Source organism: Uloborus diversus, chromosome 4, assembly GCF_026930045.1.
Source record: "Uloborus diversus isolate 005 chromosome 4, Udiv.v.3.1, whole genome shotgun sequence".
NCBI lineage: Eukaryota > Metazoa > Arthropoda > Arachnida > Araneae > Uloboridae > Uloborus > Uloborus diversus.
Window position 1 is genome coordinate 135,233,533 of NC_072734.1, and position 288,358 is coordinate 135,521,890.

The 288,358-nt window shown below is 33.7% G+C and overlaps 5 protein-coding genes across 5 annotated transcripts in view; 4 read left to right on the forward strand and 1 right to left on the reverse strand.

The window, feature by feature from the left end:
* Positions 1-26,721, forward strand: part of LOC129220846 (histone lysine demethylase PHF8-like) — a 37,722-nt gene extending 11,001 nt beyond the window's left edge. Inside the window, exons 5-18 of the mRNA XM_054855277.1 lie at positions 59-254; positions 4,270-4,520; positions 4,610-4,716; positions 6,514-6,605; positions 7,809-7,892; positions 9,297-9,404; positions 10,309-10,574; positions 10,990-11,180; positions 16,053-16,227; positions 16,374-16,714; positions 18,977-19,066; positions 19,150-19,262; positions 21,023-21,173; positions 24,575-26,721. Of these exons, the coding sequence (XP_054711252.1) occupies positions 59-254; positions 4,270-4,520; positions 4,610-4,716; positions 6,514-6,605; positions 7,809-7,892; positions 9,297-9,404; positions 10,309-10,574; positions 10,990-11,180; positions 16,053-16,227; positions 16,374-16,714; positions 18,977-19,066; positions 19,150-19,262; positions 21,023-21,173; positions 24,575-24,657 (2,248 nt within the window). The 3' untranslated portion in view covers positions 24,658-26,721. The remainder of the gene's footprint in view (positions 1-58; positions 255-4,269; positions 4,521-4,609; positions 4,717-6,513; positions 6,606-7,808; positions 7,893-9,296; positions 9,405-10,308; positions 10,575-10,989; positions 11,181-16,052; positions 16,228-16,373; positions 16,715-18,976; positions 19,067-19,149; positions 19,263-21,022; positions 21,174-24,574) is intronic.
* A 12,969-nt stretch (positions 26,722-39,690) lies between these two features.
* Positions 39,691-72,622, forward strand: LOC129220157 (pre-mRNA-splicing factor ISY1 homolog). The gene is made up of 9 exons (XM_054854511.1): positions 39,691-39,771; positions 54,879-54,901; positions 55,799-55,965; positions 57,208-57,320; positions 62,250-62,311; positions 65,097-65,152; positions 69,632-69,855; positions 69,942-70,034; positions 72,430-72,622. Exons 1-9 carry the CDS (start codon positions 39,769-39,771, stop codon positions 72,535-72,537), a joined length of 849 nt encoding a protein of 282 aa, XP_054710486.1. The 5' UTR covers positions 39,691-39,768; the 3' UTR covers positions 72,538-72,622.
* A 16,952-nt stretch (positions 72,623-89,574) lies between these two features.
* Positions 89,575-179,275, forward strand: LOC129220180 (bestrophin-3-like). The gene is made up of 10 exons (XM_054854536.1): positions 89,575-89,753; positions 129,118-129,252; positions 145,753-145,919; positions 158,514-158,671; positions 159,263-159,340; positions 168,019-168,180; positions 168,270-168,350; positions 170,705-170,856; positions 172,992-173,249; positions 176,949-179,275. Exons 1-10 carry the CDS (start codon positions 89,575-89,577, stop codon positions 178,531-178,533), a joined length of 2,955 nt encoding a protein of 984 aa, XP_054710511.1. The 3' UTR covers positions 178,534-179,275.
* Positions 179,276-188,885: 9,610 nt separating this feature from the next.
* LOC129220847 (F-box/WD repeat-containing protein 9-like) lies at positions 188,886-207,076 on the reverse strand. Its single transcript, XM_054855278.1, has 9 exons — positions 207,057-207,076; positions 206,749-206,990; positions 205,669-205,811; positions 201,812-201,961; positions 199,894-200,012; positions 197,108-197,348; positions 195,602-195,712; positions 193,522-193,677; positions 188,886-189,105 (listed from the first exon to the last, which is right to left on the reverse strand). Exons 1-9 carry the CDS (start codon positions 207,074-207,076, stop codon positions 189,022-189,024), a joined length of 1,266 nt encoding a protein of 421 aa, XP_054711253.1. The 3' UTR covers positions 188,886-189,021.
* A 1,323-nt stretch (positions 207,077-208,399) lies between these two features.
* LOC129220027 (MOB-like protein phocein) lies at positions 208,400-231,403 on the forward strand. Its single transcript, XM_054854357.1, has 7 exons — positions 208,400-208,603; positions 211,876-211,938; positions 215,547-215,647; positions 222,601-222,643; positions 224,122-224,288; positions 228,025-228,136; positions 231,065-231,403. Exons 1-7 carry the CDS (start codon positions 208,544-208,546, stop codon positions 231,185-231,187), a joined length of 669 nt encoding a protein of 222 aa, XP_054710332.1. The 5' UTR covers positions 208,400-208,543; the 3' UTR covers positions 231,188-231,403.
* Positions 231,404-288,358: the final 56,955 nt, after the last annotated feature.

Sequence of the window (288,358 nt, forward strand, 5' to 3'; positions counted from 1 at the left end):
TTATTTTGTTCAAATTCGATTTTTTAATCTTACCATAATCTGCTGTTTCTTTTTTCAGTTTGGCTGAATTAGTGAAACCACCTACTATAGTTCAAAAGTTGAGCTGGGTTGAAAACTATTGGCCAAAGAATTCTGAAACTCATGGCCGTTTTTGTCCCCAAGTCATGAAATATTGCCTTATGAGTGCTCAAGATAGCTACACTGACTTTCATATTGATTTTGGTGGTACATCTGTCTGGTATCATGTGCTGCGTGTAAGTATCGATCATTCTTATAAAAATATGTAAGATTTTATTTCTGTATTGTACAGGTTGGCCATAATTAAGCAAGCAACCCTACTTTTAAGTTGTCTAGTGACTAAACTATTGCTCAGAAATTTTGTGTAAATGTAATGAAGGGATAAGAATTAGAGCAAACAGAAAAAAGTATTTCAAATTTTGCCGACGGAGGGCATTTTAATAAAATGCATTTCTACAACTAGTTCAATATTTAGATTTCACCTTTTTCTTCAGCTTCGTATTCATTGTCTTCCAACAATTAGCAACACTGCTAATTGTACAATAGGGTGGAACAAAAATGACCTTAAATTTTTTTTTCTTTTTTTTTGATTTGCCGTAGGGGAGAAAAGTTGTCATTTAAGTTTTAAAAGAAGCAGAAGAAATTTAATTGCTTTACTACAACATCTTTAGGTGCCGCAACGAGCTTAAAGTTTGATAATAACCGAAATTTCCATTTAACAATGAAATTCCTTTTTATGCTTTCCTACTGTATATAACGGCACGAAATATGACTGTAAATACATTTTTAAGCATTACATTAGGAAAAAAATACTAATTACAAAATACAGTTTTAAAAAAAATCATAATCTTTACTAATAATAAAGCTGAGAGTCTGTCTGGAGATCTAGATCATTGTCTGGATCTCTATGACGCGCATAGCGCCTAGACCGTTCGGCCGATTTTCATGAAATTTGGCACAAAGTTAGTTTGTAGCATGAAGAGTGTGCACCTCAAAGCGATTTTTCGAAAATTCGATTTTGTTCTTTTTCTATTCCAATTTTAATCACATTTACCCGAGCAAAATTATAAGATGGGCGAGTAAATTACCAAGTTGTCATAACGTGGAACCGTAACACGGGCAAGCCAATTGGCGAGAAATTCTTCTTACATTATTTGTAAATATACAAGCAAACCAAATGACTTTTTAATTTTTCTACAACGTGCAAAGCCGTGCGGGTATCACTAGTATACTTTAAAAGACTTTAACTATTCCATTTTTACCATTTAAAGTATTCTTAATGATTTTAAATGAATGGTTAAACCTGTGTGATGTTTGTGTCTACTTCTTTGACACATTAAAGTGTTTTTTTTTTTTTTTTTGTACCTAATAACTCTTGAGTCGATTTTTCATCTCCTGCGACTGAACCTACTTTTTAAGAACCGCTTAGGGGTTACAAGTTTCACTTTGAGCGATTAACTAGACAAATGTTTTACCAAGGGGGATTCGGTTATTTCATTTTCACCCCATGAGATCAAAGCGATGTAATCTTTGGCAGCAAAAATTATTTGTTGAACTTTAAACTTCTTAACCCAGCCTCTACTTTGTGTTCTTGCATTCAACACACGTCGTAATCCAAGTTCTCTTACATTTTTACGCTCTTTGCATAACATAGCCAAATGGAGATTTAATGTTGCATCAAAATATCCATTTCTTTTTATAACCCGGTCTATTATGTTCTTAAAATCATGAAAGAGATATCGTGAATGTAAGATACTTTCAAATAAATGTTTAGAAACGTAAGTACGAGAAGGTTTTAACTTGATGTTAAACCACGCAGGAGCATATGCATTGCCCACTTGATCCGTAAAAGAAATGGATCCTTTCTTGAAAATGTATGAATGAATTATTATTACTATTAATATATTTCAGTATTATTATTTGTTTCAAACAATTTTAGCAAAATGCCACGCCCATATAAAGGAAACTATACTTTACTACACTTTGACAATGTACTGAGTCAGAGTTTTGAGATTTTCAGTCGGATTTTTAGCTGCCACGTACAATCGAAATATACAGTTTGCAAATGTAAGTAATCTGGAGTGGGGATGTTTTCCCAGGTTCCTTGAAGATAAATCTAGTGAGCAAGTCCCACTTGATATAGTGACACACATATCCAATACATATTTGTGATCGATACTTATGTCCTGTATGTTCTCAAAAAGAAGGTTATTTTCAATACGTAAGGGAGAAACCACAGGAAGATTAGAACAGGTTTCCAGCTGTTGACCTATTTTGTCTTTAAATTCCTTTGCTTCTTTTGTTTTACAATCTAAGAATCCTTTAGGCTTCTATTCCTGTTGTCTCAAAGAAGCTCTTGATCAAATGTAATCTATTCTGGAAACTAAAAAGTCATATATATTTTACTTACAGAAAGATCTTTTCCAGCCGCACAATTTAGGCCGTGTCTAATAAAACAGTAGCATTTCATTATATATTCGTAAGTAGGTAGTAAAACTTCGTTGAAATCGCTAAAGATTCCAAAAATGGGACATTCTTACGTTTGTCTCGTCTGCACTTGTTTAGACTGAGCCATTGCAACTCACAACAATGAAGTATCTTACCAAGTAACGAAATTTTACGTTACTCACTAACTTAACTCGAGAAATAAATTGACACTTGATCTGAGCTTGGCCCCACTCACACAAATTACTGCTGACCAGCCCCGCCCCATTTAAACATCCGCTGCTGCAATGACACAAGCTCCTAGATGCCAGTGCCTTCGGCAAAAAGTGCGTCTTTGCGAAACTTACTTTGCTCTGCGGCACCTCAAGACATAATCCGAACAACAAAAAACAGTTATTGTGTGACCTGTTGAGCATAAAAATTGCTTTTCGACAGCATTTGAAGCATAAAGATAAACTTGAAATTTTTTTTAAAAAAATTTAAAATGTAGCAAAAATTGCAATTTTTCAAAACTTTATGCTCTTTGTGGCACCTTGACTTGCTTCAATATTTTCCATATTTTTTTTACATCTTGTTTGCATGAAAAGGCAACTTTTCCGCACTACGACAAATTGAAAATCAAAAACTTTTTTTCGTTGCACCCTATTGTACAACTGTAAAATACAAGCTGGTTTTATGCAACTCGATATTGAAATAAGAATCTTTAGTAGAAGGTTAATTTTAGAATTTATAATAACTAGCAAATTCTAATCAGCAATGTTATTTTTTATTATGTACAATTGATATTTTTGTAACTTTTTTTGTTGTCTAGAAGAAATTGACAAAAGCATGGGAATTTGAGAAACTTGATTTTAGTTGCAAAATTGATTTCAATAAATTGTGTTGAATAAGTTGTGAAGTGTATTTAAGTGGTTTATTTTTTTAATCTGGAGAAATTATAAGATTAGATAAATTTTTTCACAAAATAAATAAATCTTTTATTTTGTGAAAGAAGAAATAATAATAATAATAGAGAAATAAAAGTGCAGCTTCTGAATCATTCCCAGCAAAATATTTAGAGCCAAAGATTTCATATTAAAACTGATTGTCAAAAATTCTCTATGCTGTGACGAACTTTTTTTCCCAAAATAATGTGTGGGATACTACCCAAATAAAAAAAAAATACCTAAAAATAGTTCTTTTTTACAAAAATTAAGGAAATTCACAAAAAAAAAAAAAAAATACTTTTTTTTTTGCAAAATACAGACCTAAAAATAAAAACCTGGATTGACCCCTGTGAAGGTATTTTTATTTTCAACAAAAAATAAGTGACTTTAATTTCAACTTCAATAAAGTTCTGTTGTAAATAAAATCTCAAGCATTTGAAAAAACACTCAAAAAATTAGACTGTTTTCCAATTTTAGTCTCAGCCCTAGAACTAAAACCTCAACTGCTGACATTATGATTTAATTTTGTGTTGTTAAAATGTTAAAGAATTTATTTACAGTAAGCGACAGACAGTACAAAAAGTACAGCACACACTTTTATTATAACTGATTGCGTTTAAGTTAGAGCTGTTCTTTTTACTTCCTTTTAAATAGTAAAGGAATTATTGTATTCGCGAAAAAGTTTTCATTCACCTGGAACCAATTGGTTTCTAAGCCCTCTTCTCTTTTCTAAATTCGGTCACTCAGGATGTGAAATTACCTGAGGGAGGGGGGGGGGGGCTGAAAGCTAAAAAGATATAAAATGGCTGCGCAGCGTCCTGCCAAATTAGCTTTGAGTCAAAACTACTTTGGATCTAATTTAATGAAATTTGCTTTGCAGGGAGAAAAAATGTTTTTTCTAATTCAGCCTACACCTGCTAATCTGGCTCTTTATGAACATTGGATGGCATCTTCAAATCAAAGTGAAACATTTTTTGGCGATCAAGTTGATGTTTGTTATCAACTGCTGTTGACGCATGGCCAAACTCTCTTTATTCCTACTGGCTGGATTCATGCTGTTCTTACACCTGTAGATTCTCTTGTGTTTGGTGGGAATTTTCTGCAAAGCTTAAACATACCCCTGCAGCTTCAGTAAGTCAATTCCTTGAGTCTTTACATTTGCATTTAGTGATTCATTGTTAATGTGGTGTGTAATGGGCATTTTCTATCAATGTTTGCAGCATTCATGAAATGGAAAAAAGAATTAATACTCCAGAAAAGTATAAATTTCCAACATTTGAAACTGTTCATTGGTTTGCAGCACCTCACATTCTAGAACAACTCAAAGGTAATGATCTCATTTATTTATTATTTTTTATTAGTATTGTTATTATTATTTTTTTTCCCAGGTATTTTAGCTTTAAGCAACTAATTTCTATGATCCATAGTTTTTTCCATGCTTGTTTTTAATTTTTTATTACTTATAATGTTGCATCTTTTTGGTAAATCATTTGTTCAATATTTAGTCAAGGATGTATTAGAAAATTTTACATAAGAAAGAAAAACAATAAATAATGATTTTTTAAAGTCATACACTAAAAAAAAAAAAAGCTGTTTTTATTTTCAAGATTTTCTAAGAGCAATTGCATTTAGTTACATATACAGTGAAAAAAGTAATGTTGACTACCCTTGTAAGTTGACCACCTGTCTAAGTTGACCACTATTTTCAGGCACAGAATTGGATCTTATCATATAATTCAACCTCTAGGCTGACCACCTGCTAAAGTTGACCACTAAAGTAGTGTACCGCAAGTGGTCAACATACACAGGTTTCTCTGTATTTGCAAGTCAGTAAACACCCGATTAACGATGAATGGGTTGTTCACGTTTATCGGCAAGCATCTCGGGACAACCATATTTAATTAGGAAAAGACTGCTGCTGTTGTGTTTAAAAGAGCCAGATGGGAACTTTTTCTTTGTTGTGTTTACGCTCTTTAGTGTATAAAATACAGAAAAAACAGTTACCAGAAATGGGTAGGTTTGCCTTGTATTGTTAATATCAAGGGGGTGTGTAATCTATATTCCCGGAACACCATTAGTGGATTCTTAAACTAGCATCTTTCAATGTGACCATAATTAACTTTTTGTCCATTCTTATTCAAATTTGTTGATTAGAATTGATGATTAAACATAAGCCAAGTTTTGCAAATGATAAATAAAAATGCAGCAGTAAAAAGAGTTCTACTTATTTTATTTATGTATTTCAAAAAATGTATTTATGCTTTTCAAAAGCGATTTGTTAGTTATACATTTTTTAATTTTAACACTGCTCAAATAGGTTGGTCAAATAACTAAATTTGATTATATTGTAAGAAAAATAAGTTTTTTTCTGTCAAATACTTTTTTGTGTATTTCCTGAAAATAATTGTGTTCAGCTAGCATGACCATTGCAAGTTTCTAATAGGACCATAGCAAAGCAAGTGGGACCTTAACTAGTGTATTCCAATTTATTTCAAAATATGTATATAAATCCTAATTGAAAAGGAATGAAAAAATCACAGATATAAACGTGCAATTTCTAAGTTCTAAACGTGCTCTTTCTAAGAATTAGATTTTTCCATGAACTGGAACTGTAGCATTTGTATCCAAAAGAAGAAAACCTGTATGCACGCCCAGTCAACCGTACACATTTTCACTTTTTGTATGAGCCTTTAGTTTTGTAGAAAAAGCATTTTTTTCCCCCTCCGATTTTAAATCTTTCTGATCGACAGGTTACTCAGGATTTTTACTATCTGGTACCCGTGCCTCCAAAATCATTCAAATAATAAGGAGCCTACTGTATAATAAAACCAGCCACTCAGAAAGACTTCTTATTAAGGCTTCAGTTTTTCTTTAAACTGTGCTGTAAATTATAATAATAATAGTAACAAAAGCAAAATATTTTAGATTATGGTGACTATCTACATTTGCCATGCTTCAGCATTAAAAAAATAATATTAATAAGTATCTGCTTGTTTTATATTCATGTGTGCAACATTAATTTTAAGATCTGTCCTAAACATTACTACAATATGAAATTATAATCGTTGTTTAAACTGGCAGTTTGTGTATCACTGAGATTTTAACTACCTGCTTTTTTTAATAGATAATAACGTCAGCAAAAGAGAACTAAGTTATTTAGTAACAGGTGCAAAGGCATTAGTGTCAGTCTTAAAAATCTGGAGTTCTGACAGCCAAGTGAGTATGTTAAATGTGTGATATATAATTGCAAGTAAATATTAGTAACCTGCATGTCAGACTGTAAAAATAGCTTAAAAGTTTGGTTAAATCTGAGAAAAACTCACACAAATGAAAAATGAATTATTTTTGTTTTATAGAAAGCATTTGGCTTATTTGTACTATGTCTAAAACTAATTTTTTACCTTTATAGTGATACCTTTAGTATATTACTCTTTGATTTGCTACATATCTGGTAGACACTTTGTTCGAGTGTTCATTTTATTTTATTAACTCCATACGCAGCAAGGAAGGGGGATTAGAAGTATAACATGTCTGTGGAACCGTAGCTCTTAAACAGATGCACCAATTTTGATAATTATTTTTTTGTTTGAAATGCGTCTCGATCGAGAGTGTTCTTAGCTAGGTTTCATATTTGACTTTAATTACTGGAGTAATTAATTGAAAACCACAAAGAGTAGCACTTTTTACAACTCTGGTAGTAAAAACTAATGTGCACACCTAAAATATTTGTACCAAAAGATGGAGCTAATTTCCCTGCATTAGGTAGAATTTATTTGCAATTTCCAAGTAAAATAGAACCGGAATTATGTAACCTTTTAAACTAAATTTTAAATATAATTTTTAACCTTCATTCCTGTGATTGGTAACAATTGCATTGTTAAAGAAGATAGAGCTCAGTGATTTGAAATGTTTATATGTTGCCATTTTGTATTTGTTAATGAATAAAATACTTGTAGTTTTTAGTACTTAAAATCAAGGCTTTTAATGGATTTTTAATTTTTTCTCATGATTCTGCTTTTGTGACTAGCAAAACTTAGTATAACTGTAATAATCTTTCGTTTTCATTGTTTTCCCATGTTATCTTTAAAAAAAATTAATATATTTGAACTTTATATTTTTTCTGGCCTGGAAAGTTAATTATAATATGTGATGAGATAGTCAGTGGTCAGGTTTTTTAATTTAATTTCAACGTTCTTTCTATCATTTGAGTGCAATTTTGTGAGATGTTAACGTTTTTAGGTCTTATATTAAGAATGTTCAATTTACAAACAAGTTTTGATAAAGTATTGCCCTCTAAATTTGAAGAAGTTAAGTACTTTCAATCTGTTTTAAGCTCTGAATGTTAATTATTAAATTAAAGCTGTAAATGTTAGAAAGTATTGTCTTTTCAAATAATTTGTATTCTTTTTCCATTTGTAGAATCATAAGCATGATGATGTACCTCCGGGGATAAATGTTACAAAGCTTATAAAAGATCTTCAGAGGGAAGTAAGAATTGCTGAGGTATGTTTTATTACAGTTTTTGTATGGAAAGAAAAATGATGTCTTTTTTTTTTTTTAATTTTATTTATACCTATTGAATTTTGAATATGCTGCCATATGCAAGTAAACTGCAGTATCTGCAGAAATGAGTTTTCAGGACATTTGAAGAAATGTGTGTTGGATTCAATATTAACCATAGGGAAATCTTGGAATTAGACCTTCTTTCTCGCCTTTTTTTTTTCAGCGAAAGCCAAATAAGCAAGTGTGCACAATAAAGCTAGCATACAATAGATGACAAAAATGCAAAAAAAAATGAAACATTTGCAGTTACTGCCCTTTACCTGCACACTGCATTACATCATAACTGCTTTTGAGCCATTCAATGTAATGTTGTATATCTGTACAATAAGATATAAAGTGGAGAAAATAATTGAATTCTGTGGTGAAGATGGTACCAATATGTGGGGAAGTCTGTTTCTTGATATACCATGGTTGAGTTTGTCATAGTTTTTAACCATGAGCTTTAAAAAATATCAGTTGTATGGAGTATGGGATTCTTAAGGATTTCAGACAATAACTAAAACAGTTTTATCCAAGCCTTGATGCAATCTGTACAATCAATGTAAAAAAATTTAAATGTTTGAAAATGGCTTTTGGAAAATAAGGTCTGCTATCATATGCATTAAATATCATGCTTATTCAAGTAATGAGCCAAAAAAATCAGTTATATGGAGTACAGGAATCCTAAGGATTTCAGGCAATACCTAAAATGGTTTGATCCTAGCCTTGACGCAATCTGTACAATCAATGTAAAGAAATACCAATGTTTGAAAATGACTTATGGAAAACAAGATGTGCTGTGTAGTCATATATAATGTGACTGTTAGTTGAAACAGAACAATTTTACTTATGGAACAAAACCCAGTGGCACAACAGTCCATGAGGGCCAACGCCCACTTTGCGCATCTCAGTTTTCCTGGACTAGGGCTCCGGGGGGCAAGGCAGATGTTCCGGTTTGGTGGGCAGCCGAATGGGGAACTCCCAGGGTTTAGTTCCCAAGCACATTTGGCACTCATTTTATCAACCTGCTGAAGGGGTGGATGGCAAAGTCGGCCATGCCCAACCCGGGATTTGCTTAAGGAACTCACTAAAAATGTTGATCTGGATACTTTTGGCATTTTTTAATTTTTTGTTTTAAAACTATCTACCGGTGATTTTCTAAGAAGAAAAAATACATAAAAACATCATGCAGTGTCATAATTGTCAGCGCAGTTTACTCTTAAGTTTCAAATTTCACCTGTTACAATTTTAGCATAACACTAACTAAAAAGTATCATTATGCTATTTGAAATATTACAAAACATGTAGAAATATTTTTGTAGAGAAAATATATGACCAGTAATATGCAATCTTTTTCTCTTTCAGAAATATGCAAGCACAAAAAATCCTGCTATTGCATCAAGAAAACCCCCTTTACGGCAGAAGAGACAAAAAGAAATTATACCTAAACCTGCAAAAAAATTCATAAAACAAGTATTACTGCTTTTATATTTTTGTTTTTATTTTCTTTATACACTAAAATCTCAATTTAATGTTTCAATCTGCATGTTTAATATTTTTTTGTGTATAAGGTAGGGGTCATTCCATATTAAATCAAAAAACGGGCCATGCCGCACCAATTTTTAATTTGATGAAATTTGGTAGCATGTACCAATATTCTACACCCCTAAACTGTTATATATATATATATTTTTTTTTTTTTTTTTGGAAAAATTTTATTCATGAGATATAGCTATTTTTTTGCTATGCAGATGAGTTAAATTTGGCATTTTTTGATCCTTTTTTCTAAATGCTCTAGTAAGTTTATTTCAATTAGTAGAAAGATCAAACACTGCTTATTGTGAAGCTGAACTTTTATTTGCTCGTAAAGAGAAACAAATTAAGTTAAGCCTGATTATAAACTTTCCATGGCCAATTCATGGTTCAAAAAGTGCTGTTTTCGTCATTTCAAGCCCAAAAAAGTCGGTGTTGAACTTATAGTAGGAAGTTAGTTCTTTTCCTGTTGCAGTTAGTTATGCACACTAGAAGCACAGAAAAAAGAAGGCTGATTCTAGTAGTTCTTCATAATGAAAAAATTGATTAAAATGGTGAAAAAATAAAAAATGTGCTTTTTAAATCCCAAAAAACAACCTGTGGGTTAGGTGATACAAATTTGAAAATGCTAGGGTAAAATGCTGTTACAAATAGGTAAAATGCTGTTACAGGGCTGAAGAAAAAACAAGTGCGAGTTACACAGCCCTGATTTGAATCATTCATATTTTTAATTTTGATATAACTCTAATAGATTATTGACAATGGAGCAATGTTTATGGATTTAAGTTTTTCACGATGATTAGTAATAGTTTTTCTTGTGCTTCAATTTTTATTGTTTTTCTAGGTTCCAACCGAGTCTGAAAAGAACCTGGATTTGGTCTCCAAGTTTTCTCTGAAGCCAAAAATGCTGCAAGGGTCAGATCCCTTTTATGAAGGTTTTGATTTTCAGTCTCAAAACTCTGAAATGCAGCTACGCTTGCAAGAGTCAAAGATGATTTTTGATCAAATGAATTTGGATTTGAAGTCACCTGTTTTCCTTGACCATTCATTAAAAAGTGGTGCAATATTAAGCAGGTCAAATGCAGTACCTTTTGGCATCGCAAATATATGGTAATTATTTTAGTTATTTTTTTAAGCAATATACATAATGTTATAGTAGAAAATTATCAATCTAATTCTGCATTAATAATTCCTAATTGTAAAGTAAGTAAATTTGTCTCTGCCTTCTAGCTGTGTGTATCTTTGTGCAATCTTTAAGTATAGAAACATCATGAGTTACGTAAGTGCAACAATAGAAATATTTTAAGGTACAGGATAACAAGCAAAAAAATATCTTTTTAACAAACAAAGTGTATTCAGAATCTGGAAATTAAAAGTGCCACACACATAGTTTTCCTAATTTCTTGACCACTTTCATCCTGGTGCTGATTTCTACCTTGTGTAAAGTGGAAACTGTGATGGGTATTATTATTGTTCAGTTTTCGTATTTTATATATTTTTCATGTGGATTTTTTTTTTTTAATAGTAAAGAAGAGAACAGCCCAGTGAAAAAAGAATCAGTGTATGATTTTGTGGACTCAGATGATGACAACTTAGTTGTTGATGAAAATCCTTCCAACTGCAAGAAACAAAGGCCTCCAGAATACAAGAAGCATGCTGTAGCCCATGACATACCTATGGATCTGCCTCCTAATGCACTAAAATTACGTTTTTCTTGTAAGTCTATGCACATTTTCTCTTCTGATTTATGTAAGCTAAAATTAATCTAGTTGTAAAAATCCAAATCAGTGCACCTGAAAATTTTGTATGTTAAGTCATTTTTGCACTAAATAAATTTTGACTTAATGTTATTGAAAATTTTTTAGCACATACTTGTAACTACCGTGAAGCACGATTTATGCATTCTTGAAGGGACTGCATGAAAAAAAGCGTATCAATGAAAAAACATGCAATAGGTATACGTTAATGTGTATTAGACTCTTTAGGGACTAATTTTAAAAACGTATAATTGATAAAAACATATAAAAGATAAACATATAAATGGTGCTTCACTGTATAAAAAATTTCCAGAAAAAAAAACTGAAAAGTGATACAAGTTTAACAGAAATGTTCTTTACATAAAAAAATCAGTTAACACATAATTATAAGTGTTTTTTGATATGAAATATTAGAAAAATGCACTATGTTTTATGTAAAGTAATTTTGTGCATTAAAATGCATTTAATTGTTATTATCAGGGATACCTACCCCTGAAAAAAAGCAAGGGTGTACTCCTCACCCCTAAATGTTGTGAAGACTCCCCCCGCCCCGCAAAGCAAGAACCCCTCTTAAAAAAGGAAAAAATACCCCTCAAAACAATTCTCACTAAAAAATTTAATAGCATAGTATGCGCCATGCACCCCCCCCCCCCCAGGTGGGCACCCCTGATATTGTAGTATGAGTACTGGTAGTTTTGCGACATTCAACAAACCGTACAGAGTTCGGTTCAAATACAACATTAAGGAAACAATACATGCAATGGGTGGGCTGGTTTTTGAAAGCCAGTTTTCTCCAACTGTAGTGTCATTGGAAAAGATATCAGTGTTCTTAGTGCAGGTGCTCAAACCCAAATACCATGAAATTAAATGAATAAAAAGAGGGCTCAACCGAACAAGCACTGCGACGAGAGGTCGATTGTACTAGTCCCCAAACAGAAGTCTTAAAACAGACCAGTAGCTGAAGCAAAATTCAGCAAACACCTAATAGGAATATCATAAAGAATATCAAAAAACACTTCACAATCACACAGAGTGTGAGTAATAGTTTCCTCCTTAAAGAGGTAACCTCTGCAAATTGGATCATTACTGACACCCATTATAGCAAGGTGCCACTTTAAGGTATAAAAAGACTAGTAAGAAGACCAAAAGCCTTCCTAAGTCTATTTTTGCTACGAAGCCTATTGCATTTTTGGCATGTGATCCTCAAAGAGAATCGGGTTTGTCCTCCTTGAAGTATGAAGTGAAAAGGGGGGTGCTTGAAACTAGCGTGAGCACTGAGACCTCAAGTCTATTGTACTATCCCAGCTTAGACTACTAAAGGAACCCAGTAACAGAAATAAATTTCAGCAGTTGCCTAATCGAAATTCTAGGCAGTTCCCAGGGATCTACATAGTGGTATCCAAAGTACTCATTCATCCATAAGAAGGTTCTTTGCAGTAGCCCTTACTGCATTGTAGGGCAGGCAGAGGACAGGCTCGGGTCCCATATATGGTGCATTGGATCCCTGCTTAGCTAACTGATCTGCCAATTCGTTACCCACAATGTCACGGTGAACAGGAACTCAGTAAAGGGAAACCCTATTACTGCCAGCTAGTCTTACTAGTGCATTATGGCACTCCCAAACAGTTTTGGTAGAGGAGCAGTCTCGATTGAGAATTTTCAACGCAGCTTGGCTATCAGAGAATATTCTGATAACCTTCCCGCTTATGCCTCGTTCTAGGCAGTTATTTACACAAGCCAATATGGCTGAAGTTTCTGCCTGGTAGACAGTAGCAAGCTTCCCTAATGAGAAGCACAGATTTGTGTTATTGCTGCTGCAGTATGCACCAGAACCAGTTCCAGATGCAGTCTTGGAACCATCTGTAAACCAGATTTCGTGCGCTTTGCCAATGATATACTGTACATCCTTCCATTGCTTTCTGGACGGAAACACAATGTTAGAATTGGCATTAAAGCTGAATTGTTTTAACAGCCAGTCAGAAGGCATCATAAAGTAAGGATGCTTACTATTCTTTGCATACAATTTATCGTACAGAGACAGGTAATGAAGGGACTTCCAGAGACCCATGAGCTTGAGGCGGTACGCGCACAGAATTGCCTCTATTTCCTCTTGCTTATGTAGCGGAAGATGTCTAAGAAGGAGCTCAAGGCTATCGGAAGGAATAGTTCTCATGGCACTAGTAATTGCAATAGTAACCATCCTTTGTACTTTAGTGAGGCAACCCTCAGCCATTATGGTACAGGTTTTACCCCATCAGGCAATTGCCCCATACGTAACCTTAGGTACAATTACTCTAGTATAAACCCAGTGAGCGATTTTTGGAGAAAAACCCCAATTATTACCAATGGCACGCCTGCAAGACCAAAAGATTCTCCTGGCCTTATCGGTAATTAGCTTAAGGTGAAGATTCCATGTCAAAGTTTTGTCAAAGATCTCATCCAGGTACTTGACTTCACCAGAGTAGGCAAGAGGAGAACCAAAGAACTCAATTATCTACAAGTCTTTGAGACGTTTTCGAGTGAAGGGAACCAAATCGGTCTTATTCGAATTGACCGTAAGACCTGCCTCCAAACACAACTTTTCAATTTCCTTAAGGGCAGACCTCATGAGATTTGTAACAGTATCATGGAACTTGCCCCTTATAACAAGGGTTATGTCGTCTGCATAGCCAATGCAATGCAGACCTTTACGACGAATTCTTTCCAGAAGTTCATCAACCACCAGGCACCAAAGCAGAGGGAAGAGAACACCCCCTTATGGGCAGCCACGGCAGTTACCCACCATCATAGTTTTGCCCAGCATGCAAGCTTTTGCCATACAGGTTGTTAGCAGACTATTAACCCAGGTACATATCATGGGATCAATTCCATTGTGTGCGAGAGAGTTCTTAATAGTCTCAGTGGGGACTTTATCAAAAGCTCCCTCTATGTCAAGGAAAGCAGCGAGATCTACTTCTTGTCCATTTACTGCACTATCCAGAGCTGTTGTCAGCTCATAGAGTGCAGTCTCAGTGGACCTTCCAGGCAGATAAGCATGCTGGCACTTAGAAAGAGGATTGGTTTTCAAAACACTATCCCTGATGTGCCTATCAATCAGTTTCTCCTGAGTTTTTAAGAGAAAAGAGGTAAGACTGATGGGTTTAAAGGCTTTCGCCTCATTGTAGTTTTGCTTACCTGGCTTGGGTATGAAGATTGCTTTGCAAGTTCTCTAAGCATAAGGCACATAGCCAAAAACAAGACAGGACCTGTAGATCCTACAAAGATGTGGTGTGATAATATCCACACCTTTCTGCAGGAGGGCAGGTATAATACCATCTGGTCCAGCAGATTTAAATGGCTTGAATGAATTAATGGCCCACTCACACACACACACACACACAATCTTACCAGGGTCACAATTTCACACGCTAGTTTCCACCTTTCCTTACTACCACGTAAGGAGTGTAGCGGAATATCAGGATGACTATCGTCATCTTTAATTATAGAGCCAGGAAAGTGAACCCTAAACATTTCTGTTAAAGTGTTTTCAGTAAAGGAACCATCTTCTTTTACAATAGAACCCAGTTGACAAAATTTGTCTCTAGTGAGTTTTCGTGAGTTAAGCAACACGAGAAACGCTGTCCAAATGGCTACAGAACTGTCTCTAGTTATCCTATTTACTAGTTCTTGTTGCTTTATTGTAATTATTGCGAGCTTCATGGTACGAAGACCAATCACCCATTTTCTTGTCCTTATTAAAAAGTCTTCTGCAATTCCTTCTTAATCAAAGGCATGTGATCCTCAGAGAAAATCAGGTTTCTCCTCCTTAGGATGACAAGCTGAATATGTTCAATGTCATCACGACATCAGCCATCATAAACATACACACAGCTTTAGCATAAGACTGTAGTTGACCTGTCCTTACACCTTAAGATGCAGCAGTTTGTGTGGGGGAAAGAGTTGAAACCTCCAATCGATGACGTTTGGTTTCTCCTACCTTCTCGAGAATGGCTGGCCCAGTGGCTTTCGCCCCTTCTCCTGCGCCTGCTGCATATTTGTGCAAAACTGAGTACTCCCTGCTCCCCTACTGCAGAGTCGGTGGGTTTTAGATCTGCACATCTGCATCCTCGCCTCTCTCAGTCGGTGGATTGCAGACTCGCATCCTCACCTCCTCCAGCAGCAAGGTTGCTTGATTTTTCTTTAAGTCAGCCTCCAACTCCATGGAGCTGGGAACTGTGAGATGGTAAAAGGTCAACACCCGCACAACAACCCTGTACGAGTGCAAGACTAAATACAAGGAAATCTGTAGAATTTCTGCAGAAAATTTGTCGGAGTTTTCCTCTCACATTTGAACAGATGTTCTGTAGCTCAGACATCTGGTCTGCGACATACATCAGTAGTATTCTCACGTAGTATTCTGCTTTGCGGCAACAAGGTTTCACCTGGTTCCTCGAGGGGGGCCGTTTCAGACATCATACAACCCAGATGCCATCCATCCATCAGCACGGTGCCTCACACCTTAGATTGGGGATCCATTTTAGTCGCCTCTTACGACACACATGGACTACCTTGGGACTATTCTGCTCTGGTCACCACACGGAGCAACTCAAATACCATAGTGATGACATCTTGCTTGTTCTCAATTTCCAACAGCTATTCGACTTTTTCTTTTTTGATCAAAAATTTTGGAAAAGCTGCATGGTGTTGCCCACCCCCTTACAATAATGCTATGCCTCCCTAGGTTGGAAACCGCTGTATTAATATGTAATTTTCAAGTCATGGTAATTGACAGCATAGTAGAAATTTGTTGTGATATAAATTGGTAACTTTCTCATTTTTTTTCCATTTACAGTTAATGGGAAACCTGTTGACAGCAACCTGCATCAAAATAGCATGTTTATACCTCCTCCACAAGAAGATAGCAATGCAGAAGTACCAAAAAATGCTACAATTGATGATCTTTTGGTTGCTACGGGTTTAGCCGTTGATAATGAAAGTAGTGTCAGCTTAGATGAAGATGATCTTAAGTGAGTTTTTTTGTTTTTCCTATTAAAGAAACATTGAGCAGCTTTTGTAGTTAATATGTTTCTAAAAATGTTTTTTACCCCACATTTTGCTGAAATATTTGTTTTTGCGTTCAAAAATAATAATTTTAATTGCATGTACTTTTTAGTGCTGGACCAACCCAATTGGAACCTTCAACTAGGGATGCTATTCAGGGCATGTTATCAATGAGTAAAGGAGCTATTCGCTTTTCTAGTCAAGGAGATCCATCTGAAGTTCCTGCTACCCAAGTCCTACCTTCTATAAAAACTGAAAACTGTACTTCAGATAGTACTTTGCCCCACATGGACAGCTCTCTCGCTAATTTATCTATTTTAGCTAGAAAATCTAGCCCTCCTGTTAGAAATTCTAAAGTTACTCTGGGAATCTCAAGGTACAGCAACAACAACAATGAGGATGTTGATGATTTTGAAGAACAATTGAAACAGTGTCATCAGGATGGTGATTACAGTAAGTACCATTTATTGGTTAAAATCTGTAACTAAAAATCCACTTTTAGAGCTGGATATATATATATATATATATATATATATATATATATATATATATATATATATATATACGTAGCCATCATCCAACTATTCACTCAATCTCCTTCCACAAGTTTGTCTGTGTAAAAGAAATCTATCTCTCCAACTTTAAAAATTGTTGTTCTGTAGCAAAAATTATTGAAGTATGTTCTAGAACAGGGGTTTTCAACCTTTCCAGCTCTATCCCTCCTTTTAACACACTAATGTGAGATCACAACATCCCCACCAGATGTTGTTAATACCAGTATTAAGACCAGAAAACAAAGCTGGTCAGGATTAGAGACCCTAAATACGGAGAGATTGGACAACTTCGGAACGGCGGCCATCTTAAGTCCAAAGATACTCACTCCCCGTAGACCATAATGCATCTTCTGCCCCAAATATCACTGTACATTGTATCGTAAAAATTAGAAGCTAGTTATGATATTATGAAATGAAATGTGCAGATCACAAATATATGTTTGTTATCTACCTTTATGAACAAATTTTGAGAAAAAAAAATTTCTTTGTAAGCGCTATGACGATACAGAACGTTTGGCACCAGATTGCTAGATTTGGCGCTCACTCCGTTTGATGAAAATACAAAGAAAAAAAAATCAGTCTATTCTTCAAAGATTTCATGTCTTATATTCTGTGAGAAATCTAGAAATTCACACAGCGCAGCATTTCGAGCTAACAGGACTTGGACTAAACATGGCGGACAGCGGCGCGCCGTTGTCCAATCTCTCGGTATATGGGATCTCTAGTCAGGATCAGGGCCACTAAGAGCCAAGGCGGGCCCCTTGTCAATTTGGTCGCTGGGCCCCTCCTCCCATAAAACATGTCAAATTTATGCTACTCCTATTCCGAGCCGTGACCCCAGTTTTGGAGTAGGCTGACATGGCCTCTTGTCAGTCCTGGTTAGGACAGCTAAAGCTAGCTATTAAATATCTGGATAATTTCCACACACAGATTTTAATATTACTGTATGAACTTTATTTTTGGACATATTAGAATATAGGAAATCCTTGAAGCAAAGAAATAAATAAAAATTTAAAATTTATTTGGTATTTAAAATTTACATGTAACCACAAAATTGAATCATCTTTTACTTGTTCTATGTTTAATTTACTTTTTATACACTCACGTGTTCCTTGAAATTCTTCTAACTCATCCTAGGGATGCATGCCCCCCTGGTTAAGAACCACTGTTCTGGAAAAATATCCCTAATATCATTAAACTTTGTTAACCTTGGGTGTCAATTAAGTTTTAGTTGATGTTTAGAATCAGAATGGCCCTAAGGTACTTAGTGAAGATTTCAAATAAATGTATTTCAAAAGATTGGCAAGAAGTTGTAAAAATCTTTTTTCCTATTTAATATATAATCATATTACAGTAGAGTCTCGAAAATCCGAGGTAATTGGGGCTCACATCACCTCGGATTGCTGAAAACTTGGATTATCCGAATACTTCTTCCAAGGTAAAAATTAAAACTATTTGGACGACATAAGGAGAATCACCTTTCCTTGCATAAAAAAAAAAGTATTGTCTTCACAAAAATGTATCACGCAAATTTGACCATTAACCCTTTTAATTCCATACAAACGAACTTTGACTTGAGTTTTTCACGATGTTCGTCCCTATTTGTGTGCAAATTTGTAGGAAATCAAAACATGCATTTTGGCTGTGCTCGAATCAGTTTTGATGAGCTTTGTCGTGATGTCTGTGTTCATAAGCGGTTGTGTGTATGTATGTATCTTGGGTAACACAAAAATGTTTAGTGGGAGGTTTAAATTTCGAATATGCAACTCATGTGACAGCAACTTGTGAACCTATTTTTTTTCTTTTTAATTATTGCAATTGTATTTATTCCAAAAGGTGTATATTATCTCCAAAGTATCTCGTAATCTATGCTTGAAGAGTAAAGGAATATTTCGCGCCATTCAGGGGGTGTTGTTAAAACCAATATCTCGTTGTATTTTATTATTTACTTTACGTAGGTAAAAAGTTTTACAGTAGCAAAAGATTTCGATTTTCAGATTTTATTGAAAATTATTTTTTTAGCTACTAAAAATTTAATTTAAAGTTTTAATAAGACACCTCGGATTAAGCGGAACCTCGAACTTTCGAGACTCGGATTTTCGAGACTCTACTGTATTTCATTTCATGCATCATAAGTATCCTTCATAAAAACATTTTTTAGTTTATCTGGGTTTGGATGCTTCTGATGATGAATGTCATGTGTTTAAACCCCGAGGAAGAAGCAGACGGGATGAACCATGGAATCCCAAAGGTTTGTTTGTAATTTTTTTCATAAGTGAAAATTTTCTGCGGTAATTATGCTTATTTTAAATTGATATTTTCCTCTCTTTTTAGCCAAACTTGTTCCAAACTGTCCAAAACCAGAACGTCCAGTGCGTGAAGGCACAAGAAAAGAAGCCATTGAATGTGGATTAGCAGCTGCTGCAGCAAAACTTGCAACCATGCCTGTATGTAGTTTGAATTATGTTTCTCCCTTTCTGCCCCCCCCCCCCCTTGTTGAAAAAAAATCTGCTGAATTAATATTATTGTTGTCCATTACGATATATATCAGAATTATTCCTGAATATTTAGCTATTAATGTACTTCGATTTTTGTATGGGGATGTATTGGAATTTTTTTTCTTCAATACACTGTTATTAACAATGCTGGTGGCAATATTGCTTCTTTTAATTCATTCTTGCCAAGTTATACAATACAAGGATAATTATGTGTTGATTTTTTAGAAAAGGAATATGCAAACTCATATTGTTTTGAAATCATTCGTGTTTTGATGTATAATTCAAAATTATCTGGTTGATATTTTGAAAGATTATTTTCACTTCAATGGGCTTGTACTCATTTAGATAAAATTATTAAATTAACATAGATAAGTTTGTTGAAATTTTCTTCTGCCTTCTTAATATTACTTCTTTTATTTTCTACCCTTCTGTTTGTGGTTAACAATCAAACTTGTTTTATGTGAAGCTTTCAAAAATAATTTGAAATTATGAAGATTTATTTTCGCTTGCAAGTTTTAAACACTTTTGAAATATTTTGCACCCCAAGACCCACTTTCCGCCACTTTTTATATTGTATTTTTCTTACTATTCATTCTGGGTGTTTTTTTTTTTCCCCCATTCTTCATGTAATGTCTTTGATTCCTCATTAAGGATAGCAGTTTAAAAAAAAAACCCTATAAAGGGTTCTTTTCCTCTTTTGTTATTCATGTCCTTCAACCTTAAAAGAGTCTGTTTTCAGCAATAGCAACAAGCATCATAAACAATGTTTCCGCCACTTAACGCATAATCAAAATTAGCGGCTTAATTTTTAGCCACTTAATTCATTTGAACTTGCCTGATACCAACAAACACTATATTTTTATACAATTTTATTAAAAACTTTTTACTCCCCACCATCCCTCGACATCCTAGTCACCTTCCACCCTACACTATGGAAATTGCAAAATATAACCTACACTATACCTATATATGGGAAACAGTACGTTTATTGACGCCCATACAGTTATTGACCATCCTAACTTTGATTGCTAAAGAACTTAGCTACCCTCTGGTCAAAGGCTAGATTTTAAAATGTCAGAGCAACATGTTTAATAAGTGTTAAAAACTTTCAACACAATAATAGTGCAAGATAGCAATTAATATTGCAGACATGTGTTTTGAGAATTACAATTAGCTTATTTTTTCAATGCAAAAAGTAGTAGTAATTAATTCCATTTCTATTTGTTAGTTTGGTTCTATCATTTTTGCATTGCTTAGGAACTTCAGTCATGTGCACTAATAAAACGAGTCTTCGTAGCTGCTAAATTGTCCAACTAGCTCCTAGCAAAATTTTGCTTTATTGTTTGATCATCATTGTTTTGAAGTAACCTGAAACGTTTTTATTCAAACCTGTATGTCTTTTGATCACAACAATAACATAGAAATGTCTGTGAAGCTGCAATATAAAATTAATATTTCTTATGTGTCAGAACTTTGTCTTTTTTTTTGAAATTGTCTTGAACGTACAAGTTATCCCACATGTTAAATTTTTTAGTTTAATGTTGTCAATCATAAGTGTTCTATCTTTATTTTGTAATTTGCTAATGATTCTTATGTTTTGACTTTGGAATTTTGGTCTGTTTCTGCATTGCTTGCACTTAATGTTTTGTGTTTCCTATGTTGCAATTAATATTACTTTTTAAAAAAGAGATTGTGTTTCTTTGACTTAGCCTCAGAAAAGGCCATATTTGAAGAAAAAACCTATCACCAAAAATAAAATATTGATTGCAGAACAACAAGCTGGTCCATCAAACATCCCATGGAATAATGGCACTAATACGAATAGTAAACAAAATCTTCCTCGTGAACCTCCTAAACCAGGTATAATTAACTTGTTTTGTGTCTTTTATTTTTCCTCTCTCATTCTTTTTCTCTTATTTTTATCATGTACCTTATCATTTCGTAACTGCTAAAGGATGTCGCAAATTAATGCAGGATTTGAATTTGCCGCCATTTTTGCTGTAAATTGTTGTTAACTTTAAAAAAAAGAAAAAACAACAACAATTTGACAGCTGAGAATTTAGGGTTAGTAAAATTGAAGCGCTATGTGATAGAACAACTGATTGATTCACTACTGAACAATGTTTCAAAAATAATGAAAGTTGAGGTTGGTCAAGCAGTAACTGTTAAAGAGGAAAGTTGAGGTTGGTCAAGCAGTAACTGTTATAGGGTTTCCAATCCCGTGCCAAATTCAGTTCCACGAAATTTCAGGATTGTAAGGATCCAATCCTGCGGGATTCACTTGATTAAGTTATACTGTAAAGTTCTGCTTTTCAGGAAGGACTGCTTTTGTTACTTAAATAAGTTTTCGCAAACTCTGCACACTAATGTTTCGCACTACAAAGTCAATTAGCAATTATTGTTTAGTAGGCAAAAACCTTAGAAAAGTACAATGCGTCTTAAAAAAGCTTGTATGGAATGGGAAAGGGTTTTTGCTTTAAAAATGATGCGCTTGATGAAAACACGTGCTGTGACTCCACAGCAGTTGGTTTTACTGAGATTAAATAAGTGTTGACATTTAGCAAAGGATCGTTATTAACTTCATCACCTTCTGAAATATCTTCTTCTTTTCTTATGCTTGGCTTTTGCACAAGAATTGCAAATTTCGGATGTAAACGATATATGAATGTTCTTGGTTTCTAAACATTTTTGGATAACTTCGCTAATTTTATCTGTCACTTTCAAGAGAAATTTAAAAACTTGAGCAACTTCTGCACTGTCATGCGAATCATTCTGTGGTTCATCCAAGTTTCTGTTGCCTCTTTTAGAGACGTGTTGAACATTTAATGCCAGGCATTTTATTGTTTTCCTCTTTGGAGAAAAATGTTGTGCACTTATTGTAAATTTAAGGTTTCGAGTGCATCCTTTAGAATTACATAAGTGCTGCAACATTGCATTCTGGCTACTAAAGCAGGTTTTGCAATCTGTAATATATTTTCCCTAATTTCTTATAGCATAATTTTCTGGATTTTAAATTTTAGTGGTGGACTTGGAAAATGTTTATAAATTGTATGCCTTTTTTCTATTGCTGAACTTATGAAAACTCAGACCTTGAATGAGAATACCAATTCATGTACTAGGTTTTAATGTGTTCTTAAATGATAAATCCACCGTTCATCATATGAGACACAAAATCTTCCTTGTTATTCTTGCAGATGTATGATGATGGTGGTTCAAATTTCAGATGTTGCTTGTGAAAATAGTCATTTTATGAGCAGCAAAAGTTGGAAAATACTTACATGGCAAATAATTGTGGGATTGGAAATACCGCGGGGTTTTGATCTCAATCCCATTAATAATCATGCTGGATCCTGCAGGATTCAGAATCAGGATTTCGTGATTGGAAACCCTAAACTGTTACTGGTGCTCAATATTGCTACATGGTAATGCACAAGTGGTTGTAGGCTCATTGACATTGGCCTTTGACTTCAAAGGACTCCATAAGCAAAAATCTAATAGCTTTAAATCACACAATCTAGGGGGCCAATTCTGATCGCCAAAATGAGAGCATGCAACCAGGAAATGTCTCGTTCAGTAATTGAATTGTTTTACTGACTGTATGGCATGTAGTGCCATTGTTGAAACCACAAATTGACCACATCAATAGCATCCAATTTCGGCAGTATATAGTATTACTCACATATAACTCGGTGCATTTAGTGAAAAACAAACTGCAAAGTTGAAGAGTCATTGGACACACAGCAAAATTTCCGAAATATTTCCTGAATGAAGCCAATCAAAATTCCAACTTTTCTCCTACTTTATTCCAATTTAAAACTAAAGAAATAAGTACTGAAACATTCTAATGCTATATTTTATTGAAGAGCAGTAATGAAAATCTTTTAGTGCATGCAAGTGATCATGCAAAAAATGCTGAATACCAGATTCTCAAATTCTGATGATACAGTGGAGCCTAGAAATCGTTAAACGTAGGGCTGTAATAAGGCTGCAACAACTTAAAAAGCGATTTTCTATCGATGGTAATTCAACGCCAAAGGCGATTTTTAGTGATTCAGATATCCAGGATAGCGATGGCGCCGAACATTTTCACTAACTTTAAACCCCCTGTCAAAATTGTTGGTTTTTTAGGATTGCTAACAATTCTGAAATAGTTGCGGCAAATGCAAATCTTTTTTTTTTTTGGGACACCCTTTTAGTTAATATAGTTGAGTTGCGTGTTATGAAATTGGTGAATTATATGTTTGTATGATATAAGTTTCATTGTATCAGAAATGTTTTGGATGAACTTCATGCTTATTTTACAGTATGAAGTTACTAAAGACTTTGAGTTAAAACATACATAATAGTTAAAATTCTAAGAAGTGTAAAATGAAACGTAGCATATCGTAACATTTGTGTATTATACTTAGCAATACAATTATGTCAGGTGCACATACGCTTTAAAACTCAAGTTTCTTAAAAAAAAAAAAAAAAGATTTTTATGTATTTTGATTACCTAATTCCATTTCATTTATGCCAATACATAAAAGTTAAGTTGTCATTTGATTCTGTTGAATCTGCTGATATGAAATTTGCCTATGATTTTAAGTGTAAACAATACATCATATATTTGTTTTCAAAAAAGAAAAAGAAAAAAAAACAATATTGATGATTTTTCTTTTTTAAATTTTTCAGAGCAAAGATAAACTCTTTCTTCTTAATTCATCTTACAATTTAATATTGAGTAGAAATTTAAGCTAGCTATTGTATCCTAAATGTAATATGTTCAGATCAAACAAATAAGCTGCTTTTAGTCAGATAGCAGGAGGCTCTTGTCCTAACCCTGACAAACTGCTACCCTAATTAGAAAACCTCATAACTATTTTTTTCTCAATGGAGTTACATGGTTTTCTAATTAGATTAACAATATGCTCATAAAAAACACAAATCCTTCAACAACATATTATTACAGTTGATGTAGAATGTCTTCTGTCAAAATGCAACAGAAATTTTGACCTTCAGATTGAAGATTGCCTTTTGAATGTACAGTTCCGATGTACTAGAGCTCCTCCTATTCCAACGTTGTACTTCAAAATTTAATCATTTGCTTGTTCAGTCGAGAAATCTTAGCATGTGAAATTTCACTCAAATTGGGATAACTCTTCAAAGTGAGGTGTGTCAATTTTTCTGTTATAGAGTAGGAGTATTCATGTATCAAATCCTACTATATCTTCTTTTTATGTGATCAACCTTTTTTTGATGTTTGTATTTTATATTTCTAGTTATAAAAAAGCCAAAGAAAGGATTTGCCACAGCTAAGCAAAGGCTTGGAAAAATTTTGAAAATTCACAAGATGTTGTATTAAAATGTATATAATTTGCATACATCAAAAATCAGCAATGCCCAATTTTTTTTTTTTTGCATGAATAACTTTCCTAGTAATATCCTATTGTAAATAGCATTTCTTTTCCTCTAATGCTATGGACTTTGGTTCATAAATATCTTCAGTCTAAAATCTTGGTTTGTTTTGTGTGCTGGTATTTTCCCAATATGGCACAGTGGTTAAATTGTAAATATGTGAAGAAAATTCCACCATGTTTACTAGTCAAAAACTGTTGTCTTTAATCAGTGTAGGATCATCAAATCCTTTATTGCATATCATTTTTTCATTTAGCTCTGTAACTACTATGCAATTTTTGGCGTATTTTGTGAATTATCGGAAACGTAAACTGTTTTTGTCAGCAATGCATTAAAAGTATAGATACAGAATTTTCCAATTATACTTTTCATCTATTTGTTTTAAAATTTCTCTTTGTTTTTATTTTATGTGCTTTTAAAGTTCAAATATTTCAAACAATTATGCTATTAGTTTATTGTTTTAAAAGATTGACTGAAGTTTTATATGCACACGTTTATGTGTATGCAACATATGTAAGAAGCATAAAACTACATTTCCTTGCAATCACTTTTAAGACAGTTAAGTAGCAGAGTTCAGTAGTAAGCAGAGTTCAAACATACTGACATTTTAGATATAACTCAAAAACTTAGTTAAATGGTACTTGAAATTCATATAATTGCAAGTAACCAGTTTACTTACTTTTTTCACTTTATAGAAGAATACCTCAAAATCCCCAAGATAACCCCTGCAGAGTGTCCCCTCCCCCCGGCACCCAATTTGTTCTGTCCCAATTTCAGAGCTTTTAGTTTCTCTCCCAGGGACATATCTTTCTTTAGTACCAAAAGAAATGAATTAAACAATAATTTTAAAAAAAAATTGCAAAATATTGGTGCTAGAAATTTTTTTAATTGACTTTCTCTAGACGCCTTTTGATGCGCTGGCGCCAAGTTTCTTCTTTTTTGGTTCATAACATTAGGGGGAAAGTGATTTTGTCTTAAAAAGTTACATTAGCAAGGAAAATTTGATGACAGTCATGAAATAAAACCTCGTGGTATCGAATATTACAACTAACAAAATTCAGCTTATCCAAAATAAATGTCATACATTCTCCAATCAGTTAGACAGGAAAAAATATTCACTTCTGAACGTCAAAGTTCAACTTACCAAAGTTTCACTGTAATAGTGATATAATTATTTCCTCTTTGTGATTATTCCAATAAACCTGTACTTATTTGTTGCTAAACAGTCTCAGGATTTTTCTTAAATGATCTCTTTTCTTAATTTTTCTTCTTTCTCCTCTTATTGGCTTATAGTTTTGTGGATAAACTTGTTCAGATTTTTTTCCATCTCTCCAAAATACTAAGTTTTTCTCTTTGTCATGAACTGTTTTAAAATTTGATTGAAACTTTTTTGATTTTTCTCTCTGGTTGCATTATATTTCTGCCCAGTTTGAAGAATTCCTCTGTTTTCAATATTATCCAAGCACTAAAAGTCCATTTATCAGCTCTGGAATTATTCTCCTTCTATTTGTTGTCTGCAGATACAATTTCTGAATGTTTTTATAAACTGATTTTGTTAAGCTCTTTCTGAACTATTTTTGATGAAATTTGGTGAGGGTTTCCCCATGAAGTTTTTAAAATCTTATTACACATGTAAAAATGAAATTTTGTATGCCTTCAAATACTTTTTTTTCCATGTGTGCATTGTTAAGTGCTGGAAGTGCCTATCTTTCAGAACATGGCTCAATTTTCTTAAAATCATCTTAGCAATACCCGAAGCACCTCCCCTTGATTTATAAACATGTTGGAATTTTCCTTATCAAAAGACTTTATTTATATGTACATTAGAATGTATTTTTGAAACAACAAATATGTGATCTGTTTTGTTTCTTGTAGTCTATTGTAAAAAAAGAAAATTTTATTTATAAGTTTGTTGTTAAAATTTTGTTTTATGTAATTATCTTTCACAATTTAGTGTTGAAGTAGTTTTCATTTTTTAACCATATTTACTCACATATAAGTGGAAAATTCCAGAATTTTATCAGAAATGAGGTGTTTAAATTTATCTAAAATTATTTAATTGAAATTTTAATAAATGCTTCTGAAAAATAAAAACTTCTAATTTTCAAAAAAAAAATTCTAATAAAATTTTTTGCAATAAAAAACTTTCTTATTTACTTATATTTTGACATATTATTTGCTATGCATTTGTAAATTAACCAGTTTTGTCATTTAAATATGTGTAAGATTTATCAATTTTGTTATCTCTCTAAAATATGTCCTGGTTTTACATTTTATTATATACTAGCAGTACCCGTACAGTGATGCCCGTGCTAAAAATTTAATGGAATAAAAAAATTGACGCCCCCTCCCCCTCTAATGTGAAATGATAATTTTTCTTTGTATAAAATGCATACACACCTTTTCAAAAAAAAAAAAAACTATTATGTTTTTTTGGAATTAAACTTTTTGTCAAATCATTAAATTAGATTTACAGTTGCTTTAAAACTCTATTTAGCAAGTGAAGCAGTTTTTACTGCAATTTAAAATTTTTCGCCAAATAAAGAAAAACAAAAAATCATAATATCTTTTATATGTAACAATAATTCCGCAACTCTTTTGTTTTTCTTTGGCAATAATAAATGTTTTGCCGAACATTTATTATTGGTATAAAATCATATTAACAGTAGCTTTCAAATCTATATATATTAAGAGCTGCGTTGCCCAGCTTAGCCCAATCTACCTTGAGAATAAAAATTGTGTCAAGTGACATATATTCAACAATCAGGTTAAATAAAAGAAAAAAAAACCATGCAAAATTACCCTTCCAAACAATGACGACAGATATTAAAATATTTTTAGGAAATTAAAATGCGAAAGATGGATTTTAGAAGCTTAACCATGGAAACATGAAATAAAATAAGCTTGAGAAATTAAATGCAAAATAAGGAAATAAACAATGGATTCAAAAAGCGTAACCGTGGAAACGCGAAAATAAAATGTTTGACAACTTGAATCAAAATGACATATTTCGAAATCGATTTAAAAATGCTTGTAACTTTTTTTCCTTTGAAGTTGGAAGCTAATTTTTTCAACCGAAGGTCGCGAGAGATCTGGAGTAAAAAATGTCGCTTTTTTCCAATGGTATCAAAAAGAAAACTGTGGGACAATTTCTTCACTTTTTATTGATAGATTTAATGAAGAAAGTCGTGCCTAAATTTCAACTAAGCCTAAAGAAGTTTGAGCTAAAAATGCAAATTACTCCTGCTGTAATTAAGTTAGAGCATTGAAACAAATTGTTCAGAATGCGGAAAATTCTACCCTTTTCAACGATACATAGTATTAATATGTGCAAGTAATTTGTCACCTCTTTAATAGCCAATAATAGGCAATTTACGTGAAATTTGGGCCTAAATTGGAATAAAAAAAGAACTATTTCTCGGATTTTTTTCCAATTATAGCTTATGTTACTCAGTAAGAAAGCACCTTTCATATAGTGAAGGAATTTTTCAATTAGGTACAGTGGTTCCGGAGATTACCTCGAACATATAAACACACAAAAATCCGCCATCTCTCTTTGTAATATTAGTATAGATATTTTTTTTAATTCTGAGTTTTTTTTAATTTTTGTTTTAAATTCTGATGTACTATTTTTTTGTTTTTAAAATTTTCATATTTTGGTAAAACCTTATTTTTTTTTTATAAAATTGTGATCTTGTTCCTAATGATTATTCCTCTTTATGGTCTTAACAATGACACCTAGTCAAAAATGCTTCTTTAGTACAGTATTTTTTTCAAATATACTTATATTTCGAATATAATCTTACTAAAATTTATGTATCAGATGCCAATTATTTTACACAATGCGAAGTATTATCCTTTTTTTCCCTCCTTCCTCTCTTCCACTTATATGTGTGTTACATGGTGTTTTAAACAGGGGTGAACTCTCGTAGTGTTGCCGCCCTAGGCGATGTTGACAAGTGCTGCCCCATGGTCTTAAAATGTACTTTTTTTTTTAATCATCTAGCATACTCTCGCGCATTGCTGCAATTTGAGCTAAAAAAAAAAATCTTAAGGAACGAATTTGAGTGTTTCGTTTTTTTTCTCTCTTTTTTTTTTTTTTTTGCCTCTTTACATTTTGCCGGTCCTAAAATCTGCCACTCTAGGACAGGTCGTCTACCCAAGGCGCCGTTCCTGATTTCAAACAAACTGTTTTAATGCAGATGATCTACTTTAAATGAAACTATTTTCATTCATTGCAGTTTTTGATAGTTTCCTCATTCATTTAAGTGTGAACTATTTTGTTTTCTTTTCGTTTATTGCAAAAAAATATCGTTTGAATTATTTTTGAATAATGTAATGGTCATGATAATATACTGAATAAATTAGGCAACTAATGCATTTGGTGAAACCTTATGTGAAAAAAATTTCGATTTGTAGCAATGATTAGTTTCAGAACTTAAAAATGTTAATACATGGTGTTTCATATTGAATGGAACGAAAAAATGGCATTTTTTAGTTCTGCAATTGATTTTTGTATCCTAAGCAAATTGGTTCTTAAACTACAATTGTAATATATAGCGACATCCAAAAATCCCCCTGGTTTTGAAATTACTGCCAATGGCTATTTTAATGAAAATGTTGCCATCCATACAACAGAAAACATGCATGCAATCCCACAAGTCCTTGAAAGTGCTTATTTCAATGACCTGTTACCAAGGGCCCCTTAAAGCGCTTAATTTTGAAAAAAAAAATTCTTTAATTATTATGTCTAGGTACTTTTTTTCTTTCTTCTTCTTTTTTTTTTTTTAACCAAGTCCTTAAGGGGAGTCAGTACCCCCTATACCGTCAATGTTAATTTGCACAGATTCATGTACCTTTTTCTGAAAATCTATTAAAGATACAAGTATGAATTTTTTTCTGTACCTCAAGCAGACTCTGTTCTATATACTGAAGTAAAATTTTACAGAAATAAAGCTTAGTTTTTTTGTAAAAATTTCTAATGTGTAAGTCACTGTATTTGTTTCAAAAAATACAATTTTGCCACACAAAATCAGCTCTATAAAAAAATAATTTTCGAATATGAGAAAAAGTTTACTTCAGTATATGCAGTTAGATGTATGGAATAGGTGGTAAAAATTTCAAAGCCTAACACAATTTAGTTTCTGAGAAAAAGGAACATTTAGTTTAAAAAATACCATTTCGAGATATTGCAATTTAAAGGGGAAAATCATACCTCCTCAAAATAGGTTTTACATTTTTTAAAGCTTATTTTAACTTACTTCTAATATGAGCATGTTCAAGATGTTTGTATCATTAAAAAGGTATTGAAATGGAGTTTCAAAATATATAAAAATAAAAAAATCAAATTTTTGAAAGTATTTAGGGTACTGACTCCCCTTAATAAATGAAAAATTGTATTTTCTCTTTTTTTTTTCATAAATCATTCCTCTCTTTAATTTCAAGCCCATATTTCTTTTTCTGTAATTATATAAGTTTATACAAGTTTTTAAGGAAAACTACTCATTTTTACATTGTTTTTTTTCTTCACAATGCATATTTAATAAATATTTTGATAAAGCGTTCCCAGCTTATTTATTTATTTCTTTATTTTTTTTTTAACTGATCAAATATTTGTAATTGCTCAGAAAAACTACTCGTCTTAATACATGATTTAGTTTGATAGAACAAGTATTTCCTTAATTGCACAATTATCATCCACTTTAATGCATTAGCAGGATTGCCAACTATTACACATTTTACAAAGTTTCTCTGCAATAACACAAACTTAATTTGCTTTACATTTGTCGCCAAAATTCATATTTAAGCAAGCGAGTATGGTGCACACTAAAGTACCTCTTAGGTATCTATCCTGTCATTGGAGGGCCAAACATAAAATATCTTTTGAAACTTAAATAATTTCATTCTCTGTGAGCTTAATTTATTAAAATTAAGTAATTATAGCATTCATGGTTGTGCTTTCTTTTTATCCAATTTAAAATGAAACCCTGTACAGTGAAACCTGTGTATAACGATACTGTCTATAACAATAAACTTGTCTATAACAATATTTTCCTTGGTCCCAGAAAAATGTCAGCATGAATAATCGAACTGTCTGTAATGATAACCTGTCTATAACAATATTTTTTTAGGTCCCAACAATATCATTGTAGACAGGTTTTACTGTATATAGTTTTTAATTACTATAAAAATTGCTAATACATGTTTCAAATAGTATATAAATGGCGCCTAATTTTTATTTATTCATTTTTTTTCCATCAACAAATAGATTTTTGTGATTTTAAATGTGAATGCAAAGATTAACAGGTTATAGTTTACCTTTAAAAAATGTTTGTTCATCGTTAAAAATACATTTGAATGGAAAGAAAACCTAGCTTGTCATGCTCATTTTGCTTTTTTTAATGAAAGGACATCTAAAAATTATGATGTAGTGTTACTTTTAAAATACAAGTTATTGCTGTCTAATTTTATACGTTTGATTCCAAGGTCGAGGAAGCAATTATGCAAATTAAAGAAGTGCTATCTTGCTGTCAATCTTGAACACTGATGATAAAAAATTAAAAAAAATAATACCTACTATGTATACATTTATGTGTGTTGTTGACACTATTATTTTATGAACAGTCCCAAAAAGCCTCCTATTGGAAAAAAGTTTAATTCTATTTTAGTAACTAAAACAGAAGAAAAAAAATGTTTTTCATATTTGACTGGGAAGAGTAAAAAGGTTAAAATAATTCATTCTGGAACTCTTATTGGAACTCAATAATCCCTTTCTCTCTTATTGTAATTACATCATTACCATTCCTCTTATTTGCTCAAAGTGATAGACTACTTTCAAATATATATATATCAATCAATCTTATGATCTGAATTTTTGTTTTTCTTAGTATTAGTAATTTATTCACTTATTTATTGCACAAATCAAAAATAAAATGTATAGTAGTATTGATAAAATAGAGTAATGTAAATCTTTAAAAATAGTTTGCTTAATTAAACTAAAATTAATGGCTGCATTGATATATAATGCATGAATGAAAAGTAAAACATTGTATTTTTATTGCCTAATCTAGTTTTGTTATTCAGTGAATATTCTATTTATTTACACAAAATCTTTGATTCCAATGGAGTTTACCTTGAAATTGCATATAGTATATAGTACCTTGTTCTTTGGCTTTCAAGCATTTCACATGATCCTAATGACTGAATTCGAGTGTCAACTGTATATCAAGCATTCAGAGCTAACGTGAATCAAGTCTACTTTGACTTATCTATTTTAGCTATAAACGCCTCACTTACGAACGTAACATTTCATTGCCAAAATCTATGTTCAGGTCTGAATGTCTCATATGTAGGTAACTTTCACAGATCTAGTGTATAGAAACTGCAAAATTTTTAGTAATCAAAATGAGACTTTTCCTTTACTTAGATTACAAAACATTTAAAGGGTTATCCAATAGTTGGAATAGGTGTAAACCTTAAATGCCAAAGTAATGCACAAAATTTCTATTAAAAACATGTTGTAAAATTTCAGCTTTTTTTTAAAAATGCTTTCTGTTTGATTATATGAAAGATATAAAATTAAGATAGAAAAACAAACAAGTAAAGGAGAAAGTTATCCGCAATTCAAAAACTCCTACCTCTACAAATTGCAATTTTTGTTTCAAATTTGTGCATTACAATGTTTGATTTGATCAATTTCAGTAGTTATGAAAGATAACTTTTTATTATTTACCAAGCTATTTGAGTGTTTAAATCATCAAATTAAATTTTGTTTTGTAGTGGTATTTGGATTCTCTAAACTATTGTTATACTTTTTGTGTTGCAACATTCAGTAGTTTAAAAAATGTTCCTCTTGTTTTTGGAATCTCACTCATGAACAATAGTCTTAACTAAAATTCAATTTACATATGAGGCAGTGAGAAGCAAAGGGATGAAAGTAGATATTTTCAAGTTTTGAGTAAAATACATTTAATGATTAGCTCCTAGGTAGGCTTTCATTGAATTTTTTTTCTAAATCATGCTGTATAGCAGCAATTGTTATGGATACTAGTAACATCTCTTGCCCCAAGACAGAGGAGAGGTTCACCTACCATGTGTACTGGTTATCTCCAATTTTTTAATTTTGCCACTTGTATCCCTTTGCTTCTCACTGCCTCATATGCTAAGAGCAATACGCCCTTTAATTTATTGTTAAAAACTCAAGTCGATTTTTTGTCTGTGTATATTGTGAAATATTGCATATATTTTGAGGGGTTGAAAAAATCTTCCCAAGTGAAAAATGCTGTTTTAGTTTATTTAAAAGGAAGACCCTATGCAACAACTTTTTATTTTAATTATTTTCCTTGATTTTCGCTTTCTTTCTCTCTCTCTTTTCAATCATTGGAAGATTTTTTTAAATTATATTTTAGTCCAACCTTAGCTCATTTTACCTTATGGTATTTTGAATAATCTGTGATATGGACTTGAAATTTTGATTTCATCAAGTAATACACAATTAATGTAGTGTGTTTGCTAAGATGTTATTTTACCTACTTGTAAATAGGTTAATTTCACTGTATATATCATGTAATAGTGTAAATAAGTTCTGAAATTCGGCAGCAAAGTGATTTCTTCTGTACAAATTGAAATGGTTCTTGCATTCTTTTGTTATAGGCTCAAAAATTTTAAAACAACTTTTTAGCTGTGTACTCATTGTGGAGGTGTTGTAAATAAACAGAAAAATATGCATCATCAATGCATTTTGTAATTACACTTCAACCACATTGTATTCAATATGCAAAATATTTTCTCATTCTATATTTTGATATATTACAAAATGCATTTTCTCATTGTATAGTTCCATGAAATGATTCTTTAAATGACATGAAATTCATTAAAATAAATTTGTACGGATAATTGAAAACGTTTCTTGAACATTCTTGCCTCTGAAGTTTCTCACCTTATTTAAAAGAAGAAAAAAAATAGCAAAGTTATTAATCTGCAAATATTAAATTTTGTTTTCTAGCTGCATGCCGTAGTTATCCTGTTATTCCTAAATTAAACAAAATATTGTCATTATTTTTAGCTTTTAAAAATTATTTATTTCATTTTATTTATTTTTCAATTAGATCAAACTCAGCTCCAAAAGTAACTTCTTCAGGCGAAAAGGCAATTTTCTGTTAATTTGTGCAACCACCACCTCACTTCCCAAAATAAAGAAGCCTTTCCCCCTCACTTTTCTTTTGGTTCAGAATGATCAATTGAAAAATTTGTTACAAGGTGAATTGATTTGTTTCACGAAAATAAAACTAAAAAATCCGAAAAAATAGACTTTTCTCATGTTATTTTGTAAGAATGGAACTTTGAATCGGAAGAGTCTACTCCAGTCCGATTTTCGATGCCATATTTTGCATTTTTAGTGGTCATTTAATCTAATGTTGAAAGCCGAAATTGTAGAGCAATTTCACAAAAAGAAAAAAAAGCTCTACAGGCGCAGCCCATTGTACACCCCTTCCCCACGCTTCTTTCGACTAATCCACCTTTTTTTTTTTTTTTTTGATGTACCAGCGGATTATGTGAGGGGCGCTTACAAACTTCTGACCAAATTGGTCTTGCTTCTGACTTGACTTTTGTCCTCAAAAAGTTGTTACCAAAGATAGTTGAAAATTGCACGAGAGCTGCCCCTCTCACCCCTCATTTTGGAGCATTTGACCAAAGACGCCTAAAATGGTGTTTTGGGGATTTTAATTTGGGGGGGAGAGCCACCATCGCTTTCTCCAACGTCTCAACATATACATATAAGCTTAAAATTGTGTTTTTGAAACGTAACTATCCAAAAATTCTGAAACAGCTCCTGATTTCTAACCATTCTTCTAAAACATTACTGAACTTGGTTGACACACTACGGTGTGTCTAAATCAAAGATGTCCAGAAATGTGTTTCTAAGACTATTATAAATTCCCAAAAAGTTTCAAAAGATAGCATCTGAACTTTTTTCATTTCTTATCACGGGTAGCTTAGTTTTAATGATATGCCATATTTGCAATACAGCTACTCATGATTTTTCCGTAAGCGAAAAATTTTAAAAACTGGAAAGTAATTTAAATTTCAAAAAGTAAACAAAAATTTCAAAAAGCGAAAATCTGTCATCTTGTTACGCCTTGGCTTGCCCTTCCCTACGTGAATCCTAGCTACACCTAGAGCAGGGGCGGATTAGGTTCCCCACAAGAGGGCGCCAACCTCGATTCCCAAAGAGCGGGGGAAGAAAACGAAGACAGGAGGAAAAAAGACGAGGACGACACAGACTCACAAGTTCGATAGTGCAAAAAAAAAAATGGGGGGGGGGGCTACGATGACGACACAAAGGCGCACAAGTTCGATAGCGCAAAAAGTAAAAGAAAGCGCACAGGTTTTAGGGCGCATAAAAAAACCCCATAGAGGCGCACAGGTTTAAGGGTGTAAAAAAGAAAAAAAACGAAGGCGTCCATCGCAAGGTCAAAAAATGGGGGGAGGGGGGTACGCATTTGCCGGCCCCTTAATTGTTTCAAACGCATGTTCCTATATGCAGAGAAAGAGAGAGAAGACCCCCGATTACCCCCCCCCCCAAATGTAAGTTCCCAAAACGCAATCGTACGTTATATTTGATTGTGTTCAGGAGAGGGGGTCCGGGGGCTCTCCCCTGGGAAATTTCCAAGATTGTTTATTGAAAAACTGACTAAGGCGATCTATAAAGCACTGAGGGGGTTTGGAGATCTCCCCTGAAAAATTTTCTGAAGCCTTTTAACAATGAAATTTTTGAGGATCTGCGATAATATTAGGAGGAGGACAGGTTCGGGAGACCTCAGGGAGTTTTTCTAAATTAAAGTCTAAAAGACGAATTTTATTCGACCTTGAATGATGATGAATGATTAATTGAGAGGGCGTTTCTCGAGGATTACGTTGGGAGCACTATCACGGTTTTTCGAAATTACAGTCTTAAATTATTGATGTGTAGGCCATCTTTAATGACGTTAGGGCAAGGGATGGGGTTTGAGAACGTTTTCAAAACCCAAGTTGTAATTGATGTGGTAATTTTCTGTGATACCTAGGTCTTATTTGTTCCACTTCATTTTATTTTAAATGTTCCTCTTGCATCTCTTGATTAAGCTTTGATTTACTTACGATTTTTACGTTCAAACATTTAGAACTTCTGGTGTGAGTATTCATCACAATACTTTGTATCTCTCTTAGCATTGACCTCCCCCCCCCCCTCTCTGTCTGTTTCAAACAGGGGCGGATCTAGAGGGGGGCCATGGCCTCTCCTAAAACCCTCACTCTCTCTTAATGTCAATAAACATAAGCTAAAGGTGCATTTTTAGGTTCAGCAGCAGAATAGTACACCCCCTCTCCTAAATTCTCAGCATATAACTGCTGAATATTTCGGTTTCTGAGCTTCATTTTCAAAAAAGTTTTTTAGGGTTAGCACCCGAACCCTGATCTGTTCACTTTCATCATCAAAAATAGCCCAAAATGCGTTTAAAGAACCCTAATTTTCAAAAACAGCTCGGAAATTTCAATTTCGAAACATTTTCGAGGGAGATTCCTAAATCCACACCTCTCATCTAACGTCTCTACAGATTGTCTAAAATTGAGTTTTTCAAACTTTATTTTCATGTTACTTCTCAGGAGTTAATTCAAAAATTTCGGATGGCCCCTCCCAAAATGATCGGCTAGATCCGCCACTGGTTTCAAATATATATCGGTGACCCATGAATTTTTTTCCACTTAGCAATGATTTTCAGAACAATATTTTTCTTCAAAACAATTACATATGAGAATGTTTCGGCGCTCCCTATCTGAAGCCATCGAATCTATTTATCTACTTTTTTTAAAACTGAAGAATCATGAAGCATGGTTTTGCCCACTCTGCGGTCTAGTGAATAGTGCATTGAATTCTTTTTTTTTTTTTTTTTTCCGTTAAAAAAAATGTTTGAAGGGTACATTTCCGCGGCCCTTATTATTAGATAATCTTAATAAAAGAGAATCATAGGTGTTCCTAAATTGTATTTTTAGATTACATCTTCCATTCAAATGTTACCGAAAAAATATTTTTGTCAAATAAAGTAAAACAAAATAGAATCAATTAAAAAAAAGTTCGAGAGTAGGGAGAAAAAACAAGGCACATACGCTTGAGGGCGAAAAAAAAAAAAAAGATATTATTATATATATGTGTGTATGTATATATATAAAAAGCAAAAAACGCTTAATGATCTTAAAATATATTTCAGGGCGCGACTGGGGTGCCGACTCTAAAACTCTCAGAACTACTTACATGGCCCTAATAAGGCCTATTCTAGAATACGGCTATCCAGTCTACAGCTGTGCCTCAAACACCAACTTGCAAAAGCTTGAAAGGATACAGCTTAGTGCGGCTCGTATTATTACAGGACTTCGTAATAGTTGCCCAAATGAGATAGTACTATATGAGGCCGATCTGCAACCTCTCAGCCTTAGGAGAAAAACTAATTTGGTGAAATATTTCTCAAAGCTCACCAGTTATGGGACCCAGAATCGAACGTCTGAGTTCTTGTTGGGGTGGACCAACAATAAAAGATTAAAGAAAAATAGCCCTTTAAGCTTGGCTGACTCAGACAACTTGATCCCAAAAAATGTACTTCAGCATAGTTTGAAACAGAGCATTAATCCCTCAATTGGTTTAAACAGAGTCTACTTCCACACGGATCTTCCTTTCCAGGTGAACAAGAAATCAGATGCACCGGCTTATTTGAAACAATTGGCTTTGGAAGTGATAAACAATATCCCTGAGGACTCTATTATAATGTATACGGATGGTAGTAAGGATGAACATAACTGCTCTGGTAGTGGTATTTATATTTTATTCCAAGAATGTGCAACAAAATTAAGCAGAAGAAATCCAGACTGTTGCTCAGTGTTTAGAAGCGAGCTTATTGCTATCGATGAGGGACTCGGTTCAATTTTGTCTTCTCCCGGCTCTTCAGCCGTTTGGATTCTATCAGATAGCCGAAGTTCCATCCAATACCTCTCTAATTGGCATAAAGTGGGTGATGGTACTGGTGTTTCTATTATTAACAAACTGGAGCATATTTCTTCTTTTCGAGAGGTGCATTTTCAGTGGATTCCATGCTAAAAAAGGGACTGGTGAGCCATTATATACACCTGATTCTTTGACTTACTTGGAGCTATTTTCTAAGGCTAAAAGAGATGCAAAGTCCTCCTGGACTGTCCCTCCTACCCATAATTGGTACCAGGCGAAGTGCCCGGGAGGTGCATTATCTCTCAAGTGTGGTAGGCGAGATCAGACGACCATCACTAGGCTCATTAGTGGACATCTAAAATCATTGACTTATTGCAATGGAAAAAAGACTTTTCCAACCTGTGTGAAGTGTGCCGACCATCAGGCCACCCCCGAACATATACTGAATTGTCTGGGACTTTCAAGGTTGGATGTTTTGGCGGATCCAATGTTGGTGTTTGATTTTTTGAGAGTGACGAATTTCATAGACCTGGTTTAGCGCTGCTAAACACCGGAGATTTGCAACAACAACATGTATATATATATCTAATTTGAATTCTGACACTGAGAATTCGAATTATGTTTTTCACAATCACGAGTTGCGATAGGACCCTATTCATTGGAACTACTGTTTCTAGAAACTGCTCATGTCCTCCCAAGCCTGCCCCTCCTCCTGGGCGGTTACGTGTGTGTATGTGTGTAAGGATTTGTTTGTGTGTAGATGTGTGTGTATGCTGGACATGGACGCCACCACCTAGGAGGAGGGGATTCCGGTGGACAGTGCTATTAGTTGAGGCTAGGACCAGAGTAGCAGCTCCGTCTTCCGGTAGACGGCGGTGCTGCAGAGGCCCCTGGTCCATTCTGGAAAAGGAACCGGACATCAAGGACGGTGAAATAAAAGCAATCGTGATTGCTCAAAAAAATCCGAAGAAGCTTAGGTTTATGGGAAAGAGGGGAGGAATGAAGTCGCACAGGTTCGAAAGCGCAAAAAAAAAAAATTGAATTTTGACCTTTTGAATTCCAATTACGTTTTTCGCAATCACGAGTGTGTGTGCGTCTGTGTGTGTGTATGTAGGCATGTGTGTTTATGTGTGTGTGTGTGGGGGGGTATATGTATGTGTATGCATAGTGTTTATGTCGGTGTGCAGGTATGAGTGTGTGGGTAGTTGTGTGTATAAGTGTTTGTGTGTGTGTGGGGTGAATGTGCATGTGTGTGCAGGCATATATGTGTTTGTGTCTGTAGTCAGGCATGAGTGTGTGGGTGTGTAAGTGTGTGTGTAGGTGTCTGTATGCGTGTGTATGTATTTGAGTGTGTGTATGTATTTGTGTATGTGTGTGTGTACATGCTTGTATGCGTGTAAGTGATTGACGCAACCTGGAAACGGTTTTCGCTAGAGAAGCAGCATCGTGAGGCGGCCGGTCGACGTTGATGCTGCAGAGTGTGCTGGCGGGAAAATAAAATGATAGGACCTCAAAACAGTCAAATGAAAACAATAAGCAATCGTGATTGCTCAAAAAAAAAAAAAAAAAAAAAAAAACACGGGCACATAGGTTAAAGGGCGCAAGCGCAAAAAAGAAAATGAAAGAAAGAAAAACGGAGAAGCACAAGGCTCCCCCATCGCCGGTGCCCTAAAGTGAGATAAAACAATTTTATATTGCTAACTAAATCAACCGAAAACGTATTGCCGAAAATAAATTCGGCAATTCATTTTCGGTAAATAAACTGAAATGTGTTTTCTAATCTTTTCAATGCTTTCTGTTTTCTCAGTACCCATCATTGTCTAAATTGAATTACTAATAAAAGATCGTGGTCATGCAAAGATCGAAATGAATAATAAATACTTGTTTCTTTAACGCTGCAAAGCAATTCACACTGAAGGTTAGACCCATTTCCGGACTGGTTACAACCAAGATTACGATCTAGTTTAGCCTAGCTCTAATGCTCCGTTGAACTGAAATGAAATACTTGCCGTCTCCATAGAAAACTGTAAACAAACGTTTTGGACTTGTGTCTTCTAGACTGCATTTAAATCCTTAAAGTGCGGAATGGTATGTTTCAATTTTCTTTGACTTTTTTCTATTTTTTCTAAAATTGTGATGTTTGTGGATAGGTTTTTTTTTGCATGATTGGTGTACAAATCAACTGCTTACGTGAAATCCTCGCCAAATTCGAGATCCATTTATCAAAATGAAAGATGTTCCTAACGGGTTAAATTTTCTCACGGAAAGCAAGACAACGGGGCATTGTTTTAAGCTATTCAAAACTCAGGCTAACCTGGAAATTAGGAAAAATTACTTCTTTAGTAGTGTCGTGGGCACTTGGAACAGGTTACCGGAAGAGGTGGTAATGAGTAAGGGAGTGGATAGCTTTAAGTGAGCCATTGATCTTCATTGGAACTTATAAACTGACTAGGACCAGCCTAGTTTGGCCCATAGCCTGTTGCTGGTCGTCAAATTTGTATTTGTAAATTTGGTACGGAGGTACTTTGATGCCCAGGATTTTACTTAGGAGGTTTTAAAAAAGTTCCAAGGCGTCGAAATTGAAATCAGTATTCATAAAATTGCTGTTTTCTAAAGCACAAGTTTTTCGAAAATTATTAGCTTCAAGTTTTTGCAGATTATGAAGTTAAAATCTACCATTTCATCCTTGTTGAAAATTACTTTACTTGGGTAATTCTTGGCATGTTTAAGGAGCTCCCCATCTTTCTAGTGTTTGAAGTCTTTGAGATCTAGATCTTAGCTCTTATCAGGTTCTGTTTTATAGATGGTGTTGTATTTTTGACTTAAACGATCAATCCATCCATTGGATGCACATATGAAGCAGTGAGAAGCAAAGAGATGTAAGTGCTCATTTTCAAGTTTTGAGTAAAACTTGTTTAAAGATAACATCCTAGGAAGGCTTTCATTGAAATTTTTTTTCTAAATCATGCTGTATAGCAGCAACTACCAGGGCTACTAGCTTGGGCGGATTTATGGGGGGGGGGCAGAGGGGGACAATGCCCCCCCCAAGTTTTGGGAGGACTTTATGTAGTAACAACACATCTTCCAAAAATTAAAAAATATATATATTATTTTTTCTTTTTTGAATAGTTTAGAAGGACATGGGTGCATTTGTGGGGAGAAGGGCATAGGGGGCAATGCCCCCCAGTTTTGGAAGGACTTTATATAGTAACAACACATTTTTCAAAATTTTAAAACAAAAAAATCATGACTTTTTCTTTTTTGAATAGTTCAATGAAAATGAAGAGAAAAGCGAATGTCCTTTTCTGATGAGAAAAAAGAAAAGGAAAAAAAAAAAAAAAACGAACATTAAATACAAATAGTACAGCTGTCACTGGGGTGCTGAAAATGTGTCTAAATTCACTATTTTGGACTGAAAAACGTTTGGGCAAGTATATGAATGAAACTATAGGCTAAATGAGCTATACATTAAGCTGCAACACTTTATAATAATTGACGATTATTTTAACAAATTAGAACCTTAAGCAAAGGGGAAAAAACTCCCTCCCCCCCATTCGCGCTAACAAAACGATCTACTCGTTATGATTTGTGTCCACATTTAAAGTATATTTGTGCATAATATTTATGTTCTTAGTAAATTAATTGGCCTTTTGAGAAATTCTAAAAAACATAGTTTTTTTCCCCCTTCTCTCTCTTTCTCTTTTAAAGAGAGAAAATAAATACCATCGCAAACTGAATAAATTTCAGTTATCTGAGTGTTCTGATTAAATAAATATTTTTACTTAGAGGGAGAGTACAATTTTACTTACTTTATAAATACTGTTTAAAAAGTAAGGTAAGTCATAATCATCTAAGTCTGAGTGAGTCAGTCCTTGTCATTATTGAAATCTAAATAGTTGAGTCATCAAAAGTTTTGGAAAAATTTGCTGAAATTTTATAAAAGTCTATAAAAACCTAAAAAAGATTGGTAAAATCGTAAAAATCCTTTAGCCATAAAAACTGACGAATTTTCTTAAAAATTACAAAAAATCTGCAGGTAAGAGTGAATTACAAACAGGGCTTGAACAAGCTATTGCTTAGGGCCCCTGCTTTGAAGTGAGTCCCTAACTCCCAAAAAAAAATTCATGATTCGTTACTTAAAAAATCGAAATTGCTTGAAAAACCTTGAATATTTGGAAACGTGTGGCTACAAACCTAAAATTTTAAAATTTCTAACAAATGGTAGAGGGGGAGGAGTGGCAAAATTTGTCAAATTCAGCTCCTTGCCACATCCTGTATTAAAACTGTAAAAATCATGGTTCTCACGTTTCTAACATATTGTTTGAAATACATTTTTGTGACTCACATGTTTCATATCTTGCTATTTATTCAACCCCCAATGCAGTACTTTGCAAATTCTTTTGTATTGATTGCTTTTATCTTACTTCTTCTGCATATTGTCTATCTGTTTAGCACGAAAAAAATACACACTACTTCTATTTCTTTTCATTTTCTGCCCCACTTGCAACTGTAGAAAAGTTGTTATTATGAGAAATCTATGGTTTCTTTTTTCTTTTAAATTTAAAATAGCTATTTAAGATACAAATGAAAACTGGAAGGTACAAATGAAGTGCGTTAAATAATTTTATTTATTCTGGAGTCCTTGAAAATATTTAGATAAGTCTTTGAAAATCGCAAGTAAAGTGGGTTCCAATTACTTCTACACCATATTGTTAATCTGATTAGCCAGAACAAAAAATGATACACTACCTCTATTCCGTTTGGTTTTCTGCACTACTTATAATTAAAAAAAGGTTGTTGTAATGAGAAATCTATAGTTTATTTTTTCTTTGAAACTTAAAATGGCTGTTTCTCACAAAGTTTGTACAACTGTATCTATGTCTAACCAATTAACCTTTATAAGGCTTCAAAATGCAGAATTTTATATCCATTTTACAAAGTTTCCTCCGAGGGAGAAACCCCCGCCCCCCTAAAATTGGTGATATTCTATTTCCCACTTAAAAGGGAGCCCTGCGTCACTCTCTTGATACCAGCTCCCTCTCATAAGGTCAATTCAAAAAGGACAGCATAAAAACACACATTAATGAAAATGACACACAAAAAAGTAAAGCATGGACTTATGCATCACAGGAAACAGACAAAAACATAGGAGTAGGGGGCAATAAAAATGTTGCTCAAATTGCTCAAAAAAAAAAAAAAAAAAAAATCCTGCCCCCCCTGGAACTCAGTCCTAAATCCGCCTATGGCTACTAGTACCATCTCTTGTCCCAAGACATATGAAAGATTCACCTACCATGTATACTGGTTAGAAGGCCGCATCCAGAGTTTTTTTCGGGAAGGGCCCAGATTCGCACATTCTCCTAACACACACGCACATTTTTTGTTGCAGTGAAACAGACCATTTCCCCACATATATATGTTTTATTACTGAGACAGCCCTCATGTTTTTTTCTCGTTTTTTTTTTTTAATGCTCCCGCTGTTTTTATGTTGAATTTAATTTCTTATTATTTTTACTTTCTTCTATATGTAATATATAGAAGAAGGTATTGGATGCGTGCAAATTTTCGAATTTTGACGGATTTAAACATTTAGAGGTGTGCTGAGTCCATTTCGACCATTTTTGGAAAATGTCTGTCTGTGTGTGTGTGTCACGTATGTGTGTGACCAGTTTTTTGTGGCCGCTCTACAGCAAAAACTACCACATGAAATTGAACGAAATTCGGTATACGTATGTGCCCCTATGTGAACTTGTGCCCATTGGTTTTTGGCACGAATTCCTCCAAGGGGGGTGGAGCAATGGGACGTTGAGCTATAGAACGTTTTTTGTCGTCAATTGTGACTACTGTATCTCAAGAAATAATGAACGTAATCCAACAAAAATTTATCGACAAGTAACCCTTAGAGGGTATTAGAAATGATTCTATTTTGGCGTCAGCAGCTGAAAAGAGGGTGGCGCAATCGAACATTCTTTTTTTCCCATTATGAGTGCGATATCTCAAGAAGTAATGCTACGTTCTGGATGAAATTTGGAATAAATATAAATCCATATGTAAACAGGGGTTGGTTCAATTTTGGCGCTAATCGCTCCATGGGGGGCTGATTTTTTAAATTTGTGTGAATAAAAATAGCTTTATAATTGCAGCAATAAGAAAGATAAATCGTAATAGACTGTCGTCTGCGTTTATCTCATGATTTTAATTGCATGGAAATGATCGGAAATATTATCTCAATGATTTAAAATTTTAAACTTTTGCCATCTCATGTTTGTTAACAAATAAATGTTTGTAATTATTTTAAGCAAGGCTTTTAAAATAATTTTCAATTTTCATTCTTTGCTTTGCTTTTGAAATAAATCAGGAATTGGGATTGTCGTCAAGTTTTGGCATGCGTAATTTTGTTTTTGTTGGGAATATTGCTTCCTCGTTAAGCATGTGGAGGTTTCAGAATTATAAGAAAGATACAGAAGAAAGTTTCGTGATGGCTACAACATACTAGTTTATATTGTTACAAATCCTGTAAATAGTAATTATTGTAGTAACGTAACCTGTAAATAGTTTCCCGTAATGAATATACAACCCCTTTTTCATATGGCTAAAATATACGACCCCTATTCCCTATTTTCTTTCTTTTCATTGATAACGGTCTACGCATTTCGCGAAGAGGTAAGAATGTTGTGGAAAATTCTTTTCGGTGTATTTAAGCCGTTAGCGATGGATAAACAGTTAGTTTCGATTCAGATTTCGAACTGAGTGTGTGTATTAGCTCTGTTTATAGCGAGGCATTTCGCTGTGTTGTTTTCGTATTTGGAAGTAAATACGTGTGTAAACGTTGAGTTTACGGTGTTGCGTGATAATTGCTTAATTGCTGATGAATAATTTTGCAGTTGTTGACGATCTTTCCTGTACATAGTGTAAATAAATTTCCTGTGCTTTTATCAAGAACTGTGTCTTCATTTCAAGAAAGTGGAAGTCGCACCGAATCCGTTACAATTTGGCGCCCAACGTGGGGCTTCTTCTGGACTTTCTTGGAGTAAGTCTGACTTTGGACATTTTTTTTTCATAAAAACTTTTTGAATTTGGACTTTAATTTTATGGTGATTACTCGCGCAATGGATGAACAATTAAAACAACTTCTTGATGCAATCAACTCTGTTAAAAATGAATTAGCGGCTAATCAAGACCAATTAAAAAGTGATTTGACTGCAAGTTTTACTGCAAATCAAGAACAATTAAAAAATGATATGGCGACTAATCAAGAACAATTAAAAAATGATATGGCGGCTAATCAAGAACAATTAAAAAATGATATGGCAGCTAATCAAGAACAATTAAAAAATGATATGGCGGCTAATCAAAACCAATTGAAAAGTGATTTAACGGTGCTGAAAAATGACCTAGTTTCTAACCAAGAGGAAATTAAAAACGATCTTACTTCGGTAAAGACTGTGATGGAAAATAAATTTAAAGAGATAGAGCATCGAGTTGATGCTATTGAAGGAAAGTTTGAGGCAGTTGAAGGCCGATTCATCGCAGTGGAAAATAAAATCGAAGAGAAATTTGAAGAAAAATTAAGTTCCGTTGAAGGCCGATGCAATGCTGTAGAAAATAAACTGGAAGAAGAAGATAGAAAATTTCATCAACTTAAAGAAGACATCTTTAAAGACCTGGAAAGGAGATTGGCGACCGCGGAAAGCAGCTCTGTACAGTTTGGCGCTCCCACATCGGTTGCTCGACCGTCCATTAAACTTGCCACATTTGATGCGAAAACTTCGTGGCAGGTTTACAAAACTCAGTTCATGATAGTGGCGGAAGCGAACGGATGGGACTCTGCTACCAAGGCCTGTCATCTTGCAGCATCCCTGAGAGGTGACGCAGCGGACATTCTCCAGACCCTTCCGGACAGCCAGCGCCTGGATTTCGCCGCCCTCACATCTGCGTTGGAGCTTCGCTTCGGTGAGAAGGGCCAGAAAGATTTCAGCCGACTCCAGTTGAAGTCCCGTTTCCAGAAAACCGGGGAAACCCTGCAAGAGCTAGCGGCGGACGTCGAGAGATTGTCTCATCTTGCTTTTTGTGACTGTCCTGCGGATGTTCGAGACAACCTGGCACTCAACTACTACATCGACGGGGTTCGAGATCCGGAAATCCAGAAAGCTCTACGGATGGCGGATGTCAAAGACCTGAGTTCTGCTGTTGTGTATGCGATGAAGTTGGAGGCCGCCCAGCAAGCAACCCGCAAGGATCGCCATTCAATCCGCGGCGTGAAAACTGATGAGCCTGATCCGGTTTCGTCACGTTTTGCTGAACTGGAAAAGCAAATAAAAGAAATTGCAGGAATCCTCAAAAGGACTTCGGCTCCCAAGGACCATAATGGACAATCACTTAAGTGCTGGAAATGTGGTGGCGAGGGTCACTTACGAAGAAACTGTGAAGCTCGTCAAGGAACCAGAGGGAAGAGCACTTCTCCCTCGCAGGTCCAGGAAAACTAAGCCATGGCAATCTCGCGGGGCGGAGGTCGCCAAATTGGAATGAGCCCCATCTTAAAGTTTTCCAGATTTCATCGACGAGTGGCGGCAGTAATGGACTGTTTGTTTACGCATATGTAAACGGGTTTCCCTGCGAACTGATTATTGACACTGGAGCCAATGTTACGATCATTAGAACAGATGTGGCTCGTCAATTTGGACTCAACATTCTGTGGACGCCGCCCTGCGTAACCCTCCAAACTGTGACAGGTGACAAGATCGAGATTGAAGGTAAAGTGAACTTAGAAATTGTGTTTGGAAATGCCATTTACCATCATACCGCATTCGTTGCTGCTATCATAGACCCCTTCATTCTCGGATTGGACTTTTTAAAGAAGTATGACTTCAACCTCGACTTCAAGACTAACGAGCTGCACTCGACGAGAGAAGACATAGCAGTCTTTCCCGCAGAAAGTGATGTAAAATCCGCTCATCAAATAATTGCCCAAACAGATTTATCAATTCCCTCAAGGTCAGAATCATTAATACCCGGCTCCATTGAAGAAAGCAATAGTTTTAGATTTGGACTCATTGAATACCCCAACTTAAGCAATAACCCAAAAGGAGTGCTGGTAGCATCTACGCTTGTGGACCTTTCTAAGGATGTAATTCCTGTGAGAGTCGCCAACGTGAGTGAAAGGCCAAGGAATATCCGGAAAGGCGAAGTGTTAGCAACTTGTACTCCCGTAAACTGCATCATTAGAAGAATCAATTCCCCCGAGACTGTGTCTTCTGAGTCCTTGACATCGAAGTTAATTGGGAGTGCACCCTTATCGAAGGATCAAAGAACTGCTGCGGAACAATTGGTGGACGACTTCAAGCATCTGTTTTCATCTACATCGGAGGATGTTGGCCGTACGAATTTAACGCAGCATAGGATTTACACTGGAGAACACCCCCCTATTAAACAGCATCCAAGACGACTACCGTTTGCTAAGAAGGAAGAGGTTGAAACCCTTCTGAAAGAGATGAAGGAGAATGATGTAATCGAACCTTCATCCAGTCCTTGGGCCTCTCCCATCGTCTTGGTCCGAAAGAAAGATGGCTCCACCAGATTTTGTGTCGATTACCGACGACTGAATGAAATCACCAAGAAAGACAGTTACCCTCTTCCACGGATAGACGACACCTTGGACACTCTTTCCGGACACAAGTGGTTTTCGACCCTGGACTTGAAGAGCGGCTACTGGCAGGTTGAGATACACCCTGATGACCGAGAGAAGACAGCGTTTACAACTGGACAAGGCTTATGGCAGTTCAAAGTGATGCCCTTCGGCCTCTGCAATGCACCAGCTACGTTCGAGCGTCTTATGGAGACAGTGTTAAGAGGACTCTCTTACGAATCCTGTCTGGTCTACTTAGACGATATCATCATCGTGGGACGCGGCTTCGAAGAACATCTGGCAAATCTTAGGAAGGTGCTGCAAAAGCTTAAGGAAGCCAATCTGAAGTTAAGTCCGTCCAAATGTAATTTGTTCCGCCGGGAAGTGAACTACCTTGGTCACATCATCTCTTCTGAGGGTGTACAAACCGATCCGGAAAAGGTATCCGCGGTCAAGAGTTGGAGTCGTCCCGAAAACATCCATCAGCTGCGAAGTTTCCTGGGGCTCTGCACGTACTACAGGAAGTTTGTAAAGGGTTTTTCCAACATCGCACGACCTTTGCATAAGCTGACGGAGAGCAAGCAAAAGTTTGAATGGTCCAAAGAATGCGAAGATGCATTTCTACGACTGAAGGAGGCTTTAACATCAACGCCTATCCTCGCCTATCCTCAGCCTGAAAAATCCTTTATCCTGGACACTGATGCGAGCAACGAGGGCATCGGAGCTGTTTTATCCCAAGAAATTGACGGAAATGAACATGTCATCGCTTACTGGAGCAAATGCTTATCAAAGTCGGAGCGAAATTACTGCGTCACCAGAAAGGAGTTACTGGCCATAGTGAAAGCTGTAGAACACTTCCATCATTACCTCTACGGCCGAAAATTTCTGCTTCGGACAGATCATGCCTCATTAACTTGGATTTTGAACTTCAAAAATCCGGAAGGTCAGATAGCCAGATGGATACAGCGGCTCCAGGAGTATGACATGGAGATCAAGCATCGAAAAGGGTTATCTCACGGTAATGCTGACGCTTTATCAAGAAGACCCTGTCCTGAGAACTGCCACTATTGTTCCCGAATCGAGAAACAGTATGGAACGACTAGCCCTACCGCCTATCAGGTGACAGTGACTCCAATATCATCAGAACCTGATCCATGGAGTGACGACCAAGTTCGAAAAGATCAACTTGAAGACCCCGACATAAAACCAATTTTGGAGTTCATGGAAAGTGACAGTCGGCGACCTAGCTGGCAGGACGTTTCCATCTTCAGTCCTGCAACAAAAAGATACTGGGCTTTATGGAACTCGCTCCATTTACGGAACGGCGTGCTACACCGAAAATGGGAATCTGACGACGGCAAAACATCTAGGTGGCAGTTATTACTCCCCCGATCAAGGATTTCAGATGTTCTGAAAGAAATACATAGTAGTGCGACTGGAGGACATTTTGGTGTCTTGAAAACCCTCAATAAAGTTCGGGAGCGCTTCTTCTGGAGCAAGGCGAAGGATGACGTGGAGAAGTGGTGCCATTCTTGTGACGCCTGTGCTGCTCGTAAAGGACCGAAGAAGAGAAGCAGAGGGAAGCTACATCTGTACAACGTTGGAGCTCCTTTCGAACGGATTGGAATCGACATCCTGGGTCCTCTACCAAGAACTGCTGATGGGAACAAATACATTCTTGTTTCCATCGACTACTTCACCAAATGGCCGGAAGCATATCCCATTCCTGATCAAGAGGCTACCACCGTAGCAGAGACTCTAGTCCAACATTGGATCTCGAGATATGGAACACCTTTGCAGATTCATTCCGATCAAGGGAGGAATTTCATCTCTGCTGTGTTTAAGGGCCTATGTCAAATTTTCGGAATTGAGAAAACTAGGACAACACCACTACACCCACAATCGGACGGCATGGTGGAGAGATTTAACCGCACAATCCTGAATAATCTCTCACTTATGGTATCCAGAAATCAACAGGATTGGGACAAGAAGCTACCTTTGTTCCTGCTGGCCTACCGCAGTGCTGTCCACGAGACTACCGGATATGCCCCATCTCAGATGCTCTTCGGACGAGAGCTTCGGCTACCTTGTGATCTCGTCTTCGGTCGTCCTCCGGATGCGCCTTCATCGCCTGAGGAGTACATCCAGGATCTCCAGGCCCGGTTGGAAGACGTTCATAACTTCGCACGAGAGCGAATCAACATCGCGGCGGAGAAGATGAAGACCCGATACGACACAAGGTCTACTGGACATGAATTCAACGAAGGCGACAAGGTTTGGTTATGGAATCCCATCCGACGGAAAGGTCTTTCACCCAAATTGCAGTCGCATTGGGATGGACCCTACAAAGTCGTTAACCGACTAAATGACGTCGTAGTGAGGATCCAAAAATCACCTAATGCAAAACCTAGGGTTGTACATTATGATCGGTTAGTCCCATACTATGGCCATAGTTCATGAGTATTACGTAAACAACCATGGTTGATAACATAAAAGTTGTAGATAATTTTTGCTTTTAATGTTTAGTAATATTTCTTGTTATTATTGTGTTTTCTGTATCTGTTAGTTATTAATTAATGTGTATATTTGTGAACATGTGATAGAAGTTTGGCACCCTTTCTGGGGATTGTACTGCCCGGGACGTGCAGTCCTTGGGAAGGGGGCAATGTTACAAATCCTGTAAATAGTAATTATTGTAGTAACGTAACCTGTAAATAGTTTCCCGTAATGAATATACAACCCCTTTTTCATATGGCTAAAATATACGACCCCTATTCCCTATTTTCTTTCTTTTCATTGATAACGGTCTACGCATTTCGCGAAGAGGTAAGAATGTTGTGGAAAATTCTTTTCGGTGTATTTAAGCCGTTAGCGATGGATAAACAGTTAGTTTCGATTCAGATTTCGAACTGAGTGTGTGTATTAGCTCTGTTTATAGCGAGGCATTTCGCTGTGTTGTTTTCGTATTTGGAAGTAAATACGTGTGTAAACGTTGAGTTTACGGTGTTGCGTGATAATTGCTTAATTGCTGATGAATAATTTTGCAGTTGTTGACAATCTTTCCTGTACATAGTGTAAATAAATTTCCTGTGCTTTTATCAAGAACTGTGTCTTCATTTCAAGAAAGTGGAAGTCGCACCGAATCCGTTACAATATTACTCTTTTTGTAGTGGTTAAGATTACAAGAAGGTGGCCCTTTTAAGTGGGATGTAAAGGATCTGTAATTTCAGGGGGTCCGGGGTTTCTCCCCCGAGAAATGTTTTGAAAAATAGATATAAAAATCTGTATTTTGAGGCCTGTTATGGGAGTAATTGAAACTACAAAAATATAAAGAAAAATAGGCCAACAAAACCTTTTAAAAGTTATGCATTCTTTTGAAAATCAAGATCCAATCAAAATGAAAATTGCTTGTTCGACAAGTTGTCGACATTAATCGCCAGAGAGGAAAAACGAGGGAGGAGAAAAGAGAAGCACATGGTCACTTACTCATATCGACTTTTAGTGTAGTTTATTTTTGATCATTTTCCCAACATCACCTCCTCCCCTTCCTATTCCAATTGCATCAAATGCCCTATAGTAAAATTGTACAAAATCGTTTGGTAGGAATGGTGTAGAGATTCAAAAAAAAAAAAAAAAAAAAATGTAGCGAAAGAGTAAGATTCTGGCCATTCGGATAATTCATACTTCAATTCATTGATAAGAGACAGAATTGAAGTACTTTTCAAGGTATTTGAAAAACTTGAATAATTTTCAAAGATTCAAGAACAGTTGAGTAGTGCAGAAAATGAAATAGAGTAAAGTATTTTTTCTCATGCTGAAGATATTAACAGTATGCAGTGGAAGGAAGATAAAAACAAGCAATAACAAAAAAACTTACAAAATTATGAATTCGGCATTAAATAAATGGCAAGACATCAAACATATCAGTCAAAAAAATTTATCTTGAAAAATATGCTACAAAATCGCGAGAATCATGATTTTTGCATTTTTAACGCAGGATGTATCAAGGAGCCGAATTTGGCACATATTGGTAACCAGATACTAGCCTAATCCCAAACTGCCCCCCCCCCCCCATCCCCAGTCCTTGAGGAGTCCCGGCTCGAAATCGATGCAGTGTAAGTTTTAGAGGAGTTTTTTTTTGAGGGGGGGGGATAGTCTACCAACCTGCAGGGGGTTGGTAGACTATCTCCCTTGGCCCTGAATTGAATTAGAAAAGAAAGCAAGAAATCCTAATAAGTCTCAATTTTAAGTATGCTTTGCAGCTAATGAGAACTAGAATTGCTTTTTCTGTATTTATTTAAATAGTTCACATTTTTAAAAGTTACAAAATTTCGAATAAAAGACTTATTTTCCTTTTCTGGCATTGGAAAGTTAAAGAAAAAAAACTTTCTTCTATATTTTACATTACAAAACATTTCGCTTTTCAAGAGAGGGGGCATCGCCCCCCCCCCCTCTTGATACTGCCTTGACTGATTATCTCCAAATTTTTAATATTGCCACTTACATCCCTTTGATTCTCACTACCTCATATATTCTTAACACAATTACATAGTAGTTGAACTGATTCATTTTTCAGAAGGCAGGAACTGATAGGAAAATTTCTGTTTCTGATGTACTGAAACCAAGTAACATGAACTTTTTTAGGTCCCTTGCCCCGGATGAGAAATTCACCCTATTTCTGTGTTTTTCTCATTTAAACTATATATAAAACATTGAAGGATGATGGGAAAAAGGGCAGCTGTTTCAAGTTTTTGCCTGAAAATTGTAGATCTAGCACTGATGGCACTTAGTATAAGTTTCCAGATATCAAAATGTACAACTTAGGGGCCATTTTTAATCAATCAAATCTATGCATCAAAATATTTTTTTTTTTAAAATTAAACACATTCCCAACATGCACTGATGTGTGCTACATGCTGCTAATAGTATAATTATAAAATATACAAAAGAAAATGATTTTTTTACAGACGAAATTGAATGCAATTGGAAATTACTTTTACAAATTTATCCTTCAATCAAATCACGGGTCTTAATCACAATGAGTCATAAAAGAAAAGCTTCAACATGATCCAAAACTTCAGGCATCAAATTTAGCACCTCGATGTTGGAAATCTTGACATCAAATCAAAATGTGACGAATGACTCCTTATTTCTAACACTTGTTCAACAAGTAAAAAAAATTACTTTTAAACATATTGTGAAGACAATAAATAAATAAATACCCTTGTGTTGATTAGAATACATATACAAATACAAATACAAATGTGACGACCAGCAACAGGCTCTGGGCCCAGCTAGGCTGGTCCTAGTCAATTAAATTAGTCCCCAATGAAGATCAATGGCCCTCTTAAAGCTATCCACTCCCTTGCTCATTACCGCCTCTTCCGGTAAACTATTCCAAGTGCCCACGACCCTGCTAAAGTAGTAGTTTTTCCTGATTTCCAAGTTAGCCTGAGATTTAAATAGCTTAAAACAATGACCCCTTGTCCTGTTTTCCCCGCAAAAATTTAATCCATTTACATCTTTCATTTTGATAAATTTAAATAACTGAATCATGTCCCCTCTGACTCTCCTTTGCTCCAGGCTATACATGTTAAGCCTATTAAGTCTGGTATCATAATCTAAATCTGAGAGTCCCCTTACTAATTTAGTTACCCTTCTTTGAACCCTTTCCAATACAAAAATATCTTTCTTCAGATAAGGCGACCAAAACTGAACAGCATACTCCAAATGAGGTCTTACTAAACTCCTATATAAAGGCAGAAGAACTTTCTTAGATTTGTTTGAAATAGATCTATTGATGAACCCAAGCATTTTGTTGGCTTTGTTACTAGCAATACTGCACTGTTGACTAAACTTGAAGTCCTGATTTATAAAGACACCCAGATCCATAACATTTTCTGCCTGATTTATGACTGAACCCTGTAAACGATATCTCATACGCTTATTTCCATGACCTAAGTGTAGCACTTGACATTTCCCTACATTAACTGCCATACCCCATTTATCTGCCCACTTAGTAATATGATCTAAATCCTCTTGCAGCTGTTTTACTTGTTCTTCATTTTCGACAATCCCCATAACTTTTACATCGTCAGCAAAACAATTCATGCTTCCAGAAATATTTTCATTGATGTCATTCATAAATATAATAAACAAAAGAGGCCCTAAAACTGATCCCTGAGGAACCCCACTTAAAACATCACTCCAATTAGAATGATTTCCTCTCACAACTACTCTTTGCTTCCTACCAGTAAGCCAATTTCTAACCCAAAGTAAAGTTTTTCCTCCTATTCCAATGTCAGCTAACTTGCTGAGAAGAGCAACATGCGGTACCTTGTCAAAAGCTTTTTGAAAATCAATATAAACAACATCCACACATTTTTTGTTATCTAAAGCTGAGGTAACCTTGTCGTAGAAATGCAATAAATTAGTAGTACAGGATTTACCTTTCCTGAAACCATACTGCAAACTAGTCAACACACTATTAGTCTCTAAGAACATCATGATCTTAATTTTGATCAAAGTTTCAAAAATCTTACAAATCACCGAAGTCAAACTTACAGGTCTATAATTCCCAGCAATACCTTTAGACCCCTTCTTGAAGAGTGGCGTCATGTTAGCCAGCTTCCAGTCCTCTGGCACCGTCCCCGAGTTATAAGAAGCATTGAAAATATTCAAAATAACATCCACTAATTCCTCTGCACATTCAACTAAAATTTTTGGATAGATATTATCTGGTCCCGGAGCTTTAGTTGCTTTAATCTTTTTCAAATGAAATAAAACCTCCTCCCTGGAAAATACAAAATCCTCAAGCTGTATAATAGCTTGTGTAGAGAGTCATAGTTACTCCCACCGTTTACCCGCGCTTGGATGAATTTCTTCACTTTGACATTCAGAGCACTGGGCAGAAATCACATTGCGTCAGCACCGGAGGCTGTAGTTTCGCTAGATAGTAGATAGGGACAGTTACGGATCGAACTTGCCGACTTCCCTTACCTACATTGTTCTATCGACTAGAGGCTGTTCACCTTGGAGACCTGCTGCGGATATGGGTACGGGCCGGCACGAAAATCACTCTCTAACAGTATAAATCAAAGTCAACAATAAGTATAAAGTCAACAATGTGAACATGTGCACAAAGTTGCAAAAAAAAAAAAAAAAAATCGCAATTAATATTTTCTTCTTGCAATCAAAATTGAGATAGTTATAAAATAATTTTGTTATTGATAAGCCTTGTTCACTTCATGCTCTCTAGTCATCATGAGACTTCTCATGATAAATTTATCAAAAATCATTTTCTATGAAAATGACAAAGTTCTTAGGGGTAACCGAAAAGAAAGCAAAAGTATTTTTTTTTTTGGAAATAATTCAATTGTAATCAATAAACTTACATAACTATCTGTATATTTATTACAGCAAAACTCTATAAAAATTTATCCTTTGACATTAAGTGTAAGTGTTGTTAGTTTTTTTTTTTTAATTATGAGTATCATGTGTTTTGTTGTTACACATTTAATTCACTAAAAAATAAGCTTAATTTGAATTTCTTTCTTTTTCTCTTTTACAGGCTCGTAACGCAGAAAAAGCTATGTAAGTATTAAACTATTTTAAATTTTTTTAAAAGTTGTTTTACGTTGCTGTTTTTCTTAAATATGGCGATGGTTCCAAATATCAGACAAGACAACATGCAAATGAGCAGTTAATCACTAGACATTCTATATTTTATAGGACTAATTTACTCTTATGCAATATTTTCATCTGCCCTCTCTCTCAAGATTAAAACAAAAACACCTATTGTAAGAGCAACGCTTTTTGCTAACCAGATTCAAATATGTGAGCAGCTACTTCAATTTCTATCAATTTGTATAGCACAGTTTGCAACTTTATGAGACATCTTATGCTCAGGATATGATTGAAAAATATTTGTGCTTTTTATATAGAAATTTAACAAAAATCAGTATTTTTAAAAGACTTTTAAAAAAAAGTATCTCTTAATGTAACAAATTATTTGGAATAAAATGTGGTGATGAAAGTGGACTTGATACAAAATTCAGTCTTAGAATTGGACTCATAAGAAAACTCCAAAATATATACTTATCAAGTAATTTCAATTGCTGAAATTAGATTGTTCATTTACTGCAGTATGGCCCAACCTTCTTTTACCCAAGGGCCACACCTTACATTGAATTCTTATGGCTAGAGCACACATACAATCTTGAAATATTTGAAAATTTTCCAAATAACACGAGAAAACATAGAAGAGGAAAAAAATAATTACCAACCAAAAACTGTTTTTATTATTGGATTACGCTTTTTTTATTTCTAGAAGCCAATTTCTGAACATTTCTCCAAATTTGTGATATTGTGACAAATTGTTGTTTTTGATTTGTAGCATTGAGCAGAACAATGGGCCGCACAAGTCAGCTTTGCAGGCATGTGGGCTATAAGTTGGGCAACATTGACTTAATGTGTAATGTTTCTTCTTAGGACAACTCTTGCTCGTTTTCGAGCAGCACAGTTAGCAGAACAAGGTAAAGGCCAGCAAGAACGCCGACCATTTTTGGCATGTGATTGTGATGATCTTAAATCAGCAGAAAAATGGCGCAAACAAATTATTGGAGAAATATCAAAGAAAGTTGCTCAAATTCAAAATGGTAAAATTATTTAATGAAAGTTGAATTACTTATTTATCTGCTTTATAATATTTCTTTATTTATTTATTCAACCTACTGATTCAGAAAAAAGTTTGTATGTAAAAAAAAAAAACTTTTGAATTTCCCTTTCAATCATATTTATTTAAAATTCTGCAACAAAGCTCAGTTAATATTTATTCGGATCCCTCTAAAATTTGTTTTCTTCTGTCAGGAGACTGACACTTTTTCTTTTGTTTAGTGCACTCAATTATTTTCTAGTGCATCTTTTATTCTTTCTCTTTTTCTTATTATTTTTGTTATTATTTTTTAAAGTTTTAATCAAAATTTGTATGCAAATAATTTTTTGTTATTTTTTTCAGAAATTTGTTTAACACTTGAGCTCTTTGATTTTTATCAGTTATTGATTGTTACATTTCAACATTTATTAACACTTTAGTGCAGTATTCTCCCACTGTAGTTTTTACATTGGCGCCTGTAGACCAATCCAGTCAATTAAAAAAAAAAAAAAAAAAAAAAAAACAATCCAACATTTAGTGTAATAGCTAATTAACAAAATCTGAATTCATTAAATTGTTTTTGTTTGATGTTTTTATTTTAGGTGTTTGACAAAAATTTGGAAATTGTTTAATTTAGTTTTTTGAAATGCAATTCAATATTTTTGTGATAATTATTCCCCTCCCCCTTTTAGTGCTTATGGTTTATTAGTTATTTAATGAAAGCTGAATTATTTACTTACTACTGCTTTATAATATTTCTTTATTTATTTATTCAACCTACTTATTCAGAAAGAGCATTTTGTATGTAAATTCTAAATATCCCTTTAAATCATATGTGTTTAAAATTCTGCAATAAAGCTGAGTAATTATTTATTGGGATCCCTCTAAAATTAATTTTCTTCTGTCAAGAGACTGGCACTTTTTCTTCTGTTTAGTGCACATCAATTTTCTGCATTCAAAATTTTGGATTCACAGCTTTGGTTGAAATCCAAATTATTCACTTCTTTATTTACATAACAAGTTAATGCTTGTTGTGTAAATAAAGAAGCAAATAAACTACCTTACATTCTAGAGATATTTTCAGCAAAAACATCTGATTCTCTTGAGCAAGGAAAATTTATGTTTTTATTTTAATGCTATTCAGAATTCTTGATTTGATGCTTTATTAGTTTTATCTAGGCTTCTATTATTGTTGAGACAGTTTTATAAGAAATGATAAAAATGATGAAAAATTTCTGTATTTCAGCTGGTCTTGGAGAGTTCCGAATACGAGAGATTAATGATGAAATTAACAAGTTGCTGCGTGAAAAAGGACATTGGGAAACAAGAATAGTTGAATTAGGTGGTCCAAATTATGCGGTAAACAAAACATTTGAAATATCTTTGTATTAATTTATTTTGGTCTGTCAATAAAATACAAAGGAACATGTGTGAAATATTAAATCCTGTTTGTTTTAATCAGGGTTAAAGCGGGGTTCAAAAGTTAATTAGCATAAAAGCTAAAATTGAGGGAAAATTTTTACCAAAATGCTAAAATGTTATTCATTCTCATATATTAACATATGCCTCAGTGTGTTTCGTCTCCAGTTGAAAATAAAATTCATATTTTATCTGTGACAAATTTGAAGAAATAAGTACAGCAGCTATTTTTTTAAATGCAAAATAAAAAAAGAAAACAACATGATTGATCTTTAGAAGGTTGCAGTCCCTCCTCCTAATAAAGCAGTTATTGGGGCAATGCCAGATAAGACAAAGTCTTGATGAACTTAATATCTTAATGAACTTAATGAACTTAATAGTTGTTTAATCATCTTAGCTAAGATTTAAAATGATTAAGTTGATTATGGCCATGCATACTTCCTCTCTCTAGGATCATACATTTTTTTCTTTTTTTTTTTAAATGAATTTTTTATTTCAGCAAAAAAGCGAAAATGCATTGCTTTGTTTTCACAATTGAGATATTGTTTTCGCATTCTGCAAAAAATGCGACCGTAGCAGAAACCCTGGTTTTAACCCATGAGGAAATGTATTTTCCAACTCATGCTGAAATAAGAACTACATTTTAAATGGCAATGTACATTTCATAATTGAAGAGCTCAGTGAATGAACATTTTAGTGACATTTCTTGGAAAAGAAAAGACTTTTGTGTGAATTATATATTATTTTTGTAGTCTTATATATTATTTGGTAGCCTGTTTTTTTATTTCTACGTGGGATCTTCCTCAGTTCTTGATAGATTTCTTTGATTTATCCCTAATTTTAAAACTTATTGTTTATTCTACTGACGAGAAATAGACCCAAAGTCTAAAAATTATTTTTTCTGTCAAAAAAACCTGTTTTAAAGCACCCGACTGAGGCTTTCAGTTCAATTTATAAGTTTAACTTGCTCCTTGATCGGCAGAGCAGAATAGCTCGATTGGCAGAGCGTGCGACTGGTAACCAGAAGAACGAGTGTTCGGGCCCTGTCCCGGATGATCTGCACTGAAAAATTAGACAAATATCATGCATTACATGGACACTTATGAACAATAAATAACACGAGTGAGGGAATAAAATAAATGAGATAGGAATGCTCCTTGCTATGACGAAAAGTTGATGCAACCTGGAGCTCAATTGATTCTTAATTATAAGGTTTTTGTTTTGTTTTCAAAGCTTAGGCTCCGGTCAGAAAAATAAAGCATGTTGTAAGCGAAAATATAAATATCAGGTTTAAAATTTCAGACTACAATGGAGTAATTTTTGTTCAGATAAAAATCGTATACTAAAATATAAATCTTCCAATTGTTTTTGTTGAATTGACAGTTTTTGACTCTTTGGACAAAAAAACAAATTACTATCCCAAATTGAAATTACGCTTTTCATTTAGTTAACCTATGAATATTTAGTAGAATACAAAGTAAAACATTAAAATTACTAACAACTTGATGGGTAAAATATCATTTTTTTCTTCTTTCGGCAAAAAACAAATAGCCAGTCACATTTTTATTACATTCGAATAGCTGCGCTTAAAAAACGAACATAGTTCAACTGATTTTGTATTTTAACCGATCGTTTAAATGATGCACATGTGCTGCCATCTAAGCCATAACGGTTCAAGCAGCCTGCGATATCAAATTGTATAAATTTTCAAAAACAAAAACACTTCTCTTCAATATCTTATTTTATATACTATTTCTATGGATTATTTTTCTGTCGGTATGCGAGTTCCTTATATTTTATTTCTGTAGCCTGTTTTTTGTTCCTAAGCGAGATCTTCCTCAATTCTTCATCGATTTCTTTGATTTACCCCTCATTTTAAAGCTTATCGAGCCGGCTAATGACAAATATCAGACCTACGGTCGAAAAATCAATTTTCCGGAAATGCCCCTTGCTCTTGCATAACCTTGATGCAGCTTGTAGTTCTTATGCAGATTTTTTTAAAATTCAAAATTCCAACCCAATTTCTAATTTTTTGCACCGCTTTCGGCGAAAAAAAATTCACAGTTAAACCTGTTTTTTTTTTTTAAATAAAGCTCAAAAGCACTGGGCTTCGTTGTTCGGTTTCATTGATAAGTTTTTTTTGGTAGAGTGTTGGCTATAAATTACCTGAACTTTGGGTCTGCCATTATAGCTAATTTAGATTAATACTACGCATTACAGATTAATATTACGCATTACGTGTATAGTGCAGCTCTGGTTAGTTGAGCTGTGACCTTGACTATGTTTACCTGATTTAGGGGAGTTTAGTGAAAAATAGACGTGTTATTGGGCTCGGATTTTAGTTGGAATATTTTTGAAAAACTATTAAGAAAGTTTCCCAACTCAATTTAGCGCCAATTACTCCTCCCTATTTACCAAAACAGGGGTAAACATTGTCAGAGTCGGAGCTTAACTTTTCAGAGACTCACAATACTCATTACAGCAGATAACATACGTAAGGCAATAACATAAACGCGACGGGAATGCTCCTTGGCATTTAAACTCTTTTATGCAGGCTACAGTTATTATTCAGCTAAATTGACTATTAATCAAAGGGTGTTCTTTCTTTTCTTTAAAGCTTTAACTTCGTTCCGATTACTAAGCATAATGTAAGCATAAAAAAAAATATTAGATTAAAAAAATCAGACCTCATGGGAATCCTTTTTGCGCAGAAAAACTCTTCATTGTATGCTGAAATGTAGATTTTGCTGTTAGCAGTGTTTGACCTTTTGTTTAAATAAAAAACTACTATACCAAATTGAAATTACGAGTCTCACCCAGTTAACCTTTAACTATTTATTCGAATACGATGTAAAACATTAAATTTATTATCAACTTAAAAAATAAGAAATACACTTAAAAAGCGGAATCAGTTTAACTGGTTTTGGTTTTGAATTTTAAGTTTTTGATTAAAAGAAAAACATGTGCTGTCATTCAAGCCGTAACGGTTAAAGCAGCCAGCTATGGGAAATTGTATCAACTTTCAAAAATAAAAGTATTTATTTTCAATCTAATATATTATTTTTCTAGAATGTTTGTTTCAATCGCTACGCGAGATCTTCTTCATTCCTTAATCAAATTCCATGTTTTATAAAGGCTAATGACAAAACATAGACGCATGGTCTTTGTTTTTTTAGCAAAAAGCTTTTTGGCTGTTTTTTATTACATGTTGCTTCAATGAATAGCACTTGAAAACAAATGCGAAGTTTCTCGGTTGGTTGGAGTGTCATGCTGGCAATCAGAATGGCGCCCAATCCATGCCAATACATATCTCTTTTATGCATCTTTTTTTTCCGTCACAGTCTCGCATAGGCAGGATTGTATTTGCCACAACCGTTTTTTCACATGCACAGCTACTGCTTTTTAACGAGTCACTTAGTCACTTTTAATGATATTTATGTTTGCGTTGAAAATACGTATAACCAAAAATGTTTACATCATCACAACTTTGAATTTAAGGAGGTTTAGTCGCTGATGTCTTCAAATTACATGCCTTCTCTTGCACGCTTACTTTTTTTCGTGGTTCTTCATAATGTTCTTTCTTTGAAAATTTTAAAGAGCAAAATGCCTTATGAAACAATTCGAAGCACAGTGCGAAGTTCTGCACGGGTCGACTAGTTAGTTATTATTTTCCTTTCAACACAAAATTTCCCCCTGTTTTGTTAACTTTCCATTTGAAATACGAACATAGATGATTGCTTAAATTAAGCTGTTTTCAGTAGAAATTATTTTCCAATTCATTATTGAAAGCATTGTAATTAAAGAAGTTGAGTTTAGAAACACCATTAAGAGATTGAAACATCAGAAAAAAAGTGAAATCTCATTGCAATAGCTTCCGTGTATCAATACTAAAACATTGTGCATAGCAAAAGAAGAATCTAAAAACTTTAAAAGCTGATTTTCTCGAATTTGCGCATTTCCACTCACTAATTTCTTCAATTCTTGGCAACCTTTTTTGAAAGTCATATTATTTACAAAGAGCAAAATATCAATTGAAAATTATCACTTTTTTTTGTCACTATTAAGCTGTTGAAACATTATCTTTTGCCTTATTTTCTGTTTTAACAAAAACTAAAAAGAAAAAATATAGGTATCTATGAACAATAGTATTCAAATATTCAAATTCTGTCTGCTGAAACATGACTACAATGAACAGTTTGTATTGATAGAGCAGATTGTTAAACTTACTCATCAAAACGGTTAGCTGTTTAGCGTTAAATTTCTTTAAGTTTTAATTTTACACAAAACGCCTGACAAATTTTAAATAGGGACATAGACTAAAGCTGAGTGATATCAGAATTTTAATACCATGCCATATTGCTTTTTTTTTTCCTCCAAATATCAATATAATTTAAGCTCACTAATTTAAGTTTTTTTTGGATGTGTGTGGGGGGGGGGGGGAGGATGGGTTGCAAAGGACATAAATTCAATACATATTACATAACTAAAGTCTGTAATGGAGAACAGCCATCAGCCAACTCGGTGAATAAGTATTCCAGCAATTTAGTCTAATAATAGTAACTTAAGAGGGCCATGTGCGGAAGAGGAGGCATGAAATGGACTAATGCCCTAATTTATACCATCAAAATTTTGTTAGTGATTTTGTAAAAATAAACAGGTTTAATTTATTTATTTTTCAACAACTTTTACCGATTTTATTTTCTAAAGAAAAATGGGACAATTTAATGTTTCCTTCTTTTTTTTTCTTTATTCATCATCTTCCTTTTTTTTTACTACTTTAAAAATCAAATGCTTTTAGCATGCATAATATTATTCAATTTAAAAAATAGATTATATGTGTTTGTTACACCGTATTTTTATTCTTCTTAGAAACTGGGTCCTAAAGTGTTGGATCATGAAGGTAAAGAAGTTCCTGGAAATAAAGGTTACAAGTATGTATATGCTTTACTTTTCCTTGCAAAGAATGGTTCCCTTATAGCTAGTATTCTGCCTCTTTCAGTTTTTTTTTTTTTTTAGTGGGGTTAAATAAAAAATAGTGCAGCAACCAGTAAAAGAATATTTTTTTAAATCATTTTTTTCTTTTCGCTTTTTTCTTGTCTAAATTAATGGTCATTAGTCAACTGAAATATTTATTTGCATCCAAATCATTTCAATATTTTTAAAGTTTGCAAAAGAAAGTATAATTTATTTCTTCGCACCTTTGCGACATCGTGACCCTTCAGTAGACCACACTGGACTTTCTTTATACACAAGCTAATCCACCGTCGTGTCACCTACTATGGAAAATGAAGAATTGTATTGCTGAAAAGCGTCTTGCTGTGTACTGGAGGTACAATCATTCAAAATGTTAAAAAATACTTTGAAAGATGTTGTATATTGAGTGATCATGTTAAAAAAAAAGATTTGGAAATATCAATTTTTAATATGGTAAAAATAGTCTTTCAAAATTTCCTCTTTCTTCTTCAAAACTCCTTCATTTTATTTCTAAAATTGAGTACAAGTCCTGACTTTATGTCATAACAACGGCTACATGGGTAGTTTTGTTCTTTAAAAAAGTTTAAAAAGCAGGAGGAAAGAGGATTAAAAAAAAAAATACATCTTTCACTTGAAGCTGCACATAGTTGAACTGACTGAATGGAGCTCTAAAGATAGCTGTTTTTTCTATCCAGATCAGAGGAGCCAAACGATCACAGCATCTCCACTATGGGTTTAGAATGGTAATTTGGAGGATTTTGTAACGACAAACATATTTAACAGGTCATGATTAGCAAACATGGGCAATCTTCAACAGGCTAGCATCAAGCCTGGAACCCTTCAAACACAAGTTCAATGCTTTACCAATCAGATCACCAAAGCCCAAGTGACCCCTTCGTTGCTTTAGTTGTAAAATATTCTGACATGTTTTTTTAGAAAATGTGTTTGAATCCTTGGTATCAAGATAAATTCAGCACCTCGGAGCCAGAATAACGCAAGTCTACAAATTTGCGATTTTCCGTTTAGTAGTGCATTGTATGTAGAATCATATTCTGCATCGAGCCATATAAACATGATTCTAAAAATGAAAAAAAAGAAACCTTCGTAATTATTTACCAGTGTTAAAAGAGTGTAAGTCCCATCCTTTGTATGCACCAAGTAAACGTTTTCCCACTCACCTGAAAAGTAGTGATTATGTGACTTACGTTAGTCTGACTCTGTAGTACAGAATTTCGGATTGTTATTCATGGTGTTCTGCTCTGTCTCAATCTCAGAATGCCTCGCTGTATGCGACTGTATAGTTCATTCATTTTCTATAATTTATTGAACCTCGTTAGTTATTTGGTGATTTTAACGTGTAAGGAAACAGCTTTTTCTATGCTATATATGTTGCAGGGATGTGCCAGCTGCGAAAATTGCCGATCCTCTGCCAAACTGCTCCAAAAGACCGCCAAATGGACTTTTCTGCGCCAAAACTGCAATTTTGCATTTAATGTTGTTTCTTTGGCATATTTTGCAGTTTTGGCAGAATATCATCAAGTTTAAGCATTTGGAGCTTGTTTTTACGATTTTTGCCCAATTCAAAATCCGATTGCATCCGCTTTTGAAAAACTCGAACGTTTTGATTTTTTATGTGATTCTGTTCCTTTGACTGGAAAAATTTTGCCCTGATAATTATTTTCAACCTTTGTTATCTTTTGTTTTCAGTATATAAGGACTTGTGAATTCATCTTCTTGCCACGTCCACTCGAAAATGTCAATCCAGTTGCATCCAAATTGATTTTAGCAAAAGCCATCTGTAAAAATTAATATTGTTCACCAGTTTTTAATCTTCGTTTTTTAAAAGATTTTAGGACAGAAAATTGATCTCTAGTTTTGGTTGGAGACACTTAAGAAAGCAAAAATCTGGGAATTCTAATGCTCTGGTACTGAATATGCAGACATTTCAATTTTCTCAGAATCAAGCATTTTTTTCCATATTCTTTCTTAGTCTGTCTTAAAATTTTAATTTATTTATTCATTTTTTCTTTTTTTCACATTTTTCATATTTTTTTTCATGTGTATTTAAAAATTTGTTAATCAAGTATTTCAGTATATAAACATATATGCCAAAAAATAAATAAATAAATGGTCAAATATAAGTGAATAACTTAAGCATACCAAAAAAAAAGAAAAGAAAAAGAAAAAATAATCTATCTAATAGCTCTTTAAAACTCACTTGTAAGTTGTCGAGGTAAAGTTTTTAAATTCAACCATTCTTTTGTACTTTTTTTAAAAGCCTTTTTGAATATGTTACGTAAAAGAAAACAAACTTTAAAAATAGGTATTAAAGCACTCTAACTTAAATATTCACTAAAGCTAAAGCAGTGATGTATTAAGCAAAGTAAATGTATGAACTAAATTTAAATCAAAAGAAGTGTAAGAAAAAAGTAGAGCAGGACAGGACTTGTATTTTGTGAAAAATATTAGACAAAAAAAAAAAAAAAAATGTAATCAAGAGAGCTACAATTTGTAGTTATCATTATGGTGTTTTTGCATTTTTTTGCATCCTTAAGCTCCTTTTTTATTATTTTATCATGTCACACGTGTTTCTGTGTATGAAATATACATAGTTGCTCTAAATTGATGCAAAGTTTAAAATTTTGCTGCTGCAAGCTGCTCCAAATTTGCATATGTGTTTGAAAATGATTATTGTGTATTGATTTTATAATTTTTTGCATATTTTACCCTATATTTTTATAGATATTTTGGATCATCAAAAGATTTACCTGGTGTTAGAGAGCTGTTTGAACAAGAGCGTGAGTATATTTAATGCATTGTTAGGTTTTATTAAAATAAACTTTTGTTTCATTGAATGCTTCTTGTAAATTTAATATCCTTTTGTTTTGAACACAAGTTAGAATCCCCCTTCCTCTATGTCTGCAATTTTGCAATCGAACTTTTGATTAGAAATCTTTTTTTTTCTACCTTTCATTTTTATGCTCTATATTACCTTTTCTTGAGAAATAATGTTTGATATAAGTGATGTACAATTATGTGAAACGTAGATAAAAAAAAATTAAAAAATGTTTTCTAAATCTAAAGACTATTTCTATAATATTGGTTAGCACTTAAAGTTATGAAATAATAATGAGTGTGTATGATTTCTTAATTACAACACCAGGGGTTGATTCAGATGCAAATTGAGTGTGGGTTGCAGTCCCTTCACAAAATTTCATTTTTAAAAACAGTTCTTTTATCACCTTTAAAATTTGTCTGAAAGCAAAACATCAATAAAAAAAACTCCAACTTCCAAGCCATTCGCAATGAAGTCCCCCCTCCCTTTTTTTCTTCCATTTTTTAAGCAAAAAAAAAACAAAGCAAAAAAACACGAAAATGCCTTGTTTGATTTTCATAATTTAGGTTGTGTTTTCGTATTTCATGAAAAATGCGACCATAGCGGAAACTAGTTAGTCGCATGATTGAAGTGGCAGAAACTAAATTATCTGCATACATGATTGATTTCTCTGCATTCTTGACTACAGCTATAAGATCTGTAGACGACATAATCTGAGACTTAAACATTTCATGACAACTCAAATCTTTAATATCACATTAATCTGATCATAATTAATTTGTAATTTATTTTATGTTTGTGAATTCTGTACCTCAGAACCAGAAGGACGTATGAAGTATGTAGTGATAAATTACTTTTAAATTAAAAAAAAAAAATGTCTTCAAAAAATACCCATGAAGTAAAAAGCAAAAAATAACTAATTACACTTACGTTCTATTTCCTACCTAAACCTAGAAATGAAATTCATTTTACAATTCCAGTACAAAAATCAACTAAACTAAACGCCGAATTATAAAATAAACGCGGATTTAAATTACTATACGATAAATTATTTTAAACGCCTAACTGATTACATACAATCTCTTAATTTTTAATACCCTTTTGAAGTCGGGGCCTCCTATAAACAACTACATAACGTAACTGACAAACCACCGAATCCTGAATTAAACAATAATTAAACTGCACAAGAAAATAGTCTTTAAAACTAAACCTACTCAGTTAGGTAGTAGTTTATAGGAGACCCCAACTTCAAAAGGTTATTAAAAATTAAGAGATTGTATGTAATTAGTTAGGTATTTAAAATAATTCATCGTATACTAATTTAAATCAGTGTTTAGTTTATAATTTGGTGTTTAGTTTAGTTGATATTTGTACTGGAATTGTAAAATAAATTTCATTCCTAGCTTTTGGTAGGAAATAGAATGTAAGTGTAATTAGTTATTTTTAGCTTTTTAGTTTCTGGGTATTTTTGAAGGCTTTTTTTTTATTGAAAAGTAATTTATTTTATGCTTTTTAGTGGTGTAAATAACAGGGCGAGCATCTTGGAGACTTCCGTCGACTGTGAAGAAAGGCTTTTTCGAATGCGTAACTATGTACAAAAAAATTTGTCTTCATCATTAGTTCAACTTTATCAAAGTTTGCTTTTCGAAAGCAAATATACGAGTCACTAAAAAAAAAAAAGAAATCGCTTTAAGTTTAAATTTGTAAAATTGTAAATTTTAGAATTGTAATATTGTAAATTGTAATTTATGTATTTATGTTTCGCAATACATGTCATGTAAGTCGTGATAAAAGTCGCATGTTTCTTCACATGGCCCCACTATAGATGAAGATTAAAAATTCCGCTAGAATGAATTTTATGTTTGCTTCAGAGAATCCTTGATTCAAAATTTTCATTATCATTACTCTTAATAATATATTTTGTTAGTACTTTCTTTAACTATAGGTAAAGAAAGTATATACCTTTGTTTTATGGCCTTTGTTTATCAATGGGTTTTATATTTAATCGTTTGTGAGGGAAACTGCATGAAATTTATTGTTTTACCCTTAACTTTTCCCTAAAGAACAAATAGGGTAAATCAAAGATTTGGAACCTAAGTTAGACCACCCCTAAACAAAATCACCGCTAAACAAAAAAAAAAGCATAAAAATTGGTTCACAAAGTGAGAGGATATACAAAGTTAATAATAAAGTACAAATTGATTTAAATGTGAGTGATGTTTGAAGAGTTCCTTCAATTTCATCAAACCTGAACTTGATTACCATTAGACCGCCGAGGAAGTATACTGTTTCAAACAAAAAAAGAATTTTCCTTATGGGTACCAGCAGGGGCGTGCACAGAACTTTTGAAGCCCATCACAAATGACTTTTCCGGTGCAGTGATTACTTACACTGCACTGATCTTTTGTGTACAGAACTACCCTGTTGTAATTTTTATGGACGAAAATAAACTTAGTTCCGTCTTTAAATGCCATCATCTTTTCCTTTAATAATGTACTAGTAATGTAATAGTTTGATAATCCTTAAAGTATTCTTGACATTGGTGCCAAAACTCAGATGGATTTGAGCTGAGAAACAAATGTTGCTAGGTACGGTACTTTCTGATGATTTGGTTAAGAAACCTAAAGCACCGATCCGGTCACATGATTCAACTACGACGACAGAACACACGTTTTGCTTGAACTTTCCAGTACTTTACTTTGAAATATATTTCGGGACCTAAAATTGTTGCTTTCAAGAAATGAAGGCTTCACTCTCTCTCTACGTTTTATATGTTCTAAATTGACATATCACAGTAGAAAATTTCATTACAAAAAGCAGAACTGGCTTTCTTATTGTCCTTTGGCAACGGGTTAAATATTTATTTCAGTTCTCGCTCAACAATAGGTTAAAATAAATATTAATCATTTGGGAGATATAACCATCCAATGTTTGAATTAATTAATTAATTAACAAAAAGGTTTCTGATTTGATCCATAGCGCTTCAAAACCATGCTTGCCACAACTGAATTACAATTTGATCATAATTGGTCCAGCCGTTTAAAAGCCTTATGGTGACAAACGTCCGCACAAAAGATTTTTATATATTAAGATAAAATATTAAGGTAACTGGTTCAACTATTAAAGTAGCAAAATATATTTAATTTACTGCTTTGCTACGCAGTAATAAGTACATTAATAACACCTATAATAAAAAATTAACAGGCGGCGCAGCATTGCAAAAATTAATCATCCATGTGCCGCGAGAATTAAATATCTTTCAAGAGAAAGCCAAAACCTGAGGTGTGAAAACACACCTATCACAGCAAAACCATGTGACGGTGACGTATGAAATTTAAAGTTTCTTGGATTTCTCCGGGACCCCTTATCAGATCCAGACCAAATTACAATGGGACCATCTGGGAAGTGTACCCTTCCAAATAAAAAAAAAAAAATTCAAATCGGTCCAGTAGTGTTGGAATAATTCGAAAACATACATAAAAAGCCACAGTACAAAATCATAACCTCTTTTTTTGAAGTCGGTTAAAAAAGGGGGCGCTTGAAACGAGCACGAGCACTGAGAATGCTGGTCTATTGTACTATCCTCGCTTTGACCACTAGTAGAGCCCAATAACAAACGAATTTCAGCAGTTGCTTAACCAAAAGTTTAGATACTTTCCAGGGATCCACATAATGGTATTCTAAGTGTTTTAATCTCTGCGCAGAGTAGTAGTCACATTCACACAGTACATGAATTGAACTTTCATCTGCCACATGGCATCCTCTACACGATGGATCATCAGTAACACCCATCAGATTAAGATGTCTATTAAGAGAGCAATGTCCAGTTAGTAACCCAACAGACTTTTTGATATCTTTCCTACTCAAGTTAAGCAGCTCCCTGGATCTAAACCAGGGAGGCTACTGGTTGAGAACTTTGGCCTGTTTTGAGAGTTAGGATTGAAGCCACTTACCATACAATTCATCCATAAGTAAATTCTTTGCAGTAATCCTTTCTGCATTGTAGGTCAGACAGAGGGCAAGCTCGAGTTCCACAAACAGTATACTGGAACCCTTCTTAGCTAATTGATTAGCTGATTCATTGCCTATAATGTCACGGTGACCAGCATATAGGGAAACCTTATTGCTGCACAGAAGGACGTAAGTCACATAATGGTAAGGGGCAAAAAGGTTTTGCCACTCTCCTGTAAAATACAGGAGAGAAAAAAAAAACTTTTTTCTGATGCATGCAAAGGATGGGACGCACGCTCTTTCAATTGTGGTAAAAAATTGAAAATGAATTTTCAAAAACAATTACGTTCACATGGCTCGATGTGAAATTGGCTTCTACGTACAATTCACTTATAAATGGAAAATCTCAATTTTTGAACTTACGTCAGTCTGACTCTGAGGTACAGAACTGTCTCTATAATTCTTTCAAATCTTTTCAATTGCTGTTTAGCTCCCGCTCCTCAGAGGAGAACACGAGCAGAAATGATGAAACACATTGATGCCGACTATTATGGTTACAGAGACGATGACGATGGCATCCTGATACCTCTGGAGAAAGCTCGAAGTGAAGAGTTGGAGAAAGAGGCAAAAGAGAAATGGCTACAAAACAAGGGAAGTGACATCAATGCAGAGGTTGAGGACAGTGATATATACACAGTTCCTGATGAGGAAATGGTAATTTTAAACCAGCTTTTTGAGCTGATTTTTAAGTTGTTGGTTCCTGTTGGTTGAAGGGAAGATAATATAAATTCAATTTCCAGAGTGACGAAGAAAATGCTATGGAGGAAGACATAGCTGATGGCACTGGTCAACCAAGATTTATTGCTCACGTGCCCGTTCCTACTCAACAAGAGGTAATTTGTTTTATTTGAAATCCAGGGTTACCCACTTGGGGGGGGGGGGGCATGGTGTAGACTGCGCCCTTAGAATTTTTAAGGGGTGTTATAAGGGGTATTTTTTCCTTTTTTAGAGGGAGCTGTTGCCAGGGGGGTGCTATATTTAGGGGGCAGGGATGTGCCCTTGTTCTTGGGGGGGGGGCACCCCTGGGAAATCAAGCTTGCTATTTTAGTAGAAATATTTATAGGAAATTTTTTGCATATCGAAATATATCCCTCATAGAGTTTGCTGTGAGCAAAAAACGTGCCTTTTCAAAAAGCTTGCAGGCAAACTTGACTTTGTATAAAGATCTTTTGAATTCAGAAATTTGATCCTTCGTAAACACACCAATATACTCTGACAACCAATAAGTATTTGGACACCTGTGATTGAAAAGAAAAACTAACTTTATTCAAAATTAATAAATGGTAGAGCCTCCACGAGAGGCAATTACAGTGTAAACCCTCCAGGGCATACTTTCCACAAGTCTTTGCATGACAGCTAGTGGTATTTTCTTCCACTCAGCCTGGAGAAGACATAGAAGTTCCTTCACTGATTTTGCACGTGCATGGGGGGAGTGCACCCATGAATTCGGCGATGCAACTTGTCCCAGAGGTTCTGGATAGGGTTCAGATCTGCGCTCTTGGGCAGGCCAGTCCATTCGATGAACTCCATTGGCACCATACCCAGCTTTGGTTAACGTCAAAACCTGACAACTGGCATTGTCATCCTGAAAGTCACAGGGATCCAACCCGTAAAACTGCCACAACATAGGAAGCACATGGTCATCCAAAATAGTGCAGTAGGCATCAGAGTTGAGCTTACCATGAATGGGGACTAAGGGTCCCATCCCATACCAGGAGAAACATCCCCAGACCATAATTCCACCTCTGCCAAACTTGACTGTTGGCACAATTCATTCTGGCAGGAGACGTTCTCCAGGTAGACGCCAGACCCAGACCCTGCCATCCGAATGGTAAAGGGTGAACCTTGATTTGTCACTCCAAAGAAACTTTCCACTGATCTACGGTCAAATTTCGATGTGCTTTGCACCACATTAAGCGAGCAGCGCGGTTAGACTTTGTGATCAAAGGCTTCTGAGCAGCAGCACGACCATGAAAACCAAGCAGATGTGCTTCCTTATAAAGGGTATTATATGAAACAATACTCCCGGATGCCTGTTGAAACTCCTCGCAGATGAGGGCCCTCAGTTGGGTGCGGTTCTTCCGAATTTCTCTGGATAGCACTCCTCCGTCTCTATCTCCCAGTTTCGTTGGTCTGCCGACTTGGGGCACATTCTGACAATGACCGCTCACCTTCCACTTCTTAATCACATAGGTCACTGTCAATTTTGGGTACTTCAGATTGCTAGTAATGCTCTTTAGGATCGGCCACATTTGTGATACCCAATAATTGTACCTTTCTCGAAATCAGAAAGCTCCGAACTGTGAGGTATCTTGCATGCAACTAAAGCCGATGCTGTTTCCTACATGATATATACTGGCGGAGGCCATCACGTACCTTAGGACTGCAGATATCGACATTTGCAATAGGTGTCCTAATACTTATTGGTACTTAGTGTAGTTACGATTGATCCTATAATTTGTCCATCAAACCTAAACTCAAGCATGTCATAAGGGGGTCAAATACCAACTGCTTTGAGGAATTACTGTTTTCACACATAAGTGGGTTTGGTTTTTGTTATGTTTTAATAAAATTTGCATTGAGATTTAATTTTAGTTGAGGTTATCTGGGGCATTCTCATTTGCAGTGTTTTTGCATCTTGAGTTTTTAAACGTCCTTCAACTGAAAGAGAAATCGGACGAAGTTAGTCTAATGTACATCCAGAATACTTACACAAATTAATGTCATCTCAATATCTACTGTCATAATTAAAAATAGATCTATTATTGGACAATAGTTCAAAAGTATGCAAAATGTCTTTGTACTGATGAACCAGCTAATTTATTGCCATTTATGAATTTTTGTGTTGAAATTGATAGTTGAATTTAATTCACTGTAAAATGTTTTTTGATTTATTTAAATATTATTTCAAAAATAACAGATCTTTACATTTATGAGATGCTCTGTAACTGTTAGACATTAGCATGGATTTTTAATAAAATTTTTTATACACTACATTTTGTTTTTGGTTTGTATCCTCCCCCCCCCCCCCCCCTCTGCAAATCTGGTAAAAAAAAGTTTGAAAATAAGAATTTTCAGAACGATTTGTAAGATTAAGTGTAATTTGTATTTCAATAAATAAAACAATTGCATGCATCAAATTTCTCGCTTAGTTAAATATTACTTTGATTTGTGTTATCGTTGATTATGGATTTTGTTGATTTTATTATTGTTCTTTTTGTTCTTTAGGTTGAAGAAGCATTACTTAGGAAAAAGAAAGCTGAGTTGCTGCAGTTATATGCTGCAACAGACCTTCTTCAAGAAGCTGAGGAAACAAAATCGCTGATTGGGAAATGATCCATACTGCCTATCATGTATATACTCAAACTCATCCATTGAACTTTTTGTGGAACAGAAATAAGAACTCAAACTGTACATATACATTTACTCATATAAATAAACATATTTTTTTTATTTTAATGTTTTTTTAAAACTTTGTTATTTTTATTGTTACTGATATTACTTTTGTGGTTGAAATTCCTAAGTTTGTGTGTCCATATCTCTAAATGCTTTTCGATTCAATCCAATGGAATTCAATCCCAATTTCTTGTAGTCATAACACACATTTTCTCAAATATAGATAAACAAAATGGAAATAAATTAGAGATTTCGCTTTTAAACTTTTTTTTAACACGCTTTTATTAGCTTCACATGTATGTATGTATGTATCTTGTAACGAAATCTTGCAGCTCAAATTTCGCCCACTTCCTGCGACCAGATTCTTTTGAAATTTGGCACGCGACCTCAGACCCGATGACAATGCAATATTCTATAATCAAATTAATTAATTAACTCTTTTAATTGTTAGTTTTCTCCAATTTTAATCAATATTTTGGCATAATCCAACAATGTGAAAAAGGAAATTTTTTTTTAAATACATTAAAAAATGCTCACAAAAATTATTTAAAAATATCTACAAAAACCTTTAATTTTTCTGCATCAGACAAAATTTGTTCCAATGTTCTAAGGTAATTAAAACATGAAATATAATTGTTTTTAACTAATTTCATGCCAAAATTTAGGTGAGCCTTTAATTGGAAATTCATTGCTGATCAGACCACTGTTGAACAAAACTTTTATTCAAATGCATCTCAAATTTTCAAAGTAATATAAATATGATGTCCGCAAACATACATCGATGACTCACAGTAGCTTCCCATGGGGGTGCCCTTGTCTTAACTTTAAGATATTACCTCGTATTCGTTTTATAAATAGTTTCGTCGCCTGATAATTCTCCAGCATAAGACTAAAAAACAGAAAAATAAAATAATACTTTAAAAAACTAAAAAAACACGCTTTCGTAGCAAAATGAACTAAAAAGTGAAAAATAATCTTTGGATGATAGTAGTTGACCAATCACTTAATTTTAATGTAATACAAAAAAGTTTTATCATTTGTCTTGAATTTCTTCCATTTGTTGTCCAAGCAAAAATGTAAATAGATAGCACCCCATGCTTTTTTTCTTGTATTGCCATTCTTGTATTCTTCATTCTCATTCATCCTTGTTTCAAAAATGAAGAGCCATTTCTTAAATCCAGAATAGATTGCTTTTTTTTTTGCTGAGCATGACTAGATTTGTTGTTATTGTCATTATTATCATTATTATTATTGCTGTGTTATTATTGTCTCAATTTCATATCTCATACATCTACAAAATCCTCCAAATTCTTTTAATTTGAAAGTACCATATTCATACTGAAAATATTTTATGAGTTTCTAAAAAAATATGCATTTAAAAAGTATTACTCCTAATGAGCACATATTGGTTCATGCACCTATTCTTTTGAGTTAGTAAAAAGACATCCATTATTTACTAGACATACAAAGAATATGGGGTCCACAATTTTTTTTTTTTTTGTTTGTTTGTTTGTTACATACGTCAGTTGCTGTATTTGCTCCGTGAAAAGCAGAAATAAGGTAAACTCACCAGTAAAGGCCGCTTTAAGGTTTATATTTGAAAAATTATTTTCGAATAAAAAAAGAACCGACTTCAAAATACAAAGAGGAACTAAAAAGTAAAAAAATAATTGCACAATAATACGTGTCACGTAGCTCGTGAAAAAAGTAGCATTTCTCTTTACTTGGCCACGTTATAGATCAACATCACACTAGAAACAGAGCATCTTCTGTGATGTTGTATATATAATCAAAATACTACTAAAGCAATGATACTAAATGAATTTCCTGTTTGCTTCAGAAGTCTTTATGCAAAATTTGCGATATGACTACTACTGTCTAATACAGGGTAATATTTAGAGGTATTCCTCCTAAGCAAGAACCCCCCTAAAAAGGAAAATCACCCCTCTAACCCCCCCCCCCACACACACATAACAATACAAATAAAATCACAAAGAAAAGAAAAACGAGCGTGTATTAGAGAAGCAGATGCAATCGGATTTCAAAATGTGTGAAAAATTGCAATTGACGAGTAACAGCATAAAAAAGGCCAAGATGTGTATGTTTAATCTAATGTGTAGAATTCGATAAATATGCATGTTCTTGAGCTCAAAATCCATGACCAATAGTCAATTTCCTTGATTTTTGAGCATTTTTTGCAGAAAATTATGGCTTTCCATGAACATTTTCGATCATAGGCAAAATCCATGACTTTCCAAGTACGCGGACACCCTGCTTTTAGTAGTATTGAAAACTTATGCTGCCAATATCCGATATCCATTGATGAGCCTTCGTATGTTTCAAGAAACAAATTGTTCTAGAATTACATTGAATGGTGTGCTTACCTTATTATTAACTAGAAAAAATACCCGGCGTTGCCTGGGTCAGAAATAAATGTAAGAAACAATCGCTACTTCCTTTCGTTTTCTGTTTTAACTGAAAGAACTCAAAACATATCATTTTGACGTGATTAAAAATCGAGCTTCTTCCTTATCCATTAAAGTAAAATAGCAATAAGTATAAAGAACGAACGAATATTCATTTAGAAACGAAAGCACGAATTTAAGCATATAAAAATTTGAAGAATTTCCAAAATATGAACTAACAAAAACAAAGATCACTGAAAAAACCGTGCGCTTTATTAAATTAAATAGTACACACTCAAAAGAAAAAAAATGCTGTCTACTATGTTTCTTTAAGGATGCAAAAAGTAGAGTTTCCAAATGTTTAAACGACTTTAAACTCATGTCTGCTCCGGAGAAGCCTTGATTCAAAAATTTCATTATGATTACTTTTATTATTGCTGTTGTCAGGCAACGAATTTTTGTAACAATGGGTTTTATATTCGCAACTTCAAAGATCGAATACGCTACCTTGCGGTAATTACCAATACTAAAGAAAAAGGTAAAACATTCCATTCCACGGGTTTTCTTTGAGGTAAATTTCCGGCTTCAAGCAGTTTGTGGTATAATGTAATTTCAGAAGAATAAAAAAGAAAGCCTCGCACAAATACGATGAAAAAGTACTGTCATTCACTAAACGTCAAAGCAAGTTATAAGTTATGGCATTTTGTTTCACCTTTTTTCATCCGCCATTAAACAGTGGCTGCTGCGCCCCCTATAATTTATTGGAGTTACGAATTTAATTACTTAATGGGGAAATGATATGAAATTTACTGTTTTCCACCATAACTTTTTACAACTAAGTTTTTAAGGAATAAATTATAGCCTAAGTTGCTCCCTCATAATGAATCTATGAAATGGTGAAAAAAATGGTTAAAATCCGTCCAGTAGTTTTGAAGTTTACCCCGGACATCCGGACAGAGATTAGCCCTTTATGTATAAAGATGAGGATGCAATTCCTAAGAAAGCAATGTCATGCTTGCTCCAGGGAGACCTTGATTCGAAATTTACATAATGATTACTTTTAATATTGCTGTTGTTAGGCAACGAATTTCCGAAACAATGGGTTTAATTTTTAATCATTTGACGTGGAAATTACATGACATTTACTGTTTTCGATCACGACGTTCTTAGACTAAGTTTTTTAGCGATAAATTATAGCCTAAGTTGTTCCCCGATAATGTAGCTATCTATGGTGAAAAAATGGTTAAAATCCCTCCAGTAGTTTTGAAGTTTACCCCGGACATCCGGACAGAGATTAGCCCTTTATGTATAAAGATTATGAATGATTTTGAAGTGATAGTAATTATTCAGCTCATACTTACCAACGTTTGTATGTATAATATTTATAATAAGTACATATATTTTCTTTTACTTTATTTTTTACATTAGTGTACAAAAATTACAAATGCAAATTTTCTACTAAAAACTTTTTCTTTTATCCTAAGTACTTATGTACTTTGAAGAAAGAAAAGGACTAAAAAAATTGTGATTAATACTGTGAAATCCCGTTATAACGAGCTTCAAGGAACAGAAAAATTTGTTCGTTGTAACGGGAATTTCGTTGTAATGGAATTCCTGTAGTGCAATGGAAATGAAGTCGAGACTGAAAAGTTCTTTCGTTGAAACGAATATTTCGTTGTATTGGTATTCGTTGTAATGGGATTTCACTGTACATTATTACTTAATGTAACTATTATATTGAATCAATTTTATTCATCAGTTATTTGAATTTAAAGTAAGTAGGGGAGACCGGGGCAAGATGACTATGTTAACAATTTTTGTTGTTTATTAATTTATTTTTAAGGATAGTAAAATAAATTTCACATGATTGATCTGTTAGAGTAGTCCTTTGTGGTATTAAATATATTACCATTTAATTTTTCAAATAAAAATAACGAAGGATATTTTTATTTTTTCATGACCTTAACAAATCGTCATCTTGCCCCAGTACTGGGGCAAGATGACTTTGACCTTCGGGCAAGATGACAACGTTAAAAAAGGTTGAACACATTTTTTGTTTTGAATATGTTTCCTAGTTTTAAAAATAATAACTGTGTTTTTACGTCTTACAAAGTATCAAATTAAGCCTAATGCATTGGAGCGTAATGTTGTTGTGCAGCTAACAATAGACACAAATAAAAATGTCATTTTCATAATTTGAACATGCCACCACTCTTGAATTTTACAGCACTAGATCCACTCTTCTGTTGGAGGGTCACAATATTCCTCTTTACAAGCGGGGCATCTTATAACACCATTCTTTGAAGTTGATGCAACTGAATTGCTTGGCATGAATTGAATAGATTTGGACCTAAAGGAACTTAATTTGAATTTTTTCACTCCCTTTTTAGCTTTACGAGTTTATTTTCCCTGTTTTTTAAAATAATCCTTTTTTTTTCCTTCCGCTTTGCTACTTGTTCTGACATTTCTTTTATGGGTGTGCTTGTAAGAATGTTTGAGCTCAGTTTTCTGCTTTTCCTTTTTCTTTTCTCACATTGTGTTGCTTTATGCAATGCATTGAAATCAGAAACACTAACAAGCTTCTTTGGTGCATCGGAATCAGCATTTGCAATAACTTCTGCTTCGTTTGGAGGGTTTATATTTTGGTTTTTTACTCCTAAGGTCTGAGAATTAGCACTATTATTCTCAGCTTAATCGCCAACAACATTATAGTCCCCTAAAAACAAGAGAATTATGAGTCTCAATCACTCATTCTTTAAGCCCTTTATCGGCCTCAATCACTCATTCTTTAAACCCTTTATCAGCATTGCCATCTGTAGTTGCTTTGAAGTAAGAGGTGCTCAAAAGCTCAACAATATTTTTGTCTGTGATAATTTGTCCGAGATTAATGCCCATAAAGTTGTCACATGCTTAGCTATAGTAGGTTTTTAATGAGCAGAAAAATGACGCATCAGGAGCTAGAGACGATGCGATGTGAAGGGTGGCGACCCGACCGTGAAAATGTTTTTTCATTGCAATATAAGTTAGCCTGGTAAGTTATGCAAGATTTATGATTGTCAATAATGAACAGAGCAGGAGATTCTTTGCTTGCTTTAATTCAGTCAACTAGTCATTTGGTCAACTAGTTTATAAATAGCCTCCGGTCTTCGGCTTTCGAACGACTCCTCCTTTGATTCAATGCGTCCTTTAACCCCAGATGAGATAGAAGCGCAAGGTTGCGTGAACAAACACACAGACAAATAAGCGTTTACACGATTAAATAAAATGGACAACATAGTTAGTTTAATAAATTCCGAAACACGGGGCAAGATGACGAGCTCGTCATCTTGCCCCGGACTGCCTGTTTGAACGGATTCTTCTCCATTGCCATAAGAGAAGGCGATCAATTAACATTTATTTATGGTAATAGGTAGTATTTAGACTAAGTTAATCATAAATACTACAGAGACACGATATAACTTATTTGTATCTGTAGCAGTGCTTATTTACAAAAGCATAAAAGTTAGACAGTGGCAACGGTAAACAATCAGAGCTTCAGAAGTGACACAAATATGGCGATTTCAGAGTCTCTATACTACTGCTGAACGCACAGCGGATAGGAGAGCCAATAATACGCAGCAGATGCTGTTAACTAGGGGAAAACGGAAGTAATAAGGAATTCGTCATCTTGCCCGGCTCGTCATCTTGCCCCGGTCTCCCCTAATGTAAATTCTAAGGAAAGGATGTCAGATGGCCACTACTGACTCATGCATGTGGCCACTACTGAAAATCTCGGATTTTGGAGTAACCATCACTAATGGATCAAATTTGAAGTTCGGGAAAATATGGATAAAAAATTTAAATTCTGGTATTTTTAGAAAATGGGGCGATTAAAACATACTTGGGCTATAATACGCTCAAAATTGGAATTAATATTGTAGATCCATAGTTTAAAAAAGACAAAATATGCTTAACTGTGGCCACTACTAGTGCGTTACCTTATATCTCTCTACTTAAATAAACTACTCCCCCCCCCCAAAAAAAAATAGAATGTGGAAATGAAATCAATTTTGAATGATATGATTTAAATATATTCTTCAGTTGAAATATATTTATCTTGGGGACAAAATCAGCTAAATATTCAATTATTCTATTAAAACTAACCAGCTACAGCAAGTAAAATGTATACAATAAATAAATGTGCACAAAATATTTTTGAAAACGTTTTATACTGAACTTTTACTTTAAATGAACTGTCAAGCTGACCAACAATAACTTCTTTCAAGGTTTCTAATGCGCTATATTAGGTCTACACCTGCGATGTTTCGCCAAGTAGTCAGTGAATTAATTTCGTGTATTTAGATTCGCTGTTTGTCGCCAAAAGATCAAGAATGAAAGTTTTAAAACAGTAACCCCTTTTTACCCTTGAAAATGGCACTGCGGATTTGTCCTGTGTAAGGCAAAGGGGGGATCAGAGCAGCGGCGGAAAAGTCCTATGCGGGGAAAAGGGCGATAAAACTTGCGGCGGAGAAGTCCTGTTCCGAAAAGGAAGGTGCACAACTAGATCCCACTAGGAGTCTACGTACCAAATTTCAGCTTTCTAGGACATTCCGTTCTTGAGTTATGCGACATACATACGCACATACATACGTACATACAGACGTCACGAGAAAACTCGTTGTAATTAACTCGGGGATCGTCAAAATGGATATTTCGGGTGTCTGTACGTTCCTAGGCACATATCCACGTGTGGTCGGGTTGAAAAAAAAAACTCAACATTCATTTGGGTTTGAGCAAAATGGAAATTAAGGCCGATTTTTGGGTGAAATTCTTTTCGCAAATACAATACTTCCTTTTTTGTAAAAGGAAGTAAAAAGAACTATTAATCGGATTTGTTCGAAGTATAGCCTATGTCACTCAGTAAGAAAGCACCTTTCATATAATGAAGGAATTTTTCCAACAGGTGCAGGAGTTCCAGAGATTACCTCGAACATATAAATACATAAAAATCCGCCCTCTCTCTTTATAATATTAGTATAGATAAGGATACTTGAAACATTGTAAAAATATGTTTTAAAGATACATTATTTATTTATTATTATTATTATTATTATTATTTTTTTTTTTGCTTTCTTGGCAGACCATTAAAGACATAAATTCTGGCTAGCGATAGTGGATGGTAATGACTTTCTAGCACTAATATTAAGCCACCACATAAAAAAGTATTATTTAGCACTGTTAAATGTCTGTTATTTCGTTCTTTAGAAGGTAACAAATAAATGGTAATGAAAAACGAGCTGATGTGTGCATCACATGACTTCCTTTTACTCCACTTTAATGTCATTTCCCCATTACTGGCAATTTTAATGTGATTCAATACTTTACTCTCTAAATATCACCAACAGTGGCCAAATTGAAACAGATTTAAAAAAAAAAAATATATATATATATATCGCCAAATTAGTCACTAAGTTGGTGACAAAACTTGGCGACCAAAAGACTGGCGATATATCGCCAAGTGTCCGCCAAATTATAACACCACTTGAGTTTACATGGAAATTAACAATGATTTCCCTCCTTAAAGGGGCAAAAGACCCCTTTAGAAACACCCGAATGCAACCAAAAGGGGAGGTGCACAACTAGACCTCACTAAGATTCTACGTACCAAATTTCAACTTTCTAGGACTTACCGTTCTTGAGTTATGCGACATACATACGCACATACGCATATCCGCACATACATACGTACAGGGGCGGATCTAGAGGGGGGCCATGGCCCCTCCCAAAGCCTTGTGATTGTTGGAATTTTTTTTAAGAAAAAAAAAGAAAAAATATTATGAGAAGATAACAAAATTTAACACATGTATTTTACTGAAAAAGAAGTATAGGCCTTAATTGGGAGATAAATTATATTCCTATCCTCAAAACAAAACTTTTATTTCCAAAATTTTTCTCCATTTTTAAAATCATTTCTTGCTTCCAACTACAGACACTTGGACGATCTCTAAATGCTGCGGTTCTCAGAATATACCTATTGTTCACAAGACCAAAGAAAGCCTAAATTTTCGTTTTTATGGCTTTAATTTCGAAACTAGGAGGAGAACCCCTTTTCCCATGTCCTTTCACAAATGCCTTGGTATGTAGCAAAAAATTGCATTTTAAGTTTTCTATTTGGAAAAAATATCAACGGAAACTTGCTTATCCAGCCCTTATCACTTAACTTGCTTAAAAGCAACTTAAATGATTTTTTTTTTCGACTTCAATTACAAACGAGTTTTGATAGTACCCCCTCCCTTCCTAGTTTATATCGTGATGATAGCTTTAAAAGGTGGTTTTTTGGAGGAGCTGAAGAATCTTCCATCCTTTTCTAAAATATGTATAAATATAGCTAAAAGTCGAATTTTAGGAGCCTCAAAGGCAAAATATTTCCAGGAAGGAAGGATTCTAAGCACCTTCACACTTCCTTTAATGTAAGCCAATATTACCTAAAGGTGCATTTTTAGGCTGGACAGCTGAAAAGCTAGAAGAGCACCCCTCCTCTTCTAACTTCTCAATGTATAATGACAGAATATTTTGGTTTCTAAGCTTTATTTTCAAAAAGTATTTTGGGGCCAGCGCCCGAAACCTGACCTTTCTCCGTACATCATCAAAAATAGACAAAATGCGTTTTTAGTTTCCTAATTTTCAAAAATTGCTCGGACATTTAAATTTTGAAACATTTTCGAGGGAGATTCCTAAATCTACCCCCTCACCTAATGTCTCGATACCCTGAAAATTGAGTCTTTAAAACTTCATTTTAATAAAATTTCTGGGGAGTTATCAGGGCCCAATTTCCCAATAGGCAGAGTAGGCAGCTGCTTAGGGCGGAAAATTTGCTATTAGAATACACATTTTTTGAATTAAATTGTTATTCTTGAAAGTAAAATATTAGCATCCTTTCATTTTCCACACAGACCATTTTTTCTTGTAATTTAATAATGATTATTTTCACACACCTTATGAAAGTCAAATGTTTTTCAATCATGGTATTTGCCGAATCGTCAGCAAAATTTGCCGAATAAAAAATTTTTTGAGAGATTACTGTGATAATTTCATCGGGGCGCCTCAGAATGTGAAACGCCATCATAAGTTTGACAGCTTGAATCTGGGGAACACTTTTTTACGTTTTTTTGAGTTAAGGATATTTTGCTTCTTTTAGGGGGGGAGGTGGCGGCAGATTTCAAATTTGCCTAGAGGCGGCAAGGATCTAAATTCGGCCCTGTGGAGTTTGTTCAAAATTTTCGGATGGCCCCTCCCAAAACAATCGGCTGGATCCGCCACTGCATACGTACATACAGACGGCACGAGAAAATTCGTTGTAATTAACTCGGGAATCATCATTATGGATATTTCGCGTGTCTGTACGTTCTTAGGCACTTATCCACGTGTGGTCGAGTCGAAAAAAAAAAAAAAAATACTCCTCAACATTCATTCGGGGTGAGTAAAATGGAAATTAAGGTCGATTTTTGAGTGAAAATTTTTTAGCGAATGCAATACTTCCTTTTTTGTAATACTTCCTTTTTTTGTAAAAGGAAGTGAAAAGAAAAAGAAATGACAAACGTTTTTCTGAGGTTACTATGAGCCTGAGACAAGGAGCTGCAACTTTTTGAGAACTGCCCATATATCACTTCTACATTTTGCTTTTCTTTTTCTTTGCTATTTACACTGAATATTTTAATAATTTTTAATATTGTTCTGCTAGATTATTCGAAAATTTATTTGGTCACAGATATAGGTTAAATTGTTGCTTATTAATGGACTTAAAAATATTGTTGGAAATAAGTGATGGTAGAAATTAACGCATTAAGATTTTATTACCGAGTAGATAGTTTTGTAAAGAAAATCAGTTCACGACTTTTTTTTTCAAACTTCACCGGTCTGCGGGCCGAAAATGCTTGAAAAACGCTGGCTTAGACAACTCAGCCGCGAAACGTCAAGCCAGCATGTTTCTCCTTCAACAAGAAAGACGTACACGTAAACCACATGTACGGTTCCGGACGGCGCTTTCGGAAACTGAAATACAACAAGAAGTTCTGTCCAGAACTAAACGAGCCTACTTTCCCATATACCCATACTACTTTCTACTACCTGATCAATATTCTCAAAAATAGCTAAAATCGCAAATTGTTTCAAACATATTTTTTTAATATCATAAGCTGATTTCTAGGAATAAAATATTCCTCACTCATCTTTAAAAAAAAAAAAAAGCACCTTTCAAACAAAGCAGCTAATACACTTTTTTCCATTAAAAAAATTCTTTAACAGTTTTCAAAACGAAAAAATAATAATTAAAATTAATAAGCTTATTGAAATAAATACATCATATTAAAAAATCGTTTCTTTTTCCCCTGTTGCCAAAAATAATTTTTTAAATGAATTAATGCCATTACCAAAATAAATAAAAACAATAACATGTCAACTTAAAGAAATAATTTTCATTGTCAAAAAAAAAAAAAAAAAAATCGTCTGCGTATATCTTTATGTAGAAACATGAATGACTTCGAGTTTATTCGCCGAAAACTGCCTAAATTAAAACTTTAGCGTGAAAATAAAAACAAGTCATATCAACAATAATTAGTTCACAGTTAAAACCATAGCTGAGGAGTCAATCTCATTTTGGGATAAAGGAGTCGGAGTCGAATATCCAAAAATCGGAGTCAGTCATCTGTCTTCCGTGTATAAATTTTTGCCAAAGCTACGAAGTCAGAGTCGAAGTCGGGGAGTCGGAGTCCGATTAATTATCGGGCACAGGAGTCGAATCGGAGTCAGGTGCCCCTAAATTCTCGGAGTCGGAGTCTGGAGTTTGGCGTCAAGAGCTGTTTCCAACAAAATTTGTTTGAAGTAAATCCGCCTTCAAGTACGGAATCTACATTGACTTTCAGTTTCCCCGTAGGCGCTAATGTTAAGGGATTTGAACTGTTCAAAATTGAAGGGAAAATTGTTCAAATCAAAAAGATATTTTATATACAAGTTTTTCATCAAAAGCTTTTTCCTACAAAGTTTGTTTGAAGCAAATTCGCCTCACAGTTCGGAATTGCCTTAAATTTCCCCGTAGGCGCTAATGTTAAATTTTTTTGAACTGTTCAAAATTGAACAAAAAATAGTTCAAATCGAAAAGTGAAATATGGGAATGAGGTGTACTCGCCGAGATCTTTCGAACAAAAAAAAGTTTGTTCGAATCGGACTATTCATTCAAAAGTTATTAGGGGGGGGGGGGACAGACAGACAGACCGACAGACATTTTTCCCCATCTCAATACCCTACTTTCCAATTTTTAATTTTTCAATATTTATTTAATTATTTTACTTATTTTTGATTTTTTTTTGTTTTTCGCGATATTTTTAAGATGCATTAAGCCCTCTTTCATGCTTTTTTCTTCTTTTTCTGACTTTTACTGGGAAAGTAGGCTAAAAAGTACACTTGGAATCATTTTATCCTCAGTAGGGTATGTCATATTTTTTCCCCTTCAAACTTTGGTTTGCACATGGGATATAACGTATTTGCACGCTAGAAATTCAGTTCAAGTATTATTTATGAAAAATAATAAGGTTTAGCTACCGGGAAAAGACCTTAAAAGTTTGAAAGAAAGGTAAAAAATGGCCAATTTTCAAAAATTTTATGAAAATACAAATGTTTAAAATTATTATTGAAAAACCATTTAAAAGCTTCCTTTTAACACTCTTTTCACATGTCTATGATTAAATACATTTCTTTACAGTTTTTAGTGCGCGAATAAACCGCACATTTTCCTGAAATAGACCAATAATCGATTTTTCAATCATTTTTTGTACATTGCAATATTTCTCCTTTTATGGTCCAGAAATATTTTTTTCGCAATAATCGTGCACTATGCCTCTCTTTGTTGGAAATGCAAATATATTTTATTACACAATAGAATGTACTTGCACTTCCAACCAGTGGCGGATCCAGCCGATTGTTTTGGGAGGGGCCATCCGAAATTTTTGAACAAATTTTTCCGACCGAATTTAGCTCCATGCCACTCCTAGGCAAATTTGAAATCTGCCGTCCCTCCCCCCCCTAAAAGAAGCAAAATATCCTTAACTTAAAAAAAATCTAAAAAAGTGTTCCCCAGATTCAAACTGTCAAACTTATGAAGAAATGATGGCGTTTCACATCCTGAGGCGCCCCGATGAAATCATCACAGTTTTCTCCCAAAAAAAAATTTTTATTCTGCAAATACAATGATTGAAAAACATTTGATTTCATAAGATGTGTGAAAGTAATCATTATTAAATTACAAGAAAAAATTGTCTCTGTGGAAAATGAAAGAGTGCTAATATTTTACTTTCAAGAAAAATAAGTCAATTCAAAAAAATGTGTTTTATAATAGCAAATTTGCCTTCCCTGGAAAGTTTGCCGCCCTAGGTAGCTGTCTACTCTGCCTATTGGGAATTTGGGCCCTGATAACTACCAGAAATTTTATTAAAATGAAGTATTAAAAACTCAATTTTCGGGGTAGAGACATTAAGTGAGGGGGTGTATTTAGGAATCTCCCTCAAAAAAGTTAAGGTTTAAATGTCCAAGTAATTTTTGAAAATGCGGAAACTAAAAACGCATTTTGTCCATTTTTAATGATGTACGGAAAAAGGTCGGGTTTCGGGCGCTGGCCCCAAAATACTTTTTGAAAATAAAGCTTAGAAACCAAAATATTCTGTCATTATACATTGAGAAGTTAGAAGAGGAGGGGCGCTCTTCTAGCTCTTCAGCTGTCCAGCCTAAAAATGCACCTTTAGGTAATGTTTGCATACATTAAATTAAGTGTGAAGGTGCTTAGAATCCTTCCTTCCTGGAAATATTTTGCCTTCGAGGCTGTAAACATTCTATTTTTAACTACATTTATACATATTTTAGAAAGGGATGTAAGATTCGTGAGCTCCTCCAAAAAACCTCCTTTCTCATCATGATATAAACTAGGGAGGGAGGGGGTCCTATCAAAACTCGTTTGTAATTGAAGTCCCAAAAAAATTCATTTAAGTTGCCTTAAAGCAAGTTAGGTGATAAGGACTGGATAAGCTAGTTTCCGTAGACATTTTTCCAAATAAAAGACTTAAAATGCAATTTTTTGCTACATATCAAATCATTTGTGAAAGGGCGTGGGAAAAGGGGGGTCTCCTCACTGTAAAAAAAACTGTAAATTTTGAAGAAGTTATCCGTATTTTTTACAGAAAAAAACAGTTCGTAATAAAATGCCGGATTTCTCTGTTTTTTTGAATCTGTAACCGGTTATACTTTGTTTTTCTTCGAATCTTCGAAATTTCGAGCGCGTGTTTGGATTTTGGTTCTCGTGCTCGAGTTTTTGATCTTATATTTATTTAAAGCGAGTAAGTCTTAAATCGTTTGCAACTTCCATTTCATTGCATCCTAATCAATATTTTATTATTATGTTTTTTTGTCATCTGTTACAGAGGCATATTCGGAAATTTACCTTTGTATACATGTATTTCGTAGTAGTATAGTAAATATTGAAATGGATTTATGAAAGTATAGTATCATTTTTTAATCTTCATAATATAATAAATCAGCTTGAATAAATAATAAAAATACGGAAGATTTCTGTAAAATAAACGGAAGAAAACTGGCGTCCTGGCTGACAGTATTTTTCTGTAAATTTTACGGATTTCTTTTACAGTGCTCCTAGTTTCGAAATTAAAGCCATAAAAAATAAAATTTATGCTCTCTTTGGTCTTAAGAACAATAGGTATACTCTGAGAAACGCAGCATTTAGAGATCGTCCAAGTGTCTGTAGTTGGAATCAAGAAATGATGTAAAGGATGGAGAAAATTTTTGGAAACAAAAGTTTTATTTGAGGACAGGGATATAATTTATCTCGAAATTAAGACCTATACTTCTTTTTCAATAAAATACATGTGTTAAATTTTGTTATCTTCTCATAATATTCTTTTCTTTTTTTTCCCCTTAAAAAATTCCTACAACCACAAGGCTTTGGGAGGGGCCATGGCCCCCATGGCCCCCCTCTAGATCCGCCCCTGCTTCCAACAAAGATATGTACAGTGCACATTTATTGAGTGAAAAAATATTTCTGGACCACATAAAAGGAAAAATATTGCTATGTACAAAAAATGAGTAAAAAATCGATTATTGGTCTATTTCAGGAAAATGCACGGTTTATTCGCGTACTAAAAACTGTAAAGAAATGCAGTTAATCATAGACATGTGAAAAGAGTGTTAAAAGGAAGCTTTTGAATGGTTTTTGAGTAATAATTTTAAACATTTGTATTTTCATAAAATTTTTGAAAATTGGCCATTTTTTTCCTTTTTTTCAAATTTTTAAGGTATTTTCCCGGTAGCTAAACCTTATTATTTTTCATAAATAATACGAGAACTGAATTTCTAGGGTGCAAATACGTTATATTCCAAATGTGCAAGCCAAAGTTTAAAAATTCTTTCATGACATACCCTAATCCCCGTGTGTGGGGCTTTAAGGGACGTGACCTCTGAAACTTTTTTTTTTTTTTTTTTTGTAAAACTGAGTGACATTAAGGCTTTTAATGTAATGGATTCTATGAAATTCAAAAAGTGTGGAATATGGCCTCAAAATTGGGGCGGATGACCTCCGTAGACTTTCTCCTTCCAATTCAAAGTTCCATTTTTATGAAATAAGACGAGAAAATACTATTTATTTGGAATTGTTAGTTTTAGTTTACGTGAAATAAATCAATCTATTCTATAAAAAATAATCTTTAACCCCCCCCCCCCCCCCCACCGTACGAGGCGCCTATGCTTATAGAAACGTCCTTGCTATTGCAAATAGAAATTATTATCTTTATGTGCATTGTATTTTAAAAAAGCTACATATTGGATCCGGGTTATCCAGAGATCCGAATCAAGGAGGGCCGGATAAGTGGAGTCCTGCTGCCCTCTTAAAAAGTGCACAGAAGGAAGATGGCATTCTCGAGAAAGGAAGCGCAAAACACTTTTTTCCCCCCTTCAACTTTCTTCTGTTCGAAATCACACAAAAGAAGTGGAGCAGAAGTTGTATCACCAAGCCCCATCAAGCATTTTGTCGTCACGCCGAGAAAAGTTTAGTGCTTTGCTATTTCGACGTTCGCAGTGCCAAATCTGAATTTAGACCCGGCGGAGATACATGCCACAGTTTGTGTCCAAGGACACAAAGACCAACTCCCTTTCTGTTTTCATCTGTACGTGTATCAGTGGGACTCGTCTCCTTTCCTCAAAACGCTCCACGGGGGAAAAGCGTGGATTCTTCAACATTCGGGATAATGCGTCGGAAATCATGATGAGTGCTTGGTTTTTGTGTTATTTTTTTGAAATCTCTTCAAGTCTTTCCAACTCGCCCTTTTTTTTGATGGTGATAAAAGTGTGATACGGGTTTTTCTGCTCCGGTGGCCCTCAAAGTGATTCTGTCGTTCATCAAGGAGACTCTCAACCAGATGGAATTAATGAGCTCTCATCTGAAGTTGAAAATGACTGCTTTTTTATAGCTCAAGAGAAGAAACTTCAACAGTTAAATAATTGCTTTTTGTTTTAAAATTAAACTAGTTGATGATGCATCTGATATGTCTCAGAAAAAGTAATAATTACTTTAGATCTTTTAGACTGCATTTTTTTCTTCATTGAAGTTGCTTACTTTGTTAAACGTATTCTAAAGGAATTTCGTTCTATCAGTAATCACAGAGTATTTGCTACGTGAAGAACTAGATTAGGATGAATTTATTTATGGCTATATCCCATTCTGAGTTATGAAACCGTAAATCTATTATTCGATATTATTAATATGTAATAGCGGACATAAAAAAATTCTTATTGTTCCTATTGGGAATAATGTGTTTATTTGAGATGACTTTCGCATTGTGATTTTATTATCAATACTTTACGTTGTAAAACATATGAAGCTAAGGAACTACACATTTATGATAAAAAATGAAGCGAGAAATAAAAAGTGCAAAACTTTATCAAAAACGACGTTTAAAACTAATTATTATCCATAAAGTTTGTTATAACTCATTTTTGCAATCAAGAGATTTAAACATCCAGTAAGTATATCTTCACTATAAGAGGAAATTTGTTACATTTTTGGAGTGATAATTTTTGTTTCATCGTGTTTGAAACCCTACGAAGTTACTATAAACAATATATTTATTTTCATGATAGAATGCAAGTGAGAGAACAGAGCGACTTAAGTGCCATCGGAGTCTTTGAATAAACAGCATTCATGCAGTCATTTATCGCAGACTACATGAATCTTTTATAAGCAGTCGTGCAGTGTTTAATCGATCAAGGATTTTCTCGCCATTGTCGAACCAGATTTTTCTGCTTAATTAACTTCTCGATTAAGATTGTTGAAAAAGTCATTATGTGCTGGTTACCGGAAGTGTGACAAACCTTCAGTCAATTCTCATTGTTGGTGGTAAACCCGGAACCCAGAGGACTTTCCCGCTTTCTTCCAGAGGTAGAGAAAGCAGGAGTTACGACGGAATCGAGGACCGAACAGCCCCAGAGTGCCGGGGGAAGCGAAGCAGCAGCAGAAGTCGAGTCATCCTCATCCAGCGAGATGACAGTCAGTTACCAGTACGACGTGGCTTCTTCCGCCTCTGGTGGCTTCATCCGATTGCTGTTCCGATGGAGGGGCAGCGTATGGAAGGTGGTGTACCGGGAGATGCTCCTCTTCACGGTCTGCTACATCCTGCTCACCATCCTCTACCAATTCGTTCTCACAGATTCGCAACAAAGGTGAGCAGAATCCTTTGAAAAAACTTATACTCTGCCCTGATCAGGCCCGGATCGATAATTTTAGGCCCTCCCTGCAAAAAAATCTGTAGGGCCCCTCCCCAGAAGCAAATAGTGTATATTTGCAATGTTAATAAGTCTGTGCTAGTTTTCTTTTTTCCCCCAATTTCTTGGGCAGTCGTGCCGCTTAGGGACGTAGCCCCCCTCCCCTCGCATTGCGGAGTCTACGGGTACGCAGATCCGGGCATGGCCCTGGTGCCACACTGTAAGAAAATTCCGAAACGTCACAGAATAGTTTCGGGCAACGTTCCTGGACTTCACAGTTTCCTGAATTGCTACAAGTTGCATGAATGCGGATTTTCACTGTTGCGAAAAATATTTTTAGCTATCACTTTAAAGATTTAGCTGAGCTTATTTATTTAGTGTATCGCCTTCAGTTCGATTACGGCCCGGTCAGATTGACTAAACTCCCAATGGGAACGAATTGTAAGTCTCTGGGATCCGCAACTTTGCAAGAATTGCAGGCAAGTAAGATGCTTGGTACTTACTTGCAATTTTGTCTTAGCTTTGGCCATGGTTGTAATAATACTTTAGGAGTTTTCCCGGTAAATCAGGAAGGTGCCAAGCTATTTCTTTTTTTTTTACCACTTTAACTTTTCTCTGAAGATTCCTGATTTGTTCAGGTCCAGAGACATGAGTTTTAGATTTCAGAACTTTCCAAAATTTTTCATGTTAATTTTAGGAAGATTACTGAATTTTAGTAAAAACCTTTCCTTTTTTTTTTTTTTTTTTGTAAAATGTGCTACTGGCAGAAATTAGACGGATTAGCTGCTTATTATTTTCCAGGAACGTTTCTGAAGCGTTTTACAGTGCAGTTTGGTTACATAAGATAAGCTTTTCAATTGTGCCAAAAACGAAAATCAATAATAATAATTTGATCAATCTATTTGCGTAGGGATGACATCTTAAAGCATTTACTATTCGTTCTCTATTCCCGAAGTTTTAAACTTCGACTTTGAATTTCTATAATTTTGAATTTTTATACAAATTATGTTGGACATTATTTAGTATCAGATTTCTAAAAACCATTTTTGAGCTTGAAAAATAAGGATTCGTACTGGTTGTGGGCATGACCATACGGTCAAGTCCGCAACATCTACAAATAATTACTTTTTAATCCGGTAAAACTCGAGCGGAATCCTGAGTCACCCCAGTCGCTTGAAACTTTTGATTTCGATTGTACAACTCTACTGCTATTAACATTTCTAAGTATTTTCTTTCAAGAGCATTGGCCAGAATTTGGTGTTTTTCATTTGTTGAGAAACAGAATTCCTTTTTTGGAACGCCAAAACTGCAACGTAAGGCCAAATCTAAAAACTCAAAATCTCTTATATTAAAAGTGAAGAGTTCACTTGGAATACTCAGTCTATGATAAATGAATTGAGATTTAATATGTATGTGTATTCAGTGTATTTTCATTGGTTTTTCTTTATTTCAGTCCTTTAAAAAATATATACATAATATTAATTTTTTCTAAGAAACTTGTTGTAGAAATCAATTTAAAGTTTCTTATCTTGTTATTTGTAAGCAAAAATATCTATTTACGATTCGATTCTGAAGTTTTGTTAAAATTTACATGTATAAATAGCAAGTAGTGACTTAAAACTGCAAATTTCAGAATATGACATCACTTGCCTTTGGACACTTATGTACAGCTTTATTTTTATAATTGCTCTCCCTGTATTCGGGATCGTCTTTTGCTCTGGCGACAATGCGAGGTCCTCGTGTGTTTCAACACTTGATTTTAAAAACAACTTTTTTATTGACTAGCGGCTGCTACAAATTCCTAATCAAATCTAACAAAGCTGAAATCACATCTTCATACACGTCCGGCTGCATGATACAACTAATTTGGATACACCGCGCGAAATAACAATGCAAAAGATGAATTAACTTTAGGGGATCTAAGGACATTTAACATTCAAAATTTTCGAATTTCTGGAAAAAAAAATACATGTTATGCATAATTTAATTCTGAACAATTTGATACCATACTTATTACCATACGCAAAATACTTTTCAAGTTATCGTACAAATACGTAACCTTTCCCTATAGAGATTTATGTAAACAGCAGCTGTTTAAGCCTCTTTTTCTCAGGTGCCGGTTTTGCTGGTTTCCTGTTTTGCGTGCGTGATATCTCAGAAAGTTTCTTATATATTTCCGTAAAATTTTAAATGCATCTTTGTCTGGTTTATTTTCATGATTTGAACCTAATTTATTTATTTTTTCAAATTTATTTATTTATTTTTTTGAAATTTTTAAGTTAATATCAAAATTTTCCAAAATTTTGGGCGAAAATATTTTTTATTTTAAATAATATCTTTCATTTTTAGTTAAAATTTAGGTGCAGATCATAAAAATAAACCAGAAAAACATTCATGAAAAGTTTTTCGGAAATATATAAGACATTTTTTGAGACATCACGCACGCAAAACAAGAAACCGGCACCTGAGAAAAGAGGATTCAGCAGCTGCTGTTAACATAAATCTCTTTGGGGAAAGTTTACGCATTTTTACGATATGAGAAAAAAATTTTTGCGTATGGTAATAAATTAGGTATCAAATTGTTCAGAATTAAATTATGCATGACATATATTTTTTCCAGAAAGTCGAAAATTTTGAAGGTTAAAGGTCCTTAGCCCCCTTAAATGTTTCCACTAGCAATTGTACCAAGAACACCAAGAGCTAAGGTTCAAACAAGGTACTATCAAAAGTTTTGATGGATCCTGTTGAGTTCGATCTCATCATTGTAGGACTTTAATTGCCGGAGATATTAATTAGCAACCGAATTAGAATTCTTTCGCGCCTTTGTGAGAGAAATATACTCACACATTTAAAATAGCGATAATAATCGAAAGAACGAAATTCTCTGTGTGTGGTTGATTTTTTTTTTGGAGCTTTTAGGTTATATAGAACTGGAATTTATAACTTTTTTTTTTTTGAAAGGAAATTAAAATAAAGTTCCAAAAAGACGTTCAGACAAAATTTAATGATCTAAGATTTTTATGTTTCCATTTCCTACTTGTTAACAAATAAATGCTTGTGATTTTTTTTTTAGTACATATGCAAAGCTTTAAAAAGACTTTCAATTTTCCCTCTTGATTCTGTTTTTGTGACTAAATATAGTAAAACCCATATATATGAACACCCCTTAAATGTGGACTTTCGGACATTATTCTAAGAGTCGATTGTATTGATATATCCTTTATTGCGGGTAATTTTTTCAGGAATAAAAAATGAGCTTCGAGAATAAAATAATTAAACATTGGAAAGTTTCTTTTTTGATGCAAATTCGATGAGCAATTACGGAAATTAATAAATCTAAACATTCGTTAACGATTTTATTTTTACTTTATGTGCAACATCATTTTTTTCAACTTGACAACCAAACGGATTTTCGATGAAAATGGAAAGTTTTCGCCATCACGTTTTATTATTGCACTAGTGGTACCCGCACGTCTTTGCCCGTAGTTGAAAATTAAAAGGTCATTTGGTTCGCTTGTATATTTACAAATAATGGATGACGAATTTATCGCCAATTTGCTCTGTTCATTTGCTTGCCCATGTTACGGTTTCACTTTATGATAATTTGCTCGGTAAAATTTTCCTAAAATTAAAATAGAAAAAGAACAAAATCGAATTTTCGAAAAATCGCTTCGAGGGGCGCACCTCCATGCTACAAACTAATTCCGTGCCAAATTTCATGAAAACCGGCCGAACGGTTTAGGAACTATGCGCGTCACAGAGATCCTGACAGTCAGACAGAGATCCTGTCAGAGAGAGATCCCGACAGAGAGAGATCCAGACAGGGAGACTTTCAGCTTTATTATTAGTAAAGATAAAAATTTGTTCTTCATTACTATATTCAAATGTAGCGTATAAAAATACCTTTTATTTACCAGAACTAAGTTTATGAAGAATAAAAATGTTAAGCAATTACAGTAAAATTCCTCCGAACGGACTCCCCTCTAATGTGGATAAGTTTTAATTCCCCGATAGTAAGGCTTTAAGCCTAATGTATTAGAAACCTCTCTCGTACGGACACCCTCAAATACGGACACGGACACTAGTTTAGGAGTCAACTGCATATATATATTTAGTGCGGACATATTATCACAGGAGTAAAAAATTAAATTTAGAGAATAAAGTAATTGAAGAGGATCTTCGCCACTTCTTCTTTTTCACATTTTCCATAAATCAACTTTTGGAGAGGGAGAGAATTGAAGAGACCATGTTCACAACACACACAAACTAATTTATTTTACTCACTGACACAATATACATGATGGGCAGCCAATTTGCCCTTTTTCCCGAATAGCGGACAAAAGATATGCCATAAAGTTATCCCGCTATTCGGTCAGGAGGTTTTCTCTAGTCATGCCTTCACGACTGTCTATGGCCATATGAACTCGGGCGCTCTCATGCATCTGCGCAGTAGGTAATCGCGGAAAGCCCCATTACGCAATTATGGAAATCCCAGTTATTAATCTTGGGATCCCTGTCAAGTGTTACGCAATGTAACCACGTGGAGCATATAATTTCTTACAGTAATTAAGCATTGGAAAGTTTACCCATAATGCAAATTCGACGAGCAGTTACGGAAATTAATCAACATTAGTTTGCAATTTTATTCCCTCTTCATGTGCAACCTTATTTTTTGGACTTGACAACAAAGTTGATTTTTCATAGCAATAGAATATAAGATCGTTAAAAATTAATAAAGTAGAAAGGAAAATGAATCTTCTCTGCAAGCTTCCTAATAAAATAAAATAAATACATACAATTTGAAAAACCTTATCTAGCGTATATCCATATTTTATGGACAAAAACGGTTGGCAGAGGGGTTTTACTGTAATTAGCAAAACAGAGAATATATAAAGTGAAAGAATACAAATTCTTTTTCAAAATTCCATAGAATGAAAACTGAAAAGAAGCACGCACAAGAAAAATGTCTCCCACTAGCAAAAGATGCTATTTATATCAGAATGTTCGAAACTTAACTTCTATTTTATTCACGTGCTGATTTTACACTTCCTTAAGTATTAGTTAAATTTTCACAATATCTGTCGCGCTTTCACGAAATTTCGGAGGTTCCTGACTAATGTTTTGACGTCTGAACTCCGCGTAAGCCAAAAGCAATACAAAATGAGTAAGATTCTCAATGTGTCTCTCCAGCGAGACACCTTGGCAACGGTTAATTTTGAGAAACGTGGGTTTTTCTTGAAAGAGACTTTCGTAACTTATTTTCGCTTCGTTACGGGAAAACTTAATCTTTTGCGAGATATTTATCTTTCAGTTTCCATGACGCAAAGAGACATTAAATGATTTCCTGAGAGTATAAATATTTATGTGGTGTGTCACGTGGTTTTATAGTTGAATGAACTTTTGAACCTTGCAGCATCGACAGGTCGCAAAAGGCTTATGAAGTGGCAGTTTTTTTTTTTTTTTTTGCCTACTTTCCAGTAAATGTTAAAAAATAAAGACATAAAGACATGAATGGCAGTTTAATGCATCATAAAAATATAGCTAAAAATTAAAAAAAAAAGTTGGTTGGTTTGTTTTGAGAAACGTAGGTTTTTCTTGAAAGAGACTTTCGTAACTTATTTTCGCGGTGCAAGAGAGCTATACTGCGCCAAGCGATTTTATATCACATACTATTTATTTTTCATTCAAGAATTAAGTCAGGAAAAAGGAAAAGTACGCACATTTTGAAGTAAAAGGCATAAAACTTCAAGTACTAGTATTAAAAAAGACCGCCGTTAAAAACATTTAAACAAATTGTAAATTAAAAAAAAGTAAATTAAATATTTAAGCAAGAAAAGAAAAATTAAAATTTGGAAAGTAGGGTTTTGAGATGGGGTGAATGTGTGTCTATCGGTCCGCCTAATAACTTTTGAGTGAACGAGACGAGACTTATCTTAACGAGAATAAATTTCACTTTTTGATTTCAACAATTTTTCCTTCAATTTCGAACAAGTATGTTTTAAGCTCCAAATTCGGTAAAGAATTCGCGTTTGTTTTTAAATTAATTTCTTTGTTAATTACGGTCCTATAAAGATAAGACGTGAATCAATGAGTACTAGAAAATTCTGAATTTTTTGATACATGATTTCACCCATAACTTACTGCCGTTCTTGGGGAAGTAGAAGAGGTTTTCTTGTGGTAGTAGAGTTGTAGTAAATAGAAGTTTCTTGAGGAAGTGTCGTTCATGAACGAATGGTTTTATTTGATCGACTCCTTAAAATGCAATAGGATCTCCTAAAAAATGAACTACCGTTCTTTTGAACAATAGCATTTATTTTATAGTTCTCTTTTTTTTTCTCTCCCTCATTTTTTTTAAAATTTAGTTCTTTATCTTTTGATAGTACTTTCTTTTTTTACACGTTCAAAATTATTTTTTTGTTTTAACTTCACCAGTGATTATACTACTGGGAGGTGCGATATTTCGATTTAAAATTTATTCACCATTTCTCGTAAGCTCATATGTTGTTCTTTATTTGAATTACTATTTTTTTAAAATTAAAAATGTTTCAGAGGACGGTATTCGGAATTTTTTTTTAAGATCAATTATGCTAATTTTTTGTCGTCACGTCAATTTTATCATTAAAAAAAAAATATTTAAATTTGCACCAAGCTGGAAATTAACTGACTTTTAGAGTAGAAAACATATCTTACACTCGGTCACCGAGAAATGTCTTACAAAATTAACAATAATTGCTTTATACATTTAAACCTGAATTAAAAAAAATTTAATCAAATTTTTTATCGGCACATTTTCTTACTGTTTGTTAGCTTTAGTTACTTTTCCTTAAAATAATATCAATGATAGAATGAAGCATTCTCTATGTACGTGAGTAACTCTCGCAGAGACATCACCCACACCTTTTTTATGTGAACGAGTCCAAGGAACGGATTAAAAAATGGACGAGCCTCTAATGAACGGATCATTCAGGGTTCGTACGCTCCTTCAAAACTCCTCCAATACACCTTCAATCAGGAAATTTTTTTGAAGGGCCCTTCAAACTCCTTCATTTTGGTTTTAACTCCTTCAAAACTCCTTCTTTTTTAGTTCAAGATTACAAAATTTTCTTCTATGACACTAACTTCAAATACAAATACAAATACAAATGTGACGACCAGCAACAGGCTCTGGGCCCAGCTAGGCTGGTCCTAGTCAATTAATTAGTCCCCAATGAAGATCAATGGCCCTCTTAAAGCTGTCCACTCCCTTGCTCATTACCGCCTCTTCCGGTAAGCTATTCCAAGTGCCCACGACCCTGCTAAAGTAGTAGTTTTTCCTGATTTCCAAGTTAGCCTGAGATTTAAATAGCTTAAAACAATGACCCCTTGTCCTGCTTTCCCCGCAAAAATTTAATCCATTTACATCTTTCATTTTGATAAATTTAAATAACTGAATCATGTCCCCTCTGACTCTCCTTTGCTCCAGGCTATACATGTTAAGCCTATTAAGTCTGGTATCATAATCTAAATCTGAGAGTCCCCTTACTAATTTAGTTACCCTTCTTTGAACCCTTTCCAATACAAAAATATCTTTCTTCAGATAAGGCGACCAAAACTGAACAGCATACTCCAAATGAGGTCTTACTAAACTCCTATATAAAGGCAGAAGAACTTTCTTAGATTTGTTTGAAATAGATCTATTGATGAACCCAAGCATTTTGTTGGCTTTGTTACTAGCAATACTGCACTGTTGACTAAACTTGAAGTCCTGATTTATAAAGACACCCAGATCCATAACATTTTCTGCCTGATTTATGACTGAACCCTGTAAACGATATCTCATACGCTTATTTCCATGACCTAAGTGTAACACTTGACATTTCCCTACATTAACTGCCATACCCCATTTATCTGCCCACTTAGTAATATGATCTAAATCCTTTTGCAGCTGTTTTACTTGTTCTTCATTTTCGACAATCCCCATAACTTTTACATCGTCAGCAAAACAATTCATGCTTCCAGAAATATTTTCATTGATGACTTGCTGAGAAGAGCAACATGCGGTACCTTGTCAAAAGCTTTTTGAAAATCAATATAAACAACATCCACACATTTTTTGTTATCTAAAGCTGAGGTAACCTTGTCGTAGAAATGCAATAAATTAGTAGTACAGGATTTACCTTTCCTGAAACCATACTGCAAACTAGTCAACAGACTATTAGTCTCTAAGAACATCATGATCTTAATTTTGATCAAAGTTTCAAAAATCTTACAAATCACCGAAGTCAAACTTACAGGTCTATAATTCCCAGCAATACCTTTAGACCCCTTCTTGAAGAGTGGCGTTATGTTAGCCAGCTTCCAGTCCTCTGGCACCGTCCCCGAGTTATAAGAGGCATTGAAAATATTCAAAATAACATCCACTAATTCCTCTGCACATTCAACTAAAATTTTTGGATAAATAAAGATACGATCGACAACTTAACATCGTCACAAGGGCAAAGGTATAAAGACGATTTTGATATAGTAATTTCGTATATTTATATTTTTCAAAAGATGTGAATAACAAATTGATCATATAAGTTGAAGGTGAAAACGTTTTTAAACTAGAAAGTCGCCCGTCATGGTATGATGGGTGAAAATTGTTTCTACATTTGAATGAAGCAATTGCCTGTTTGGTGATCTTTTAATAGTTGAAATTTTAATCCTAACTCCAGTGGATTACCTTAAAACTCCAGTAGATAGCATATATTCGCATCTCCAGAGCTCGAATACACTACCTTGCTGTGATTTACAATGCTACCGAGAAAGGTAAAACATTCCATTCCACGTGTTTTCTTTGGGGTAAATTACAGGCTTCAGATAGTTTATAGTGTAATGTAATTTCAGAACAATAGAAGAGAAAGCTTCCTACAAACACTATGATAAACTACTGTCATTCACTAATCTTCAAAGCAAGTTATAAGTTACAGCATTTGTTTACCTTTTTCATCCGCCATTTGACAGTGGCTGCAGAGCCCCCTATAATTTATTGGAGTTGCGAATTGTTTTGGTTCCTTCGTTTTCCTAAAATGACAGTCGTACCAGTAAAACTGTTAAGTCGCCGGATCAAGTTCAGTTTTGTCACAATAAAGCTTTTCCATGCATGTCAAATATTACCAAATCATATTATCGAATTATCATACCGTGGCACGAGTTTCATAGTTGAAACACGCGGGTTACTTCCTCATCGGCTATTATTTATATGTGAGGATGACTAAGACATTTCAAAAGTGTAGTAAAACATGCTTAAATGAGCTTGGCTACTTTTTCAAGTTTTATGATTGTTGCTTTTCCCTCCACCAAACTCTCAGCAGCAAAAGTCAGTTTGTCTAATAATTATTTAAAATTACATAAGTATTCTTAAGATATACTCTATTTAGTGATTGTGTTAAAAAAAAGCAATTGTTTAGTAAATCGCAGTTATGATATTGTAGAAAGGGTCATCCACAAGTGATGTCATGCCTTAACAGGGCCACAGAGAGCCCCTTGTCATGTCAGTTATGTCACTGGGCCTCTTCCATCCCCTCCCAAAAAAAGAAAAAAGAAAATAAAAGGGAGAAAAGAAGGAAAAAAAGGGGGGGGGGGAGAAGAAAAAAAATCAAAACCGCACAGTTATTATAATAATATGACATGTGACACGAGGAATAGTAAGGTGAAGTGTGACACTTTGAGATAAAGGGAAAGGGAGTCGAAAATGTTGAAAAAAAAAGTTCAACATCATTTAAGGATAGCCCAGTAGTACTCCTTCAAAATCTCATTTTACTCCTTTAGAACTCCTCCAAAACACCTTCATTTTTTTTTCTGAAATTGAGTACGAACCCTGTCATTACAAAGAGCGACATTACCCATCTGTAATACAAGCATATAAACATTTGTTAATTTACGTTTGTTTGTTTCATGTGAGTCGCTTTTGCTAATAACGAAAACAATAGATTAATTGATGTTTACCGGGTGAATTAAGATCAATAAACCAAATATTGATGACAAAAGAAAAAAAAAACCTCGAAAAAATTATTTTTTATTTTGGAAACCTCGTTTTGAATATGTATAACATAAACATTTTAAAAGCCATTGCCAAAAATTAGGTTCTACCTAGGTTTTAATGTATCCAGGGCGTACAAAGCCGGTAAGTAGCTATGTACGTTACACTTTACAAAATTCAAAGAGACGTTGTAAAATAAAAAAAGTTAGTTAGCTTGTATTCGAGATGGTACGGAACCTAACATTTTGTAACAGTAAAAGGCGTACAAGTTTGAAGGCTGTAGAAAAAATAAATAAATGAATAAAAGAAAAATGCAGTAGCAGAAGTGACGGAAAAAAGTGAAAGCGCACAGGTTTGAGAACACACACACACTCACGCACACACATGCACAAAAAAAAAAAAAAAAAAGTTTGTGGGCGCAAAAGAAAAAAAAAGAACACAGATTCGAGGGCGCAAATAAATAAATAAATAAAATAAAATAAAGTAAAATAAATAAACAAATAAAAGGCCTTCTGGTTCAAGGATGAAGAAAAATAACTGAAGACGCGCAGGTTCGAGGGTTAAAAAAAAAGAAAAAGAAAAAAAAGCCGCACAGGATGGAGGGCGCAGAAAAAAAGGCAAGGCCTCACAGGTTCAAGGACTCTCCGGCCCGCGGGCCGATGGACTGGAGATTCACTCCACCCTTTGATACAGTGAAAATTTTACTGCGAAAGACCTGGCAAATGTCGCCGTTCACATAGCAACGACATCGGCTCGTGTTTATCTGGTGAATGTTGACAGTCTCCCATTTTGGTCTGCACAGTAACATTTTAATAAATAGTTCCTGTTTTCGGAATAGCACTTTACTTCATGCAACCGAGCCAAATGTTTCGAGTTCTGAATTTTTAACAAACAATCGTTTACCGTTAGAACAATGCACTAGTGCTTAGAAATCTTCTCCGTTATGTGAATTTTGAGCTAAAAATAATAAGCACCTTAGGCACAGAAGTTAGAACTGGCAAATCTGCAAGTACTTATATTCACAAAAACATTTTTTACGAGTTTTAAAAAGAATCAAATCGCCTGTGAAGAAGGAAGTACACCCTCTTTATTCTTTTGTAGCAACGTGCCAGAATTGTTAGATATTTATGTCAATGTCCTCTAATAATAGGTTTCATTTATTTTTCACCCCTTTCTTTTCTTCTTAGATGTGTATTTTAGTGAAAATCGTAAGTGTACGGACACTTTTGGGAGCCGCTGTATATATATATATATATATATATATATATATATATATATATATATATATATATATATATATATATATATATATATATATATATATATATATATTATATTACTACTATTATATGCGAAAGTTTGTCTGTATGTATGTATGGATGTATGGATGTTTGTTACTCTTTCACGCAAAAACTACTGAATGGATTTTGATGAAACTTTACAATAATATAGCTTATGCATCAGAATAACACATAGGGTAGTTTTCGTCCCATTATGGGGGGCAAAACTCCCTTAGGGGGGCAATAAAACACAATTTTCGTATAAATTCTCAAATATGGGGATGAAAAAATACTTGCACATATTAACATTATATGTCCATCGAAAACTCTGATTTTTCTGCTGAAGATGGCACCTGTTCGAAATTTCTAAGTAGAATGAAAAACGAGTTATGAGCTTTTTAGTTCCATGTTCGAAGGCTTTCCTTTACTCAATACAATATTTAGTGTATCATCTCAACTCCCTGTCGATAGCGACTATTGTATTGTTGACTATCTTTGCTTTTCGTGACTGTTCAAGGCTTTTCTCAAGTCAAATCTTGAAGTAAGATTTTTGCACAAGATTGGCAAGTAATACATGGATTTGGCTGATTTTTTTTTCCATTTTAATGCAACTTTGAGGCAATTAATGGTTTTTTTAAATTTATTTGTATTGACTGGGTATTTAATTGATCAGCTGGAATCTAGTCAAACTTTTTTTGTGGAATCATTTCAATAGCTAAGGCATTTGGCATTTTTTTCAACTGTCGCTGTTTTTGAAGCTAAAGACTACGCAGTACTGTGTTTCTCGGTTTTTACCATGTAACCAAATATCGCCATTTCTTTAATATTTCTTTTTTTAAATTTGTTAACACGTAAAATAATTCGCCAACTAATTCACAAATTCATAAACAGCGTAAAAACTTCCATTACTTTGTCTTTGCACACAATTTCAAACAATTGCCAAATTTTTACTGTTTATTGGAAACATTTCGGGTAGCATCATTGTTGACCCTATTTTATGACGATTTCTACGGTAAGAAGTTATACATTGTACGATAATTTAGATTGCCGGTGTAGCGCTGGATTTTATGCATTTGATGGAGATCGGGAGTAGGGGGAAAATGGGGGTTCTGGGCCAGGAGGCGCAATGCGCAATATTGCGCCTCCCACTCCCCCTCTGACCTTGGGGTTGCGCCTCGAACTTGAAGAAGGTGACGAGGGTTTTTCCCGTGATTTCGCTCTTCCTCGTTTTCGCTCTTCCTCGCTTTTGCTCGGCTACGTTTTCGCTCTTCCTCGCTTCCGCTCGCGTTTTTACCGTGAAAGGTAATGAAGGTTTTTCGCGCGTTTTTAGATATTTTCCCGCGTTTTTGGACGTAGAATATTTTTCCGTAACCTTATACGATGGTTTTCGAGTGGCAACCTGTTTAGGGTATGACAAAACGTCACAATTGTTGTCATAAGAATGTGTGATACTTTTTGTCATGCCATCCTCATGAAGTTGTACAGAGCTATTTCCAGTGTTTTTTTTTTTTTTTTACAAACATACTGGACTTTGTCGTTTTTTTTTACCGTGAAAGATTTTCCCTACGTTTCTGAACTTTGTTACAAAATAAATTTATGTTTTAAGTTGACGGTCCCACCAACCAGCCCGGTGTATTAAATACACCCCATCAACTTCTTTTCATCTGCCAATGCAATTTGCATACAAATGCAGATCAATTTTGAAGATTTTTCACAAGTTAGATCAATCAGCTTTAATATTCAATATGATTTGTACATTTTCATGAGTTAGATTTTAACGACATTATTAATCGTTTACATTGTCATTTTATTATTTTCATGCATTTATTATACTTGTAAAAATTAATCCCAACTCTGTTATATTTATCATTCTTTCGGTGATTCTTTTTTTTTCGGACTTTGAATAATTTCGACGAATGGTTGTCAAGACAACCAAAGTTTCGCGAATTTAATTATTTTTATTTTACAGAGTGTCGGGAATCGAACACCCAAACTTTGAGTTAGCAAAAACGTATGCTAACCACTATGCTATATTTTCCATTACACTTTCAGTCTTAATGTGAATCTGTACCATGACAACGAATATTACAATTAAATTAATTTTAAAACCATCAGTTAATTCACTCTTTAGTACTAATCATGGCATATCATTAACTGTATTTCAGCTCATAATTGAAACTATCATCATTATTATTATTTTTCATAATAACAAAGTTTTCACTTAAGTAAAGATTTATTTAAATACAACCCATTCGAGATTTTAGATTTGGTTCAATGCTTTGTGGACTTGAAATATATTTTAAACTTTGATTTTCTTTTTCATGCATTTCAAACTTTATCATTTTTATTTTTTCTAACTTGTTAAATTTTCTTAACTAATTTCTTTTTTCTTTGTCAAATTGACAAATATTTTTTCTAACTTGTAAAAATTTCGAAGAAATAATTTTCTTAACTAATTTTTTTTTTGACTTTCATACAACAAAATATTTTTTCTTACTTGTTAAATTTTCGAAGAAATAATTAACTTAAATATTCTTTCACACATTTTGAACTTTAACGTTTTTTCTTGTCATTTAGCACTTTGATTTTTTTTTTTTCACTATTTTAGCGTTTTTCAATTATTTTCAGTCTTTAACTATTTTCTTAACTTTTTAGTCTTTAACTAATTTCAAGCATTTCAGACTTAGATTATTTTTTCGTGATTTCGATTTTTTTTTAGTATATTTTAGAGTTTGATCATTTTCTCGCTTGTTTTTACTTTATCGTTTTTTTCCGATATTTTTAAACTTAGAAATTTTTCACAAGTAGTGACAGGAATCGAACCTTCAAATTTTTCAAAACGTTATCATGTCTTCAATTTTTGCAATCATGTCAAACTTGCAATCAATTTACTCGTAGTAGTAATTAACACTTATCATTAACAAATTTTCTCAGATTTTAAAAAATCAACTTAATTAATTTTTTCCAGTAAGCAAATTGCGCACTCAAGTTACATTCCAACACTGCATATACGTTTCAAGAGTTTCATTGAATTTATCACATTCCATTTAATTAACTCTAATAATTACTTTTTCATTAATACTTAACTTAATCATTTTATCATACATTTATTCCAGTTACAAAATTATGCTTAAAAGTTATTTATTTTTCTTAGCACAAGAGATTTTAACATGTTCCTACTAAAATGCTTTTCACTCTAGTTTGAGTTTACTAAAATAGCAACTCATTTACGATTTAGATTCATTTAATCGTCTTTGATTCTTTTTCATTGTTAATATTTTAAATTATCACATACGTTATTATTTTTATACATTTATCCATTTAATTTTTCAAAATCTACAATCAATTTACTTTTCGTATTAATTAACACTTATCACTATCAAATATTTTCATGAATTTTAAAAATTATCTTCTTAAATAATTTTTTACTGTAACCAAATTTCCCACTCAAGTTATATTTTATCACTACATATGCTTTTCATGAGTTTCACTTAATTTATCGCATTTCATTTAATTAACTCTAATAATTATTTTTTATCATCGATATTTAAGTTAATCATATTTTCCTTTCTTTATTTTTTTTTTTTTCATGCAAACACTCTTGATGGAATAAAACAAAATTTTCAACTTTCATGAATTAAATCCCCTCTGAATATTTTATTTTACTTTACCATACTTTACTATTTTACTTACTGCGTTTTACTATTTATCATTCATTACAGCTTTTCCAAAATATTACTTTACAACCAACCAATTTCATTAACAGAATTTTCATTACAATTTATAAATTTCACTTTTATTTAATTATTTTTACCTACGGTAAAATAAAACACATAACACAAAAATGTTAAACATCAATGAAGTACCCAAGAAATGTTAAAATTATAAGTCGAGTATCAAAACTTCATGTCAGCAAATTTTAAAAATAGACTTACCGAAAAATAACTTCTACTGAAATTCATTTCAAAACTTGGAATCAATTTACTCTTAGCATTAATAAACACTTATCATTAAGAAATTTTCATGGATTTTAAAAATCAACTTATTTAATTTTTTTTCCAGTAAGCAAATTTCGCACTCAAGTTACATTTTATCACTACATATGCTTTTCAAGAGTTTTATTGAATTTATCACATTTTATTTAATTATTTTTTGATTAGTATTAAACTTAGTCATTTTATCGCTTAGTATTTAACTTAATCATTTTCTTGCTTGTTTTTACTTTATCGTTTTTTTTCCCCGTTATTTTTAAACTTAGAAATTTTTCACAATTAGTAACAGGAATCGAACACACAAATTTTTCGAAACATTATCAAGTCTACAATTTTCATCCAACTAAGTTAATTTAAAAACTTGCAATCAATTTACTCTTAGTAGTAATTAACACTTATCATTAACAAATTTTCACGATTTTAAAAAAATCAACTTATTTAATTTTTTTCCAGTAAGCAAATTTCGCACTCAAGTTACATTTCATCACTTTATATGCTTTTCAAGAGTTTCATTTAATTTATCACATTTTATTTAATCAACTCTATTAATTATTTTTTGATTAGTATTTAACTTAGTCATTTTATCGCATAGTGGTTTACTTTATTATTATTTTTTTTTCATACAAGCACTCTTGTTAGAATAAAACAAAATTTTCAACCTTCATGAATTAGAATCACTTTGACTATTTCATTTTCCCAATAATATTTTACTTTAACAACTAATTTCTTTAACAAAATCGATATCATTTATTTTAGTCTTTATCCTTTTCGAACGATACATTCAAATGGACAGCTATACGTTAGATTAAGAAACTTAATCTAAAATTTGACAAATTAAGTTAAAGCTAAATACTGACTAAAATTAAGTACAAAAGACTAACCTTTTTGGGGTGAAATCTCTCAAGTACCAGCTATCGCGAAGTTATTTAAAAACAGTGAATGAAATTGTAATAAGTGGATTGTTAATTATAACTCAATCTCACAAATTACAACTACACGCATGTTTTATTTGAAATCGCTGCATACGGCTGTTTGCCCATCGTCGATTTGCAGAAGGCAGGCCGTAAAATCGCAAATCAACTCGGCTGTTGAAAAAAACTACCGTAATCCTACAGCACTTCCGATGGTCCACACACAACGGTGCGAATTGAGGAAATGACTTTATCAATATTTCTATCTACCCTTTACCGATAACAGATAACAAACCCCACGTGCGTGTATGATTCACCCCTTAGCAAGTACGTCTTGTAAGTGATGTCACTGTTTCTGACCAATTAAAATTAGTTCACGTTTCTCAAATATCAAGCACATAGATCGACAATAGTCTGATGTCAGGTTTTCCAAACAAAATTTTAGATTTTAATTCGTAGTTTCGAATTAATTTCTTTTTCATTTCAAACTTATAAAAAAAATTTCCAGCTTGTAAGAATATTTCTTTCAAAAACAGATTTTTGATTCAAAACAGTATTTTTTCAAACTTGTAATATTTTTCTACTTAGAAAATGAAATCAAAAATTTTTGTTTTCTTTAATCATATAAAATGTTTTTAAGAAATAATTTCTCAAACTTGTAATATTTTTCCACTAATTAAAAAAAATCAATTTTTTTTTCAATCATATAAAAATAAATTTTTAATCTTACAACAATAAATTTTTCCGCAAAAATATTTTTTTCAAATCAAAATAATAATAATAATATTTTTGTAACATATTATTTTTTTCTTTTCAATCTTTTTTTTTTTTTCGCAAAACTATTTTCTTTTTTTTTTTCAAAAATTTTCAAACTTACAAAATAAAATTTTTTCAACTGAATCTTTAAACGAAATGCTTTAATTAAATTTAAAACTCAATATCACTTTACTCTTAGTATTAATAACCAATAGCACTTAACCATTTACTCTTTGCACTCTAAGTATTAATTAACACACATGCATTAGAAATAATAATAATAATGTTTAAGATACTTACAAATCATCCACTCAAGCTTTCAAATATCCATCTAGCATGTTATTGTTCATTCGTGTGAGGGAACTTGTAATAAAACTTTACACATCAACCGAAATTATAAGCGAAAATATCACATTTTTAGCACTTAATATAATCCTACAATTAACAAATTGGTTTTAACTTTGAATTTAAGAAAAATAAAAACTATTACACACTTAGTAACATATCTATCGATGTATATTATTTCATGACAAATCACAAATAGGTGAGGATCTTTTATCGATCACGTGACTAACTAAGTTAAGAAAGAGCGTTCTTATCTCATATGAGAATTTATAAGTCTTTAATATTTCTCTTTAATGTAAGTGTATTGATACGTACGAGTTTGTGTATGTGAATATAACTGTGTATTGTTTTCAAACCATTGACATGTTTAAGCTTTACGGTTCTTATTTTGACTTTCCACTTAGCATTAGTCGAAGTCCTTCGCATGCATTAAACTATAGAAATATTACAAAAATTATATTTTCATTCAGTCTTAATTACAAAACCATACAATAAGATGAAGACAACACCGGTAGTATAAAGATTACTTACAATAAAGTGCATATAAAAAATATATGTAAGAGTGATTTCAAAGTATAATCCATCAACCATATTCAACAACTCAATCAAAACACAAGTCTCTTTTAAAATGATAAACACAATTTATTCACACACACAGTAAAAGACAATTAAAAAAACTTTCATCTTTAAGTAAAACTCTTCAAAACTTTCAAGCGTATTTTTAACATCGATTGCATCAAATAAATCAGACACATGACATTTTAAACATGGACTATCAACATTCAAAGTAACGAAGTCACGAGTCAAGTTTTCCCAATTAACATTAAAAAGAGCCTGTTCGAAAAAAGTGTCGAACTTTCGACCCCTTGTTAATGATTCACATTCATGCACTCTCTCTCATGTAAAAAATGAATCCATTTTTACAATCCACACATTCTTTTTTAGAAAGGTAGTTTATGTTGCATATGAACTCATCAAATAGTCACTTACGTAGAGAATCAGCCAGTTTACGAACTTCTTGTGATGTATATGTGCTGATTTTATCACATCGACAATCACAGGGATATTTTTTCTCAATTTCCGAAAGGATGTACTCTTTTAGAGTATAAGTCATAAGTTTGTCTTTGACACTACGTGAGATACAAGGGGACGCGTAGCACAATTTGTCAATCTGGCTTTCCCAAAGTAGAACTCTATCAGGCATCAACTGGAACACTTCTCGTTTCAGTTTGAACAATCTTTGCACACTAACACAGATGTTACCATTCGCACTCGACTCTCCTTTTTTATAACAAAAGCGAAATCACGGTCTTCGATTAATTTTTGATTTATATTTTTACGTAGGCTTGAAATAAGTGATCTCCACACATCTGGTTCTAAGGAAATACCATCCTTAGTTGGTCGAAAAATACCATCTTTCCCACACGTATATCTTCTAATATGCACGCATGTACGTTTCCGAAAAGTATTCACCTAAAGTGAAAATACAATCACCCAAGTGTATCATATCATCAGGCTGTGGAGAAGCCTCAGTGTTCATTTTCATGTTCGTTGCATCCCATCTGTTCATCTTCAGGCTTCAAAGTTTCAGAATGATTTTCACCAGCCTTAGTCATTCTTAACTCTCATAGGATTAAGAGTCACAATACTAAAACAACTTCCTGTGAACTTAAAAAATAAATCAAACTAGGTTTTAACACTAGCGGGTGAAAAAAAATCCTAAGTACATAGAATAAAATTTCACGACGTCTTTCAAAGCTCAGTATCACTCTGAAAATGATTCTCCAAACATCCACTATAAACCAATGAATATTCACTTTAACCAATGAGAAGTGTACATAAATCTCTTGCTACTGACGTCATAGAATATCACACGAACTTTTGAGCAGAATTGAGTTGTTTTACACAGTATTCAGATTTTTAGAAAATGCCAACACTTTGACTTCCAAATTCATCCTGACCTACTACGAGTAATTTTAAGATGGTAGCAGGTTTTCACATCACACCGAATGTCGATGACGGTTTCGCATCTCATGCAAATTGACATGATCAATCACACGTGATTTTAGTCAGTATTTAGCTTTAACTTAATTTGTCAAATTTTAGATTAAGTTTCTTAATCTAACGTATAGCTGTCCATTTGAATGTATCGTTCGAAAAGGATAAAGACTAAAATAAATGATATCGATTTTGTTAAAGAAATTAGTTGTTAAAGTAAAATATTATTGGGAAAATGAAATAGTCAAAGTGATTCTAATTCATGAAGGTTGAAAATTTTGTTTTATTCTAACAAGAGTGCTTGTATGAAAAAAAAATAATAATAAAGTAAACCACTATGCGATAAAATGACTAAGTTAAATACTAATCAAAAAATAATTAATAGAGTTGATTAAATAAAATGTGATAAATTAAATGAAACTCTTGAAAAGCATATAAAGTGATGAAATGTAACTTGAGTGCGAAATTTGCTTACTGGAAAAAAATTAAATAAGTTGATTTTTTTAAAATCGTGAAAATTTGTTAATGATAAGTGTTAATTACTACTAAGAGTAAATTGATTGCAAGTTTTTAAATTAACTTAGTTGGATGAAAATTGTAGACTTGATAATGTTTCGAAAAATTTGTGTGTTCGATTCCTGTTACTAATTGTGAAAAATTTCTAAGTTTAAAAATAACGGGGAAAAAAAACGATAAAGTAAAAACAAGCAAGAAAATGATTAAGTTAAATACTAAGCGATAAAATGACTAAGTTTAATACTAATCAAAAAATAATTAAATAAAATGTGATAAATTCAATAAAACTCTTGAAAAGCATATGTAGTGATAAAATGTAACTTGAGTGCGAAATTTGCTTACTGGAAAAAAATTAAATAAGTTGATTTTTAAAATCCATGAAAATTTCTTAATGATAAGTGTTTATTAATGCTAAGAGTAAATTGATTCCAAGTTTTGAAATGAATTTCAGTAGAAGTTATTTTTCGGTAAGTCTATTTTTAAAATTTGCTGACATGAAGTTTTGATACTCGACTTATAATTTTAACATTTCTTGGGTACTTCATTGATGTTTAACATTTTTGTGTTATGTGTTTTATTTTACTATAGGTAAAAATAATTAAATAAAAGTGAAATTTATAAATTGTAATGAAAATTCTGTTAATGAAATTGGTTGGTTGTAAAGTAATATTTTGGAAAAGCTGTAATGAATGATAAATAGTAAAACGCAGTAAGTAAAATAGTAAAGTATGGTAAAGTAAAATAAAATATTCAGAGGGGATTTAATTCATGAAAGTTGAAAATTTTGTTTTATTCCATCAAGAGTGTTTGCGTGAAAAAAAAAAAAAAAATAAAGAAAGGAAAATATGATTAACTTAAATATCGATGATAAAAAATAATTATTAGAGTTAATTAAATGAAATGCGATAAATTAAGTGAAACTCATGAAAAGCATATGTAGTGATAAAATATAACTTGAGTGGGAAATTTGGTTACAGTAAAAAATTATTTAAGAAGATAATTTTTAAAATTCATGAAAATATTTGATAGTGATAAGTGTTAATTAATACGAAAAGTAAATTGATTGTAGATTTTGAAAAATTAAATGGATAAATGTATAAAAATAATAACGTATGTGATAATTTAAAATATTAACAATGAAAAAGAATCAAAGACGATTAAATGAATCTAAATCGTAAATGAGTTGCTATTTTAGTAAACTCAAACTAGAGTGAAAAGCATTTTAGTAGGAACATGTTAAAATCTCTTGTGCTAAGAAAAATAAATAACTTTTAAGCATAATTTTGTAACTGGAATAAATGTATGATAAAATGATTAAGTTAAGTATTAATGAAAAAGTAATTATTAGAGTTAATTAAATGGAATGTGATAAATTCAATGAAACTCTTGAAACGTATATGCAGTGTTGGAATGTAACTTGAGTGCGCAATTTGCTTACTGGAAAAAATTAATTAAGTTGATTTTTAAAATCTGAGAAAATTTGTTAATGATAAGTGTTAATTACTACTACGAGTAAATTGATTGCAAGTTTGACATGATTGCAAAAATTGAAGACATGATAACGTTTTGAAAAATTTGAAGGTTCGATTCCTGTCACTACTTGTGAAAAATTTCTAAGTTTAAAAATATCGGAAAAAAACGATAAAGTAAAAACAAGCGAGAAAATGATCAAACTCGAAAATATACTAAAAAAAAATCGAAATCACGAAAAAATAATCTAAGTCTGAAATGCTTGAAATTAGTTAAAGACTAAAAAGTTAAGAAAATAGTTAAAGACTGAAAATAATTGAAAAACGCTAAAATAGTGAAAAAAAAAAATCAAAGTGCTAAATGACAGGAAAAAACGTTAAAGTTCAAAATGTGTGAAAGAATATTTAAGTTAATTATTTCTTCGAAAATTTAACAAGTAAGAAAATTATTTCTTCGAAATTTTTACAAGTTAGAAAAAATATTTGTCAATTTGACAAAGAAAAAAGAAATTAGTTAAGAAAATTTAACAAGTTAGAAAAAATAAAAATGATAAAGTTTGAAATGCATGAAAAAGAAAATCAAAGTTTAAAATATATTTCAAGTCCACAAAGCATTGAACCAAATCTAAAATCTCGAATGGGTTGTATTTAAATAAATCTTTACTTAAGTGAAAACTTTGTTATTATGAAAAATAATAATAATGATGATAGTTTCAATTATGAGCTGAAATACAGTTAATGATATGCCATGATTAGTACTAAAGAGTGAATTAACTGATGGTTTTAAAATTAATTTAATTGTAATATTCGTTGTCATGGTACAGATTCACATTAAGACTGAAAGTGTAATGGAAAATATAGCATAGTGGTTAGCATACGTTTTTGCTAACTCAAAGTTTGGGTGTTCGATTCCCGACACTCTGTAAAATAAAAATAATTAAATTCGCGAAACTTTGGTTGTCTTGACAACCATTCGTCGAAATTATTCAAAGTCCGAAAAAAAAAGAATCACCGAAAGAATGATAAATATAACAGAGTTGGGATTAATTTTTACAAGTATAATAAATGCATGAAAATAATAAAATGATAATGTAAACGATTAATAATGTCGTTAAAATCTAACTCATGAAAATGTACAAATCATATTGAATATTAAAGCTGATTGATCTAACTTGTGAAAAATCTTCAAAATTGATCTGCATTTGTATGCAAATTGCATTGGCAGATGAAAAGAAGTTGATGGGGTGTATTTAATACACCGGGCTGGTTGGTGGGACCGTCAACTTAAAACATAAATTTATTTTGTAACAAAGTTCAGAAACGTAGGGAAAATCTTTCACGGTAAAAAAAAACGACAAAGTCCAGTATGTTTGTAAAAAAAAAAAAACACTGGAAATAGCTCTGTACAACTTCATGAGGATGGCATGACAAAAAGTATCACACATTCTTATGACAACAATTGTGACGTTTTGTCATACCCTAAACAGGTTGCCACTCGAAAACCATCGTATAAGGTTACGGAAAAATATTCTAAGTCCAAAAACGCGGGAAAATATCTAAAAACGCGCGAAAAACCTTCATTACCTTTCACGGTAAAAACGCGAGCGGAAGCGAGGAAGAGCGAAAACGTAGCCGAGCAAAAGCGAGGAAGAGCGAAAACGAGGAAGAGCGAAATCACGGGAAAAAACCCTCGTCACCTTCTTCAAGTTCGAGGCGTAACCCCAAGGTCAGAGGGGGAGTGGGAGGCGCAATATTGCGCATTGCGCCTCCTGGCCCAGAACCCCCATTTTCCCCCTTCTATCGGGATTATAAGGGAACTGTTTCACTTTATTTAAAAATAGTTGACCTCACTCGAATTGGATTTTTTGAGAATTTCCCAAACTGACTTCTTTACAACTCCTGAACGTTTTCGTGATTTATTTTTTGTGATTTTTGGGCGTCTTCTCAGTTTTGCCGACATTTCATTTACTCCCCTTCCCCCTAATTTTCAGTTTTAATCATACCTTTTGATACATTTAAGGAGGCAGACAATTTGAAATGACGGCGAAACTAGAGACAAACAATTTTTTGGTAACTATTTGACCTCTGCCTGTAATGACCATTAACTTAAATCAACTGAAAAAAACTACATCAACGTGAGCGAAGCCGCGGGCAAAAGCTAGTATATATATATAATTATTATAAAGAGAGAGGACGAATTTTTGTGTGTTTATATGCTCGAGGTAATCTCCGGAACTATTGCAATTATTTGAAAAATTCTTTCACTGTATGAAAAGTTCCTTCTTACTGAGTAACATAGGCTATAATTCGAAACAAATCCGATAAATAGTTCTTTTTTTATTCCAATTTAGGCCCGAATTTCACGTAAATTGCATATTATTAGTTATTAAAAGGGTGAAAAATTACTTGCTCATATTAATATTTTATATTGCTGAAAAGGGTGGAATTTTACGCGTTCTAAGCAATTTGTTTCAATGCTCTAACTTAATTACGACGGAAGCAATTTGCATTTTTATCTCGAACTTTTTTAGGCTTAGCTAAAATTTTGGCAATACTTTCTTCATTAAATCTATCAACAAAAAGTGAAGGAATTGTACCACAGTTTCCTTTTTGGCACCGTTGGAAAAAGCGACATTTTTTACTCCAGGAATATCTCGATCAATGGTCGAAAAAATAACCTATCTCCAAAGGAAAAAAAGTTACAAGCCGTTAAAAATAAAGTTCGAATAAATCCAATCTCCATTAAAATTGCTGATGTTTTGTTTTGCATTGCCATGGTTACGTCTTTTAGCTTCACTTCATTTTAATTTCTTAAAGGTCCACAAACTTGGCGCCACGGATTTATAAGCAGTGGGGAAATGTTTTCGCCGATTCTGCATATTTTACGATCTACGTTATAATAATTCCCCCAGAAAATGTAGAAATTGCGGGAAGAGTTTGAAAACTATAGGAGTCTTAGCAATTTTCCCAATTGCCGCCAAATTTGTGGACGCCAAAGACTAAGGGCTAATGTACTTCGGCCATGGCCTTGCTGATAGTGACAGAAGCAAACAATTATAGCCCATAGTTGACGATAGCGCCGAACTCCCAGTTATCGAAATATCTTTGAAATTACTAATGAAAAGAAACCAGTGCATCGTAAAAGCAGGGGGGATGGAAGTTGTATTGGTACGCGCTTTTACATTAAATTCTAAAGAAGAACATTACTATGATTTAGCTTTCAAAACTTAATGATATCCAAATAACATATCAATGTGAAAAGTAGTCAAGTTCGATCAAAATGAGGTTCTGGGTAGACGGTGTCACCGACAAGATTTTGATCTCAACGGATAACAAGTTCCATAGCAGTTCCTCATGGAAATTGGACTGCCCTGTGTTCTTCAATTCATTTTGAAAACAATTTTTTACTTTCTTTAATCCCGGATTTAAACTTAGCAAGTTATTGTATAATTGGAGCAGTCAAATGTTTTGGAAATTGTTTATTGACGACCAAAACTTGCCGCAGGTTTAAAATCCGGAATCAAAGAAAATAAAAAATTTGTTTTCTGAATGAATTGAAAAACATGGGACAGTCCAACTTCTATGAGGAACAGCTATGAAACTTAGCACCCATTCAGATCTGAACAATTTCAACAACGCCGTCTACCCAGGGCCTCATTTTGATCGAACTTGGCTCCTTTTCACATTTATGTTTTGTTGGGATTTTATTTTATAGCGATGCACAGCGTTCGGTAATGTCCACAGCCCTGCTATTTTAATTACAATAGAGAAAAAAAAAATCTAATTTGAATTCTGAATCTTTGAATTCAAATTATGTTTTTCGCAATCACGAGTTGCGACAAGACCCTACTCATTAGAGTTATTGTTTCTAGAAATGGCTCCCTCCTCCCAAGCATGTCCCTCCTCCTGGGTGGTTATGTGTGTATAGTTGTGTGTGTGCAGGCTTAAGTGTGTGTACGTAGGCCTGTGCATGTGTGTAAAGGCGCTCACCCGTTGGCGAGTGTGTATAAGCATGCGTGTGAAAGATATGGACGCCACCACCCAGCAGAAGTGGATTCCGGGGGACAGTGCTCAGGAACAGAGCAGCCGTGCCGCCGCCGCGCCGGTGGGCGGTGGTGCTGCTGGTCCAAGCTGAAAAATAATCCCAACGTCAAGGACTGTCAAATGAGAACAATAAGCAATCGTGATTGCTCAAAAAAAAGAAAAGAAAATTAATTTGAATTCTGAAATTTTGAATTCAAATTATGTTTTTCGCAATCACGAACTGAGACAGGACTTTACTCATTGGAATTATTGTTTCTAGAAACGGCTCCTGTCCCCCCCCCCAAGTATGCCTCTCCTCCTGGGCGGTTACTTGTGCATAGTTGTGTGTGTGCGTAGACCTGTGTGTATGCATGTAGGTGTGTGTGAGTGTATGTGTGTGAAGTGGTGTGTGTGTGTGTATGTGTGTGAAGTCGTGTGTGTGTATGTGTGTGTGTGTGAACGTGCGTGTGTGTAGGACATGGACGCCTCCAACCAGGAGAAGCAGATAGCTCAAAACCGGAGCAGCCGCGCCGCCAGCAGAGGACGGTGGGCGGTGGTGCTGCAAAGGCTTCTGGTCCAAGTTGAAAAAAGGCACGGACACCAAAAACAGTCAAATGAGAACAATAAGCAATCGTGATTGCTCAATAATGCCTTTAGTTCAGAGCAATTCCATGTGTAACAGAAAGACAGTTTTTTTTAAAGGTTTAAGCGATTACAGTGAAATTATTTTCATTTCAGCTGACTTTTTTTTTTCTGCACTTCATTGTTAAAATATGAAAAACAAGACCGGAGAAAAAAAATATATTCCTTTTTCCTCAATGTTTGTGCTATTTTCTGCTCCGTGATGAAATGACACTTTTCTAAACCAAGTTTTTGGACTTCTTAGAACAAAACGATATTTTTGTGAAATTGTGTAACAATTCAATTTTTTAACAGACGAATACTTTCGTGATAGAGAAGTAACAATAAGAAACTATTAACTTAAATAATTTTTCATGCACTAGGTTGACACATTAAGTTTATGCGTTTTGACGGAATAACTGCGGTAGAGTGGCTTTTAAAATCCATTCATTGCTATAAAAAAGACCATATTTTTAATTAAGTTGAAAATGGTTGCCTTTAACTTATATGGCACTACTGTTGTTGTTTACGTGTCCATAGTTAATAATCATGGAAGGATTGAGGGCCATTACCTCGAGATTTTTGCCTTTTTTATTTATTCACACATAAGACATTATGAGAAAGATTTTCAGCGTAAAGAAAGGAAATACACCACTCAGAGCATTCGAAGTTATCGAACCCACGTTTACCGGCATTTGAAGCGAAGTTTCTACCTCAAAGCCACGAAGGACAACAGCGCATAATGAATGAGGCATAATGAGTGATATAGTTTACATGTTTTTTTGCCAAAGAAAAAACATCTGCTTCACTTGCAAAAAGGCTGGGTTCCGGTAGCGTGGTCGCTTGGCGCTGAGCAGTTCACTCTAGGATTATTGCTTTAAAGAAACCGTAAATGTAATTCATTGTTTTGGCGATTTGTTTTGGAAGAAAAGAAACTTTTGATTTGTTTCTATCCGAGTGAAATGTACATTTTCTTCTTTTTTTCTGACACGATGATTTTTAAATGTTCCACTGGATGTTTTTTTTTTTTTTTTTTCTTGAAACAGATGGATAATGAGAGCGTGGTTGCTGGGCGAGTTTGGCGATAAACAATAGATTACGGAACTATTTTTACACTTGAAAGGTATTATTTGACGTCTTTTTTTGTTTATTTGGCGAAATATTTTAAATTGCAGTAAAAACTGCTTCACTCGCTAAATAGAGTATTAAAGCAACTGTAAATCTAATTTAATGATTTGACGAAAAGTTTTAAATTCCAAAGAAACTTTAATATGTTTTTTTTTTCTTTGAAAAGGTATGTACGCATTTTATACAAAGAAAAATCATCACTTTACACCAGAGGGGAGGGGTCGTCAATTTTTTTTTTAATTAAACGGACTTTCATTAAATTTTTAGAACGGGCATCGCTGTGCGAGTACTGCTAGTATGTATATATATCGCTAGAATAGAATGAAGTACCTGTTTTTTGCTCTATGGAACCTAATTTTAACACAAATATTAAATCTTAATTTACGCAGCATTTCGGTAGACCCACGGCCACGTTGTACGATGGTTTACTGTGTAGTACAAGGGATATGCTTTGTGGAAATAAGGACCATTCCTTAAAACCGTTTTCACATCACATTTCCGGAAATCAAAACCATTTTCTTATAATTCATTGGGGACGTGTGGCAGTTAGCTTCTCCTTACCTTCTTGAGCCTCAGCCAAGCAGCCTATCTGGCTGCGTGCCACGACGGGAGATCTTCGTTTTGCCTTCGCCGCCGTGACGATGAGCTGCGAATTCCATGTCGTCATTTGGCCACCTTTCCATCCCCACCGAATTCGCGGCCTTTGCCACGTGTTGCATAACGTAATTGCTTAGAAGGCGCAGGTGGACGTTAAAAATGTGAATGCAGAAAAAAATGCCTCTGGACTGATTTTATTGTTTTTTCTGATTTTCTGTTCAGCTGGAATACGAATATGCGTTTAATATTCTATGTAAGCATGAAGTTCATACAATTTTCAGTCTAAGTACAGACAATATGAACCTAATCCTAAGTATAATATTCACCCCATGACTTCGGGTGGTAAAAAGGGGGGCTCCGGGGAGTTTCTCCCGAAAATTTTCAAATTATCTTCATATTTTTCAGAAACTTGCATTTTTATTCTGAGTGTCACCCCCCAGACGGGTGATAACCGCCCCTCTCCCCCGTAAAAACGCCACTGCGTTTACACTAAAATCTGTAGTCTTGTATTACGAAGGTTAAAACAAGGACTCGGACTAAGGAAGCACTTCTTTTCAAATGGTCGTTTAAATCTTTTTGATTAAAAGTTTTTCTTTCCACTTTGAAAAGTTCAAAAAACCTGAACAATAGCGCCTACAAGGTAGCTAAAGGCCCATTTAAATCCAGAACTTAAAGGTAGATTTGTTTCAAACAAACTTTGTTGGACAAAACTCTTAAAAAACATTTATAGAAAAAGATTTTTGATTTAAATATTTTTAGTGTATATTTTAACACTTCAAATTGTTTTAACTTTACCGAAGCACGATTTTTTTTTTTTTTTTTGGCACCGAACAATTGTACAGATTCTGACTATAGCCTGAATTTTTCATTTCTAGAAATAGAAAAAACATTTAAAAAAATATCTTGTATACTTAAGATTGAAGCGAGTCAGAGATAAATATTACTGAATCAAAAGAAAATGAACAAATGTTTTCACCAGGGATGCGGAGTCTGTGGAAAAATGATCAGCTCCCGACTCCCACTGCTAGAATTTTTGGGTCTTCAATGACTACGACTCTGACTCCGCAACCTTGGCAGAAATGCAGACAATGAGAGAAAACGACTGACTCTTTGACTCCCCGATTTTCCAGACCTGAGACTATGGACTCTTGTATCCCAAAATGAGTCTGACTTCTACTTTTACTCCGCAGCCTTGACTAAAACGCAGATTTGGAAGGAAAATGGCAGACTCCGACTCTTGGAATTTTAAAGCCTTCGACTCACGACTCCGACTGTCACTCTTTTACACCCAAATCAATTCCACTCCATGCAGATTGGCATTCTACTGTGAAATAATGATGATTGAGAAAAGTTGAAATGTATTAATTTTAATTTTGGCAAAGAATAGTAAAAGAAAATTTGTAGTACTTTTTTTTTTTAGCAGAAAGAAAGAACTGTGACAAAGAAGAGACAATTTTATTGTTTATGAAAACTATTCACTTGAGATAGCTTTTTTTATTTTACTTATTTTCTAAAGTATTTATTAATTTTAATTTTTGGCAACGAGGGAAAAATAAAACCCGAGGCGTTTTATTTTTACTCAAAAGACCTACAAACGGGTTTCTTTAAACATAAAATGTATGTATTTTGATGTGCTTTTTATTTTATTCTTTTTATTTACTTTACTTATTTATTACTTCCTTTTACAAAAAAGGAAGTATTGTATTCGCGAAAAATTTTTCACTCAAAAATCGGCGTTAATTTCCATTTTGCTCACCCCCAAATGAATGTTGAACTTTTTTTTCGACCCGACAACACGTACATATGTATCTAAGAACGTATAGACGCCCGAAATATCCATTTTGACGTTTCCCGAGTTAATTACAACGAGTTGCCTCGTGACGTCTGTATGTACGTATGTATGTGCGTATGTGTGTATGCATGTCGCATAACTCAAGAACGGTATGTCCTAGAAAGTTGAAATTTGGTACGTAGACTCCTAGTGGGGTCTAGTTATGCACCTCCCCTTTTGGTTGCATTCAGGTGTTTCTAAAGGGGTCTTTAGCCCCTTTTTGGGCGGAAATCATTGTTAATTTTGATGCAAATTCAAGTGGTGTTATAATTAGTCGGGCACTTGGCGATATATCGCCAGTCTTTTGATCGCCAGTCTTTTAATGGCGACAAATTTCGCGATGTTTTTTTTTTTTTTTAAATTTTAAATCTGGTTTCAAATTGGCCATTGGTGGTGATATTTAGAGAGTAAACTATTGAATCACATTAAAATTGCCAATAATGGAAAAATGACATTGAAATTGGAGTAAAAGGAAATCATGTGATGCACACATCACACGTTACGTACACACGATGCACGTTTTTTGAAAATAATTAAAGAATATTTTGTGGGAAAAAAATATTCGCTACATTGTTTAAAAGGTGCTACTACTTTATTTGCTGATTTATTCATTTTTACTTCCTTTTACAAAAAAGGAAGTATTGTATTCGCGAAAAAATTTTCACTCAAAAATCAGCTTTAATTTCCATTTTGCTCTCCCCCGAATGAATGTTGAATTTATTTTTCAATCCGACCACACGTGGATATATGTCTAGGAACGTATAGACACCCGAAATATTCATTTTGACAATCCCCGAGTTAATTACAACGAGTTTTCTCGTGACGTCTGTATGTACGTATGTATGTGCGTATGTGTGTATGTGTGTCGCATAAATCAAGAACGGAATGTCCTAGAAAGTTGAAATTTGGTACTTAACTCCTAGTGGGGTCTAGTTGTGCACTTGCCTTTTGGGTTGCATTCGGATGCTCCTAAGGGGCTCTTTTGCCCCTTTTTTGGGGGGAAATCATTGTTAATTTCGATGTAAACTCAAGTGATGTTATAATTTGGCGGACACTTGGCGATATATCGCCAGTCTTTTGGTCGCCAAGTTTTATCGCCAACTTGGCAACAAATTTGGCTATTTATTATTATTATTATTATTATTATTATTATTTAAATCTGGTTTCATTTTGGCCACTGTTGGTGATACTTAGAGATTAAATTATTGAATCACATTAAAACTGCCAATAATGAGAAAATGACATTAAATTGGAGTAAAAGGAAGTCATGTGATGCACACATCAGCTCGTTTATGGATATTTTTCATCAGATAAGAAATTAACTTTTTGTGTTCAAAAAGTATATTGGACCATGGCCCCACTTAATGGCACCGACGCTTTAAAAGAGCCTTGACAATTTGTAACTTTTCTGTGTTAAACCGATGCAGCTCATGCATGTACCAATCAATGTCAACGTTTCAAAGTTTGTTTATTTTTTATTGGACGTCACCCATTTTTACCGCAAGAGGCGCTGATAGGAATCCCAGCATCCACCAATCAATGGCGACGTAATGGAAACGGGGGTTCCCTGTAGCGCCCTCTTTGTTGCCATGAGTTTCAGCGATTGTCACTGCCTATAAGAATCAAGTATGGGTTGGACTTGGTGGTTGGACATATTTTGCTGTCTTATAGTTAGTTAAGAGGATATTGATCAGATGCTAGAAATTCGATGTTTATATACGAGAAAGTAGGCTCGTTTAGTTCTGGACGGAACTTTTTGTTATTCCTACTGTCGTTGTTGGAAAAATCATGTCAGCTGTTTTTTTGTGAATTTGAAGAATAAATTATTAATCAATAATCGTTATCAATGAATTATTTTAAAGCTGAAACTTTTTTAATTGTATTGTATAATATGTTCTTTATTTTATTAGTAAATGTAATGCACATTTTGGTTCTTGATTTAAAAGTACTGCTTTGAGACGGTACAGTTGGGCAGTGTCCTGCAGTACCTTCATCAATATTTTCCACTACAAAGTAAACATATTTTAGAACAATGCAAAATAACAAAATTTTAAATTAAAATATTCATGGACATTTATTTCTGTGAGCTTTCATTTAATCTGTATTTCTAATGATATTTGTGCACATCTTAAGAGTGCATTTAGTAGTCTGTTTATCTGTCGATACTATTATGTAATTACTGCTGAATTTTTCTAATGAATTGGAACCTTAAGAAATTATTCTGAATTGTGTTTTCAAACATGTATAATAAGACTCCGAAAATACCAAAACCTATTGCTTGTGGAGGTTCAAAACAACAAAGTGTTGATTATCATTTCTTGAAGACTTCCTGTGTTTTTTCCCGATTAAAATTGAAATTTTGACTATCCTTTTTTTCTATCCTTCCCATTTTAAAAATTCTTTTATTTTTAATTTAACGTAACTTAATTATTTTCAATGCATCAAAAATTAGTTTGTAAAGAAGTTTTCAAATCTCAAAGCAGGGCCGGATTTGGGGAGGGTAGGTGGGGCTACTGCCCCGGGGGGGGGGGCTCCACAACAAAGGGACCCCCACATGTAAATTTTTACAACATATCCTAACTTTCACGGGTCGAAAATATCGAATATATACATATATATCAAAATATTCGGATATACATCAAAGTATCGGATATTTTCGAAAATATGATGATCTTTTCGAACCCTGATTAGGGGCCTCCACTCCTTCGTTGCCCTGGTGCCTCCACACTTCGAAATCCGGCCCTGCTCAAAAGTGTTTTATCGTTGTAAAAAAAAAATTAAATCTTATAACTAAATACCTGTTTTCACATTTTTTGTGTGCTATGTAAATCTCAATATGTGTTTCATCATAATAATATGCTGTCATAATAGGACTGATGCATATCTGACTGTGCCTATCTCAATGATTTTTATGTGCTTTATTGTATCCATGCCGTGTCCTACTGTGCCCCATTACGCGGTATGGTAGGACACTTCGATTACCCTTTAAATTTCCTTTTTGAAAAATAAAATAATAAGGATAAATTAAAAAAAAAATTACAATGAGCACTAAATAGGGCCAATATAATGTCCTGTAAGAAGCAGTAGTGTAACGACACTCACTTTAGGTGAAACATGAATAACTAGTCTAATTGACACAAAAAATCAATAGATTTTTTATATAACTTTGCTAAAGCTTTTGTGAAACGTTCCTAAGCAAAAACTTAAAAATCAGTTTGCAACAAATTAATTTGCGTAAAAGTTTAATGAAATATTTTTTAATCGTTTTTTTTTTTGAAATTACACCATGCATGAACAGTTGTATTGGAGGATTATCGACAGAAAAATATTTATTTTTATTACCGCATCCTAATCACAATTTCATTTTTCATGGATATGCCTCGTATTACCTCTTACAGAAAATCACCAGCACCAGCCGTAATATGGCGGATGCACATTTCATGGCCATTTTCATTCTATTTGCAGAACCAAGAAACTCAACGAGTAGTTTCCTATCTCAATTCGTGATTGCGAAACAACAAAATATCAAAATTCAAATGAATGCTGTATGCTGGATGTTTTTTCTTTTTTCCCTTTCCTGTGGAACATTAGGATTGGGAACTCCTGCAGGGAAAATTTACATACTTCATGTGATGATAATGTGACATTAAAATACTTATGAAAACAACAATTAAAATTTAGCTCGTGGCTTTGTCTTTAAAAATGTGGAAAATGACGTTCATTAATGAGTTTTGATGAGTCTTGAGCGATGAAATCACGGGAATAAGTTTCAGACTTGTTCATATTTTTAGCCTAACTCCATTAAATAAATACAAAGTAAACTTGATGATTTGACCTTGTTTACTTTTAGACGTCTTTCAGCGCAGAGGTAGAATTTTTGAAGTCAGCGCGATCAAAGCGATGAATTATCTACCTTGTATAAGTCACTGATTTCTCAATTTCAGGAATTCGCATAACACCCGCAGCAAGTTTTGTTGAATGACACTTTGCAAGTTGCAATCAAAACATCTTTCACCAAAGTCAATTTCGAAAATTACGAAGTTGAAAACTATGAAGTTTTAGACTTTTTTTGTACTTATGTTTAAATTTTGAAATTAGTTTTTGGTGACGATTCGGACGCAAAACATTCTGTACTGCTATGGCATAAAATTTATAGATTAACTTGTGCAAGAAAACAAATCTTAATTGAATATGAGGGTGTTGGTCGATTTTAGCGTGTATATACAAGGGCTGTTCAATAAGCAATAAGACTAAATTTATAAAAAATACAGAAGAACTTCAATCGTCATGATTTAAGGTAATGCACCAGTAGTGGCAACAGTTAAGCATATTTTGTGTCTTTTTTAAACTGTATGTCTACAATATTAATTCTACTTTTAAAATTCAATGAGAGTATTATAGCCCAACTATTCCTTAATCGTTCCATTTTCTAAAAATGTCAGAATTTCAATTTTTTCAATTTTTTATCCATTTTTTCCCAAATTTCAAATTTGATCCAATAGTGGTCACTCCAAAATCTGAGATTTTCAGTAGTGGCTACATGCATGAGTCAGTAGTGGCCATATGACATCCTTTCCTTAGAATTTACATTACTTACTTTAAATTCAAATAACTGATGAATAAAATTGATTCAATATGATAACTACATTAAGTACCAATGTACAGTGAAATCCCATCACAACGAATACCAATACAACGAAATATTCGTTTCAGCGAAAGAACTTTTCAGTCCCGACTGCATTTCCATTGCGCTACAGGAATTCCATTACAACGAAATTCCTGTTACAACGAACAGATTTTGAGGTTCTTTGAAGCTCGTTATAACGGGATTTCACTATATTAATCACATTTTTATAGTGCATTTCTTTCTTCAAAGTATATAAGTACTTAGGATAAAAGAAAAGTTTTTAGTAGAAAATTTGCATTTGTATTTTTTGTACGCAAATGTAAAAAATAAAGTAAAAAAAAGTATGTACTTAGATAAGTATTACACATATAAACATTGGTAAGTAATTGAATAATTACTTTCTCTTCAAAATCATTCATAATTAATAATAAGGTAAGCACACCATTCAATGTAATTCTAGGACAATCTGTTTCCTACAACTTACGAAGGCACATCAATGGATATCGGAAATTGTTAGCATAAAGTTTTCAATACTACTAAAGCAGGGTGTCCGCGTACTTGGAAAGTCATGGATTTTGCCTATGATCGAAAATGTTCATGGAAAGCCATGATTTTCTGCAAAAAATGCTCAAAAATCATGGAAATTGACTATTGGTCATGGATTTTGAGTTCAAGAACATGCATATTTATCGAATTCGACACATTAGATTAAACATACACATCTTGGCCATTTTTTACGCTGCTACGCTTCAATCCCAATTTTTCACACATTTCGAAATCCGATTGCATCCGCTTCTTTGATACTCGCTCGTTTTTCTTTTGTATGAGATTTTACCATTTGGATATTTATAATTTTGTATTTAGCATTATTTTTAACCCTCCTTATATGTCTCATTTTGTAGTTGAAGACTTTTAGACTTCTAGTTTTTGCCGATCGCATTCAATGCGAAAATTTTAAGTCATCCGTTTTGATTCAGAGACTCATAAAAATTATTAATTCTCAGTCGTGTCTTGAGTTAATGAAGATTTTAGAAAATGAAATCGGTCTGAAGAATTAATTACGGACGTTTTGAACATCGATAAAATATAGAAATCAGGGAATTTTCAAAGATAATTTTTTTTAAAAAGTCCGTAAATGTTACATATTTCACAAATTCAGAAATTTTACAATATTTGTAACCTATCCTATTTCTTTGGCGGTAAATAGCTGGTATTGTCAGGTAAATTAATTTTTAAGTACTTTAATTTAATATTTTACTTTTTTCTGATTATTTATGTTATAAAAATAATTTGAGAAACCACTAAATTATTGCTAGTCAGATATTTTAGAAAACGAGTAGTAGTACAATGCTCTCATTTTTTTATTCGGTAATTCGGTATTCGGTTCGTCCCCCTTCCCAAAAATTTGAATTTCGGGTGCCCCTGACTATTAGCAGTCATAAATAAATAGGAATCAATAGATTATTAATTGCAAAACACATACTTACTGACATGATTTAGAGACTTTCAAGAGAAAAATGTTTACTTAAACAAGTTTTATAACTGAAAATTTTATATGTCATGGCTTTTACTAATTTTAAGGTGTGTGACTTACTTCTAGTAAGAAAATCTGTATTTTCAAGAAATGATTTCTTAAATCTAAGAAATTAAAAATTATCTGCTTTGATTAGAAAAAGAATTGCCTCGATCAAATATTAGGCCCTTCCCCTCCATTTTTTTACCTGCTCAGCAGGCAAGTTGCAATCGGTTCTGGTTGAATTTTTCTCCTCTGTATATTCTAGCGCGCCAAACTCCTGTTTTTTTTTTTTTTTTAAATCAACAAACTATTTAATATTATTTCCCTTTGTGATATGTGCTCCTAGGCTAGGGCCTAGGGGATGGCGTGATGAGTAATTCTGGCCCGTTCATACAAGAGGTAAACGCACCTAGCAGTCGCCACAGTGAAGCCTATTTAGTGGATTTTTTAAACTGTGGGGCTACAATATTAATTAGTATATTTGAAAATCAATGAGCATATTATTGCCCTACTCTTTCTCAATCGTCCCATTTTTTACTTTCTTCTATATCTAATATATAGAAGAAAGTATTGGATTCGTGCAAATTTTCGAATTTCGAATTTTGACGGATTCGAACGTTTTGAGGTGTGCTGAGTCCATTTCGACCATTTTTGGAAAATGTCTGTCTGTGTGTGTGTGTGTGTGTGTGTATGTATGTGTGTGTGTGTGTGTGTGTATGTATGTGTGTCACGTCTGTGTGTGACCAGTTTTTTGTGGCCGCTCTACAACAAAACCTACCACATGAAATCGAACGAAATTTAGTACACATATGTGCCCCTATGTGAACTTGTGCCCATTAGTTTTTGGCGCGAATTCCTCCAAGGGGGGTGGAGCAATGGGACGTTTTTCGAGTTACGCGTGCTTGCTATTCCTCAGGAATTAACTGGCGGAATCAAACAAAATTTGGTCCATATGTTGGTATTAACAGGAACAGGTGCTGATTCAATTTTGGTGTCAATAACTCAAACGGGGGTTGAGCTATAGAACGTTTTTTGTCGTCAATTGTGACTGCTGTATCTCAAGAAATAATGAACGGAATGAAAGAAAAATTTATCGGCAAGTAGCCCTTAGTGGGTATAAGAACTGATTTTATTTTTGTGTCAACAGCTAAAAAGGGGGTAGCGCAATCACCCGTTCTTTTTTTCCATTTTGAGTGCCCTATCTCAAGAAGTAATGCTACGTTCTGGTTGAAATTTGGAATAAATGTGAATCCATATGTAAACAGGCTTTGGTTCTATTTTGACGCCGATCGCTCCAAGAGGTGTTGATTTTTTTTTTTTTTTTTTTGCGAATAAAAATATTTTTATTAATGCAACAATAAGAAAGATAAATCGTAATAGATTGTCGTCTGCGTATTTCTCGTGATTTTAATTGTATGGAAATGATAGGAAATATTATCTCAATGATTTAAAATTTTTAACTGTTGCCATCTTATGTTTGTTAACAAATAAAATATTTGTAATTCATTCAAGCAAGGCTTTTAAAATAACTTTCAATTTTCGCTCTTTGCTTTGCTTTTGCAATAATTCAGACATTGGGATAGTCGTCAAGTTTTTGCATGTGTCATTTTGTTTTTGTTGGGAATATTGCTTCCTCGTCAAGCATGGGGAGGGATCAGAAAAAAAAAAAAGAAAAATATAGAAGAAAGTTTCGTAATGGCCACAACATACTAGTTTTAAATGCCAAAATGTCAATTATTCAATTTTTTCCCAAACCTGAAATTTGATCCATCAGTGGCCATTGTACATGAGTCCGTAGTGGCCATATTGTTGTTTAAAAGTGGCCACCAGGTGGCCACTACTAGATCACACTATAATTTTATATTAGAGACGAGGCAGGTTATTATGTTAAAGTATTACAACATATTAAAAGGAAAATTAAGTTGATTTATGAAAAACCTTCCTGATTCAGTAGTGGCCACTCGGTGGCCACTTTTGAATTTCCTAACATTTTAGGTACCAATAGTGGCCACATAAACTATCAGCCAAGAAAACAACTATTTGGAGTTGAAAACGTTCCAAACATAATCCTTCACATTTCATAACATGGTTACAGCTCTAAAAATAATTTTTTTAGCATTGTTCTAATCATAATACAACACAATGTTTTTATACCTCGTTACGGAGAAGCGTTAGAAGACAGCTAAAAAAACATGGACAATCAAGACGACCATACTAAATGATTTATAATAATTTTCCATGATTCTCTACCTACTTCTCCTTGAACTGCTCACTACAATATACCCTGAACTTTACCTAATGCAAATTTCAATCCATTGGAAGACCTGGAATCCTTATGTTTCAAATATAAACCTTAAAGTGGCCACTACTGGTGCATTTACCTTACATGGTTTTTTTAAGAATAACTTCTGTGGGACTAAATGCATTTATTCCAACGCTCTGTCCACTTCTTAAAAACTTGTGAACGTTAAGTTTGTGAGAGTTATTTCAAAACCGTCTCCGTAGAGTTTAGACATGCTTTGTTGCTTTTAAAATGTTTGCCTCGTATAATGTTTTCTTAAGTTGAGGAAACAGCCAGAACTCACTGATGTAAAACAATTCTGAGATTCCCCTTGATAATAATAGCAGCAGTATAAATCATTGTCTCTGTGAGGGGCAGTGAAGGTTGTCCCTCACGTTCAATATCTTCCATATTCTGCTTGCCTTCCTTCAAAGTGCTTTTTAACAGCAAAAGGTATTGACTCTAAACATTGCTTCACCGTTGAAAATTTCATGTATCATATCAAAGATCTCCGATGCTGATTTTTGCAGACAGAAACAAACTTTAATTGCATAACTTTGCTCCAACGACGCTTCCATTCTGATAACTGGCTGCGTCTTGTAGGCGCTCGCCAACAGGCTTCAACTTAATCACGTTATACTCAAAAGCATGAGTCTGTACGCGCCAACTATCGGTAGATTTTGTTAATACAGACAACTGACATTTTTCATGCCACAAAAATTAACGTTCCGATGAGTGGTTTCGCGGCAGCAAAATTAGTCTTATTTCTCGTAGGCGCCCGCCAACAGGCTTCAATTCAATCACGTGATACTCAGATAAATGAGTCTGTACCCGCCAACCATCGGTAGCTTTTTTTAATACAGACAACAGACATTTCTCATGCCACAGGAATTAATATTCCGATGAGTGGTATATTCATGAACGTGGACACTTACATGCAAGGCAATACAGAGACTGAGGACAACTCAAAGAAGTATGGAGAGATGCATGCTCGGCATTACGAAAAGAAATAAGAAAAGAAATTCTTGGGTCAGAAGTCAGACGGAAGTTTTTCATTGTTAAATGTGATGATGATGATGTATTCACGATGAATGTAATGAAGGAAAAACTGAGGGAATCGATTGTAAACAAAGCGAAACTTATTAGTACGTTTGCAAAACTTAATCATTCTGCGGAAAAAATGAATAGAAAGGTAAATCCAAAATTCTGTGTTATGGTATGCTTTGGTATGGAATTAGCCTCTTGTAAAAAGTCAAGTTCTGACTATCCACTACCACCAACTTATACTTGAACACCCTTACAGCATCAAATAGTAACGTGATTTGTGGTCAAAAACATTTTCTTACTGATATCCTTAAATCAACTCGATCATTGGAGTTATTTTTGCTTCTAAATTCAGTTCTAAATGCTCCTTTTTTTGTTTCTTTCTAGGATATTTGAAAAAATAGTGTATTTCTGTGCCACTTTCATGGATCTCATCCCGCTGTCTTTCATGCTCGGATTCTACGTGTCTTTCATCGCGGCGAGGTGGTGGAGTCAATTCATCGCCATACCCTGGCCCGATAAGTAGGTAACCATACTCATCTTCCTTCTCTCTCACGTTATTTAACACTAGAAAATCGCCCGTCAAGGACGGGTGAAAATTGCTTCTACATTTGAACGAAGCACGCCTGTTTGGTGATATTTTTATGGTTGACATTTTAACCCTAACTCCAGTAGATTGACCCTAAACTCCATGAGATAGCGTTCATTGTCGACCACTTTTTCGTTTCTTCATTCACCTGAAATGACAGTCTTGCCAGCAAAACAGTTACGTTACCGAATTGAGTTCAGCCTTGTCACAATAAAGATTTTCCCTGCGTTTTAAGCATTACCAAAACACATTATCAAACTATCATGCTGTGGCGCGAGTTTCATTGTTGATGACGTCAGGAGCGTTAGTCGATCATTGTCATTTATGTATATCAGGATGAGTCTGGCTCTACGATAAGTTGATTTCCAATGGGCTGAAGCTTAAACGATTCGATAAAATAATGGGCGTGGGAAGCCTGTTTGCGTTCCCGATGACGGTTATTGGAGTGGTGCCAATCTAAGAATTCTCCTCTTTCAACCCAAACATATATGAGATCATCCAAAGTCAAGCATATTTCTCAGGGCTGTAGAGTCGAAGTCGTGGAGTCGTCGTCGGACTGATCTTGGCGTTAAGGAGTCGGAGTCAGGAGTCGAAGGTTATAAATACCAAGAGTCGAAGTCGTAGTCGGCAACTCTGCCAGTGCCTGAGTCGAAGTCGGAGTTGGACTGATTTTGGGAGTAAAGGAATCGGATTCGGAGTCGAAGGGGTCCGAAAATTCTTGGAGTCGGCCATCTCTTTTTCTGCTTCGCGGACCGGATCTTTTTACCAGAGCAGCACTATAACACAAATGGCTCAAAACTCTGAAGACAAACAGATTTATACTACACTGCATAAATAACCGGCCACTTTTGTCGAACATTTAGAAAAGTGCTTGACGATTCATCCTGAAATTTCATAACCGTAAAGGATATGTAAACGAGCTGATGTGTGCATCACATGACTTCCTTTTACTCCTATTTAATGTCATTTTCTCATTATTGGTTGTTTTAATGTTATTCAATAGTTTACTCTCTAAATATCGCCAACAGTGGCAAAATTAAAACCAGATTTTAAAAAAAAAAATCGCTAAATTTGTCGCTAAGTTGGCGATAAAACTTGCGACCAAAAGACTGCAATATATCGCAAAGTGTCCGTCAAATTATAACACCACTTGAGTGTACATCGCAATTAACAATGATTTTCCCCAAAACCGGCAAAAAGCCCCCTTTGGAGCATCCGAACGCAACCAAAAAGGGAGGTGCGCAACTAGACTCCACTAGGAGTCTAAGTACCAAATTTCAACTTTCTAGGACATTCCGTTCTTGAGTTATGCGACATACATACACACATACACACATACGCACATACATACGTACATACAGACGTCACGAGAAAACTCTCGTTGTAATTAACTCGGGGATCGTCAAAATGGATATTTCGGGTGTCTGTACGTTCTTAGGCATGTATCCACGTGTGGTCAGGTTGAAAAATAAACTCAACATTCATTTGGGGGGTGAGCAAAATGGAAATTAAGGCCGATTTTTGAGTGAAATTTTTTCACGAATACAATACTTCCTTTTTTGTAAAAGGAAGTAAAAAAAGAATATGTCATACCTTTAAACCAAGGTTTTATTCAGGAGACAAGTTTTCGGAAAATAGCATTTCGGCGAGTCTCGGTGCTATTTAGAAACTAATCCAGTAGTTCTGCCCCAGCCCTTACTTAGAGGCGTTAACTTACTGCTCAATACCCAACTTTGCCTTCAATTCACGAGTTGAACACTCACTGGTGAGATAAATTTACTTTATCTACCAGTTTGTTGGCGCTCTCAGCTTCAAGGAGATGACATCTGCTTCCAGCTAGGTTATTACTATTCCAGATTGAGGAGATCTAATAAGAACGAAAATGCAGTCTCTGGATGTGATAACTGGGCTGTCTGTTATATTTTTCTCGAGGGACTCCCATCTGGTTGGTCATTGCAATAATAGAAACAGGGGGCCCTCGGGGGTGATGCCTGGTGTATTGCATGTAGTTCTGCCTCAGCCCTGGCTTAGGGGCGTTAACTTGCTGCCAGATAAGAAGATTCTTTCTATACCTTTTCTTGGAAAACGTAACAAGCGAATGTTTTTTCACGATTTTTGGAGAATCAAAAGATTTTATTTCAATGTTATTAAACTACTACTTCTAAATTTTATTTAATTGAAAGTATTTATGTCTTTCTTCGATCAAAAAGTTTCAACAAATGTGTAACATTCTTTTTTTTTTTTTTTTTTTTCAAATTTACAGTTACTAGTATACTCAGTCAACGATATAAAAAAGAATTATCGGAATATTTAATCATCTGACTTTGACTAATCGAACTTATCAGGAGAATGAGTCAAAGAGCGATTGCAGACTGTTTCAACCTCCCTCTCCTTAACAAAAATACAGAAGACCCATATTTAAGTTCAGTCTGTTCACCGTGCTCAAGGTTTATCCTTGAATAGCAGACAATAGGTTGGTCCAATTTGGACAGCGCCCAGATTTTGAAGACGAACGCAGCTAATACAAAGACACCTATTAAAAAGGGCCACTTATTCCATTTTGGATCGCTTATCTGTTTTGAACACTAAGGTGTTTTTTTTTTTCTTTTTTTGACCATTTCTTCTGCAGGGTACTGTCCATCTCTGGCTCTGGCAAGTTGAGCTCCGCTGCCCTACAAATTAAACGTTTCCATTTGTTAAAATAGGCATAGGGGTAAGGAAAAGTGGCTTAGGAACTTGTGGATTTAGTTTGCAGTGTTATTGTCCACTTCGCGAACAACATAGGTGTGAGTGGGAGTCAAATTAAAAAAAAAAAAAAAAAAAAAAAATCGCAGATTTCTGGAGACAGAAGTTAAGAAGAAAGGAATTTTTAATCAGTCAGGATGAACAAACGAAGTTTTTATTTATTTATTTATTTTAAAAACCTTATGAATAACAGTTTTCCCAATTTTCTTATTCTTAGTCTCCGCCGTAGCTATTTTTGTGAATATTGATTAGTTACTAGAATGTAGTATGGGTATACGGGAAAGTAGGCTCGTTTAGTTCTAGACAGAACTTCTTGTTAAAGGATACGCTGATGCATTGCCAACTAACATTGAGAAGAAACAAAGAAGGTTGATGTCGATAATGTCTGAGACTAACTCTTTTCTGAAGAGAATGTAGTATGAACGACTATATAGACTAAATTTTTTACGGAATTCCGAGAACAAATCAAAATTAATTCAAATTATGATGGAATACCTCCGATTGGGAGGAATGACTGTTGTACAAGTGGATAGGGAAGTCAATGTATTAATTTGCTCATTTGAAATAAAATCATGCCAGAACAGCTCCAGACCAGTCGCAGTAATAGATACTGGTATAGATCTCTGCTTTCGATTCTAAGTGAAAGAGTTGAGTCTGGAACATCACTGTATTTTTTACCCCCAAACCAATTTAATACAAAGAAAAAAGTCACAATATACTGAAAGTACACGAAGTCTTAGGTTCCTTGAAGAATCCTCTTCTTTTGCTCCACGCAGCCACAGTATGTGACTCCGACTCCACATCAGCTATATTCAGAAAGGGTAAATCTTGAGCTTTCAAGTTGGTAAATGAAAATCTCAAACTGCTCTCTCTGATCTTACAACTCAGTAGTTTAGCTTGATCCATCCAGAAAAGGTCACCCACATTGTAGAAGTGTTGCTGAAACATCTTTCTGATGGGAGTAACGCTCAATTCTAAAGACATCTTACTATTCTGCTAAAGTAATTAAGTAACCAAAACTCCTTCTTCAAAATTCAAAGCTGGGCAACTCTTCCACCTACAAGTGCAGTTGCTTCACAGAATAAATTTTGTGTTTATCCAAAAGTACAACAGTGGCTTAACAAAAACATGAATCCAATTAAATGGGGATGTGTTATGAAAGAAGGTGGACTGTTCACAACGCTTTTCTCTTCCCGAAGCTTCCGAAGGAATTCCGCATTTAATGTTTTGGGACTACAAATTAACAGTAATTACGTGAGACTGAGATCTAGATGGTAATGAAAACGCAGACCTTTAATGTTTCAAGTTTTGCATGTATTGTGTAGGTGAAACATGTAAAAATTTAATTCTTGTGCACAGTTTCGAAGATGAGGATCATGATATTGAATATTGATGCTTTTTTTTCTAGATTTTTACTGACATTACTATCTTTTCTTTATACATTTTGCATGCTTTTCAAAAAGATATTATATGTCAGTTTTTGAAGCATTAAGTGAATGAAATTGTCTGCAATTTTTTCGAAAATTCTTTAAAGGTCACTTTTTTTCCCCTTATCATATTCTAATTCTAAAGCTAGAAATAACAAGATTTCTTTCAGAAATGGAATAAAAGCTATTTGGTTATTCAATGAATGAAATTTATCAATCATTTTGCAGTTAATATTTTAAAAAGAATGCCATAAAATTTTTTTTATTTTAGTAGATTATTTGTTCTGCTGCATATTAAGTAGAAAATAGAAATTTTAGCTTTTGATGAAAGCAATGAATGAAACAATTGTTTGAACTTTTTTATTGGTTACATTAGGGTATATATCGAAACAGTATTACTTATAGAACATACAGGTTTTTTTAGAACTGAAAACTCTTTATTTTTGAGTGAGTTATAAGGAAAACAAAAAGTACTAGGCGGCCATGTTTGATCCGCCATTTTGGATGGAAGCTCACACGGGATCTTGGGGGACATTTTAGGATTTACTCTACATGCTATGAGGAACTAATTTTGATAATATTTCTTAATTATAAATTTGTGGTGCAAAAAATCTTAAATTTACCAGTTGCAGCAGTTCTTTTCTGGGATCTGTTTGACTTATATTGACATCGCGCTTGACCCTGCGTCTTTCTAAAAGTAATTCAATACATTAAAAATTATCCCACGTTCTTTAAAACGGAGTCTTTCCATATTTAAACATACATATCGAAATGGCAAACTATCTGTTCAGGAAAAATAAGCGCACCTCAAAATAAAAGCCAGTAGTACAATATACTGTTCAGGTAAGAAGTAACAAGCGGTACTGGATTTTTCTCGCTAATAAAAGAGTTAAAATGGTAGCCCAACTCTGCGCCTAACAGTTTCTCTTCTCACAAGTACAAGTCTGCTAGTTTTACTTAAATCTGAGACGTTTTTGTAAACCCATGACAATTAACACGAAAATCTATTAGCGTCGCGAAAGAGTGCTGAGAATATCTAGTTTATTAAGAAAAGCTTACAAAGAAAGCTGGTAACCCATTCCATGACCAGCCCGAAACCCCTTAACGCGCATGCCGCAGATAACGAACGGAGTTGCTTTTTGCTATGTTGTAATAGCACTTTTTTCCCCATTTTGCTATCGGGATTTTAATGTTGTTTTTGCTGTTCAGCTTGTATTCGAAAATCGCTTCACTTTATTAGTTTTTTGGCCCTGAATTAAATAGTGCAATAAAATACAAGGTTGCTAATATGTGCTGAAATATTCCTTAAATTTACACAGTACATAACGGGAAAATAAACAATAGAGGATAGGACAAAAAGCAATTATTTTTATAACATTAATTATTTTATTCAATTATTATTATCATTATTATTTTTTTGCTTTTACCTCAGTATATCATTTTTTTTCTTTTTATACACTTAAGAAATCTTAAGAACTGTTAAATGTAAGATGATCTATCTTTCAAAATGGCGCAACAAAGCATTCTTCAAACAATTGACTGATCGGTACAACCTGTGAGTTGGACCTGTTGAATGGACAAAACGCGCTTTTATCCTAGTTCCGATGACTTTTAAATCCCTTCTGAGTGTCCAGATATCAGTTGCTCAAGCGTGGGAAATATTTTAAAGATAAATGCTTACAAAAGATCAAAACTTGCGGCTAATCCCCTATTTCCCTAAAGGATACCTTTGTGCATGCAGCTAAAAGCCCCCAGCTGAGAGAGGAATCAGCCTGGGCGGATTCCCTAAGGAGGTGCCCCCCTTGGTGTCTTGTGGTCAACCCTTCCGCATTATTTTCGTATAACAAAACAGTTTGAATCCGAAAGGAATTTCAAAGCAAGCTTTACTGCTTGTACTTGGGAACATGTCTTCAGAAGAAAAAAAAAAGAAAATTTTGCTTGAAATCGAGTCTGATTGTTTTTTCTTTTTTTAAAACATACTTGGATAAATTTTAGTTAGTTTCATAGGATTATTTACTAATTAAGGCAATTTGATTATTAAAAAGAAATCAAATGTTTTATTTCTATTTTTAAAATCTCATAAAAGAAGATGCAATTATAACATTGGAGCTATTTTAAAACAATTAATAAAATCTGAAAAAGAAAGGGAGAAAAGGAATGTTTCGTTTCGTATGAGTAAAGCGAAAAGAACTCAAGATATTATCATTTCATTTGTACTGTAGTATATATTTTATGTTTTGCATAGTGGTCAACTATTATGCATAATCAATGCGGTCGTCATAATTTTTGTTTGTGAAATTAAAAATATTCAAAACTGTATCACTAAAAAGCCATCAAAGGGTGCCGCGAATATAAAACGTTATAATTTAAGTTTGAAAATATCATGATTTAAAAATGAATAAATATTAAAAAATAATAATAGTATACAAATAACTAAAAAGCGTAGTAAACACATTATAATAATAAAAATAAAAAAAAAACATACTCGTACAAAATTAAGATGTGTAAGATAGTTAAAAAAATAATAGTGTGTAAAATAAATTATAAAATTTGAGGATTATGAACAATTTAATGAAGGTTGCTTGGGTAAGAAGGTGGCTTTTTGATAACAAGAAAAAAATATTTCTGTTTCTTTGCTTTATCCAGGCATAGAAATATTGCTAAATGTGTAAGGAAATATTTTCACACTTGTTCATCAGGAGTTCGAATGCCAGAATGCTAAGAAACAAAGCTTATATATAATGCCTGATTATTTGAAGCATTATTCGTGTCCCATCTAAGAGTAATTGGAAGGTTAATATCTTAGTAAAATAAAATAATTTACAACAAATTTCGTGAAATACTGTAAGTTACATCCCTTTTGCCTAAGGAAAAGAGCTTGATTAGCGCTCCCCTAAAAGCACCAGAACCCAACAGAGAAGCGCAATAACAGGGTTCTGCCCCTGGAAGGATCGCCGACACATATTCAGCCGAAGCAAAAACTGCTAAAAACGCCGTGACGACACAGGATCGTCGAAGGCAGTTAGGAACCACTTTCTTGCGACGAGCCTGAATCGGCCGGGGCAGTTTTAATACAAACTGCGCGGCCGATCCTGTATCGGCCGGGGCAAAGAATGGGTTGGTAAAGGATAAATAATTTTGAGGCAAGATACTTTGCATGTTTCGTCTCAATTCCCAAACGAAAGCTATTACGGTATATCACATCCGTAGCAGGCTGAGACAAGAACTTAGTACCGTCAACGGGGGGGGGGGGAGGGGAAGGGTCTTTTCCATGTGAAGCATATGACTGCAAAATTAGATGTCTCAAAAAAAAAAAAAAAAAAAAAAAAACCACTATTTTTCAGGAAAAATTCACATGTTACTAAAAGAAGCAGTTTTTAGAGGGGGGAGGGGAGGGGGCAATATCCATCTAAAATAGATAAAAATAACTACATCATTAATTATTTTTTACTTTTATTTCTTCATAGTAAAAATAATTTTTTAAAAGTATTTCTTAAAAAAAAAAAAAAAGATTTGCTATGGAGTAATATTGCAGTCGACGGTCAATTCATACAACTCACAAGTTTTGAATTCAAGTGTACATAGTATTGCGATTCGCTGATTAACTCTTCTTTGAAAAAAAGTGGTTATAATGTTTTAATGGGGCCGTGGTAGCCCGATCGGTAGAGTGTCGGATTCGGGGCCGGAGGGTCCTGAGTTCGAACCTCGATGGTCAAAGACCCACCGTCGTCATTAAAGGGGACTGGGCGACGTTAAATATGCTCGTGGTCTCAATGTCCTCCAAGTGAAACGATACCTCTGGGGGTGCTAGCACCAGGTAGCTATTAGCTGCTGGACTAGTTCTAAATTCTCATTAACTGTTCGATCCGATGATGTTGCTGCCATCTATCGGCATATAAAATAATGGAGGCAAGGCACTTAGTATGCAGTCCTCGACAGAAATACAGTTGTAGTCAGTTGTGACTCTGAATAGGAATAGGAATGTTTTAATGCCCTATTGTTTTGATCATTCTGACTGTTTTTACTTCTTTTTACAAAAAAGGAAGTATTGTATTCACGAAAAAATTTTCACTAAAAAATCGGCCTTAATTTCCATTTTTCTCACTCCCGAATGAATGTTGAGTTTTTTTTTCGACCCGACCACACGTGGATATATGCCTAGAAACGTACAGACACCTGAAATATCCATTTTGATGACCCCCAAATTAATTACAACGAATTTTCTCGTGACGTCCGTATATACGGTTGCATATCTGTGTATGATCTCGCATAACTCAAAAACGGTATGTCCTAGAAAGTTGAAATTTGGTACGTAGACTCCTAGTGAGGTCTAGTTGTGCACCTTCTCTTTTGATTGCATTCGGATGTTCCTAAGGGGGTCTTTTGCCCATTTTTGGGGGGAAATCATTGTTAATTTCAATGTAAACTCAAGTGGTGTTATAATTTGCCGGACACTTGGCGATATATCGCCAGTCTTTTGATCGCTAAGTTTTGTCGCCAACTTGGTGACAAATTTGGCGGTTTTTTTTTTAAATTTGGTTTCAATTTGGCCACCGTTGGTGATATTTAGAAAGTAAGCAATTGAATCACATTAAAATTGCCAATAATGTGGAAATGACATTAAATTGGAGTAAAAGGAAGTCATGTGATGCACACATCAGCTCGTTTAATATAAGTGATATCGTGCATTATTAAACCATTTTGGGGAAATTTTATGAGACTTAGCAGTTAATTGGCTTAAAATGTTAATAGATATTTTACTACCACATGCAAAATAAATTAGTGTATAATATTTCTGTTGTTTAAAGTAGATTAATTTGCTTTAAGGGCTTTTGTAAACATTTTAAATTAATATCGTGAGAGCTTTTTTTAATTAAAAAAAAGTTATGGGGGGAAGAAGGTACTTTTTACTTTTCTGTGCCCCTCCCAAAAACTCTTTTTGTATCTGCCCCTGTTCACTACAGACTATGTGAGTTATACTATATGAGATACAATAACTTTTCCTGCTTTGTTTAAACATGCGAAATCTATTTTACCCTCCGGAATTCACGTCAAAGTGAGTGGCTTGAGAACTTGCAAGGGAGAAATTTTCTCACTTCACCCTATTTTCCTAAAAAATGTGCTAAAAGCGTTTTTCAGTTCAATCTTTCATTTACTATTTTTTAAAATACACCACGTGTATTAACAAATAATTGTATTTGATGAAACAAAATTTGAAAAAAGGTTTCATTTCTTCTTGGTGTGTCTCAGCACGAATTCTGAAGGGCTAAGCATTATTGGGCTTTGCCATTTTAATGGTTTTTTAGTCATTGGCAGTGGCAGATTTACAGGTTTGGGAACTTGTTGTTGTTGCAATGTATATTTGAGGGTCTCGTTTTCAGTCACAGAACTATGTATTACATTTATTATGTGCATTTTTATATCTCCTACGGAGTTTCTATGGTCATGCGGGCCCCTCGAAATAGGGTTGGTTTCTTCAAAAAAAAAAAAAAAACCTACTTTTAGTCACTGAAATTGATAGAACAAGCAAAAATATAACATGGAGTCAGAAAAACTTTCATTTTTACCAACGCTTAACTTTTAATTAATTTTTTTAAGCGTCCGATTTTGAAAATAAGGCGTGGTCTTTTGGACGTCACAAATGATGTACCTACTTTGGCGCTTCTGTCTACCGCGTTTCCACGTTATGATAATCAAGAAGCGAATTAAATACTGCGTTTTGCGCTAGCTATCAACCATATCGTTGCCAATACATGTGAGTAAATATGCGAATTAAATATTGTGTTCTGTGAATGGCGTCAGTGAAGGGCATTTCATCATTTGTGATGTCATCGGCAAAAGCGTAAACAACAAAAGCACATCGATTAAAATATTTTTTTTTTAAATATTAAACGTAGTCAAATTATTTAAAAAATGGTCAGATCCTATGTTTTTAAGCATGCTCTTTCGGAAAAAAATACTTTTAAAAGTTTGGAAACGACCCCATTGCAACACTTGCGATATGGTAAATCCACCACTGCTCATTGTGCACTTGCGACCATTACTTTGTGATATAGAAGCTGGAGTGTAATGACTTTATGTTGGTGTCAGCCGTCGATAAACTTGCGAACGTGGCTGTTAGTTCTGGATTCTAATTATGAGAAAAATTGTAATTCTGAGATAATTTTCAGAATATTTTATTGTGTTGTACATAATAAGAAATGAACCAATAAATAGTTTTAGGTGCAATATTTAGGCATTAATGTTTTCAACTAAACCTTTTTATCTTCATATAGTATATAATAGTGAATTCTCTGATCGAGTAACGCTCCTGACGTCATCAACAATGAAATCCGCGCCACATCATGATAATTTGACAATATTTTTGGTAATGTTTGACATGCAATAAAAATGTTTTATTTTGTCAAGGCTGAAATGGATCCAGTTTCTAACTGTTTTACTGTACGACTAATTTTAGGATAATGAAGAAAAGTGGTCAACTATGAAGTGGTCAACTATTGGAGTTTAGGGTTAATCCACTGGAGTTCGGGTCAAAATTTCGAGTATCCAACTATCTTCAAACAGGCAATGGCTTCGTTCAAATGAAAAAGCAATTTTCGCCCTTCATACCTTGATGGGCAATTTTCTAGTGTTGAAAATGTTTATGATATTTTATTGGTCATTTCATTATTTAACAACTGTAACCAAATCAGGATCTACTTGGTGTAATTTTTCCTTTTCTACTAATCAATATTTTCTGTATTTAAAGTTTTCGCATTATTCCTACGTTACATTGCTTGGTAAATGTAACGCATGTTCCAACAATTCTATTGTTTGAAGTCATTGTCGCAATGTGGAAAGGAAGAAAGCAAGTACATTCGAAATCTATACACTTATTTTTAGACGTAATTCGGAGGGAAGAAGATTGGCCTTGCTACCCAACAAATGAGTCACTACTTGTGTTTTATTTTTTATAGCAAAACACAAATAAGCTCTTTCAATGCGTCCATAATGATTTTTAATATTATTGAAATATATTATTTTTTGCATAATGTAAGAAAGGTTCTAACCGCTGAAATTCGGAAGACATTTCGTGCTCAATGAACGCCTGAGCGTCAGACAGATGTGTGATGGAGGTGGGATTTGGAAAGCGACCAAGTGATGTTTTCTGCGCCCTTTCTTTTTGAGCTTCTGTTTTCTAAAAGATTACATTTTCCACTGAGTTGCGACGAGACAGACCTGTGTTCCCTCCTCTTTCGCTAATCGCAAACAACAAGTTTTCATTAAATCTCACGAAAGTTTTCCTTCAATTATAAATTCCAGCATCGTCTCTACCAGTGGCGTAGCTCGATGGTTCCGGGGAGGGGGGGGGGGGCAAAGACTCTGGGTACACTTAGAGTCCTTGCAAAGTAAAAAAAAAAAAAAGGAGGGAGAAGGTTTTTTTTCAACTCCATAATTTTTTCGCTCCGTACGATCTTCAAAATCCGGAATTCCGAAATCCAGAAATCTCTAAAAACCGGATTTGCTTTCAAGGGTTTCTTTATTTACCAAAGATGGGAAAGTTGCAAACAAACATCTTGAAAAGCGCAAAAGTAAAATGTTCTGAGCGAATTTAAGATCGGGAATATATAATTTTTTTTTGTAATCGTACATGAGAATGGTTCGTTTTTGTGACTGCGATTATTACAGCTGCTCATTTGCTCAATTGCAATTAAGTTAATTTTTCTAACATTGCCTTTGCTTATTATGTTTATACATGCAGTGCAGATGATAGAAATTAGCAATCTGAAAGTCTTCATAAGAACTTTTGCAGAAACAGGGAGAAAGAGGTCATCCGCGGCGTTTCCGGGGGGGGGGGGGGCTTGGTGACCTCCCTTCAAAAACTGTCAAAATTTGAAATCTGTAAAATTTTTAGTAATGTTAAAGAAAAAAATACGGTCTAGAGATTCGTCCCAGCAGTTTTTCGAAATTGAAGTTCCATAACTGCAATTTTAGACGTACTATGATGCTGATAGGGGATTCGAGGGCCTACCCTCGGAATGTTTTTGATATTGATGTCCTAAAAACTAAATTTTGGACGACCTCAGGGAAAGATTTTACTTTTTTCCTTTCCAGGAAAGAAAAGTTATGGGGGTTTTTCTTCTAACTTATATATATATATATATATATATATATATATATATATATATATATATATATATATATACAAACTTGAGGGGACGGTTGCTCTAAAAACCGACTCTTTAGCTACGCTACTGTTCTTTACGATTGTAGGTCAGGAATCTCCAACATTGTTTGTCGAAGGGCCATTTTTAAAAATTTCTGATGGCTTGCGGACCAGTACCCAGGTATAGATGGTTCAGCACCCAAAATGCAACTCAGAATCAATTATTAGAACTATTTGACAAATGGAATAATTATATTTTTATAAAGCGTTGTTATTGAAATTATAGAACTTAAAATCACGTTTCAAGTTTTACGTCAAATCTTCAGATCTCATCCGCTAGATGTCGAATTAATCAATCTCATCTCTTAATATCAGAACAGACATTTAGTTATCATTGGGTTAAATCAAAATATAATCAAAGTTACTTTAAAATTGACCCTAAATTAGTTTATTTCAGTTATTATTCGTGAAAAAGTTAATTTTATTACCATGTAAAAATATTTTCTACAACATTATTAAATCCCTTATTGACTTAAGAATGCTCTCCTGTGTATGTGTTGTCGACATATATATCTAAAATTCTTTAATGCGTGTCTCCCTATCCTTAATTTTTAATAAAACAAAGCTCAAAAAATTATGATCAGTTTTCAAACATTAGATTGAGACTGAATATAGGAGCTGAATTACACTATGCTATTGACTATTTTGACTGTTGACATTGTATTTTTCCTATAATATACAATCGAAAAGGAACTAAATATAAATTCTCAAGTTCTCACAGGGGAATTAAACATTCCTAGTAATTATGGCTTGGTTGATCTATTCATCTAAAATTCGTCCCGCTGTCGCATTGTACGTTGTGCCAGTTCGGTTCTCCTTACAGGCTTTTGGGTCAATCCACTTGAAATCACCCAAAAAGGATAAAATTTTTTGCTCGACATTTTTGATTTTCTTAATTTTTTTACTAGTTATTTCTCACTACTAAGTGAGTTCAAAAGTGTTAAAAGAAAATTTTTTAGGCTCATACTTTTTTTCTACGCGCCATTTTAAGTTTGCTTAATTGCCGTTTTTGGACCAAAAACAAGTTTTACGTAAATGCATCTAACTCGGTTAATTTTAGTTATTCAGACAAAACAAAATTCTGCATAACCAGAAGGATGCCCTAGATATGATTTGTTTGCAAAATATTATTTAAATATTGATAAAGGTGAAGATAAAGAAATAACAATTACAAACTGAAAATTAGCATAAAATACGAGTTTTAGTGCTGCAAAATAAGTAAAAATAGGAGAGTCTCAGCTCTAATTTTTTTTCTTGTGTAGATATAATATATGACTACCTGTTGTAGAAATTTTAAGCTTGAGAACTTTGTCCTTTCTTTTGTAAAATTTTTCAAAAATGGAGAAAATCGCAATTTGGCAGAGTTTAAAGTCAAATATCTCAAAAGGGACTGAGTGAAAAATTATGAAATTGATACAGGTAACACCTTTTTATGACATAAAAATGTGATAACAGTTTGATGACTGAGACTCAAATGGTACTAGAGTTATAGGGCGCTAAAGTTGGCCAAATATTGCATTTTCGCAAAGTTTGAAGTGAAATATTTCAAGAGGAAAAAATTGAGATTAATACAGGTAGCACCTTTTTATGATCTGAACCTATCATAGACTAATAATAAGAGTAGACCGAGCTTTCTCATTCTTGCTGATGAAGAAAATTGGTTCATAGATGTATCATGTGACTAGTGGAAGGGCTTGGCGAAGACTTTGGCAGCATGGTTGCTAGATGGCAGCATTATCTACAGTTTGGCACTCGACATGTATTTTACGACAATGTGTTTTCATTAAAAAAACTTCCAGGTGCAGAGATTGAACTGTTTTTCTTTTAGTTTTGCATTATTTTGACATTAGTAATAGTTTTTGATCAGTTTTCGGTAACTTTTATTTCATTTGGAGCTGTCAGCGTTGGCGTGAACGAAATGACGTAAATGTTTTGCGTTAACGCAAAAATGTACTAATCGGTATCTTAAATTGAAACTGTAGGTAAAAATCTTACCGTTTGCTGATTCTTCTTGGTCGCTTGCATCTTTTATTGCTTAGAGAGTTATTGAAATTGACTAAAGAAAATGCACAATACTATCTAAACGAAAAACTCACTATATTAACAAAATATTTACAACTTAGAATAACAAATTTACAAATCGGACTCTATAAAAGATCATTCTTCCGTGTTCCAAAAATTCTATTTATTTTATTTCGCGGTGGCGTTGATCGTCTGCTACGATTAACGCACGCTGTTGCTAGGATATCCACCAGTCACATGGTTTGGTTTATGAGCAGCAAAAGGGTTGCCATAGCTCGGTCTACTCTAATTATTAGTCTATGGAACCTATGATTACAATTTGTGACTGAGATTCAACTGGAATCAGAGTTACAGTGCATCAAATTTGGCCAAATATTACATTACACATACACAAAGTTAAAAATGAATTCATAGTAAAGATCCACTTGCCAAACGTTTAACAGAAATAAGTGTTCCTCTTCTTTAACAAATTAAACTCATGCAATAGAAATATGCACAAAAAATAAGCAAATGAATAAATGAAATAAGATGGACGAGTATTGTAAAGAATATATCTCCACAGACGAGGGTTGATCTAAATGTGAGGTTCCCATCAATTTTACGAACATACAGCACTGTCTATTCTCATTGAAATTTACATCGTTGGAAAGAAAAAAGGTTTCTCCATTTTTATACAGAATTGCCATCTTTTTCTATGCATTATTGTCGACAGTGCCCTAACTTCTGTATCGAGTGTCACAGAATTCCACCGCCAACCCGTTGAGGAAGCGTCAGTGCAATCAAGAACGGAGTGGTTTGTTGACTGTCATGTCCCACTATCCTTGCAGTCCGGAGTTTGAGTCTAGTGATTACCACTTGTTTCTACTCGTTAGTATAAGGAACACTTTGATTGCCAACGTTTCCGGAGCGAAGACGAAGTCAAAAAAGGGTGGAACGCTTCCTCAGCGGGTTGTCAATGGAGTCCTGTGATTCTGGAGTTCTTTACAATGCTTGTCCATCTTATTTCATTTATTCATTTGTTTATTTTTTGTGCATATTTCTATTGCATGAATTTAATTTATTAAAGAAGAGGAACTTTTGTTGCTGTTAAATGTTTGGAAAGTGAAGCGTATCTATGAATTAATTTTTAACTTTGTGTAGGTCTAATGTAATATTTGGCCAACTTTGATGCACTGTAACTCGGATACCAGTTGAAGCTCAGTCGCCAAATTGTAATCATAGGTTCATATCATGAAAAGGTGCTACCTGTATCAATTTCATTATTTTTTACTCTGTCCCTCTTGCAATATTTCACTTTAAACTTTGCGAAAATGCAATATTTGGCCAACTTTAATGCCCTTTAACTCTAGTACCAGTTGAGTCTCAGTCATGAAATTGTTATCATATTTTCATGTCATAAAAAGGTGTTTTCTGTATCAATTTCATAATCTTTCATTTAGTCCCTTTTGAGATATTTGACTTTAAACTTTGCCACAATTCGATTTTTTCCATTTTTGAAAAATTTTGCAAAAAAAAAAAAAAAAAAAAAAGGACAAAGTTCTCAAGTTTAAAATTTCTACATCAAGTAGTCCTATATTATATCTACGCAAGAAAAAAAAAATAGAGCTGAGACTCTCCTCCTTTTACTAATTTTGTAGCACTAAAACTCGTATTTTATTCTAATTTTCAGTTTAATTGTTAATCTTTTTATTCACCTTTCTCACCATTTGAAAAATATTTTGCAAGCAAATCATATCTAGGGCATCATTCTGGTGATGTAGGATTTTGTTTTGTCTTGATAGCTGTAAAATTAATCGAGTAAGATGAATTTAAGTAAAACTTATTTTGGTTCAAAAACGGCAACCAAGCAAAGTTAAAATGGCGGGTTAAAAAAAGTATGAGCGTAAAAAATTTTCTTTCAACATTTTTGAGCTCACCTAGTAGTGAGAATTAACTAGTAAAAAAATTAGGAAAATCAAAAATGTCCAGCAATACGGCCTGGGTGATTTCTACTGGATTGACCCTTTTATAATTTCCTCAGTCTCTCTTTCCAGGTTGATGAACATCGTCGCCATGTATATACCCGGCTTGGACGAGTCCAGCAGAGTGGTGAGGAGGACGCTGATGAGGTACCTCAACCTCTCGTTGCTCCTGGTGTTGAGGTCCATCAGCATGGCGGTCAAGAGGAGGTTCCCCACCAAGGAGCATCTCATAGAAGCAGGTACGTAGTTCGCTTGAAGTGAATCCTTTCAATTCCATTGGCACATCCGAGGCTCGATTAACCTCTGAAATTAGGAGAAACTCGGCCTCATTTTGGAGCCCTCCACCTTTTCTTTAGGAAAATGTTTCTAAACGTTCTTTGCTCATTGATACAACACTGATTACTGCTGGCCCAGCAGAATTCAGAGCCAAGTTGAATCTACCTTTCCGACTGACAGAAATTTTGCTTATTACATACACTGCTCAAAACAATTAAAGGATATTGTAAATTTTGTACAAAAAAAAAAGGTATTAGGAAATATTTTTGCATAGAGTCGAAGAAGGGAGTCCCAAATATAAATTTTTCTCAATTTCAAGCATCGTAGTATGCAAATCTTGGGTTTGACGTCAAAGACAACGGCGACGTTTTAGTGGCAGCGAATGAGATTTAGCTCTTAATTCACTGTAAGACAAAGCAGTAAAGAACGATCGCCATTCAGCAAGCGTGTTGTTTCGAAGAGTGCGATGCCTCAACAAAGTCATTTAACGGAATCAGAAGCTTCCAGAGCTGTTGGCAAACTAGAGGAGGGCCAAACACAAGCCGAGGCAGCAGAAGTTATTGGAGTTTCGCAAAATGTGGTTTCTAGAATATGGAACCGTTTTTTAGAGACTGGAAATGCTGTCCAAAGATCAGGACAAGGTCGAAGACAGTTATTAAAATTTAACGGCTCGGAGGTATCGAAGTATGAATGCCACTACATTACAACGACACCTTCACTCGGGTACTGGTACCACAGTTTTGACACAAACTGGCGAAATCTGTATGCTCGTCGACCAATGGTGTGTGTTACATCAGCTGCAAGGCAACGTCGCGCCCACAGGAAGTGGGCAACAGAGCATGTGAATTGGAAAAGAAATGAATGGAGCAATATTCTTTTCTCTGACGAGTCCTGTTCTTCTCTTCATCCTGATAATGCCGTATTTTCATCTGGAGGGAACGTGGCACTAGAAACAATCCAGTGTTCGTGCACGAAAGTGTCAGATTTGGTGGTGGTGGTGGTGGTAGTGGTGCGATGATATATGGATGGCATCTCCATTGATGGGGGCGCACCGATCTGCATGTCATTCCGAATGGAGTTTTGACCAGTCGTCGATACAGGAATGAGATCCTCAGAGCTATTGTAGTCCCTTACGCTGCTGCAATTGGAGATGACTTCATGTTAATGGACGACAATTGCAGACCACATCGTTCTAACTTGGTGAAAGATTTCCGTTTGGAGAAAGGAATCATACGAATAGATTGGTCAGCGTGTTCTTCGGACATGAACCCAACAGAGCATATGCTTGGGACATTCTAGGCAACGAGTTTCTAGACGCCTATTACCTCCACAAATTCTTCAAGAACTGGAAAGAGCTCTCCAGGAGGAGTGGGGAAAATACCCCAGACCCTCATTAATAGCCTCGATGATTCCAGGCCTCAGAGTTATTTTACATTGCTGGCCATCTGGGGTTACTATACCCCTACTAAAAGCGATTTTCTTTTAAGAACCCTTCCCTTTTTTTTATTTATTTTTCTCTTATGCACAAAGAGCGTTTTTTTTTTCCTTTTGTACTCAAAAGTTGAATAAAATGTATCTTTTTCTACCAAACAAATGTAATTTTTGTCCCACATAGTTTACTACGTCTGTCGATAAAATATCAATCATCCAAAAAATTCTCCAGGTGCAAGATCAACCCAAAACCTCAATATCCTTTAATTGTTTTGAGCAGTGTACATGTTACACTTGATTTCTCAGCAAATTTGGGTAGTAACATTTTGAATCAAATTTGACACTTCCCAAAAGAAGTTAAATATCATAAAAGTACATTGTAACAGAGTTGAATTAAATCACACATCTTAAAATCTAGCTCGTAGCTACATTTTACCAAATGTGTCCTCGTTTTCAATAATTTAATTCTTTCAAACATTTTTGTTTAGCAAGTTCAAATGTTTGCAATCTCCTTAAAAAACGCAGTTAAAAGCAGAAACTGGAATTGTTAAGCACAGTTTTACAGTAATATTTGGACCTACTAAAAATTCTGAGGGGAAACTCGAGCTTTTTGGGTAATCAGGCCCTGGGTACATCTCTTTAAACAGATACATTTAGCGGGGAAAGTAGGGTTTGGATTTGAGCCGCCAACATAGTGCTGGTTCAGGTTTAATTGTCCCATGACAATCTGTTGCGTCGACAAATTTCAATTAATAGAGTTATAATGTTCTTCATCTTTTTGGTGAGAAATGCTTTATATACGCATTGTAACAAATTTCCGAAATATTGGATTATTTCAAGAATACGTTTCCAGATTTCATGGATTTTAACCAGTCCCCCGTGAAAAACAAATATCTTTGCAAAAAGTTCCCTGAATTTCCAAAAATTGCATGAATGCACTGTTAAGAAAAATACTTTTAGCAACTAGTATGGAAATATATACAGCTTCTTTATTAGGTGTTTTGTTATCAAGTAAGTACCAACCCTTCTAGAATGACTGAGCCTCAAACGAAGACGAAATGCAGCCGCTGGATATTGTTGCTTTGCAAGAGTTATTAATTTTTAGTACAAGTTATTTTGCTCTTTGGTAATAGTATAGCTTTTGGGATGACACGCTATTTATGCGCAGACGCTTTCAACAGTTTTTGTTTGTAGGGTTGTGAAAATGAATTTTTTCCAGGATTGAAATTTTTGCCGGATTCAAAATCGTTTCGTGCTCAACATGTGGATTTTCTGGTGGACCGAGTTTTGTATTCTGATTACTAACTTAGCCTGTGAGATTAAAAACCCAGGTAAAACCTCTAAAAAACACAATCAACTTTTTAAATTTCATTTCCATCAATAAATGTTTTTCGCCATCGACTATAACTTAATTGCTTAGTTTTATCAAGAGCTTTCAATTCTTGAATAATACGAACGCGATAACCATGAAACTAGAATCTCTCCAAAGCTGTGCGAGAGGTTCTACATCATAAGTTCATCTGTGATGCCAGTTTTTTGAGGTTTTTTGAATTCGAGTTCAACATTAAGCTTTTCACCTAATCCATTTCGTGCTACCTCAGTAGAGATGGGCGTCAACTTACTTCTTCTATCTCCAAAATTTTTCATTTTCTCGAAACTCTAGATATTTATCCAATCAATTTCTGGCTTTTTGAGTACAGAAATAATTGTAACTCAATGGGGGTCTTTCCTTCAGTCAAAAATACTACCTTTAGTTACTAAAATTGGTAGAATAAGCGGGGGGGGGGGGGACGTGGAGCCAGAAAAAAACCTTTATTTTTCCAACAGTTATTTTTTATTTAATCCTTATATATTATTTCTGTAGCCTGTTTTTGGTTTCTACGCCAGATTTTCCTCAATTCTTGATCGATTTCTTTGATTTACGCCTCATTTTAAAGCTTATGGTGCTGGCTACTGACGAAAAATAGACCCACGGTCTAAAAATTGTTTTTTTCAGTCGAAAAACCTGTTTTAAAGAACCAGAATGAGGTTTTCGGTTAAACTTATAACTTTAATTTGCGCTATGACCGACAGAGCTGAATAGCTTGATCGGCAGAGCGTTCTCTTCGTAACCAGGAGAATGCGTGTTCGGGCCCACGTCCGGACAATCTGCATCAAAAAAATTAGAAAAATATCGCGCAGTACATGAACAATGAATAACAAATATGAGGGAATACAAGAGGTAGAAACGCTCCTAGCTGATATGAAAACTTGATGCAACGCGGAGCTAAATTGACACTCAATTGTAAGTTTTTTTTTTTTTTTTTTTTTTTTTTAAGCTTTGGCTCCAGGAAGAAAATTACAGCATAATGTAAGCGAAAATATAAGTTTTAAGATTTCAGACTACATTGGAACTGTTTTTTGTTCAGTAAAATATAATAAATCGTATGTTGAAATATAGATTCTTCTAATGAGTTTTTGACTCTTTGTACAAATAAAAAAAATACTACCTCAATTTAAAGGGTAATATATACATTTTTCTTCTTTTTGCAAAAAAACAAATAGCGTATCACATTTTTACGGCATTTGAAAAACTACGCTTGAAAAAGAACTTAGTTCAAATTATTTTGTATTTTAACCGTGCTGTTAAATGATGAACACGTGCTGCCATCTAAGTCATAACGGTTCAAACAGCCTGCGATAACAAATTGTAAAAATTTTCAAAAATAAAAACACTTCTCGGCAGGAAAAAAAATTTAAAATTACCTGTGTTTTTTCTTCTTCTTTTTTTGCGGTAGAGCGTTCGGCTATAAACTGTCTGAACTTCGGGCCAGTTCGGGCTGTCCGACATAATAGCAAATTTACATTAATATTACGCATTACATGTACTCATAACATACAACAGATAACACACGTAATAAAATAAATGCAGTGGGAATGCTATTTGGTGTTTCGACTCCTTTATGCAGGCTGCAGCTATCATTCCGATAAGTTGACTGCTAATCGAAGGGTGTTCTTCCCTTTTTTTTTAAAGCTTTGACTCCGTCCAGACCACTGAGCATAACGTAAGCATAAAAAAAAGTATTAGATATACCTCAAGGGAATCCTTTTTGTGCAGAAAAACATTTTCATTGTATGCTGAAATGTAGATTTTTCTAATAGCAGTGTTCGAACTTTTGTATAAATGAAAAAATACTACGCCAAATTAAATTTACGAGTTTCAACCAGTAAATCTTTAATTATTTATTCGAATTCGATATAAAACATTAAAATTATTATCAACTTCATTAGTAAGAAATCATTTTCTTATCCTCCGCTTTCGGCTGAAAAAAAAAAACATTTTTTGCCTACGTTTCAAAAATTACACTTAAAAAACGGACTCAGTTCAACTGGTTTTGGTTTTGAATTTTAAGTGATCGATTAAAAGAAAAACAAGTACGGGCTTTTAAGCCGTACAGGTTAAAGAAGCTTGCTATGGGAAATTGTTAAATATTCAAAAATAAAAACGCTTATTTTTTCAACCGAATTTATTACTTCTCTAGAATGTTTGTTTCAACCGCTACGTGAGATCTTCCTCATTCTTTAATCAAATTCCATGTTTTACGAATAATTTTAAATCGTATCGTGCTGGCTAATGACAAAACATAGACGCATGATCTTATTATATTTTTTTCGGCGAAAAACTTTTTTACTGTGTTTTATTACGCATTCCTTCAATGAATAGCTTTCGAAAAGGAAGGCACAGTTGCTAGGTTTGTTGGAGCGTCGTACTGTTAATCAGAATGGCGTCAGTTCGAATCCGTGACACTAAATATTTCTTTAATGTTTCTTTTTTTTCCGTCAGATGCTCACATGGGCGGACTGTATTTGCCACAACCTGTTTTTTCACATGCAAAATTAGATTTTTTCACGTGTCACTCAGCCACACTTTTAATGATATTTATATTTGCATTGAAAATACGTACAACCAAAAGGGGAGCGATGATCAAATTATCACAACGTTGTATTTAACGAGGTTTTGTTACTGATGTCTTCAAATTACATGCCTTCTCTTGTGCGCTTACTTTTTTCCGTTTACTTTTTTCGGTTTTTCTTCATAATATTCTTTCTTTGAAATTTTTTAAAGAGCGAAATGCCTTATGAAACGATTCGAAGTACAGTGCGGAGTTCCGCACGGGTCGACTAGTTTTTTATTATTCCTCATTTTGGAAATAAGACGTGATCTTTATGGCTCACAAGTGATATACTTTGGTACGCTGAATGTTTACATTGTTGAAAAAAAAAAGATTGCCTTCAAGCAGTAATATCAAAAGCAACCATAATGAGAATTTCTAATGAAGGCTTTTCTGAAGCAAACATGAAATTCAATAGTAATCTTTCGCTATAACATTTTTATCTTTATCGAATGCAAAATTGCTTTCCCTGATGCCATTAGCGCTAATGGCACCAGTGAATGGCATTTTATCACTTGTGATGTCATGCGCGGAAGTGTAAAAAATAAAATTGAATCTACGCACCGATTAAAATATATATATTTCAAGTATTAAACTTCGGAATTTTTTTTGAAAATTGGTTAAGTCCTTTGTTTTTAAGCATACTCTTTCACAAAAAAGTTTTTAAAATTTTGGAAACAACTCAATCATTGAAATCATCAACAGCAGCTTCAAGCGAATGAATTGGAAAATTTCCTTCTACATTAAAAACTCCTCAGTCCTGAGGAGAAAATTTTCTTTTACAATACTGTTTGACCACGGATCGTATGGAATTGGCAAACATCCAGTTAAGGCGACTCCATTTGAATGAGAGGAAAAATAAAAATTTTATGCGCATATTCCGCTTATTTGAATGAGACTCTGCTTAATTTCGAGGCTAACATACATCTTCAAAATCTGACATCCCTGAAAACTAATAGATGCTTCCATTTCCGCGTGTAAACCGGATGTTTGCCTTTGCATACAATCCGTGGTTAGACAGTACCACAAACTGAAAGCTACTAAAAGCGCCAGTGCGCATGCAATATGAAAATAAAAATGGTGTGTCATACCGAAAAGAATAGTGTTGCCAGCAAGCAAAATAATTTGCATTTACAATTAATAATATTTTTAAATAAAATATTTTATCACGGATATTAGAAATATTCGATCTCTACTGTAGTTCTGCTGTAGTTCTGTGTATTAAAGTAAAATGACGGAAAGGGTGGGAACTTTATTTCAGACGTAAATAAATCATCTTAACGATGGAATTATGCTACACGCGTGAAACGCTTAGGAAAGAAAGATCACTCATGAAACGTTTGTGAGTAAAAAGAAACACGTTTTTACGCTTGGTAATTGGATTTTGATGTGCTAATGTCCCTTTTTTGCTTTCGGTTTTTAGCCTGGCATCAGTCATTGCATCAGAACTAATAATCTCGGAGGAAAGAGAAAATGAGAAAGGAAAAAAATGAAAGAACTTCTTTCTTTGTGATTATATCATTTTGGCTGCAAAAAATGTTTTTGGAAATGATTCAAATTAATCCACAGACACAAATCAAAATGTGTTGTAACTTTTTTGTGTTTCAACCTACGTTCTCGTAAAGTAGGGGGGGGGGGAGCATTTGAGAAAGTTTTTTATGCAGTTAAAAATATCTTTACAAATGTGTCAAGCAAAAGTTCAACAAATACTTTTAAGTTAAATTTTTGTAAGTATGACTCTGCGAAGGAGAAATGCATACCCGTCGGTCTATCTGTCACATCTTCTCTCTGGCTCCAGTAATTTTGAGTAACTGATTCGATTTCAAGACATCTTTCTGTGTTCAAAAGCCCTTTTTTGTCACATGTTTTTGTTGATGATTTAAGCAGTTTTTGTTCAATTTTGAACAGTTCACATAAAACCTAAAGAGAAATAATAGGCGGAATTATTTCAGGAAACCTTTATCAGAACGAAATCAGATCTGTTTAAAGGATCTCACAAGAGTTTAACTTACTTTTTGATTTTTTACGTACTCAATTTGAAATTTTTTTTTTTTACACGTGGCGGTATTTTTTTTTTTTTTTTTTTTTTTTTTTTGTAGCCTAGGTTTCTATTCATTTTCTCTGCATTTGCGAGCGAACATACTTAGAAACTGTACTTGCAAATTATTAGTTTCTCGACTTAAAACAAGAAGTTCCGTGCAGAACTAAACGAGTCTAATTTCCCGTACACCAATATCGACTTGTTAGTATCTGATCAATAATCTCAAAATTAGCTAAAACCGAAAATTATTTCAAGCGTCATTTTAACCTGGTTTCTAGAAATAAGTTATGTTTCGCTCATCTGAAGAAAAAGATGCGTAAAAAATAAAGAAACTAAAAAATGAAGTGGTAGCACCTTTTAAACAAAGCAGCTAATATATTTTTCCCATTAAAAATAATCTTTAGTCGCTTTCAAAAAGAAGAAAAAAAAAGAATAAAATATAAAGATTAAAAAAAATCGCTTCTTCCTCCCCTGTCGCCAAAAAATAATTAAAAAAAAAAAAAAGAATAAATGTAATTTTAAAACAAATAAACAACAAAATATCAACTTAAAGAAATAATTTTCATCAGCCAAAAAAAAAAAAGACCTGTGACCCACTTCTCCCAATTAACTCAAATTTGAATTCTGAAACTTTGAATTAAAATTATATTTTTCGCAATCACGAGTTGCGACAAGACCCAACTGATTAGAGTTATTGTTTCTAGAAATGGCCCCCCCCCCCCCCAAGCATGTCCCTCCTCCTGGATGGTTACGTGCGTATAGTTGTGTAGGCGTGTGTATGTGTGTGAAGGCGCGCGCGCGTAGGCGAATGTGTATGAGCATGCGCGTGTAAAACATGGAAACCACCGCCCAGCAAAAGTGGATTTGGGGGGACAGTGCTGAGGACCAGAGGACCGCGCCGTGGTGCTGCAGAGGCAACTGGTCCAAGCTGAAAAAGGAACCACAACATCAAGGACTGTCAAGTGAGAACAATAAGCAATCGTGATTGCTCAAAAAAAAAAAAAAAAAAAACTTTTTGAATTTTTAAAATTAATTTGAATTCTGAAATTTTGAACTAAAATTATGTTTTTCGCAATCACGAGTTGCGACAGGACCCTACTCATTGGTTACTACCCCACTCGTTTCTAGAAGCGGTTCCTGTCCCTCCAAGCCTGCCCCTCTTCTTGGGCGGTTACGTGTGTATAGTTGTGTATGTGTAGGCTTGTGTGTATGCACGTTGGCGCGTGTGTATGTGTGTAAAGGTGCGTGTGAATGTGTATGTGTATAAGAAGCGTGCGTGTGTCTAGGACATGAACGCCACCAACCAGGAGAAGCGGCTACCAGGCGACAGAGCTCAGGACCAGAAGAGTCACGCCGGAGCCGCGCCTGCAGAAGACGGTGGGCTTGAAAAAGGAACCACAACGCGATGGACAGTCAAATTAAAATAATTAGCAATCGTGATTGCTCAAAAAAAAAAAAAAGTCGTCTGCGCATATCTTTATGTAGAAACGAATTCGTCCACCAAACACAGAATACATAAATTAAAACAAAACGTGAAAATAAAAGCATATCATATCAACAATAATTATTTCAAAGTAAAAACCATGGCTGCGGAGTCGGAGTAAATCTCATTTTGGGGTAAAAGAGTCAGATTCGGGAGTCGAAGGGTTTTAATTCAAAGACTCGGAGTCGGAATCGGTCATTTTCCCTTAAAGTCCGCAACTCTGCCAATGTTTGCGGAGTCGGAGTCGGACTTAATTTGGGATAAAAGAATCGGAGTCGGAGTCGAAGATTTTAAATTTCCAAGAGTCGGAGTCAGTCATTTCCCCTCCGTGTCTAAATTTTTGCCAAAGCAACAGAGTCGGAGTCCGACTAATTTACAGGAGTTGGAGTCGGAGTTGGCTGCTTAAAAGTTAAAGCAGTTGGAGTCAGGAGTTGGTCATTAAGAGCTATTCCAAAAAAAAAAAAAAAAAAAAAAATTGTCTGAAGTAAATCCGCCTATATTGACTTTTAGTTTTCCAGTAGGTGCTAATGTTAGGGAATTTGAACTGTGCAAAATTGAACGGAAAAATGTTCAAATAAAAAAAAATATATACACGTTCTTCATCAAAAGCTTTTTCCTAATAAGTTTGTTTGAAGCAAATTCGCCTCTAAGTTCGGGATTTACATTTGCCTTGAGTTTCCCCGTAGGCGCGAATGCTAAGTTTTTTTGAACTGTTCAAAATTGAACAAAAAATTGTTCAAATCAAAAAGTGAAATTTGGGAATGAGGTGTTCTCACCGATATCTTTAAAAAAAAAAAAAAAAAAGTTACAATATTACTTTTTGCTCAAAAATAATTGAGGGGGGAGAGGGGGAGGGGGCCGTCAGACATTTTTCTTCATCTCAATACCCTACTGTCCAATTTTTAATTTTTCAACATTTATAATTATTTTATTTATTTTTGACTTTTTTTTTGTTTTTTTGTTTTTTGCGATATTTTAAAGGTGCATTCTTTCATGCTTTTTTCTTCTTTCTTTGACTTTTACTGCGAAAATAGGCTAAAAAGAAACAAGAAAACTTTCATACGCAGAATTTACTAAAACGTAGCACCTAACATTTTGAGAAATTAAATTTTACATTGCTTTTGAAATCGATATTAATTAACTAATTTTCTCATGTAAAAGAAATACGCGTTGCATTAAGTTAATATTTTATCCTGAGAAAAGGTATTTGTGAAATAATGCTGATATATGAAAAAGTAGGCTCGTTTAGTTCTAAACAAACAAACTTCTTGCTGCTTTGTTTCTCTCATCAATTTTTTAGAGAATTCCTGAAATTCAGGAGTGACTTTTAAATGAGTTATTAATGTTTCTGTTCTGAATTGCAGTTATGTAGAGAAGAAATATTGACTCAAAGATATCGTTCAGTGTCCAAACATACTTTAAAATGGTAAAAAATGATTTCAAATTCTTTAACTTATTTCTTCAAATAAATCCCAAAAAGCTCTTATTTTTCTTTTTTAAAAGTTCTTTTTCATTTCATATTTTATTCTTTTGCGTTACTAATGATCTTGTGCACCAGAAAAAAATCAAATTTTAGTGGAATGTTTAATTTATTTTTCGAAGTTATGTATAAAACTAAGAGGTTTTGTTTTTTCTCCATTAAAAGTGCTTTTTAGCACCTTTTTTTTCTTACCATTTCAGATGGACAAAAATATTACTTCGTGATTGAAAGATTAGCCCATTTTTGTTCTAACTAGCTGTTTTCCTTACCTATTAATTTATATTTTTCTGATACATCTTCGTACACTAATCAAATATTCCATTACCTTTGAGAGGCTATGTATAGAAAAAGGGTAAAAATGTTTCATTAAATATTCAAATATTGATTTCAAAAAAGGAGGGGGAAAACCTGATCATAATTTTTATCATTTTTTTTTTTCAACTGAAGTGAGACAACGTGACATTTTATACTTTGGTTATAGAAATCAATTGTAATAAGTGGGTGTTCAAAATGTACGAAATTTTTCTGAGCTCCACTCTTTCTGACACATAAAAGTTGTCCTTTCAAGTCATCATAAGAATCTAATAGTCTTTTGATATTTCTCAAATCAAAAGAGGCCACCAATAAAATACCATAGGAGCTTCTTTTGCCCACGAGTGTCCTAATTTATTAAGTAATACTTTAAATCAACGCCACATCAAGTCTTGGAGCATTCACCAATGTTATAAAGCTTCTCGATACAGCTTTACTTCAAGCAAAATTTCGGGGTAAGTTTCACTGTGCGTATAGTGTTTCAACAAAAAAGCCCCATTTACGGGTAACGTTTCGTGTTATCAGTACGATCTATAATTCAGCGTTTCTTTTTTGACTCGCAGACTGGCAGGAAACTTTTGAAAAAATTCGCGGACATGTAACGTTTTTTTTTTTTTTCATTTTCTTTTCTTTCTTTTTCTACCTGTTTTTTTTTTTGAAAATGCAAATGTTAAAAAGATGTGCATTTTGATGTTCGTTAGAATTTTACTTAGTGCGAAAGTAGATGTGAAAATGATGAAAATTTTTTACTTGGCGACCGCTTAACATTTGTAAAAAAATTTTGCAAACGGCTGAAGGTTTTTTTTAAAAATCAAATCATAATTATAATAAAAAATGAAGCATAATAGTTATATTATCAAAACCTTTCATTGTGTGAAAGAACTGTTGCAAAACATGTTTAAACGTTAAGAATAAGATAGGTAATTCTTGTAATAAATAATAAACATTGCTGAAAAAATCATAGAAAACTACGAAAATTAGTCAAAAAATTCGTGTAAAAGATGTCGTTTAGGATAGATACTGTTATTATTATGGTAATGTTTTTATTTATTTATTTTTTTTGATTTTTTATTTTATTTTATTTTATTTTTTATTTTTTGCATTTATATATACGGGGAAGTAAGCTAAAATATACTGTCGGGAAAACGTAATTTTGGAAATCCATGCTGTTCATAACATCATAGATTTTCTTTGCAATTAAACATCCCAGCATTTATTACAGCTACAAAAAAAAAAAAAAAAAAAAAAAAAAAAAAAAAAAAAAGACTTTTGAAAGGTTTAAAGGTGGTTAGTACGTTTACGGTTTTTAATTTTTACTAATTCACAGTTTTGCTCCCAAATGAGTAGGCTTTGCGCTATAAGACGAAAACTGAAAAAAATGCACCGAAAATCCAAGATGGCGGTGCTATATCCCACCCTATTACCAGGGACTTTTAGTTTGTTTATCAAGAGCCCTTCTGATATAATGTGTGCAAATTTTCAAAACTACATGTTTTTTTTTTTTTTCAAATCGTTCATTAATTAGAATATTATACGAAGTAGTTGGTAAGATTTTAAAAACAATGTATCCAGCTAACTGGATTCAAGTGTAAAGTACAACGAAAATTTATCTATCCGAATTGTGCAGATGGTTGAAGAAATGAGTTTCGGTATATCGAGTATCCACTGTGGTGAAACATTGTGATATTAATATTTTCTCAGAGGGCAATGTTCGATGAGAGAATGGAAAACTGAAAAAAAGTTTCTCCCACGAGTCTCATCCATCAAGAACTCGTTCCCGTTATGACAATGTCAAGGAAGAACTGAAAGCATATGAAAAAAGACGCATATATATCTAATTTCTATGTTTTTTTCTTTTTGCTTTCGAAATGCGAACAGGTTTCATGACGAAGACGGAGCTGGAGATGTTCCAAAGCGTGCCTTCCACCGAGTTCAACACTTTTTGGATCCCGTGCACTTGGTTCATCAATGTTCTCAGGGAAGCGAGGCAAGAGTGCAGAATCACGGATTCGAATGGCCTCAAGCTCATCATGGAGGCAAGTGATAGCATCTCTTTTTCAAAACATTCAGTCATGTTTGTAGAGTCTGTTCAACGAGGCATACTGGGTGCGAATTGCTCTGACTCATTCTTTCTACTGCTAAAATAAACGTTAGTTAATGGATTAGAGTCAGATTAATAACATTAGCCTATACAGTTTAATCTAACCCTTTAGAAACAGAGCAACAAACAATGGAGGATGGGTTCAAACAAAGTTATTATCCTTACAGGATACTTGAAAGTAAATTTTTTCCTATGATATTGATCACAGTATTTCGAACTGACTTTTCAAACGCTTTCCCAGACTGAACTTTCAAAAGCTTTCCCAGACTGAAACCGAAAATAAATTGCTGTTATCTCACTATTCTTCCTGTCTCACTGTACCCACTTCTCTCTTACTCCTTATCTTAGCAGATAGATGCATTTCAAAATTATCAACTGACATTTTCGCATGATTCAAAGAAATGAAACCATCTATGTAAAGATGAATGCATTTTTGATGTTATATTCTGTGTTGTGGAAAAAAAAAATATTTTTCAAAAATAATTTTATTTGGAGTGATTACAATCATGTATTTTTTTCTCCACAGGAACTTAATGAGTTTCGATCAAAATGTGGTCTGCTTTGGGGCTACGATTGGATAAGCATTCCTTTAGTTTATACTCAGGTAAGATGTGGAAACATAAATAAAATTATGTACCTCACACATAATAAATTAGAGTTTTCAGTGATTTTCTTAGTAGTAGAAAAGCAAGAAGTTCTGTCCAGAACTAAACAAGCCTACTTTCCTGTATACCAATATCGATTGTCTAGTAACTGAACGGAAAATTGTTCAAATCAAAAAGATATTTTCTATACCTATTCCTCATTAAATCTTTTTCTTACGAAGTTAGTTTGAAGCAAATTTGCCTGTAAGTTCAGGATTGCCTTGAATTTTCCCGTAGGCGCTAATGTTAAGTTTTTTTTTTGAACTGTTAAAAATTGAACGAAAAATTGTTCAGATCAAAAAGTGAAATATGGTAATGAGGTGTCCTCGACGAGATCTTTCGAACAAAAATAAAATTTGTTCAAATCGAACTATTCACTAAAATGTTATTTAGGGGGGGGGAGCAGACAGACAGACCGACAGACATTTTTCTCCGTCTCAATACCCTACTTTCCAATTTTTAATTTTTCGATACTTATTTAATTATTTTATTTATTTTTGATCTTTTTTTTTTTTTGTTTTTCGCGATATTTTTAAGATGCATTTAAACCTTCCTTCATGCATTTTCCGTCTTTCTCCGACTTTTACTGGGAAAGTAGGCTAAAAAAAAGGAAAGGCCGAGTTTTCTAAATAGCAGAAGTTTAAGTATGTGTACGTTACCACACAATAACGTTTTCTAATACCAAAAAACATTGCTTTTTCTTCTGTCTTGGATTTTAAGCAATACCCTTAAACCCCCTCCTCTTTTTTTTAAGATGATGCTGTGTGAATGGTAATAAAGTTACAGTGAAAAGCTATTGTTTATCATAAATTTAAAAGGTTATTCTCCGGGTTACTTGATATTATTAATATTTTCAGTACTGTTGATCGGAAACAATTGTGACAGATATGAAAATTTTTGAAACATAATTAAAAAGATCATTTTGTCCCACACGTGACGCTTTACATATATTTCATTAAAAGTAATAATTGAAAACGATAATGAACAAAAAGTTGTTGCTTAACAAATTACAAACGTATGTGTGATTTCTGAAGCAAAGCATTTCGTCATTACGTTTTAAAATTATTTCTTACGTATGAACTATCACGTGTGGGACAAAGTAGCTACTTTTTCGTGGAAAGGCCCTATACATAATTTTTTCAATGGTTTAAATTAGTATTTCTCAACAAATGAGATATGCTTCCTTTACATTGGAACCTAAGCTCTCAAAACCTGCAATTCGTTTTGTTATTGCTGTATTAATAGAGCAAAGCCGTAATCAATCCATACGGCAGACAAGTGGTTGATGTTGGATATCCCGCACGTGAAGCATACAAATTTATTAAATTTTAAATAATAAAATCATTTAATATAAATATAACTGTATCAGGAGTACCTTCGTATAAAATGTAAAGATTAAAAAATGTGCTTACTCCTGTTTAATTAAAATATTAAGATCTATTACAAAATGTTGGTCAAATTATATTGTCTCGCACGTGACGGTGGAATGGCTCATTATTGATTTGAAAATCTAAATTTATATAGCTCTTTTTTATACGGTAGGTACTGGCTCAAAGGTAACATAGCTCTTGAGTGGGGGTGTATAAACGGTATAACCAGTAGTGTACATATTAGAAAATTTCCTCTTTAGAAGAAAAATATGATAACTTTAAATATATACCTTTAATTGAGAGTACAGAAACTAATCAGTAATCATAGCATACCATAAATATTTTGTGGTCTTTGAGCACAAACCAGGTTTAAGTAGGGTAGAGCGTTGATTTTCTCCAATGCTGTTTTTATGAGATACATTTATTTATACATTTAGATAGTAACCTTTAACCTTCAACTAGATAGTTTTACAAAGCAGTAAATATTTTAAAAAAAACCATTTGAATTAAACTGTTTTAGAAAGTAGCGTGTTGGCAGTTGAAATGGTCAAAATTATTGTGGAACAATGAGGGTTAATTTAAAAAGTAGGAGCGGGAGGAGAAAGAGGACTAAGTTAAATAGAACTTAAACTAAAATGTCAGACAACATAACCGTTCGCCTAAATCTATTAGACACTGGAATTTAATGTTTCATATTTGGTGAATGATCGTAGTGAGATCCGATGTGGAAGTGGTTCGATAACAGTTTTTCCTGTTGTGATAGTGAACAGAAAGCAGAACCCCTCTATCATAAAGTGTCTCACTTGAAAAGTGGCAAAACACAAAACAATGACTAAAATTCAAAGATTTAAACAGCTATACACAGCACATGAATAAACTACTGAACTGATCACGGGACGCGGGAACGTCCCGGCAGTCAAGAAAACCAAATGCCTACCGCCAAGGAAACCAAACGTCAGCAGCCAAAAAAAGCAAATCCGCCGCCAAGAAAAACGAAAGAAAATAAACGCGACTAAGTCACGGAACGCGGGAGCTTCCCGCCCCGCCAAGGAAACCAAACGTCAGCAGCCAACAGATGCAAATCCACCGCCAAAGACGAAAGAAAATAAAAGCGATCAAGAACAAGATTACACGACAGAACAAGTTGGGGGTTTTTGAGTTTTTCACTCCTCTGTATCTCAGTCCCATGAAGACCCCCGGAGTCGATTTTTGGTATACTCAATCTCTAGTGGCCCTTGACGACGCAAATTAAAATACGATCTCCTGGACCATCAAGGGGTGGAGGAATTAAAGTTAGAAAATCGCTGTTCCAAAAAGTTTTCGCTTTCTTTTACAGGGCTACAGCCTAGACGAAAAAAGGAATCAAGCTGAAATTTCGCACACATTCCTTGTGCCCTACTGATGTGCCTTTTGTGCCATTTGACCATCTTCCCCCTCCCTCCTTGTTTTTACCCCCCCCCCCAATTGTACATTCCCTGGATTCTGCCACAGCCCCCCCCCGAGGGGTTATGGTAATGATTTTTTGTATATATATTCTTGGGGGGCCATTGAGTGCATATACAAAAATTCAACCCTCACGGACATAATGGGCCGGAGTAATGAAAGTTTGAAAATCACTGATCTCCCCTAAATTTTTATGCACTTACTCTCAGCTCATAGGGTTTGTAAATCTCTGACTGCAACTGCAAGGTTAGAACAAATCTAACAGTTATTCAAAAGTTGTTTTAGGAAATGAAATTCAACCAAGACTAAAACAGATCCAATAGTTGCAACTAGACGTTAAATCGCGGATATCACAAATTTGCCACAGCGACTGCGCATGCGCGCGGACTCTGCTCATTGGGCTTTCTGTTTTAAGATTCCACGTTGTTTGTTTATATTTAAGCAGGGAAACAAATTAATGAATGAGATTAGAATGCTATTCTCCCCTCCCCGAATATACGAAATTTCCTTCCCCCTGTTTTTCAGTTTTGATATATTTAAGGGGGGAAGAAATTTTAAATGTTGGCGCGAAACTGGGGTTAAACCATTAGAATATTTTACGTGACATATTATATGAAACTATAACGCATATGAATATGATACATCTAACTTTATAATTAAAGGCGAAAAATAGTTCTTTATTATTGGCTTGCTTATTTCTTAAATTAATGCATTTTTCACAAACATAACACATTATGAATTAAAAACATATGAAATACGTGAGTGGACATCCGGTTTTTTTTTCTTGCAGTAATTTGTTAACAGACAAAATTTTTGCAATTAATTTAAGCAATACTTTAAATGAGCTAAGTCCGCGAGCATCATGCGCAGTCGCCGTAGTAAATTTGGGATATCCGCCATTTGACGTCGAGTACAGTTGTATAGATCTTCTGACACATTCATATTTAAAATATTTAATGGCTTGGTTTTTTTTCTTTTGATTGGTAATAAAATGCGTTATTTCGTCTTTTAAGGGAAACGGTACGTTTTATGCGTTCAAAAAATCAATTTTTCAATTTTAGCAGCATAAAATAAAGGACACTTCCCTGATTCCAAAAAAGTATATATTGTGTGGGTATCAAATTACGAAAGCTAATTAATTTACTATTTAAAATGTAAACAAAAAAGCCACGCCCCTTTTAAAGGGACGGTATCTGGATTGAATGTTGACAAACCACTGTTTTCTTTCATCAAATATTTCATGATCCAGTTACTTTTACTCTTTTTTTCTATTTACATAACGTAAACTTAAAAAATTCCTCTGCGTAATCAGTTTGGGAAGCGTATCGCATGCTTTACCAGCATTGTCAAGGTCAACACGTTTTCCCGTTTTTCAGAAAACACATTTTTTTGAACTTTAGGTACGCTTAGATAAAATTCATATCAATGTATGATTATGAAACTTGGTATTGTAACATATACAAGCATTTTGCATGTGTTAAACTTATTTTTACTTTTGTTTAGGTACTATTGTATTTTTAGGAGGCTAATTTTAGTGAAAACTATCGTACTTTTTCGGGATTTTATGAAATATTATATTTGAACATTTTTTGTGGTTTTTTAATTTGAAGGTAACTGAAAAATAATAGGCTCACTGTAATTTGTGACCTTTTGCCTGTGTAGTATAGAAGTTTAGAGTGATTTAATTCAGAATTGAATTTGCTAAGCGTACCTATTTGCAGTCATAAATTTTCAAACTATCGTGCAACTATACATTTTCTATTTACTATTCAAAATTATACTCTTTAAGGAAAAAAAATATTTTTACTGGTTTATGATGAGAAGATTACATTCTTTCTATACATAATAGTTTTTAAGTCACACTTGATTTTAACCCATTCAATGACCAGCCCGAAAACCCTTAACGCGCATGCCGCAGATAACGAAACGGAGTTGCTTTTTGCTACGTTGTAATAACACTTTTCTCCCCATTTTGCTATCGGTATTTTAATGTTGTTTTTGCTGTTCAGCTTGCATTCGAAAATCGCTTCGCTTTATTTGTTTTTAAGCACTGAATTAAATAGTGCAATAAAATACAAGGTTGCTAATATGTGCTGAAATATTCACACATTTACGCAGTACATAACAGGAAAATAGGAAACAATAGAGGATTGGACGAAAAGCAATTATTTTCATAACACTAATTATTTTATTGATTTATTTTTCCTTTTTGCTTTTATCTCAGTATATCTTTTTTTTTTCTTTTACTGTTAAATGTAAGATGATCTATCTTTCAAAAGGCCTCAACAAAACATTCTTCAAACAATTGACTGATCGATCCAACGTGTGAGCAAGCGAATTGCATGGACAAAAACGCTTTAAGTGTGGGAATGATATTCTAAGAGGATAAAAAGTATTCTTCGGTGCCTTTTGATATATTGTGCCACTTCAAAACGACCAATAAATACAGAGACATCCCTTTGATGGCAGGACTATGGTCGACTTTTATCGTAATTCAGGTGACTTTTAAATCCCTTCTGAATGCCTAGATATCAGTTACTCAAGCGTGGGAAGTATTTTAAAGATAAATGATTACAAAAGATCAAAACTTGCGGCTAATCCCCTATTTCCCTAAAGGATACTTTTGTGCATGCAACTAAAAGCCCCCAGCTGAGAGGAATAACTAGACTGACTGGGAGGTCTGTATTCTCCAAGGACCCTCTTTGCAAACATCCGAGCAAGTTCCATTCAAAGAATGGTCAGAAGGTTTTAGTGTTTTGTGGTCAACCCTTCCACATTATTTTCTTACAACAAAACAGTTTAGCTCAGAAAGTAATTTCAAAGCAAGCTTTTATGCTTATATGACGAAACATGTCTTCAGAAGGAAAAAAAAAAAGGAGATCTTGCATGAAATCGAGTCGGATTTTAAATCTTTTTTTTAAACATACTTGGATAAATTTTAGTTAGTTTCATATGATTATTTACTAATTATGGCAATTTGATTATTGAAAAGAAACCAAATATTTAATTTATATTTTTAAAATCTCATAAAAGAAGGTACAATTAAAACATTGGAGCTATTTTAAGACAATAAATAAAATCTGAAAAAGAATGGGATATAAGGAATGTTTCGTTTCTTATGAGTAAAGCGTATAACAAAAGAACTCAAGATATTATCATTTTATTCGTACTGTCGTATCTATTTTATGTTTTACATAGACAACTTTTACGTATAGTCAATGCGGTCGTCATTTCTTTTTTCGTGAAATAAAAAATATTCAAAACCGTATCACTAAAAATCCATCAAATGGTGCCGCGTATATAAAAAGATATAATTTGCGTTTCAAAATATCATGGTTTAAAAATAAATAAGTAATAAATAATAATAATAGTATACAAAAAAATAAAACGCGTAGTAAACACATTATAATAAAAAAAAAACATACTCGTACAAAATTAAGATATATAAGATAATTTAAAAAAATAATATTGCGAAAAATAAATTATAAAATTTGAGGATTATGAACAATTTAGTGAAGGATACTTGCGTAAGAAGGTGGATTTTTGATAACAAGAAAAACATATTTTTGTTTATTTGCTTTATTCAGGCATAGAAATATTGATAAATATGTAAGGAAATATTTTCACACTTGTTCATCAGGAGTTCAAATGCCAGAATGCTAAGAAACAAAGCTTCCACGAAAAGATAAAAATAAAGTGCCTGATTATTTGAAGTATTATACGTGTCCCATCCAAGAGTACTTGAAAAGTTAATATCTTAGTAAAATAAAATAAATTACAACAAGTTCCGTGAAATACTCTAAGTTACATCCCTTTTGTCTCAGAAAAGAGCTTGATTACCGCTCCCCTAAAAGCTCCAGAACCCAACAGAGAAGCGCAATAACAGGGTTCTGCCCCTGGAAGGATCGCCGACACATATTCGGCCGAAGCAAAAACTGCTAGAATCGCCGTGACGACACAGGATCGTCGAGGGCAGTTAGGAAACATTTTCTTGCGACGAGCCTGAATCGGCCGGGGCAGTATTAACACAAACTGCGCGGCCGATCCTGTATCGGCCGGGGCAAGGAATGGGTTAAAACGAATAAACACCTCGTGTTTGGAACGAAAAATTTGACTCTTTTCGTTGTCGAGAACGTCCCGGTTCCCTTAATAAACTTTTAAACAAAACTAAGCATTAAACAAGACAAAAACTTTCATCAAAAGATAGATAAATCTCCAAACAATTAAAAGTATCCCATAAAACGTAAAATAACCCACGATTTAAGAAAAAAAGTCATTAAATAAAAAGTGAAAAGCTATATTAAAATAGCCCGCAAGCTATAAATCATTAAAAAAAACCGTCATGAAAATTTTGAATAATCGTCAAATAAAGAAACTAATAGAATTTATTGCGAAGTTGTAAAATACTAGAAAACAATATAATTTAAAATATAGTATTTAATTATCCAAGAAGTTTTTTCTTTGCAACAGAGAGGATACAAGAATTGCAATAAAATTTAAACTGCCCAATTCTCTCGAAATGAACATAGAATCTTAATGATCAGAAAATAACTTGACGTAAAATTAGGCTTGCCATTATTGTTCCTTAAAAACACAAAACAGTGTTGTTTCAATTGAACATTTTCTGACTTGAAGTTCTCAATTCTAAAAATACAGACAAAGTAATAATATCAATGCAAAAAGATGTGATATCTCATCAAAAACAACTCTGTTGTAAGAATTTCCCCGCCAAGAAAACCTTTAACTTTTCCTCAGAAAAAAGAAAGCCTTCCTCCTAAACCCAAAAACCTTTAGCCTTAAAAAGTTATGATATCTAGTTGGCCGGCCAAGTATCTGCCAAACTATCATCCTCTCTGTTCTCCTCTTTCATCACACCTACTTCCATTAGAACCTCCTTACACCTTCAACTCCTCAGAAATATGGATAGATCCTTTAAATTGTTTATCTTGTTTGGCGGGAAGCTTTTCAAAGTGAAGTGGTTGCTTGGTGAGCAAAAAGCTTCCCGCCAAACAGAATAAACAATTTAAAGGTTCTATTCATATTTCTGAAGAGTTGATGGTGGGAGGAGGTTCTAACTGAAGTAAGTGTGATGAAAGAGGAGAACAGGGAGGATGATAATTTGGCAGATACTTGGCGGGCAAACTAGATATCATAACTTTTTAAGGCTGAAGGTTTTTGGGTTTAGGATGAAGGTTTTTCTTTTTTGTGCGGAAAAGTTAAAGGTTTTCTTGGCGGGGAAATTTTTGCAACAGGGTTGTTTTTGATGAGATAGTAAATGCGTAACTTACTGAAGCCATGCCTTTCCTTCAATCTTCGAGCTGAACCGAACCATTGTTTCGGTCACTCGTCTGGTCGATACTAATTCCATATTAGCTCCCAGTTTGTTTGGCACTCATGGCTTCCTTAAGAGGTTTTCCACCTCCAGCTCAGTCACTTCCTAAGCCGGGCTGATGAGTGCTAATAAGCACGGAACTGCAGTCCTCAGCTGGAATGACTGAGCTGGTGGTGTATTTCATGTGTTTCTGCCTTAGCCCTGGCTATAGGGCGGTAACTTACTGAATACAGCACATGATTTCACCATAGAATGGTATGTCAACTTAAATCCGAAGAGTGGGCAAAAATGTATTCTTTTGCAGATCGCGACTCCAATTATAATTCTACAGCAGACAATATTCAATTTATAGTTCAGTGTTGCGCAACTATGAAGCAAAAAGAAAAAAAAAGAAACAAAATTAAATAAATAAAATAAAATCAGCGCCTAAAAATCATTAAATGTTTAATGTTTCTGATTTCTTTCTAGTAAGTACTGTTTTTTACTATCCTAGGTTGTAACCATGGCTACCTACGCCTTTTTTGTAGCTTGTATGTTTGGAAGACAAAATATTACAACTGGCAGCGAAAACGGTTCCATGAGCATGCACCGTTACGATTACTACGTGCCTATTTTTACGATCTTGCAGCTAATGTTCTATATGGGTTTATTGAAAGTAGGTTTTAATTTTTCCATTTTATCTTCGTCGAGAGAAAAACCTAAACCGTGACACACACTTTGAAACTAAAAAGTTTCTTCCCTTAGGTAGCAGAACAACTGATTAACCCTTTTGGCGATGACGATGAAGATTTTGAGCTGAACTGGATCATCGACAGACACATGAAAGTGAGTAATAAAACTATATTTTAAACATTTGATCAAACACAGTTCAGTCCGATAACGTTGTGCCACTGAGAGATGACGGATGAACTGGAAGTGGAAACATAGCACTTCATTTTGAAATGGGTAGGATTAGCAAGATCACTCAAGTTGTAAAGTGTTTATTGCTCGCGCGTTCTCGCTGATGCTACCAACTACAAAATGTAGTTCATCTGCTATCTCCCCGTCGTACAAATACGAGGGTCGATCCAAAAGTAGGGTTCCCATCAATTTTACAAATATACATCACTGTTTATTCTCATTAAAATTTACATCGTTAGAAAGAAAAAAAGAAGTTTCTCTATTTTTATAAATAATAGCCATATTTTTCTGTGTATTTTTGTCGACGGTGCCTTAACTTCTGTATCGAGTGTCACAGAATTCCACCGTCAGAGTGGGACATGACACTCATCAAACCACTCCGTTCTTGATTGCAGTTCGGAGCTTGAGTCTAGTGATTACCACTTGTTTCTTAAGTTTAAGGAACACTTTGATGGCGAACGTTTCCAGAGTGACGACGAAGTCAAAAAGGGGTGAAACAACGGGTTGGCGGTGGAATTCTGTGACACTCAATACAGAAGTTAGGGCACCGTCGACAATAATGCACACAAAAAGGTTGCGATTATGTATAAAAATAGAGAAACGTTTTTTCTTTCCAACGATGTAAATTTCAATGAGAATAGACAGTGCTGTATATTTGTAAAAATTGATGGGAACCTTACTTTTGGATTAACCCTCGTATATAATGGACTTGATAATGGACGTATGTAATGGTTCGAAACTAACCATGGCAGTTGATAAGTAAGAAACAAATTATCGTTTCATTGCGGTGGATAAAAAAAGGTACTTAATTTTTATCGTTAAATATGTATTATGAGTAGGGCAAATTATTCATGCAAGTTATGGGCATGGTTAAGATTTTTTAATTTAAATTTGGATACAAATGCTACAGTTCTAGTTCGTGGAAAACACCAGTTCTAGCGGAGTTGGAATTTAGACATTGCACTTTTATGGCCATGATATTTTCATTAATTTTCAGTTATGACTGAGTCAAATAAAATTTCTGCCCTCCCAAAAATTTAAGTTCCGGGCATCCCTGGCCCTCAACGCAGTTTTGGGCTATATTTCATTAATTTTAGAAGGTCTTGCACTTCCAGACCCATGCCCTGGATTCACGCTTGAGGACTTTATCAGGGGCGGATTTATAGTCCAATCAAGAGGTGGCGGTTGAAAACTATAGAAGCTGACGGGTCTGGGGTCTTCTAATAGAAGCCACCCCCAGACCCGTCTCGTAGGGGGGTGTAAGTAGTCAATTACTCTCCTCCTAGAGCTTTTTTTTTTTACAAAGTGAACATTTTTCGAACATTGGACTCATAGAAGTGACTCCTATACTCTGGTTTTATGCCAAAAATAAGTGAAAGGCTTGTAAAACAAGCCCCTAGGAAAAAACGATTGGTTTTGATGATTTTTTAAATATTTACGAAGAAATACCCAAATGAGTCTCCCAAGTTGCTCCAAATGTTCATGCTTTCGAGCTTTGCACCTCTCTAACCTCCCAGAAGAGTGTTAATCACTAATATAACGCTCCCTTTATCTCCAAATGAAAATAAAGGCTATAAAACTGTCGAAAACTAAAAACAATTGGGGGGCATTTCCAAAAAGTAGGGTGTATTGGGGCAGTAATATTTGGATTCAGGTGTCATTTTACATAAGAATCAGCAAAAATTATGTCAAAAGCATTTTGAAGGTTTTTTTTTTTTTTTTTGCCGTGCAGTGTTATTAAACTTTAAAAAACGGGGAGTGGATGCGAGCTTGGGTTAAAGTTAAAAAAAAAAAAAAGATAAAGCTGTTCATCCTTGACTACACTACTGTCTTAAACTAATTAAAAGCAAATTTATAGAATTTACTTGATTATAATGGTAACTATTGCTAGTAATTTCTTCAATTTCCTATTATTGTTTTCAGAAAATGACGGTTACGGAGGGGGCTGTCGCCCCCCCCCCCAGTAAATCTACCACCGGACTTTATTAATTACTTTCAGCCTCTCTGTTACTGGGTATCATCAGATGTCTCGGTGTCTGTTACTGGGAATCGGACCCTTTTTCGAAATTGAGCTAATAAAAATAACCAATTCGGAGGATCAAGAAGCAGCCAAACGTTAGATGAGATGTTGTTGCATGAGACAAACGTAGTTTCAAAAGTCTAAATGCATTAAAAGGCACAGAAAATTGAGTTAACACGAGAGCGATGTCTTAATCATGCTTGATACTGGTGCCGCTACCCTACATTGAGCTTTAATTTTAAAAACCGTTGCATTTCAGGTATCCTATTTAGGTGTGGATACTTTAAATGGGATGCCGCCTCCTCTTGTAAAGGACACCTACTACAATGAACTGGATGTGAAGATTCCGTACACCGAAGCATCCAAGGGCTACAAGAAGAAAACATACAGAGGATCGGTAGCGTATATGCAGTAAGTTTCGAATATTTTCACTTCAAGTCGTCAAGGTCGAGCATCCATGTATCAATATTTAACATGTCCATAAGTCTAAATGATAAAAATGCTTCTAGAACTGAGGATAGAAGTTTCTAAAAAATCACAGAACGCTTTTTATAGGAAAAGTTACATGCAAAGTAGCTCTTAAGACAACACCGGGAACATGGCTTAAAGGAAAAGGAATTGTCTTTCAACTGTTTTCTTTTCACACTTTTGTGCAGAAGTTCCAGAGAGAGAGAAAGAGAGAGAGTGAGAGAGCGAGAGAAAGAAAGGGGGAAAAAAGAAGACTTTTTGGATAACCTTCAATGAAAAAAAAGCGCATTCAAATGAAGTAGTAGGCTAAACCGACCAGTGACTAAACTTACCTAGCAGTGAACGGCAGTTAATTTTTTTCAAAAATATTTGGGATGTTCAAATGAAAAGGTAGACAAGCGTTACAAGAACGTAACTGCCAACATATTTGCGTATGACGCTATGGGAGAACGTACCGAGACACTTAGAGAATCGATTGGAGTATGCAGCCTGGATTGCAGCACGCGCGGACGCTCGCATGCTCAGGAGGGATCAGATGCTCTTACAGTCCAGTTGACTGTATTTTTCGACTTACGAAGTTCGCTACTTGTTGTTCTCTTTGAGCACAGGAGAATTATTAACTTCGATGTGTACTGTGAGACACTCAAAAGCCTGCGCCGGTTCCTCAAGAGCAAAAGACCAGGGCTGCTCACGAAGAGTGGTTCTGCTCCGTGATGACGCGCGTCCACACATCTTCAGGGTCGGCCAAGCGACACTGGCCAAATTCAAGTGGGAGCAACTTGACCATCCACCCTACAGCCCGGACATGTCACCCTGTGATTTCCATATGCTTGATCGTTTGAAAAAGCATTTGAAAGGAAAGCGCTTCAACTCAAACGACGAACTCAAGGGCACTGTTAAGAAACGGGTCTCGTCACTGCTACAGAAATTCTGGGAACAAGGAGTCCTTCTATTAGTCAATCAGTGGGATCGTGGTGCTCAGGCCCATGGTGCATACTTTTAGACTGACAGTATCGTTTGGTACCTTTTCATTTGAACACCCCTTACATAAGGTTTAAAAAGCTTTATTTCTTGGATATGAAACATTCAAAACAATTCTAAAAAGGAAGGAACATGGGAAATGAAGGAAAAAGAGCAAACGAAAGAAAACAATTTTAAAAGAATGAACGGGGAAAAAAATAAGCAGAAGGGAAAAAAGAAAGAAAAAAAAAGAGGAGGAAGGGGGGGGGGATAAGTGGAATATAAAATGAAAGGCTAAGATCTTTAAAGACAGAACAAGAAGAAACTGCAATGAAAACTTAGATTGAAAAACATATCCCTGTATTTCACAGTTTTACTGATCAGAAGATTTTGTTTGTTCACTGATTAGACGCGTTCATTTACTGGATTGCTGCATCACTTTTTTTTTCAAACCTTCCAAAATCTGAAAGTGGTACCATACGATTTCTCAGTTCTTTTAAAATATGATTACATATATATCAATAAAATTTTTTTTTTTTTTTTTGTGTGTGTGTGTGTGTGACATGTACTAAATCGCTACAGCTTTTTCATGTGCTAAACATCTCTGAAAATGAAACATGCTTAAATGTTCCTTTAATAGTCAGATTACTTTCAGGGCCGCAGAGAGCCAAGGCGGGCCCCTTCTCAGTTATGTCGCCGCCCCCCCCCCCAAAAAAAAAGGAAGAAAAAGAAGAAAAGAAAAGGGAAAATAGAAGAAAAAAGAGCGGGGAGGGGAGGTAGAAGAAAAAAATCATAAGTGCTTACTAGAAAAGAATTAACTCTACTTAAAGTGGCACAACAGTAAATACCAAAGAAGTAAATTTCACTTAATCTTTACGTTTTCTCTTTATCGGAGTCCCCCTCCCCCTTTCTTTCTTTCTCTATTTTTTCCTTCTTTTCTTTCTTTTTTTTGCGCAAATTTCGCCGCCCCCCCGCCAAGGCCCGGGGCTCCTAGTCTCCGACTAGTCTGACATGGCCTCTCGTCGAGGCTGATTGCTCTACGTACGTCAGTAAAACAAAAAAATGAAAGAAATAATTTTTAATTTCGTTCCAAACTCATATCCTTTTGTGGTTTCTAGAGTTCCTATGGAACAGCAAGGCATGGTTCTGCCCGACATGTCCGAGGAGGAGGATGACGGCGAGACGGCCAGCGAGGTGATGGGGCCCAGACGCCCTTCCCTCTACTCCCTGTTCCTCTCCAAGGGTAAAGACGTCAGCCCTGCCAGTAGTTTCACCAACCTAGACAACCGGTCCATCGCATCCGTCGACTCCGAGTGCAAGGGCTCCTTGCCGAACCTCTCCACAGTGGGCAACAAAAATGCATCAGGTACCTTGGGGTAAGATCATGCCCCTTTCAATTCTTAAACAATCGCTTGCCATGTTTAACAAAAACGTTACAGGACCGATTTCATTTATTGTAATTTAGTAACAACAGGCAATGAAAGGTTGTTAGTTTTCGGGACCAACCGTTATGCACTTTCAAATCTCTGTTAAAAACTAAAGTGAAAAATTCATAACGGCGATGTATTTTAGGGCAATAATAAAACTATTTCGGGGATCTTTCAGAAGAGAACAGGGCATATAGGAGTATATTCGCGTAAGAAAACCGAACAAATATATTTCATGTAATTTTTGGCATACTAGGGCTCGCTGACGCTCATCAACTCCCGAAGATTGCTTCGCAATCTTACTTGAATCTCAAAGATTTAAATCCGCTAAAAGAATCAGATTAAAAAACACTTAACGAGTTCCGTTTTGAACAAAATGAAAAATCCCGTAGAAAATAGAACTCAAGTTTTAAGTTAAGAGCTCATAATTACACTAAATGACCAAAAGTATTGGGACACTTTCAAAAATTCACATTTTTACGGATTTCTCGAAAAATAAAAGACCAATTGCTCTGTTTTTTTTTTTTTTCGCATTAAAGATATACTTCTGTCGCCATTCTCCATCAAAAATTAAGTCTACTATTCATTTAGGGAACGAACAACAAATTGAGGAAACAAAAAAGATTTTTGATCATTTTTCATTGTAAATAGCTGGGAATAAGCTTTAAATTTCAGAAATTAGTTAAAAACCTATCTAAAATTTATTTTTATATTTTCGTGGAAGTATCTCTTATACCCACGGAGATAAGAGTATTTCTTTCAAAAACGCAATTTTTTCTTTGAAGGTTTTGAGCGTATATTATGTAGAGTTTCGTCAAACGTTACCAAACTTTTAGAATATTCGTCAACATATTAGAGAAACAAAATAAAATTTGAAGTTAAAATATTGAAAATTCAATGAAATATGAACGTTTAAAGCAATTAATTTTCACTGCTCATGCGCGAAAGATGACAATTTATAATTTTCATAATCGGAAGCCCAAATATATCCTACATCTCATATAAAAATTCCACTTTGATATCTTTAAAATCTAAAAAGTTATCAGCGATCTAATGAGCCGAATTTTAATAATTCTTAGCTAGACGAATCGTGAGGGATCGTTCGCAAATAATCCGTTCTTATCATGAATCACTCTGCAACGATAGCAGGAAAGTGTTGCCATCAGTTTGCGAACAACCCCTTACCATTCATCGCTTATCTAAGAGTTATAGAAATTCGACACATTAGATCGCTGATAACTTTTTAAATTTCAAAGATATTGAGGTGGAATTTTTTTATGAGTTGTTGGAGATATCGAAGCTTTGGATTATAAACGCTATAAATTGCTATCTTTCGCGTATGCGCAGTGAAAAAATAATTGCTTTAAACGTTCATATTTCATTGAATTTTCAATATTTTAACTTTAAATTTTATTCACATGTGTGGAACCCTTAATCATTTTTTTCCTTCACCATCAATAATTACAGCTAGTCTCAAAGGAACAAGTGAGTCCTGGAAGATAATTGTATCGTTTTCGATGGTTTTTTTTTTGAAATTTTTGTTTTTATTGTGTCTGCTGGGACCCATCACAGTATCAGTATCATATTTTGCTCTTGTTCCTCTTAACACGTTTCTAGAACCTGAACTATATGTTTATAAAGTCGCAAGACATTGTGGCAGGCAGTGCTTAAATTTGATTTTCAGAGGAAGTTTTTGTTACGCGTATTGGTTCCTCATGCGTGTAACTTCCCTTTTAAGCATTTGCTGCAATAGAATAGCAAAGAGTAGTTTCCTTTATAACCACTTTAATAACTTCTTATAGCCTTCTCAGTGAAATCTCCATTCAGTTACAAAGATTGTGAGAAACCTTTTGAGAAGTATGTTTCACTGCAACAGTACGATTATTCGAAGAAATATTTCTTTTTCGAAGCTTAAATACTTTGGCTCACCAGGAAATTAGTTCTGTTTTTTTTTTTGGATGTATCACTGTTTTCTGTAGTTTTTTGGCTAACGCCAACTGCACTGGTCTTCTCCTCAACAGGTACCTGCGCTCCTTGTTCTTTAATTTTACAACTTAGCTTTTGAAATGACTTTGATGGTCACTCTGGTAGTGCAGATTCGGCAGATCAGTAGAAAAAACATCTAGCCATTGCTGATTTTTTTAAAGAAACTTTCGTCTTTATGGCATGCAGATCTTCCTTTATACTTGACTCGGTTTTAAAATAATTCAAAGCACAGTCTATTACATTTTCATTCTAATCAGTACTTTTTCGTTAATTCCACAAGTTTTTCTTCTAACTAAGCTAACTTTTTATCCACTATCATAGCTTGGAATTCTTTCAGAATATCATATAATTCTATTCAAATAAAAAATTTCAGTTTCCTAAGAATCTAGAAAGAAAAACTTCTAACTTGCATAATTAATCCTTTTTTATTCACCAACTTTAAACTCATAAAAAACAAAATGGCAGAAGAAAACCCAGAATATCGTAACATATAGTCTATATTTTATGGCTAAAAGAAAATATAGCCTGACAAGACCAGGAAAGTAAACAAAACTCTTTAATTAAAACAGGGTTTCAAGAAAAAAATTGACACTCAAAAGGATTCCACTTTTCAAACAAATTAAGAAATGCTGCTATATATGACCTCATTTAGCTACAATATTGCCATTGTCAAACAAATTTTAATATTCCTGTGTGTACAGTACATAACAATCTACTGCTGATGGCATGTATGTATACCGTTCGATCGTGAAATAAAGACAGTTTTGCATATGAGGCAGTGAGAAGCAAAGGGATGTAAGTGAATATTTTCAAGTTTTGAGTAAAACGCGTTTAAAGATAACATCCTAGGAAGGCTTTCATTGAAATATTTTTCTAAATCATGCTGTATAGCAGCAACTACCAGGGCTACTAGTACCATCTCTTGCCCCAAGACAGAGAGAAGGTTCATCTACCATGTGCACTGGTTATCTCCAAATTTATAATTTTGCCACTTACATCCCTTTGCTTCTCACTGCCTCATATGGCAGAAAGGGACGAATCCACTGCAATTGCACTTTGACATTTTTTACGATCAACTTAATACTGTGAACAAGTACTTTCGGAAATTCGGATTATTGAAAACAAATTAAGAAATACGCTTTATGACGAAAGCCTCGAAAGTTGCACGAAGTTAAAAACTTCTGTATTTTCACTAAGGCTGAACAAGGTAGTTCCCACTCTCAACCCCAAAAATCTAATTATTATTACATACACCCGTTTCTATTATTTTTTACACTCAATTTGCATTTCATTGAAGTAACATTACCACTAAGATTATGGGTTTATTTTAATTTGTTTTGTAAAGAGTTTATTTATGTTCTTTAAGACGCAAAATTTTATCTTTCCCTTTGCTAGGTGAAATAATTGTTTTCGTTTTACAATGAATAGGCGTTTCACAGTAGGTAACCCTCATGTTATTTTTTTTCCTAATATTAGCGATGTGTAAGAAAAAAAAAATCGCTGTTAGCTGCAAAACATTTGTATAACAATTAGCATTTACACAGTAAAAATATATGTAAACTTAAAAATAATATTTAAGTATTTAAAATCATATTTTTGAGTCTTATAAATAAAATTCTCAACTGCACTTCTTTGCAATTATTAACGTGTTGCATTTTTTAGACCTAATCAAAAGTCTCCTCCAGTTCTGGATATGGCTATGGCAGAAGATGATGAAATGGTCTTGCAAGAGGTGATAGTAGAACGCAACGATAAAAGTGTGCCCACTGTAACCAGATCAGATAGTTTACAGATTCCAGGAGCATTTGCCTCTAGGATTGGTGCAACGTCAGGTGCAATGGGTATGCTTCGAGGTTTAAGCCCCAAAATTGCTCCTAAGTTTCCGAGAGAAAAATTGAAAAGCATGTTTAAGAAAAGAAAGCTTTCTTCAGCCTTTCCTTTCTATAAGTTAAAAGGAGTTCATTTTAGCAAAGACACAAAAGGTCACGACCACGAATCAGTTCACGAGTCACTTTTAGACATTAGTTATCAAGAGCCCGTTGAAGTCGAGATAACGTTGTCCACTCCTGAGCTTACAGAAACAGAAAAACTGACAGGAGTTCATCCGTATTACTTTACGCAACAAACGGTAACAGCAACAACCCATATGGCGACTGGTGGAGCGTTTACAGTTAAACAGCCATCCCTTTTACGACATGGATCAGAGGAAGATGAGAAGTATGAATCGTTGAAGAAAATATACAGATCCAGCAGTTTGCCAAATATGTCACTCTCGGGTACATATGCACCATACATCCACGATCCTATCTTAACTTCATCCTTAAAGAAGGTCTCAGAAGCTATGAAAAAGAAAGAGAAGACCAAGAAAACGAAACGAAAAAGAAAATCACCACCACCATCAAAAGTAGACACAAATGTAGATAAACTGCATAGTGATACTGATATTCCAGACAATTCTAAATTAGCGACAGATGTAGAATCAAGAAGGAATACTTTACCGCAAATAACGTTAACAAAGTGCGGCCAAAAAGTATCAGTAAATCTAGCAACGTCAACGAACAATTTAGGACATTCCAGTAGCAGAAGTTCTGGTTCAGGAATGGTTGTTGAAACGAAAGATCAGGATGGTGAAACTAAATGTCAGAATGCTTCATCCAGGACTTCATCTAAGTCAGGTGCATCGACATCGAAGGACAAACCACAAAAAACTATAGAGCCACATTCCACACCTGATAAAACTGTTAAAGCCCTCGAATCAACCAAACCTCCTGCTGTCACGAAACCACTTCTAGAAGAAGCTAAACGTAAATCGCGTTTGAAAAAATCACCTCCTCCAAAGCGGCCAGAGACTCTTTTGTTTGACACTAAATCAACTTCCAAGCCAACTAAAAAAATAGCCGGCATAGCACTCAAGAGCTCACCTTCCTTTTCCGGAGAATCCGAAAGCGTTCCTTCAAGTCCAACTTCAGACATTCCCAGTCCAACAGCTGCAGGATCTAAACCATCATTTTCTAGAATTCCGCAAGAAAGAGTCTCATCTTCGAACAGTCCGAAACGTTCGCCAGTGAAAGAAACTAAACAGTTACCAGCTCAATTTTCAACTGTTCGAGCAGATACGACAATTACCATTTCTGATTTTCCAGAAGACCCACATTTAGAAGAAGAACAAGAGATTAACAAGTCGGCTCCTCCGCCAGAACCTCCCCAACGTCACGTTTCTCGGACAACAGGAAAAATTAAAAAATGATCACAAAAGTGAGAATGAGTAAATTACTGGGAAAATATAACAAGTACGAGAATTGTATTCGTGCACATGGCCAGATGCTCTACATGTCCAATGGAGAAACAAATGTATACAGAAAGCAGTGATGAGGACCAAAAGAAATACTCTAATTTTGAGGCTTCAAATGAATTAATTTTTTGGATTTAACATTTTAATCCAAATGAACTCCAACGCCGTTTTAGGCATTCTTGGAAACATTTTTCAGAACGACATCCGTCCATGGGAGCAAAAATCATTCGTATTGATGGCAATGGAGAATTTTACTGAGATGTAAAATATTTCACTTGAAGAAATGTCTTTCTAATCAACAATTGATGTAATGCTTTTCATGCAAAAGCATTCAAGTTGACATAAAAGCATTATGAAACACCCCCAAATATGGCATGCATTGCTCATACTTTGATGAAATTCAGGGATTTGATTCATTCCTTGTGTCCACTTAGATGTTATATTAGTTCATGATGGAACATGACATTTAACAATTAAGAACAATTAATCTTAGATCTCAATTGAAATGTTGATTCTCTTGAATCATGGGAAGTTCTTGGGTTTGTTGTTGAAAAGATATCTTCCATTATAATCATCATATCACATATTTATTTTTCTTTTGTAACTGATAATTTTAGAACATTTTAAAAGTTACTGATTGTATTGAAATATGTTATGATCATCAGTGGCTAAAATACATTTGAAAAATAATCAAATAAAAAACACAACTACTTGATTTCTGTTATTTTTTTATTAATGTTAAAAATTTCTGTTTTTTATATATTATAGAATTTTAGTAATTTAATCAAGCATTATAAAAATAATTCAAATAGTAACAAGAGCTGTAAATTGTATCACTGTTATGTAGTTGTTACACAACTTACATTAGTCAAAACATAAATATATTAAATTTTTTTTTAGTTTTCAGTAGAACAGAAAAGTCACTCAAAAAGAGCACTTATCATCTAAAAATATTCTTACAATTTCTAAATTGAATTATGAGGTCCTGCTCGCCTAATAGAATAACCAGTTGGCCACAAAATATTATTCTAATAAGCCAAATATTCCAATATCCAGCATCAAAATGACATATTACAACAGTTTGATACAATAAAAATTTATTACATTAAGCAGAATATCTTTTCAAAAAAATATTCTAAATTTGTGAGATCGACTGTACTCTGAAACAGGGTCTGATTAAGGTATCACGGGATAGTAGTCCTAACTTTTTTTTTTTTTTTTTTGGGGGGGGGGCCCACTGTGTAGGTCAAACTTTACAATTTTTTAACCATTAACTATAAGTTTTAGTCATTAGGAGGCCCCAAAAAAAGCAGGGTCCCCAGGCCACAGCCAAGTCTGCTTGTTCATTAATCAGGCCCTGCTCTGAAAATGCTATTTTAAAATGAAAAATTAAAACATAATATTGATTTAAAGTATTTTAACTGCAGCTAAAAAGAGTACAACAGATAGAGAAAACCATATAAAGTAATTTTTTTAATATCAAGCAGAGTTCCACTCTAAAATATTATTAATGAGAAACACACTCTATATAGTGCTATTTTAGAATCCTAATTGCACTTTAAAGCAATATCATTTGGTATAAGGGCACAGAAGTTCAAATTTCAATTCATTTCCAGTAACTTCAAATATTACAGTTCTTAGGTGGCGATGGGTAATTAAAGTCATAACTACATTAGGCGGTTTCTATGTCAACAATGCTTACTTCTAATAATATGAATCAGAAATGTAAGTACAAAGAACATGATTATATCAATATTACATAGAATGTCTAGGCTAGATAATGACAATCTTTTTGAAAATATGGGAAACAGTTTCATTTTTATTATCAAAATGTAATTTTAGTAATATGAGAATGCAGTTTTAATAATCTTGAGGAAGTGGGTTGTGATTCCAAAGAAAAAGAAAATATTTGCTTCTAAGTGGAAAACATTAGTGCCACACATTTGCATAATGTGTGGGTATGTTACAAGATTAAAATGAGCAATTTTTTGCAGCAGCACTGGACAAAATGATGTTCTAAATGTTCACACCTAATTTTACTTCACTTGAGCACCAGTAATCAAGTTGAAAAATGTATGCCAACTGGCAAAAGGGCTTAAAAGAAAATAGTTTTCTTTTAAGTTCCAGAAACAATTAAACTTTCTTGAAGACTTTCTGAGTAACAGTAAACAAAATATAATTTCATACTACGAGAGACTGTTCTTGCTTGGGTATAACATCTCTTCAATGATTACCAAAAGAGCATTGTACTTTCATGACAACACCTCACAGGAATGTCAAACAATTGTAGGAAACGCAAAAGCAGTGGACTCTTTTTAATCAAACTTGGAAAATTCAAAATAAGAATCTTTCTAACTCATGTTTTATTATTTAGCATCTTTAACTGTCTTAAACATTCAGCATTACTCAAAATATATTCCATATCCTTTAAAATTTCCTAAGGGGCCAAAAGTTAAATATTTCTTATTTGTCTAAAAAAAAGTCGAAAGAGTAAACAATTTTCAGGGTTCATACTTTTTCATGACCTCAATGAAAATTTTCATGACCTTATTACAGGAAGCGAATAGCACTATTTGATCTCAAACTTGCTAATTTTTGGAAATGAGCATTAGCAAAACGTTTACATGGAATGCCATAGCCTCTTTGAAGCACTTACTCATAATGGAAAAAATATAAGTGAACACTTAAAAAACTAAACTATTGTTATTTGTCTTCATCATAAATTTAAGTAAAGTAAAAACGAATATGATGATGCTTAATTTTTTTTTCTTTTTTTTTTATAAACAGGCAGAATGATATTGAATGGGGCAAAGGTTGAATGAGACATCACTAAGTTTCAATAAATTTGCTTCAAAAGTTGCCTTTTAGTGTCAACACTGCATTTAATCATCCACATAACTTGACAGTATTTTGGTTCTTTAAAATAAAGCCACATAATTTAGTTTTTTGTTTCTAAACCAGACCTGTTTTTGAAAAAAACCATTCAGTAATGAATCAATCTTCTGATTCAAAAGCATACTTGTTTTGTTCACTTATTTGTACATTTTCAAATGCATATAAATGAAAAGGTTCAGAAATTCCAGAACACGTTTAATTCCCGACATTGAACGTAGCAGTGGGTCGCATGGATTAGTTTTGCAGGTCATTTGTTGGGCACTACTGTTTTAGAGTATTAGAACTCCTCTTTTTCTGTATTCTATCGCCCGACTTAAGATCTTTATTTTCTAAAACCTTCAACAAATTAAGATAAACACTGATAAATTTAATAATAAAGTTCCTACGAGTGATGGAATCGAACTCGGATGCAATTGAATTGCTTTTTTTGAGTGGGCGGGACAAAACTAAGAACGTAAATTTCGCTACTACAGAATATGAAACATAAGAAGTGTTGAAAATAAAAGTAAATTCAAAATAAGTGATGTCCAAGCAGTAAAATCATATCGCAAAAAAAGGCAAGCGGCTGCGATAGAAGTGGATACAATGAGATTTCAAAATTCAGATTTGACTTTCGGATCGTTCAATTTTCCACTTTTAATAGCTTTTATGTGCTATACTGTTAAATCACTCAAGATTTCTAATGCTCCTTCAGTTACTGTTACTTTCTCTTTGTCCAGGACATTTTTCCATGACTTGAAATTAATTTCCATGACTTTTCCAGGTCTGAAATTCGTTTATTTTTTTTCCATGACTTTTCACAATTTCCATGACCCGTACGAACCCAGAATTTTTTATTTGTCTGTTTGTTGCTTAATTGTTCCTATTCGTCTAAATTATGTACCTATTAAAACCAATATAATTCCTTAACAAATATCATTTCCCTGACCTAAATAACAGCCAACTTCTAGCTTAATTATTAACAAAAAAGACTGAAAAAAAAAAAAAAAAAGGAAAAGCATTATTTAAAGGACAAAACCTAGCTGATGACAAGCTTTTGCTTTTTAAAAGATTATGAACTCCAAAACTGAATTTTAAAAAAGCATGCAGCTGCAGAGGATAGAAAGATAACACATTTCATGAAAGAAATGTTGTACCTCAAGTTTTAATTCTTATTTAAGGTTTTAGTAAAAAAATTTAATTTGTAAAAGTGTGTTTAACATAGCTTAGCTTAATGCAGGATGCTCACGACGAGTTTAAGTAAAAATGCCTTATTTTAAATAAAATATAAAGTAGATAGATTTTGTAATTGCTACAATGCAATAAGAACATTTTTTCTGCACTTTAGTATTTGGATTTTTATGCTTAATTTAGAGGTCCCCACTCCCTCTAAGAGCAAGGGTGCACCCCTTTAAATATCATAAAGACCCTTCTCCCAAAAAAGGGAAAAATACCCCCCTCAATAAAAAAAAACCCTCCTAAAAATTTCAATCTCATAGTTTGGGCCCTGACCACCCCTAGGTGCTTAATTGCAAGTAAGAAGCACCAAAATATCTTTCCCACTTGGGGGTGTGCTCGAATAGAGCAGACATCTCCCACCTCTTTTGTTCAAGGGCCACATTTTAAATCTTTGATGGTGAGGGATGCCAACAATCCCCCCCCCCCACCCCCAGGGTAGCCACAGAAGTTCAAGAATGAAACTCCCTGATATTTCCAGGTGGTTTTGAGAAAATTTCCAGGTAATGGATCCTTTATTTTGCAACATTAATATATACATCTCAAATTTTGATAAAACTTACCTCATTTTCAAACTTTACAAACAATGGTTACCAAATTTAATTTACTCAAGCTGAAATATTAAAAAATATGTACTGTAGGGTGGTTCAAAAAAACTTTTTTTCAGCTAGAGTCCAAGAAACCCCTTATTTTTTTTAGACTTACTAATAATATTGTGCTGTAAAAGTTTTAGCTTCTTACTCAAATTGTAAGAGGGTGCTCAATGATTGCTTAATTTAACGTTAGCCGTAGCATAGAAAAAGTCACAAATTTAGAAACATTTAATTTCCCCAGCTGTTTTTTTAAAAGTAATTATTTTATTGCAATGTATATGCATAAGACAAGGGTATATAATAATATGTAGCATTGTTTTTTCAGTTCAATGTACTTTTTTAACCCCCCTCCCCATATGTATGAAGTTTGGGGGAGGAGGTTGAGCACCTTCTTTCAGTTGAAATAGGAAGCTAAAATTCTTCCTGTATATTACTATCCACAAGTCTAAAAACATTGAGTGGTGTCCTGTTATCTAGGAGAAATTTTTTTTATGTGTATTTTTGAACCGCCTTAATGTACTAACAAAAGTGAAACAAATCACTGTAATAGAGAATTAAGAAATAATGTGGAAATGTAGCATATCTTCTTTTCAATCGCGATGGGCCACTGCCTTACATCAAGTGAAATAACGGCCAAATAAACAATTGTGACAACTGCATCACACAAAAGAAAAGTTAATTGCCAACAGTCTAAACTAAAAACTTATGAAACCTAAACCTTTTCAATTATTGCCTACCACTCCTCCAGTCCAGTACATTCACTGCGTTTTTAGACTTTGGTCTGCAGAAAAATCATGCATCTTTTAGCTCTACATATTTCCCCTATTTGTTGCTAATAAATCAGGAGTGCCCCCCCCCTCATATTTCTGAATGTTTTTGCGATTTTTTATTCTTTACCCTCTTTTTTTCTTTGTTTTTTAATACTTTTTATTTACCTATTTATTTATTTTTAATTATTGTTTCAAAAGAAAAGTTCTGTGCTCTGCCAATGAAATACACACACACGCACACACAGAATAAAAAAAATAAAGTAAAATAAAATAAATAATTTAAATAAAAATAAATTTATAAATGAATTTAAATCAATAAATGAATTCAAATAAATAAAAAATCAAAAAATTCCCCCAAAAATTTTGATAGCACAACTTGTGCCATAATCCCTCTTGTAGGCAACCCTGAAAGTAAAATTTTGAGCAATGATTCTAAAACTCTCCGATGTGCAGATTTTAAAAAAAAAAAAATCGGATTTCTTTTATTTTGAAAGAAAGAAACACATTGAAACAGTCATTAAAGATTCCTACCAAAATAAGATTAGCGATAGCTACTAAAAGATTAGCGAAATTCCTGTAAAAAAGAAAATTTCTAAATTTAAAATTGTCTAATGAACTAAATTTACAGAACAAAACTGTTTAGAAGAAAACGATTTCATTAATTAAATTTAAAGAAATAATATAAAATATGAAAAGGTTATAGCAGCTCAGCAGGGGGGGAGGAGAAAGTCGGAACTAAACAAGGCAGAAATAAATTATTTTTGACACTGAGAAGGATTGGAAAATAAAAGAAATTCCCGACATTTCTAGAAATTTATGTTATTTTTCTTGACATTTCCCTGATAATTTTCATTTTCCCTGAAAATTCCAGGTTTTCCTGGTGTGTGGCAACCCTGCCCCCCCCCCATACACCCACAGCTGCTTTTTAAAAATTAATTGCTCAGTGGGGACTTATAAGATGTTTATAGTTTTCGTAAAAAATGTTGAAAAGGAGATATACTATCAAGCAAAAAGTCGGTTAATTTTTCAGTTTGTAAGCATTTCATGGGCTGAACATAATCCGTTCACAGACCTGGTGTGGCCAATGGGACATAGATTGGAGACCCCTGGCAGCCGGTTGACCCGGGCTCCACAGTGACTAACCAGGAGTGTACTAAAAGTTTTCCGGCTAACCAATCACACATGAAAACATTCAACGGATACTCATCACTCACCACCGACATCATCAAGCGTCATGAAATCAACCGCTTGGGTTAACCAAATGCTCTATTCAAATATACCCTAGGCTACTGGATAACTTGAAGGACATTTATGCATTGCTGTAAAAAATAAAAGCAATTTGCTGCCAGTTTTTTTTTTTTTTTTTAATTTGCAAACTTTTAGGAACTGTTACTGCAGAGGAAAAGTTTCTGGCTCAAAATGATAAAAAAGTAGAATTTCATGAAATATTTAACATAACTTAATGATTGCATAAAAATGTCCTTTTATTTTTTACTTTTAATATGTATACAATACTATCGTATATACTTATAATAAAAAATTTGTATAAATTAATATTTAAAATAATCATTAAATTTGATAATAAAGAACAGTGAAAATGAATGGATTGTCCAGAAACAGCAAATACAGTTGAAGATATATTGATAGCAATATTGCTATATACAAAACTAAAATGAAAGTTAACTTTAATACTAAAAATGAAGTAGCTTCAAGTTAGATGAAAATTTCACATCATTGTAACAGTATAAAATTTCTATCAGAAAACTAACAAGTTAGAAAATTTGTTTAATCAACATTTTGGAAGCTTTAAATGCAAATGTACAAATCACCCAAATATTTAGTACCAATTTAATGTATAAATCACCTAGATATTTAGTCCCAATTTAATGTATGTTATACTCAATATATATTCACACTTGTACCATATAACACAAATATTTAATATAAGCTACACAAACTCGCACAATACTTTCATAGCTACATAATAAAAAATGTTGACAACTTACATAAAAATCTTCATACACTAGAGATAAATAATATCAAAAAATATATTCAAAGCAAAAGAAATAATTTACTTTGAAAAGCATTGCACTTCAAAAAGCACCGGATCCTTTCAATGCTTTTTTTTGATCCTTTCAACATCTTTGTGCTGAAATTTTATTTAGAATTACAGTTTTAACAAGAAAGAGTAATCTAACTATCAAAATCTTGACTCATAAAAAGGAAAAAAAGTATGTTTGTCTGGAATTCATATAGTTACATGTCTACTACACTAGTTGGTATAAAATTAGGAATTTCAGTTGACTTTTTTCAAAAGTTCATAATTTATGTTTGTGACTAGAGCCTGGATTATATGCGCTAAAAATCATAAATATATAAATGCATATATGCTTTTAAAATAGCTAAAATATGCCTAAAAATTAAAAAAAAAAAATCTGCACACATTATTATTATGTAGATAACTTTTCCCCCAGAAATCCCTTTTTTTTTCTCATTGGCTCCCCAGATCATATAATTCCACAAAATGGTTTTCCATAGGTTGGTTAATTGATGTTTTGTTCTTTGTGAAGAACATGCTTATTTGTTTTTAATTATTCTTTAAAGTAAATTAAAAAAAAAAAAGATCTTTAAACTAAAAGCAAGTGAAAATGCTGTAATATGTATTTATACATTTTTAATTTTTATGCATTTATTTGCAAAAGGAAGCAAAAAATGTAACTGCATAATCACATATGAGGCAGTGAGAAGCAAAGGGATGCAAGTGGCAAAATAAAAAATTTGGAGATAACCAGTACACATGGTAGGTGAATCTCTCCTCTGTCTTGGGGCATGAGATGGTACTAGCAGCTCTGGTGGTTGCTGCTATACAGCATGATTTAGAAATATATTTCAATGAAAGCCTATTTAGCAGCTAATCTTTAAATGCGTTTTACTCAAAAATTGGAACTGTCCACTTACATCCATTTGCTTTTCACTGCCTCATATGTCATGGCATATAATTTCAGCCCCATTGAAGACTTGATGCCGCATCTTAGTATATTGTAATTTATTGCAGTATAAAGTAATAAAGTATTCTTTCATTTAAGTTGCAGCATTTAAATATCTGAAACTGAAAAAGAAGAGCTGATAAATTTGTACTGAAAAAGCTACCATGATGTGGAGAGAACTGTATGAAGGCAGACACTGAATAAAGAACAAGTTAACATTAAGTTCAAGCAGGGAAAGTTACTTCCAAAAAAAAAAACACGAAGACTGTATTAATGGAAGCAACTGCACAGCTCAAGTTCATAGTACACTTATTCGCAACAGAAGTGAAACAATTAACATCATTTTAAAACAACTTTCATTCCTTGAAACAAAGAAAAACTTAATAAAACTCAAATTGAAATACTTAGCGTTTTTGTTTTGCTAAATATTGTCTTTAAAATATTATCAATTTTGGTAAAAAGTAAACTATTTACTTAAATGCAACACATTGCATATAATATATGTGGAAGTGACGGAGGAAAGAGCATTTAATTTATTTATTGCAAACACAATATCTTAACAACATGATATCTAAAGTGAAATTTTGAATTATGTTGTTTGAAAAATAAGCTATATATACATATATTTATAAAAAAGAAACTGTAGAAAAAGAATACATTAGTAAGAAACAGTATAAAAAAAATGTAAATATTTGAAAGGTAATTTAACTGAAAGAATGAAGGCATGTTAGTAAAAACTTATGTTTCATAACATTTGAAATCTTTTTGAAAACTGTACCTATTTTTCAATGGGGTTGTTTCCTACAGTCAAAAGTAGTACTTTTCGTCACTGAAATTGATAGAATAAGCAAAAAAAAAAAAAATAATAATAACATGGACTCAGAAAATACTTTCATTTTCCCAACAGTTATTTTTTAATTAATTTTTTAAAATGTCCGGTTCTTCAAACAAGGCATGGTCTATATGACGTCACAAATGATGCACTATGGCGCATCTTTCTACCGCATTTCCACGTTATGATAATCAAGAAGCGAATTACAATTGCACTCTACGCTTCCTATCAACCATAGCATTGCCAATACACGTGAGTAAAGTTGCAAATTAAATATTTTGGACCGTGAATGGCATTTCATCATTTGTGATGTCATCGGCAGAAAACGATGAAAAAGCACCGATTTAAGTAATTTTTTAAATATATTAAATTTAAAGAAATTATTTTAAAAATGGTCAGATTCTATGTTTTTAAGCATGCTCTTTCAGAAAAAAATACTTTTAAAATTTTGGAAATGACCCCATTACTTATCAATACGTGAACAAGGATGGTAATGCATATAAAATCAGGTAAAGGTCAGAAAAAACGATTTTTAGACATAAATGATGAGAACTAACTCCACTTTTTCACTTTGCTATAAAATATCTGTTCCCATTTCATTTAGGTAGAACAATCTGATCAAACAATTTTTAGAAAAATAAATGGGCTCTCTCTATATTACATATATATACATTACAGAAGAGATATTAAAAAAAAAAAGACAGTTGGACCTTATCAGTATGCGGAAGAAAAATCATGCTTAACATTTTGTACAGTTGCTAGAGCATGTAGTGTTATGTGGGGGAAAACGGCACAAAGAAACAAAATAAACAGACTAGAAAACTGGAAAACTAAAAAAAATCCATAAATAAATTCCTCAAATTCATACAAGCTTTTGTAAAAAGAAATCTCACATTTGCAGATAAAATCCTAACCCATTTAGAAGACACTCTGCTGCTAAAATAATCACAGGGATGCGTACGGAGATTGCCAAGGTACCTTGATAATGACTAAAAATTGCTTTTTTTGTCCTTCATATTTGAAAATGCTCAGTAAAGGATCAACTGGAACAACACACTTTAGAGGATAATATTAAACTCCTAGGGCGCAGGTACCCCCACTCCAAAACACACTTATGAAAATCATTCAATTATCACAGTTCTTAAAAGAGATCAATCAAGATCTTCTCTGGGTTTCCACACAGTGATGGAATCATCAGCATTTGCACTGACTAAAATGGAATTGCAAAAAGATATCTGAAAATATACAATAGCAACAGTTATATATATTAATAGTTAAGAATAAACATTCAGCATTAAAGACAGGACATTTCATACTAGCATTAAAAGCAATACAATTTTCAAAAGAAATTGTGGGGGGGGGGGGGGGGGCTCTCAAAGCAGGGGATAATTTTTGTCCTTTAAACATTAAAAATAACTTAACAGGCTTTCTAGCATTTTTTAAACTTCAGATAGCTTGATTTGTTATTATTATTTACTTAAAATGAAAAATTACTAATTTTTCAATTAAAGATTTTAATACAACACAATAAATACTTGAAATGTTATTAGCATGGATGTCTATAGCATATATGTCTTGTATAATGTAAAAATATTTGACAGTGGCATATCCAAGCGGAGGAATTTGGGGATATATCCCCTTAAAAACTCAGAAATTTTCCTTTTTAGGACCCTTGAAAAGAAAAAAACTAACAATAAAATCCTCAAAACTTGACTATATTTGGCTTCCAAAAAATTTTCGGACTACACATTAATTTTTAGAGCATTTGAATTATATTTAAGGCAAAAAAAAAAACTCTTGTTTAATGAATTAGAATAAACATTCAGCATTAAAGACAGGACATTTCATACTAGCATTAAAAGCAATACAATTTTCAAAAGAAATTGTGGGGGGGGGGGGGGGGGGGCTCTCAAAACAGGGGATAATTTTTGTCCTTTAAACATTAAAAATAACTTAGCAGGCTTTCTAGCATTTTTTAAACTTCAGATAGCTTGATTTGTTATTATTATTTACTTAAAATGAAAAATTACTAATTTTTCAATTAAAGATTTTAATACAACACAATAAATACTTGAAATGTTATTAGCATGGATGTCTATAGCATATATGTCTTGTATAATGTAAAAATATTTGACAGTGGCATATCCAAGCGGAGGAATTTGGGGATATATCCCCTTAAAAACTCAGAAATTTTCCTTTTTAGGACCCTTAAAAAGAAAAAAACTAACAATAAAATCCTCAAAACTTGACTATATTTGGCTTCCAAAAAATTTTCGGACTACACATTAATTTTTAGAGCATTTGAATTATATTTAAGGCAAAAAAAAAAAAAAACTCTTGTTTAATGAATTTAAAATGATTACGCAGGTCTGCAAGCAAAAACATGTAGGATTTTTTTACTGTTTCATATAGATTTTTACTCACTGAAACCGGGAAACATAGTAGAAAATTTCCATCAAGTCAATTTTTTTTGCAAAACTCACATATTCATCTACTCATATTTTATTGATTCATCGGAAAGGAGCCTCAAAGCAGTCCTGCTGCATGATGGAAATACATTTAAATCACTTCATATGGGACACTTGGAAGAAAATTATAACGATTTGACGTACGATTCTTGAGAAAATGAAGTATCAAAAACATCAATGGATGGTTTCTGGCGACTTCAAAATACTAACTATGTTGTTGGGTTAACAGGCAGGTTATACAAAACATCCCTACTTCTTACGCTTGTGGAACGTTCGAGTCAGAGAGCTACATTGGACAAAAAATGACCGGTCACTTAGGGATGCCTTAATCCCTGGTGAGAATAACGTAATTAGGTTGATCTTGGTACCACAAGAAACGGTTTTATTATCACTTCTGCATATTAAATTAGGGCTTTTGAAGCAGTTTGTAAAATCATTGCAAAAGATGGGCTATGTTTCAAGTTTCCACAACTGCTTGCAGCAAAGCTGAAAGAGGGAGCAGACCCCGAAGTGGTTTTTTGGGGGGGGAAAAGTAGGAAATAAGGAATCAAAAATTGAAAAAGTAGGAAAAAAATCGCTTAAAAAAGTAGGAAAAAATAGGAAGAGATGGGACTACACTCACGTCAAAAGGAAACAAATTTAGAGTAAATTCTATTTCTAATGTAAAATAAACTAACAGTATTTTTGATTTAAAACTGTCCCCAAAAAAAACTAACAGTACTTTTGAAGTATTAAAGGGCTTTAATGAAAGGCCGAATCGCAAAAACAAAATGAAAGAAACAAGCTGACAATCATCAGTATGAAAAATAAACTGGTGGAAACAAAGATATATGAAAATAAAATCCAAAACAAAAAAACACTTTTCAACAATACAGTAATAAAATTAAAAAAAAAAAAACAATAATAATAAAACTCATATTTTGGTGCAATAAAACCATTTTTGTCAAAGATTTGTTTTGTCAAAAACGAAAACAGCATCCATTTATCATTTGAAAATACTAACACTTTCAGCTCCTGTTGTCATAAACTATGATACAAAAAGCAAAGCAAATATTAAATTAGTTTTACTTAAAAATAATCAGCAGCTGACTAGCATTCTTGCATAAACAGGGGCAGATGTTTGAATTTGAAGAAAAAGGAAAAAAGACTGAAAATGCAGAACTAAAATAAATTTGTTCTTAAATATGGGACATAAAATTTATAATAAAATAATTAAACTAAATAAATAACGAAATAAGTAAACTATAGGGTTTGTATTATGTTGTGTACTTTTAGCATTCAACATAAATTTTTGTTTCAGGCACGTCATTTATGAGGTGTCAGTAGGGTCACTTTCTCCCCTCACTGGCGTTAGCAAATTAATGCTTAACTAAACAAGTTTGTGCGGTTTTTGTTGTTTTCAGATAAAATTTGCATTCAGTATACATCCTTTGCTAGCCACCCCCGGGGGGAAATCAGAATGACGGGCCAGTTTTAATTTGAATCAAGCAATAAAAACGAATATTGTTTTATTGGTTTGATGATTTTTTACCTCTTTTTCGTTCCAAAATTTGTCACTGAAAAAAAAAGGAAAAATACATGCATGGTAAACATAACATTTTTATCAAGTCAAAGATCAGTTACTAATGTTTCTTTGTGCATAAAAACAAAGACATGTAGTTTCGTTCGATCCTCATCATACGACAAAAATATTCATTCGGAAATTGTTCACGAAATTGAGAGTGGGGGGGGGGGGGAGCATCTGGTATCAAATGCCAGCATATATCTCTTACACCCCCAACCCTTTGATCAGGCACCCTGAGTACAATAACTTACAGTAGATACGTCCCATCGGTATAACAGCCGCATCCCGAAAAGAGTAAGAGTATAAAAAAATTTTTGTATGTTCCGAAATGCAGCATTGCCATAAAGGCTGCACATAAAAATGAGCAACTAATCAATATTGATGATATATCAGAGTGGAAAATACCCATTAAAAAGAAAAAAAAATACAGTACATATTTGCTTGTGGTTCTATCCCCCAACTTTTAAAAATGTAAAGAAATAAAAACTGAATCTCGCATTTAAATTGACTTCAGGTTTTTCTTCAAAAATAAGGAACGTTTTGCCCATCTAGGTTTTGCCGTTTTTTTTTTCCTTGCAAATACACTCTTTGCAAGGAAAGAAAATGAAATTTTATAAATTTTATTATCATGTTTACGATTTAGAATGAACAATAATCATATTTATGCATGAAAAAAGTTTGTTTCTGCGATTATTTTTGAAGTGATCCGTTTTTGCGAATTTCTGTTATCTGTGCCTCTTATTTTGTACTAACATCAATAAAATATGTACAGTGTACAGGTTTTTCATTTTTTGCTTCCTCACGTTCCTTTTATGGTTTCTCATTGCCCTTCTGTTTAAATAGAGCTCCATTTCACTTGTAATCAATTACACAAAAAATTGGCAAATAGGAAATCCGGCTTTTCCTGCACTTTTTGGACAGTCGGCCGTTTACTTTAATTAAAGCTTCTAATTGAGGGATAAATAATATATAATTGCATCAGAATGGGCCAGTACCTGTTTCTTTATTTTTTCATTAAAAAGTAGGACTGAAGTCGGGGCGATAAAAAGAAAGGTCGATCATAAACGCTGCAATGGCATAAAAGTCACTTACCAATATTTAACTTTTAAACACGCAGACGCCGCAGTGTTCCTTACAGAAATTACTGTCATCAGTGAATTAAAAACTTAGGATTTTCTTGTTTCTTTTCAAAATTGAAACATGCAGAAAAATATCGGTGCGGCATTATAAAAATAAGAGAAAATGCACAATTAGAAGTGCATAAAAAGAAAGAAAAAGTAGGAAAATAAAGGAAAATAAGGAGAGAGCTCTAAAAAGTAGGAAAAAAGTAGGAAAAATAGGAACTCTTCGGGGTCTGAGGGAGTTTTTACTGGTACTGACATACGAAAACTTATGCGTTCCACTCTTTTCAGAAGCAATGGAAAAAAAATGTGCATAGGAATCTTTCAAAGACATAGTGCCTCTATTTTTGAGGAAAACTAACATGTAAAACTTTGCAGTTTTACTTGTTAAATACAGATTTTTTTTATGTATGTATTTGTGTGTATTAGGGTGGGGGGCCTCATAGATATGCCACTGGCTTCTTCAAAGCATTTTTTCTAACGTAAAAATATACATACTTTTGCAACTTCTGCATCACCCTGAAGTACTGCAATTGGTTCCGGTTCAGCATTGGGCTCTAGGACACGTATGGTTTTATCTGTCGAACATGTGATTATTGAACCAAGGTTGTGCTGTATTCCGGTGACCTTCAGCTGATGACCAGATTTATAGCTCTGAAATTTGAGATAGAAAGAGGAAAGAGTCAATAAAATTACAATATTTTTACTAAGTAATCAATCTAGAAAGTTTTACCATGTAGATTTATGCATCTTTTTTGTTTTCTTTTTTCTTTCTTTTTTTTTCTTTTTTTTGAAACACTTGAGAATTGTATTTTGGTTAGGAAAAAAGTCATTACAAATATATTGCAATTCTTTTCTTGTACATATTTGGTAACAGCACTGCATGAACAAGTTTCTGTAATTATTATAGAATTATTTTATAATTCCAGTAGTAACCGGGATTATCTTGAATAACTTATAAAGTAGCATAAATTAAAAATGAAAAGAGCAAAATGAGAAATTGACACTTAACTTTGGACTTACTGCCATTTTTCCCTTTTCCCCCCTCATTCTGCATTATGGCCATCATACACAGAGCATATGACACTCTGAGTTCTCTTGTAGTCATATTCAGTTTTGTCACTGTATGATGAATGCTTTTTGTGATTGATAAAAATGCACTAGTGAAACCTTAAAACTGTTCAGTGCTATACTTTTTGGCCAGTTGGAGCTTTATTTATGTTCATCATATATATCATTATTTTGCACCTCACAGGAACAGGATAAACAAACCTTTTAAAAAAAAAAACATGTTGCCAACATCAGGGGTGCCCACAAAGGGATGGGGACATGGGTTTTGAGGGTTATTCACTTTTTAGAGGACTCTTGCTTTTGGGGGGGGGGGGTGTACCCATGCTCTTAGAAGGGGGAGGCACCCCTGGCCAATACTAGTATAGTTGTATGCAAAAATGTAAATTCCACAAGCTAAGTCAAAATGTTTTTCCTAAGGGGGTGGGATTGGTCATAGCATTTTGCCACAAGCACATCTGTTACCATAGTAGGATTGACAACACCACTTAGAACCAAGAAAGCAGTTTCAACCCACAATCCCCCTTAGTAAGAACTGTTATAAACAGGCCCCTATAACTGGAAGAAAAATCAGGCTGCAGTGGGAGTGTTTACTATGTATGTTCTTCGTACTCCTGTTAACTGTAGGTTTTAAAAAATGCAATAAAATGTACCTGATTTTTGTCATTGGTTTTGACAGATTTTTGTCATTATTGATGTGAGCTATAATCAGCTTAATTAAATCAACATTGTGAAAGATAAATTACATTAAAATGTTTTTCCTCATGATTGCTTCAAGAATGATTAAGAGTTAAATGTCAAACAGGGGGCCAAAAAATTCAAATTTTGTCAAGGATTCTGTTAAGCCCAGTTTTAACTTTGTAGGATTTTAATTACACAAGAAACTGATTAAAAGCCAAATTAGTGTTTTTTCTCAAATTTGGGATTTTTGTGGGGAAAAATATGCTTGCACATTTCATTTGCTTGCAGAGAAAATGATTGGACAACAAATCTAAATAGTTTAAAGTTTATATCTGACACCTTTTTTTTTTTTGTTAACAAATGCCTCTAATTAACTTAGCAAGTCTTTTAAAATGATTTTCAATCTTAGCTCTTGATTCCGCTTTTCTAAATAGCAAAGCTTAGTTGTAGCAACTATACAAAAGAGCCAAGAATTCATAAGAAAAATATAGAAGAAAATTTAGTGATAACACTATATTTGAATGGGTGAAATATATTTTGTTTCCTGCAACAAAGAATTTGTCTATACTTAGTCAAAATTAAGGAAGGAAAAGGAAAACTACACAAATAAAATACGTCCACCCTGATTTTGAAAGCTTAAAATGTTGTTCTTACAACTATACATAGAAGCCTGAAAACAAAGAGTTAGGAATGTGGCAAAATGTTAAAATCCCACTGTTGTGATAATAAAAGAGCAAGTACCTACAAATTAAAAGAAATAAAAAATATGCTAAAGGTGAACGTGATCATTATACCTTTCAAAATTTAGAAGCATCAGTAAATTCCATACCTGTAACAACTCATAGTCTTCATGTGGATCTATCACATGAATAGAACCTTCAACATCACCAACAAGAATTTGACCATCATTGTAAGACATACTCATTGGAAATCCATCAAGCTGCAAAATTAATAAATAAATTACTTAAATAAGAAAGTATAAAAAAATTAAGAAACTACTATTTTATTATGTTTGTTTAGGATTCTTGAATGGGTCACTAATTTTTATAATTTTAAATTAGTAGTGAAAAACAAAATTTTCCAGCATTTAGAGTCTTTGAGAATACTTTAGCATTCCTTCTGATGACTTTAAAACTTTTTTTTTTTGCATGAACAGATTTACAGTAATTGAGTTAGTGGGAAGCAAAGGGATACAAATATAAATGTGACGACCAGCAACAGGCTCTTGGTCCAGCTAGGCTGGTCCAAGTCAATTTTTAGTCCCCAATGAAGATCAATGATGCTCCTAAAGCTATCCACCCCCTTGCTCATTATCACCTCTTCCGGTAAGCTGTTCCAAGAGCCCACAACCCTACTCAAGTAGTAGTTTTTCCTTATTTCCACGTTAGCCTGAGATTTGAATAGCTTAAAATAATGACTCCTCATCCTGCTTTTGGTGCAAAAATTTAATCCATTAACATCATTCATTTTGATAAATTTAAACAACTGAATCATGTCCCTCTGATCCTCCTTTGCTCCAGGCTATACATATTAAGCCTATTAAGTAAAGTATCATAATCTAAATCTGAAAGTCCCCTTACTAGTCTAGTTACCCTTCTTTGAACCCGTTCCAATACACAAATAACTTTCCTCAGATAAGGCCACCAGAACTGCACAGCATACCCCAAATGGGGTCTTACTAAACTCCTATATAAAGGCAAAAGAACCTTCTATAGATCTATTGATAACCCAAGCATTCTGTTAGCTTTGTTACTTGCAATGCTGCACTGTTGACTAAACTTGAAGAGTTTGCAAAGTGGTTTGCAAGGTTTTGCAAGTGGACATTTTCAAGTTTTGAGTAAAACATGTTTAAAGTTGCGGGGCTTTGTAATCTTTCATTGAAGGTTATTTTAAATCATGCTGTATAACAGAACCTACCAGGGCTACTAATACTATCTCTTGCCCCAAGACAGAGGAGAGGTTCACCTTCCATTTATACTGGTTATCTCCAAATATTTAGTTTTGCCACTTAGATCCCTTTTCTTCTCACTGTCTCAATCACTATGCTTCTACAGGGGCGAAATTTCAGGGTGGGATGGTAGGATTTCAGTTGAAATTTTTATAATCTTCTCCATTTTTTTCTGCTTAGGAATACTAAGAGCTAGGAGGGAACTCATTCCTCCAAAAGCTAAATTTTTCAGTTGTAACTTTTAGCCCCTGTTCTACAATTAAAAATTCATAATGAACTAACTAAAATTAAGTAAATTTCACTCTCCTTATGCGCTTCTACTTCATACAAAAATTATAAACTATTAAAATTCTAAAAACCTACAATAACTTGGTCTTTCAAACTTACTTTCCAAGTTTTAAGAACATTCCTAGCAATTTTATCGTAAATTATAACATGACAGTCTTCAGAGCCAGATATTATATACTTTTCATCTGAAACCATGCATATCACTGGTTTTTTGTGGAGGATGTGCTGAAACATAGGCTGGACACCAGCTCTGGGATCAAAAAGACTGACACTGCGACCATAGCAACCACATGATAGAGCGTTGGAACAGTAGGAAAGGCACAAAACTGGAGAAGCAAGACTTAAGTAGAAAAGAGAAATATAAGGAAAAAAATATTAATGGTATTTATACTCAAAATATCACTAATTTATAGTAGTTATGTATAAATAATTAAGTTAGAAGGTGATTACAAAATAAGGAATACAAACTATTCAAAAATTTAAAGTGCAAAAATAATGCATAAGTAAAAGGAAAAAAACAACAACATAAAAGTACAAATTTCAAAGATATTCAACAAAAGCATTTTTTCGGATGTCTTTTCATCCAGAAGCTCACTTTTTATGCATTGAAAAAAGCATTCCTCATGACGCCGAAACATGTGTGCAGTCTTCTACAAATATTTGTGCTTTTATGTTTTACATTTCTTTTAAATTTCAAGCACAATATTTATTAAATTCTAACACGCAAGTATACATTATATTTTTTTTTTTACATAAGAAGAAAAAACATACAATAAAACTCAGTGATTTTCACTTTAACTTTTTACTCTAATTCTCTTTCTTAAACTCTGAAATATAATCACACAAAAAAAAAAAGGACAATAACTGCCCAACTTATCCTAATGCAAAGTTTTGAACTGTGATAAATAAGAGGTTCGGAAAAATTTGTAATATCTTGCTCAAGCCATTTGCAGGGATGTGACATTTTCATGCAGTGTTTGCACATTAATCCCAGAATTTTAGAACTTTGTCTTTTATTGTGATATCTTTGTCAAAAAGGAACCATTACGCAGCATAATATGAAGTATCACCCATCTAGAAGAATTTTTGCACTTGACAAATAGTAAGTGACCTTGCGGTCATACCTGCAACACATACAAATCATTATTCTTAAATACAACAAAACTTTTTAGGAGGGAGAGGGGTCATCCTTCTGCATGACCCCTCACCCTAAAATGATAATCTGTATCCACTGAGATTACTTTAATACACGTCACTTTCTTCAGGTTATGATGGATGTTTAACCATATGAAAACCACCAACGATGGCCAATTCAAATAAGAGCACAAATCAGAGGATATAAGTAGAATGGTTTTTCATTCCTGTCCAAAAAGGATGACGGGAAATTCATTTGAGGCGGTGAGAAACAAAGGGACTAAGTGCCACAATTAAAAATTTGGAGATAATCAGTACAAATGGTAGGTGAACCCCTCTGTCTTGGGGCCAGTCATAGTACAGTAGCCCTGGTAGGGGCTGCTAAACATGATTTAGAAAAACTTTAGTAGGTAGGTGAACCTCCCCTCCGTCTTGGAGCAAGAGATAGTATTAGTAGCCCTGGTAAGTGCTGTTATACAGCATGATTAAGATGGAAAAAAAAATAATGAAAGGCTATCTAGGACCTTAGCTTTAAACATGTTTTACTTAAAGCTTGAAAATGTTCACTTACATCCCTTTGCTTCTCACTGCCTCAAATGTTAATTGTCTGGGTAAATCATAAAACAAACAGTGAGAACTGGTAAGAACTGAGTTACTGAATAAAAAAGGTCAAATAAGAAGTAAGATCTTTTATTTTCTATTGTAAAATCTATGTTTTTACAGTAGTAGATTTAGACTAAAATCAAAAATAAATTAAGAACAGATTATCTCGCTAATGTGGTGTTTAAGTTGCAACTAATAAGTAGATAGAAAAACCCAAACATTTTTATTCCAGTGTTACAAAACCCCAGATGGCTGGCTGTCCTAGTTTCCTGCTTGAAGGATATTAACCAGAAAATCTCAATTAGTGAAAAAACATATTTGAAGTATATTTGTTTCTCCTACTTGTTCTTACTTTCTTCCTGCCAGGATTTTAATTTTTAAATTCCTTTTAGAAACATTAATCACACTGACTCAACATCAAAAGATTACAACAATTTATCAATAATTTCTGCATCAGGACTGAAAAAAGCTAAGGCAGGTCCCCACTCAATTATTTAGCACAAAAATTTTAGCTCAGTAGATGAAACTGAAAAAGCACTCAGCTTAAGCAGTAGCGGCAAAGTGCAAAAGAGTCAAAGAACAATGATAGCATTTGAAAACCATATTTTTCCACTCATGAATATAGGAAGAATTTGGAGATGACTAAAAAGTAAGGATGCATAAATAGAAACTGAATTTGAATAATTTAGTGCAGTTTATTGACTAAAAGTGCAAATAAACTTCATACATAAAAATTTCATATTTCATCTGTTTAGTTTAACAACTTCAAAGTTTATGTAAATAGAAAACTTGAATTGCAAAAATCAATAACACTTTGAAACACCAGTGGTTTAATTTTCATAAAGTTGTCCTGTATAATTTATCTGGGAAGTAGTATGGCAGTTTAAAATCAATTCCTCAAAGTTTCACATTTGGGCTACTCACTGAGAGTTGCTCAGGTTGAGAGATTTGATATTCTGGGTTTTGTGGCATCTGGGAAATCATAGCATGCAGCATGAAACTTTTAATGCAGGAAGGGAAATCAAATTTTTTTGTTTTCTTTCGAATTTACAAAAAACATTAAATATAAACCTGAATAAATTCAAAAAGCATTATTTATGAAGCAAAGCCAACATATGAGATTTAATGGAAATCTGAAGAGTATTTACCTATAAGACGATGCTTGGACAGATGGTTCAACCAGCTCCCATGTTTTTAAGTTACAGTCAAAGCCACCACTATATAACACTCTGTTAGTTTTATCATATGCTATAGACCACAACCAAGCCTAAAAAAGGAAAAAACTATTCACCAAAACAGCCTTACTACATCAATTTTGAATTTGTTTAGTTAAAAATAAGGAATCACAACAAGAAATTCCAGAAATTATTAATTGCATTCAAGAGACATTCAGCACATTGGCAGTAAATTAAGCTCCAACATCAAAAAGATATTACTTAAGACACAGGAATGAAAATAATGTGTAGTAAATATTTAAGTAACATATTTGATAGAAGTTTCAAGGTCACAGGTAAGAGTATGCGAAATAAGAGTCGTAATCTCTACTAATAATAAAGTTTAAAGTCTGTCTGGATCTCTGTGATGCATATAGCGACTAGACCCTTTTGACAATTTTCATGAAATTTGGCATAAAACTAGTTGGCACTAAACTGGGGTGTGCACCTTGAAGCCATTTTTCGAAAATTCGATTTTGTTCTTTTTTATTCCAATTTTAAGTCCATTTTCACATAAATTTGATAATATGGGGGAGAAATATTTCATTCACATTTTTAAGTTTTAGACCATTCAAAAGCTTGGAATTTTCTGCTTAAGATGAAGTTTGTTTGAAGTGTCTACAAGCATTAAGAGAGCTGTAGGAATCGTTTAAAGAAAATCAACATCTAAGGCTTATCTTAAGCAAGTCAAACGCTTTTAAATGATTAAACTCGAGAATGAAATAAAAAATAAAAGATAAATGGAAATTATTTTTGAAGTGGAAGAAATTAAATCTGTATGTTACCATGGTTACATCTTTAATTCACTTTGATTGTTTCATTTCTTTAAAAAAAAACATTTTTTAAAACGTGCTTATTATGGCGATCAATCTTTTTTTTCCTTTATTGAAAAGGATTTTCATCAAATAATTTTAACTTTTAAGAAAAATTCATCTGCTTTTATTCACGTAGTTTTTATGGAATTACGTTCAGTATTCAATTATTAAAATATTGCTATTACGACCTTCTTTCTATGGTGTTTTAGTTTGGGAAAATGTCTTACTTTGTATTTTAAGCAAGGAAAGGAAACTTCCTTCCTCTTTTAAAGTATTTCTAAGGTTTCTGCAGGTTTCTGTTAAGCTACATGCTAAGTTTTCAAATCTACCAAAAATATGAAGAGATCTTTAAGAAAAAACAAAGTTAATGCATAGTAGACGTTAACTGTAAATATACAGGCGAATCAAATGCCCTTGTGTTATTCTACTATGGGAAAAGCCGTGCGGGTATCGATAGTGTGAAATAAAGGTACAGGAATAACTGCAGCAGTCTCCCCAATTCAGAGTACCAGGATGTAAATACTCCTGCATTGCATGCAACAGAAAATTTCAAGACTATGAAATTTTGAAAGCTGCTAGTGGTCCCTGGACTAATTTAGTCCAGTGGTATTCCCATAGAGTATACTCCATATATGCTGTACACTCTCAAACATTTTTTAGACATATAGCATATACCCTCAAGCTTCAAAAATTTTCATATTATGACATATTATGTATATTATCGCATAAACATATTGTGCATAATGGATTACTGGGAGTACACCCTCAGAAAAACTGATGTGAACATCACTGATTAAGTCAGTGACCATTTATGCATCACAGTAAATAAATATAGTTCACACATCAATTCAAAGAAAATGCATGCATTGCAGACATGTAAATGCACAACTGGTCAGAAAATTAAACAAATAACAGTAAGCTTTCCAAAATGACAAACTTGACTTCTTCAGCTGTAACCTTTTAGCACTTAAAAATTGTGCTTACACTAAATAATGGATGAGTATACAAAAACAAAATAAATATGCATTCCAACTTACATTACCATGAGCACCAGCTCTTTCATTGATCAACCAAGGATTAAAGTTTTGGGCATTTTCAGCAGTTTCAAGAAGCATCTCATTCAAAGCTGCAAGATCCCACAGTTTTAAAGCACCATCTCGACCCCCAGAAGCACATATCCCGCCTTCCTAGAATTGAAGTAGTCATTAGTATTTATAGACTTTCTAAAAGGAAATTGTCAAAATAATCTTTAAATTTATTTAAAATTTAATAAACCTTCACTTAAAAATTTAATGCAATATTTATAAGGGTCATTCCCATCTAGTAAATGAAGGACTTCAACTTGGTTGACTATAATTTTGATGAAATTTTGCACGGTCAAAGGTACATGGGTTATTCCAACAGTAAGGTTTGTTTTCTTATTTAAAAAAAAACATCAAATTTACTTTCATAACAATTGTTATATTTGCATTCCTTACATCTTTCTCTATTTTTCCACAGAACTTCCATACTTATTTAAACATTTATAACATTGTTCGAAAAACTTTTGAATGCCTAAGTTATAGAAATCGGCTGCCTGCAAGGATAACTAATCTTGAACAGCTTTTTTCACTTTATCATCTATGGTGAAGCATTTGCCGCCAAGAAGTTTGTTTAGGTTTCAGTGGAACACAAGTGGAAATTGCTTGGCACCAAGTTTGGACTGCTTTGCTGTGGGAGATCCATCTGCTTCCGTCCAAAAAGACTCAATTTGGGTTGGGTTTCCTTCGCAATATGGGGTCTCGCATTGTCATAAAACATTAACACTGCAGATATGAAAAGTTTATTTGCTGAGTAATTTCTGCCACTGAAACGTTTCTTGCAGACAAAAGAAGACTCACTCACCTTACTTCACAATCGCGGGCCAATGAACTGTCTTAAACATTATGAACTGCCACTGTAAACAGTACACAGCAACAGTAACAACAGCAATGGCAATTTTTTAGGTGCAAGGCAAGCCAGGAGTCGGTGCCCTTGCATGCTTTAATATTGGAGCAAGATTTAAGTCGTTACAGTGAATTGGACTTTACTCTCAGAATAACTCCAATTAGATCATTCAAGCTAATTTTGCTAAAACATTAGTTTCTACAGAGCAAGAATGTTAAGCTAGACGCTTAACATTCTTGCTCTGACTAACTTATATGACTCCGTGTTGTGCACAAGTACAGAAAGTCTAAACAATTAAACAAAACTAGTGTGTTTAAAACTAGTGTAATTTTTCAGCCAACATTCGATGGAAAATATTGAAACTGGAACCAGAACTGTAAAAAAAAAAAAAACTAAGAGGTTTTTTACAGTTCTAGTTATTTCTAATGATGGCTGTTGTATAAGTAGCTTATCAATATTCAACTAGTTAGAACAGATTAAGGTTAACTTAAAATATTCGCTAGCAAAAAGAGTTAGAAGCTTAGCTTACTGTAGCTTGTGATGTATTACAAATATTTTCTGCAAGTTTTAATCTTATGCTGAGCCTATTACCCTTTTATTTTTCCAATATCATAAGCTTTTTTTTTTTTTTACAAGGGCGTACAATTTTTGATTTTTGTTTTTAAAAAAAATTAAGACTTTATTTTCTAGGAAAAAGACTTCAAGAATTCTTTTCAAATCATCTTCATTAGAATATATGTTGGTACTATAAAATGTCTGTTTAACTACCTACTTCAAAGGGAAAAGGGCTAACATACAAAATTTAGAGAAAATTAAGACAAATTATAGTTCAGAAAATGTATAAATGGTGCGTTAAATAATGCTGTAGTTGCATTACGTTGGAATGTCTACACCTGGTTATCATCTAACACTGATTTGAAAATCATATCATCATGTAAGTCATGCTTGACAGCTAGACAATAAACAGCTATGGGCAAGCCCAGGATTTCAATTTTTTTTCAGGGGGGAAGGGGGAGTTGTATACTCAATGCAAATTTTATTGGAAAACAGCAAAAAGGTTGGTCATTTATATTCTTAATTAAAAATGTTTTAAAATTAGCACACATATTTGTCATATTCTCTTTATATCATATCCAGTGGCGGCTCATCACTATGGGCCGGGTGGGCCGGGCCCACCCGAAAAACAGTGCATAATTAGATTATTTAAAAATGTCTTTTGTGTTTCAGTTTTAAATAAAATAGGGCATGAAACTGATTTTAAATTTCTAGCAGTCTGCTAATCGCTAATATAAGAAAATAGTGTTCCTTTTCTATCAAATAGCGACAGCGCTGTAAGAAACCAACTGCAATCATTAAATCAAAGCAAGGAAAGCGGCAAGCGACATCACCCTGAACGATGCGTTTCGGCCATGGGCCGGCTCCCTTCCTGCCCCCTCGAAAAATATCTTCATCCAATAGCAATAGTAGAAGCAATGGGAGAAATGTGTCTCGTCTCGCGTCGCTTATACTAAGTTTCAGTGAGGCAATGGGCAGAATTTTCAGAGCCCACCCCACGGGGAAAGGAAAAGTTCTCTCATCGCTTTCTCTTTCTCTCTCTCTTTTGATTTAATCCATTTTTTCCTTTTCTTTAATCTTAAACGGCTGTTACTATGAGGTACTGGGGTTTACAATATTTTGGGTTCCCACTCATTTCATTGCATGGGATGTCCATTTTAATTTGTTTATTTTTCTTTATGGAACTTAGAGCGCATTCTCGAAAATTTCTGAATGGACATTTTATTTTTGAAAAAACGTTTGCCATTTTTTAAGTTTCAGTTTGAATTTAGGTTCAGTTGGTTTTCGGTGTCATGCTAATATAATAAGATTTTAAATTTTTGAATTAAAAGCTGCACCTAAAATAATCTTCATTGGGTGAGATTTTTTCAATTTTCTTAAAAGCTATATTTGGTTAAAGTAATAAGCCTTAATCGTGTTGGCCTTATTATTATGCCTTTTCTACGCTAGCGTATTCTAATGCTAAGCAAACCTAAATTATTACACAAAGAAAATTCAAAGTAATTTAAATTTCTTATAAAAAGAATATATTGGTAATTAAGTAAACTGTTTCTAGAAAAATTAGTTACCAGTTTCGTAATTTGATATATATGAGGCAGTGAGAAGCAAAGGGATGTAAGTGGCAAAATTAAAAATTTGGAGATAACCAGTACAAATGGTAGGTGAACCTCTCCCTGTCTTAGGGCAAGAGATAGCACTAGTAGCCCTGGTAGGTGCTGCGTAGGAAGTTATCTTTAAACGTGTTTTACTCAAAACTTGAAAATGTCCACTTACATCCTTTTGCTTCCCACTACCTCATATAATAACGAAACATGTTAAAGTGAAAGTTAATGCTGCTGCATGATCCCAGTCACAATCTAATTTCTGCTATTCTGTATGGGATAGGGGGGGGGGGATTCTATTGGTCTTCATTGCCTTATTATTTGGCACGCCCACCTTAGTTCCCTTCATTTTATCTGTTTTCCTTTTTATTGTGAAAACTTTATACAATCGTCAGAGGCAACCCAACCTTTTGGGATGGGAGCAGAGTGGTTGAGTTCTCAATTCACAAAATGAAACTCCGAACTTTACCGAATGATATAAATAAAGCATGCACACATACTAAAATATAATTCGAAGATAAATTAGACCTGAAAAGCTATATGAACTCCAAATTTGCCAAATAAAGAAACTTTTGGGAGGCCAATGACCTCCATCAGGGCGCCCCTGATAACAGCGGGCCCAACCGCCAAATTAAGCCACGAGCCGCCACTGATCATATACTGATACTATATCTGGAGTTCCACAATGGAAACGAACTTTTCCAAATTCAATACTATGCATTTGTATCACAATATATTTGTCTACAAGACATGTGTACATCTAATGTGCTGCTCTAATAGGAAGTCGAATATTTTAGCAAAATTCTTCTTACCTCAATAATTTGAACAACATTAACAGATCCAAAGTGAGCTTCCTTCATATGATATTTTTTCATATTTTCACTATGTTTGTGCCAAAGACGATGCTGTTCCTCTCGAGCTATACATGCCTCTTTCCAGTCAAAATCAGGGGGAACTGTTGAATTAGGACAAATTAGTAGTGCTTATAAACTTGAAAAGAAATTTAAAGACCATAAAAACCTTTTTTAAGTTGACTACTTTAGTGATACCCATATTATACTACAAAATATATTTCATTTATAAAAAAAATCTATGTACAGGGTGTTCAAAAAGTTTTTCTGTGGTCCCATATTTCCGTTCATTAGCTGTTTAAACTAAGATGAAATATTGAGAGCATACTTCCAGGATAATGCAACAGCACACACTGTTAATCGTGCTCTGGATTTGTTGAAAGATATTTTTGGAGAACACATTATTTCAAAAGGCATGTGCCCTGCCCACTCATCTGACCTATCACTCCCTGACTTTTATCTGTGTCGCCACCGTTGAATGCCAAATGTCACGCCAATAAGAACAATCCCAGAAATATTGATGAATTAAAATTGGAGATAAAGAATTATATCTAATCCATCACAGCTGAAACATTATGTTCTGTGTTTGCTAATAATATTAAACGTGTTAATGTTCGTATGGAACAAGGAGAAAAATTTTCAGCACCTATTGTAAATATAAATTGTCGAAACTATTATTTAACATATACCTACACATGTTTTTATATTTTGGCTATCAATATATATATTTTTTGGGGCCCATTTTCTTACTTGCAAAGAAACTTTATGGACACCCTTTATAACGACAAAATAAAGCAAATAGTGGCAAGGGATGCAAATTACTCACAGAAGAATTGTCAATGAACTTGTTGTCAGCAAGTTAACAACCTTTGAGCAATTGAAAAGATCTCATTTTCGTGACATGGATAAAAAAAATATTGTTTAAAAAAAAAAAAAAAAAGATTTCCCATGGGAACTAAAAAAATACTGACATTGTTTTTTTCAAGGATAGTGAATAAAGATGTGAGGATAAAATTTTCTGCCCTAGGCAGCATCTCTTACCTGGTACAAGAGGATATTTCTTAGGCCACCTTTCATATATACGCAATCGCCAAGTAACATCACTTTCTAAAACATCTTTGAATTTCTGGCAAACAGAACTCAGAACATTAATCACAAACTTTGAGCTTAAAAAAGAACATATATGTAAAAAAATTTCAGGAGGCACCGTGTCCAAACTTAGCACTAACGTATCAATTTCCTCTCCAATACTTTCAGAATCCATCTGAAAGAAAAGGCATATGCTAGAGTACCTCAGGAATCAATATTCAGCATCATTTTTTTTTCTAATTTATTTTATAACACAATACTAGAAAAGGTTATTTTCCATTATGGATACATCTGTCACTTGCCATATTTTAAACTTTAGCAATTATTTTTCAATTTACTTATTGTCGCTATGGTTGATTAAAGTTACAAAGGGTATGTTTGAATAGAGAAACTGGTTAACCAGGTTGGTTGATTGGAGAAGAGCCTCCTGAACTCATTTACTTTTATCTCCAAACATCGTCAGCTGCATTTTTGGAACTTCAGTTTCGAAAAATGACTGGTCGATTGTCCCTGAACAACAAAGGCCTTCTTCTTTCCTTAACCCTAACATCATATAAAATAAAAAATTGTCTAAAAATGTGTTTTTAGAACTTCAATATTGCAGCATATCCATAGGAGAGTCTGAACTTCAGGTCCTCTCCTAGTCATCAAAGAAGGAATATTTTACAGAGATTGACTAAATATTAAAATATCTTAATTTCTGCTACAAAAGCAAGATTATTTTTAAAACTAATTGTTTACTAAATGGTGTGCTAATTTGAGTACTCTCCATTGCTATAATCTCTGTTGTTATTGCCCCTGAAAGAAAAAACAAGGTCGAAAATGTTGATTTTGTGGACGATAGCAATTGGTGCAGCTTTGATGCAAGATGGTTTAAGAAATACGCTTTGTTTAGTGCAGAAGCAGAGGATAAACTCAAGTTCCAAAAGGTTTTTGAGTGTTCAGTAAACCTAAGCTATTCTAAATCTTTTATTGCTGCATTTTTTTTTTAATGTGTGGCTAAATTCTAAGATTCTTCCGTTTATTGATGTGACCAAGTTAGCACGTTCTAACTATCTCCACCAAAAAAAAAAAAAAAAAAAGTAACACAAATTAAAAATCAGATTTTATGTGCAAACTGTAGCAGTCCCGTAATAAGCATTAAATTTTATTCTAACATTGGAACAGAATGACTGCGTTTACCTTATGAATGAAAATTTTCATTAATTGTTAGTGTTTTAAAAGCTTTCCATCTTTGGAATATAATTTCATTATGTCAGGAAAAACTTTTTTGAAAACAGAACGTCAAACTTAAGAAAGGAGCTCAAGCGAAAAACTGAAAAAGCAAAACATTCTTATTACTTTTGTTGCCATTACTAAATTAAAAGGTTTAAGAGAAATTATTTCTGGAGCAGTATCAGTTGCTCATAATTAATCCTACTGGAAATTTTCTTTTCAAAAATTTAGTGCGTTTCATTTAAATTTTTTTGAAAAAATACTTTAGGAAACATTCTTCAGTGTTTTTAGATTTTTCCAATGCTTGATTTATGGAAGAAGAACAATATCAGTGATCTTTCGCTTACGCTTTTAGTTTGGTTTAGTTGGGATGTGATGTTGGGAGGGGATGAAGGATAATGGGATTTGTTAAATGCTAATTCCTTTTGAGACTATCCTTACTTTTTATTCAATTAATGTGGATTGAAACAGGGATTTAGTTCTACTTTCCGCTCACAACTTAATTTGGTTGCACAGAGTTACAGCGGTAATCATGAAGATGGCCGATACATCAAGCATCTTAAGGCGAAATCGTCCAGGGACTAAAAGCCAGGTATTGTTTATTAACTCGTCAGAAAAAAAAAGCACATTTTAAGATGTTTTCTAAGAATAAAGTATTTGATGTTTTTAGTTAAAGATTAATCCTAACTCCTTATTAATTCAATTCTTAAATCCCCATAGTTTGCTTAAATTAAAGCATTATTAATCACACAGGCGAACCTACTTACTCATCATAATAATTCAGAACGAAATATTTTATCATGTGTTTTGGTTGCATTTTAAATTAACTTTCCTCCCAAGGTTAAAGTGCCCTTCTCCCGCCTTCCTTTTTAGATAATTTTCGTATACTACAATACTGCAAAAGAATATTCTCAGAAAGAGATTTTAGCATTAAAAGAATGAGATGGAAAAGAGATGTTTATGTGTGATTAATTACAGTAATAATGTTTTTCAACGAATGTTTACCTGCATGAAACTAAAGTAGCTTAGTTCAAAAATAGATTCCATATTTATGTATTTTATAAACTTAAAACTAGCTTCCTCTGAAAGTCTAGCTTTTAATGATTCTTTTGATTTTTATAAAATTGCTTACCTTTTGTCAATAAGACACAACTTTGTTAAATGTTGAGCAGACATGTTAAAAAAAGATAGTCGTAATATGAATTAAAGGGTGCCCCAATAATTTTAGCCATAAATCTTGCAAAGCAATGGTGTATGTGGATTGTGAAGGACCTCCCACAAAGTCATTAAGTCAGATTGTTTGACTTCCCCTTGAAGTGGGAGAGTGAACATCCCGTTTAAAGGCGAAAACAGATGCATCTGTTAGTTTGCAGGGATGCCATTTTGCTTTTAGCCTCTAAATCTGAAGCGCCAGAGTCGCATTGCAATGAATGAAACACTCACAATGTTTTCTTTTTCCTCCTCATTCAGATAGAACCATCTTGCCATAGAATTGGCCGTTTGCTAATTCTACACAAAGTTTGTTCAGCGAATCCGTCAATGTATGTGTAAATGTACGAAGCCCTCAAGAAAAGTTTCTGGCTATGACACTGTTATGAAAATTACATTTTGTACGAGATTTGTCCCTGTACAAAAATAAGTTTATGTCGTGGCTGATCAAATTTTTTGACTCCTTTACCCAGTTTTTTTTTGCTAAATTTTGGTGTCTTGCTTCAAATTTCCCCTAAACTGATTTCCAGCAATCCCATACGTTGATACCATCTCTTCCCAACTTTTATAAGTGCGATTCCCGTCATTATTTCTGCTGAAAGCTGTTGCTCGCTGATGCACCTTTCATACCTATTGGGTGTGCTTTGAATTTTACTGATTTGCTGAAAGCAACCAATTAGAGCCATTACTGGATTTTGCCATCTGATATGTTTTTTTTTTTTTTGCAAATATTCATGCAAACCTGCCATTTTTTACGCATTGGGCATATACTTATTATGATTTTACTTGCAAATCCGAATGATTTTACTCATTTTGAAATTTGATTGCATCTGCCACTGTTGCACTAGTTCATTTTTGCGTACTGTGCAATTTTACCTCTTAGAAGACAGTTATAATTTTGTGTTGACGAATATTTTCATCTCTTCTTATAATTTATCTTCCATTGTCTTGCATCTCAAATGTCATCTCATGAAAAAAGGGTCAGTTACTAAAAATATAATTTCATGGAGAAGCAAAGGGGTATAAGTGGCAAAATTAAGAATTTGGAAATAACCAGTGCACATGGTAGGTGAACCTCTCCTCTGTCTTGGGGCAAGAGATAGTACTAGTAGCTCTGGTAGTTGCTGCTATACAGTATGATTTAGAAAAAAATTTCAATGAAAGCTTATCTAGGATGTTCTCTTTAAAGACATTTTACTCAAAACTTGAAAATGTCCACTTACATCCCTTTGCTTCTCACTGCCTCATATGTACAAAGAGCATTTCCAAAACATCTTGGAATGGTTAAATTATGTTGTATGATAATATATCAAAGTTATGAGGACCTGGTGAAAATTTAAAAACATCTGTGAGCTCATTGTAAAAAATTAATGAATATGTGCCTAATACTCAATGAAATACAAGGGCAAATCAAAAAGTCTTTGCGCCTGTTTTTTATTTGCCAAAAACAGGTACATACAGGTATTTACAAATGTACATAGCGTACTACCTATCTTGCGTTATTTCTCCACATATTCACCACACCGGATCAGACATTTGTCCTATCACAGCACTAAATTAAATATCTCCCTGTCGTAGAATTCTTCCAGCTGTCAGTGGAACCACCATTGGACCGTGTTCTTGGCTTCTGTCCCGCCATAAACTTTTTTAGTAGACCGAAATCATAAAAAACACCAGGAGCAAGGTCTGGACTGCAGGAGCATTTCCTGGTGAATTGTTATGGGGTTTTGTCCCTTACTTCATAACAAAGCGAATAACACTTCGCTACTCATAAGCTGTGGACGCTTAAAGAATAACCGTCATCTTAAATGACTGATAGCAGCTCTGCTCATTGGAGCAGAAGGCAGATACGGCTGGTACAGTTCAAGGAATGGTCACTCCTAGAAACATACATGTTCGCTTTGTATTCACAGCCATATTTTGACTATAAAAAAAATAGGCACGAAGACTTTTTGATTTGTCCTCGTATGATAGATGGTACAAAAAGTTTTTAAAGAATAAATAATCTTTGTATAGTGAAGTACTTTTTTATTTTTCTGTAATCATCAAATCTTGCTTGAAAAAAAGAAAGAAAAAAGTTCCTTTTTTTTAAAAAATGTGTATAGTGCAAGTTCTTACAATTTTTTCAGTTTCTTTTTCTGATGTTTGAACAGTACTGTAGTTTCATTGTAGAAAAATTATGAATAACACTCAATGAAATATGACAGATGGGTACAAACAGTCTTTTCAAGAGTAAATAATCTTTGTAATGTAAATACATTTTTATTATTCTGAAATCATATCTTGCTTGAAAAAAATAATTCCTTTTTTTCTGTGTTGCACAAGTTTTTACTATTTTTCAATTCAATTAATTTTTTTGCTGTTTTAAATGCTAGTACTTTGTTTTTTTGCCATTAGAAAATATTGCAGATGTTGCCGACAGCAGATCTTCGCATACAGTTTTACAGTTTACTTTTGGGACAAATGTAGGCACTTTTTCTGGTCACTTGAAAATAGGATATTGAAATTTAAGGTTCGGTTACAACCATAAATTTGCTAGAACACTTTGCTATTGATAGATTCAACTGTATTTCTGTCTTTGAATTATCTTCATTTAAATAATTTGTAGATGTAAAAAAAATATTAAAAAATTTAAAAAATACATATTTTTAATAGAATTTTTGCAACTGGCCTGAAGAACCTTTTGAAGAAATGGATAGCACATTGGCTGTTCAACAGGTATTGTTTCTAAATACTTTAACAGTTTTTACTTTTTTTATTGAACTTTAAAAAAAGGTAATATAAGTATCTTCCCCCTCTTTCCCATAAAAAAAAGTAAAATTTAAAAAAAAACATGTGATTTTTTTTCATTTTTTGTTTTGTTTTTATGTTTTATTTTTTGTATTTGTTGCTCATTTAAAAGAAGAGTGCCACAATACGAAATTTTTAATTTTCTTTTTTTTTTGCTTAAAAGGCTTCAAATGACGTTATCTTCTTTGGAAAATAATGACAGATTTTTTTTTGTTCCAATATTAACTGCTGGAGAGCACGACAAATTTACTTTTCTTACAGCAAATTTCCTGAAGAATTAAACTTCAAATGCTTCCCCTCTAAAATTTCATTTCTTCGTATTGTGGCACACTTCTTCCAAATGAGCAATATACATGTATAGAGTTCTAATGCAGTTGAATCTGGTTTTCCTAATGCTCAAGTTACACATCACTCTGGATGTCACATCCCTTTTACTGCCAACGATGTGGCATAGTGGTTAGACCTCGACCTTTTGTGCACAATGCTGTAGATTCAAACCCAGTCTGAACTTACAAGATTCAGAAAACTGTTAGCATCTATTTTGAATGATTATGCAGAATTCTAAGATCCCTTGAGTATCTATTTGGCTTTGGCTAAATTCAATTCCTAGTGCTATTATTCCCAGGTGCTTCCATCCAGCGGGAAGTAGAGAGTGTAACTTCTCAAGTGGAAATGAATGTCCCCCAATAGTAGTGCCATGTGAAAGAATGGGTAACAGATCCTGGGAAATATTTACAACTCTTTAAAGACTGGAACTTATGACATGTGCATTGCACTTCAATGTCAATGTGTGTATTACAAGACTCTTATTATGTCAAATAGTACTGATGTTGCTATATCTTGTGATCTGAAATGTATGAAATTATCAGCACTTTTCTTTCTACATGTCAATTTATAGTGCCCTTGATGTGAAAACGCTTCTCTTGTAACTATCCTCAATTTATTAGAATTACTAAGTCTAACATCTTTTTTTTCTTTTTAGCATAAGACTGATTGTTGCACTGAGCTCCTTATGAGCTACCTCTTTCATAAGTGGATGCATTTTGGCTGATTGCTTTTAAAGTTAAAATCCTAAAATAACTGATAACATAAGATTTTCTTTTCAATAAAGTAAAAGCAGTGTATTTAGCAGTAAGGTTACTGCCTCTAAGCCAGGGCTAAGGCAGAACCACATGCAACGTATCAGACAGCCTGGTTATCCAGGAGTGGTTATCCCAGCCCTGGTTCATCCAGAGACTGCTGTCTCGTTCTTATTAGAACTCTTCAATCAGGATTAGTGAATAACTGAGCAGGAGGCAGATGTCATCTCATTGAAGCTGAGAGCACCAACTGGTAGATGAAGTAAATTTATCCCACCAGCGAGTGTCCGCAAGGTGGTGCGGTTCGACTTGTGAATGGAAGGCAAAGCTTGGGTATTTAGCAGTAAGTTACCGCCCCTAAGCCAGGGCTAAGGCAGAACCACATGCAAGATACCAAACCGCCCGGTTATCACATCCTGAGACTAAAGTTTCATTTTTATTAAAATTCATCAGTCTGGATTAGTGAATAACCAAGCTGGAGGCAGATGTCATCTCATTGAAGTGCCAACAAACTGGTAGTAAATTTATCTCACCAGTCACCAGCGAGTGCAGGGCTGCGGAGTCGGAAGAAAAATTGCTGATTCCGACTCCTGGATTTTGAAATGTCCGACTCCGGCTTTATTATCCTCATGGGAAGGGGGCAAATCCCTAAACAGAGATTGAAATAATTAATCCTTTTTATGAATTTTTTCGTGTTGTATTTTATTGTAAACCTAAGATGTATGCAATGTTAGAAACTCAGTTTGAAAATCAAATTATCCAATTGTTGCGATTTCTGAGATTACTTAAAAATCCCATTTTTAAAAAGAAATTGAATAGGATTAATTTGCTCCCCTTTAATGTTTACCTAACAGATGTTGATCAAATCTCTTGCTTTCAATTTTTAAAAGCCAAGAGATTTTTTTTGCTTAGTCAAAAATATTTTCTTGACAGGGGGCGGTCCTCCCCCCTCCCAGGTGACACCCATCTGGTGGGTACCACCTCCACTTAATCTCAGAGTTTATAAAAAATGAAATACTTAAACTCTGAAAAATTTCTCTAATAATATCCTCCCAAATCTTAACTTTCATCTTAAAAACTTCAACGAAAATATTGCACTATATTGTGGGGAGAGGTCCGGGGAGAGAGATTTTAGGATTAACTACAATTATTGAGTGTTATAAATAAGAATTCATGTACTAATTTTATTTTGAACTTTTTAGTGATAACCAAGCTTTCTTAGATGAAGTCTTTAGATTAAAAAAAAAAGACATTTATATTTTATCGGATCTTTTGGATTTGCGCTTTTGGGCCAAGCCAACTCTTATTTGAATTTACCAAGCACCCTCAGAAATTTCCCGACTTGCTCAAGTGATTCATACATTCCTTTTACTATTTTATAACTGAAATTGAGGCGAAAAATAGATTATTTTTAATTGAAAGTGATATTACTTAGGGAATGTTAGGCAACAAAACTGTTTGCTGACAGTTGCTATCACTTAAATAAAGTTAAAAAGTAAGCAAACTGGGAAGCGGCGTAGGTAGCTGTTAACAAAAAGCTCGATAAAAAATCAATCAATTTAATAGGTAGTCGGTTTTTTTAAAAAATGCACGGAGAGTCGGTGAAAATTAAAGCAATAAAAAAACTCGAAGTCAGAAATGGCATGTTTTTGGACGACACTGACTGTTATACCCCAAAATCAGTCCGACTCTGACTCTACAGCCCTGAAAGAGTGTTCACAGCGTGGTGCGGTTCGACTCGTGAGTTGAAGGCAAAGCTTGGGTATTTAGCAGTAAGTTACTGCCCCGAAGCCAGGGCTAAGGCAGAACCACATGCAATATACCAAACCGCCCGGTTATCATACCCAGAGACTGCAGTTTCATTCTTGTTAGGGCTCCTTAGTCTGGAATACTTTCTATTCAATTCACGAGTCGAACCGCACCATGCTGTGGACAGCCCAGAGGTTGCAGTCTCTGATTTTGATAACTAGGCTGTCTGGTATATTGCATGTAAAAGCAGTGTATTTAAAGTACAGCAGAGTGTTGCACAAATATCAATAGCTAATGTGAGTTATGTGCATTAGAAAGTGTGACATGGATTGAAATGAAAACTGGAAAAGATATTATGTCCTCCTATTGTAAGGATCATATCTACTATTTTAATTGGACGCGTGTCAGCTTCATTGTACAAAAGTTAATAAGTTTATTCAAAATCCCGTTTTTGAAACTTGTAGTTTTTAGCTGAGAGGAAAGATAATTCAGTCGTTTTTTGTAGCAATGAAGTGCATATTGATTAAATTGTTTGGGAACAACAATTTTGTTTTTGTTCTAACAGTAGAGTAAGAACACAACTAGAGGGATATTATTTTGGATACAAATTGAGAAAGGTTCCGAAACATTCACCTGGTAATATATCATATTTTACAGTGTAAGCTTTTTAAGGAATGTTGTTAACAATTTTTTTTTTTTTTTTTGTAGTTCATTCAGCAAACTATTAGAAAAAATCCTTCAAATGTGGACGAAATATTAACCCCGCCTGATGGACAAGATGAAGGTGTATGGAAATATGAGCACCTAAGGTAAAGACAATTTTTAATCTCTGTTTTTTGGAAGACTTGCTTGGAAAACAAAAATTGAAAATAAAAATCAATTTCAATAATATGTTGTATAAGTTTGTCAAATCTTTAATTTTCATTGATAGTTGCAACAAAAATAAAATTAAATTTTTTGAGGCAATTTAATGAAGTATTAAGGGTGAAATTTAAATATGTGCTACTATTTGCTAGTCCTATGCAACTTCTTTCATCAGACTATATTAACCCTGCCAAGCACAAAAGGTGCCATTGTTTTGTCATTCAAAAATGCAAAGTTACTTAGGCTAATTATTTAGGCTTTGAAATTTAAAAATGCTTTCATATAATTTTTGAACTCTCGTTAAAATTATTTGTATTTGTTTAAAATTGTAACCCTCTGTTATTATTATTAATTTTACTTTGATCTGCTGTTTCAACTCTTATTGAAACAGTATAGCAATAAGAAAAAGTAAAAAATTGTACTACTAAATAGACTTAAATTATTTAAACAAGCAACGATAAAATTAAAAATTTTAATAACCCCAGACTGAGTCACAACTGTGGAACCAAGAGAGAAAATTAAAAATCCTTTTAAAGCCTTATATTATTAAAAATCTATGTCAAGTATTTGCTATTAAACAGAAACTGGCAACAGATAAAAATTTTAAATCATTGCATTTAATTTCTTGTCCGTCAACAATGAATTCGTTTATCAATTGCACCAATTATCAATCGCGTAAATAAAAGCTTAGCCATTGTTAAAATCTGCTTTTAAAGAGCGTCATAATTCAAATTCTATGAAGTATGGAAGTTTCAAACACATTCTATCAGATGTGGAAAAAAATTCTCTTTACTTTGGTATTAAATTTTAAAATTTTTAACTGTTTTCACGGCCAAAATTGTGCAAAACCTTTTCAAGCTTTTAAATTAATATCTTCATTAATGTCATCCAAAGGTGCAACCTAGCTAAGAACACTCTTGATTAACTCTCCTTTCGAACAAAATTTTTTTTCAATATCGGTCCATGCGTTTAGGCGCTAGAGTGCCACAGACAGATACAGACACAAATAACCCCCTTCCTTTATGTGTCGGGGGTTGAAAAAAGAAATATTTTATTAAAATTGTTAATAGTAGAGGTTTTAAATCTAGTAAAAGTTCATTGTTCTAGCATTCAAGTTACTGGAATTTCCGACAAGTTCCCATTTCCGTTTCTTCTTCCTCAAAAAAAAGCTAAACTATGTTCTAGCTGCTATGTACAGCTTCAGTTTCCTCTCTATCCAGATACTAGATTGTTCTTTGGTAAAAAATTTGGGGTGCACCGATCAAAGAGCAGTAATCGATAACTAGTCATACTCGCCCACTTCGCCCATTATTTATAACTAGCTGCGTGCCCGGCGTTGTACGGGCTGCGTAAAAAATTAAAGAGCTGTTCAGTTGATTTTTTGTATTACTCTAACATCAGTTTCTAAAGAGTTAAGAAATAAATAAATAAATATGCGTAATGCAAGGTTTGCAAAACACCAGTAGAGAATATTTTTGGCAAAAATCTCATTAACGTTAATCATAGTTATCAATGATACAAGTTATGAGTATTTTCAGTGACCAAAAATGATGAAAATTTATACATTATCAACTATAATCTGTGCTCACGTTAAACGAAATTACATCTGATAGACTATAACTGAAATATTTATGTACAACTAGCTGCCTGCGGCGACCAGCTGGTCCGCCTTTTTACGCCATTTGCCTTTTTGCGCCACAGTTGCCGCCTTCGGCGGCTGCTTAGACAACTTAGCGACGGTATTAATAAATGTTTTAATCTTTTTTCTCAATATTATCATTCGCCTTTTTACACCGATGTTGTCGCCTTCGGCGGCTGTATTAAACAAATTTCGTGGCGGTATCAATCAATCTATATCTCTCTATATCATTAGTAGTTTGAATAAAATATTTTCTAGATCTATCTCCAGTTCGGTCGTTTGGAATATTTTTAAAGGAGGAGGAGACACAAACGACGTACTCTTCATGCAAATTTTGTCGAAAAACGACAAAAAGCACTTCCACTTTTATGTGAAAGCATTTTTTTTCTAAGTCATGGTGTGTGTTGGGAGGGGAGGGGGCACTGACACCCCGTTGAAATTCCTTAAATGACGGGCATGCCTCTTTCTTGCTGTCCATCTACTATATCGACCTCTATATTTGTCTATCTATCAATCTATACGATCTGTGCATATCTACCTCCTGACAGTATAATCTTTTTTTTATTTATATAAGTATTAATTCGAAAACAAAAACATTTTTTGTCCACTCAACCTCTATCTATCTCTGTATCTACCTAACCTAACCACCAATTCGTAACAGAAACAAAGATCATGCAAAAAATTATTTATTTAATCAAAATAGCCCGCAAAGAAAAAAGGCTCTATGTCCCCCGTAGTGTTCAAAAAGCAGCTTGCGAAAAAAAAAAAAACCCTAAAAAAAACGAAAAGAGGTGAAGAGAAGGCAAACGATTTCAGTTGGATCACGTGATGAGGTAAGCTCGGAACTCAGCCAGCAAGCAAACAGCTCGCGTTGTGTTCTGCCATTAAAAAAATTGTAAAAAAAAAAAAAACTATCGCGTATTTTTAAAAACTTTTTTCTTCAGAAGGGGGCAGAATGTTTTTACTATTACCAACTAAAATTTTAGAATTGAGGGTTCAATACTTTTTGAAGGATGGGTTTCGAAAAAAATTAAACCCCGAAAAAAATGCAAAATAAAGGTTTTTTCAAAAATTTATAAAAAATACAAAACTTGCTCTATCTTCAAAATTTTTTTATTCATCATATTTAAAATTAAATTTTCTACACTTTAGTACAAAAAATATTTGTGTGGTGCTATTGGTTCGGGGTCTGTGAGGTAAAAAGTACTAAAAAGTGCAAAAAGACACATAAAACATTAAATAACTTTTTTTCTAATAAAAATATCAAAAATCGAATTCCGAGATGCACATTTTCGGCAAAAACTGCACCTGTGTACCAAATTTCATCTTTCTAGGCCTTACCGTTTTCCCAGGATGCGCGCCACAAACACACACACACACAAACATCTTGTTTTATTATATGTATAGATAACAATCAGCTTTTGTCATCAAATGATACATATTGCTTGGTTGATTACGTGAAACTAAAGCATCAGGGCTCATTAAGTAAAAATAATTGCATTCGTTTAGTACCAAGTCATCAGCTTCCAACTAAGCTTTAGTTAAAATCATTAAAATCATTTTTTTTTCTGAAACTCCGTTTCATTTAAAGAAATCTAAACAATTTTAATTTAACTTGTTCTTTTTATCGATACAAAATGTATTTCTAAAGTAAAAACAGGAAGGAAAAAGAGAGTTATTACAATTTGAAAACTCACCCATGTGACACTACGTCCAACAAAATAAACATAATTAGTCGCACATCCTAAACTTACCAAAATATGAGGCCGTCAACGATAAACTGACACTACAATAAATAAACATATCTAAAGAAACAACTTTCATATGCTGAAACGAGTTAAGAACGTTGGCTGTAAAAAATAAAACAAATGACAGACGATAAAATAAAGGCTATGTCCGAATAGAAGCAACCAATTTTAAACTAATTTAAAATGAAATTCTAAATGGAAACGTTGCTTTAAGATTTGGACAGCGGCCAAAAAAAAATCTCTTTTAAAACAATTATTAGAATTATTTTATTTGCTCACCCACATGTAAAATGGCAACAGGAAAGAAATAAGTATTCCTGAATAACGTAATGTTAATTAAGGTTTTAATTAATATATCCGCTAATTAAAGTGGTACAATTACGAGATTGGTCCTATTGTTTTCTTTGGAAAATTTCGAATTGATCGGTATCTCGTTTGACTCTCGATTTGCAGCGATTCTCGAGAAGATCGATCTTCAGACAGACAGACAAACGGACGCGAACAGATTTTAATATTATCGTTGATTGGCTTATTTTCACTTATTAACTAGCAAAAAAAATTATTTTAATAAAAAAATTGCGTTAAGCATGCCTAAAAGAAGAAACTACTAAATAAGTTCATAAACAATAAATTTTATTTTTTGCAACAAAGGTAACATGCCCAGTGGCAGAAAGTTTTGTAGCTGTCTGCGACAATCTTTCAGAACTTCATAATCTGTCTGCAACATTTCGGGCGTGGTTTCAATAAAAAAAATAATAAACGAGTCTCTTTTTAAGTAATTATTTTTGAAATAAGGCAGGACCCCCCCCCCCCCAAAGACGATGGTGCACTTCCCTAAATTCTTTGAAACACTCTCCTCTCAAGAAAGAGACCTCTCCCCCCCAAAAACTGAGACTAAAATCTTTCTCAAATTACCTCCCCCTGAAAGTTTCAATGGTGCAATCTGATGACCCCTCTGTCCTTGGTGGGCTCCTGACATTTGCAAATATGCGTTGGCTATTGAACAGGTTTTAATATTATCGTCGATTGGCTTATTTTCACTTATTAACTAGCAAAAAAAAATATTTTAATAAAAAAATTGCGTTAAGCATGCCTAAAAGAAGAAACTACTAAATAAGTTCATAAACAATAAATTTTATTTTTTGCAACAAAGGTAACATGCCCAGTGGCAAAAAGTTTTGTAGCTGTCTGCGACAATCTTTTAGAACTTCATAATCTGTTTGCAACATTTCGGGCGTCCAGGATTTTTCACAGGGTTCATTTTATTTGTGAAAAATCAATTCATTTTTTGAAAATATAAAAACGGCTCATAAAAGAATTAATTTTTTAAAAATTGTTTTAGAATTGCATTTTAGAAGCGTATGATAAACAGATCATTAATATCTATAGAGACAGTTACAGCAAAACTAAAATTAAAATATCTATTCAGCATTTAAGTTTTTGACTCAAACAAAAACAGAATTTCGTTTTAAAATTTTAAAAATGATGGTTTTAATGGACTCTTCATTTATTTGCCTCTATATGAAGCAAAGTTAGGTTGAAAAAAAAGAGAGTAAAATTTCGATTCTCATATCAGATGCAATCAGATTGGATTTTTCAAAATGCAAGCACTAAAAGTATAAAAACGTTAAATAAAAAAGTTTATCAAAATAAAATAATTTTAGAATTACCATTTAACAGGGTTGCATATTGAATTTTATTAATATCAGTGACATATTCATCGAAAATTCGGAGTCGTGAAAAAAAAAGGATGAGTATTAACACCAGGCACTAAATGGCGATAATTTTAAAGCTGTTAACTGTATTTGAATAATTTTAAAGCTGTTAACTGTATTTGAATCACTGTATTTGAATAATTTTAAAGCTGTTAACTGTATTTGAATCGCATTGAAGCATTGAAAGCATTTCAATGCGCTGACAAATGCTTTTTTTTTTTTAAAGTCATTAGCAGGAAGAAAAAGTTCTTACACTGCGTTTTTAGAGAACTTTATAACAACACCACTGCTAACGATATGATAAAAACAAACAAGCAAATTATTCACTGTGTTAGTTATATATCGCTTGCTTTTGTACACAGAAATATGCGTTATTTTGATTTAAGATTTGCTTTTTCAGTAAACAATTTGAAAAGGACCATTTTGTTATGGTTTATAATTGAGCAGGCAGGTGTGCGATCATTCTCTCCCTGTGTCAGCAATCATTCTCTCCCTGTGTCAGCAGTTCATTATGTCCGACAGTTGTGGACAGCTTTTTTTTTTCTTTTTCTTCACTGCAGACCATCTTTTTTTTTTTTTTTTGCGGACAACTTTTATTTTGTTAGCAACTTTTATTTTGTTAGCGCAGACAGAACTGTCTGCGATAGGGTTCTGTTGTCTGCGACATTGTCGTCGCCAGGGTTGACATCGTCGCCGTGTCTGTTGCAGCGTTTCTGCCACTGGGGTAACATGTAATGATAAATCAATATCAATAATAATAATGTGGCATTAAATACAAAATTAACTCATTCATCTTTCAAGTATTTGTTGAGTTTAAGTATAATTTTTAAAAAAGTAGGAAATTATAGAATGACAACTTATATCTGTGTTTGTCAGTTCCCCCTTTCCCCAAAGGTTTGAGGGAATATTCAGATTCAAACTTTTTTTTTTTATTATTCAGTTACTGTTTTCTCTGTTTATAAAATTATAACATATTTTGTAATTTTTCTTTTAAAATCACTACCTTTTTCATTTAATGAAAATTTAGTATTATTAAAGATGTTTTGATTTTTTTTAATTTTATAAACACTCTGACACAGTGTAGGGTTTTTAAATTTAAAAACTAATGAATGAAATTTTATTTTCTGTGTAATATTCTTCTGCTTGTTTACTATATATGCATGTTGAACTCATTTCATGTGTCAATTCTTTTTCTCCACACTATGCTTTTAGCCTTGTGCTGGAAGATAACCTTATATTTTTTGCAAAGATAAAAGGCCAATATTAAGTTTCTTTTAATAGTATATTATTAATAGTTAATAATACACTAAAAGTGTCTACAACATCGATCTACTAACTAAACATTTGAGTTTTCATATTCAGTGTAAAATTCTATTAACAATAATAGTGAAAATTAGTTAACAGAATTTGAAAAAAAAATGTTTTAGAAAAAAGTTATGACAGTGAAGAAAAATAAATCTTTGCTCACAGAAATAAACAAAATACTGATAACTCTGGAGAGTCAAAATTGTTGTTGAATCACTTAATGTCTGTTTGTAAGTTGGCATACTCATTTCAACAAAAACCGATTCAACTATAAAAAAAAAAAGGGTTGATGCAGAAATGGCATTGTTAAAATTCATTATCAATGTGATTAATCAATTATATTTTGCTGATTGTTATACATCAATAAGCAAATTGGTTATTGGCCAATTTGCTTATTGATTCATCCTTATTAAAAATTACAATTCTATTTTCTTTCTAGCATAATCTTCTGTTTGGATTTATTTATTAAATATGACCATTTTTTTTTCTAGGCAATTCTGTATGGAACTGAATGGTTTAGCTGTTAAATTGCAGGTATTAATATAAAAAATTTAATAAAATTCAGATAAAAAATATTAAATGATTATAAATTTTATTTCTTTAAGCTTGTTAATTATGCGTCAATACAGTGATACTCTGGTAACTCAACATGCAAATAACTCCACTACCCATTAAGTCAACATTTATTTTTCCAATGGTTACCTCAATGCTAATTTCAATGGGCAAATAATACTCCAACTTGACACACATTTGCAAAAACCCTCACTAATCGACCTGGACTTGCTATTCTAATCCACTTTTTAATTCCGAAATTCTTTCTGACCATTTGTGAGAAATTTACGTTGAGGTTTCTTAGCTACTTGTTCAATTCTTTTCTGAAAAAAAACTTTTCTAGAGAGAATTCTTTTTGTAACCTGGGAAGTCAGCCTCCACACCCTACACTGTTGGTGCAATCCTAAGGCTAGAAAGGGGTTGTAAAGAAATTTTCCCACTCTGAGAGAAAGAAGGCACAACCACACATGCAAGGATGTGGTTGTGTTCTGGTATTTTACTGTATTTTCTTCTTTGTAACACTCATACTTTTCATTATGCTCTTATAAAATTTTTTTATTTTTAGTAAATCATTAAATTGAAAAGTTTTAAGCTAAATTCCATGCTCTTTATGAGTGCCAATTGTCAAGAAATTAAATGCTGAATTGCTGGCTGACTGTTAGTTTCAATTATTTTAAGTTTTTTGCATACATTACCTGTCTAGTTAGTGTTTCACTTCTATATTAATAAATATGTGAAATCTTTGAATCAGTTCCTGTTGAATTGATTGTTGGAAATTATGACAACACCATTGTGCATGGAAAAACGTTAAGAATGCACTTAAAATTTGAAATATTGCTAAAGATTATAATTTTGACCTGCATTTAAATAAACAAAAACATGCTTTTTTTCAAGAGAAATCTAATACTTTGGGTATGTTGTTGAATGCAACAAGATAAGTGAATCTCCAGCGAAGATTTGTTTTGTTGTCAAGATATCTATGCTGTGACGAAAATTGCTTCTTAGTTTTATTGTGGTGCCCTCCCCCTCTCTTCCGTGTACAGTCAGAGACCTTAACTGTCTGAAATCATTTTTTTTTTGTATGTATTCTTTAATAGTTATTATTCATCAATTTTGATGTCATATAAGTGCCAAGAAGTATTTTATTAAAGTTTTTTACTGCATCTTTTTGATATTGAGAGTTTGACCATTTTATGAAAGGATTGTAACTGTTCCCTTTTCTACTGAATGTTTTTATAATTTATTTTGTGGACTGATGCTTTTTTTTTAAAGCATTTTTAACATTTGTAATTTTCTTATTTTCTGTGAAATAAACTGTTCTTTTTCAAAAGTTTGGTATTTCTGTTTAAGTATGCAGGACCATTTTTATTTTATTTGCTATGTATTCTAGAATAGCAAAATCTTTGTAATTGTAATGTCAAAAATATTTGTCTAATGAAACTTTGTTGTGATTATTGCAGAATGAATGTAATTCTGAGACTTGTACTCAAATGACTGCAACAGAACAATGGATATTTCTATGTGCTGCTCATAAAACTCCTAAAGAATGTCCTGCCATAGATTACACAAGGCACACATTAGATGGAGCAGCATGTCTGCTGAATAGTAATAAATATTTCCCTAGCAGGTACTAAGTGTTTTTTTTTTTTTTTTTAACTTCATAAAATAAGGAAAATATACTTTAGTTGCAAATAATTGTTTGATAGCACAAACTTTTACAATTAAGTCTTGATGTGCTCTCAAGCATGTTTAGACATGTTCTCAAACATGTTTTTCATTTTAGCAGACTCCTTACCTACAAAGAATCATTAAAATTTGCCCCAGATTTGAGTGCTTGCTGATTTGACTCTGCATCAAATGTACCTTAAACTTTCATCTGACCTTAGTGGGGAAAAGGGGGAAGGAGGCTAAATATTCTACTTAGTTTCAGTGCATAGTATTTTATTTCAATTTGCAGAAATTTAATTTTCTTTGTTTCTCTTTTCTTTTATCCAAACCTGAAGCACTCAGAAATGTTTACTTTTGAAACAGGTGTATGCACTAATCTGCTACTATGTGCGGTAAAATGTTCTTTATTTTTTGTCGTTTTAGGGGAAAACCTCACTTAGTGCATTTTGATTTGCGATTTTATTTCCAGAAATGCAGAAAAATTGTAAAAAATAGTTATTAAAAAAAAAAAATGCTTGATTTTCTGTTGCAATATATATATATATATATATATATATATATATATATATATATATATATATATATATATATATAATTTGTTGATGTTCAGTTTTGTTTTAAGCTTGCATTACTGTAATTTTGCATTAATCATCCCAGCTTTTAGTAACCAAATACGCTAACAGCTCACAATTGACTTAAAAAGCACTTAGTGAGTTTTTCCTCTAAACCAACATTCTTTACTTCTCTTCACGATGGTAGTTATTTATTATTTTTGTACTTGTTCAACAAACTCATTTGTAGTGAAAGTAAGAGCTTAATTTTAAGAACATTTAGATACCTGAAATTTTGGTACAACCACCAAATTTTGGGCAATTATCATCTCATAAGGCTGAAAGTGTCAATAATATGCAGTCGACTTGCACTGCAACTCAATTCGACTTAAGCGAGATGACTATAAGGCGCATTTTTCATGAGAAACAAATTTTAGAGTTAACTTGAATTCCTTGCCCTCAAAAGGAAAGTTTTCGGAATGGAATCATGGGACTTAAGTATAGTCTTCGTTATTTGCTACTGAATATTAGTTTCGTGAATGAACTTCTCCTTTAGCATCTCTCATGCGGAAGTTCCACCCACCGTACTAATCTAAATATCGCTTTGTTAGTGCCAAAAATAACCACTCTGCATCATTCATTTATTTTTTTCAATTCTAAATATGAAGTTGATGAAATATAATTTCACCAAAGCACGCTCTTTATCTCGAGTATGAAAATGGAAAGAAAAAGAGAAAGTTTCAGCCAGTTACTGAAAATTTAAAGATTTTATATGTGCTTGAACAACTAACAAGTGCGTCGAATATAATTACTGTATCTACTGTACAGTACTGCATTTTATTATTATTGCATGCTGTATGTACGATACTGTTCCATTTTGTGCAACTCTCTTCCCTTAATTTTATGCATCATAATAGTATTTTGTGTTGAATATCACAGCTTTTCTAAATGTAGTTCAAACTCAGTTCTTATTGTAAAGCTGGAATAGTGAAACCTCTCTAAGCGCCCCCCCCCCCCTCTGTTCCGAAAAATTTCCGCCGTTGAGAGGGGTTGGCTGCTTTAAAAGGTTTTAATTACAGTTGCAATACAATTACTTTAATACATAATCTAGGCAAATATAAACACTAGGCAAGTATAAATTTGAGACATTTCTAAAGGGGAAACAGTATTTTATTTAATTATTATTCACATTTTTTGAAGAAAAGATACAATTTGTTAAGTTTTTCTTCTCCAACAATTGTTTTCAAATTCATTTATCAGTTAAAAACTTAAATCTCTAGTTAATTTATTTGTCATTGCAAACAAATTTCCAATGGCTATCTTTTTTCCCCAAAATCACTTCAGTTGAAAGTTTAGCTTGCTGACAATTACAAAACGTATTAGTAAATTGATCGTCTAAGGCTGAATTAGTGCCTAAAAGGCACAAAAATTTATTTGTTAAAACTTTAATAATGCTTACAGCAAACTGATTAGTAAAATTAAATCAATCTCAAATTAATATTAGATTTAATTGAAAAACTCTATTTTCGTTACCCAGAAGACGTTTTTCTAAGTTGGCACTGTAATTGTCAAAGAACTCCACTGCTGTTTCGTGCTGGAAAAAATTCGAAATCTTACTCTATTAATTCTCTTGCCGATTTCTATGCTCATATGAGTACATTGATCGCAGCCCACCTTGTCTAGTGGTCAGAGGAGTTTGACTGCGATAAGGCGGTCCCGGGTTCGAGTCTCTTCTCTGCTTGGACATGGACGTACTATCTCTCTCTTGTCCTTTCTTTTTGTGAATGTATTGTTATGCTGTGAATGGTTGCCTACCCTATAAACGGGGCCATATGGCATGTGTTTACTGTTGAAGTCGGACTTCACACCAAATTACAGTACAGTTGGAAAAGTGAACCAACGCACCCCAAATTGCCAGCCTAGCTGGCACAAGACAACAACAACAATACATTGATCGAGATTCATGAAAATTATCTTTGGCAGTGTAGTTTACAACCCAGCTCACACATACACACACACACACTGACCAACTAATAAAATAAGCGTGAGTGACATTTTTACTCCAAAAAAAGATTTTCCTGAAAAATAGGATGTACGCATCCACCCGGCGGCCGTTCAGAGGGGTTTGGTGACCGTTACTAGGGGTGTTTTTAACATTAAGTCTGTGGGCTAAAAAATCTGTGCATCCGTGCCACAAAAAATTGGCTGTTAAGAGGAGTGACTGCTTAAGACAGGTGGCCGTTCGAAGAGGTTTCACTGAAATATGTAGTTAAGATATGGGTTAAAACAGTTTCAGGGGTGTTTTCAAAAGTCCAAAATAATTGGTTATGTTTATAAAAAATTCATATGCATACAACTTTACCACAACGCAAAATTTTGACTTATACTAGGGATCTTAGAACGCATCCCTTGGATAAGTTTAGATTTGACTGTATTGTTATTATGAGCATAGAGCTGAGCCAATTCAAGTTCAATTACCAGTAGGTAGTTTTAAGGTAAGAAAAAGGTATTTAACTGTAATGGACATTTTATGTATGAAGTTTTTATTAATCTTGCTCATGCATAAAATTTAAGTATCTTTTTTTTATAAATAAAATATAAGTACTCTATTTTGAAATTGTTTACTGCTTTCTTAATGAAAAATTTTGTGAAAGAGTTAATTGAGGCAGTGAGAAGCAAAGGTATGTAAGCGGACTTATTAAAGTTTTAAGAAAAACATATTTAAAGTTCAGATCCCAGGTAAGCTTTCATTCATTTTTCCCCCCAAATCATGCCGTATAGCAGTATCCAACAAAGCAACTAGTACCATCTCTTGCCCTAAAAGTGAGGAGAGGTTCTCCTGCCATGTGTACTGATTATCTCCAAATTTTTAATTTTGCCACTTACATCCCTTTGCTTCTCATGGCATTAATTGGTCTTAGGTCAATCAGAATTTTGCAAATAGAGCTTAAATGGACCAAAATCTCCACTGGTCAGGTCAGCAATTATCTCAATTCCACTTTTGCTTTTATTAATAAAACTTACATGTCTCATAGTCTGGTGTTTTCAATAGTTTTAACTACTAACTATTATACTTTGTTTCCTAACTTACTTTATTGAAACGTATATGAGTAAAACTTGGTGATAAATATGTCAATATTGCAGGGTAAGCATAAAAGATTCATCTGTAGCTAAATTAGGTTCTGTTTGTAGAAGAGTGTACAGAATATTTTCTCATGCTTATTTTCATCACAGAGCAGTATTTGATGACTTTGAAGTAAGTTTTTGTTTTGTATTTTAGTTATATGTAAGTGTTTTAGTTATGTAATTTTCTAATAACATGATAGAAATTGTAATTAGACCAATGGTCTAAAAGCCTCGCAAACTTCAGTCTCAAGCTGTGCAGTGTTGAGAGGCATAACTGTATACACAAATAAATAATTTTCTTTCAACATATTGATAAACACCTTAGCTAGTTGTGATAAGTTGCAGTCCTTAGGTATAGGTTATTTTTATTTTATGAGGACAAATGTTTGCTTTGTGCATTTATTTATTTTCTGGTGGTCAAAGTTAGGTGCAAAATAATGTCGTATATTGGGTTCGCGAGAAAGTTATTTTGTTCCAATTAACATCTTGATTTCAACTGCTGTCTCAGTTGCAAATCAGGAGAACTTAGCATTTTAATGGTCAAAAACATCTGCATATTCAATTTACTGCTACTCAGTGCTCTCACAAACTAATTTCTCTGCTACATTCTGGAGCCTTTAAGCGATTTTCAACTCGGCAGGATATTTATTATACCAAAATATTTCTTCTCCTTCATCACTCCCCTTGTATAGAAAAAAGTTCTCATATCAATTCTTTTTACCCATAAAATGGATGCAATCACCAGAGTAGCATGATAATGTTCCATCACATTGTTCTTGTGTGTTTTGTGCCACATTCCAGCGGTTAAAAGAAGGATTATCAGTAGTGCTTTCACTGCTTCATTACCATACTTCTGGCCTTTTTTTTCCAGAACACGTAGGGAAAGGTTGCCTATTATGTCATCCTCTTGATACCAGTCAGAGCCCACCATTTTTCATTCAAAATTCATTAATGGGCACAATAGAGCTGCGGTTCCCAAACATTTTTAGGCCATGGAACCTTTAGTGTCTCTTACTTCAAGGATCCCAATCATTGTTCATGACTAGAAAAAAACTGTAACAAAATGCAAGTTAATTGATTAAGAAGAAAACTTATCATTATTCAATTACTGTCTTCTACTTAGAAAAAGCTAGTGGTTTCGTGAAAATTTCCCAATTTTGAGATTAACATGTTTTAATGTGTGCTTAACCTAATTGGACTATTTTTGGACATTGTGTCCATCTGTCCGTGTTTGCATGTATTTGACCGATTTTTTTCTTGGCTGCTCTAGCTCAAAGCGTAATGCATAAAAATGAACAAAATTTGTTTCACATGTGCACCCCCATGTGACCTGGTTTTTAGTTTTGCCTTCACACCAATCTCTCTGTAGGGTGGTACAATCACTTCTGCTTTTAGCGTGATTGTTGTATTTCAAAGAATAATAACAATTTGCATAGAAATGGTGTGCAAAATTTAAAGTACAATAAAACAACTTAAAGGGTATTAAAATGTAAATAATGTAAAAAAGTAAAAGATTTTACTTGAACCAAAATAGAATCAAAAAATTAATAAAAATGTTCTAAACATTCAAGCAGAAGCATAAGCAATAACCACACAGATATGCTTTTCACCATTCTGGAAACTTTTCCATTTCTTTATTCTTCCTTCTCCCCTGTTCTCTGAAATAATTAAATCTTTGAGAAATACTCAGTCACTGTCAAGGTCATTTTATTTCATTCCAAATCGGAGTAAGAAATGCACTGATAGCAGCAAATCAGGAGAAAAAAAAACTGCATTAAAAGCATGTATATACCCCCAAGGGAGTAAATGGGTAGAATTTTTGGCAAAGCATGTACAAAGTGATTCAAAAAGAATGGCTGGGTTTTAAACATTTAAGTCAAGGTAAAAATGATGCAAAAATGAAATCATTTTGCATACTTGAATCATTCTTAAGATTATCCATATGTCCTCCTCCCAATGCCTGTACTTAAACTTCTGCCATTCACTTTGTAGTATGTACACAGTCGCAGAATCACAAAAAGCAATTGTTGCAGTGATCCAATTTTTCAGCTCGACAAGCGGGAAGAGATCAGATGGTGCTAGGTTGGGTGATGAGGGGGGGGGGGGGTATCATAAAGGGTTGAATCACGTCTCCCTTGATTGCCATTTTTTCTACCTGAATAATTAGTGGAACTCATAAAATAACATTTATAGACATCTAGAGATAGCTAATTGAAACTTTACAACACGCTCTTTCATTCCAGCTCTACCAGAGTGCTGTGCTGAGCACAGGAGTCGTATCTGCAATTGTATCTAAACTCAAAATGAAAAATTGCTTTTTTACATTTTATGCCTCTATACACTTGATTCAGAATTTTTTACAAATATTTCCCGTTTGAAAATTATTGTAAAATGTATATGGCAAAACATTTTATGGAGCTCCACCTATTCACCATAACTCAATTTTAATGAAAAGTGCAGATACGTCAAAGTATATCTGCATATGCCTGCAGCAGTGGAAAGACTAGAAAACTTCGGTACATTAACAAATGCTGAGTACGATGTATTTTGGCATAACTAAATGTGAAAGAAACTCAGCCTGAGTGATGAATAGCAATTTTATTTTCGGAACTGAGAAGTAGCATTACTGTAACAGTCTTTTCGTTTTCATTTTGCAGAAATTCATTTTTTAGTTTTATTACTATCTTTTGACATTATTTTAATTATATGTAACAAAAACAACACACTACATGTTTTTGTTACATACACATTTTCTACATAAATTAAGCACACATGTTAGGGTATGATGATTTAGGTTAGATTTTGTGAAATGTTCATGATTGCATAGTGATTTAATCCCTTTCTTTTTTTTTTTTCTTCCTTCCTCTTTTTTTTTTTTTTTTTGAAATGGTGTTTTTATTTTTCTATATGTATTGTTTAAATTTTTTCAAAAAAATGTATTCTGTTAAAATTGCTTATTTAAACAGGAATCTAGTTTTTATTTATACTCAAGTGCTTAATTGTGAATCTGTGTTTAAAATTCCATACTGATACCCATTTTTTACGTCAATTTTTTCAGAATGAAACATTTCTGTGTCGCCGATTTACAGTTTTTGTCACAAAGTACAACTTGATGTCTAAAGATAATCTCATTGTACCTATGCTAGGAGAAGAATCAAATTCTACCGAAAGTGAAGCATAAAAAAAAATAGATTTGCTTTAGTCTCATATCAGATGTGTATAATTTGAAAGAAAGTGGGAATGGTTTATACCATTGGACTACACCATCTTTAGTAAAGTTTTATTTATAATGTGTATACTGTATCATTGTTAGATAATTAGATTTATTTTTATTTATGCTTCATTGAAATTGTAGCTTCCTAATGTTTTTGTTTATTTATAAATCTCGACTATTCTATCTCATTTTCCTTTTTGTCATTTCACACCGCTATAAGTGAACCACAAAGTACTCATTGTTTTGCATTTTTATATAAATATTTCTACTTATTGTACAGTTTGAGTAACCCAGTTTCAGAAACGTAAAAGATCAATAAAAGAGTAGGAATATCTTTTTATATAAAAATTTTGAAATATTGAACACTTCAAAAAGTTATTGTTCATTGCATTATTTATGAAACATCTGACTAGTCAGTTTGTAGTGTACTTGTATTCTGATTTTCAATTGTTTTTTTTTTTTTTCTTATTTTTTGAATTATTCCATGAATTGAAGCAATTTTAAAATAAAGGGTGATTTTAAGTTCATATTTTCTAAAAGAAAAGTATGATTTAATGGACTTATTACACTGTGCGCTTCCTTTGTCAATTTGTCCACAAATATTGTACATAATTATTATTATTACTATATATATATATATATATATTGAAGTGAGGTTTTATTTGGAATCATGGTCATTTAAATTAAGAGAGTGTCAAAAATTGTTTCAACTTTTTATGCAACTACTTTATAAAACAAAGTTAAATGTACAACAAAACATTATTTTTCGATCTATTCTCCACTTTGAGTAATGAATACATTGGGTACAGTTACCCTTAACTTTCCATATGGCTTTTCCTGGTAAAAGGTGTTCAGTTGTGAAACAAGTTCTTTTGCACCAAACCCCAAACAATTTGTCATGGATAATTTGATAGGCATTACTGACTGATGTTTAAAGAAGATGTAACCTCATCCATGATAGTTTGCCTATCTGCTGTAATTCTCTCCAGCTTACTGGATGATGTTATTAGTGGTTGTGTTCATATACCATCCTCCTCTTTATGTGGGAAGCTCATGAAGTCACTTTCAAACATTTTGATCCCCCCCCCCATAAAAAAGGGCTTTTTAAGAGATAAGATACTTTTCTTATATTTTTACAAAGTCTCTGCTAAATTTTAGCATCTTGCACCCCATTTGACCCAAAAATCTAATCACTACTTGTTGATCCTCTTTGGTGCAATTTGACAGTAAAACTGGCATGCTTAATCTAAATGGCTAGATGACAGCTGATGCAATTGGAATTGTGCTATGTACACTTAACTACAGGTGTACCAACTCCATGCATGTCCCATGAAGTGGTCACCTATCTTGTTTAATAAATCTGTTGAGTGAAAAGTTTAAGTAATTTTTGGCTTACCTTCGTATTTTTCAAAGCTTTAATTTTTTATATTGAAGCAGAAACTGAGGTTTTGAGATGTAGCAACTATTCCTCAGTTTAAATTGTAAATCAAATTGATTTTATCTATGAATTTGAACATATACACAATTTCTTTGTGACTAATATATTAGCTTTGATTTTTATGTAAATTTATGATATATCTTTTACTTGGATGATTTTCATCCTGGAGCTCCCGTTTTTATGCAATGATAAAAGGGTTCCTCATAACACCGAAACATGTTTATGCAATATTTTTGCTGATCAAATGTATGTAATATGATTTGAAAAATTGATCATTGTGTTAAATTTAATATTTTAGATGAAGCTTTTTACTTTCAGCAAAAGGTTTTTCTATTTTTTTATTGTATGCTTTGAGTATTACAAAATTACTGCTAGAAATCATGTATTCTATTTGGATCGAATACTAGATTAGTATGAACAAAATTTGTATTTTCATTCTTCAAAATATTTTACATGTAATGAAACTAATTAACAATAGTATATGATATAATTTGAATTCTCAATGTATTGTATTGTATAAATCTTCAAGTTATGATTTTGAAATTTATTTTAATTAAAGTGAAAAGATGTAAATTTCAGCGGAATATAATTTGTACTCTTAAGAAAGCCTACAAAAGCAGGGATAAGGATAAAAATTCTAATAGACGATGTATAAAGGCACAAACACCTTATATAGTCTTTTTTTTTTTCGAAGGGGCTGCGTTCTAACGCTATTAAGCCTTTAGCAGACTTAGTGCGATCCCCCGTTACAGCATCCAGTCTTTCAGGTGCCACCATTAAGGCGCAGGATGTCAATGACACAGATAATTTAGACGCCCAGTTTCCACCAGATGGAGGCACCTAGGCTCTCTTTTGATGGGAAACTGCCCTAGGAATTTAATTTAGTCGAGGGATATTCTAAGCCAAACGAATACCCAAGGGATCTTTTACATGCTGCATAATCATACGACACGGGGCTGATGATTTTCTGCATCTTGAAAATCCTCGGACTGGCCATCCCAGGTCAGAACCTGGATCCACAGGTGTATAAGACTATCGCCAAACCATCACCCCACCAGCCAGGCTTATATATCCTAATAAAAAGTTATAAAGCTCTGCAATTTTGATTTAAATTCATTATTTGTTCTAATCATATTGTCCATTTTTGGGTCATCCTTTGATTCCTGTCACCCAAATCTGAGTATTCCGTACGTTTGGAGAAGTAATCATAATATGGAACACTTAGCTCATTATCAAAATGTTTAGCCAAACTGGTCAAAACAAAGCACTTGTTTGTTCGTCAGATGTTGCCAAAATCAATATTGATGAAATTTTAAATATAATGTATACTTTTTAAATGAATTAATCCATTAAAAAAGACTAAAATAGTAAAAAAAATAGCAAATCCGCCAAATAAATGAACTAAGCTATTACATAAACATTTGGATATGTCAGAAGGTTTACGTAATTGTTGGATCTGTTTTAACCTTGATGTATTTTATTAATCAATCACAGTAATTTAATTTTCGTGAGAACAAGAACTTTGTTTGCATTATTGAAATTTATTTTCCAAGACTACTTATGAGAAAGTTAATGGCAAGAGCAATTTCAGGGAAGCATTCCCAATCCCTACCAGATAAGAGTAACTATTAAGAATTTGAGAGAAAAAAACTGAAAATTATGTTGATTATAATAAATTTGGGAGAACATTTTTTGATCTGAAAGTATTTACTAATTTTCAATCGGCTTTTATTTATTTACTTTTTTTATTTCGCCCTCTTAAGAATTTAAGCCACATATTTCCAAAAACTAATTATTGATGCTATGAAAAGGTAACAAATATAAATGAAAATTTTAAAGTTTTCAGTAAAATGAATGCAAAATTCGGACCCGAAGAGAAGCTTTCATCAAGAAATCTATGTATCGTCGCCTCAGAGCAACAGTAGGATATCTTTCTGTTATACCTGGGATTTGATGTCTTACTGTTGCTCTGAGGCGAGGATATATCAGGCTATATAGCAGCACCTACCTGATCTACTACTACTATTTCTTGGCTCAAAGCAGGGGATAGTTTCATCTGCTTCAGTTGTGAAGGAATGTTTCAGAAGAAATAATTTTAATCAGTCTTTCTCCCGCTCAAAAAATCCTAAAAACAGATATATCTAAGGTGTATTTTATGTTTAAACTAGTAGCTCATTGTAGGATGTATTTTTGTTCTCAAGCTCTAAAACAAAGCATGTGCTTTTGATAGAATTAATTGTGTTTCTACTAGGTATTAAAAATTTGAAACTCATTAAGGGTAAAGAAATTTCTTTGGTAGTAAAGTTTAATGAAGATGGTATGTGCATGAAAAGTGCTAAACTTGAATAGGTAAAAATTTCAGATTGAGTATCTTCTGTTCCTTGCATCAAGTGGTAGTCAAATTGAGTGTACCAGCCAAAGAACAGAAGCAATGGGGCAGTAAAACTCGAAAATGAAGATGAAAGCTTAGAAAATAACTTACTGATAGTTATACTGTTGGGGGGAAAATATTCATTTAAAAGTTAGATTATTCTTTCTCATGCTGTGTGAGCATTTTCGTTTTTTTTTTCTTTTTGAAACTCAACATAGGAATGTATTGTTAATTGTTCTTCGTGTAAGTAATGTTATCTTATGGAACGAATTGTTAAAGCAATAATTGTATTCATTGTGTTTTCACCTGTCTGAACTTCAATCCATTACCTATTAAAGTAGAAACATCATAATTTTTTTATCTTTTGTACAACTTTCTGAAGGTATTCTGTACAATATCAAATGCATAAGGCTTGCAGTAGTAGGAGGAGGAAGAATTCTAAGTTCTTTGTTTTGTCTCAAAAAATAAATGTTTTCATTTGATGACCATGTAAATGATGTGTGTTTTTTACTTGTAAAGCAGTTGACAATTTTAGAAGAAACGTTATATTATTTTCAGCTTTCAATAAGTTTGTCTATAACATGAATTATATGATAGGTCTTCGCATATTTTCAGATTGAGAACATTTAAATTAATACTCGTTTTGTTTCCATAAATTATTGATCAATTATTTACTGATAATTTGATCACGTTAAATCCCTGTGAACAATTTTTTTTACTTTTAAAAGTTTTCTCATTACCTTATTACTGTAGTTGCTTCTAAATTAAATAATATATACTTTTTCTAATGTGCAACTATATTTAAATGCCTTCTAGTTGACATGAAAGCACGAATTATTTTAATTTTCTATTTAGAGATAAAATTGCCATTTTTAAACTATTTTCCATTTTTAAATTTAGAGATTATTATTTAGAGATAAAATTGCACAATTTTAAAAAATGGTCAATTTGTTTTGAAAATAGTTAACTAATAAACATACTTAATCAAATTGAAAATTAAATAGTCAATTTTGGATGCATTATTTAATCTTAAGTCCTCACTTTTTTAGAACTAAAACAAGTTTGTAGAATTAATTGGATAAATGATGTTAAAAATTCAAAAACTTTAACTATGATAATGAAAATTGTTTCTAACATTGATTTTTGCACATTTTCAGAAAATAGTAAAAGGCTTTGTTAGTAAAACTTTGGTTCTTTTCTTTTAATCAACCTATTGTTATTACTTGTATATTTGCCAATTTTCATGTCTTGTTAAATGTTGAAAAATGCAAACTCAGCAAGCTGATACTGTAATTATGCATCTTCAAACCTCTTGTAAAAGAGATAGTCTTGATTTGTCTACAATCATGTGAAATCATTGTGTATCCTCAAAAATACTTAATAAGTTCCTTGGTAAAATACACAAACAATATATTAGCCATGGAATGGAACCATTGTTTGAACCTCAAGTTTAAGTAAATAAAGCAGGGAAGAGGTTTTTTTTTTTCTTTCACTGGCAACAGTGTTATCAATTATGTCTAATCAAAATTTGTTACTAGTAAATCTTGAGTTTTTAAACATCCTGATAAATTTTAATGGCTTAAAGAAAGTACCTGTCTCATAAATTATTTGCCTCTTGTTTCGTTTTTAGTTTTCTTTTCATAATAGCTTGAATTTTTAATGCTATGACATTATTTGTTCTTTTAATGCTCTTAATTCTTTGTTAATGTGTTTCCTGTCTCTGCTTATAGCATTTTGCACAGTTAAATTTTATTGCCTGTTTTAGTGTTGCACTGACTGGTTTTTAAATAGATTACTTTTGTATTTAATGTAATTTTCTAATCAAATGTAGCTGTTTAACAAAATAGAAAAAAGTGGCTTTAAATTCTCTTTTCATAAATTTTTTCTTTGATAGCATATTCAAAGCACATGTGTCTTTAGTAATATGAGTGTTAGGGTAATGGTTAGCATTATTAGCTTTAAGCTTAATGCTGGGCACGTTTCTTTGAATTTAATGTACTAATTTCAACTTGTGATGCATTCGACAATCAATTTTTTTACAAATTCCATAGAAATAGCCTTTTGATGCCTGAAGAATATTAATTTTTTGCTTCTAACCCATAGTTGCCACTTTGGTTGTTTAATGCTGGTGCATGCAATTTGAATAACTGCATTTAATTAAAAATTATCATACTTAGTTATGTGTTTCTCTTCAATTTTCCTCCCATAGTTTGTCTACTTCAGTTTGGTTTGCGACTGTTTTGAATGAATATTCAAAATATTTGAAGTGTGCTTTGACATTTCACGCTATTTTTTATGCCAAAAAAAAGAAAAAAAAAAAAAAAAAAAAATCTGTAAGCTAAACACATTTTACTGCACAGACCATTTTTAAATTTCATATTTAGATAAAATTTTTATCTTAATTCATTGTACCAGGCCTACTTCACTATCTTAAAATATGTGTCAGTATATATATAAAAGTCATTTTGGAATTTTATATCTGAACTTTTTTACAACCTTTATGCCAAATTGATATTTCTGTATAAATATGTTTTCATAAAATCAGAACAAACATTGAAATGAAGCAACTTGTATTACGTGTATTTCTTTTTTGAAGTGTTATCTCAGGTGTTTCATGAATTACTTATACATTTTTAAGTTTTAAATGTTATGGGATTTAGTTCTATTTTGTTTTAAAACTCAAACCAAAAATCACTGAAATCATGTCATACCAATTGTACATTGTGTAATTAAAAATGTTTAAGGTGCATTAAAAACTGCAGTGAGAATTCATATGCTTTTTATTTGAGATGTTTTAAGTTTTGTTCAGTTAACACACTTTACACTATACAAATCACCATTTCATTATTTTTCTCTAATGTAGTCTTTGGGGAGAGTTCAGGATAGGAGGGGGTGGGGAGCAATAACAAGATCTGAAAATATTTTTAAAAAAATAAATAAAATAGGATTATGTATTAAGCAATATTTTCACAAGACCAAACAAATTGCAATAAGTTGCATAAAATACTTATTTGTTATTAAATACATTGCCTTATTGTTCTCAGTCTCCTGCTATAATACAGTACTCTTTCAAACACAAATTATAGGGAATTCTAATTAATGTTTAGCCCCTTCAGGGGTAGGAGTTGTTTTAATTTTCTTAAAGTTCCTAATTTTTTTAAAAAAGTATTCTTAAATTTTCAGTTTTGTCTTAAATGTCCAAAAATTTTCATTAGTTTAGACCTCATTTTTTGTAGAATGATGTCCCTGTACAGATGTTGTCCCTGTACAGTTGTATGTGGTGGAAATCACTTTTATCTGTTAAGAAACTGCACCGGTAGGATGTCAAATTAGTTTATTTGACACCAGCATCTTGGATTATGAAATGGCTTAGATGTAAATATTTTTACCTTTTTTTGCAATTGCATTGTGGTATGAGCCAACTGAATGCATTCACAAAATAGAAAAATCTCTCCCCCCCCCCCCCCACCTGAATTGACAAGTCGCTGAACGTGTTGAAAGGATAAATACTGTGTTAAAGTTTCAAATTCCAATGAAAATGCCATTGAAGTTCTGGAGTCTCGGAACTCGATCTGGTTCAGACTGCAAAAACTTGAGGGTCATGAATCTGGATAAATTTCTGGATTTAGGTCGATTCGTACTATATATGAGCCCAGCTAAAATAGTTTAAGTGCATATGCTTTAGCTCATCTGCAAGGAGGGGCTTCAATTTGCTTGTTTGACTCCAGAACTGCAATAGCGTTTTCCTTGAAATTTGAAACTTTGACACAATGTTTGCTCTCCTAACATCTTTTGCATCAATTGTTAGTAAAATGTATGGGCAAAGGAGTTTATTCTATATTGTGACTGCATTCAATTGGTTGATACTGCAATGCAATAGCAAGAAATTTGAAAAAAAAAGTTAAACTTCAAAGGAAAAACCATTGTTTTCTGGAGTTGAACTAGTAACTTTGGACCCCTCATTGCAACCAAGCTAGGGCCGATTCAGTCAAACTGTTTTATCTGTTTTCATAACTAACGCAAATTGACCTAATTCCAGAATTTTTTCCAGATCTGTGACCCTCGCAAGGTCGTGCCGATTGGTAGTGAGACAACAAGGGGACTTAACCAGTTCATTTATACAAAAGTTGCGATAAAGTATGTTGTATGAATGTTATTTGGTATGCCCCCCCCCCCTCGTTTTCAATAGCTTCAAATGCTGCTGCTGCCTGCACCTCTCCTGTTCCAGATGAAAGCTGGGCAATTTGAAATAACTGATGAATTCTTTTCTCAGTAATTTTTTCCACACAATAACACAATAAGACTAGGCTTTCATTTACTCTCCCAGTGGATAACATTAGGTTGAAATTTAGCCGTTACATCAGTATACTTTGAGCTCTTTGCTTCATTCTATGGAAGCAGCTTGAGTCCCTATTTATGAAAAATCCATCAATTTAGTGTCTTGAACTTGTTTTGGTTTCTGCTAGGACATAAACAGCCTTTCAACTAAACTTTTCTTCTAACTCTCAAGATTTTCTTTTGTCTATTTCGGTCGTTTCCTTTTTTTTTCCCTTTCAAGAACCTTTTTCTTTCCTATATCCAGTTTTATTATCGACTTCCATCATTTATTTACACCTACCCTTATGTACCAGTAGAAAGTGTTTTCTTTCTTGCTATACTGATTTACTGGTTGAGGCATCGGCATGAGCAACATCATAAAGATCACCCAATTTAGAAAGAAAAGCTTATTCCTAGTTGGCTGAATCAATGAGTTATGGGTCTTCTTTAAATGCTGCTCCTTTTTAAACAACTGTTCAAGCTAAATTGAAACAATCAGCATGTCTCTGATTGGGATTCGTGTTCTTTGCCAAAATTTTGTTATTCCTGTAATGGTCACACTCAGGGTCGTAGCCAGGAGGGGGGGGGGGGAGTGCTCTACCTTTAAAGCAAAAAGTAAAAAAAAAAAGGTGGCATTATTGTTGCCCAGTTATTAAAGATTTTAGTGTCAAAAAAAAAAAAAAAAAATTTCTTAGGACTTTTAAAAAAGGCATTTTCGTATCTTTAACTATTCTGTAATTTGCCTACTCCGGTCACTAGTGTATAAGAAATGATTCATTTTGGACTACACAGAATAGCTTCCCTTTCACCGGAAATAGTTCTTCCTATTGAATAAAAAGAGCACTTAAAACCATCGAAAAACCCTGAGTAATAAATAATCCTTTTCCCTTCTGCTTGCAGCACTGGATCCCTGGACCCGCGCCGTTCATTTCTAAATTCTTGGGATGATGAAACGATGAGATAACCCTGATTGACTTTTTTAATGGCTGTGAGAAGTGAAAAGTGGGCGGGGGGAATGCTTGGACAAAAAGTGACAGACGTGACGACAAGAAAAGAAAGCGGAATGTTTAATCACTGCTAAACTTTCCTTTAATTACGGTCAGACATTGGCAAACATAATTTTAATTTGGGGAGAGCTGGTCTTTTACTAACAGCACATACATGCATGCCCACACATATTCATTCATACATTTATTCAGACAGTTTGTGTTTCATGGGGAATTCTGACCAAGTATTCCCCCCTGTGCTAAGCCACTGAGATCAGTCACAGTTTAATTAATTTCGAAGGCTTTTCGAAAAACGATGTATATGGTGTCATAGCAGATTCTTCCATTACTACTAAGTAAGGAAAGTTTAATTCTATCACCCAATCGTAAAACTACTTAATTTGAGCTTAAAGTAAGGATAGCTTCAATAAAAGTCCATGTATTATAAAGAATCTTAGATATAAGTTATCTAACAAAATCTCTTTCCAAGAGCGGATCTAGCATCTGGTTTTGGAGGGAGTCACTAACGGAAAGGAGGGGGGGGGGGGGGGCGTCGTAAATAAAGTTCGCACGCATGAGCATTATTATATTTTCTGCTAATCCGTAAAATTGGCGAGATGTCACTAATTTCCTCTCAATTCTCTTTTATGTTGAAATTTAACCTTCACTGCGCCAAAATAAGCAAAACTTTGAAAAAGCATAAAGACATTTTTTTTTTTTAACATTTAGAAAGTGTAGTCTATCTGATTGGAATTATCAAAGTTACACACTGATCTCTCGCAAAAGTTTTATATTTGTCCTATCGAGAACATTGACGAAGTTTAATGATAGCTATTTTCTGACATGCGAGAGTGCCCATTTTGTTTTTGTCTTTGAGGGAGAGAATTCGAATAAAACAACCGTTTATTCTCAAGATAAGTTACAACACTGATTCAGGTGACTTACGCCATCGATATACTACATTATTCGATGTCTTTTGTTACTACCAATAATTAACCTGTCAATTTATTCTCTGTTTCATGGTCAAGGTTAATACAGCATCCTCCGCTCGGATGCATTCGGCCTTATTGTTTGCAAAGAGGAGGATGTCCTTTGTCAGTAGCGTCTCTAGTAAAGAAATGATTACCTTCATAAAATGGGAATTTAATCAATTTACTGAAAAAAGTTTTTTTTTAAGTGCCTCTACGAAGAAATAATTTTGCTAGTTTGAAAAGTGCTGGTAAGAATATCTATGATTTTGCTTTCTTATCAGTAGAGAGTAGAAGAATTGGAAACGCTGAAACACGATATATCAAGACATTGATGAAAATTAACAATTAAAAATGCATTTTTAAATGGATTTCCATGGAGAAAATGAAAGAAATTTTAATTTAAGGCCCAAAACTAGAAAATTATCAAATGATGAACGTCTTTTTTCCTTAAGCTGCCTATGTATTCATAGGTCTTCTGTTTTATTTGTTTATTTAATTGTTTTGATGAAATTTAAATGCAACTTGCTAAAAGACAGAAGTGTGAAAAGATATTTCATAGTTAGTCAATAAATTCGTGAAACTTTATTTTTTATGTTACTTTGCGTTTAAAATATTGAAATTTCTATTCCAAAAAGGGGGGGGGGGGAGGGAGTTATGCGCCCGGATCTGAAGAGAAGGATGCAGCGGACTCTCCCTGCATGCCTCTGGCTATGGCTATTGCTCGGGGACAAAAGAGAATAATCATATTTGTTTGCATTAAAAAGCCGATTTTGACTCAGTCTCAATAGAAAAAATAATATGCAGTTTATAAAAAAAGTGGAATACTTTTATAAATCGGTTTATGCGCAAAATGATGTCTAAAGAAGTATTTCATCGTTAAGCACGATAATAAGGTTACTAAAATTTAGAATCGTGTATTCTTCTAAAGTAAAAAAAAAAAAATTTTACTATGTTTTTGCGAAAATGTCTTGTAATGATTTTGGTTTCTATGCACGCAAAGTCTTACAACGCCGTTTCACCCAGAAATTAAATACTGTAAATTTCGGTACAAATTTCATTGGAAGGAAAAACCTTCTTTATGACTTCTAAGTAGCTACTCCAAACTTGAAAGCTGATTAGGATAATCCTCCCCCACATCCGAAAAAATATTCCCATGAGGTAACTGAACCAGGTTGTTTTTCGACCTCATTTGAAAGTAACATCTACAAAGTAAGAATTCGAATTTCTATTTTCAGGAAGCAATATCAGGGTTTGTTTAAAAAACCCCTTACTTTCATTCCTTTTCATATTTTCCCATATTATTTAGAAAAACATGAAACATTTTGAAATTTTATATGTGTTCTGCCTCACGAGAATGATTTCAATTTGAGGTGTGGCCCTCAAGTAGGAAAATGTTGGGCATCACTGAATAAATGAATTCAAATCCAAAAAATGAATGCAGAAAAAAACTAAATCTTCCCTCTCCCAAAAATGTCACTGACACATGGGGGGAAAAAAGGAAGGAAAGATCGAACGAACTCTTTACAAAAGTCGCAAGAACAAAAGCATCCCTTTAATAAAAGAAGTCTAACGCTAAAAGGGGAGAGAGAGTGAATTATAAGAAATGAGAGGGAGAGCGACAATTAAGAAATGAGAGAGAGAGAGTGAAGAAATGAGAAGGGGGAGAGAATGAAGAAATGAGAGAGAGAGAATTAAGAAATGAGAGAGAGAGAGAGAGAGTGAAAAAAAACCTCTCTTCATTAAGAATCTAGAGATATCATAAGTTCCACCACTCATAAAAAATATTGGCAATTTAAAAGCTCATGCGTCTTAAGTTTGCGTTATTGCGTTTTTATCATATCATTCAAATAAACTTTTATTTGATATTGGTATGACACTTCGTTTCAATTTTGTAATTCATATTTATTTATCTATAAATTGTTCGCAAAAATTTCTCAATTTCACCTAAACTTTAATTGTAATTTCACTTTTTCTCCCTTTTATTGTAACAGTATCTTTTTTCTGCATTGATTGAATGATTAAATGCATCAAAAAATTGTTTTGAACAACTGATGCGCCGTCTCTTTTTTCTTTCTTTCGTATTTAAGGAATCTAATGAGTCTATTACACGCCTCATAACCAGACAACAAAGGCGGAAGATTTGAAGAGAAAAATCGGCAGCTTTGACAAGAGCAATCAAACACTGTCACGTTGATTCGGAAGCTGCATTGTAAAGTAGCGATCTCAAGGCCATGGAAGTCAATGTCAAGGTATCAACATACGCGGGTGTAATTTCTTCCTCCTTTAGTACTGTAATCAGCTCAGTTTTTCTTTGCTGTATTTTAAGTATTTTTTCGAAATTTCTTTGAAAATGGAACTTAGCAAATTTAACATTTTATCTAAGAAGTTATTTAGGGACCGTTCATAAGCTGATATGTCGCATGACGATGATGATGGATTGTAGTAAATTAAGATTTAAATAAAATCTATTATGCTGCCCTCGCTTCATTTCTCCGTGTAACGAAACTTTAAATTAAAAGAAGAATTTAGTACAAATGCATTTTTTGAAAAATTTGTCTTGGAGGCATATATAACCGCTCTCTTCCTGAAATATTGTGCTCTATATTAGTTGAAATTTGATAGATTAAATATAACTTTTGATATGTTGGAGAAAAATTTCGGAATTAAGGAATTTATATCTTTATAAACTCTGAATCTCCCCCCCCCCCTGATGTTTATAAATTCTGAGAATGCGCTTCTGAGGAGCGCATCCCCGCCCCCATCCTTCTGTAGTATCGCTACTGCTTACAATGCATATTTAAGTACACAACTTAATATGTTGTGAATATTGTTTTCCTATAACCCGACAGTTTTTTCGAAATTTCTCGTAACTAAAAGGAAATCAAAAATTGTATCAATCCGCAGCTCTGAATGATCTTCATCTCAAGATTTCGTTTATTACACTAGAGCCAGCAGACATAGACATTGTTAAGTACAAAAAATTAGATGGCACTTTACTTCACGAAAAATATATTAATGAATCACCGAATAGCAATAATTGCCCTACAAAAGATCATAAATAACTCTAACAGATGCCAATAGATGTTTAAAAAATATTATAAAATTAAACATTAGCAGACGATAAATTGAAAACTAAAAAGTGTATTTCATATCCGCAACTCCAACGAACTATAGGGGGCACTGAAGTCACTGTCTAATGGCGGACTTGAAAACTAAAACAAACGCACATGGTAACGAAGAAAATGCTAAAAGTGTTGTGATTTTTGTTCGTACGTATGATTTTTTCGCTTTATTCTTTTTAAATTAATTTTCAAAGTCTTGTGGATATTCTGGCCCACGTAGAAAGAAATGAGAATTCAAGAAGCATTAACTAAACGTCAAAGATTAATGCAAACTACGTAGTTCGTAGTTCTAAGCAGCTATTTCCACGATGTTGAATTCGATATTTATCAATTCTTGATAAAACTAAATAATAATTGTGGCCTGACAAGAATAACAATTAATGCTAGAAAATTCAATATGACATTACAAATTGTTATCGAAAGAAGATGATACTTTTTTGCCTTGCTTGGCTAGCGCTTATTGTTTTCCATTTGTAGCTGAGATATTTCTCTCGAATTCCCGAATCGGTTCATTTAAAAATTTTCTGTTTCGATTTTTCTAATTTCTGAGTTACGATTTAATTGTGTCATGTTATGCAAATCATCAACAAAATTCTCACGGATATACGGTGGTAGTTTTCTTTTCAGTTGATTGACCATTATTTCCTTTCACTTATCGAATTCTGTAATCTTACTACCATTTTATTCCACTCATGATAAAAATTAAAAATGTTTTAACTAAAAACGCGAAATCTCGCCAAGGCTACTTTGCTCGCACAATACTAAAACTATAACCCTAAACAAATTTGGCGAAACCTTTCAGCTGAGATTAAAAGGAATAAAGTAAATTCTTTCTCGGTTATTCATTTTGTTCTACGATAATATATTCAAGAAAATATTTTGCATACTGTCCATTCCAACTAAATGATGCTGTAAAATATGGTGAGTTTAATTAATTTAAGATTAAAAAAAATCCCCATATTCTTACAAATTCATACAAAACAATAAAATTTTTTACCTTGTATAACGTTATCCAAGTTTGTTAATCCAGTATTTTCGCTTTCACCAATTATTAAGGAAATAATGAAAACTAACATTATTTTGAGAAGCTCGAGAATACTACTAAGGGACGAATTAATTTCTGTAGCTGAAAGCAAACTAAGACACATCGATTGCGTTAATAAATACTCAGAACAAACTGCCTGTGTTTACGTCAACAGACACACTTGGAACGCAACGTGGCAATGTTTTAGTTTCATTTGCAGTTTTGTAAATCACCGCAAGGTAGCGTATTCGAGCGCTGGAGTTCCGAATCACGATGTTTTATCTTTTCCTTTTTTAATAATATTGCTTTTTGATTACATACAATATTTTGAGCTCATTTTTAGCCTACTTTCTCGTCAAAGTGATCTATACATATAATAAAATAAGATGTTTGTGTGTGTGTGTGTGTGTGTGGCGCGCTTCCCGGGAAAACGATAACGTCTAGAAAGATGAAATTTGGTATGCAGGTGCAGTTTTTGCCAAAGATGTGCACCTCGGGCTTCGATTTTTGATATTTTAATTAGAAAAAAAGTTATTTAATGTTTTATGTGTTTTTTTGCACTTTTTAGTACGTTTTACCTCACAGACCCCGAACCAATCGCACCACCCAAATATTTTTTGTACTATAGTGTAGGAAATTTAATTTTAAATATGATGAATGAAAAAATTTAGAAGATACAGCAATTTTTGTATTTTTTATGAATTTTTGAAAAAACCTTTAATTTGCATTTTTTCCTGGGTTTTATTTTTTTCTAATATCATCCTGCGAGAAGTATCAAAACCTCATTTTTAAAATTTAAGTTGGTACTAGTGAAAACATTTCGCCCTCTTCAGAAGAAAAATGTTCTTAAAAATACGCAATAGTTTTTTTTTTTTTTTACAATTTTTTTAATGCTGAATACATTATGTCTTTCCACGCATCGGTCGAAAAAAAGCGTTCTTCTATCTTTTATGCCTCTGACGTCACTACCTGGATTTCGATTCGATATTTACGATGGAATCTTAAGGAATCTTAATCGCAAACAAATGTTAATTTTTTCTTTTACTATATAGCTTACTTCTACATTTTATGACGTGATGATCACGTGTTTTTCCGGCAGCGCTTGCTTTTTTTTCTTTCCATTTTTTGTTTTATTTAGGGATTGCATTTATTTCTTTTTCCATCCTCCGCCCCCCCTCCAAACTGGACGTTTTGCTGTGTCCATATTAGGTTACATTTCATAGTTGTGAGCATTTAATTCAATAAAAACAGCGAGATTTTTTTTTTCTTTGTCAAACGCTACTTTTTGCACACACGGGGAATTTTGGAGATTTGTTTTTTGTTTTTTTTTTTTGTTTTTTTTGCTCTACTTAAATAAAAAAGCGATATTTTGAGTGATCTTTGTTTTTATTAGTAAACGGACGGGGAGGCTAAAATAAATAGAGATGGATAAGAAAATTAAGAGATAGATCGTAAAGATAGATATACGCCAAAGGCGGCAATCTTGGCGTAAAAATGTGAATGGCACAAAAAAGATAGAGATGGAGATGCCAAATTTATTTAAACAGCCGCCCAAGACGGCAAACTTGAAGGGAAAAGGTAAATGACAAGTTAGCCAAACAGCCGCCACAGGTGGCTGCTTGCAAAGAAAGGCGAATGGCGTAAGAAGGCGAACCAGCTGGTCGCCGCACGCGGCTAGTATAAAATAAAAAAAAGGACATAAAAGGTGGTTTAGTGTGCTAAGGTTAATGTATCGTAAAAATATTGTTTAGTACAAAAAATAAGTCAAAAAATAGATACAATAATTTAATAAATATCAAATTCGAAAGTAGGGGTTTGAGACGGGGAAAATATGTGTCTGTCGGTCGACCTATGTGCTCCCCCCCCCAAAAAAAAAAAACAAATCGTTCGATTCAAACAAACTTTTTTTCTTTTTAAACTTTTAAAACTCTTACAAAAAAGGAAGTATTATATTCGCGAAAAAATTTTCACTCAAAAATCGACCTCAATTTCCATTTTGCTTACCCCCGAATGAATGTTGAGTATTTTTTTCGACTCGACCACACGTGGATAAGTGCCTAAGAACGTATAGACACACGAAATACCCATTTTGACGATTCCCGAGTTAATTACAACGAGTTTTCTCGTGACGTCCGTATGTACGTATGTGCTAATGTATGTCGCATAATAAAGAACTTTATGTCCTAGAAAGTTGAATTTTGGTACGTAGACTCCCAGTGGAGTTTAAGTGTGCACCCCCCCCCCCCCTTTTGGTTGCATTCGGGTGTTTCTAAAGGGGTCTTTTGCCCCTTTTTGGGAGGAAAGCATTGTTAATTTCGATGTAAGCTCAAGTGATGTTATAATTTGGCGAACACTTCGCGATATATCGCCAGTCTTTTGGTCGCCAAGTTTTGTCGCCAACTTGGCGACACTGGCGATTTTTTTTTTTTTTTTCTTTTTATATCTGGTTTCAATTTGGCCACTGTTGGTGATATTTAGAGAGTAAACTATTGAATCACATTAAAATTGCCAATAATGGGAAAATTACATTAAATTGGAGTAAAAGGAAGTCGTGTGATACACACATCAGCTCGTTTTTTTTTAAAGATCTCCCCGATGACACCTCATTCCGGTATTTCACTTTTCGATTTGAATAATTTTTCGTTCAACTTTGAACAGTTCAAAGCCCTTTATATTAGCAATTGCGGGAAAAATTTAAGGCAAATATAAAATGCGAACTTAAAGGCGGATTTGTTTAAGAAAACCTTTGTTGGAAAAAGCTCTTGATGAGAATATTTTTACAAAATATTTTTTTTTATTAATTAGCCATTTTAAGGGCATTTTTTCGACAATTATTCCAGTGGTGTATAACTTTTTTTTTATCTGCGGGCTACAACATTAATAGGAATCTCGTGGACCAGAACAAATATCAAATTTATTTATATGATTTAAGTTTTTTTAGATAGCATGGGAAAACAAGGGAGACGAAAGACAGTTACTAACTAAAATTGCTGTCTTTATTACTACATGCCTAATTTATTGCATCTGTGTTTCAGAAATCAATTTATGACTACTTGACTTTAAAATTAATAACACCAAAAGAAGATTACTAGTATTTTTGGAAGGTTTTAGAATATATTTTTCGTTTTTTAACACTGAATACAACGACGGGGCACGGGTCAGCTTCAAAGGGCAGGTTTAATCCGCGGGCTGTAGGTTGAGCATCACTCATTTAATCAATGCTCCCAGTTCATCAAAGCATTGTATGGACTATAAATGCGGGCAGTATTGAAATACAATGGAGCACTATTTCCATTGCATTAGATAATGTTCAAGAATTAGTCTCCTGTGCATGCCCGAAAACTCGGTGTTCTTCGAAGAGATATAGTACATGCAAGGCGTAAAATTTTTCGTGCACATAATTTTCCTCTAGTGATTGTAGCTGTATAGACTCTCAGGAGGAAAATAACTCTATACGCAAAAACGGGATGGATGAATTCAGTGATTCTGAAGATGATACTTCAGAATAAAGAGTTTGCTTCTTGAAAAAAACTATTTTTTGTTGTACATGCATAATGTTTTTAACGTACATGCATAATATTTTTAATGTACATGTACAATATTTTTTATGTATTTAAAATTTGTCTGCACCTTGCTTGTCAGTTTCACTCCTTTTCATGTATCTCTAATGGTCTGTAAAAAAATATGAGACACTATTTTTTTGCGAACATTGGGTTTTTTTCATCTGTAGACACTAAGGATTCAGAAAAATATCACTTTTTGTAGTCCCGAAGTTGGCAAACGAAATCATGTTTTTAAGCATCGTTTATGCCTTCGTCCTACAGCCTAGAAGTGTTCTTAGCTTGGCGTCGTTTTTGTGGAACTTTAAAGGGGTAGTTTCCTTCAGTCAAAAGTACTACTTTTAGTCATTGAAATGGATAGAATGAGCAAAAAAAAAAAAAAAAAAAAAAAATTACATGGACCCAGAAAATACTTTTATTTTCCCAACAGTTTTTTTTTAAATTAAATTTTTAAAATGTCCGATTTTTCAAACAAGGCGTGGTCTTTATGACGTCACAAATGATGCATTTTGGCGTATCTTTCTACCACGGTTCCACGTTATGATAATCAAGCAGCGAATTAAAATTGCGCTCTACGCTTGCTATCAACCATACCGTTGCCAATACACGTGAGTAAAGTTGCGAATTAAATATTTTTTATGTGAATGGCAACATTGAATGGCATTTCATCATTTGTGATGTCACACGACAGAAGTGTAAACAATGAAAGCGCAGAGATTTAAGTAATTTTTTAAAAATATTAAACTTAAATAAATTATTTAAAAAATGGTCAGATCCGATGTTTTTAAGCATGCTCTTTCAGAAAAAAATACTTTTAAAATTTTGGAAACAACCCCATTACCGGAGATATTAATAAAAACCGACTTACCGTTTTTCAGAATTATGGTAGTAAAAACTTAAAAATTGAAGAACGAAGTTTTCTGCGTTTGATATTTATTTGGAACTTTCAAATTGTATACAGTTGGAGCTATAATCTTGTTCAGTAAATTTTAAATACAATTCAAAGACTTTATACGCGTGATTGATAGCGATTTTATAGTCGGAAGATAAGGAGAAAAAGCTCAATGATTTAAAATTTATATCCGCTGTCAGTTCATATTTGTTAACAAAGTGTTTTCTGACCCGTAAAATCCATCTTAATGTCAGGTCGACCCTCTGGGACATGTTTTTTTTTTTTTTATTTTTTTTTTTAAATTTTTAGTCTAATATTAGTTTTTGTTATTGATTTGGGGTTTCTGTTATTCTTTATTTTGGTTTTTCTCCGCACCCTTCAAAAAAAGTGAGACTAAATCCTCTATTTACTGTTTGTAAAGGTGTTCCCGGCTCTGTTATTAGGTCGGGCGGAGAAAGTTGGGTGGAATGGGTCAGCGCTGCATTTATGCTGAAATAAAATGCTAATAATTATTTCTAGTCTGTCCATAGCAGCTTTACATTCTTGCTCCTGTATCCTACATCTACCGAGCAAGCTAAGAAATAATTTTTCGCATTCCATCCAAGCATTAATGCAGCGCTGACCCGTTCCTTCCAACTCTCCCACAATTTTAACGGAGATTTCTTTAAAGACTAAGTTATAGTCTTGATTATATTTTCGCCGTAGATGACATTTTTTGAAGAAACAGTGTTATTATTCTGACGGGAATACCTTCCGTAACAAATTTTACACTTGGATAGTTGAATTGGGTAAAAAAAATTTTGAGATCCGTATCCGTATCTGCGGATCTTGACACAAATGATCCGGATCCGTATCCATATCCGCGGATCTACTTTTTTAACGATCCGACACGTCACTAGAACGTAGCATTACTTCTTGAGGTATGGCACTCACAATGGAAAAAAAAGATCGTTCGATTGCGCCGCCCCCCTTTCAGCTGTTGACGCCAAAATAGAATAATTTCTTATACTCTCTAAGGGCTACTTGTCGATACATTTTTGTTTGATTCCGTTCATTATTTCTTGAGATACAGCAGTCACAATTGACGACAAAAAAAAACGTTCTATAGCTCAACCCCCCTTTGAGCTATTGACACCAAAATTGAATCAGCACCTGTACCTGTTAAGGGCAACATATGGACCAAATTTTGTTTTATTCTGCCCGTTACTTCTTGGGGAATAGCAGGCACGCATAACTCAAAAAACGCATTCCCTCACTTTTTTGTGCAATTTCATTTTTAACTTAATTACATTCCAAACAGTTAAAAGTTTTCGTGTTTGAAAACTGGCCACTTTTGAGTATGTATCACGTTTTAAAGTCCTTTTAAGACACTTTCTTGTGCTTCCATTTTTAATATACGTAGCGCGTTTCTTCTCCTTAAAACCGCTTTCACCTTTTTTCGCTTCATTCATTTTCAATCACCTCCAAAAACTTTACGATGAAAAGCAAAATTTTGAATGTAATGATTTCAGAAAGGAACAAACTCGCGTCAGTCATTGAAGAAACGACAACTGAATCAACTTGAGTAATGCAGGTGCTAATGCTGCTGGAAATCCCAGGGTAATTCTGATCTTGTTGCGACTAGATGCAATGACGCCTTCTGCTTTTCTCCAGCCGCCATCCGCTTGACGTCTTCGAACAGTTATTTTCGACTAATTTTTTATACCAATCTTGAAAAATAGTTCACTTTCAAAAGATGTGTGAAAGAAAACTTTATCTGTTTGATAATCAGTAAATGATGTCTTTATAGGAAAAAAAAAGTACATATTTTATTAGAGAGAATCTTTTTCTCTTAATGTTTTCTTTACTAATAATAAAGCTTAATGTCTCTCTGTCTGGAGGATGTCTGTAGGATGTCTGTGACGCGCATAGCGCCTAGACCGTTCTGCCGATTTTCATGAAATTCGGCCCAGAATTAGTTTACAGCATGGGGGTGTGCACATTGCAGCGATTTTTTGAACATTCGGTTTTTTTCTTTTTCTATTCCAATTTTAAGAACATTTTCCCGAGCAGAATTATCATAAGATGGACGAGTAAATTACCAAGTTATCATAACGTGGAACCGTAACATGGGCAAGCTAATTGGCGAGAAATTCATTATACATTATTTGTAAATATACAGGCGAACCAAAAGACCTTTTAATTTTCTACTACGGGCGAAGCCGTGCGGATGCCACTAGTTATTAGAAAAAAATGACGGAATATCTACTTATCATGATGTTGGATGGCTTTTCTCTGTTGTACATCTTAACATGCAGATAATTTAGCTATAGGAGTGCCCATCCCCTCAAATACAATGGCACCATAATTTTACCCATAATTTTACCGAGCACAGCTCCTGTGTGTGTGTGGGGGGGGGGGGGGGGGGGGGTGTTAATCCTCAAAATATATTTCTCTTTGCGAGCTTGCTTTAAACACTTAGCTTATCAATTATTTAAAAAATAATAATAAATTTCTAATTTATAAAAAACAAAATGCAGACATTTACAAAATGTTGCTCTGTATCTAAAGGGGCCTTTAATAATGTACTTGTTTTATTCAGAACAGTAATACTGATGTGTTAAACTGTTATTATTTTACCAGATTTACAAAGAAAAATTATATTTTAACCTTGCGCTATTTTTTTTTATAAACTTCTGAGAATGTGCGTGCCAAATTTGGCCATTTTTTTTTCGCATGTGATTTTTGTCTAAAATAACACTTTAACGTGAACAAGAAGTTATGTAAGTCAAAATGATTTTTTGACTCAAATTGCGTGTTTTTGAGACGTGAACACTTTTAACAATAAAAGTACTATTCTAATTATAAAAGTTCTGAGAACGCGATTAATCACAAAAAAGACTATCGCAGCTCACGCGGTATAGCGAAACTTACATAAGTTTCTAGATTGTTGCTTCTTCAATGGAGAAAGGTCTGAAAACAAACGATAAATTATAATACGAGTAGAAATAAAAGTTCGCTGACGTTTTCGCAGAACGCTAACAGATAGACAGGCGATTCAAAAAGGAATCTTTAAGGGATCACTTAAAAAGTGTCTAACGAAAGCGGGATCAGTGTTGATGTTTTTGAAAAAGTATCAATATTTTTTATCATCGATAAATTAGGGTCCATTTTTTGCAATCTATATGATGCATGTTTTTTCGATGTCGATATTTTCTATTTGAATCCAACTCATTAAAAAAACTGTGTTGATTATGTTAATTAAAATACAGTTATGATGATCAGTGATGTCACGTCAGCGAAGTCAAAAGAAAGACTTCTACTGGAGAAAATTTAGGAAAGTTTATTTTTTCCACAAACTGTGATTTAAGATTTTTAGAATATTGAGTGTTATAAATATTTATTCTTCCCAAAACGTCGTCGATTTAAAGACTTCAACTCAGGGGCGTGCACAAACATTTTGGAGCCCGTCACAATTGATTTTTATGGGCCCCTCTCAATATTGTTTACCACACGTCCCTATATACTATATTTCACACCTCATTTGAAAAATCTCGGGCCCTTTTTAGGCTCGGGCCCGGGTCAACAGGTGTCCCTTCTCCCCCCCCCATGCTTCAACTATTCTTTTATGTTTCGTGTGCGCACTATCCTGTTAGCAGTAGTATATGCTTAAAATAGCAAAAAATATTATAAATCTTTGAATATATTTTGAAGTTTAAACATAACTCGAACAAGTCTTTCTTGCAGCGGTGCCCACAGGGGGAGGGGAGATTATGGCGCAAGTTGTGCCATCAAAATGAGGGGGGGGGATTTTTTATTTTATTTATTTAAATTTATTTAATTATTTATTTTTAATTAAATTGTTTATTTCATTTTATTCTGTTTATATTTTATTTCATTTATGTATTTAGCTTCTGTGCGTGTGTACATCATTGGCGTAGCACAGAACTTTTCTAATAAAATAATAATAATTAAATAAAATAAATAATACTTTTTTAAAAATAAATAAAAAATATTAAAAAAGAAAAATAGAGAGCAATAAAAAAGGGAAAGAGGGTTAAGAAAAATGGGGGGGGGGGGGACTTACTCTCTGCTTCCTTGTAGTTCAATTGAAAATAAATGTACTAGTACTAAAGCATCCATTTATTCTTATAATTCGTTTTTTAAGCTTGTTTCCCCCTTTTCGTATTATCTAGCTTGAAAAAAAAAACCCTAATTGCTTAACTATATTGACAGATAAATATCTCATTTTTGGTTTTATATTAGTCAGATGCCATCATAAAAACTTATTCGAAATTATTCATATTCATTTCTGTTGATGTTTCAGTGCTTTGTATTTTAAATACATGCATCAGCTACTTAATTCTTTGAAAAGTTACTCTTGGAAAAACAATATGTTAGGAATTTATTAATTAACTGGAAGATCACCCGTCAAGATATGACAAGTGAAACTTGCTTCTATTTTTGAACGAAGCAATTGCCTGTTAATTGATATTGTGATAGCTGACATTATAACCCTAACTCCAGTGGATTTATTCTAACCTCCAGTAGATAGCGTTCATTGTTGATCCCTTTTTCGTTTCTTCATTCCCCTGAAATGACACAGTCGTACCAGAAAAACAGTAAAGTTACCGGATCGAGTTCAGCCTTGTCACAACAAAACCTTTCCCTGCAATTTAAACATTACCAAAACATATTATCAAACTATCATGCAGAGGCGCGAATTGTTTATGACGTCAGGAGCGTTACTTGATCATTGGTTGCTATATCAGGGCTGTGGAGTCGGAAGGAAATTGGCCGACTCCGATCCCGACTCCGACTCCAACTTCGACTCTGACTCAGGATTTTTTTAAATTTTTTTCAATTGTATTTTTTCAACTCCCTCTCTCCCTTTAGGGGAAGGGGGAAAACCTCTAAACAGAGATTGCAGTATTAATTTCTTTTTATAAAAATTTCGCATTTTGTTTTTTATTGTAAATCCAAGACGCATACAACTTTAGAAATTCTATTCAAAAATCAAATTTTCCAATAGTTACGAGTTAAAAAGTGAGATGACTTAAAAATCCCTTTTTAAAAAATTGAAAAGGATTATCTGTAATTATGAAAATTTTCGCGAATATATTTTTAATTATATTTCATCAATAAAATTTCAACGAATATAGGGCACATATACGTCAGGAGCTAATTTTACACAAAATGCGGTGGTATACAAATTTGTACGAATAGCTTTTACTATACCTATATTTCTTCACTAAATTTTTAACTTAAATTTTACTGGCTGCTTTAGAATTAACCTTAATATGAAAATTTTAAGATTAACTGCAATTATTGAGTGTTGTACTTGTAAGCAAGAAATCATTTACATTTATTTTGTTCCATACTTTGAAGTAAGAACCAAGCTTATAGAAATAGTCTTAATAAAGAAAAAAACATTAGATTATTTCATTGAATCTGGATTCGTGCTTTCGTGGCAGAACTTTGAATTTGCTGATCACCCTTAAACGTATTTGCAAGGAGAGTCAGTGAAAAGAAAAGAAAAAAAGAAACCCGGAGTCGGAGTCGGAGTCGACATGTTTTCTAACGACTCCGACTCCGATTCCTTTACCCCCAAATCAGCTCGACTCCGACTCTCCGACTCCGACTCCACAGCCCTGTATATATATGAGGATAACTGCATATCACTCGGCGTAGGTTGATTCAAAAATAAAAGCAATCTCAAGGTTCATATGAGTCAGTGAGAAGCAAAGGGATGTAAGTGACAAAATTAAAAATTTGGAGAAAACCAGTACAAACGGTAGCTGAACCTCTCCGCTGTCTTGGGACAAGAGATAGTTCTAGTAGCCCTGGTAGGTGCTGCTGTATAGCATGATTTAGAAAAAAAATCAATGGAAGCTTACCTAGGAAGTTATTTTTTAACGCGTTTTACTCAAAACATGAAAATGTTCACTTACATCTTTTTGCTTCTCACTGCCTTATATGTTCAACACTCAGTCCTGAACAAAAGATGAGAAATTTAGCTCAAAATTTAACATTAGAAAAATGACAGCAATCTTTAAAAGTCCCCATTAGAATGAGGTCTTTAGTTCCTAAAGATTCTTATTTGACTAAGGACAACACAGTTCAGAAACAAAGTCAAAAGTCCGCTTAAAAACCTCAACTCCAACAAAATGTGCTCGGCGGAATTGAGATCCAACACATGCACTAAATAAAATTCAGACTTATTCAAATTTCAAAAGTTATTATTTTAATAACCAAAATAAAATCAAAACTTCGTTATAACAAAGTTTTGTAACATGCAAAATTATTTTGGTACAATTCATTAAATGGTTTTGTTTGATGTCATATAATTTACAATGCTATTATGCGTTGTCATTTACAATTGTTCATATTTCAAGTTTTCTTTACTAAGCTTATCAAGAGTCGTGCACTGTCTATAGGAGTTGATCCTATTTGAATAAATTGATGAGAGAGAAAAGCGTGCATGTTAATTTCAGCAAGAGTTTTAAAACCCATAATTGCCTTTTTGTGCAGTATGTTACACTTACATTAATTAATCTTGAGACGAAAAGTGAACCTCGAATCTCACTATATAAATTGAATATTTCTTCTTCATTTTTTCAGTAATTTTTGTAATTATTTTCAATGACTGTCCCTTGAACCGAGTTTACCCTTATCAAAGGCAAATTCACGGAGAAGCCTACTTGTGAATCACGAATTAAAAGATTTAGGAAAAGTTCAAGAATTAAGTTTTTGAAGAGAAGAAATTCAACTTTGTACGCTGGTCCTTAAAACTGGTATTCATTGTTTGTTAAAACTTATTTATTCTTATTTCATTATTAATTTTTTTTTCAAAGATTTAACAAATAACTTTTTCTATTTAATTTTTGCTAAATAACTTTGTTGTAAATATTAATATCGAATATGAAGAGGGGCTGCATGTTTTTTTTTTTTTTGCCCCTCTCTTTTGTCGTCATCCCTTTCGTGAGACCGTGGTTTCCCTTATTAGTGATCACTGGCAGAAATTTAGGGGTGGGGGAACCGCCCCCCACTTTGTATGATTCATTTTTTTATTTTATTTTCCAATTTAGGAATGAAAACTAGAAATTATATATATATATATATATATATATATATATATATATATATATATATATATATATATATATATATATATATATATATATATATAAAGAAACACTATCATATATTGAATTTATAATCTGGACAAGTCAACCAAAATGAACTTCACTACTCAGTTCAATAGGCGCCACAGGCTGCTCTATGATACTGGTAGACAACACATTTGATAGCAATATAAGGATTGAACAAGAGCGAAAAATTCTTTAAAAGAAGGAAAAAAATGAAAAAATCCCAAAATACCCTGGGGCCTCATCAGGGGGTTATCATATATATATATATATATATATATATATATATATATATATATATATATATAAAACAGAAGTGTCAAAACTTTCAGATCATAATTATTTGTTTTACTTTGTATATCTGTTTTCGAAACATTATTTAGCACAAACAATAACTTTTAGTTTATTTTAGTTTATGTATTCATTGTTTAGGTATTGATAAATAAATTTTTAACTAAAACAATCCATACTTGCTTAGTGAAATTATCACCAAGTGTTTGTAACATCTCAAAATACTGTGGGGTAAATAATGTAAGTCTAATTCATGTCTGAGTGTTTCTTTGGGGAAAGTTATTGTGTACATAATTCATCAAAATCTTAAGAAAAACGTAAGTAAAGCTGTTAAATTTGCATCAATTACCACTCATATGCTCTAAAAACCAGCCTTAGCAAAATTTTGTACTTTTCCCTCCTCCCCATTTTTTTTCTTTTCTTTTTTTTTTTTTTTTGCTGTCGCTGAAAATCCTGTGGTTTTCTGTTGACGTTTTTTTTTGCCTCCCCCCCCTTTTCAGTCCCAATCGCCACCTCTGTTAGCGGTTGATTTCGTCATGGCAAAATATGCGAAAATAAGACAACGTAATGACTCAATGCAGGGATGCTCCCTTTTGAAACTTAATAAACTAGTTGCGAATTGACCACTCAACCGCCTGAGACTGAGAACACGCTTGTAGACACGTGAGTTCTTACGCTTTTGCATGACCAGCCAGATTTATATTTTTTACAACCTGCGCTTTGTTTTGTTCCGAGCTTATATAACAGCGATTGTTATTGAGAACACTGCCTCATTCATTGTCAAGGCCGTTATATAAGAATTTGCGTTCGGATATTGCGCGGGAAAAATAGATTTGTTTCCGTCAATAGATACTGAAAGAATCATGAATGGCTTGACGTAGTTAAGTTTTTTGACATTTGTTTTTGCTTTGACTTTCACATGGTTTCGTGAAATTGGGAAGTATGAGAAAAATTAAAGGATTGTTCGTCGTTATAGCTTTTTCAATATCTTTTCTTCGTTTCTCATGAAAACTCGACTTCATTTGACAACATCCCGTTCCACTTTTTTCAATTCTTTTAGTTCTCAACTTTTCGCTAAAAATATTTTTTGAAAAGAAAGAAAAAAAGAGGGAAAGATTGAAAGAAAGAAGAGGCAGAAGGAAAGAAAGAAACAAAAAGAAAGACGCAATCAAAGTAACAAGGAAAGAAAAAGAAAAAGCGAAAATGAAAGGAAGAAAGAGAAAGTAAGAAAGAGAGAGAGAGAAGGAAGGTAAAGAAGAAGAGAAGAAAGATAGAAAGAAGGGAAGAAAGATAGAGATAATTAAAGAGAGAAGGAAAGAAACATAGCAAGAGAAAGATGGATTGAAAGGGAGAAATAAATTAAATGAAAGGATAAAAAAAAAGGAGACAGAATAAAAAATGAAAAAAGAAAAAAAGCGAACGAAATAAGAAATGAAGAAAATAGCATAGAGAAAAGGAAAAAGAGAAATAAAAAAGGAAAGAAGGAAGAAAATAAAGATAGAAAGAAAGAAGAAAAACAAAAGGAGAGAGAAAAAGAAAGAGAAATAAATAAATTTATAAGTAAACAAATGCAGTACGCCGTTTTTGGCAGTATACTGACCTCTCTGTCTAGGGTCTAGACTAAGCTTATATAGATTTCCCCTGAAATTTTGGACCTGCCTCTAGGACTCCAATATCTAAAATTGGAGAAAATACTTGAAAATCTAAGCTAATCTTTCCTAACCAACACTTCAAACTCGCCCTAAAAACAAACCCTTCGAGTGAATGTCTTGAAAAATATTGATCGCCACCGAGGATTGAAGATGGAGCAAAAATTTTCTTTTATCTTCTGCGAAAGCGCTCCATCAGGAAGCGACGGGAAATTCATTACCAAAGGCTTTGTGCGGAAGAATTTAATAATCGAGAGTTATGAGAATATTATGCGCATTCCTCACTATCGCACAACGTCGGATAGATATTGGTAGCGGTTGCAGCTTCCGAAATCGACCACCAACCGTTATGAACTTCAGAAAAATACTTTGACCTTTCAAAAGCGATTGCTTGGAAAACTTTACAAAGCAGCGATTCTTAATTTTTTTGATAAGCGGAACATATTTTTTTTACATAGAAGTTCTGATTTTCTTCAATAGTATAGTTTGAATGCAACATTGTGAAAATGGTCTGCTTGTTGCAAAAATCACGAAAGTTATTTCAAATCCTCAAAAATCATCACAAAATTTCTAAAAATGCTTCGATGTGAAAAACTTGTTTCAAATAAAAAATTAAAGCTTAAATTTTCGATGAGAGGTACTTATTTTATTATTGCAAATATGGTTAATGCTATTGTGAATGGGATAGTTTCCTTCAGTCAAAAGTACTACTTTTAGCCACAGAAATTTATAGAATAAGCAAAAAATAAATAAATAAATAAATAAATAAATAAATAAATAAAAAAATAAAATAAAATAAAAAAAATTAATTTGAATTCTTAAATTTTGAATTCAAATTATGTTTTTCGCAATCACCAGTTGCGACAGGACCCTACTCATTGGTTACTACTCTACTCACTTGTTTCTAAACACGGCTCTTGTCCCTCCAAGTCTACCCTCCTGTTGAACGAAGACGTGTGTATTAGTTGTGTATGTGTAGGCTTTTGTGTGTGCGTAGACGGTCTATAAATTGTACCTTATGTTCAGTAACTTTACAAGTCCCAAAATAGAGCAAAATGGCATTTCTGAACACCTAACTTTCAAAATTTTCCGGGGGAGGGCCCCCGGACCCCCCCTATGGGGCCCCTTTTCAGCACCTAGCCGACAACCCGAACAGGAGCCAGTCCGGGTCTACGGTAGACCTGTGTGTATGCACGTTGGCGTGTGTGTATGTGTGTGAGTGCGTATGTGTAGGAGCGTGTGTGTGTCTAGGACATGGACGCCACCGACCAGGAGCGGCTACCGGAGGACGAAGCCGCGCCTGCAGGTGGCGGTGGTGGTTGAGAAAGGCACGGAACACCAAAGACGGTCAAATGAGAACAATAAGCAATCGTGATTGCTCAAAAAAAAAAAAAAAAAAAAAAAAAAATTAATTTGAATTCTGAAATTTTGAATCCAAATTATGTTTTTCGCAATCACGAACTGAGACAGGACCCTACTCATTGGAGTTATTAGTTCTAGAAACGGCTCCTGTCCCCCCCCAAGCCTGCCTCTCCTCCTGGACGGTTACGTGTGCATAGTTGTGTGTGTGCGTAGACCTGTGTGTATGCACGTAGGCGTGTGTGAGTGTATGTGTGTGAACGTGTGTGTGTGTAGGACATGGACGCCTCCGACCAGGAGATCGGATAGCTCAAAACGGGAGCAGCCGCGCCGCGCCGCCAGCAGAGGACGGTGGGCGGTGGTGCTGCAGCGGCTTCTGATTCAAGTTTAAAAAGGCACGGACACCAAAAACGGTCAAATGAGAACAATAAGCAATCGTGATTGCTCAAAAAAAAAAAAAAAAAAAAAAAACATGGACCCAAAAAATACTTTCATTTCCCCAACAGTTATTTTTTTAATTAATTTTTTTAAATGTACAATTTTTTAAGCAAGGCGTGGTCTTTATGAAGTCACAAATGATGTCCTTTGGCGCACTTTTCACTGCGTTTCCACGTTATGATAATCAAGCAGCGAATTAAAAATTGCCTCTACGCTTGCTCATTATGTAAGGGTTCCGAGGAGGACGGGGGATCTGCATACCCTTACTTGGCGGGGGGGGGGGGGGGGGGAATCAAACACATTCTTATGTAACATAGAATGTGTTTGATTTATGTGTGTATTAGAAATTGCGCGGTCAGGTAATTTGGCAGGAATCGTATTTTATTTGCGTCTAAAAGGTAAAACACGTATTGGAATGATATTTCCTCTTGGTTTTTCAAAGAATGAATTGTGCAATCTTACGTAATCTTACGTACCCTTACTAGGAATCTTACGTACCCTTGCATGGACTATACTATAAATCTTACGTACCCTTACATGGGGGAAGGGGGTGTCAAAAATTTCCAAAATCATCCTTACGTAATTAATGAATGGCCTCTAACCACAAATTTTGTCGAAAGTATTGATACTTAGGTTGTATGCACTTTTCACAACTTGACGCCACCACTATACAGTGTCTCCCAAAAGTGTTCGTACACTTTGAAATTTTTTAGTAAAACCAAAATAACTCGAAACTGAATTCGAATATGAAGTCCAAGATTTTTTCACATCATTCCTATGTCATTCTAAATACAACCCATTGGTTTTTTCAAAATATTGACGGAACTTCTTTTTGAAATGGGTCAGAAAAAGAAGAGACAGAGAAATAACACGCCACAAAAGTCATCGTACACTCAAATATTTCCGAATAAATTCCTGATTAAAATTATCATATGCCGTTTTATTAATATTTTTGCATTGTGTTGACCCTTATAAGTCATTTGGCTTTATTTTTTTGTTTATTTATTCCTTAATAGTGTGCTTATTACTGTAAAATGGCTGGTATTCGTAAAAAACCGCAAACACCATTAAAAATTTGAATTTTTTTCCCACAGTAGTGGTAAATTGGTTTGAAATGTCTCTAAATCAGTTAATTTATTTGTTTGTATAGTAAAGTGCTTGATAAAATGCTTTAAAGAAAGGAATTGGACCGAAAACAAGGTAAGAAAAGGTCAACCGGTAAAGTTAACAATGCATGATCAGAGGTTTACAGTTAAAAAAATTATGAAAAATACACATTTGAGTGCTGTAAAAGTTTCTGCAGAGTTAAATGAAAAATTTTACATTTAATTTTCACCTAAAATTGTTCGCCAAGTTCTCTGATTAGCTGGATTAAATGGGAACTCTTCCCGCAGAAATTTTCTTGGTCATGCGAAAAACAGAAAGCTTACGATTTTCGTCGCAAATCAATGCTAAATAAGCTAAAAACGTTTTAGAATCACGTCTTACTTACAGATAAAAATGAATTCAACATTTTTGGGTATTTTTTGGTACAATTGTATGTAGAAGAAAAAATTAGGGACTTAATCTTAAGAACTTCTTTGGATCAGTTAATCAGGACGGTGGAGGTGTTCTAGTGTGAGGGTGCATATTAGCATCAGGGCTTGGTAGTTTGTAATTTTTTGATGAAATAATGAATTATGCTGTTCCTTTAAATATTTTAAAAACCAATTTTGAACTCTGAGCCAAAAATTTGGTTATTGGAAACAACTTTGTTTTTTATCAAGATAACGATAAGAAGCACACGGTTTTCAACGTTTACGTCTGGTGCCTCGAAAATTGTCCTAAAATTTAGAAAATACCCCCTCAATCTCCAGATTTTAACTTAATGTAACGTATTTAGAGATATCTGGAAGCTAAATTACGAAAATTGGGCGTTAAAACGAAAATAGAGCTAGAAACAGTAAGACTCGAAGTGTGGTTAAACACTTACTCAGAAATTACGCAAAAAAAAGAAAGAAAAAGAATGAAATCTATTCCCAGACGTTTAAAAGGTGTTATGAATACTGTATGATATTCCACTAATTAATAACTTAATCAAAAGTTAGATTATTCAATAATATATAGAAATTTTATAAAGTGTACGAAGACTTTTGTGACATAAAATTTCCGGCACTTTTTGGTTTTTGATTTTTAAAAAATTAAGTTTTAATATTTTGTAAAAACTTTTTATGTAGTTTTGTTAAAAATGGATCATAGATCTTATAATTAAATACCTATTCCGAAATATTAATTCTAACCAATGGAATGGGGCCTATTTCGTTCAAAGTCGTAGGTGTACGAAGACTTTTGGGAGCCACTGTATATTCTTTCTCATATGAGGCAGTGAGAAGCAAAGGGATGTAAGTGACAAAATTAAAAATTTGGAGATAACCAGTACAAATGGTAAACGGTCCTTTTTTTATTAAAAAAATGACTATTTGCAAAAAAAGTAGATTGTATGAAATAAACAGAATTGCCTTAAAATTTCAATTCAGTACAGACTCTAAGATATTTCTCAAAAACACTGAAAATTTCAAATTTCGGTCGGTAAAACTTTTTTATAAAAAGGTACATAAAGCTCAGCAATTTAACATTGTACAACATTTAACAACACATTTCGTACTTTATCCGAGAGATGATGCCAATGTGAACTATCGCAAGTTTTTTTCAACTTTAGTTATTTTCGTATCGTTTAAAAAAATAATGCAATTTTTCTTTCTTGAGTATATGAAATAAATGAAGTACAATATTTGAAAATAACTTTTTTTTGGGATGTTAAAACAATGGCAAACAATAACTGTTGATTCATCATTAGCCTTCGACCATCGTAGTTCACGGATAATTATTTTTACGATCAATAGCGCTATTGAATTTGAGATGGTGGTTAGTTAAATTTAGAATTTTCAATTTTGTCCTTTCCAGTTTTGAGCATTGAAATCCGTTTTCTTTTTTATGCCATCTTCATTCAATTTTTATACTTGTCGTTCCAATCGCTATCTTGAGATGATAAAAACGAAAGCTGCTTCAATGATGCAAAACAAGAGACACTTGACGAGGAGGTTGTGACAAGTCGAATTGTTTTTGCAAACATCGTTAGTCTTCGGCATTTATAATAGACCTTTGGCTGCATCATCCCCAATGAGGTCTTTTGATGGATCTCCTCAGTCTTTTTTCCTTTCTTGAAACAAGCTCCGTTCAGTTTTTGAGATTTGACACATTGACTGTGGTAAAATACTTCTTTTAAAAATATTGTTTACATGGTTCCAATCTCTTTGGCACATGGATTGCATTTTTACTTTAACAGTTCATCCCATTTGAACTAAATAGAAACGGGAACATTAAAGCATTAAAAAAGTTGCGTAGTTACCTAAACAACGAAGAGGCAAAAAGCAAACTTTCCTTCTTGGTTGGAAGATGGAAGTGCCTATCTAGCAAAACCTGACTGCAATACAAAACAAGGACTTGTTTTGTTCCCTGTTTTAGAAGTTCAATTGAGGCAGTGAGAAGCAAAGGGATGTAAGTGGCAAAATTAAAAATTCGGAGATAACCAGTACACATGGTAGGTGAACCTCTCCTCGGTCTAGGGGCAAGAGATGCTACTAGTAGCCCTGCTAGGTGCTGCTGTATAGCACGATTTCGAAAAAAAATATCAATGAAAGCCTACCTAGGACGTTATCTTTATAGTCATTTTACACAAAACTTGAAAATGTCCACTTACATCCCTTTGCTTCTCACTGCCTCAGTTGTACTAAACGCTAATTTTTTCGAAGCCCGGGCGTGCACGGGGGGGGGGGGGGAGACCTGTTGGCCCTGGCCCGAGTCTGAAGGGGCCCCGAGGTTTTAAAAATTAGTATTGAAATATATGTAGAGACGTAGGGTAAGCAATATAGAGGGAGGGGGGGACGTGAAAGTCATTTGTGACGAACCCAAAAACGTCTGTGCACGCCCCTGTGTAGAAGCTATTGATACTTTGGATAGATGAGCTTCTCACAGTCTGACACTACCATTGTATGTATTTTCTCATATATGGCCGATAAGACACCCCAATTCTGAGTAGAGTGCATGTTACCATGTCGCAACTTCAAGGGGTCCTCACGACCATACAGGTCCCGGAAGTATTCGAAAATGCACATACATGATACTATTTTCCATAATTCTGTAACAGACATAGGGGTCCCCAAACATGTAAATCCGCCACTGCGTGCGTCAACCCCACGCAATTACCACAAACTTGTCCCTGTGTCATCACATCATAAAAAAGCTTATTTCTATATGAGCATTCCACACAGGTGGGTAACCGAGCACACGTGACAGCGGACTTAAGCGACACTTCACTCGTAATGTTCTTCGTCGTAACAGCTGCCCTTATTCAAAAGTTGGAAAACATTCCTATCGATATTCGTGTGTGAAGGAGTGTTATCAATCATCTCGAGATAATCAAATAAGAAAAATAAGGAAATCGTGAGATAGACTTGGGAAAACGGGTATGTTGCAGCAGGATTTGTTGCTTGACGGAATTCCTCTCGCTGGAGCAAACCTGTGCTGTAAAAGATTTTTAAAAACACCAAGAAGCTCCTTCCATATCTAAACTTTCTATTTTCTAACATCATCTTAATCTCTTCTTCAATTGGTTTTAGCTGCAAATTATTTCAAGTACACTATATATATATATATATGTACTCAAAAGAATTAGGCAAGTAATCACCTAAAAGTGAAGAAACCGTTGTGAGGCTTCCTTGCAAAGGCATAAACTGGAGTATACATGTGTATTAAGATGCAATAAACAAAAAAGAAGCAGAAAACATTTGAATCGATTATTTCAGAAAGGGCGTAAGTCCAATGGATTCCCGTAGAACTTACGCCCTTTCCGAAATAATTGATTCATTTGAATGAGAACTTAACTTTTCTAGAACAGTGAAACGAATATGAAATTATGCATCTCCAACATCGTCTGCTACAGTTCTTTGTGTTTGCCCCGATTCCAGTCCCCCGATAAAACGTCAAGCCATGGAACCCGATAAATTGCAGTGTCGTAGCATTTTCCAATCGAAAAAAGAAAAAAAAAAAAAATGAACGGTTGAATTTTACCGCTCAGACAGTGAAAAAAGGGGCTCTGACAAATCGCGATTTCTACACTTGTATCCTTTTTCTGCTTTTCGACAATAGAAATGTGGATTTGCTTCCAAAGTTTACGTCTTATTCTCATGTTTTCTGAAAACATCGAGGCTTTATTGGAAATCAGTTTCCGGAGTAATGTTTTTCTCAATTTTGTTAAAACCATATGCTCCCCTAATTTTTTTGAGCAGTGTATCTCTTCTGCACAACTAGATAATTTTATGACAGCGAAAAATTTCTTCTAAGGTAAAATGAAAGCTTTAAGTTGCTATACAACCAAACGCATTAAGCAAAAACAGCCGCCGTCATCTTAACGATCCGTATAAGAGGGAGTTGTGCGAGTTGTGGCGATGATACTATGGTGGAAGTGGGATTAGTAGAAAGCAGTATACGTGCCATTTGCAGTAATAGCAATGGCACGTAGATTCTCTCAATTCTGAACAGTGAACCGATAAAAAGTGTTTAGATTATGGAGTGTGCATTATAGAGGGAAACTGGATAGGGGAAACTAGGGAGGTTGACCCATGAGGATTTTTTTCATAAAAAGGATATTTAGGAAAAATTTTAGTCATATTATTGGTTGACCAGTCACACAAAAATATTTTGCAGGGGCAAGCCATTTCAGAATTGTCAGTGGTTTTCGAGAAATTCAGTGTTAAATGATACTGCAACCTAAAAAGTAAATTTTGAAGATTTTGAAATTTTTATATTTTTTCCTCCAGTTTTGAGGGAAATGAATTTTAAAAGCCTACATGTTTTAGTCACTTTTCTAGCTATCTATTGATATACAGTAGTTTTATATAACTATAATCTAAGTTGCTAAAAATTTAAGGTAAACAAAAGAAAGCTAACTTGGGAGCTTTGACCCCAAGCTAACTACGGAGACTTGACCCAAAGACTAATTTGATGTTTTTGTTTAATTTAATGTTTTTTCAATGAATTTTTATTTTGGATAGATAACAAATTGTGATTTAGGCCTACTGATTTGATTTTATTGATCTAAGTTGCTAAAAATTTAAGGTAAACAAGAAAAAGCTACTTAAGGAACTTTGACCCAAGCTAAAGGAGACTTGACCCAAAGAATAATTTGATGTTTTTTCAATGAATTTTTGTTTATGAAGAGCTAAAATATTGTGATTTAGACCTTTTATACCTTAATGATTTGCTTTTATTTAAGCAATACTTTAATATTGTGAATATGAAGGGGGAATTTTTTTTACTTAAATAATAACTAAAATATTTCCCTCTAATAAATTGTTTTTATTTGACAAAAAAATTAAAATACTAATGATCTTTAAGCCCAATAATTTGTTTCTTAATAAAATAACTGAAATATTTTTTAGGTCTTAACTGATAAAGTTTTTAATTAGACTTCTGCTTTTCTGCTGATGTACAATAAGATTAATTTAAAAAAAAACTGTAATACTTCACCTAAAGAGTGAACATTTGTTCATTCACTTAAATATTAAAAAAAAAAAAAGAAAAGAAACAAGAAAAAAAAACACCATCAAAACTGCGTTTTTGATTCCAATATCTATGATTTTTCTTACATTCATGCGGAGGGTCATGTCTTGCTAGGCGTTGGGTCAAGTCTCCCTAGCTCTAGGGACACTTGACCCATTTGCAGACGTAATGAATATAATTTATTGCACGATTTTTACTTGGAATTATGTTACTATTTTTAGCCATAATAATGTGCAAAATGGCAAACTATTTATGCATATGTTTTATTTTTTTGTAACTATTCTACAAAAAAAAAGTGTAAAATAAAAAAAACACAAAATTGGTTCAAGTCTCCCTAGTTTCCCCTAATGCATATGTATTCGCTGGGAGCATCAAAATGTGTTCAGAATATTGAAGTGTTCACACTAGGGAGGGTCAACTATATTCGCAATGGTGGTTTTTGAATACTATTCAGCAAAAGAATTTCGCGTTGTGTTCCAATTTAGCCGACATAATCCTGTTCTAAGTAGAAAAACATTTCATGTTTGGGCTTAAAACTGTAGAGCCACAGGTACTGCACTGAAAAGAAATATGCCTGGTCGTCCTCAGACCGTTACAACGCTTTAAAACGTGGTGTATGTGACAGCGTCCGTACAGGATTGCCCAAAGTGTTTAGTACTTAAAGGTGCAGTTGGCTATATATTTTCTGATAGGAATGCAAGAGAAATCCTGAACAGGGATCTTTACAACGTGAATAGTTTTTCTACCCGAACAAGATCATGTCGGACAAGTTGGAACAACACACGACAATAATTTCCGTGCCGTGCTACTTCAAATGGCACATACACTGTTAACTGTCGATACCGCATTCACCACCGTATCCCTACCACAACTCACACAGTGCCTTCTCCAAATACGAGAGGTTGATATGCTGGATCCTGTAGAATTTTTTTTCATTGAGAGCAAATACGTCCGAAACACAACTAAAGGTTATCACATGATCAGTACCAAATCTTACATCAAACACTTTAAGACCTAAGTAGATATTAAAGCGTCATTCGCTCTCGTAATGATATTGTTTGAGCCTCGAAGAAGATGCTACTGGAATTGTTGGGAATGGCCAAATTTTCAAGAAATTAGCTATGAATTTGTGTGATATACACTGCCTCAAAAAGTTAATGTACAACATGATTTTCGAAGCTTCTGTGTTGTTCACAGACGAGTCTAGATTTACATTGGTGAGTGATTTAGGGCGTTTACTGATCTGGAGGAAACACTGCACTCTAGATACCATCAATCCAATACTATTGAAAGGTACATTTAGAGAGATGATGGAATCATGGTTTGTTTGTAGGCAGGGATCTTGCTCGGTTTTCACACTGACCTGTATGTGCTCCATGGAGGAATTTTGACTGGTCTGAGATATCGGGATGAAGTTCTTGATCTATATGTCCGTCCATATGCTGATGCTATTGGTGATGACTTCATTCTGATGGATGGTAATGCACGATCTCACCGAGCTCGGATTGTTAAGGAATGCCTTGAGGACCACGGTTTGGAACGAATGAAAAGACATCTCGATCTCCAGACCTGAATCCGATGGAACATGTTTGGAACTATCTTGGCAGACAGATTGCTGCTTTAAATCCTCCTTCAAGGTCGTTACATGAGCTGGAAGAAGGTTTACATTGTATCTCGTCTTTGCTTCCTATTCCGGTGTCCGACAACTTAATAAACAGTATGGAGAATCGATGCCATCAATGAATTCAAGTTAGGGGGGGCACATTCCTTATTAGAACCCATTTTTATATTGTTTCTATGATATTTTACTACATAATACTGTGATATTCTGTTTTCTTCAAGAATGGACTTCTCCGCAAAAATTGCTTTTTTTGTTTTAATCGTTTTTGCAATACACTTATACAAATTTCTATGACGCATTCAATAAATAACTATTTAATGCACATATCCTCTAAATGTTTTGTTGCTACATTCTTTCATTTGCAAATTAGACGCAAAAAAAAAAAAAAAAAATGCTGTACCTTTAAGTTTTTGAGGTTAGTGTACTTCGTTAAATTTATCTTCTTTATCTTTACTAATAATAAAGCTGAAAGTCTCTCTGTCTGGATGTCAGGATGTCTGGATCTCTGTGACGCGCATAGCACCTAGACCGTTCGGCCGATTTTCATGAAATTTGGCACAAAGTTAGTTTGTAGCACGTGGGTGTGCACCTCGAAGCGATTTTTTGAACATTCGATGTGGTTCTTTTTCTATTCCAATTTTAAGGAAAAAAAATTATTATAAGATGGACGAGTAAATTACGAAATTATCATAACGTGGAACCGTAACATGGGCGACCAAATGAACATAGCAAATTGGCGAGAAAATTCACCATACATTATTTGTAAATATACAGGCAAACCAAAAGACCTTTTAATTTTTCTATTACGGGCAAAGCCGTGCGGGTACCACTAGTCGCTAATAATAAAGCTGAAATTCTCTGTGTCTGGATATCTGTGACGCACCTAGCGCCTAGATCGTTCGGCCGATTTTCATGAAATTCAGCATAAAGCTAGTTTGCAGCATGGGGGGGGGGGGGGTGCACCTCGAAGCGATTTTTCGAAAATTCGATTTGGTTATTTTTCTATTCCTATTTCAAGTACATTTTCCCGAGCAAAATTATCATAAGATGGACGAGTAAATTACGAAATTATCATAACGTGGAATCGTAACATGGGCACAAGCCAATTGGCGAGAAAATTCACCATACATTATTTGTAAATATACAGGCGAACCAAAAGACCTTTTAATTTTTCTATTACGGGCAAAGCCGTGCAGGTACCACTAGTCACTAATAATAAAGCTGAAATTCTCTGTGTCTGGATATCTGTGACGCACCTAGCGCCTAGATCGTTCGGCCGATTTTCATGAAATTCAGCATAATGCTAGTTTGCAGCATGGGGGTGTGCACCTCGAAGCGATTTTTCGAAAATTCGATTTTGTTATTTTTCTATTCCTATTTTAAGTACATTTTCCCGAGCAAAATTATCACAAGATAGACGAGTAAATTACCAAGTTATCATAAGTGGGACCTTAACATGGGTAAGCCAATTGGCGAGAAATTCACCATGCATTATTTGTAAATATACGGGCGAACCAAAAGACTTTTTAATTTTCCAATACGGGCAAAGCCGTGCGGGTACCACTCGTGGATAATAAAAATGAGACTTCAAATCCCGTTTTTGTTTGGTCATATTGGCTATACAGTGAAACCTGTGTATAACGATACTGTCTATAACGATAACCTGTCTGTAACATTTTTTTTTGCCCCAGCAAAATGTCAGCATGAATAATCAAACTGTCTATAATGATAACCTGTCTATTACGATATTTTTTTTAAAGTCCCAACAATATCGTTGTAGACAGGTTTTACTGTATTTGGCTAAGTTTCCAAACAGCTCACACAGTAAGAACGATTCAGAAACGTTCCTGGAAATTAATGGGCAGCTGATGTGCCCAATTTCTGCCAGTAACATATCTTGCAAAAACCAGGAACGTTTTCCGCTAATATTCAGAACCTTCCTGAAAAATTCAGAAATCTTCCCGTTTGAAGCCAGTCGTGTCACTGGAACTTTAGAGTAAATTTTGGCACGTATAATTTATAGCTTAGTCCCTTCCTCACTTATTACGAAAGTTCCATAAACAGTATTGCAAGCACGGCCAACGTTAAGCCAGAATTGCAAGTAAGCATCGAGAATTTTACTCGCCTGCAACACTTGCAAAGCAGAGTAGTCCATACTTCTTTGCTCCTCCTGGGAGCTTAATCAGGGCCACAAGTTACTTGAAGTCGATTCACTTAATAAATACGCAAAGTTAATCTTTTAACTGGAAGTTAAAAATATTTTTACACCAGTAAGAAGTGTGCACTCGTGCAACTTGTAGCAATTCAGGAAACTTTTTGACAATAATACTTGATTCTTCAAGGAAGTGGATAAAAACCTTTGAAGTTCAGACATGTTACACGGAAAGACTCAGCAACATTTCGGAATTTTTTTACAGTGCAATGTTAAACCTTTGGAGATGAAACCCTATTTTAAAGAAACACCCGTATGAAATAATATGATGCCTTAAGAGTTCTACAGAGCATCGCAGATTTATTTTACAAATAAATCTTAAGATTTAGTTTAGAGAACTCTAATTTTCCACTTATTATTATTCTCCAGGCAAATATTTAACCTATCTTTGTGTAAATCCGCTCCTCGTGCTCTAACATTTTTCCTATTTTTGTTATTCGGACGTAATTTACGACAGGTCTAGTATGGTGACATTTTTGCTTAATGTATAAATGTTTTACAAATAACAAACGAAATGAAAAAGAATCAACTGATTGGGTCGTGTAAATTGAAGTGAGCGGGAGAATAGTCATAAGTAGTTAAATTTGTAGTTTCAGTGAGGGCTAGATATATAGTTATAAAAATTATGTATTTGTTTAAAATAAATATGGCACAGCTGAGAGATATTGAAACATAAGGAAATCATTCAAAATTTTCATTATTGAATCTAAAGAAATTAAGTTTGCAGTAAGTGATATTTTGAAGAAACGTAGAAGCAGTTTTTATGTCATAAAAGCGTTTTAGATCCATTCGTACAGAAATTAATAGTAGAGAGTAGAAAAATGTTTTTCAAGTTTTACCGGAAATTTTGGAAAGTTATTTTGTTCATGCATTTGATTGTGAAATCTATCCACTTTTTGAAATGGAAGCATGGGTATATGTAATGTTTGGTTGTTGTCACGAATCCATGATTGTAGTCAGTGACGGGGGAAATGAGGGGGGGGGGGGAAGGGGGAGAGGCAGAGTCATGAAATTTACGTACAGTCGTAAGGCTTCCAAACTTTACTAGGTTGAACGAACGCGTATCTTTAATGTATTATCATAAATTCATATGTATGAACGTGTTTATTAAAAATATGAAGAGGGAAAAATCACTGAGATTCTGCTTAGAATTTCGAAACTTGTAAATAAAAAACAATGTTTTTTTATAATTTAATAAAATCTCGGTGAAAAAACAGCCCATTAAATAAGTTTTCGTCTGTATCACCACTAAAAGTAGTTTCAATGCCTACAAGAGCAGGAGAATTTATGGTTTTGTCAAGCCAAAAAGTAATGTTGCCACATAAAAGAAACACATTCAAAATAACTAGGTAAGTAGATTACAAAAAATAAGTCTGGTGAAAAAAAGCTTTTAAAAATGCTTTTAAATTCGCAACTCCAGAGCTCGAATACGCTACCTTGCGGTGGTTAACAATACTAAAGAAAAAGGTAAAACATTCCATTCCACATGTTTTCTTTGGGGTAAATTACAGGCTTCAGACAGTTTGTGGTGTAATGTAATTTCAGAAGAATAGAAAAGAAAGCTTCCCACGTAGATGTAAGTTATAAGTTACCGCATTTGTTTGTTTTACCTTTATCATCCGCCATTAGACAGTGGCTGCAGCGCCCCCTATGGTTTATTGCAGTTGCGAATTAATAACTTGAATCGAGTTATGCTTCAAAAACCTGGATTATTTAAGTTAAAGTTTCGAATGTACGGAATCCTTAAATTCAGCCTTAAAATAATATTTCAAACTTAATTAACAATTAACTTTGTAGCTACAACTTTTCATTTTTGTTTTTGGCAACGATTGTTTTAGATTTTATGTTGAAAAATAATTCTATCTTTAAAAATATCGGAGAAATTTCAAATGGAGTTTCAAATTATTATTTAGCCTTTTCACTAACAAAAATTTTCTGCAGAACATAAAACTTCTAAAACTATCTTTCGAGCATATTTTGCTAGAATAAAAGAAAGAAGGGGAGAAAAAACTCGCAAAAGAATGAGAAGTTCCAAGGTTTGTTTTTTACTTGAAAGCATTTTCGTTTGCCTACATAACACATAACCAGGAAATATCTGGAGAATTACATTTTAGAAGACAAAACAGTTGATCATAAAGGTTTTTTGCTTCATTATAGAAGTACCGTTTTTGATCCGTATACAAATCTGTTCCCCAGATTATTCCAAAATTGACTCGAGTAGTTACAATATCTATTTTAGTATGTAGGAATTGAAGTAGATGTTTTTTTTTTTCCTTTTTATAAATAAGATAAATTAGATAAACTATTATGAACTAGCTGTACCAGCACGGCTGTGTACGAGCTATAAAGTAAAAAATAAAAATAAAATAGAATGGTCTTTTAACTGTCTTATGTAAATTTTCCTTCCCACTCCAAAATAAAAAATAAGATTCCGTTTCGTTCATTAAAATCTATACATATAATAAATAAGATGTTTGTGTGTGTGTGTGTGTGTGGCGCGTATCCCGGGAAAACGTAAGGCCTAGAAAGATCAAATTTGGTATACTGGTGCAGTTTTTGCCGAGGATGTGCACCTCGAGCTTCGATTTTTGATATTTTAATTAGAAAAAAAGTTATTTAATGTTTTATGTGTTTTTTTGCACTTTTTAGTACTTTTTACCTCACAGACCCCGAACCAATCACACCATACAAATATTTTTTGTACTATAGTGTAGAAAATTTAATTTTAAATATGATGAATGAAAAAATTTTGAAGATTGAGCAATATTTATGTTTTTTATGAATTTTTGAAAAAAACCTTTAATTTGCATTTTTTCCAGGGCTTTATTTTTTTCTAATATCATCCCGCGAGAAGAATCAAAGCCTCATTTATAAATTTTAAGTTGGTAATAGTAAAAACATTTCGCTCTCTTCAAAAAAGAAAAGTTCTTAAAAATACGGAATAGTTTTTTTTTTTTTTACAATTTTTTTTAATGCTGAACACATCATGTCTTTTCACGCATCGGTCGAAAAAAGCGTTCTTCAATCTTTTATACTTGTGACGTCACTACTTGGATTTCGATTCGATATTTACGATGGAATCTTAATCGCAAGCAATGTTAATCTTTTTTTTTTTACTATATAGCTTTCTTCTACATTTTATGACGTGATGACTACGTGTTTTTCCGGCAGCGCTTGCTTTTTTTTTCTTTCTTTTTTTTTTGTTTTGTTTTATTTAGGGATTGCATTTATTTCTTTTTGCATCCCCCCCCCCCCAAACTGGACCTTTTGCTGTATCTATATTACGTTACATTTCATGGTTGTGCGAATTTAATTCAATAAAAACAGCGAGATTTTTTTATGTTAGTCAAACACTACTTTTTGCACTACTACGGGGAATTTGAGATTTTTTTTTCTTTTGCTTTACTTAAATAAAACTAGTATGTTGTGGCCATCACGAAACTTTCTTCTATATTTTTCTTTTTTTCTGATCCCTCCCCATGCTTGACGAGGAAGCAATATTCCCAACAAAAACAAAATGACATATGCAAAAACTTGACGACTATCCCAATGTCTGAATTATTGCAAAAGCAAAGCAAAGAGCGAAAATTGAAAGTTATTTTAAAAGCCTTGCTTGAATGAATTACAAATATTTTATTTGTTAACAAACATAAGATGGCAACAGTTCAAAATTTTAAATCATTGAGATAATATCATAGACTAATAATAAGAGTAGACCGAGCTTTCCCAGACTTGCTGATGAAAAAATTGGTTCATGGATACATCATGTAACTAGTGGAAGGCTTGGCGAAAACTTTGGCGGCATGGTTGCTAGATGGCAACATTATCTATAGTTTGGCACTCGACATGTATCTTAAGACGTAATGTGTTTTCATTATAATTTTTTTTTTTTTCCAGGTGCAGATATTGAACTGTTTTTCGTTTAGTTATGCATTATTTTGACATTAGTAATTAGTTTTTATCACAGTTTTCAGTAACTTTAATTTCATTCAGAACTGCTACGTCAGCGTTGGCGTGAACGTATAATGGCGTAAACGTTTTGCGTTAACGCAAAAATGTACTAATTGGTATCTTAAATTGAAATTGTAGGTAAAAATCTTACCGTTTGCCGATTCTTTTAGGGCACTTGCATCTTTAATTTCTTAGAGAGTTATTGAAATTAAATAAAGAAAATGCACAATACTATCTAAACGAAAAACTCACTATATTAACAAAATATTTACAACTTAGAATAACTAATTTACAAATCGGACTCCATAAAAGATACCGTGTTCCATCAATTCCATTTATTTTATTTCTCGCCGGCGTTGATCGTCTGCTACGATCAACGCCCGCTGTTGCTAGGATATCCACCAGTCACATGGTTTGGTTTATGAGCAGCAAAAGGGTTGTCATAGCTCGGTCTACTCTTATTATTAGTCTATGGATAATATTTCCTATCATTTCCATACAATTAAAATCACGAGAAATACGCAGACGACAATCTATTACGATTTATCTTTCTTATTGTTGCATTAATAAAAATATTTTTATTCGCAAAAAAAAAAAAAAAAAAAAAAAAAAAAAAAAAATCAACACCTCTTGGAGCGATCAGCGTCAAAATAGAATCAAAGCCTGTTTACATATGGATTCACATATATTCCAAATTTCAACCAGAACGTAGCATTACTTCTTGAGATAGGGCACTCAAAATGGAAAAAAAAGAACGGGTGATTGCGCTACCCCCCTTTTAGCTGTTGACACAAAAATAAAATCAGTTCTTATACCCACTAAGGGCTACTTGCCGATAAATTTTTCTTTCATTCCGTTCATTATTTCTTGAGATACAGCAGTCACAATTGACGACAAAAAACGTTCTACAGCTCAACCCCCGTTTGAGTTATTGACACCAAAATTGAATCAGCACCTGTTCCTGTTAATACCAACATATGGACCAAATTTTGTTTGATTCCGCCAGTAACTTCCTGAGGAATAGCAAGCACGCCTAACTCGAAAAACGTCCCATTGCTCCACCCCCCTTGGAGGAATTCGCGCCAAAAACTAATGGGCACAAGTTCACATAGGGGCTCATATGTGTACTAAATTTCGTTCGATTTCATGCGGTAGTTTTTGTTGTAGAGCGGCCACAAAAAACTGGTCACACACAGACGTGACACACATACATACACACACACACACACACACACACACACACATACATACATACACACACACACACAGACAGACAGACATTTTCCAAAAATGGTCGAAATGGACTCAGCACACCTCAAAACGTTCGAATCCGTCAAAATTCGAAATTCGAAAATTTGCACGAATCCAATACTTTCCTCTATATATTAGATATAGAAGAAAGTAAAAAAGCTGTTTTTTGAAAGATTTTTGTTTTTATTAGGAAACTAGCCGCCTGCGGCGACCAGCTGGTTCGCCTTCTTTCGCAATTCGCCTTTCTGTGCAAGCAGCCACCTACGGCGGCTGTTTGGTGAACTTGTCATTCAGCAGTATCAATCAATCCATCTCTTTTTTTTTTGTGCCATTCACATTTTTACGCCAAGATTGCCGCCTTTGGCGGCTATTTACCTTTACGATCTATCTCTAAATTTTGTTATCCATCTCTATTTATTTTAACCTCCCCGCCCATTTCCTAATAAAAACAAAAATCTTTCAAAAAACAGCTTTTTTTTTATTTAAGTAAAGCAAAAGAAAAAAAAAATCTCAAATTCCTCGTAGTAGTGCAAAAAGTAGTGTTTGACTAACATAAAAAAATCTCGCTGTTTTTATTGAATTAAATTCGCACAACCATGAAATGTAACGTAATATAGATACAGCAAAAGGTCCAGTTTGGGGGGGGGGGGGTGCAAAAAGAAATAAATGCAATCCCTAAATAAAAAAAAAAGAAAGAAAGAAAGAAAAAAAAGCAAGCTGCCGGAAAAACACGTAGTCATCACGTCATAAAATGTAGAAGAAAGCTATATAGTAAAAAAAAGATTAACATTGCTTGCGATTAAGATTCCATCGTAAATATCGAATCGAAATCCAAGTAGTGACGTCACAAGTATAAAAGATTGAAGAACGCTTTTTTCGACCGATGCGTGAAAAGACATGATGTGTTCAGCATTAAAAAAATTGTAAAAAAAAAAAACTATTCCGTATTTTTAAGAACTTTTTTTTTTTGAAGAAGGCGAAATGTTTTTACTATTACCAACTTAAAATTTATAAATGAGGCTTTGATTCTTCTCGCAGGATGATATTAGAAAAAAATAAAGCCCTGGAAAAAATGCAAATTAAAGGTTTTTTCAAAAATTCATAAAAAATATAAATATTGCTCAATCTTCAAAATTTTTTCATTCATATCGTATTTAAAATTAAATTTTCTACACTATAGTACAAAAAATATTTGTATGGTGCGATTGGTTCGGGGTCTGTGAGGTAAAAAGTACTAAAAAGTGCAAAAAAACACATAAAACATTAAATAACTTTTTTCTATTTAAAATATCAAAAATCGAAGCCCAAGGTGCACATCCTCGGCAAAAACTGCACCAGTATACCAAATTTGATCTTTCTAGGCCTTACCGTTTTCCCGGGATGCGCGCCACACACACACACACAAACATCTTATTGTATTATATGTATAGATTGATCTTTTTAGGCCTTACCGTTTTCCCGGGATGCGCGCCACACACACACACACACAAACATCTTATTTTATTATATGTATAGATGGGCGGGGAGGTTAAAATAAATAGAGATGGATAACAAAATTTAGAGATAGATCGTAAAGGTAAATAGCCGCCGAAGGCGGCAATCTTGGCGTAAAAATGTGAATGGCACAAAAAAAAAAAAAAAAAAAAGAGATGGATTGATTGATACTGCTGAATGACAAGTTCACCAAACAGCCGCCGTAGGTGGCTGCTTGCACAGAAAGGCGAATTGCGAAAGAAGGCGAACCAGCTGGTCGCCGCAGGCGGCTAGTAATATAATAAAATAATTTCTTTTACCTAAGCTCCAAGCGCATTCCTCAGGAAGTAATAAAAAATCTTGATATAATGATGATATCTGTCTATCGACAACTCCCCCTTCCATAGAAAAAAAACATTTAATTTAGTATATCACGGTGGTTTTGATGGATTTTAAGCATTTGCTTAAAATTCTACCAAACCACCGTAGAGAAGCGTTTAAAGTTGTTGAGTAACAACTCTAATAAACTATAGGGGGCGCTGCAGCTACTGTCTAATGGCGGATGAAAAAGGTAAAACAAACAAATGCCGTAACTTATGACTTGCTTTGACGCTTAGTGAGTGACAGTAATTTTTCATCGTGTTTGTGGGAAACTTTCTTTTTTATTCTTCTGAAATAACATTACACCACAAACTGTCAAAAGCCTGTATTTTACTCAAGAGAACACGTGGAATGGAATGTTTTACCTTTTTCTTTAGTATTGTTAATCACCGCAAGGTAGCGTATTCGAGCGCTGGAGTTGCGAATGTGATAACAACTTGTAACTATCATATCCGAAAGAATCTGCAAATTAAAAACATAGGAAAGAAATAAAAAATATCACTAAGTTTAGATTTATCCTCTAAAAAAATAATAAGTAAAACATAAAAAAATCAGTAAAAAAACACTATTTTTATTTATGCAGAAAGAAAAATGAAAGTAAGAAAAAGAAAAAAAACAATAGTACGAGTATACGTAGTCTGAGCAAATGATTTTTATTGTCCACACAGAGAAGGATCACGTGGATCGCTATCTACCAATCGCAAAGACTAGATTCTAACAAACGTCATTCAAAAATGTATTTTTTATTACAGATCATACTAGCTCTGATTAATTACTCTCATTAATCAAATTCAATATAATTTCATCTGACACGAATTTGCGGTTGAAATTTTCGAAATAATTAGAAGTTAAAATTCGCGGAATAAATCGAAGCGCAACCTTTTATTCCAACTAGATTTTTCGCAAGAAATGTCGGTGCGTTCAGGATATGGTCACAAAAGCAAACACTGTTAAGAATTCGTGGTTTTTAAGTTGAGATTGATTGTCTGGAGAACGATCGTCTGGGTGTAACCGCGGTTTTAGTTTTGAAACAGAAAGCAAATGTTGCGAAACTCATACCTTGACCCGAAGAGGAGAAAAACCATCACTTTCTCTCTCTCTCTTCTGTTAACACTATTAATGAATTGTTCCAATGACTTGATCTGGAAGTAAAAGGTTTCACTTGCTGGGAAACGGAGAAGCCACAAATGCCAATGGGGCGGGAATATCTTATGGGTTGAAGGGTTGTCAAGAAACACGACTGGAATGGTACAATCATTTTATCATTGTAGAGATTAACAATTGTTTGGTTACAGAACGCCGGGTTTCGTTTTATTGAACACTAGTGGTAACCGTATGGTGCCGTAATAGAAAATTAAAAGGTCATTTGGTACGCCTCTATATTTACAATTGAGGAGTAAATTATTAAAAGGGAACACATCCACGTTTTAGGAAAATTCATTTTATGACATTTTCTAAATCTTTCAGATGATCTTTATCAAATCACTTACCCTTAAGAAGTCGAAACATGGAAAATCTTATTTTAATTAAGTGGGTTAAGTATGGCTTTTTGATCAAAAGGTAACAAATCCGTCTCCTGCATGTCTTATTTTGAACAAAAGGGGACATATCCTGAAAGAACCTTTAGTACAAAGACTTTTAGATCCAAAGGAACACTGTCCAAAATCCTCAAATTTTAATCCACTACTTTTAAGTTCATGTACTTCGATAACAGAATATGAGAAGGTGAAGTATTAGAGTTTTTGTGAAATTGGAATTTTCAACGCTCAAGTTTTCGTTCAAAAGGGCACATAACCAAAATTAAGATGGCGATATCTCCTTGCTTTTTTCACACAAACATTTCTTACTCTGGGCCTTAATTTGATGTGCTTTTGTGCTCCATTCTGTAACCAGAGAAGCTGCAAAACCTATTTTGCTCTTGTCCTAATTCGTTTTTCTCACCTCCTGAACATTTGGAAAATGAATATATTCCCTTTTGATAAATTAGTCCTCAATTATCGTCTGCTATGCGTTAAGTTTTTTTTTTCTCAAGACTTCATATTTTCGGTAGATTTGAAAACTTAACATGTAGCTTAAAAAAACATTAAACAAAACATGTTTTAGCTTGTTATTTTATTGCACATGAATTTCGTTAACCCGCAACGTTATTTTATCGTTACAAATTGGCTATATTACCACTTTGCTATCGTAAGCACTTCGATTTTCTTTAAGAGAAAAACGGGAAAGTTTTTACTTATTCAAGCTATGTAACAAATATATGAGACTGATTAACGTAGTGTAAGTATTTTTAGTACATCCCAAACCCTCTCCAGAAATTGGCTTTTAGGTATGTTTTTAGGTATGAAAGTCAAAAATTTGAATTATTAATTGATGTGAGTATAACGGAATTATCGGAATTTGCTCTTTTTCATCCCATAAAAAATGCTAATCTAGCACATTGAGAAGGAATACTAATGGAGGGAGCCATAGCAAATGTCTCAGTGAAATAAGCTTGGGACCCAATGTTTCCCAGGTCAGATGACTTGTTTGCTGGGAAGTTCTCGCATTTTGGCATGCAATCACTCTTTTGGCATTAAATATTTTTCAGGCGATGTGACGGCGCTTATTATGAAGTCGGGGCTACAAATCAGAGCTCTCTATCTAAAACTCTGGCTCCAACTCCTTTACCGCATAATAATAAATAAATAAATGACGGATACAAATACAGGCCTATCATTCAAACTCCCTCTCCCCACTTCTTTCCGGATTTTAAAATATAATGTAATTGCATTTTTCATGTATTTTGATGTTTATTCCCTGAAATGACGGGCATGTACAAATAGTTTAAAGTGTTCTGTTATTGACTGAAAATTAATGGATTCATATGTATTGTAATAAATGTTTTGAAATGATTTCATACGCAGGCATACTAGTATTTAAATTGAAGCATAAAAATAGCAAATCTTTATTCTTGCGCATCTGCTGTTCACAGGAGTTTGGCGAGAAGATACTCGCCGACAAAGCAAATGTATTACACAAAATGCTTAACAGCCGTTTAAAATAATTACTAGTTAAGTAAAAAGTGTTTTTATGGAACTAAAATCTTATTTGCACTCAAGATATACAATGTTTTATAACTTTTATAGGTAAAATAAGTACAAAAATTTAAAAATTATAGGCAATTGTGAAATATGTACTCGTTGAATGCATATAAATGTTATTTTTTCTTTATTTAGAAGTAAAAAACATTCGTACATGCTAGGGAAAAGTTACTGGACCTCCTGGTGTGGCTTTTCCCTCACAGTTTACAATTCTAGAATACTGCACTATTACTATAAATCTAATTTTTCCCTTCTACAGTTAAAGGTTGTTATTATGCATGGCTTCAGCTAGTGAAAACTTCTTCAGCGGTTACGGTCAACTCGAAATTGCTCCCCAAGTCACATGGTACTGTTGCCGTATCAGGACAGTAGGGTTGCACTCTCTCCATCTATTCCTTCTCAATGATCTAGCATCCTCATATAAATAATAGCCTATGATGAAGTAACCCGCGTGTTTCAACTATGAAACTCGCATGATAATTTGATAATGTGTTTTGGTAATGTTTAACATGCAGGGAAAGGTTTTTATTGTGACAAGGCTGAACTCGATCCAGTAACTTAACTGTTTTGCTGGTAAGACTGTGTCATCCTCATATAAATAATAGCGATGAACGAGTAACCCGCGTGTTTAAACAATGAAACTCGCGCCACGGCATGATCATTTGATAATATGATTTGGTAGAGTTTAACATGCAGAGAAAGGCTTTATTGTGACAAGGCTGAACTCGATCCGGTGACTTAACTGTTTTACTGGTAAGTCCTTTCAGGAGAACGAAGAAACGTAAAAATGGTCAAAAATGATCGCTATCTACTAGAATTAAGGGTTAATCCACTGGAGTTAGGGTTAAAACTTAAAACTACCAAAATATCACCAAACAGGCAATGGCTGCGTTCAAATGTAGAAGCAAATTTTCACTCGTCATGCCATGACGGGCGGCTTTCTAGTACAATAATAATTATGATGACATGCTTTTAATGAAAAAAAAAATGATAAAGCATGAGTTCTAAGAAAATATGAGGTTTTTAACGCGAACTTACGCACAGAAAAAAAGGGCTGGTTAAAACATGCTTGCAGTAAAAGTGGAGTCATTGAATAAACTCAAAATTTATGCCTTAGACTGGTTGGTCATTTGGGGAATTAAGAGACGATATTGCTCTCTCTCGTTTAGAAAAACAAGGTATTCAGGCATATGTGTACGCAGACCAGTCATTTTGAATTTTTCCAGCGTGAGTTGTGGGGGGGGGGGGGACTCAATGCAAATTTAGTTGGAAAACAACAAATACTATGCCTTATTATATGTAAAAACAGAAATTTTTCAAAGGGGGGGGGGCAATGATCCCGTGAGACCCTTAAATGACGAGCCTGTGTGCAAGTATTTTGCTGTTTTTTTCAAAAATAATATTCACTGAGTATATACCCACCCGCTACTCTTAAAAAAATAGGGGTGCCATCAGGGAAGGGGTCATGGCAGAAACTGCACCATTCAAAAAAGGAGAGTTTTTATTAGTGTTATGGTATTATTTTAATCTTTGGGATTCTCGTTTTGTAGGAGTGGAGAGGACGCCACCGCTCTTGGAATGGAAGGGATGGGCACTCCTGTGAAAAATATTGAAGTAACGGCACTGCCCCCCCCTCCTTTACAGTTTCATAATTCTTTCAGAGAAGAGAGAAAGAGTAGGAAGTATATAATTATAATCGCACGTGTGGAGAGCGTTCTGAAAACAGAACGAGATAATCCGACTGTTTATTCACCAGTTTCCACAGCTCAGAAATTACGTGATGTAAAAGTTTGCCACACCTATGTTTTGTACATTGAACTCCCTATCGGAATCTCGCAAAAAATCAGAAAACATGTCTATGTTTTAACAATGCAATTGTTAGCGAACCTTAAAGAGGTTGAACAAATAGTGTTCATTTAGCAGTAAGTTACCACACCTAAGCCAGGGTTAAAGCAGAACTACACGCAAACACAGTTGTTCACTAATCCAGACTGATGAGTTATAACAAGAACGAAACTGCCTCTGGATGTGATTATCGGGTTGTCTGGAATATTGCATGTGAATAGTGTTTATGTTTTGACTTATATTACTTCATATTCAGTTACATCGATTAAAAGTAACTAAAATCTCCTAGCCATTCGTCTTGTTATCGTGTACGCAAAAGTTGACTTCGGAACTCCCTATCCGAACACTAGTTTAAAATAAAAAATGTATCACTAACTACATTAAAGTGCTCAAACAAGATGAGTTTTACATTCTAAATCAGTGGTGCCCAACTTCTTTTTATACTCGAGGGTCGCATCTCATATGAAGATGAATCTCGCGGGCCAGAGCACAGATAAAATCAAAATATATTCAGATAGTTTTAGATAACATGGACAATGGACATGTTAGAACGCGGAAAAGGAAATAAAATTAGAAACCAAGAATGGGGTTGTTTCCTTCAGTCAGATGGCACTACTTTTAATCACTGAATTGGGCAGAATAAGCAAAAAGAATAACAAGGACCGAGAAAATACTTTTATTTTTCCAACATTTAGTTTTTAATTAATTTTTTTAAATGTTTGATTTTTAAGCCAAAATGTTTCATCGTATGACGTCACAAGTGATGAAAGCCATCTTGAATCGGAGCTTGAGGTTGTCTTTTCTGACAAGATATCGTCTTTTAATGGTTTTTTCACCGTCGGCAATTTGTTAGCGGAACGAGAATTGTTAGTTAAATAAAAAAATTATTTAGTGAAGTTTGGCAGTGTCCTGAAACTTTATTCTGGTAATCCTAGCGATTTAATCACTCGTGACGTCATCAGCAAAAATGGAAACAACAGCTGAATGTCGTTTAAGATTATTTTTTATCATAGAGAAAATAAGTCAAAATTAAGAAAAAAAAAGTAATTTCCTCATGTTTTTGACCATGCTCTTTCAGAAAAAAAATAATTTTGAAAAATGGGAAACACCCCATTGTTGTTATCCTTAGTACATGCAAGTGTTCATCAGTTTTTCAGAAACTAATTTCTGACTATTTTGCCCCAAATTTACACTAATCATTCGTAATACCAAATGAATGAAGATGATCGGCTCTTTTGATTTATAACATAGGCCACAGTTTTTCGAGTCGCATATGGTCCGCAGGCCGTAGGTTGCGCACAACTGTTCTAAGTGCTTGCTTACCAATTTGTCTATCATAAGTTACAATTTTTAATGTTTATCTCTATAATGCACGAATAATGCTTCTACGATAAGGATTCTTTTTGATGCACTCAAAACATCTAAACACAATGAGTTTTACGGATCTGGTATTTTGGATTATTTTTGACTGCATATCAGGGGCCTCAGTGGCCGAGCGGTCTATGTGACTGCTTGACGTTGGCACACTTGAGGCGGTGGGTTCGACTCCCACCCTCGCTCCGGTTGTACTTTCCCTTCTTTGTGATGTAAATTCTTTCATGTGTTGTTTATATGTCTAATAAAAAATATATCATGCGTAAGGGAGGCAAAACACTCAGATTGTAGTCCTCATCAAAAACAAACCTGTGCAATTAAGCACCAAAAGAAAGAAAAGAAAGAAAGACTGCATATCAAGCAAGGTGCAACTCAACGAGATTGATTACGTCACACCATTGCGGTAGAATTGAAAACGTGACGAATCTCTTCTACTACTCGACGGCAAGTGACAACGGAGTGACAAGAAGAAATTACGTAAGTCTTATTACTTTGGAAAACTTATTATTTTTTTAATAAAATAAATGTCTTCAAGAGACCAAAAAAAAAAAAAAAAAGTATGCTCCCAATATCTATTTTGTCTATTGAATCTTTTTGTCTATTATTCATTCAGTACTAGGTTTCATGAACCTCAAGATAAAAAAAATTACTGAAATCCTTTTGAAACCTCAGTCGATTTCTCTGCAAGACGTTAATTGTTACCCGTCTGAAATCCAAATAATTGCCGACCTGTTGCATCTTACAACATTGAAAATCAAATATAAAAACTAAAAAGTACTTCAACTGCAAGGCCTCCAAATTATGTCGCATTTTGGAAATTCGAACCAACAAAAATAGATAAAATTACATGGTTCCTGATACTTTTTTAGATATGTTTAATTTAAATTTAAATAAAAGTAGGTGTCCCACTTACCCCTATGAATGGGGTAAGTGGGACACCCATCTGATTTTATAGAAAATATAATCGTTAAGAGTATTTAAAGCATTATTTTAGAAAATAATGATGAACTTTTGTTTATTAATGATGTCCAAGATAAAATAAGTCATTAAGGTAATTTTATTTTTGTTTCAAAACGTTTGTATAACGCTTCAAAAACGAAATTGTCTAAAAAGGGGTCTTACTTACCCCAACCAACCCTAACTGTAGTGTCAAATAAATTGATTAACTAACGTTTAAAATGTGAAATAGCTGTTTGACAGAAATTTGTATAGTGACGTATCTGTTCTCGAACTAGCATTCGAATAGGGAATTCCAAGGTCAACTTTCAACATCTATGGTATCACTGCAAAACAAAAGGGGAAAAAAAGAAAATGTTTGTCTTTAACTTACTTACAGTTTGCTCTTCATTATGCCTTTGTTAAAAGCATGTTTTCCAATTTTTCGCGCAATTCCGAATATGAATTAGTACAGCAGAGAGTTCAATGTATAAAACACACACAGAAAACTTTTACTCTGCGTTATTTCTAAGCTACGGAAATTGGTAAACAAACAGTTGCTTTCTCATCCAAAGAATGATTTGTTGCAAGACCGTTCTCCACTGTGTTGTGTATATGGCTTATGTTCCCTTCTCTTTCTTTGAAAGCTTTATGAAAATTGTGGCATTCATTTTGGATTAACACAAAGAGTTCAGTTTTGGTACAGTCATTGTAACCAGCCACTCTGTGCATCATAGAAGTTAAGGCGAAAAAAAAAAAAACAAAAAAGAAAAATCTCGCGAATGTTGTACCAGTTCTTGTTTTTTTTTTTTTTTTTCTAATTCATTTAATTCGATCCATCAAATTTAGTATTATGTACGAAAAATTAGTATATTTTTTTATTGGTTGGGAAGGAACTAGTTAAAAAATTGCGTTTTACTTAAGCCATTAAATATTTCAATGGATGGTTTAAACAGTGACATTTTATTTACATAAAAATGAGTTTTGTGAGAGGTTATTTCTAATTTCTTTACATAAAGCAAACTAAATTCCTAGACATAATATCGACCATGGCAACACTTGTGCATTGGGCCATGTATCGACTCATTTGGAAGTCTTTATCCTGGTCCGTTACCAAAAAACAGGCTCTTCAGTTTCTTTCGGAAAGGGGCCGGTATTTCCATTTTAGTGATGTTAAAAGAAAAAGAAAGCGAAATATTAGTGTTAAGTGAAAAAGCAAATTGAACAAATGTAGAAAAATGACAAAAACATTTTCTGTAAAATTAAAAAAAGGGGGAAAAATGCAATTTTAAATATTGTTTTGCAATATCCGATACTTTTTATTTTGTATTAAGATTACTAAAATAAGGACCGCTGAAATTGGGAATTTATACACACGTAAGAACTTTTATGACAAAGCAGACGAGATGTTTTGTTTTTCAAGTTTATGTCACTGTGTGAGGAACGAAGTAACTCAGATTAGCTGCATTGTTGCAACGTGACCAAAAATTTATTCATTAATGTTTTAGTCCATATTTGAAGCAGTGAAAAGCGAAGGAATGTAAGTGCCAAAATTAAAAAATCGGCGATACCATTACAAAAGGTAGGTGACCCCCCCTCCTCTGTTTTGGGGCTAGAGATAGCACTAGTAGCCCTGGTAGGTGCTGCTATAAAGTATGATTAAAAAAAACTTTTCAATAATAACCTACCTAAAACCGGAACTTCAAACGCGTTTTACTCAAAACGTGAAGATGTTCACTTGCATCCCTTAGCTTCTCACTGCATCATTTGTATTTTTTTCAAAATTTCTAAAATATGGGACCAGTGGCGTAGAAAGAGAAGGGAGTGAGAGATCAACCCCCCCCCCAGAATCCTTAATTTCAAGCCATATTGCAATTCTATAGCGGTATATTCCGTGTTCAGGCAAACGGCAGTATCTGCCTAAATGAGTTTTCGTGATATTTGAAGAAAATCGTTTTGAAGTCAATATTAACAATAGAGGAATTTAGGAGTCAGAAGCTTTTTTCGGGCTTTTTTTTCATCGGAAACCAAATAAGCAAGCTCGTACAATAAAGCTAACGTACAATAGATGACAAAAATGCAAAAGAAAATTTAGTTACTGCATTTTACATACCCACGGCAGTTTTTCACTCATGTAAGAATTATGGTGACCCCCCCCCCCCCAGTCCGTTTAGAAGGTAATTTCCAGCTAAGCTAGTGGATGGAAAGTGAGTTATTGCCAATATAAATGTTTTAAGAAAAATCACTAACCTGTTTGCGTGCAATATGACGTTGGATTACTTTCATTCTAGAAAGAATTATTCTTTATTGTAGAAAAAGTGCAAAAAAGGCAACCTTTTTTAAATCCATCTTATACAGTGCTTCAATTTCAATCTTTCTAGCCTTAACCTTTAAGGTACTTTCTGGTAATAAGTTTTCTTTTCTGCCTGAAAAACCCACACCGTGATACTTAATGCATATTTGTCATTATAAACTCGCAAAGAACCGGCCCTCTCTTCTTCGTAAATAAGATACATATCTCTGAATCATGTCAGCATTCGTGATACATCGTTTAGCGGTAACCTCTTTTATGAACTTTGCCACGAGAGAAACGATTTTGTAGGGCACCCTGAAAGAGATCTATCAAGGTTGGGGGAAGCGCAGCCTATTCTGTTTCAAATGGTACAGGCTTGACTCACGGGTTTTTCTTTTCCAACTCGGAAGCATTGCCGAGAAACACTCGTTTAGGATGGAATTTCCGTTACGCCAGAAGATGGATTCCAGACTTCTTGTTTAGAAACGTTAATTTTTATCGCTGAGAAACTGATGTGCTGTTCTTTTATGATTTGTGTTCGCTATAAAAATCATTGTTTGTGGGAACAGACTTTGA

Bases quoted from the DNA above. Each gene is read 5' to 3' on its own strand.
- LOC129220157 (XM_054854511.1), top strand. The intron at 65,153-69,631 runs GTGAGTATATTT...ATTGCTGTTTAG, and splicing joins AGAGCTGTTTGAACAAGAGC to CTCCCGCTCCTCAGAGGAGA. The intron at 69,856-69,941 runs GTAATTTTAAAC...TTCAATTTCCAG, and splicing joins CAGTTCCTGATGAGGAAATG to AGTGACGAAGAAAATGCTAT.
- LOC129220180 (XM_054854536.1), top strand. From the start codon at position 89,575: ATGACAGTCAGTTACCAGTACGACGTGGCTTCTTCCGCCTCTGGTGGC. The intron at 129,253-145,752 runs GTAGGTAACCAT...CTCTCTTTCCAG, and splicing joins GCCATACCCTGGCCCGATAA to GTTGATGAACATCGTCGCCA. The intron at 145,920-158,513 runs GTACGTAGTTCG...AAATGCGAACAG, and splicing joins GGAGCATCTCATAGAAGCAG to GTTTCATGACGAAGACGGAG.
- LOC129220847 (XM_054855278.1), bottom strand. From the start codon at position 207,076: ATGGAAAATAACCTTTTCTA. The intron at 206,991-207,056 runs GTATTGTGTTAT...GAGGTACTCTAG, and splicing joins ATGGAAAATAACCTTTTCTA to CATATGCCTTTTCTTTCAGA. The intron at 201,962-205,668 runs GTAAGAAGAATT...CTTCAATTCTAG, and splicing joins ATGTTGTTCAAATTATTGAG to GAAGGCGGGATATGTGCTTC.
- LOC129220027 (XM_054854357.1), top strand. From the start codon at position 208,544: ATGAAGATGGCCGATACATCAAGCATCTTAAGGCGAAATCGTCCAGGG. The intron at 215,648-222,600 runs GTAAAGACAATT...TTTTTTTTCTAG, and splicing joins TGGAAATATGAGCACCTAAG to GCAATTCTGTATGGAACTGA. The intron at 228,137-231,064 runs GTAAGTTTTTGT...CAATTTTTTCAG, and splicing joins CAGTATTTGATGACTTTGAA to AATGAAACATTTCTGTGTCG.